Source organism: Triturus cristatus, chromosome 4_1, assembly GCF_964204655.1.
Source record: "Triturus cristatus chromosome 4_1, aTriCri1.1, whole genome shotgun sequence".
In the NCBI taxonomy this organism is placed as follows: domain Eukaryota; kingdom Metazoa; phylum Chordata; class Amphibia; order Caudata; family Salamandridae; genus Triturus; species Triturus cristatus.
Window position 1 is genome coordinate 28,250,762 of NC_140585.1, and position 288,358 is coordinate 28,539,119.

Genomic DNA, 288,358 nt, shown 5'->3' on the forward strand with positions numbered 1-288,358 from the left:
TCGGGAGTAAAAAAACATGCTTTAAAAAATTGTCGCCACGTTTCATTAAGCTGCCGAAAAGCCAATCCGACAACCGCGACTGTCAACCCCGTGAAACCGGTGTCGCAAGTATATCCAGAATTACTGAAAGTTTTCATACCTTAATATTAGTCAGGTAAATGCCCTGCATGCTCCTGTGGTTGGACAAAATCAATTGGCGGCCATCGCTATTCCCACAGTTATAGATAGTAGAAAACGAGAAAGGGTGTATCAACACAGTTTGAAAGAGTAGCGGCCATTTTGAAATGGGAAATTGTGTGTGTGTGATGCTTCTGTGGTGTAAGGTACAGAAGCAAAACATGAAAAACGGTCACAGGCTAATAAGAAAGTGACAGTTAGGATATAAATTGCAGGTAAAATCTGAGAATGAAAACGTATGAACAAATAAACGTGAAATAAAAAATTTGAAAAATAGGAATTGAAAAATAGAAAGCACAGTAGGGTGTAGCTGAACAATTCAACCAGGTGAGTTGATACCTAAGTGACAATGAAATTATGAATTGTGGACAGAGAATCATACAGGGTGAACGAATCAACGTGAGGTGAAAAATGTGAAGTATAAGAATGAGAATTAGGGAATATAGACTGGGTAAACAGTTGATGAATAGGAAGTTAAAGACAAGTCTGAAAGAAAAAGATTAAATGCAACCAAGAAACAGTACAAAGTCAATGTTGTTGTTTAAAAAAACAACTGAATTCAATGCGGTCATTGAGTCCGTGGGGCACCAGTGAGTTCATTCTGTTGATCCAAAAAGTCTCTCTCTGAAGCAGAAATTTGCGGTTGTCCCTTCCTTCTTTAATGGGCACTGTTTCGCATATCAGAAATCTTAGTTGGCGGATGTTGTAATTGTGGTTAATGAAATGTGCCGCCACTGCTGATTTCATGTTCTTATTGCGAATATTGCTTTTGTGCTCGTTGAGTCTAGTTTTGATCTTCCTCTCAGTCTTGCCTACATATGCCAGGCCACATGGGCACTTAAGCATATGTACGAGATTCTTGGAATCGCATGTGGCAGTTACATACAATTTGATGTTATAACCTTGTGTTGGATGTTGTGTATAATTGCCCTTAATGATGTTGTTACAGTTGCCACATTTGTGGCAAGGCATGGTACCTTTGTATATCGTGATTACGTCGTACTTTGTATGTGGTTTGAGTAATTCCATTAGATTCTTGCTCCTCTCGTAGGCAAACAATGGTCTTTCAAAGAAAATGTTCTTGAAGTCTGGTTCAACCTGTAGCATGGGCCAATGTTTCAAGATAATTCTTTTGAAGTTAAAACTTTCAGTGGAAAACTTGGTGACCATAACCACTCTGGATGTGGTTTTAGCGTGTTTTTGGTGTTCAGAAGCTGTCCTTCAAGTGGCCAAGGGCCTGCCATATGCCCTCCCTCTGTTCACTTTCTCCCCTTGGTACTTCAGAAGATTTGGGAGGAGATCTTGGTGGCATCTTGTCCGAGGAGGAGCTTTGAGGAATGTTTGGTGAGATTCTGTTGCTGTGACCCAGTGCATGTTTGAGGTACCTGTATTTGGGCAGTATTGAGTGCAAATAAACTAACACTGTCTGAAAATGATACCTGAGAGAACTATGTTTTTTCCAGATTTGGAACATGTGACTGCAGGTTGTCTGGGATCTCTGTATCGGGGCCTTTAGCTCAGTGGTTGCCACTGGCACTTATTTCTGCCGACTGCGACACTTGCTAGAGTCCATGATTTTATAGAGTTCTATCCTGTGTCCCAAACAGAGCCCGCCTATTTTCAAGTGTGCAATCATATGCCGTCACACACTCAGGTGACTGATCCACTGGTTAGGCTGCTGAAAACTGAGTTCACACCCAGACAGGAGAGTGTTCTCTCTCTTCTCTATCTTTCTCTCTGATTCTCTCTACCCCTTTCTCCCAGGCATCCGATTCCGAGACCGTCTTGCCTAGTTTAGCTCCATGTTTTTCACAGCCACTGACTGCCAGCAACAGACTTGCCAAAGTGCTCCGTTTGCGGGCTGTGCTGTGCTGTCGCCACTGGCCTGCAGTGCCACGCCTGCATGCATGTCTGCGATTCAGATGCGTTCATCCTCTGTCAAGTACGGTGGAGTCTGTTATGCGTTCGGCCGGCAGAGGCTGCCGGCTGAACATAGCGAGTCATGCTTTCAACCTCTAGGAGTGTGAGACAAAAGCATGCTTTTAGATAAAGCGTGACGTTTGCAGGGCATTCTGGGTAAGACAATCGAGCGGGATCCATGCAAGCCACACCACCATGGATTGGTCTGGGTCTCTAGGTTTCAGTAATAGCCCGGGTTGGTTGGGTTCCATGGTTCCCAGGTGACCTAAAACACGAACAGTGCAGGTATTCTCCATAGCAAGTGAGAGGAAATTGGCATTTACCCCCTCTCTGCCGGCACATATGTCAAAACTATGTCCAAAAGAATCCATATTTCTTCTTTCTTGCCATTTGGATGGGGAAGCGTTTGTCCCCAGGAGGATAGAAAGACTGTGAGAGGTTTAAAGGTGGGGGTGCATCCTTATGTCAAGTCCCTAGTCCATTCATTTTTTTTAGAAACATACCCCTGAAATCTACCAGTCTTGCTGCCCTAACTGGGGTAGATTGGGTTAAATCCCACAAACTAATCCCCAAAAGAGGAAAGAAAGCTCTGGGGTGAGGGATGGCCCGATGTCTGGGTGAACGCGAGGACGTATTTCGTGCTTCAAAATAAACAAGCGTAGCAGACAGGAACACGTTATTGATGCTGATCCATTCCGCTTCTGCAAAGGTGTTGATGCAAATAGTGCAAAATGAATTACCTTACGTGGCATAATAGTGTATATTCAGAAATTAAAATAAAGTACAGAAATTATGAAAGCATATGATAATGTTACAGACATTTTGCTGGGGTTGAATCCTAGCTCCGTTCTTCGCCGTCCTCTTCCCTTTCCATGGATTCCTCATATTTTTAGGTCTCACCTAGGCAGCGCTTGCGCTGTCTCTTGATGACATGCGGTATTCAGGTATGGACTGGAAGCTCCGCACATTTCCTCCTCACTCTCCTTCCTTGTGCCTCATGCTGCTCTTCTCCTCACTTTCCTTCCATGTGTCTCACGCTGCTCTTCTCCTCACTCTCCTTCCTTGTGCCTCATGCTGCTCTTCTCATCACTCTTCTTCCTTGTGCCTCATGCTGCTCTTCTCATCACTCTCCTTCCTTGTGCCTCACACTGCTCTTCTCCTCACTCTCCTTTCTTGTGTCTCACGCTGCTCTTCTCCTCACTCTCCTTCCTCATGCCTCATGCTGCTCTTCTCCTCTCTCTCCTTCCTTGTGCCTCACACTGCTCTTCTCCTCACTCTCCTTCCTCGTGCCTCACGCTGCTCTTCTCCTCACTCTCTGCCCTTGTGCCTCATGCTGCTCTTCTCCTCACTCTCCTTTCTTGTGTCTCATGCTGCTCTTCTCCTCACTCTCCTTCCTCATGCCTCATGCTGCTCTTCTCCTCACTCTCCTCACTCTCCTGCTTTGTGCCTAATGCTGCTCTCCTCCTCACTCTCCTTCCATGTGTCTCACGCTGCTCTTCTCCTCACTCTCTTTCCTTATGCCTCACGCTGCTCTTCTCCTCACTCTCCTTTGTGCCTCACGCTGCTCTCCTCATCACTCTCCTTCTTTGTGCCTCACGCTGCTCTCGTCCTCACTCTCCTTTCTTGTGTCTCACGCTGCTCTTCTCCTCACTCTCCTGCTTTGTGCCTAACGCTGCTCTCCTCCTCACTCTCCTTCCATGTGTCTCACGCTGCTCTTCTCCTCACTCTCCCTCCTCGTGCCTCATGCTGCTCTTCTCCTCAATCTCCTTCCATGTGTCTCACGCTGCTCTTCTCCTCACTCTCCTTCCTCGTGCCTCATGCTGCTCTTCTCCTCTCTCTCCTTCCTTGTGCCTCATGCTGCTCTTCTCCTCACTCTCCTTCCTTGTGCCTCACGCTGCTCTCCTCATCACTCTCCTTCTTTGTGCCTCACGCTGCTCTCCTCCTCACTCTCCTTCCTTACGCCTCACGCTGCTCTTCTCCTCACTCTCCTTCCTTGTGCCTCACACTGCTCTCCTCCTCACTCTCCTTTCCTGTGTCTCACGCTGCTCTTCTCCTCACTCTCCTCACTCTCCTGCTTTGTGCCTAACGCTGCTCTCCTCCTCACTCTCCTTCCATGTGTCTCACGCTGCTCTTCTACTCACTCTCTTTCCTTATGCCTCATGCTGCTCTTCTCCTCACTCTCCTTTGTGCCTCACGCTGCTCTCCTCATCACTCTCCTTCTTTGTGCCTCACGCTTCTCTCCTCCTCACTTTCCTTCCTCGTGCCTCACGTTGCTGTCCTCCTCCCTCTCCTTCCTTGTGCCTCATGCTGCTCTTCTCCTCTCTCTCCTTCCTTGTGCCTCACACTGCTCTTCTCCTCACTCTCCTTCCTCGTGCCTCACGCTGCTCTCCTCCTCACTCTCCTTCCTCATGCCTCATGCTGCTCTTCTCCTCTCTCTCCTTCCTTGTGCCTCATGCTGCTTTTCTCCTCACTCTCCTTCCTCGTGCCTCACGCTGCTCTCCTCCTCACTCTCTGCCCTTGTGCCTCATGCTGCTCTTCTCCTCTCTCTCCTTCCTTGTGCCTCACACTGCTCTTCTCCTCACTCTCCTTCCTCGTGCCTCATGCTGCTCTTCTCCTCACTCTTCTTCTTTGTGCCTCACGCTGCTCTTGTCCTCACTCTCCTTCCTTGTGCCTCACGCTGCTCTCCTCCTCACTCTCCTTTCTTGTGCCTCACGCTGCTCTTCTCCTCACTCTCCTTCCTTGTGCCTCACGCTGCTCTTCTCCTCACTCTCCTTCCTTGTGCCTCACGCTGCTCTTCTCCTCACTCTCCTTCCTCATGCCTCTTGCTGCTCTTCTCCTCTCTCTCCTTCCTTGTGCCTCACACTGCTCTTCTCCTCTCTCTCCTTCCTTGTGCCTCACACTGCTCTTCTCCTCACTCTCCTTCCTCGTGCCTCACGCTGCTCTCCTCCTCACTCTCCTTCCTCATGCCTCATGCTGCTCTTCCCCTCTCTTTCCTTCCTTGTGCCTCACGCTGCTTTTCTCCTCACTCTCCTTCCTCGTGCCTCACGCTGCTCTCCTCCTCACTCTCTGCCCTTGTGCCTCATGCTGCTCTTCTCCTCACTCTTCTTCTTTGTGCCTCACACTCCTCTTCTCCTCCCTCACCTTCCTTGTACCTCCTGGTGCTCTTCTCCTCACTCTCCTTCCTCGTGCCTCACGCTGCTCTCCTCCTCACTCTCTGCCCCTGTGCCTCATGCTGCTCTTCTCCTCACTCTTCTTCTTTGTGCCTCACGCTGCTTTTCTCCTCACTTTCCTTCCTCATGCCTCAAGCTGCTCTTCTCCTGTCTCTCCTTCCTTGTGCCTCACACTGCTCTTCTCCTCACTCTCCTTCCTCGTGCCTCACGCTGCTCTCCTCCTCACTCTCTGCCCCTGTGCCTCATGCTGCTCTTCTCCTCACTCTTCTTCTTTGTGCCTCACGCTGCTTTTCTCCTCACTCTCCTTCCTCGTGCCTCACGCTGCTCTCCTCCTCACTCTCATTTCTTGTGCCTCATGCTGCTCTCCTCACTCTCCTTCTTTGTGCCTCACACTCCTCTTCTCCTCCCTCACCTTCCTTGTACCTCCTGGTGCTCTTCTCCTCACTCTCCTTACACGTGCCTCACGCTGCTCTTCTCCTCACTCTCCTTCCTCATGCCTCATGCTGCTCTTCTCCTCACTCTCCTTCCTTGTGCCTCACGCTGCTCTTCTCCTCACTCTCCTTCCTCATGCCTCATGCTGGTCTTCTCCTCACTCTGCTTCCTCGTGCCTCATGATGCTCTTCTCATCACTCTCCTTCTTTGTGCCTCACGCTGCTCTCCTCCTCACTCTCCTTCCTCATGCCTCATGCTGCTCTTCTCCTCACTCTCCTTCCTCATGCCTCATGCTGCTCTCCTCCTCACTCTCCTTCCTCATGCCTCATGCTGCTCTTCTCCTCTCTCTCCTTCCTTGTGCCTCACACTCCTCTTCTCCTCACTCTCCTTCCTTGTGCCTCATGCTGCTCTTCTCCTCACTCTCCTTCCTCATGCCTCACGCTGCTCTTCTCCTCTCTCTCCTTCCTCGTGCCTCATGCTGCTCTTTTCCTCACTCTCCTTCCTCATGCCTCACGCTGCTCTTCTCCTCACTCTCCTTCCTCGTGCCTCATGCTGCTCTTCTCCTCTCTCTCCTTCCTTGTGCCTCACACTGCTCTTCTCCTCACTCTCCTTCCTTGTGCTTCATGCTGCTCTTCTCCTCACTCTTCTTCTTTGTGCCTCACGCTGCTCTTCTCCTCACTCTCCTTCCTTGTGCCTCACGCTGCTCTCCTCCTCACTCTCCTTCCTTGTGCCTCACACTGCTCTTCTCCTCTCTCTCCTTCCTTGTGCCTCACACTGCTCTTCTCCTCACTCTCCTTCCTCGTGCCTCACGCTGCTCTCCTCCTCACTCTCCTTCCTCCTGCCTCATGCTGCTCTTCCCCTCTCTCTCCTTCCTTGTGCCTCACACTGCTTTTCTCCTCACTCTCCTTCCTCGTGCCTCACGCTGCTCTCCTCCTCACTCTCTGCCCTTGTGCCTCATGCTGCTCTTCTCCTCACTCTTCTTCTTTGTGCCTCACACTCCTCTTCTCCTCCTCACTCTCCTTCTTTGTGCCTCACACTGCTCTCCTCCTCACTCTCCTTCCTCATGCCTCATGCTGCTCTTCTCCTCACTCTCCTTCCTCATGCCTCACGCTGCTCTTCTCCTCTCTCTCCTTCCTCGTGCCTCATGCTGCTCTTTTCCTCACTCTCCTTCCTCATGCCTCACGCTGCTCTTCTCCTCACTCTCCTTTCTCGTGCCTCATGCTGCTCTTCTCCTCTCTCTCCTTCCTTGTGCCTCATGCTGCTCTTCTCCTCACTCTCCTTCCTTGTGCCTCACGCTGCTCTCCTCATCACTCTCCTTCTTTGTGCCTCACGCTGCTCTCCTCCTCACTCTCCTTCCTTGTGCCTCACGCTGCTCTTCTCCTCACTCTCCTTCCTTGTGCCTCACGCTGCTCTTCTCCTCACTCTCCTTCCTCATGCCTCATGCTGCTCTTCTCCTCTCTCTCCTTCCTTGTGCCTCACACTGCTCTTCTCCTCTCTCTCCTTCCTTGTGCCTCACACTGCTCTTCTCCTCACTCTCCTTCCTCGTGCCTCACGCTGCTCTCCTCCTCACTCTCCTTCCTCATGCCTCATGCTGCTCTTCCCCTCTCTCTCCTTCCTTGTGCCTCACGATGCTTTTCTCCTCACTCTCCTTCCTCGTGCCTCACGCTGCTCTCCTCCTCACTCTCTGCCCTTGTGCCTCATGCTGCTCTTCTCCTCACTCTTCTTCTTTGTGCCTCACACTCCTCTTCTCCTCCCTCACCTTCCTTGTACCTCCTGGTGCTCTTCTCCTCACTCTCCTTCCTCGTGCCTCACGCTGCTCTCCTCCTCACTCTCTGCCCCTGTGCCTCATGCTGCTCTTCTCCTCACTCTTCTTCTTTGTGCCTCACGCTGCTTTTCTCCTCACTCTCCTTCCTCATGCCTCATGCTGCTCTTCTCCTGTCTCTCCTTCCTTGTGCCTCACACTGCTCTTCTCCTCACTCTCCTTCCTCGTGCCTCACGCTGCTCTCCTCCTCACTCTCTGCCCCTGTGCCTCATGCTGCACTTCTCCTCACTCTTCTTCTTTGTGCCTCACGCTGCTTTTCTCCTCACTATCCTTCCTCGTGCCTCACGCTGCTCTCCTCCTCACTCTCATTTCTTGTGCCTCATGCTGCTTTCCTCACTCTCCTTCTTTGTGCCTCACACTCCTCTTCTCCTCCCTCACCTTCCTTGTACCTCCTGGTGCTCTTCTCCTCACTCTCCTTACACGTGCCTCACGCTGCTCTTCTCCTCACTCTCCTTCCTCATGCCTCATGCTGCTCTTCTCCTCACTCTCCTTCCTTGTGCCTCACGCTGCTCTTCTCCTCACTCTCCTTCCTCATGCCTCATGCTGCTCTTCTCCTCACTCTCCTTCCTCGTGCCTCATGCTGCTCTTCTCTTCACTCTCCTTCTTTGTGCCTCACGCTGCTCTACTCCTCACTCTCCTTCCTCATGCCTCATGCTGCTCTTCTCCTCACTCTCCTTCCTCATGCCTCATGCTGCTCTCCTCCTCACTCTCCTTCCTCACGCCTCATGCTGCTCTTCTCCTCTCTCTCCTTCCTTGTGCCTCACACTCCTCTTCTCCTCCTCACTCTCCTTCTTTGTGCCTCACGCTGCTCTCCTCCTCACTCTCCTTCCTCATGCCTCATGCTGCTCTTCTCCTCACTCTCCTTCCTCATGCCTCACGCTGCTCTTCTCCTCTCTCTCCTTCCTCGTGCCTCATGCTGCTCTTTTCCTCACTCTCCTTCCTCATGCCTCACGCTGCTCTTCTCCTCACTCTCCTTCCTCGTGCCTCATGCTGCTCTTCTCCTCTCTCTCCTTCCTTGTGCCTCATGCTGCTCTTCTCCTCACTCTCCTTCCTTGTGCCTCATGCTGCTCTCCTTATCACTCTCCTTTTTTGTGCCTCACGCTGCTCTCCTCCTCACTCTCCTTCCTTACGCCTCATGCTGCTCTTCTCCTCACTCTCCTTCCTCATGCCTCATGCTGCTCTTCTCCTCACTTTCCTTCCTTGTGCCTCACGCTGCTCTTCTCCTCACTCTCCTTCCTCATGCCTCATGCTGCTCTTCTCCTCTCTCCTTCCTTGTGCCTCATACTGCTCTTCTCCTCTCTCTCCTTCCTTGTGCATCACACTGCCCTTCTCCTCACTCTCCTTCCTCTCTCTCTGCCCTTGTGCCTCATGCTGCTCTTCTCCTCACTCTTCTTCTTTGTGCCTCACGCTGCTTTTCTCCTCACTCTCCTTCCTCGTCCCTCACGCTGCTCTCCTCCTCACTCTCCTTTCTTGTGCCTCACGCTGCTCTTCTCCTCACTCTCCTTCCTCATGCCTCATGCTGCTCTTCTCATCACTCTCCTTCCTTGTGCCTCACGCTGCTCTTCTCCTCACTCTCCTTCCTCATGCCTCATGCTGCTCTTCTCCTCACTTTCCTTCCTTGTGCCTCACGCTGCTCTTCTCCTCACTCTCCTTCCTCATGCCTCATGCTGCTCTTCTCCTCTCTCCTTCCTTGTGCCTCATACTGCTCTTCTCCTCTCTCTCCTTCCTTGTGCCTCACACTGCTCTTCTCCTCACTCTCTTTCCTCGTGCCTCATGCTGCTCTCCTCCTCACTCTCTGCCCTTGTGCCTCATGCTGCTCTTCTCCTCACTCTTCTTCTTTGTGCCTCATGCTGCTTTTCTCCTCACTCTCCTTCCTCGTGCCTCACGCTGCTCTCCTCCTCACTCTCCTTTCTTGTGCCTCACGCTGCTCTTCTCCTCACTCTCCTTCCTCATGCCTCATGCTGCTCTTCTCCTCTCTCCTTCCTTGTGCCTCATACTGCTCTTCTCCTCACTCTCCTTCCTCATGCCTCATGCTGCTCTTCTCCTCACTCTCCTTCCTCATGCCTCATGCTGCTCTCCTCCTCACTCTCTGCCCTTGTGCCTCATGCTGCTCTTCTCCTCACTCTTCTTCTTTGTGCCTCACGCTGCTTTTCTCCTCACTCTCCTTCCTCGTGCCTCACGCTGCTCTCCTCCTCACTCCTCCTTTCTTGTGCCTCACGCTGCTCTTCTCCTCACTCTCCTTCCTCGTGCCTCACTCTGCTCTCCTCCTCACTCTCTGCCCTTGTGCCTCATGCTGCTCTTCTCCTCACTCTTCTTCTTTGTGCCTCACGCTGCTTTTCTCCTCACTCTCCTTCCTCGTGACTCACGCTGCTCTCCTCCTCACTCCTCCTTTCTTGTGCCTCACACTGCTCTTCTCCTCACTCTCCTTCCTTGTGCCTCACGCTGCTCTCCTCCTCACTCTCTGCCCTTGTGCCTCATGCTGCTCTTCTCCTCACTCTTCTTCTTTGTGCCTCACGCTGCTTTTCTCCTCACTCTCCTTCCTCGTGCCTCACGCTGCTCTCCTCCTCACTCTCCTTTCTTGTGCCTCACGCTGCTCTTCTCCTCACTCTCCTTCCTCATGCCTCATGCTGCTCTTCTCATCACTCTCCTTCCTTGTGCCTCACGCTGCTCTTCTCCTCACTCTCCTTCCTCATGCCTCATGCTGCTCTTCTCCTCACCTTCCTTCCTTGTGCCTCACGCTGCTCTTCTCCTCACTCTCCTTCCTCATGCCTCATACTGCTCTTCTCTTCTCTCCTTCCTTGTGCCTCATACTGCTCTTCTCCTCTCTCTCCTTCCTTGTGCCTCACACTGCTCTTCTCCTCACTCTCCTTCCTTGTGCCTCACGCTGCTCTCCTCCTCACTCTTTGCCCTTGTGCCTCATGCTGCTCTTCTCCTCACTCTTCTTCTTTGTGCCTCATGCTGCTTTTCTCCTCACTCTCCTTCCTCGTGCCTCACGCTGCTCTCCTCCTCACTCTCCTCTCTTGTGCCTCACGCTGCTCTTCTCCTCACTCTCCTTCCTCATGGCTCATGCTGCTCTTCTCCTCTCTCCTTCCTTGTGCCTCATACTGCTCTTCTCCTCACTCTCCTTCCTCATGCCTCATGCTGCTCTTCTCCTCACTCTCCTTCCTCATGCCTCATGCTGCTCTCCTCCTCACTCTCTGCCCTTGTGCCTCATGCTGCTCTTCTCCTCACTCTTCTTCTTTGTGCCTCACGCTGCTCTTCTCCTCACTCTCCTTCCTCATGCCTCACGCTGCTCTCCTCCTCACTCTCCTCTCTAGTGCCTCACGCTGCTCTTCTCCTCACTCTCCTTCCTCATGCCTCATGCTGCTCTTCTCCTCTCTCCTTCCTTGTGCCTCATACTGCTCTTCTCCTCACTCTCCTTCCTCATGCCTCATGCTGCTCTTCTCCTCACTCTCCTTCCTCATGCCTCATGCTGCTCTCCTCCTCACTCTCTGCCCTTGTGCCTCATGCTGCTCTTCTCCTCACTCTTCTTCTTTGTGCCTCACGCTGCTTTTCTCCTCACTCTCCTTCCTTGTGCCTCACGCTGCTCTCCTCCTCACTCCTCCTTTCTTGTGCCTCACGCTGCTCTTCTCCTCACTCTCCTTCCTCGTGCCTCACGCTGCTCTCCTCCTCACTCTCAGCCCTTGTGCCTCATGCTGCTCTTCTCCTCACTCTTCTTCTTTGTGCCTCACGCTGCTTTTCTCCTCACTCTCCTTCCTCGTGCCTCACGCTGCTCTCCTCCTCACTCCTCCTTTCTTGTGCCTCACGCTGCTCTTCTCCTCACTCTCCTTCCTCGTGCCTCATGCTGCTCTCCTCCTCACTCTCTGCCCTTGTGCCTCATGCTGCTCTTCTCCTCACTCTTCTTCTTTGTGCCTCACGCTGCTTTTCTCCTCACTCTCCTTCCTCGTGACTCACGCTGCTCTCCTCCTCACTCCTCCTTTCTTGTGCCTCACGCTGCTCTTCTCCTCACTCTCCTTCCTCATGCCTCACGCTGCTCTCCTCCTCACTCTCTGCCCTTGTGCCTCATGCTGCTCTTCTCCTCACTCTTCTTCTTTGTGCCTCACGCTGCTTTTCTCCTCATTCTCCTTCCTCATGCCTCACGCTGCTCTCCTCCTCACTCTCCTTTTTTGTGCCTCACGCTGCTCTTCTCCTCACTCTCCTTCCTCAAGCCTCATGCTGCTCTTCTCCTCACTCTCCTTCCTCATGCCTCATGCTGCTCTCCTCCTCACTCTGTGCCCTTGTGCCTCATGCTGCTCTTCTCCTCACTCTTCTTCTTTGTGCCTCACGCTGCTTTTCTCCTCACTCTCCTTCCTCGTGCCTCACGCTGCTCTCCTCCTCACTCCTCCTTTCTTGTGCCTCACGCCGCTCTTCTCCTCACTCTCCTTCCTCGTGCCTCACGCTGCTCTCCTCCTCACTCTCTGCCCTTGTGCCTCATGCTGCTCTTCTCCTCACTCTTCTTCTTTGTGCCTCACGCTGCTTTTCTCCTCACTCTCCTTCCTCGTGCCTCACGCTGCTCTCCTCCTCACTCCTCCTTTCTTGTGCCTCACGCTGCTCTTCTCCTCACTCTCCTTCCTCGTGCCTCACGCTGCTCTCCTCCTCACTCTCTGCCCTTGTGCCTCATGCTGCTCTTCTCCTCACTCTTCTTCTTTGTGCCTCACGCTGCTTTTCTCCTCACTCTCCTTCCTCGTGCCTCACGCTGCTCTCCTCCTCACTCCTCCTTTCTTGTACCTCACGCTGCTCTTCTCCTCACTCTCCTTCCTCGTGCCTCACGCTGCTCTTCACCTCCTCACTCTTTCCTTATGCTTTTTGCTGCTCCACTACGAACAATTCCAATCCAACCCACATAGTTCCACTCCACACCACATACATACACTCCATTACTCATGAGTAAAAGACACTGCCATTTACAACGCTAACTGCTCAAAATCAGATAAATGCGAGACTTATTGCATTTCCAATGCTTGTTATTGTTTCGGCCCTTTTGTTTGCCCAAGGCCTGGAGTTGAGCAGATAAATTCTGTTTCCCTGACAGCCTGTGGCCTCTGCCCCTGAGCGCCCTCTTCAGAGCTCTACACTTTGGACTCTTCGAAGGAGTTCATGTAGGAACACAAAGCCCAGAGTGCGGCACATTCACCAGTGGGCTCAAAGAACAAGGGACCTCTACTGAGGTCAGTGTGCTTTTATTGATATATAGAGGGTCAAAGAGAAGAAAAGCTGCTGCCAAAGAATTCTTGCATATCCAAAAATACAAAATAACTACACAAACCTGAGATAAAAAATTATCTTAAAAAAATACCAGAATGCAAATTCCAATAACACAATTCAAATAGGTACATATGAACCAGCATCTTCCAAAGAATAAAAGCCAATAATAAGAAAGGAGGAACAGGAAATAAGAGAAATATAACAAAATAGAGGTGAAGACGAAGAGGGTCGTAGAGTAACAGATCATAAAAGAAAGGTCACTTGTTCTAAACCGAATCAAGAACATTAAAAATAAATCATATCGATCATTATATAATAATTCCGATAGTAAAACAGGAAGTTGATGAACTAGAATACGAATAAACGCGTGACACGTCATGGAACCGCTACCCAGTGTGGAAGAAGCCCCTTACCTAGGCTGACTGACCTGTCCAGGGAGGCCCTTCACCTCGGCTGACTGACCTGTCCAGGGAGGCCCCTTACCTCGGCTGACTGACCTGTCCAGGGAGGCCCCTTACCTCGGCTGACTGACCTGTCCAAGGAGGCCCCTTACCGCGGTTGACTGCTCGTGGTGGAGAGTTCAAATAATGCCCGTCCAATCTGGGATGATGACGTGCCACCGACACAAGTAAGGCAATGTCCACAAATTCATCCATCAAGCCACAAAGCGACCAAATATCACGGCAGCGCCTAGATAAACACTGGCGGTCAAGAAGGAAAGTGAAACCTTACAGACCCCATTAATGCCTTAAAGCCCTGGTTCCAAAACTCATCTACAGTAGGACAAGAACCAACGAGCGCCTGAAAGCACCTGTCTGCAGCCAGAGAAGCAACCGTTGTAAGACACTCCTGTTATAAAGAGATACGTGGGTTTAAAACATTATTTCATGAAATAAAAGCTGGGTTCCTGCGGTGCTGCTACAGTGGAGGAAAGGGGGGAGGGGGGTGAACCTCAGACCTTACTGTGTCTCCATCAGATGACGACCAAACTCACTCTGCATCAGATCTCAAAAGATGAACTTTACCCTCTTCTGGGAAGATTAAAATATATAAATGCCGTTCACCCAAGTAAGAGATATGTCCCCCCAGGCCTTTGGGGAGTGGCAGGCGCTACTGAACTAGAGCATAAAGCGCCTTGACGTTTGTCATACTGTGTTCACAGCTCTTCGGAAGAGCCTCCTTTAGAAAGAATTCATGCAATGGACGAATGTCCTTACCTGCACCAGCCGGGCCCCAGACACACCCTCTGCACATCTCTGCTTCCTCGTCACTGTTATAGCAAACAGGCCGCTTCGAGAAGGTCTTGAGGGGGTCAGACCCCTACAGAAGGGATTCAGCGAAGTGACAGAAACGTGTCACCATCAGAGGCAACCAGCAAATGTGGGTTTGCGTCATAGAAAATGGGGCAAACATAGGTGTCCCCAGGCCCTGTCCAGGTGTATCACAGTCCATAGGAGTGTTAGGGACAATTCCCTAAACCCGGATAAGGCCAAAAGCTGAACGGTATTTCATGAAATTCGGAGAATTCACCCCCCCCCTTGGGTCTAGGTTTTTTAAGGCTCTCCAGGGAGAAGCTCGTCTTCATTTTATTACACAAAAACCTAGAAGTTGAACAATCTATTTTTTAAGAAAAGACGAAATACATTTTAACAGGTAACATCGTGAGTTGACAGAAATAACTCTTCCGTTACCCAAGTCGGAAGCTCCAAGCCTCAGGCAGGACTCCGCTCTCAATGCCAGGAGCTTGGCACCCCTCTTGGCATCAGTATGAATAAAGAAGGCAGCCCTGTCCTTTTGTGAAATAAGGCACAGCATGGCTGGCATCGAGGCACCCTCAGATCTCAAGAGCAACTCTAAAGGCCACAGTGAGCAGGGCTTGAAACCCTGAAAAAATGGGGAAAAGATCCACACTGGAAGCATGAGACCCCAAACAACCCCTTGAGGCGACTGATCAAGAGCTGCTCAATCTCATTCAACTTTAGACCTCTTTCCCGGAGGCCATATTATGTTTATGTTTAGGGAATGTATTAAGTGCACATATAACAACGGTCTCTTGGTGCTGTAAGGAGTGGGAGAGCTGTCCTACGGGCTTTATCAGTAGGCTAGGGTGAATAACCACGTTGTCAGTTTGTTCCTAACACTGGTGTCCTCAGGAGTTCGTCTGTTTTCTATCGGCAAGGAGTTCCAGAGTGTGGGGCCGATACCGAAACGCGAGAACCACCCCTTCTCTTTCGCTTGAATCTAGGAATATTCAGCATATTCATAGTGGCTGATCTGAGATTCCGTTTGGGTACGTACCTTGAGATCTTTGTGGATATAAATGTGGGGCCTCTTTCGTGAAGTGCGTTAAAAACCATGCACCCCGTTTTACGCTGGGTCACAGGACGCCAGTGTAGCTGCTTCATTAATGGCTTAGTGTGACAGTGTCTCGGTGGCTGAAAGATTAGCCTGGCCGCTTGATTTTGGATCAGCTGTAACCTGTGGGTTTGATTGGCAGGGAGTCTGGATAGATGGCGTTGGCATAGTCCAGCCTGGACATGATCAAGGCCAGCATGATAGCCATGCTTGCCTCCCTGGAGAAGAATTTCCTAATTTTCTTGAAGGTCCTCAAGTGATAAAGACAAGAGGACGTGACCTGGTTGGTCTGTTCCTGCATGGATAGATCAGCATTTATCTCGATACCCAGACTTTTCACTGAATTTTTAGGGATAGATGGAGTGCCCAGTGCAGCTGGCCAGTGTGCCGGCGTCCACTGTTCTATTCTGTTATTAGAAATAAATATCTCTGTTTTGTCCGAGTTTAATTTGAAATAATTATGACTCATCCAATCTTTGATGAACAACATAGTGTGTTGGAATAAATCCTTGGATTCCTCCGTCTCATCAATCGGAAAAATCAGCTGCATGTCGTCTGTATAATTGTATACCTTCTCTCCCCTATTTTGAGAAGCATAGATCAGAGGGCAAATATATATATTGAACAGATGAGGGGAAAGGGATGACCCTTGAGGTACCCCACATGTGGTATTGACCCAGGCTGAGTTGAAAGGTGCCAGCCTAACGGACTGGGTGCGTCCTCCTAATAACGAGAGCCTCTATTCCAGAGCCGCGCCCCTCAGACCTGCCGCAGCCGTTCTATCCGCTATGATGGAATGATCCATGGTGTCGAATGCAGCGGACAGGTCTAGAAGTGCCAAGGCCCGTGTGCGCCCCCTAGCTACACCTTCCTTCAGATCTTCATCCCCATATTATCACTATTACATTTCAGATCATGGGAATTAATACTGCGTATTTATCTAAGACCGTATACTTATATAGCAGTGTATAATAATTGTCCCTAACATTTTAAAAATAAAAGCATTTTTATTCCAAACAACTCCAAATGTGTGCTTGAGACTTTCTTTAACGCTCTTGGGGGCGCAACATGAATCCACAGACTCAGTCATAAGAGGTCCGGCACTTCAGCTGGGGGGCACACAGTTCCAGCTCGGAGGGCTTTAAAAGTGGTCCTAAGTCCCCGGGGGTCCTGCCTGCCACAGCCCGGAGACTTACCTTTAAAATAAGAAGTTTCCTGGGAGTCTGGGGTTCGCCTGGCAGCCCCCCTCTCCCCCCACAACACTTTTCTAAAGTGCTGGTGGTGCCCCGGCCTGTCACTGGGGCACCCTAACAACTTTAATGCATAAACATTAAGCTAATGCAGGGAATTCTGAGGCCCCCCTGGGAGTGAGTAGTGTTTGTGTTATGAAGTACCTCAGCACTTCAATAGTGAAGCCGCCATTTTTAGGTCTCGCCTGACCAGCGCTTTAGCGCTGGCTCTGGCGAGACTTATAGTAAGCGCGTTTTGGAAGTGCAAACAGTGGCTTTGCAGGCCTCCAACTGCAGTGCATGTGACCCGTCCGGGCGCGCGCACCATTTGGAGTCCTGCAACCACTTGTTTGCTTTCACTATTCATCGCACCATTTGGCAGCCTGCGTGCCCGCCCCCTCTCCCCCTCCCACTCCGTCAGCTTCGCTTTCACTATTCATCGCACCATTTGGCAGCCTGCGTGCCCGCCCCCTCTCCCCCTCCCACTCCGTCAGCTTCGCTTTCACTATTCATCGCACCATTTGGCAGCCTGCGTGCCCGCCCCCACTCCCCCTCCCACTCCGTCAGCTTCGCTTTCACTATTCATCGCACCATTTGGCAGCCTGCGTGCCCGCCCCCTCTCCCCCTCCCACTCCGTCAGCTTCGCTTTCACTATTCATCGCACCATTTGGCAGCCTGCGTGCCCGCCCCCACTCCCCCTCCCACTCCGTCAGCTTCGCTTTCACTATTCATCGCACCATTTGGCAGCCTGCGTGCCCGCCCCCTCTCCCCCTCCCACTCCGTCAGCTTCGCTTTCACTATTCATCGCACCATTTGGCAGCCTGCGTGCCCGCCCCCACTCCCCCTCCCACTCCGTCAGCTTCGCTTTCACTATTCATCGCACCATTTGGCAGCCTGCGTGCCCGCCCCCACTCCCCCTCCCACTCCGTCAGCTTCAGTGCGCGCTTGTTAGACCACACAAGTGCGGAGTTGTCACTTTGGTCACAGCTTGTTCAGTTTACTTTTCCTCCATATCCCTAGATACCCTCTTATGTGAATCTCTATCCACCTCTTTTCGCACTATCTCTCACTGTTCCTCGTTCCACCTGAAAAATACTGCGTTTTCCCATTTCTGTTTTAATGCTGCAGTGCCATCTGCTGGCTAATTTCGGCGTCTTAACTTGTTTATTTCAAAAGAAACACACGCTTCTTTATTTCGACAAATTTCTTGTGAGTAAAATTACTTCACATTCTTGCTAGTAGCCTAGCACGTCGTAAATCCTGCCTTGACGCCTTTAAAATAGCAACGTAGTGCAAAATGATATTTGGCTTTTTGCTTCACGTCATATATTTCATTTATAATAAACGCGCGGATCAGCTGATTTCCAGGAGTTCGCAGACACTTTCAGTTTCGTTCCTGTGTTGTGCAGAATTCACAGGGGGCTGGGGGATGGCAATAGGGGGAACACACCCAGCAGGCAGACAGACGCAACTCACACAAACCTCTACACAACAGCCCCGGCGGCACAGACTGCAGGTATGTCCGCAGCAGAACCACCCCGCGAACAGTTAATATCAAAAGTGCTGCTGTGTAGAAAATGAACTGCCACGGTTTCCTTTTCTAAACAGTTGCATCTTAGAGTTCTGTTCGGCTCCGTTTTCAAGGCGTCGGTTGAATTGTTCTCTTTTTTTGTTGCTTGACACTAGTGAAACAGGACGTGTCCATACATCTCGCAGGCAGCATCCCCGTAGCCTGTTGTCATTCTTAGCGCTTGTTTAGAGTTCGCTGCAGTATAGGGGAGGGGGAGGGGAGCTGTACATGTGTTTCTGAATATGACTGCACTATTTTGTTACTGTATTGTTAACTTTTACTATACATATTCTTGTGTACCCGCACATACGTGTGTCACTGCACATGCTTGTGTTACTGTATACACACTGATGCTACTCATTTATTTTAGCGAGTGTTGTTCTGCACATACCCCAGCTTTTGTGTACACCCACACACTCGCCTGGGTGGTGGTAGACACATTTGTTTCGATACACCATTATTTGTGCACACACTTGTGCTACAGTGCTTACAGTAATTTTGAACAGATGTGCGATTGATTCTGTACACAGATTCCCACTTCTGTACACAAACACACCAGTTTAACATCTTTTATTTTAGACACGCTATTGCATAGACGCCTATTTATTTACACACAGACACACGCAAATATCCATGTTTGTGTATTCCTGTGCACTTTATTGTTTTTCTGTAAACATGCTTGGGTTGTTGTTTACATGTTAGACCTGCCCTTTTTACAGGGTTATCCCAAAACATTTTGGCCTCCTCCTGTATTTTTTTCTGGCCTGTTTTTAGGTCTCAACCTTGCTATCGCGTAAGTGATCGCAAAGCGAGACTATAGAAAGCGGGTTTGAAAAGTGCTCCCAAAAAGCGGATTGCATGGCTAGCACGCGCACAATCACGCGCATCGTGCCGCCATGCAATCCGCCTTTTGGGAGCACTTCAAAGGGTCCGCTCCCCCGCCCCCAAGCGCGCGCGCGCGCGCCACGCTCCGCCGGTCTTGTCTTGTTTTGCTTTTTTTTTTTTACTTCAAGCGCGAGGCGCGCGTGCGGCCAATGCTTGTTTAAATTTGATATTTTTGGTTTCCACCGCTCTTTGGTACAGAAAGTTGTTTTCTGAAGCCAGCATACCAGAGACGCCAGCCACTGGCAAACGGTGTCCACGTGACTAAAATGAGATGCGGGTTCGAAACGCACACGCTTCCTGCATATAAACACACACTCACCACCACACATGCTTACAAACAGCCCTGAAAAACAAACACATGACTTACGACCAGTGCACACATGAGCAACCACACATAAACAACTGCGCACACACACACAGGAATACACGCCAGACACTACACGCGCGCACATATAAACACCCATGCATAGTCACAGTAAACAACCGGTCGAAGTGTCACACACACACACACACACGCACACACACACACACACACACACACACACACACACACATAAACGCACGCAGAAACACACATACCCCAGTGCAGGACCCACACACACTCATTATATACACAAACACTAACATACACAAGCAGACACACCCAGTCACCACTACAGGCCACACACACACAAAGACACACATATACAGGGACAGACACTGCTGCAGAAGCACGCACCCATCACCCACACAGGGACAGACACCACTGCAGGCCACAAACACCCATCATACACACACATACACGCACATCCGGGGGCAGACACCGCTGCAGGCCTCACACACTCATCACACACACAGAGCCACACACACAAGGACAGTCCCCACTGCAGGCCGCACGCACTCATCTCACACACAGGAGCCGACACCACTGCAGGCCTCGCGCCCTTATCACTAATTTATTAATCCCCCTCACTGGGTCACTGTGGGGCAGTCCCAGCCGGGCAGCACCACCTGGTTTGTGTTATGTGAGTCGGCAGCATGCTGCACTGCACAAACACAATAATCATGTATATAGCATGGAGGGCTGTACTTTAGCGTCGAGGGGCAGCACTAGTATCACTCAGCACTATTAAAACAAGCATTAAGGGGGTTCATTTAAATGAATAGCCTAACATAGATCAGTGGGTTGGTGCCCTTGCTACACTGATTAAAGTAGAATTGGAGGCTCTTAGGTTCACAAGAGCTTGGATCACTCTTTATGCTAATTAGGCACTTTAAAAATAAGATTATGATGATGACGACCCCGCTTATCATCCTTCCAAAATGGACAAGACGTGTCTTTGAATTAAAGAATATTACAGCTACTGAACATAACCCCCCGGCTCTGCTGCACCCCCACCTCCTGTCCCACACACAGTCACCGGCATTCCTCCCCCCCCCCATGCCCCGAGAGACCGCGTGAGTCCAGGAGGGATGCTGGCCATAACACCTCCTGGAGAGCCCCCCTCCCCCTTAATCCCTGGGAGGATTCCACCCAAGAGAACAGGGCTCATTGTTTCAAGCACAGATTGTGCAGAAACAGCAGTCGCTCCATGTGGGGCTAAAACGTACGAAGCCTGACAAAGAAGCAACAAGCATTTACAATGCAATAGGTCTCGCATTTACGCGAGTTTGAGCTATTGACATTACAAATAATAATGCCTTTTTTTTTATGCATAAATAAAAGGCATTGTTATTTACAATGCCAATAGCTGAAACTCTCGTAACTGCGAGACCTATTGCATTGCAAATGCTTGTTCATATATGGACCAGGGTGGCCCAGTCCAGCCGTGGACGCCCAGCGTCTATTATTTTATGTCTTAATAGCAGTGCAGGGGGACCTGCCTGCGCCTTTAAGAAATACACTGTTATTGGGGGCCACAAGGGGAGGTCCGTGCCCCTGGGGCCCCGCTGGCTCTCCTGTCAGCACCCATCCTGGGTGATGGTGGAAGCTCGCTTCCGGGAGGGGCAAATTTTGTACCTGCTCCTGCCGGGCTGGAGAAAAGCGCGTTCCCGGGGAGGGCGCAGGCAGGGAGTTAGATGTGTATTCCGTGCCCCACACATGGCAGGGAACAAGACAGTGCCCCGGGGAGGGGTCCCCGTGATGCTGACTAACTTTGGGTCCCGGGGATGGGGTCCCTAGGGTTTTGCTATTGCTCTGAGAGGGGAGCCTCACTTCACCCTCCCCAAATAAGACTTTGGGCCCTGGGGATTGGTCCCTGGGTCATGAAATCCCTCGGGAGGGGGTGCATATCCCCCCCCCCCCATAATTACATTTAAATGGCCTCAGGGGTTCTCCACGGCATTTATTGGGTCAGAGAGGAAGACCGCATGCCCCCATCCTCTTTTAAAAATATATAAGGTATTATGGAGGCCACTGGGTGGTGGACGCGCCTCTCCGACTTTATTCTTATGTGTGGAGTTCTCCCTCCCCACGACTGCGGAGCATAAACATATTATTAACTAGTACTTACTGTTAGTGAATAGAATCATTTTCAAGAGGTCCCAGGATCAGGGAGGTATGGCTTCTTACAATGTGTTGTTGGTTTCTTCTTGAATTGTGGGGGGTGAGCAGCTTCAATGTCTATGGGGGCATCAGAACTGATTTACGACTCAAACTTTCTGTTCATTTCTCTCTCACTCTGACTTTCTCATTTTCTGTCTCGTAAACTCTCTCTCTGTCTCTTCTTAACTGTCTCTGTCTGTCTTTCTTACTCTGTCTTCAAACATACCCATTCTCTCTTTCCTGCTATCTCTTGCTGTAAGTCTCTCGTTTTCTCTGCCTCCAATGTTCTTTCTGTCTGACCTTCTTTCTCTGTGCCTTAATCAATCTCTCCCACTCTCTCTTTCTCTAACTTTCTGTATCCCCTAGCCCCCTCTCTTTCTCTCCCTCTCCTCCCCCTCTCTCTCTCTCCCTCTTCCCCCTATCTCTCTACCTCCCTCTCTCTTTCTTTCTCCGCTCTCTCACTCCCTCTCTTTCTCTCTCTCTTTCTCTCTCCCTCTCTCTCTCTGCCCCCTCCCTCTCTCGCTCACACCCTCTATCCCTTTTCTCTCTCTCTCTCTCTCTCTCTCGCTCCCTCTCCTGCCGCTTTCACTCTGTCTCTGCCTCTCTCTCTTTTCTCTCTCCTCTCTCTTTATCTCTCACTCTGTCTCTGCCTCTTTCTCTTTTCTCTCTCCTCTCTTCGCTCTCTTTATCTCTCACTCTCTCCCTCTTTCTCTCTCTCGCTCTCTCCCTCTCCTGCCGCTCTCACTCTGTCTCTGCCTCTCACTCTTTTCTCTCTCCTCTCTTCTCTCTCTTTATCTCTCTCTCTCTCCCTCTTTCTCTCTCTCGCTCTCTCCCTCTCCTGCCGCTTTCACTCTGTCTCTGCCTCTCTCTCTTTTCTCTCTCCTCTCTTCTCTCTCTTTATCTCTCACTCTCTCCCTCTTTCTCTCTTTCGCTCTCTCCCTTTTCTGCCGCTCTCACTCTGTCGCTGCCTCTTTCTCTTTTCTCTCTCCTCTCTCTTCATCTCTCTCTCTCCCTCTTTCTCTCTCTTGCTCTCACCCTCGCCTGCCGCTTTCACTCTGTCTCTGCCCCTCTCTCTCTTTTCTCTCTCCTCTCTTCGCTCTCTTTATCTCTCACTCTCTCCCTCTTTCTCTCTCTCTCTCACTCTCTCCCTCTCCTGCCGCTCTCACTCTGTCTCTGCCTCTCGCTTTTCTCTCTCACCCTCTATATTTCTCACTTTCTTTATCTCGTAAACTGCCTTTTCCACTCTCTCTGTGTCTCAGTCACTCTCACTGTTGTGTTATGCTCTGCTATCCTACATTATGTTATGTTGTTACCTTTCCTTTTGTGATATTAATTGAGTTGATAATGTGCGCTGATGTCCAAAAAGGAAGGGCTGGAGGGAGCCTGAGAGACAGGAACCAGGCAACAGAGGCGAGGTCTGCACAGTAGTTATAAACAGGAAGGGTTTCGGATTCTTCCCGATGGCCACGTGGGTTTCATCTTTTGAAATCATCAAAGTGGGAGGGGCGGCCTCCCCAGTGACCGCCTTGAATACGTGGGACAGGTAGGTGGTTGGGAGGCGCAGCACACGTCTGTATTTAGAGAAAGAGGTTGGGCCTGAGCCCTGTACGGACCCACAGATCAGGCACAGGGCTTTAAAGATGGCGCTCTTCCTGATTGGGAGCCAGTGCAAAGCTTCAAGATGTGGAGACATGTGGACGTGGGCGGGCGTGGATGGGCGTGGGTGGACGTGGGAGGGTATGGGTGGATGTGGGCGGGCATGGATGGGCGTGGGTGGACATGGGAGGGTGTCGGTGGACGTGGGAGGGTGTGAGTGGATGTGGGTGAATGTGGGAGAGTATAGGTGGGTGTGGGTGGAATGGATGGACGTGGGTGGACGTGGATGGGTGTGGGTGGACGTGGGAGACTGTGGGTGGGCATGGGTGACGTGGGTGGGTGTGGATGGGTGTGGTTAAGCATGGGAGGGCGTGGGTGGACATGGGTGGAGTAGGTGGGTGTGGGTGGAGTAGGTGGACGTGGGTGGCATGAGTGGACATGGGTGGGCGTGAGTGGACTTCAGTTGGTGTGTGTGAGCATGGGTGGAGTCGGTGGGTGTGGGTGGAGTAGGTGGATGTGGATGGTGTGGGTGGACGTGGGTGGGTGTGGGTGGAGTAGGTGGACATGGGTGGCATGGGTGGTTGTGGGTGGGTGTGGGTGGAGTAGGTGGCTGTGGGTGGCATGAGTGGACATGGGTGGGCGTGGGTGGATGTGGGTGGGTGTGGGTGGGCATGGGTGGACGTGGGTGGTCGGTAGGTGTGGGTGGAGTAGGTGGATGTGGGTGGAGTAGGTGGACGTGTGTGGGTGGAGTAGGTGGACGTGGATGGGCATGGGTGGATGGAGTAGGTGGACATGGATGGGCATGGGTGGATGTGGGTGGACATGAGCGGACGTGGGTGGGCATGGGTGGAGTGGGAGGGCAGATGGAGAATGGCTCTGCAGCAGTACTTTGAACCCTCTGCTGGTAAGCCTGAGTGAAATGCCTCGAAATAGTTTCTTTCCATTGTCCAGTTTAGAAGCGATTAAAGCTTGAACGATGGATCCCCGTGACTATCAAAGAGTTTCTTTGCCATTTTAAGAGCATCAAAGCAAGAGGGAGTAATCAGAGTCCCCTGGGGGCCCATACAAAGGTCTTGATCAAAAGTAATCTCTAAGTCTCTGACCAAACTCACCAGGAGGCTGTAGGACCCAGCCCCTGCGGCCTCCAGTCAGAGGAGCAAGTATTGGACCCAGAATCCCCGGCAAACCTCAAATTTAGCTAAACAATCACATTGTCTTCACATCGGTTTTGTCACATTGTCGTCAAAGGGGTGTCAGGTAGAGGGCAACAACAAAGTCCAGTCAAGTTTCAGCTGCCCCTGGTGAGCCGGGATTCTGCACAGTAATGTCCTCTTCAGCTTTTTAGGTTCCTGGAGCCGCACAGCTTTGTGATTATTGGAGACCCTACACTAGCTCATGGGTTGGGATAACTTCTGGGCAGTTTCTAACCAATCGGGTAAACGTTCCTGGGGGCAACCCTAGCCACTTTTTCAGTATTTACTGTTTGCCTTACTGCAACCAGGTCCAAAATGCCATGCGCAATGCCATTTACAAATAAAGCAAAAGACTTTGCCCTCGCTAAACTTGGACTCTGAGGCTTTGGGGTGCATGTGGGATGTGTGATATTTATTTTAAATAACATGCACCCTACCTTGTGGGAAGCAACGTCTTCACGCGGATACTTAATATTTATAAGGAGGGTTTTACCTGTTAAATTTTTTTTTTCACCAGGACACACTGCAGGTTTACACTTTTAGCACACTTGATGTTGGCACAATAAGCGCTGCAATCCACAGGTGACAGTTAACTTGTCATGCCAGGGGAATAATTCCGCGCCATATTTCATGGCATAATAGAAATGTTAAATACGTCCCTCATGGATCAGCCGATTCATACATGGTTTAAAGGCCAGGGCATATACACCTGGCACTGATTTACAGAGGTGCCCAAGTATGCACATTCTAAAACCAGCAATAGAATTCAGCAAACATTGCATTTTCTCACAGTATCCTTGAGTATGCATGAGGGGATCATTAAATGGAAGTAAGGGCTCGGCTGGTCACAATATTTCTTTCAGTCTCAGTGGAGGCAGCTGTCCTAGTACTTCGGCTGCCCTCCAAACCACCACTGTGAATCAAGTCCTGTCTCAGGGGGCTGTATCAAGTTCACTGGCATGTGATAACTCAAGGTACAAGGCACCATCAGTGTAATCAGGGGGAGCAAGCGGTGTACCTGACCATCATCATATATTTTAAATATTCGAGGGTGCACCCCACTGTGGCACCAGGTGAGAGGCAAAGTCATGAATACAATAGAGTCTTTGTTGCGGCTGCAGTAGAGGGACAGGATTAGGGTCAGGGCGCAAGACAATGGAGGGCACCTTCATGTCTCAAAGCGCGGCAACAATCACGCTCGGGCGGACGTGGATTCAGGATCTGTCATCTGTGTCATCTCTGGACCATTCGGAGGGCACCAGCACCGTCGTCGGGCATTGGGAACCGGTGTGAACCATTGGACCAGAGTGGACGTCTAAGCAGGAGTCACTATTGGCCCCATAATGTCCCAAAGGATAGACCGTTGTTATGATGAACTCTCCAGAACTGATCCACCCAGGGAGGGCCTTGAAGAGGTGTCAAGTAGTACTAAGATACCAACCGTGTAGGGCGGCTTCCAGCTTCAGCTTCCAGTTTGCAGCAGTCCCAGCTGGAACCTTCACCTCCCCATACTCCGCCCTGACATGCGCACTTCTAGAAGGCGGATAACACTTCCAGCTTCTTCACGCATTAATTAGAACAATAGAGCCAGGGATGAACATGCCAGCCTTAACCCAGCTGGAGGACTTTGTGAAGCCATGGGCCCCAAAGGCGCACCAGAGAAAGCTGGCAGTCTACTGAAAATTTGCAGCATGGCTTCTTTGAAGGTCTCGATCTGCTATTGTGGCGATAACGGCCCGGAAAACTCAGGGTGCATCGGAATCAACTGAGGAATTGGCCCTGTAGGTGGCCCTCAATAGAGTGAGACTAACATCTCAACACCTTTGCACCTTCTCTTTTCACTCAGACTGTAGAGATGTGGCTGAATCCAACTTCTCCTTTTTTATGTTTACAATTTGACTTGGACTTCGAATTACCAGGTGAAAATGATCTGAAGTTTACTGGTCGCAGGAATGTCCCTGGAACCGAGACCAGGTCTGCAGCTTGGAGAGGAACCAGGATCCGCGTGAAGGCCATGACTTCTTGCTGTGTTCAGTGACATATGTCACTTCTAGGTCTCAAATAGCCTTTGGGTGCCTTAGGACACACTTGTCACGTGACTAGGAGTCACATCCTGAGCTCAGGCTCCACAGACAGACTTTGTGCAGATCCGTGACCGACCCCTGTTTCCTGTAGTCCTGGCTTGGCTTGAATCCTATCATGTTCAGTGGGGACGTGGTTCCGTAGTGCATTGTAGAAAAGATTGGAGTCAGAAAACTTAGAAAGTCGGGAGCAGAAAGAATTGAATTGACATCAACATGCAATGATGGCCCTTCTATGCGGCTCTGGTCCACTACCTCTGGGGCGGTGTGGAGGAAACGCAGAGCTCCATAGTGGCACGAAGGAGCACAGGGGAAAAAACCTCCACATCTAATCTGGCTCCTGGGGGATAATCTAAGAGGAGGAATCTGCGATTAGAAGTATCCATCAGGAACAATACGTATCACTTTGCACCAAAGACACACTGTGCAGCAAGTCACAGAAGCAGGCCCTTCTCTACTTCCTGTAGGTGAAGAAATGCGAGAGCAAGTAAAGACTCAAGAAATACCGACCACACCACCGTCGCCCCTTGAACTCTGTCCTGATATGGGGCGAACTCCACCCCAAGGGGTCAGGTGGCGGTGTGCAGTTGTGGGCCTTGGAGCTAAGCACTGGGTCCTGGGAGGCTGAGCAAAGACTGTAGGACATGAGGCCACAGCCGTGAATAGTTAGAAAGGAGCGACTGCACCGCGGCTGCTGCTGAACCGAACCCTGTCAGGGGAGGATGGCTGCTGCAACTGGGCCTCCCATGCAGACAACTGGAGGACAGGGGGCCACCATTTGCAAGAGTAGAGTTGGAGGCTAGAATACCACAGCAGGCTTGAATCCAGTGGTGAAGTGAGTGTCAGTCTGAGATGATGATGAACCTCCAGATAATGAGTGGGTGAAGGCACCAGTTCCGCAGACTCTGGGGTCGGTGGATCCCTTGTAGGATGGACGACCTTTCCCCCATGAATAAAACAGGCAAGAGGTTCTCATTGGCCGCTCTTTGTTAGAGAAGGAAATGATGAAGTTAGTAGAATCCTGTGGTCTGCACTGGTGCAGGGAAGGTTTGTAAACCTGGGCAGCAGCATGTGCAGGATGAAGGGCGTGAGTGGCCCATGGGTCTCTCAGCTGTCGATTGTAAAAGGGAAGGCACCAGCCCTGCTTTGAGGTCCAGTCCTTCCCAGGGCACGCTTCAGGCTTCTGTGTCTGAGGTAAGTCACCAGGTCTACAGAGGAGCCGCGCGCCCTTCTCTCTCCCTCGATGTGTAGGAGCAGAGAGAGGCACTGGCTGCGGGGCTCTGGGCACCCCACCAATGACAGGCTGACCCTGAGGAAGTTAAACTTCATTGTCCAATCAGATTGTTCTGCATCTCAGTGAGCCTCCTCTCCCCTAGTGTAATGTTCTGAATCTTTCAGGGAGCCACCTGATGTCAGGAGACAGTTGGGGTGCACTGCTCTATCTATCCACTTTGAGAGCCTTGAACTCAGTCCGCAATGACCAGGAGCTTAGATAGTTTTGCAACCCCCCCAATAAACATGCCCAGAGGGAAGCCAGGTCCTGTCATCCAAACTTGGGATCCAGACCTTATCTGGAAAACAAGATAAGTCAACTGACCTGCAGGTAGACTGGAGGAATCTGCGAGGAAGACTGGAGTGTAGCTGGGGGCGTCATCAGGGGAAGGCACATTGAGCTGGAGTGACAGAGTCTCTTCAGGGCCTCCCCCTCAGGGATCTAGCAAACACCCCTAGGGGGCGCACCACTGCAGGTGTAACAGTGTCCAGAGCCCTGTCACACCAGTGGTAATTGACAGCACACAAGAGAGAACCTGGCCAGTAACATCTGGATGTCCCAGACCTGGAAACAAGTCATAATCTACCCAACATCTGACTCTTGTTCCAGTCAGCATCCCAGAGTCAGCTGTACTACATGACTCCAACTTTCTGACGGCTGACTACCACCTCTAAACCCTTATCATGTTAACTTCTCTTGGTGTTTAACACAGCCAACCCCTCGGCATGCTAGCCACTCTTGGGCCTCTAGACATCGCCAGCAGGGACTGGATTAGCTCTCGTCCCATCATAGCACCCACTTTATGCCCGTGTCCCGGTGCTCCCGTGATCTCTGACCAACCCCCTATCAGTAGGTGTCCCTGGAGGTTCAGTATTGGGTACCATCCTCTTCTCTTTCTACACATGAGCATCAGAGATGTCATCTGATGTCACTTCTGTGCTAAGTACTGAAGGGATCTAATTCCCATTCTGCCCCTCCTCCCTCTGAATGGGAACCTCTGACTGACTTTCAGGCATCAAGCAGTGAACGCCCCTTCTCTGGAGTTATATAGCTCAACCTCTTGCTCTCTACCTCTTGGTCCCCATCCCTGTCCTGATGCAACATCATCACTTTTTGCCAAGTAGTCTGGTATACAGTTCTACCCCAGCTCTGGACTGGAATAATTGATTATCTCAAAGGGTAACCAAGGACAGATTCCAGCTGCTGAGCCCCAGGACACAATCTCTAATGTCCCCCTCCAGTCACCAAACCACTGATCAACAAACTGATCATGAGGAAGTTAGATTTCTAACACAGCCTCTAGTCTGAACTCCTTAAGCGACTGCCGTCCTCCCACGTACAATGTTCTACGTTTCGCACAACATCTGGGCTTGATTCACAAAGGTAACTTACACTTTCAATTTATTTAATACTTTGGAGTAAGTTTACTACTTTTGGTATTCACAAACTCTAGTCTGATTCACAAAGGTAAAGTTACTCTTTTGTGTAAACTTACAATGTTCTTGCTATTCACAAACTACAAGTTGTTGGTAAATTTATGACTGCGGAGACTTTGCAGTCGGGACGGGGCACTCCACACACATAAGTATAGGTAAAACGTACATTTTGTAGTACGTTGTTTTACATTTTGTACTGCCACAAAACGTACTACGACATGCAGTCTGTGACTCAGGCCGTGGTCTTTAAAGTTCATTAAACGCCTACTTCTTCCTAGAGGTGATATTATGTACGCATTATGTCTGTATATGTTAACTATTCGTAGCGTCACTTCTATATGTAACCTCCAATCTTCCTTTGTCCCATGATTTACAAAGCTCATTACTTCTTTTCAAAGTGCTCTGATTTGAATAAATACAAGTAAAATTAAAAACAGTCTTGCAGATGGGCGAACAACAATCTTTGACACATTTCTTTTATTTTCAGTATCCTCCGATGAAGTCAGAGGTTGATCAGATCCTTCCATCGAGTGAGGCGGCTGGTCACAGCTTCCTGGTGAGGAGGATGAGGCGTTTGAGGAGATGGCCGATGGCACATTGGTTAATGGGTGGACTACAGCTTCCTGGTGGGGTGCAAGAGGCGGTTCTTGTGATCACTCGACTGCAGGTAGGCCTTGAGTTTGGGACGAGATTCCATCTTTTCCTTGAAGGTCTTCAGATGGGGGAAGCTATTCAGGCAGTCCGGAGACCAGATCAGGTGACTTTGGAGAAGCTCCAGGAGATTGTAATCTGCAAAGGAGACCTGTCCAGAGCAAAAGACATCCAAGTGATAAAGGGATCACGCATGGGATAACAGTGAGTAAGAGGGGTTTAGTAAAATAGACCTTTCCAGACAAGATGGAGAAGAGAAGGAACCACAGAGAATGACAAGAGGAAAAGCAAAGGAGATCTGTTTATTTGTTAGCACTGCCCTCAAAACAATCACTGGGTAAGTAACCCCCCTGGGGCTCATGGAAGGTGGAGAAAATGATCAGAAAAGCCAGGCCTTGTAAGTCAGGCGGATGGGCAGTAGTGAAATTTCCTTCCCAATATGGAGAGCAAGAGTACCAATAATCTAGGTCTGAGCACCACAAATCTTCTGTGCACTTTGCAGCTTCTTTGGGGAATGCCAGGAGCATAAGATCAGCTGAAGGATTTAGTCAGGTGGCACTTGCTGATGTTTTATCTGAGCCTCTGGGGGATACACCAAAGAGACAGAATCACACAATCTTAAATCAATCCTGGCTTGTGCCGGAAGTCAGTGCATTGACTCTAAGATGGGAGGCCAGATCAGTGTTTTGAAGTCTGTAGATCAAATGCTGGGATCATGATGTCTGGAAATTCAGCAATTCACCTTACAAGGCATTGTGTAATCAATTGTTCAACTGGTTACATCTAAGACACTCCTTTATGTGAATCACAGGACAAACATCTTTTGAAGCTGCCACACTAATCCCCTTCCTTGATTGCTTTCTTTTTTGGGGGGAGGATCTGTCCAGAGGAAAAGACAAGGAGATGAAAGAATAATTCCACAAAGAGAACAAGAGAAAGGAAGGACACTAGGAAAAAGGTGGCTCGTCTGGAGAAGATGAAAACACAGAAGATGAAGGAATCACCAAGGGAAAAAAGTGAGTATTGGGAAAAATAAAGAGGACCTGTCTGAAGTAGAGGACACCGGAGAAGAAGGAGTCAGCCAGGGATAAGAGTGAGCAATAGGCAAATGGAAAGAGGACCTGTCTGAGGAAGAGGACAAAGGAGACAGGTAAGTTAAGTAAAGGAGATTTTCCAAACAAGAGTAAGTTAAGTAAAGGAGACTTTCCGAACAAGAGAACACCAAGGGCTTGAAACAGCACCCATGAGAAAAGGGAGTTAAGGAGAAAGTGATACAGCCAAGGATACCTGTTTGGAGGAGAATAAATGGCAGAGATGAAGGAGCTTTCAAAATGGAACAGAAGCAGTAGGGAAAAGGAATAGAGGAGAAGGTCAAAGACAATTTATCAGGAGATTAAACTGTAGAGAAGAATTTGTCCATGGGACCGGAGAGAGGTGGAAAATATGAATGAACAACTCTACCATCCACTTCCAACCAACTTCCCCTGAGCACCCGGATGAAGGGTTAGAACACGTGCACCATACGCCCGCTCTGTCTCTGCCGCTGTGTAAATTAGTCACCTCCATGTAGTGTGAGAGACCAGTCACTAAGACCACATGCCCCTCGGTACCAGCCACACTCTGTCATCTCTGTACACTGCGATGGCGAAGGCTCCACAGACCCACTATGTCTCGGTTACCATAACTCATCATGAGGGACAGAGTCCATGGGCCCTTGGAACCGGAAGTCCCCAGCACTGTGGTTTTCTGAAGCCCAACCTCTCTTTTACCTGCAGTACATTATCACCCCTCCAGAGGGCAGTCATGCTTCTCACCGTGCTGCCAACGAGGAATCCAGAAGAGTTCTGGGTGAGAAGCCGCTCAAAAGGCCTCAGCTGATTGGGCAGATCTTCCATGTACTTCTCCTTGCCAGTGTCCTGTATCGAAATAAATCAAACATTGACAAACCCAATAGATATGGCCTCTGTATAGTGCATTCACACAGAGACACCCAATATAGAGGCATAGAGTCACAAAATGCAGATGTATATGGGCTGACTCCTATGGACACAAAACAGCAGTCCTACAGGCACCAGCAGCAACTACCCTGCAAACAGGCTAATGTACATACAGGCAGAAAACATACATGTATTCAGCCAATGAGACCAACAAGCATACAGCCATCTGTGTACAGAGACCAACATGCATGCAGGTACTCATGCAACTCAACCAGCAGACATCATTATATACAGAACAGACATATAGACAGTTGTGTACAACAACAAACATAAATATAGGCACTTATGACAGAACGAGCCCTGCACACATGGACAGAACACTCAATCACAGAAGCAGGCTTTCTGTTTGCAAACGGTCAGCTGCTTTCATTTGTAGAACTAATGGCTGACACAGATCTCCCAAGGGTACAGTGTCGCACACATAGGCAACTCGTAGTAGATTGCCGCTGCGCCTGGCACATAACAGACACTGAGCCACCCACGCACCCTGTCCTTCACGCACTATTACAGATGGGCCCCGGACGGCATATAGTGGCATGGTTGTATAAGGCAATCTGGGCACGGATATGCTCATTCCTCTCTGAGAAAAACGGAGTTTCAGCGGTTACTCGATGACAAAGAATGGGAACAAGCATTGGAATTCCGCCAAAAAGTATCACGCAATTACTGATTCATAAACATACAATACTTTATACTACATCACACCTACCTAACACCCGAAACCCTCCAGCGTTATTACCCAAACACGCAATTCGTATGCCCTAGATGCTTACAACCCAGATCATCCTTTTTCCACAAGTTATGGAGCTGCCCGACACTCCAGACATACTGAATAGTGATACACACCATACTACATGAGGTGACAGGACTTGCTGACATCACCACATGGGAAGATAGTGGGCTAGGCATAGTTAAACGCCGGAAACGCCACAAAGTAGAGATGCGATTTGCGTCCCTAGCCCTTCTTCTAGCCAAGTGAAGTATAGCCATGCACTGGAGGATCCCAACGGGGCCGCCACTGGCGGCCTGGAGGGGGTCTGAGGCGATCGAAAGCACCACACATCCATGCAGTGGAAAACACTACTCCATGCCTTCAAGCAAGCGAAGCCAAATGCACAATCTTCACAAATAACTCCACCTCTGGTCAAGCCTCCCAGGAGGAAGCATGCCCATGTAATGTGCGGGACAACCTCCTGGTGGCATCTAGTCCACAGAGTATGGATATGGATAAACATAAATATCAGACCTCGTGTCCAATCCGGCCAATCTTTCCTGGGCTCTGGCCTAAAATAGCTAGATACTAAAACTCACTACAAAGCTCACCTACATCCAGCACAAAATAGATCCTCCTACATAGTGTATCCCAGTTGACTTCACCTCTGTTTAACGTTATGTCCCCCATTGCAATGCAATAGGATGTATACTCTTGTACCATTAATAGCTGATAAGTACCGCAGGTGATAGACACAATGAAAGCAGAGTCTTTATTATAACTTGCTTTTTGAGCATAAAGTGTAGTAGTACAGCGATAAATGGAGACAATGCTTACAGCTGAAACAACAATAAGATAACTCACATGTACAAACTCTTATGTGTACCTTAACAGTCAATAAAAGTGTCTATTACTTGTATACAACGAAATTCAAATAAAAATAATTTACAAAAAAAATATATATATAGGCACTTATGTACATGAACAAACAGACTTTCAGGTAGCCATGCACATAGGCCTCCACAAAATAGATGCTCCTCGTATATTGACCAACAATGTTACAAATGCATGCAGACCTAAAGATTTACAAGCACACAGCTACATGCACCCACTGATAAGCACACACAAAACACATACAATCATCCAGGTAAGTAACAACCTACAAAGATTGACATGCAAAAGTGACATTATACTGACAAACACACAAGTCATAGGCAGCATAGGCCACAACAAATGTGTAGACACTCGTACACATACCCACAGGCCTACAGGTACCTATGGAAACAGACCAACAGCCATACATGTGTCCATGTGCACAGCCAACAGCCATACTGGTACCAATGCAAATAAACCGACAGACATGGAAGCACTCATGTACACAAAAATACACTGGCAATACTGGCATAAAAATCTACGAAAATACAGGCTTCCTGTTGGAGCCGGCCTCGTGGCGTGGTCCTGTTCCCCCTCGCTAAGCCGCACGAGGTCCCCTGCACCTCGGGGCTCCTCCATTTTAGATTGTACGTGACTCTACGCAACCGCCTACGTGACCCCGCTCCACCTGGCCTCGGTCCCAGCAAGGCCCGACATTGAGGCGCCAACCCTAGCCAGGGGGATACCACGTGAACACTTCCCCACTCCCGGCGGAGGGCAGTATCGATGGGACCCCCAACCGTCCTCCCACACCTAGGTGCGCTCGCCCCACAGCTCTCTGGGGCCTGGCGCCTCTCCTGCTGGGCGTCTGGCCGCTCCCAACCCGGCCTCTCCGCCCCCCCGGACGCAAGGGTCCGGACATCAAAGGGCTCCAGACCTATATCTGGGGCGACCCGGCAACAAGACAGCAGTTGTATCCCGGAGTCAAGAGCCCTGCTGATCGGATCGCGGCTGACCCTACGGAGAAAGACTCATCCTGGAACCACGCTCTGAGCCCTGCTGACTACGTCGCGGCTCCACCGTGCTTAAAGACCTTCACGAACCTTTGGGGCCCTGCTGACGCTGTCGCGGCCCGACCTTGTTGAACTTACCATCAGAGCCCAGCTGACCTCGTCGCGGCTCGACCAAAGCGGACCTACCACCGGAGCCCTGCTGACCGTGTCGCGGCTCGAACCAAGCGGAACTCCCACCCAAGCCCTGCAGACACCGTCTCGGCTCTCCACGTCCGAGCTGCTTGGAGACCAGCACGCAAGGTCTGGCACAGAGCCTCCCCGTATCAGGCTGGTACTAAGACTGTCCCGCTACCCTGCCCCTACAAAGACATTGAGACTCTTTCTGGATCACTCGATCCCACTGTAAATATATTGAATGTGCTAACATTGATAAAGTACCGAGATAAGCATCTGATACGGAGTCCTGTGTGGTGGTGTTACTGGGCCTAGTACGACCCCAAGAGAAGGACCTCTCCCAGGAGGCTTCTCAGCGGCGCTCGGCTATAACCTTGCGGTAGGAAGGTGCCCCGGAGTGGTCCCCCCGACTCCTCGGTGGTCCTCCCTCCAACATTTGGTGGCCAGCGACGGGATCCGAGCCAGACGCAATCGTACAGGCAAGTAACGCACACGCTACCTAACCAGACGGAAAAAGAAAGAGAACCTTGAACGGCCAAGAAGCAACCGTGGCCGCTACCTTCCAGCCAGAAAGGCTGGAAGAATACACCCACAAAGAACTGAAACAATTCTGCAAGGACAAAGGGATCCCAACCACAGGATTGGGCACCAAGGAAGAAATGCAGAAAGCCCTGAAAGCCTGGGCAGAGTCCGAGGCCACTCCACCCCGAGCCGAAGGGACCTCGGCCCGGGACGAAAACCTGCCACCGACCACAACCCCGACAGATGGGGGACGAAGCATCACGGAAGCCGGCCTATCCCACGAAGAAATGCGAGAACGGGAGAGGGTCCGGACCCACGAATTAGAACTCGCACGACTCCGGCTGGACGGTGAACTCCTGCTGGCGGAGAAAAAATTAGCCTTGGAGCAACTAAGGCTGCAGGAGGAAATCGAACAAAAGAAACGGCATCGAGAACTAGAAGAGAAACGGCTAACCCTCGAGCACAAGAGGGGTCTCAAGGAACTCGAACTGAAATCCAAAACGGGGGAGACCAGCACCCCCGGAGCCCGGGACGCTCTGCCACTGACCGAGCCAAAGGTTCATATCCCCAAGGATGTCGTCAAGGAATACTACAAAAATGACAACATCCAGCAATGGTTCCGAGCCTACGAGGTAGCCATGACCTCCCATCGGGTACCCCGGAAGGATTGGGGTGCCGGCCTATGAGGGAGGTTCCTCAGCGAGGGCGGGATACCCTGCTGCAACTCCCCGACGCGGTGATGACATCATACGACCACATGAAAGAAGCCCTGCTCACCCGCTACGGACTATCAGCCGAGATGTACCGGCAGCGCTTCCGGGACTGCAAGAAGCTCCCCGGTACCACATGCGTCGAATACGTGGACTTCTTCAGCAGGGCCTTTGAAGGGTGGATAAAAGGGAGTAAGGTCACCTCGTACAACGAACTGTTCGACCTCATTGTCTGGGAGCACCTCGCCAACAACTGCTTTGTCGAACTAAGGCAACACCTCCTGGACAGTAAGCTGACCGAGCCCCGGAAGCTCGCTGCCGAAGCCGACCGATGGGTCAACACCCGGGTCCCCCGGAACCCCGTGGGGGACTACCAACGGAGTACCACGGGACCTCCTCGCCAGCGGGGCGGAGGAGGGGGTCCCACCGCAGTCGAGAATTCCCGGCCGGGCCACCCAGAAGCCCACCACGAGGCCAAGCCGCCAACCACACGTCCCCGACCCTGGTCCGTAGGGGGACCCCAGCACCAGGCCTGGACCCCGACCAACAGTGACCTGCTTCGGCTGCCAACAGGCAGGCCACTATGCGAGCGACCTGGCCTGCCCCGTGAACCAACGAAATGGGACCACTGGGCCCCCTCCCCGACAAATAGCCGCCGCAGCCCTGAGGGAAGGAGAGGAAGAGGAGGAAAACCGCGACGACGTGTCCCCCGAGTGGGAACCGGCTGCCATGTCACTCGTATGCCTGGGCTCCCGAGAAATGGTGCCCCGAGCTGCCATCCCGAGCAACACCCAGAAGTACCAGCAGTGGGTCACCATCAATGGACAACGGGCCGAAGCCCTCCGGGACACTGGGGCCAGTGTGACCGCTGTCCGCTGCCACCTGGTGACACCCGAACAGATCCTGCCGCATGTCCTATGCCCTGTCCGGACCGCGGACAACACCAAAAACATGTGCCGGATGGCCAGGATCCCCTTCGAGTGGGGAGGAGTGTCCGGCACCCTAAAAGTAACTGTCCGCGACGACGCCCCAGTGGACTGCCTCCTGGGGAATGACCTAGAGAGCTCCCCCTGGGCCCAGGTGGAGCGGCGAGAGCATCTGGGGATGCTAGGACTGCCCGAGTGGGCCTGCGCCACCACCCGGTCCATGACCGCCCAACCCGCCGCTGCAGCGGCCCCCGACGAACCTACGGGTCAAGAACCGCCACCCTCCTCCGGCACGGAGGAGCCTGACGATGAGGCCGGGCCATCCGAACTTTCCCCTGACGAGGCCGCCTCCCTCAGCGAGATCCCTGAGCTGGCCCAGTGGCGCCACGACGGGGGCCCCACCCGCGAACAATTCCAGCAAGAGCAGAAGGCCTGCCCGTCCCTTGAGGGGGCCCGACAGCAAGCGGCCGCCCAGGCCTCGGGGGACCCCACGAGGACCCACTGGATCTATTGGGAAAATGACTTATTATATAGCGAGCAGAAAGTCGCCGAGCTGGGAGCCGGCCGGGTGTTGGTGGTCCCCCTCCGATTCCGAGAGTTCCTCCTGAACCTGGCGCATGACGTGCCCCTCGCCGGACACCTCGGGCGAGACAAAACCTACAGCTGCCTAGTGACCCATTTCTATTGGCCCCGAATGCGGAGGGACGTGGACCACCACTGCCGGTCCTGCCAGACCTGCCAGGCTAGCGGGAAGACTGGGGGTCGAATCAAGGCCCCCCTCCAACCATTTCCAGCCATCCACACCCCGTTCGAACGAGTAGGGATCGATATCGTGGGGCCCTTCGACCCCCGAACCGCCCTGGGACACCGCTACATCCTGGTACTGGTCGACCACGCCACCCGATACCACGAGGCCATCCCGCTCCGCACTGTGACAGCTCCCGTGGTGGGCCGGGCCCTGATGGGCATCTTCTCCAGGGTGGGGTTCCCCCGAGAGGTGGTGAGCGACAGGGGTACGAACTTTATTTCGAAGTACATGAGGTCCCTCTGGCAACAATGTGGGGTCACCTACAAATTCACCACCCCTTACCACCCCCAGGGGAATGGACTGGTCGAGCGGTTCAACAGAACCTTGAAGGGGATGATCAAGGGCCTGGAAGAGCCCCTGAGGAGGAGATGGGACGTCCTGCTGCCCTGCCTCCTGTTCGCCTATCGAGAGGTACCACAGAAATCCCTGGGCTTCAGCCCCTTCGAACTGTTGTATGGACACCCCGTCCGAGGGCCCCTCAGCCTGGTCAAGGAGGGCTGGGAGGCGAACGTCCAAGATGCCCCCCCCCCCGACGTCTACCGGTACCTCCTGGCACTGCGGAACCAGACTCGGAAGTTCCGGGCCCTGGCAGAAGCCAACCTCGAAGCCAGCCAAGAAGACATGAAACGCTGGTATGACGAAAACGCCTCGACCATCGAGTTCGAGCCGGGCCAGCAAGTCTGGATCATGTCGCCCGTGGACCCCTGCGCCCTGCAGGACAAGTGGACCGGGCCCTTCAAGGTGGTTGAGAGGAAGAGCCCCGTCACCTACCCGGTCGACATGGAGTCCCCAAGGAACCCCCTCCGTGTCCTACACGCCAACCGGCTCAAGCCCCACTTTGCACGAACCGAACTAAGCCTGCTGCTGGCTACCGACGATGGGGGCGAAAGCGACTCCGACCCCCTACCCGACCTCCTGGGGTCATCAAGCCAAGACGGCTCCTTGGAGGGCGTCCACCTCTCCGCCACCCTGACCCCAGAACAGCGCCATGACTGCCGGAAGCTGCTGCGACCCTTCGCTGCCCTCTTCTCTCTCACGCCCGGGGTGACCCCCTGGTGCGTCCACGACGTGGACACCGGGGACAGCCCCCCTGTGCGACACCACGCCTACAGAGTGCCTGACCGAGTCCGAGCCTGCATACAGACCGAGGTCTCCAAGATGCTCGCCCTCGGAGTCATCGAGCCATCCGACAGCCCGTGGGCCAGCCCTGTGGTCTTGGTGCCGAAGGCCGCCGCCCCCGGCCCCCCTCCGGAACTCAGATTTTGTGTAGACTACAGGGGCCTGAACGCAGTCACCAAGACCGATGCCCACCCCCTGCCACGGGCAGACGAGCTGATCGAATGCTTAGGGACCGCCCGCTACCTAAGCACCTTTGATCTCACCGCTGGGTACTGGCAGATCAAGCTCACCCCCGGCGCCCAGGAACGATTCGCTTTTTCCACCCCCGATGGGCACTACCACTTTCGGGTGATGCCCTTCGGTATGAAGAACGCCCCAGCGACCTTCCAGAGGCTGGTGATCAAGGTCCTGGCCGGGCTAGAAACTTTCAGCGCGGCCTACCTAGACGACATTGCAGTCTTCAGCAACCACTGGGCCGCACATCTAGGACACCTCGGAGAAGTCCTGGCCGCTCTCCAAAGGGCCGGGCTCACGATTAAGGCCAGCAAGTGCCAGATCGGTCAAGGATCCGTGACCTATCTGGGCCATCAAGTGGGGAGTGGCCAGGTGGCACCCCTCCAGTTGAAGGTCGATGCCATCCGGGCGTGGGAGCCCCCCGCAACCCAAACAGCTGTCCGGGCCTTCTTAGGCCTCACGGGCTACTACCGGCGATTTATCAAGGATTATGGCAGTATTGTGGGGCCCCTCACGGAGCTCACTTCCAAGAAGCAGCCCAAGGCGGTGCACTGGACGCCCCGCTGTCAGACCGCTTTTGAAGCCCTCAAGGCGGCCATGTGCGCTGCCCCTGTGCTACAGGCCCCTGACTACAGCAAGGAATTTGTGGTTCAGACCGATGCCTCGGAGTACGGGGTTGGGGCGGTCCTCTCCCAGATGGACGCCGAGGGCCTCGACCGACCTGTGGCCTTCATCAGCCGCCGACTGCTGCCACGAGAACAGAGGTGGAGCACCATCGAGCGGGAGGCCTTCGCTGTGGTATGGGCTCTCAAGAAGCTCCTGCCCTACCTTTTCGGCACCCACTTCAGAGTCCAAACTGACCACCGGTCCCTGCGGTGGCTAATGCAAATGCGGGGCGAGAACCCCAAGTTGTTGCGATGGTCCATCTCGCTGCAAGGGATGGACTTCACCGTGGAGCACCGGCCCGGCAACGACCACGCCAATGCCGACGGCCTGTCCAGATTCTTCCGCCTCGGCGAGGAGAACCCCCAAGGAGATGGGTGACTCTCCCTGCCTTCAGCTGGGGGGGACGCGTGTTGGAGCCGGCCTCGTGGCGTGGTCCTGTTCCCCCTCGCTAAGCCGCACGAGGTCCCCTGCACCTCGGGGCTCCTCCATTTTGGATTGTACGTGACTCTACGCAAACGCCTACGTGACCCCGCTCCACCCGGCCTCGGTCCCAGCAAGGCCCGACATCGAGGCGCCAACCCTGGCCAGGGGGATACCACGTGAACACTTCCCCACTCCCGGCGGAGGGCAGTATCGATGGGACCCCCAACCGTCCTCCCACACCTAGGTGCGCTCGCCCCACAGCTCTCTGGGGCCTGGCGCCTCTCCTGCTGGGCGTCTGGCCGCTCCCAACCCGGCCTCTCCGCCCTCCCGGACGCAAGGGTCCGGACATCAAAGGGCTCCAGACCTATATCTGGGGCGACCCAGCAACAAGACAGCAGTTGTATCCCGGAGTCAAGAGCCCTGCTGATCGGATCGCGGCTGACCCTACGGAGAAAGACTCATCCTGGAACCACGCTCTGAGCCCTGCTGACTACGTTGCGGCTCCACCGTGCTTAAAGACCTTCTCGAACCTTTGGGGCCCTGCTGACGCTGTCGCGGCCCGACATTGTTGAACTTACCATCAGAGCCCAGCTGACCTCGTCGCGGCTCGACCAAAGCGGACCTACCACCGGAGCCCTGCTGACCGTGTCGTGGCTCGAACCAAGCGGAACTTCCACCCAAGCCCTGCAGACACCGTCTCGGCTCTCCACGTCCGAGCTGCTTGGAGACCAGCACGCAAGGTCTGGCACAGAGCCTCCCCGTACCAGGCTGGTACTAAGACTGTCCCGCTACCCTGCCCCTTCAAAGACCTTGAGACTCTTTCTGGATCACTCGATCCCACTGTAAATATATTGAATGTGCTACCATTGATAAAGTACCGAGATAAGCATCTGATATGGAGTCCTGTGTGGTGGTGTTACTGGGCCTAGTACGACCCCAAGAGAAGGACCTCTCCCAGGAGGCTTCTCAGCGGCGCTCGGCTATAACCTTGCGGTAGGAAGGTGCCCCGGAGTGGTCCCCCCGACTCCTCGGTGGTCCTCCCTCCAACACTTCCATGTACACAGGTAGTCATGCACACCACATCTCATACACTGATCAACAGTCTTACCCACACATGGGGACCTAAATACTTACAAAAACACATTTAAATGCAGTTACCAGTTAGAATGCACAAAACACACAGGCATGCATGGATGCAGCAACCCACCATGGTACACACACAGTCAGAGATATCATACTCAATAACAAATACATAAGTACACATGGAAGAAACGGCTGGACCAATAACCTAGTGGATGAAGTGAGTGACCATCAGCCACAGAGACAGGCAAATGGAAGAATAGATGGATGCATAATTTGTGTTAGAACAAGGCAGGACTCATGGCCCTCAATTGTTATTAGAGGTGTTAATGCACATTTCATTCTTTGGAGGCAGTGTGATGCACGGATCAAGATGGCTGCACCCTGTTAACGCTCTTGAGCGTGCCATGCTGCCGGTATCCCAATCACAAGCGTTGAGATCGGGTGGCCACCCAATGGATGGGGGTGTTGTGCTGAGCCTGTTGAGGTGGGTGCCCGGCTCCTGACTCTACCGGCGAGGAGCAGACTGATGGCATTGACTACAGAGGATGATGATGGCGCCTGGCCTGTAGGCCCTGTGAGGTCCAAGCTCACTGCTGGAGGCGGGCTACAGTGATCTAGGGGGCCACAATGGACATACCTCTCCTCGGCCAGACCCATAGTGCCTGGAGAACATTGGAGAGCCACACAGGGGCACACCCCTAAACACAGTCCTCGTCTTCCCTGGAAGGGAGGGATGGAAATCCCAGAAGGGTTCTGACCCTTCAGCAGATGTGAGCTGTATGACTCTCGGTCTCTGTTTCTCTTCACGAGGGGCCCGTAGATTGCCCTGTCAAAACCTAAGTAAAAAACAACGTCATTTTTACAAATGAGAGACCAATTGCATTGCAAATGCTTGTTTGGTTTCCTCCTCATCCTGGAGTCCACAGCCACTTCGTCCGAGGGGTGTCTTGCTCCATGAGGATTATCAGGGTACCGTCTGCTGCCTAATGGGACTCTGGCCTCTACTGGGAGCCACTCTCTGGTTGCAGGCCACTCTGAGAGAGCCTGTGGCACCGCTGCAAGGAGCCTGGAGACACAGCAGTGCACTGCACAGGGACAAGAGGCTGGTGGAGGCTCCCACAGCCTCTAGAATCCAACAGGGTCCATATTTGTGGGGAGATCTCCTTCTGAGAGTTACTGGTGGACCCCTGAACAGTCTCTGCCAGTGTTTCCAGGCACAGCGCTGGCCCCTGGACAGTACCTAGTATCACTTACAGACCCACTATTGGACCACATACTTTGAAAGCCTGTCTGCAGGTCTTCTTTCTTGTCCCTCACATGTAGCAGCCCAAGCCCTTGGCATGTGAACTACACTTCTTGTAGGTGATTGCACTCACCAAGCCTCTGTCCACACCTGCACTTCCTCCGGAATCAATACAGGCCACTGCATAGGCCATGGTGGCCATCCTGAAAGACATTTCGGCCACAGGGGCATCCCTGTCAACAAGGGGTGACAAAAAGACTGACCTCACCTCGGAGGTAAAATCCCTGCGCATGGAGGTCCCACCTTCCACTCCCACCTGGATACGCTGGATCAATGTGTGGCCTTACCGTACTGCGGCAGAGGCATTGCTTTTCTCATGCACAAGGTCATGAACTTGGAAAACTGGTCTAGGAGGGACAACATGTGCATCTTTGGTGTCCCTGAGAGAGTGGAGGAGGAGAACAGGATAGCCTTCCTTGAGACCTTCCTTCCCAAGCTGTTGGAGCTCCGCTTCTCTGAACCCCTAGAATTCTAGAGCACATTGCGTCCACGCTAGCTCCTTTGCCGTCAATCGACGTGCCGCCTGATTATTGCCTGTCTTCTCTGCCATCAACAGGCTAGAGCCATCATTCAGTCGAAGAAGCATGGCTCATCCCCACTGCTCGTTGTCGGCTGTTGCATCTCCATTTCAGCGGATTACTCATCAGCCACTAATACAAGACGCAAGCAGTGTCTCACTCCACCGCCTGTCTTCGTAGTTGGGACGTTAAATATGAGCTAATGAACCGAGTCCGTATGTGGATCACCATTGAAGGAAGGTCCATGGAGTTTACCAACCCGAGTGATCTGGAAACATTCTTAGATATGCTTGTGGATTCTTCGATGGACATGAGGGCCTCCCTGGATGCCTCCGCTGCTTACTCTACTGCTCAGCCTGCAAAGGCTCACCATCAACCTCACCAGAAACAATGCCACTTGCCGGCTGGGGGGTGCTGGGTATCAGATCGTTTGTGCCTCAGTCAGGTGGTGAAGGCTCTACATAAAGAAAAGGGACAGAGACAAGTCAAGGTCACCGCTTAAGGAAGCCCCTACTCCAAAGCCATCGGGAGGTTCTGCACTCTTACGGACTACGATGCCTCCCCTCTGGGGTGTGGTCAGGGGAGTAGCTAATATGGGCCCTCTCTCTCTCGTGGCTTTGGGTGCCCTGGAAGTCTTGGTCTGGACGGACTGCATGTACTCTTTTTCTTCATAGTAGTGTTTCTTTGATTGCTTACTTACTGTCCCCATCTGCCTGTACCTTACATGTCATACAGGTCATAGTGCCCTCCCTTTGGGTGCAGCCCAATACCTTCCTAGTCAACCCCGGCCACCCACATGTTGCTATGACCGTTGTGCCCTCGGAGGGTGATTACTGCATAGGGAAAGTAGTACCAAGGCCCCTAAGGCATTTGAGGCCCACATCCCCCTCTATGCCCAGGCTCTCTCTCCACTTCTTTCAGCACCCAGTCTCTGGACACTTAACCTTCCCTGCGGCTCCATGTCCCAATATTCCGCACCCCCTCCTTGTCGAGACCAGTAGCATTATGGGGTCTCACCCCATCCCATACTGCATCAGAAATCCCTTTCTATGGGCCCTAGAGAGTAAGGAGGTGCATGTCCTAGCTCGATACACCACAGAGTTTTACCCCTTCACATTCCTCCATCTTTACTTCCCTTCCTCTCTCCCACTCACAGCCCTTCATTGCCATCACCCCTCTGGTGTTTGCCAGAAGACCCTGACCACTGGTTAGGCACTCCCGAGTGGAACTAGCCCCAGACCAACTTCTGGATAGGACTTGTACACCCAATCCCTGGCACCACAAGGATAGGACCGTCTTTGGTCATCTCTTGTCTGCCCATGCGTTTGTAGATATTCGGAATCTGTTACATCTTACGGACAGGGAATTTACTTTATTCTCCTGCCCGCATGGCACGCAGTTCCACATCAATACATCTGCTCCTGCCCTCTGTCACAGGCTGCACAGTTCTAGAGGCGGCTGTGACGGATCATGGTATGGTCTGGTTGGACCTAGACCTTGGTACGACTCAGGGGTGCAGAAGGTGAGATACAAAACCTTGATTGTCGCTACACGGCATCCACATTGGATTTCGTCCGTAGAGCTTTATAGTTGGCCAAGTCTTGGGTGAATGCTCTCTATACCATGGCTGTGAAAAAGCGCTAGTGAAACTGCAGTGGAGTTGTTGCTCAAAAATGATTTCACCTTGAAAAAATAAAAGACAAGAGGGGTTTGGCAAAATAGGAACAGTTGGTTCAATTAAACACTTCAGCCAGGAGCACAGTTACAGAAACAGGTCAGAGACGGTCTCAAAGTACAATCGAGCTGAGTGAGTTTTGTACAGTTTTGGAGTGTCATAAAAATACTTCTGGCAATGCTTGTTTGGTAAAAGAATGCGGGCCTTGTCTGTGGAGTCATAAACAAGGCTCCTGATAATGAATCCAGGGGGGCCTCGACCTTGCGTGAACACAGTGGAGGCCATTGGGTAATGTGTCTAGATGTCCAGCATGAAGGGCGTGTGATTATTGCGTGTACTGTGTGTGCTGTCTCCAGATTGACTATGTGTTTCCAACTTCATGTGGCATCTGACTTTATGATCTTTTCAGGATGTGCACACCCCTCCGGCCATGTGTGCTTTATTGGGGCCAATCTCGTTGGACCATTGTGGTGTTGCTACGCTTATCTGCAGGATGGATCTGACTTTCCTGTTCGTGCGTTTCTCTGCCGGCAACGTGCCACCTTACCTGTGATTTGTCAATCAGTAACCTCAAGCCTATGTCGCTGAGCCCACCTGACTCTGAGTCGGTGTTGATGGAGAGTTCATGACGGGCGAGATTGTTAATAGTGATGCGATTTCACTCGTATATGCGAGTGTATCATTATAAACATTGACATCGACGTTATCAATATGAACAGTTCCTTGAGAGCGAAGCGTTTATTCCACCTGAAAGGACATAATAAACCTCCTTCAGCTACTGCGTTCAATGGTGGGGCTTAGCTGCTGGCTCTTATCAGTGGCGTAACATTAGACTCGGCAGTGCAGGGTGGCCATGAGCTCCAGTGGGACGCCTAGTGGTGTCAAGAATGGTGGAATAACCACCGAATTGTGTTTCTAGAACTGCTTGTGGTCACACTCATTTTGTGTTTTATGTATGTTCCAGCCCCACTGGTTCCCTTCCCATCTTCAGGTCCCTGGCCTTTTTTTTCTCCCTGTATGGACATTAGAAACATCAATCCTACTTCGCCGGGTAGCAGGGGACCAAAGGGGATGTTTACAAGGACTTAACGCCGCCGTAGCGTAACTTTTTTGACATTATGGCGGCTTTTTTTAAAATCACCATATTTACAAGTTGCTGCAAAGCCCAGATAGCTCCCATTTTTTCTGCGTCAATGCGATTTGTTCACAGCGCCACTCCTGTTGGAGTGAGTTACCGAAAATGAGATGCAAGGTAGCTGTTCCCACGTAAAAACTCCCGCAAAACACACAATGTGATATTTACAAGGATTTCCTTGTACATCACAAAAAAAAGAAAAACTGCCACTAAGTCCCTTGAGCATCAGTATTTTAACATCAGCAATTACCTGGTCTTAAAAATGAGGTTAACACACTTGTATATAAGAAAGTAAATCCCACTTAATCCTTGGCAACCTCAATGATGACATGGAGCTTCTGCTACTGCAACTCGGAGCACCAAGAAGACCACCAATACCACCACACAGACAGCGCCGGAGAAGGGAGCAGATCTACCCCCAGCTGATCACCCTCATACACCACCGGGCAGAAGAGGTCATAGCCCATTAGAGGCTAAAAAGAGGGTCCAATGTCTGCCTCCTCAACCAGATTGCATCAAGGTTTCAGCCCACATCCCACCGCTGCACAAACATCCCTACTTGCTGTACTACTCGTGCTGGCCTCAAGGACATTCCAACCGACCACCGCCACAGTAGGAGGAGTCTCCCAGGCATCCTTCTCCAGGTTCCAACACACTGTTCTGGATGCCATTATCAGCCTAACGCCACAGTACCTCCAATTCCCCAACACTGCGCAAGAACAACTCACCAACAAGCAAGGTTTTTATGCCATTATTGGTTTTCCGCATGTGTTGGGGGCAATAGACTGCACCCGTGTGCAACTTGTGCCTCCTGCGGTCGCTGCCCACATTTACAGAAACAAGAAGCACACCTTCTCGATAGTGCCTCCTGAGGACACTGCCCACATTTACAGAAACAGGAAGCACATCTTCTCGATGAATGCGACGACAATAATTGACCATCTTAGTGTGTTCCTGAATGTCGTGGCCAAGTACCCTGACAGCGTCCATGATTCCTTTATCTCCCACCAATGTGCCATCAACCAGTGGTTCCAGAATGGCATCTATGGAAATGGACTGCTTGTTGGTAAGTACAACTCTAACACACCACACACCTCAAGGCACTCAATCATGTAGGTCAACAATGTCAATTTGCTCATGTAGGAAATAGCATTGGCTATATATTGTATCTGTGCCAACTTCAGTCCACGAACATATAATTTTAAAAGTACAACATACACTTAACAAGTTCCAACAGAGGAGTAGGCAGGAAATTTAATTATCACCCACTTTGTCACTCAAGGAATAAATATCCCCCAAGTGATTGATCTCATCATTTACCATTCAAGTGCCTGTGGTCTTAGCTTCCCTCAGTCCAATGCTTGACAATGTTGATTATTGTAGTTGTACAATTTAAGTAATGTGCAAATCTTCACATTTCCCAGTAAAACTTTCCAACTTCATACCTTACCTAATTTAACTCTGGATGTCTTTCCAACATTTGATTTATGTCTTCCATTTCCATGTGCATCATCTACTTTTTCAATTCATACCTCACTTTGGTCAATTCCCTCAGCATTTCGTTTACCGTCTAGCTTTCTGCCCTTCTCATTCTTCATGTTCCTATTTTATTTAGCGGCTTCCCAATTTATCAAATGACTCAACTTAGGCGTGTCATGTTGGATAATCTCTCTCCAGCCCTTCCATTGCCCCTTCTCACCATCTTTCATTACCTTTTGTTTTCCTTCCATTCATCCAATCTTACTTCGACTTCTTTCATTCCCTTGCCCTTCTATCCATCACTCAGTCCAATGGTTAATCTGAATTGTCAGCTGTCCAACTTACTTAGTCTAATTCAGCTTGTAATCACATAAACTTATATTTGTACTCAAGTGTGTATTACCTAAACCATTTTTCAAGCCTGAGTCAATCTCTCACACTCCTTTTAGTAAACCATGACCTATGTTGCATGTGTACTTAAGTTCTACCCTGCTTCAATTACCTTTCCTTCTCCACTCATTCAGTCTGCTATCATTCTGTCCTGCTGTTGCTACGTCTTTGTACCTAAGAAAAGTTGATATATCAAGTGTTCATAATTTCTGTTTTTGGGTCACATGTCCAAATAGCTTTGTTGCACAACCGTAGCCTAATATTAAATGCTGCCACTGTCGTTAATTTTCATCTTTGCCTTACAATGACAGTCCAGCCACAGATGACACTTAAGAATGGGATGTAAAACACATATGTCCCAATCTAACATGCACAACCCTATGCCCTGCATAGACATGTTGACATTCAATAGGACATTGCGGGCCACAGGAACCAGTCTCATGGGATGAGGGGCCGTTATCTAGCATGATGCTATGGTGGAGGACATGGGCATTTTCCTACTACCTGGTTATATCAAGAAGTTATCCCGAGCTTTGCAAATACCAATAGGTAAGCAGTAAAGGAACCCACTGCAAAGGACATCACACTCTATGCAAATGGCAGCATTGTCTTCCGTGGACAATTTGATGCCACCCAACACTCAAGATAATTGGAGACCACAACCTCACCATACACATCCAATGTAGAGCATGCATGTCACAGTGTGCAAGTGGTGTGTCACCCTACAGAATCTCAACTGAGGATACAGAAGGATAGGGGTCATCCCCATCTACTCCCTGATTAGTACCTGTAACCTGTATCACATATTGTAAGAGGAAGTAACTCCACTTACAGTGCAGGGTTTGTGACATATGTACTACATAACCTTATGTGAGTTCCAGACAACAAGATTACACATCCACAATGCGGCAACGGTGGCTGCTCAATCAGGCAAATACATCATAGATTCATTATTTTGACCCAGCACCAGTGTTCCCTGTAAGCTGCGCGCCTGCGTTCCCGCGCATCTCGTGACCCCGAACGCGCAGTGTCCCAAGTGAAGCGCGCACACATCCCGGGAGAGCATTCGCGAAAAACTGTAATTTTAAGGTTCCAGAGTCGAGTTCTAAAGCAAGTGTCTCCTGCACTTGCTACTTTTCTTTCTTAATGGGCCATGGCTGCGGTCTGATTGTCGGCCGTTGTGAAAGTATTCCTGTTAATCACAACGCCCGTCGTGCGCGCAATTAACAGGAATACATTCACAAGTGCCCACAATCAGCTCGCAGCCGCGCTCTATTAAGAAAAGGCATGCATCTCGTTCGAAAGCACGCCGTGTAAAGCACACGTCGTGCTTTTGGGCTTGCTGCATTTCTTCTCTTAATGGAGCGCGGCTGAGGGCTGATTGTGGGCCATGTTAATGTATTCCTGTTAATTGCAGCACCCTCATGCACTGCAATTAACAGGAATATTTTCACAATGGGCCACAATCAGCCGTCAGCCGCGCTCTCTGTGGCTCTCCAGTGAGTGCCGCCACAGGGGCTGCTGGACAGTCTCATTTTGGTGGTGCCTGCTTCTTGTTATGGCCCGGGTGGTGTATGTTGCACGACGGTCTTTCATCCCCTGTTGGTTCCTCCCGCCCACCCCCACATTGGTGGAATTAGATTGATGATCATAGTAATTAACCTACTTAATACATAGACACATTTTAGGAGTTTGTTTTAAAACCAGGATATATACACAGGAGCATATTGGGTTTTGAATACATTGGATTATTGGTTTTTTTTGTCCATCGCACAACAATTTTATTTTGCTTCAGTTTTTCATAGGAGGTGGACTGGCCAAGCTGAATGTTACTTGGGCTGAGCATCTACACTAAAAAAAAACATGGTTTTTTTCTGCCCTTCCCCCTTATTTGCTTGCATCTCCGTAATACTATTATTTGATCTAGTTTCACTCACCAGACATGCGACTCACCTGATCTACCCGTCCTGGGGTCACTCACCACATAACCACCCCCCAAGAGCGCTGCCCTGCTTCTGTGGTGTTTGGCACTGAAGGCAGAATGTTAAAAGAGGAGAAGGTTGCCATTGCAATGGGGTTTGTAAAAATACAACACTGCAGCTGGGAAACCTCTTTTTAGGCCCAGGATAGAATTATGTTCCAGGTCTCCCAGGAATGGAGGGCAGAGTAAGTGTGTGTCTGGAAGCATATGGTGACATGCGCCCACATGGCCACCCTGTTTATGCATCAGATGTCCAGTGGCGAGCAGTCCTTGCATGTCCTTGGGTGCTAGGTGTGGTGTTGTAAGCTAAACACATCACTGACATTGAGTTTTTTTCCTCTTTCTTCAGCCAGCCCTTCTGAAAACCCCCCATACCTGCCCTCTCACAGTTCTTTGAGGCAGATTACGATCTGATTAAAGAGCTTTACAGGCAACCAGACTAACCTCCTACTCTGTCTCTAAAAGTGAAAAAAAATAAACTTTCTTTGCAGCTGGGTGTCTGTTGTTTAACACTGCAGGAAGCTGCCATCAAATCTCCCCTCCAGCCAGCTAAATATGCATTTAAAACAGCAATTTAAAAATGAAAAAACACAATCTCCACATAATGATTAACAGAAAAAAAATCATCATTTTTTGTTTTTGTTTTTGCCGCCGTCAACTACCAATAGTTTGCAACTTACTGCTTTTGATATACGTTTGATACCACATCATTTCCATGCCATAGTAAAACAGGCTAGCCACCTGACATAAACAACATGTTTTCTGGGGGCATTAACAAACCATTCGAACGTCCCACTTGTATTTTTGGTAATTAAACATTCAACCAATGGAAAGTACAGATTTTTATCCATGTTGTGTTGTGGTGCTACAAAGCCATTGCAGAATTTAGGGGACGTGCAAACTTCTCCCTCTTGTGGCTCCGTAATTTACTATCCTGTCACTACAACCCTTCACTGTCTTTAAAGGAAGATGATAATACCCATTACATTTGACATGTTTTTCTTCGTTACATGTGCCCAGTGGATAATTTGAGCCGGTGGTCTCACCCTCACTCGTTCTTTGGGGGACTGGCATCTATTTTTCCTCTTCTCGTATTGACCGCGTGCAAGAGAGAGAGAAGCACACCAACTGGAAAGAAGAAGGAAGAGAAAGACAGGAAAACAGGCACAAAAGGAGAAAGCAGAGGCAGGCAAGAGTGGAAATTGGTATTTTGCTGCAACTTTCTCTCTGCATCCAGATTTGCAATACAACAAGTAACATTACACCTTCAGCAGTAAAATCTTATGATGGTCCCACCATTGGAGTCTTGTGCTTTTCTAAACTCGAAGTGTACTTGTCTGTGTCACCAATTCATGTCATAGCGTGTGTATCCAAATTGCAAACCTGCCTCAAGACCCTTAACCTGGTGCTGTACTTGTGGAAATGCACCATCTTTTCACTTTTTTAAGCAAACGTTTGGAGTGATATTTGGCGGTGCACCCACATGCGCGGTCTGGTTCCTGGCACACATAGCCATGGCTGCAGTGCACAGAGACCCTACACTGCCGCACACAGAGGAAAACAATTAGAGGGAACATTGCCCAGAACAACATGGATATTGTGTGTGTCAAAGTAAAGCACATACCAACACTTTGCTCTGCACTCAGGTTAGCTCCGCCCTCTACACAATCAGCGATGTGCAGCGACAGACCAAAGAACACAAGAAACCATGTGCACATCCAGATGTTGTCCAGGACATTCATGTACCCGCGCTTCAGAATGATCAGCTACAACTAGACAATGAGAAAGCAACGCATCCCAGGTGTGAACTCTGTGTCCCATAAGTCTATGCCATGGGCAAGAGGAGAGAAGACATTACACACTTCTAGGAGTTCGCAAATGAATCACATATATTAGTACTGCCATAGTCGCATAGATGCAGTTTCATTGCATGTACCACATCGCGTGCAAGGTGAATGTAGAGTGCTGGACACTGGACACAAAGTCAAACACATCATAATAAGAGACTTGAGTATCTTTTCTCCATTTTCTGTTTCAGCGGCACAAGGCTTTGCACTCATCCCATGGGTGATGACACCCATCAAGATTACACACACTCAGAGGGACCACAATATGGCACTGGGCCGCACCAGGGCCATAGTCAAAAGGACCTTTGAGTGCTAAAATCCAGGTTTTGGTGCCTGGACATTTCAGGTGGGGGGCTCCTGTATTCCCCCCTCCTTAGTATGCAAACTAATACTTGTATGTTGCATACACCACAACATTTGTGTCAGGACTAACACTCCTCTGCCTGATGACATAGAAGAGATGCGCAATCCGGAGATGGGGTGGAGAAAGAAGTGGATCAGAGTTAACCTTCTACTTCTGCAGCAGCAAGTTTGAGGAGGGATGCATTAATCAACAATTTTTTCACATAGTGTCACCTCAAATTTGGTTTCACGTATAGCTATGCAGCAATATTTTCACTTATGATGTATTAAAATAAACAGTCACTTGACCAATATCTTGTGTGCTTGGTTTTTGTAATTAGAAGGTTAACAATCTTGAAAACTAAAGTAGTGCAGCTGGTAGTGTCACACAGAGCGATCACCTAGCAGAGTATATGACACCAACTAAACCATGACCTGGATTGCTAAAATGTTTTGTGCATCGGAACTACAGAATGCATATGGACCGTCATTGTTGTGTTGTGCCCTAAGCACCATCAAGTCCATCTTCTCATAAGATTTTAAGGGCCATATGTAGGTAAATTTAATTTACCGATTCATAAATACCGATTTTTACCGAATCGGTATTTATGAATCGGTAAGTTATATGTAGGTAAACATTCGGTAATTATTACCGAATCGGTAACAATCGGTATTCAAGAATCGGAATTTACCGAGTCGGTAAATACCGAAGTGTTAATTACCGATTCGGAAAATACCGAAGTGGTATTTACCAAATCGGTAAATACCCAATCGGTAGTTACCGAATCGGAATTTCAAAAACACATGACTGGATGAATCAGCCAATCCTGTGCAACCAAACCCCACCCAACCAGGAAGTGGCCACACCCAGGCAGATGCACACAATCAACAGACTCTGGAGAGGCTGGGAGTGCAGAGCAGAGCAAGGGAGCCAGTGCCTGATTGTGCAGCTCAAACTCACAATGTCCAGCCAGGAGACACAGAGAGATGGAGGGGAAAGGAGGAGAAAGCAAAAATTTAGCTCTAAGGAACTGCAGGTACTAGTGGAGCAGGTGGTCAAGCAGCACCAGAAGCTGTTTGGGAAGCAGTCCCTGCAAGTGCCTGAGTCGGAGAAGCGTAACATCTGGCTGGGAATCCAGGCGCAGGTCAATGCAATTGGAGTGACCCCCAGGGACACAGAGGTGCTGAAAAAGCGCTGGTACGACCTACGGATCGTCACGAAGAGGAAGATGGGGGAACTGCGGAAAGAGGCCAGCCGCACAGGAGGTGGAAGGAACAGGGCACCTGCCCTTACAGAACTGGAGGAGCTGGTGGAGTCCACAATAGAGCCCGAGAGTGTCGTGGGGATTGGGGATGCCGACAGCTCTGCTAGAGCCGCCACCCAACAAGGTAAGACGCATGCACAGCAATGTTGCCCCCCCTACCCCTATCCCACATCCCCAATTGTGAAATGAGTATCCCACTCCAGTCCATGTGTTAGTGCATACTTGCAATGCATTATGGGAGATGTAGTCTGGGAAACCCCAACCATGAACTGAATAGCACAGAACAACAAGACATGTTACACACATTAGCAAAAAGCAGACAGAGGACAATGAGAGAGTGTTACAGAAATGGATTGTGATGCTTGCAATGCAGGGCTTCAGGTACACTGAGCTGATGTTGCATTTCTGTCCACAGATGATACATTGCGCAGGACTGCACATGCAAAGGGAGAGAGGGCACACCGGCAAGACAGTTCAGGGAAGGCCAGCACAAGTTCTGCCCAGAGATCAGTACCACGTGCAGCCTCACCACCACAGCCAGCATCACCACCACAGCCAGAATCACCACCACAGCCAGCATCACCACTCATGCTGGAGTCACCGGCATCATCACCGCCTGCATTGGTCAGGTCGAGGAGGCTTGCTGCTTCCAGGTTGCAAGTGTTGGAGTCCTCATCTGACGACTGCAGGGGGCCGGAGCCAACCACTGTGCACCTGGATGGTAGCCATGCCACTGTGCCCTCCACCTCAGAGGGAGCACACACAGGTGGCAGACGTCGCCGCAGGTCTCGCGTGCAGAGTTCACCAGCACACGGTGAGAGCCATGGAGTGTTCTCGGGGCTCGAGGGCACCATGTTAAAGATACAGCGCCTACAAACAAAGGCAATGACGTCAGTTCAGCGCCAAATGCGGGGACTGAAAGCTACATTTGAAAATATGGACAGGGGCATCAGCGCTATGGCGGTGGGAATGAGTGAGATGGCTGCGGGCATGCGGGACATGTCCCAGTCCGTCATGCTGCTGTGCAGCAAGTATGATGCGGACAGAGCTGCACGGCGCCGGGAACGGCAGAGGAGAGATAACCATACGAGGGCACTCAACCGGCTGGCAACTGCCACTTCGCTGCTCTGCAGGCGCTCTGTGGCTATGCAGGAGGGCCTGACGCACTGCAGCAATGACGTTTCAAGGGGGATGGTGCAGGTCACCAGTGCACTGGAAGTGCTACTGACAAGCCAGGCGGCCACAACTGGTGCTGGGGATGCTGTGGAAAGCATAGACACCAGCAGCAGGAGCAGCATTACCCCCCCTGTCCCAGATACACGGAGGAGCAGCAGGCGGCATGGGGCTGCCACTAGTGAGGATGCACAATCCATGGCATCCCACACTGTAGTGCGTGCCCGCAAACACTAATGCAGCACGGTATAGCCTAAGACAATTGGGTGTAGTAACCCTGGACTTGCAAGTAGTCATTACACAATGTTGAGATAACAGCTTTTTCTTTTTGTTGTGGCGTAGTGCCGCATAATTAAACTACGTCATGACATCCAACAACTGGCTGTGTCCCCTTACTTACTCAGAAATAGTTGCATGTGATCTCTGCCCGTCTCTCTCTCTCCCATCTGTTGCTGTTGGCACTCCAGCTGCGTTGGCCTCTGGCTGTGCTGACTCATCATCATTGTCCTCAAAATCAGTTAGGTCCACCTCTGTACCTCTCTTCGTGTCAAGGTTGTGCAGCATTGCACAAGTGGCAATGATCTTGCAGCAGATGATGGGTGTGTACTGGCGTGCACCTCTGCTTTTATGGAGGCAGCGGAACCTGCTTTTCAATAGTCCAAACGTGCGCTCCACCACATTGCGTGTAGATTTGTGTGCCACATTATATCGTCTCTCACTCAGGGTTGATGGGTGTAGGTAGGGAGTGAGGATGAATGACCGCACGGCATATGCACTGTCGCCTAGGTGAGTAAGAGGGAACCATCAGTCACATGCCTCAATACACTATAAGTTGCACTTAGTATTAGGGAACGTCACTGTTACTTACCTAGCAGTTATCCTTCTCCAAATTCTCCGGCAACCAGTCGTGTGTAGATCCCACTGTTCTGGAAGATGAAGGAGTCGTGGGTGCTCCCAGGAAACTTAGCTACGATATCAGTGATGATGTTCCCTGCATCGCAGATTACCTGCACATTGATGGAGTGGGTGGACTTTCTGTTCCTGTAGATGTGCTCAGTGGCAGCTGGTGGGCAGATTGGAATGTGTGTGCCATCAATACAGCCTATGACATGAGGGAACTGTGCCATGTGATAAAAGTCTGTTTTGGCTTTCTGCAGTTCAGCCTGTGTGTTTGGGAAGCTGATGTAGTGGTGCATTCTCTGCATCATGGCATCCAGGAACTTCCTGAAGAAACGGGACAGGCAACTCTGGGATACACCGCCCACCGCGGCTATCACCCCCTGGTAACTGCCAGATGCAAGTAGATGTAGGCTGCAGAGAACCTGCACATGTGGTGGTATGGCATGCGCCCTTCTTGTTGGCTGGTCCAGGAGTGGGTGCAGGTCCCTTATCAGGTCCATGATGGTTTGTGGGTGTAGCCTGTACCTTTCATGTATCTCTGCCTCAGTCTGTTGGAAGAGTGTGATGCGCTGTCTGTAAATGCGTTCCTCCCGTCTCCAAATCCTCAGACCTGCTGCCTGTAGACGTAGGCGCCTTGCAATGACATACAGAGCGGCCATGTTGTCGACGCAGTTGCATTTTGGGATTGCTTATATGCACTGTTGATGCTTACCACCTGCTTTCAATCTGTGTTAATTACCGACTCTTAATTACCGAATTTCATGGACTTCTTAAATACCGAATTTACCTACATCTCTTTTCTCGTTTTACCACTTCATATTTACTGATTCGGAAAATATTGATTCGGTAAATATGAATCGGTATTTTTGAATTCGGTAAATATGAATCGGTATTCACCGATTCATATTTACCGAAAACTTGTTTTTGGCCTCCTACATCTCACTTGACTGAATACCGGTCGGTAACGGGATATTTACCGAATTTCGGCCGTTACCGACCGGTATTTAGCTACCTACATATGGCCCTTAGTGTGTACAGTGCTTTGATGTAGCTGGGGCCACACTGCTCAAATCTATTCCAAAGTTTTGACAAACAAGCTCTCTGCGTAATCTGTGTCAATGGAATAATGTTTTCTTACAAAAGTTGTTTATGCTCATGTTTATGGGATTTGTAAAGCGCATAGCTGCTCAAGGCCTTCCCAGCGCTGCGGAATAGGAGACAGCGGTTACCATTGACTCAACCTGAAAACAACCATGTCTTCAGTTGTTTCATAAAGGCAGTCTGATCTGTGAGAAGTCTTAGTTCTAAAGGCAAGGAGTTCCATAGTCTTGGCACCAGGTGTGTGAGCGATCTTCCTCCCCATCTGGACCGCCTGATCCTGGTGGTTTCGGCAAGGCGATCTGTAGGAGATCTTAGGGTTCTTTCTGGAGTGTATGGTGTGATCAGTGCCCTGAGTGGGGCCGGTCCTTTACCATTCAAGGCCCTGTGTGCTATGCATAGTGCTTTAAATTTGATGCTGGCCTGTATCGGCAGCCAATGGAGTATTGTCAGAGCTCTTTCGCTGATTCATACCTAGGTATGCTTCTGAGTACCCTGACTGCTGCATTTTGCACCACCTGTAGCCTGTTCAATACGTATTTGGGTGATCCCAGTAAAAGAGAGTTCCCGTACTCCAATCGCGAAACCACCAGGGACTGTAGGTAAACGACGTTTACAACGAAACTTTTTCTCCGCAGGGCATCACAACGCAGTCGTTACAACGACTGCGTTGTGATTCCGAATACCATTACTCCGCAAGTCGGAATAACGACTTGCGGAGGGGGGGGGAAGGTGTTGGATTTAAAATTCAACACCTTCCCTAGTGTCCGCACAGACTGGAGTTGGAATAGTAAATTATACTATTCCAACATCCAGCGCCCCCCCTCCGCAAGTCGTTGTTTCGACTTGCGGAGTAATGGTATGCGGATTGTGATTCCCTGCGGAAAAAAGAATGCGGGATAAGGAGGCATATTCGGGACTGTATCACCATTCTCCAGGTCTCCTCTGGAATGAGGTCTAGAATTTTGCAGAGGATACACAGTATTTCAAAAAAGGTGTCGGCCAGTTTTCTGGCTTGAGTTTCCATCAAAAGGTTGTGGTCTATTCACATTCCTAAGTTCTTTATGGAGTTTTTATGAACCGGTGGGCAACCCAAACCTTTTGGCCAGTCATTGGTAACTCTTGGTGGAAGGTTATTACCTAGGAACATAAGTTCAGTTTTTATCACCATTTGGTTTCAGTTTACAGCTTGTCATCCAACTAGCTACCCTTTCCATGCAGGGAGCACTAAGTTGTGTTTTGAGTTGGGGCTCTCTGCCACTGAGACTACTAATTGGCTGTCATCAGCCTAGGATAGGATTGACAACCCAAATTCCTGGACTATCCCGGCCAGAGGTTGCATATATAGATTGAACAGGGTAGGACTGAGGGCCGAGACCTGTGGCACTCTGCATGCAACTTCTAGAATGTCACAAAAATACATGATAATGGTGAGCAAGATCAACTTGAAGGTGGGGAGGCTAAAGATTTACAGGATAAGTGAGCCAGACTAACGGATAATTCAATACAGTGCAGGGACTGCATCTTACACCGATCATACACATATTGTCCGACCTTGCAGGTGATACTAACACCATAGCTCACACGTGCCACTGTAAATATAAATTTATAAATGTCTTGTATTACAAACACTGTGTATGACTCATCTTTCAACACTGTACTGACCTTACAGTGCCGTAAAACTCACAGCACAAACACTGACACATAGGTTAGCCATGGACAACTGGGAGAGCATCAGCATTCACTATTGTGTACGTAGGCCAAATAGGATGGCAGTGCAATGACAACAATGTGTGGATGTCCTATGTCCACCACCATAAGTGTAGCATGGCAAGTAATTTTGACAACTAGCTTTATCCTCATCCCAGCACACTGACTGTGTGTCTACAACCAACAAAACAATCAATCAATCAGGGAATTGTAAGCGCACTACTCACCCATAAGGGTCTCAAGCTGCTGAGGGGAGGGGAGTCCGCAGATCCGTTAACCGAAAAGCCAGGTCTTGAGGGCCTTCCTGAAGATGTCCAGGGAGGGGGCGCATCTGATATCCTACAGCAGTTCGCTCCAGGTTTTGGCTGAAATGTGAGAGAAGGATCGTCCGCCTGCTCTGGCTCTGTGGATGTGCGGGGTTTTGGCCAGTGCGAGGTTGAAAGATCGGAGGTTTCTTTTGGGTACGTGGAAGTTGATTCTGTCGTTGAGGTATTTGGGTCCGTTGTTGTGTAGGCATTTGTAGCCGTGAGTGAGGATTTTGAAAGTGACTCTTTTCTACACGGGGAGCCAATGGAGTCTTCGCAGGTGTTGGCTGATGTGTTCGTGCTGGGGGATGCCGAGGACGAGTCTGGCGGTGGTGTTCTGTATTGTCTGGAGTTTGCGGAGTAGGGACTTGTTGATGCCGGTGTAGAGTGCATTTCCGTAGTCCAGTCTGCTGGTGATGAGTGCATGGGTGACTATCTTCCTTGACTCAGGGGGGATCCATTTGAAGGTCTTGCGGAGGATGTTGAAGCAGCTGGATGTGACTGCGTTGACCTGCCGTGTCATGGTGAGTGATGCGTCGAGTATGATGCTGAGGTTTTTGGCGTGGTCTGTGGGGGTAGGTGGGCTTCCGAGAGCGGTCGGCCACCAGGTGTTGTCCCATGCTGAGGGGGTGGTTCCAAGGACGAGGACTTCTGTCATCTCAGCGTTGAGTTTCAGGCAGCTGATGGTCATTCAGACTTCAACGTCTTGCATTCCTTTCTGGAAGTTGAATTTGGCAGTGGTGGGGTCTTTGGTGAGGGAGAGGATGAGCTGGGTGTCGTTGGTGTAGGATACGATGTTGAGGCCGTATTGTCGTACAATGGTTGCGAGGGGGACCATGTAGATGTTGAAGAGGGTTGGGCTCAGCGATGACCCCTGTGGGACTCCGTAGGTGAGTTTTGTAGGACTTTGGCTTCTTCCGGTGAGGAATGATCGGATCCAATCCAGGGCTGTTCCTTGTATCCTAGCGTCGTGTAGACTGGTGGCTAGCGTGCAGTGGGAAACGGTGTCGAAGGCCGCTGATAGGTCAAGTAGGAAGAGGGCCGTGGAGTGGCCTTGGTCCAGGAGGGTGCGGATGTCGTCTGTGGCGACGAGCAGGGCGGTGTTGGTGCTGTGGTTGCTTCGGAATCCAGGTTGGGATGGGTCGAGGATGGCGTTCTCTTTGATGAATCGAGTCAGTTCCCTGTTGACTGTTTTTTCTGTGACTTTAGCTGTGAAAGGGAGGAGAGAGACTGGTCGGTAGTTCTTGAGGTCGGTGGGGTCAGCTGTGGGTTTCTTGAGCAGGGACCTGACTTCTGCGCGTTTCCATTCGTCTGGGAAGGTGCCTGTTTGGAGGCTGGTGTTGATGGTGTGCTGTAGTTCGGGTGCGATGGCGGCTGCGGCTCTGTGGTAGATGTGGGGAGGGCAGAGGTCGGTGGGGGTCCCCGATTGTATGCCTTTCGTGGTCGAGGCGGTGTCTTTGGTCGTGATCGGCGTCCAGTTGGAGATGGTAGGCTGGCTGGTGTGTCTGGAGGGCGGGGGGTTTGCTGTGGCATTTGGAGGGTGGCTGACAAAGTTGTCGTAGAGGTTTTTGATTTTGAAGTGGAAGTAGGTTCCGAGTTTGTCACAGAGGTCTTGGGATGGGGTGATGTCTGTGGCTTCGATGTGTGGGTTGTTGAATTCCTGAATGACGTTGAAAAGTTCCTTGGAGTTGGTGGAGTTGGCACGGATTTTGTTGTGAATGAAGTTCCTCTTGGTGGTTCTGATTTGCTTGTGGTAGTACGTCATGGCGTCCTTGTAGGTGGAGTCGTTTTCGGTTGACTTGGTGTTTCTCCAGTTCTTCTCCAGGCGTCTGCAGGTGCGTCTGGCTTCCTTGAGTTCTGTGGTGAACCAGGCGGCTTTCCTGGGGCGCTGCGTGTCGGGGTTGCGCAGCGGGGCAAGCCCGTCTGAGCAGTTGGAGATCCAGGTGTGGAGTTCTCTGGCTGCGATGTTTGCGTCGGATGCCCAGGTGTGGTTGTCTCGGGTGAGGGTGCAGTTGAGTTGTTTGTCGGTCACTTTGCTCCAGTTTCTTCATGGTGGGCGTGGGACTGGATTGGATCCCTTGGGTTTGTTGATGGTGAAGTGTATGCAGTGGTGGTCGGTCCATGGTGGTTGCATTGTGTGGTTGAAGTGGACACTGTTCCCAGCTTTGAAGATGGGGTCGAGGATATGTCCTGCTCTGTGGGTCGGAGCGGTGACAAGTTGTTTGAGTCCGATGCTTGCGAGGTTGTCACGAAGGATGGTGGAGTTGGGGTCGCTGGGGCTAATTTAATTACCGGGACTTAATTTGATGCGGAAAATCTATAATAATAGCTCAGTAAAATAAGAGGCAGAATCCGTGGTATTAGAGGTTCGGAACGGGCTTTATTCCAAAATCGATTCGAATTGATGGACTCCATATTCCATCACCACGAAGGTTCAGGAAGTGAAGAACCAACTTTATTGACAAGTAATCATTTTTATACAATAGGCATTACAGTGAAACAGATGCAGGAGGCGTAACAGTTGATAATAAAGATAAGAACATACATGCGTAACTAAAATAGGTGTAACTGGGCGTAACTTAAAGAACGTCATTGGATATGATGTCATAAATGGGTGGTTCCACGGAAGAATTTCGCAATGTCAGCAGAAATACTTGGCAGAGATGCGCGCGCAGCAGCATGACGTGTGATTGACGAGCAACTAGGGGGTGAAAGGGACTTGACATTTAGCTCTACATATGGAGACAGAAGTCTGGGGTTATGTCAACCTAATCCCAAATCATATCTAACATCCTATGTTTAAAGAACTGTGTTATCCAAAAAGAAAGGTCTCTTAGGATAGAATCTTATTCTATACTGACTATACTGACTGTTAGTGCGTGTACAAGCGTCTAAGTGTCTACACTAGATGCGAGGGTAGAAAATCTTCCATAGTAACAGGGCTATGAATTACTTGCATAAAGACAGAGAAGCCGGGCCTTTTGCTCGGTAGCTGAAAGAATGTTTACTTAAACTACTAGACAGGAATGCATTGGGTGAAGAGCGGAGCAGAGCAGATAATCTTGAAGGTGAAACGCAGTTTTTGGCAAGCAGACAGGTCGAGTCAGGCACCGTTAGCCGCACAGGGAGTAGGACAAAGTTCATGGATACAGATGCGAGCTCAGACTGGAGCTTTCAGAGGCAGAAGGCAGAAAAGGCTTGATGGCAGAATCAGGGCCTACTCGCCTGGACTGTAAGAAATGTGGGAAGTGAACCATATAAAGCCGGTGGCCTTTCATACTTAGGAATAGAGTATCCGGCCCATTCATGGCGGGTCTGAAAGAGGACATGTTGACGGTGGACGCACATGTGTTTGCGTCTTCATAACTGGAACTGGAGGAAACATACATGTACTTATGATCTATACATGAAACCGTTGGGGTCCAAGATAGGGGACATAACTGATCATAAAAATCCATATTTCCACATTCCCTCCTTGTCCCCTACTTGCCCTTAAGAGATATCAATCTTCATCAATCCGTTGATTTGTTCATATAACATCATTTGTTCTTCTTTCTTCTTCCGGAATCTTGAATGAAAACTTGGATGTGGGATACACGAGGTGGCACATAGACCACAAATCGCTGGTCCACATTGTAGGCATAAGCAGCAACTGAATAGTATGAGAAGGCCAATACCTAGGAAGGATAGGACCCTCCATCCAAAGGTAGATAATACACTCCAAAACCAACCGGACCAAGTCCAGGTGCCTCGATTCTGGTGTATCTGGCTTACAATCTTATGAAGGCGAGTTATGGCTTTATATACAGATGGCGAATTTTCTGGTATGAAAATGCAACAATTTGATCCGATGACCCTACAAGCTCCGCCCCTATCGGCCAGAATGACGTCAAGGACAAGACGATTTTGAAGCACAACAATCCGCATAGCAGACTGTTCTTCTGTTAAATTGCCTAAGGCGGAAATAGTTTCGTTTACTACTGCTTCAAGGGTTCTGGTTAATCTACGTATCAGCTTACTATTAGTGACTGTACCTATATAAGGAAAGAAACCTTTATTGAAATCTGTGTATTTCTCCCATGCTGTTTCAGTATAATCGACTATTGGGAGATCTCTCTGTTCTCTATTGTGTACTAAATGAGTATTTCTATGATAATCAGGAGGAGCTAGGAAAACAGGTGGCAAAAGAAATCCGATGTAACAGGTACCATCCCAATCTAGAGGCAGACGTATATATGCAGTCTGACCACATACAAAGTAGGAATGGCGAGAAGCTCTAAATGTAGACTTGCCTTGATCACTGAATTCTATTACAGTGATGCATTTACTATGGCCCATGTGTATGGAGCCATTCTTTCTTATACACAGTTCACCTTTAACTGGAAATACTGACATAGCGGGCAAAATTGGTGCAGCTTCGGATTCGACATTCAGGATCATGAGATTAAGCGTGAAATTACCTAATCCATATACTTCATTTTCTAGATCAGTTCCTGTTCTTTTGGGAAGTCCCTCCTTGTTAGGGTAACAGGCTTTAAGCAAGACTAAGTTCAGGTTTCCCCAAACCCAGTTGTCTTGATAAACTGCGGAATTCGAATCTAGGGAATTAATTAAACTAAACCATGCTCCACAGGAGCCATTGTGTGTGAACGGATATGGAAAGAGAGGCAAAATTCCATTATAGTTCTGATAGGGAGGGAGTCGGCCACATATCCAACAATTTGTAGCATTGCTAGCCTGATGGGAATGATGTAACATACTAATAAAAGTGTTATTGCGCAGCGCAAATCTATATGACAACTCATGCGGGGGAAATTCACTAAAAGAATGTTCAGCAGTAACATTATAAACATGTTTAGAAATAGGATAATATATGTGCAACAATATACTTGCAGCTATTATTAAAAGACATAAGAAAAACAAAATTAATAACGTCACTGTACAATGACTACGCAGTGATTTACAGTACGCATGTTTTTTCAACTGGATTTGATTATCTCCTTCTCTATTCCGGTCCAGAGGATACATGTCAGAGACAAATTCAACCGATTCACCTTGGAGAGGACTTAAACAATCAAATTGTCTGACTTATTGGACCGTAGTTTTAGTCTATATTGTTCTGAGTTTGTTTGTTCAACCAAAGGAAGCTTTGAGTCTGTCTTTGAGGAAATACAGGGTTTAGTCTCTATATCGGATGGTAGTCCATGAAATTTCTTGATATGACTTGAATGTATCCAGCCTTTTCGACCTTTGATCTTCACGGCTGTCCTCGTGGTTAACAGTACGAGTTGAGGCGATTTCCACCTAGGATCCAGCTGAGACTTCCGATCAAAATTCCGCACTAACACCAGGTCACCAGGAACCACGTCATGGGGTTTCACCTCGGTGTTGTCGGGAAAGGCTGCAGCTACCTGTGAACGACAAGATTGTAGTGCAGACATCAAGGAAGCCAGGTAATCTGTCAGCATATTACAGTCAACGTCAGTTATTTTACGAGGTATAGGCGTCCCCCACATATTTGGTGGTCTACCGAAGATCACCTCATAAGGGGATAGCCCTGTTCGAGAGTGCGCTACCATTCTCATGTAAAAGAGTGCAACTGGTAAGGCTACTACCCAGTCGACACCTTTCTCTCTACATATTTTGGACAATCTAATTTTCAGAGTTTGATTATGTCGTTCCACGAGACCTGCTGCCTCGGGGTGTCGGACACAGTGAAATCTCCATTGATAACCTAACAAAAGTGAAACGTATTTCATTAGTTCGGATGAGAACGGCTGGCCGTTATCTGAGTAGACAGCACGTGGTAAACCGTACCGTGGGAAGAATTCTCGAACTAACTGTTTGGCAGTAGTCGGGGCAGTGTAATCTGAAACCGGGTATGCCTCTGTCCAACGGGAAAGAGCACAAACAACTACAAGAACGTATTTGAATCCTCGACATCGTTCCATCTGGATATAATCCATCTGGAGGACTTCAAAAGGGTGATCAGGAGGCTGAAATCCACCCTGTTCTACGGGAATGCTTTTACCTGGGTTAAACTGACAACAGATCATACAGGTACGGACTTTTTTGTTTAGCTGCTGCTCGTAAATGTTTGTTGAACCAAATGTGTTGAATGCTGTCTAGCATAGCTTTTTCTCCTAAGTGGGCAGGACTATGTATTGTATTTATGATAACTTGGACCATTGAGTCGGGAAGAAACCATATAGATTTTTCCTTCGTCATCCATCCCTGATCAGTTTGGATCCCTCCTAATTCAGTCCATTTCTTTATTTCTTCTGGTGTAGCATGTGTCTGTATGTCAATTACGTCAAGAGCGGGATCCTTAACCATCATGCAATGTGTTGGTGTCGGAACTATTGTCTTTGTCATGTCAGATGTGTGAGTTTAAGCAGTCTGTTTAGCTGTTTTGTCAGCTAGATCATTGCCTTGGGAAATGATATCAGTAACTTTCGTATGAGCTTTACATTTCATAATTGATATTGCAGCGGGTAGATGTATTGCATCTAATAGGGCATGAATGAGGGGTCCGTGCTGAATGTGGGCACCGTGAGAAGTTAAATAACCTCTCTCTCGCCACAGCACGCCGAAGTCATGGACGACTCCGAATGCATAACGTGAATCTGTGTATATGTTGACTTTCTTATTTGTGGCTTGAATACAGGCTTGTGTCAGAGCGATGAGCTCTGCTGCTTGAGCTGACAAGGTATTAATACGATTTGTTTCAATGACTTCAGTGTCTGTTGTGACTGCATACGCGGCCACTAGCTCTCCTGTACTTGTTCTCATACATGAACCATCTACATACAACGTCAGGTCTGAATCTGTCAATGGGACGTCTGTCAAGTCTTGTCTGGGTTTCGTCGTGATAGTAATAACTTTAATACAATCATGTGCTAATGGGTCTGTTCCGTTTACTGGCAAAAGAGTGGCAGGATTCAATGTACTACAACGTCTGATTTCTATGTGTGGCTGAAACAATGTTAATTCGTAACCGGTGAGTCTCGCTATAGTCAAGTGTTGTGTTTGTGTGCGGTTCAAGAGAACCTCTACTGCGTGTGGTACTTGTACTGTCAATGGATGTCCTAACACTATGGCATCGCTTTGTCTGATTGCTAAAGCTGTCGCTGCCACTGACTTCAGGCACGCAGGCAGAGCCTGAGCTACGGGATCTAATGTACTAGAAAAATAAGCACATGGTTTGTGTGATCCTGCTTGTTCCTGTGTGAGTACTGACAAAGCAGTACCTTCGCGTTCTGTAACAAAGAGCGTAAACTGTTTGCTGTAACATGGTGTTGCTAGGACAGGTGCTTGACATAAAGCTTTCTTTAAACTTTCAAAGGCGTGTGTATGTTCCTGAGTCCAAGGGAGGACAGTCGATGTGGCTGCCTCCTGTGTTGTCAACTGAATGAGTGGTTTTGCTAGAAATGCATACTGAGGGATCCACTGCCTACAATATGAAGTGAGGCCTATAAAAGCCCGCACCTCCTTTTGTGTCTTGGGTACTGACATGTTATCAATTAACTGTATGCGGTCGGGTGTAAGCTGCCTTCCCTCCTTGGACAGCGAGTGACCAAGGTAAACAACTCGCTGGACACAGAATTGCAGCTTAGAAGGGGACACCTTGTGCCCCTTTTCGGCCAAAAAATGTAAAACCGTCAGTAAGGCTTTTTCACATTCAGGTTCGCTTCGGGCGGTGATCAGCAGATCATCGACATATTGAAGCAGGGCAGTGTTGACTGGCATGTGGATACTGTCAAGTTCTCGTTTCAGTGCTTGGCTATAGATGCTGGGGCTTTCTGTGAATCCTTGAGGTGCGCGTGTGAATTTAAAGCTTCGTCCATTTAAACTAAATCCGAACAAGTATTGGCTTTCCGGATCTATTGGGACGCTGAAAAAGGCATTCTTGAGATCAATTACAGTAAAGAATGTTGCTTCGGAATCAATGGCTGTCAGTAATGAAGAAATGTCTGGAACTACGGGGTATTGTGGTACAATACATTTATTTAATTCGCGCAGATCAATAACCAATCGATATACTGACGGGGCTTTTGGATCAGTTCGTTTAAGAATCGGGATTATCGGGGAATTACATACATTGGAGTCGGTTTCCACAACCACTCCTTGGCCAATAAGCTCGTCAATGATTTGCAGTAAAGCCACTACAGCATCTGGGGGTAACTTGTATTGTCGCATTCGTGGTAGTACCACTCCTGCCTTTAGTGTGACTCGATATGGTGTAATGTTCATGCAACCAACATCTGTAGGGCCTTGTGCCCATAAATGTGTGGGTAAAGTCTGCAGTCGGGGATCCATGTCTCGGGACACATAGTGCCCTTTGAAATCACGTAAAAACAATCTTACTCCTTCCGGAGAACAACATATTATAGCTCCTAGAGCTTTCAATGTTTTGATACCTAACAGGTTTTCTGGACATGATTTAGTAAGCAATAAATCTGTAGTTCGTGTCAAAGGACCAATCGTAAGGGGAAGAGGCTGTGATACTTCGTTAATGATAGGTTTTCCTGAAAACCCAAGGGAAATATTCTGTGAGCCTGAGAGGGGTGCCCCTGGAACTTCACTACGTTTTATTGTTGTTCGGCTTGCCCCTGTATCAAGTAAAAATTTTCTATCTTGGCCTAATAGTTCACTGTGTACATAAGGTCCTTCTTGATCTACAGGGACCTCGATAAGGGGTAAGCCAACTTCCCTCTCTAGGCTGTTTCATGAGTATCGTTGATAATCAGGATAATCATACTGTGCAGTCTGGTACATCTGTCGTGTCGTTGTTGGTGTAGCAGCAATAGGCTGCGGTGGTGGAGCTGGCATAGACTGTTGCGGAGCTGGCATGGCCTGTGCATGCTGCGGAGCTCCTTGTTGGTTCTGATCCTGTCTAAGTGGCCGTGGTCTTTCTTTAGTATTACCTATGGCGATATTATGTTTTAAAACTGGACAATCGTGTACATAATGGCCTGGCTGTTTACAATAGTTGCATGTCCCTTTTACAGGACCTGTTGAAACACTGGACTGTGTCATACCCTTTTTATGACCGTCAGCTAGAACTGTCTGGGAAACTAGCATTTTCATTTTCGTGTCTTTCATGCGTCTTTGTTCATGTTCTTGTTCCTCTCTAATTCTATTGTGATGGTACTGTAGCATTTGTAACATTTGTGACGGAGAGTTACCTTGCCAGGTACTCTCGAATTTCAATACTCTATTCTTAACTTGGGGCAGGGCATTTTCAACTAATTTTGTCACAAACAGATGTGGATAAGATTCGCTACTTGCTTTTATTCCACTATTTATACCAAAACATTTTTCGAATCGGGCATAGAAATCACTAGTGTCTTCATCTTGCTTTTGTTTACAGGCTGAAATTGCACCCCAGTCTTCCTTTTTCGTAGTTAATAAACGTGGCAATACCTGTACTAGTAAACCTGGTAGTATTTTGGTCTTTTCCCCAAGCCCTGAACCTGGACCTCGAGCTTTTTCTTCGTTTTCTAATGCTGTCCAATCTATCTTCTGGTCTCCCACCTCCCAGTCCTTTTCCTTGAGTTTTTCGTAAATGCCCGCAGGCATTAATACCTTCAATATCGTCATAATGTCTGGATAGGTATACTCTCCCATGAGCAACATGTCTTTAATTTCACGGGGGAAACCCGCTGGGTCTTTGTCATGACTGGGTACCACTTTCTTCATTTCTAATAGTTCTATTTTAGATATGGGTGTGTATACAAACACACGTTTAAACTGATTGTCATCACCTTTTATCGGGTGCACTTCGCGTAAGGGATTCTGTCTATCCATATAGTACGTCGTTCTTTCCTTGATGGGCAGTGAGACATGTTCGGGGCATACAAAAAGTATATACTGCTTTCTGGATTCTAGTATTTCTCTAATTAACTCAGTACCTGAACCTCTCCATTTATTTGTGAGTAATTCAGTCAATATATTAGGTAATGGACCAGGATCGGAGTGTTGGCTTTTATATAATATAAGGAGTTGTTGAACCATATAGATACCAGCTAAACGTTGTTCATCTGGGGTGAGGTTCAAAAACGTGTGTGCTAGTGTATCATCACTATATTTTCCGGGACTGTCAACCCAATGAACGGCTGACCTGGCTAATTCTTGTTCGTCCATAGAATCAAGTATATGATAACCCCTTCGTTCTCGGAGCAATTTGTCAGCGGCTTGGAACGAATGTTCGGGGGACCTTATATTTATTATTGGGTTTTGGAAGTTTCTGTTATTATCTGGACGTATCGGACGTATCGGATCAGTAAAGCATCTAGTATTATTACAATATTTCCCTCTACCTACATAGGCCATAGTTTCTAACTGTCCTGTGGGCAGTTCTAATTCTTCCTCCTCCTCGGTTTGTTCAGGCTCGTCTACTGCTAATCTTTCTTCGTGTATTCGTTCTACTTCTTTGCGGATCTTGCGGCACATAGCTACTATACATGATCGTTTATCATGTCTCCCCTCTGATATATTCCGACTCCAGGTGGTAAGAATTTGCATTTCTTCCGGATTTACCCCTGGTCGGTCTTGATTTCTGATCACACAATTTATGAGGAAACGTAACAGTTCCCCCTGTATCTCCACTTTCTGGTACTCCAAGGCTCTATTAATACTTTCGGAATCTCGTCCTGACTGGACAAAGTGATATATATTTTCTAAATGTGTAGTCATTCCTGGTAGCCTCCCTAAATATATTGCAGCTCGTCGGATACGTAATGATGCCAGCAGCATTTCGTCCCCTTTTCCGGGCACCGGGTCATATCTACAATCTATTAGAAGTTCCTTAAGCGCGTCGGGAGTTACTAGTTTGGGCGTACGTTGGTGGGCTAATTCTTGAAAGGAAAGTTTATTTACTCTGGGTGGCGTGGAAAAAATGTTTGTTGTACCTCCTGTAGCACCACCTGGGGTGCTGGATGTGAAAGGATTCGTTGAACGTGATATGGCAACCATAGATGTGGGTACAGCTGTAGAAACAGATGTGCTTGCCGGAACTTGTGTCGGAGTTTGTTGTTGCGGAGGTACAGACGGAGGAGGGTCTTGGCGTTGAACCCCCTCGGCAGGCGGTCTATGTGGCGCAGCACTAGCATACTCGGGAGCTGCGTCGTCTAAATAAGAGGAAAGAAAAACATCTTCTGCGGTTCTGGGATGCCCTTTGGGATGTACTTTTATCGGGAACAATGGGGGTGGCAAGTCTTTTGGTATCTCCGGAGTAGCCTTAGGTAACCCTTCGGCCAAAAGAGGATACATACCATTCATAAGGGCATTTCGTTGTCTGTCTACTTGTTCTGATTTTACTCGAGTACCTTCTTCAATTAATAGATTTTCTCGAACTTTATTTGAATTCTCCTTACTCTTCTCTTCCTGTCTACGTGCTTTTTCTGTACGTCTATACGATTCTTTACGCCATAATTCAATGGCATCTTTCTGTGATTGTCTAGCTTTCTTTTTCCATAATTCTTCCTCTACTTTCACGATGCAATCTGCATCCCAGGTCCCAGCTGCGGGCCACCTCTGACTTTCTGGTAATTCCTTGGTGTAGTCTACCCATAAATCAAGAAATAATATGGCGTCTAGGCCATGTTTATGATACATGAAGTACCCTGGAGTGTCCCTAGGAGGAATGGGAACAGCTTCTTCGAGTACCCCTTTTCTAGTTTTTATCTGTCTTAATTTCGAAAAGAGCGGCATTTTTGAGAACTGATCTGATCTGATACCTAATTCTGAACACGTTTAATACAACAAAACACAATAATGAACAGTCATTCACACCACAATATGCAGAACGTATTTAAAACATTTTAACATTTAACATTTAATGAACAGCAATGATGGTCATTTGAGGAACTAGTCACTAAACATGATACTCGGCACTAACTAGGTAATTCTGGATTATATACTAGACATACTTGATATACTGCTAAACAGTACAGATACACTGCTGAAACAGTGCAGACCGGATTTGTGTACCCAAACCCGTCTTGACCGGCACAACCTATGTGCACGTCAGAACGCCTCCCCGACAATGGTACTCACCGGGTAGCTCGGAACGGAAGGCCTCGGAACTGAACTGAACTGGACTCGGACCGGACTGGACTCGACTCGAAACTTCGGAACTTCGGAACTTCGGAACTTCGGAACCTGGTGGGCCTCTGTATACCTCGGATCTTGCTCTCTCAGCTAGGCTCTGGTCGGGATACTTCGCACTTCTCACCGCCTCGTCTGGGTGTTGATCGCAGCCTCAGTTACCCCCGCTCGGCAGGAGGGAGATACAGGAAATCCTGTGGGTACGCGTTGTTGTCCGTCCAGCTGTGACAGGAGACCGGGCCTGCAACGCACCTCCGGCGCGTGAGATGAGAAAGTGTCCCTATTCGGGCGCCATTTATGTGGTAAATAATTTAATTACCGGGACTTAATTTGATGCGGAAAATCTATAATAATAGCTCAGTAAAATAAGAGGCAGAATCCGTGGTATTAGAGGTTCGGAACGGGCTTTATTCCAAAATCGATTCGAATCGATGGACTCCATATTCCATCACCACGAAGGTTCAGGAAGTGAAGAACCAACTTTATTGACAAGTAATCATTTTTATACAATAGGCATTACAGTGAAACAGATGCAGGAGGCGTAACAGTTGATAATAAAGATAAGAACATACATGCGTAACTAAAATAGGTGTAACTGGGCGTAACTTAAAGAACGTCATTGGATATGATGTCATAAATGGGTGGTTCCACGGAAGAATTTCGCAATGTCAGCAGAAATACTTGGCAGAGATGCGCGCGCAGCAGCATGACGTGTGATTGACGAGCAACTAGGGGGTGAAAGGGACTTGACATTTAGCTCTACATGTGGAGACAGAAGTCTGGGGTTATGTCAACCTAATCCCAAATCATATCTAACATCCTATGTTTAAAGAACTGTGTTATCCAAAAAGAAAGGTCTCTTAGGATAGAATCTTATTCTATACTGACTATACTGACTGTTAGTGCGTGTACAAGCGTCTAAGTGTCTACACTAGATGCGAGGGTAGAAAATCTTCCATAGTAACAGGGCTATGAATTACTTGCATAAAGACAGAGAAGCCGGGCCTTTTGCTCGGTAGCTGAAAGAATGTTTACTTAAACTACTAGACAGGAATGCATTGGGTGAAGAGCGGAGCAGAGCAGATAATCTTGAAGGTGAAACGCAGTTTTTGGCAAGCAGACAGGTCGAGTCAGGCACCGTTAGCCGCACAGGGAGTAGGACAAAGTTCATGGATACAGATGCGAGCTCAGACTGGAGCTTTCAGAGGCAGAAGGCAGAAAAGGCTTGATGGCAGAATCAGGGCCTACTCGCCTGGACTGTAAGAAATGTGGGAAGTGAACCATATAAAGCCGGTGGCCTTTCATACTTAGGAATAGAGTATCCGGCCCATTCATGGCGGGTCTGAAAGAGGACATGTTGACGGTGGACGCACATGTGTTTGCGTCTTCATAACTGGAACTGGAGGAAACATACATGTACTTATGATCTATACATGAAACCGTTGGGGTCCAAGATAGGGGACATAACTGATCATAAAAATCCATATTTCCACAGTGGTGGATCGCTGGGGTTGTCGAGGTGTTGAAGATTTACTACAAACTAAATGGTACCACAATGAAGTAGCATCACCTACCTATGTAATGCCACACCAACATTTCAAATGTTGATTGGATAATGCGTGTAATCTAGGTATTTGTTACTACGACACGTCAACATATCACTTTATTTGCAAGCATAGTTGAACACAGATAAGAGCATCCATCTGCTAGGAAATGGTCATGTCACAAATCATTGTATGTCTCCAGGAATGTACACAACACTCATGAACACACACCCAAATTTAACATGTGTGTCACATCATCCAATCCCACCATCTACTCACACATTCATGCACATATGTCCTTTGACACATAGTGGGACAAAAGCAAAAATTGCTACAGCATGCAGGACACAAATGTAAATCCTATCACATGTAAAGGGACAGGTATAACGTGTGTTGAAACCACTCAAGGCCTCATTTACCAGTGCATCCCGCCAACAGAACCTCACTTTTAGTGAGGTTGTGATGTCAAACTCCCACTCTCCAGATTTTCAAAGTGGGGTTAAGCAACATAACGTGACTGAATGTTTCAATCAATGTGAGGCACGTGCTCCACTTCGCATGAAAGGGGGATGCAAAGGGTGTTGCAGTGGACCTTCCACCACAACAGCCAATTATTCTGATGCTGCCCTGTATTACCAAGGATGGGGAAAATATGTGGCTAGGCCAACAGTAAGAGCAATAATAACAGGGTATTGACATTGCGCAACAATGCTAAATGCTAGACTTGGCCTAATTTTTGATGTTTCTATGTGTGCTGCATTGTGCAGCGCATATTGAGAATGTTTAATAGCATGTATGATTAGTTTATGTGCAGGTAGGTGCCCCTTTCTGCATTCATCTCAGTCATTCACCACAATGCAGACACCCTTGCACAATGGTGCAAGCGTTCCTATGTTAGAGCTAGGCAATATAAATATACCCCCAAGTGTGGACTGGATAACTGGGCCTAGTGCCTTGACAATTGCTACTAATCAGCTGGGGTTCTGCTTGATATCCCCCCCTCTGCTCGTATTCTTCCCTCCATGTTGTGCTGCGCCGCCTTCAAAGGCTGTTCGTATTTTATAAAAAATCAAAATAATAAATAAACATTGCAAACATGGACACCTACTCAAGCAAGTTTAATTTCTATTAGAAAACTATACACTTTTATGATGTTGATAATTTCACTTGTTTTGATTGTTTTGCATTCATAACACAGATTTTCAGGACTCAAACTTACTGGATCCAGAGCCAAATCGTCAGCATCCATGCAGAACTGACGGACAGAGATCCCGCAATCCCTAGAAGCATGCTCTTAGTCAGCGTCTTCACTCAGAGATAAGCAGCCCACATCCAACACCCACGGGCAGGAGAAGAGTGATCCAGACGAACAGGACACATATCAATAACACCACACTCTGCCCTGCCAACTGAAGAACCACACCTGCACAGGTGCACCACTGCTGAGTCAACAATCCTGCGATGCCGATAGCAGAGAAGGGCTGGTAAACCAGAGAACCTTGTCTAATATGTGTCGAATGGCAATGTACCATATACGTCTTACCAGGGCCCAAAGGCAGCTCCTTGGTACGATACCACATTTACAGAAGATCCCTCGGAGTGAAGGGCCCTGAGCTGAAGTGCGCAATGTAACACCCCATGTGAAGCGCAAAGGGTGAATAAAAAACGCACAGGGGTCTGTTTACAAAGGTAACTTTTCACCTGAGTAAAACGTGTGAAATGCATAGGGTGAATAAAAATCAAAGAGTAAACTCCAGAGTTACGTAAATAAATAAAACAATTTACATTGCGCTCGCTGCATCGCTGCATCGCTGAACTGGCGTACATTGAAAGAGCTCTTTCAGAGAGTTTGCTGCTTGTTTGTGCCACGTCTGCCACAGTCGAAGAGCAGAATCGATGTTGGCACTGGTGGAGTCTCACTGCAATGCCAGCCTGCATAATGCTTTTGAAGATAAAGAAAGCTACATTAAAAACCTACTTGTCAGGTGCCAAGTATTTAAGGAAAAGGCCTCAAACAGAGGTACTGTGCCATTACGCAAATTAATGCCATACATTATAAGGAGTAATAACTCTAAACGCGGATGAAACCAGCTTTCTAAAATTTATTTATTTATTTATTTATTGGGCTTATTGAGCGCGACAGCTACCCAAAAAGGGTTTCCCGGCGCTAGAAGATACTGAACCATAAAGGCAAGAGAAAGTCTCAGGAAAGAGACCGGAGCAGGTTACTGGTTGAAAAGCCAGGTCTTAATGGCTTTGCGGAAATGAGTGTAGCGAGTTTCCAAACGGAGAGGTTGCGGGAGGGAGTTCCAGAGCTTGGGGCCTAGAAGGGAGAAGGATCTTCCTCCCATCCTCGCTCGGCGTGTTTTGGGGACACAGAAAAGGCCTTGAGTGGAGGACCTCAGGCAACGAGCAGGCGTGTAAGTGTGCACGAGGTTTTGGAGGTATCCGGGGGCATTGCCCCATTTTATTCTATGCATGAGGCTAAGAGTTTTGAATTTGACCCTATTTTCGATTCTTAACCAGTGGAGTGCTTTAAGGTGACCGGACATGCGTTCCCTCCTATTGCATTTGCATAGCAGTCTGGCTGCAGCGTTTTGTACCAGTTGGAGGCGTCGCATGACTGCCTGTGATGCCCCTAAATAGAGGACATTACCGTAATCTAAACGGGAGGTGATTAGTGTGTTGACCACAGTCTTTTGTGTATCGCCCGGGAGCATCCAAATGATTTTTCTGAGCCATCTCAGAATTCTAAAACAGGTAGCTGTGAGGTTGTTGACCTGGGGCTCCATAGTTAGGCCATTATCAATGGTAATGCCAAGATTACGGACTTGTTGCGACGGGGTTGGTAAGGGGCCCATTTCAGATGGCCAGTGTCTAGAATTCCAGAGGTTTTGGTTAGGACCCACTATTAAGACCTCTGTTTTGCTGCCGTTGAGTTTAAGCATATTAGTACTCATCCAGGTGGCGATGTTCCTGAGGCCTGTCTGCAGGAGGGAGGGGGAATCGTTGTCACTATTAGAAAGGGAAAATACGATTTGTAAGTCGTCGGCGTATGTGAACATTTTGAGACCAGCTGCTTCAGCGATCTGGGCGAACGGGGTTACATAGAGGTTAAAGAGCAGGGGGCTTAACACCGATCCTTGTGGCACTCCATAGGGGGAAAGATGCACATTAGATGCCGCACTGCTGGAGGAGATTTGAAATGTCCTGAGAGTCAGGAAAGATGCGATCCAGTCTAGTGCATTACCTTTAATGCCCATGTTGGAGAGTGAGGCAAGCAGTATGTTGTGAGAGATGGTGTCGAACGCTGCGCTGAGGTCGAGTAGAATCAGCGCAGCTGAGTCCCCTTTATCGACCAGTAGGCGGAGATTTTCCATCACTCCGAGTAGTGTTGTCTCCGTCGAGAAAACCGGGGTGGAAACCCGATTGGGAGGGGTGCAAGATGTTGTTAGCCTCCGCAAACCTTGCGAGGTGTTCATGGACATGTTTCTCAAAGATTTTGGAGAGGACGGGCAGGAGGGATATTGGACGGAAGTTTGCCAGGATTTTTGGATCAGCCGATGGTTTCTTGAGTAGAGGTGAGACCATGGCATGTTTCCAGGATGACGGGACCTTAGCCGTGGAGAGGGATAAGTTCAATGTTAGACATATCACGGCAAGTAGTGGGGTGTCCAGGAGTCTGAGTATTGAGATCGGGAGGGGGTCGGCGGGCGAACCGGATTTTACTTTCCCTAAGATGTCTCGCAGACCCTGAACATCGATCCCGGGCCACGCTGTAAGTGGCTCATAGGACGGATGAGGTTGGGAGGAGATGTCCTCTCCGTTAGGGCCAGGGACTTGCACCCTTTTAGCATGAACCTGGTGCTGTTTTAATATCTCCTGGTAGATTGTCTCAATCTTCGTTGTGAAATATTTCGCTAGTTCTTCACACTGGAAACTGTTCAGAGGAAGAGGTTTGGCTGATGTATTAGAGCCTGCTAACTCTTTTACAAGGTTAAAAAGAGTCTTAGATTTGTTTGTAGCTTCAGAGATAGATTTGGCTACATAGTTGGCTCTTGCCGTGTTACAGGCTTTGTGATAAAGCTTGAGCTCGTTTCTATAGTTCGATCTGGCAACCGGGGAGTAATCTTTCCTCCAAAGGCATTCTAGGCGTTTGCATTTGGATTTTGTAGCCTTCAGTTGCTCATTATACCATAAGGCAGGGGAGTTATGAGGGATGGATTTTTTGTAAGCTTGGGGCAGGCAAGTGTCTAGGGCACCTAGGAGCCATTTGTTAATTTTGGTGGCTACGATCTCTATGTCTTCGGTGTCAAATATTTCATCCAGAGGGGCAGCGATTAGGACAGACGTGAATTGGTTTATGTCCAGTTTTTTCCAATTTCTTGTGAAGGACTTGGTTGTCCCGCTCGGAAGGCTAGAAGTCGTATGATCATCCACGTTGAATTTTATTAGGAAGTGGTCTGACCAATCTAGGGGCAGAGCAGGCTGGCAATGTAGCAGAGGAAGGCTGGAAAAAGTAGGGTCCAGGAGGTGGCCCCCTTTGTGTGTTGGGCCCGAGTTCCATAAGGTGAGGTTCATGGCGGCCAGGTCATGAACTAAATTGTTTCCTGGTTTGTTTGTTGGGTCGTCGAAATTAATGTTCAGGTCGCCTACGATAGATAGGTTGTTGTAGTTTACCCTTACTGAAGCGGTCCAATCCACTAGTTGGGTGGCCCAAGGTTGTATAGGGCCAGGTGGACGGTAAATCAGGAGACCTGTGAAGGTGAAATTCGGGTGGAGTTGGAGTTTTAAAAAGGGCCATCTCACAGGCGGTTAAGGGAATGGGTTCCAAAGTACATTGCAGCGATTTTTTGAAAATGACTGCTAACCCACCTCCAATGCCGGTGGTTCGGTCTTTTCGGATGATGGCATAATTCGATGGTAGGGCTTCAGCAATGTCTGGGCCAGAGCTGACGTGTAGCCATGTCTCAGTGAGGAATAGGGCGTCTAGTGAGTTGTCGTACAGGAGGTCAAATATATCTCTTTTGTGTTTGCTGAGTGACCTGCAGTTCAGGCTACCAAGAAACCATGTGTGTGCCGACTTACGGCCATTGGATCCGGGCTGACAGAGCTGCGGGACGTCAGGTTGAAAGTTGCATGCAGGGCATGCAATACAGGTGTTCCTATAGTTGGGTAAGATTTCACAGTTATGTTTAACAGGGGGTCGCAGTGAATGTAGCAGCTCAGGCGTATAGGTGTTAACTATACTGGAGTTTCCTCCAGGGGTTACGGGCCCTGGGCCCGGCCTGGCGCGGACGGGCGCAGACGGGCTTTCCTTTGGCGTGCCTTCGGCGCGCAAACGGCGCTCCCGCTGCGCTCGTCCGCTGCGCTTCCGGAAGATGCACATTTTTATACAGAGAGGGAGAGGGTCGGTGTGAGCGTAGCCTCTCGTAAGGGGCGTGGCCTGTGGGCTCGCCGGGAATGGCGGCAAAGGACTTTGGGGTTTGTCCCGCGGCAGCGCTAATATCCGCTGCACGGTTGTGACAGGAGCGTGGTAGAGCCCCGAAAACAGAGTGCAGGTAGGATTAAAAACAATATAATCGTGACACTCACATTTTAAAAAATGTGCTTTTGCGGTCGTGCTCCCGGCTTCCGCCTCAGGAGATTCAGTGCTTTAAGTGGCGCTTGCAATCAGCGTCCTTAAATAGTGGAGTCAGGGGGCGTGGCCTCTCGTAAGGGGCGTGGCCTGTGGGCTCGCCGGGAATGGCGGCAAAGGACTTTGGGGTTTGTCCCGCGGCAGCGCTAATATCCGCTGCGCGGGTGTGACAGGAGCGTGGTAGAGCCCCGAAAACAGAGTGCAGGTAGGATTAAAAATAATATAATCGTGACACTAAAATTTTAAAAAATGTGCTTTTGCGGTCGTGCTCCCGGCTTCCGCCTCAGGAGATTCAGTGCTTTAAGTGGCGCTTGCAATCAGCGTCCTTAAATAGTGGAGTCAGGGGGCGTGGCCTCTCTTAAGGGGCGTGGCCTGTGGGCTCGCCGGGAATGGCGGCAAAGGACTTTGGGGTTTGTCCCGCGGCAGCGCTAATATCCGCTGCGCGGGTGTGAAGTACACAGCATTAGTTCAGTACAAGCTAAACTAAAATTCATGTGCTATGAAACAGAGATCAACCAGGTGTTCACAAAGAGGCATTTAAGCGCAAAACTATTGAATATCATAACGTTATCTGTTTTTGTGAACCAGTAGAATAGGACAAGATTTTATTACTTACCAAAACAACTCAAACAAGTCATCGTGTCACAGCGTGCTGCAAAGAGGCCCCAGAAAGGTGGTCGGGGTTGTGCTCACGGAGCTGTCTATAAACGAAGCGGCCCACTACCAAAACTGCTGCGTATGGGCTCAGAACAACTTTACAGATCTCCATCAAAGTCAAGAGCTCTAATGGAGAGCAAAGGCGAGATCAAGGTTCCAAAAGGTATCAAAGATGACCCGGAAGTCAGCACGTCGCAAGGACTTACAGATTATATGAACAGTGCAGGTCCAAGTGAACTGCACATACTCTCAACGTCAGTAAGAGCCACAACTGGTTATGACGCCGCTGCATTCTTGAAATTGCCATCAGCATTTGATACTGCCACAAAACACAATATTGGCAACAGATGGACTACTGCGATAGAGACTTTTGAGGATTTCACAGATTCCATAGATGATTAAATGATAACAAGATTATCAAGTATCTGAAGAACATGGCTGGAGTGAAAGAAGCCATGAAAACGATACCACAAGATGGTCATCTAACATACCATTACATTAAAACAGTCTTGAACACCAAGTTTAATCCAGTGCCAAAGCTAGATTACAAAATACATATTCAGTCAAGAACATCAGAGAGCATGTGAAACCATCAATGGATTTGTTGAGAGACTGGATATTCTGGTGAAGCATTATAAATTCAATTAATTTCATGATGAGGAAGCCACACCCCGCAGAGTTATTGATGGATGTGTCAGAATTCTTTCAACGATGAATGTTGAAGGAAACTCTGAGCTTAGGGCAACTTATCAAGGCTGCACGTGCTGATCAAGTGACTGACATCGGCGCCGGAGGCACCCAGAGCGCATCAGCCATGAACATAAAAAGTAAGCCAAAGCACAAGGCTGAGGGCTGCAGAGTGATGTCTCCATCGAGAAAGAAAACGTGTTACAGATGTCGACTGTTGTTTCCACATGAAGGTAAAAGTCTTTGGACAGATATGTATCGGCTGTAGTATAGCAAACCATTTTGTGATGAATTGCAAGACGAAGAGAAAAGTAAGTGTGTCACAGCGGGAAGACAAAACGGCTGACCGGATGCTACCTCAGTGACGTTTGATGCGCTCCCACAAGGCCAAGCAGTCAGATCGACTAAGGCAAATCAACACCAAGTGAAATCGATCGTCATCTAAATCATCAACAAAGAGTTCCTCAGTATCAGTTTCAATTGAAAGTGACAATGATAATTGTGCAATGTCGATGTTTACTTCAGAAAGGCATGCACATGTGGAACTCGTTGAATGTGAGAAAAGGTACAAACTCATGAAAGATCGACATGAAAAAGCACCAAAGACATTCAAACATTGTCCAAAGATTACCCTGAAGATAAATGGGTGTTCAATACCTTTTATTATTGACAGTGGTGTGTCGATAAACATTATGCCTAAGGAGAAATATCAAGAATTGTCTCAGTTACTGCAACTTACAAAGTTGAAAACTAAAGTATATATGTGGACTGCCTCAAAGCCCTTAAAAAGTCAAGGTTCTTTTGTAGCTACGTTGAAACACAAAGAAATAGTGGTACAAGCGGCAATTCATGTACTTCAAGGAACAGCTTCAAGTGCCTGTTTGCTCAGTTTCAACACTGCTGCTGATATCAAACTGATATCAGTGAAGTACAATATGAATGTTATTAATCAAACAGGAGTTACTGTTCCTATTGGAAAGGAAGAGTAAAATAGGAGTAACTTAAGTCGTTCCACTACTCTGTCAATGGGGGACAGTGTGTCCTTATCATGATGCCCTCACACACCCCGAAGGATGTCATGCTTCATCATTGGGCTGGTGCTCCTCGTCAGGCCGGCACTGCAATGCCCTTCGGATCCCCCGAAGGGTCACTTTTTCGGAGATCTTTTGATAAAGCTGTGTGGGTGCGTGGGGGTAAGTGGCAGTGAAGTCCTAAATGTGACACCTAAAAAATGACTGGAGGGGGTAGAAGATATTGATTAAGGAAGTGATCCCTCTGTCATTGTTAAAAATGCAAAAGATGTGGGGTATTATGTCCCTCTGTAGCTAGTAGTATAGTATATCCCTAATGGACTTTGGGTCAACATGTTTTGCGCTTTCTCACGGTCTCTGAGGGAGATCCACAGCGCTTCTTTAGGACCAATCAGTAGAGTTTTTAAAAATAGAACAGAAAGTCAAATGACCTAGTATGATTTAGTGCCACTAGAGAAAATAAAGGAGTAGTATTCTGGAACTACAAAAGTGAGAATGAGTAGCATTGTAAATATTTGTTTTGAATACATAAATTCACAATGTGAAATGACCTGGATCTCCCATTGGTGGGCCAAGTGCTCGTGATGATCTGCATAATACATTTAGCAAATAATCTGTGTGGCTATGGGTGAGCTATGGAGAAAGATTTATACATGACATGACAAAGAAACAAACATAAACATATGGTGTAAATTTCATGGCTATGGCCACTCTGTTGAATTTAGCAGAACACTGACACACACGATTGGTAGTAGTATTATTGTATGCCATAGTTATGCCATAGTTAGCAAAATAAAGTTTCTGTGCAAATTGGAAACAAAAAGTTTGGTAAATAATACCGCTAGGCCCTGCCATTGATGGCAAACCTCAGATCACTGCGTTGGTATGCAAATTGAAAAATATCTCACCCCCTAAAAGCGGGGAAATTGCTCCATGAGAATCGGTCTGGGGGTCACTCGAGACCTATAGAAATATGGAAATGGCACCATTAGGATTGTAATGCAGCTGCCGCTCCTCACACTCTTGCTGCTCCCACCAAACATTGTACTCACTGTTGCTCGAGAAATCAAGGGCTGATGTGCCTAGCATTACATTTTACAATTAGCCACATCACTCGTTATATACCCAGTTGACCGGAAACGCCCAAACCCCATTAAAAACAGAACAGCGGCAAACTGCTAGTACTGGTAGAGATAGCGTGAGGTCGCTAGGCGTAGCAGCTGTTGATTTCTCGAGTAACAGTGAGTACAAGGTTTGGCGGGAGCAGCAAGTGTGAGGAGCGGCAGCGACATTACTATTCTAACTGTGCCGTTTTCATATTTCTATAGGTCTCGAGTGACCCACAGACCGATTCTCATGGGGCAATTTTCCTGCTCTTAGGGGGTGAGTATTTAAAGTTCAAGAATGTCAGAGATTAACTATCTGTAACTCAGGAAGGCCTCATATTGCGAGGTACATGAATTGTCATTCCAGAGAATCTATGACAACAAATAATCAAAGTAGCCCATGAGGGACATCGAGGAATAATTGCCACAAAGAGAGCTCACCAAGGCAGAGTCTGGTTTCCTCATCTCAATGAAAGGATTAAAAAAGAGTTAAAGGCATGTAATTTATGCAACTGTTTTTCATCCCAAGTTACTCAGCACCCTTTAAACATGTCAGAATTGCCAATCATGCTTGGGAGAGAATTACTGTTGATTTCTTTGGACTTCTTGAGAACCGATATCATCTCATGGTTATTATTGATGAAACTCACATTTTCCGTTGGTAGAAGACCTTTCATCCCTTACTCATGAAAAGGTTATTCAAAGATTATATGGCATCTTTGAGACATGGGGTGTCCCTGCAACTTTGAAGTCTGACAATGTCCCAACCTTTAATAGTCGAGAATTCAAAGACATTCTCAACTATCACAATATAAAGCATAAATGACCTTGTAGAACCGTTCCTGAATACTCTACAGAAAGCTGTTCAGCGTACTGCATTAGAGAAGCTCGACCGCCAGGTTGTTTTGAACACTACTCTTCGTGCTAACTGTTCGACCCCTCACTCAACAACAAAGGAAAGCCCTGCTACTTTAATGTTTGGGAGACCCATGACAACCAAGCTGCAACATATTCACAAATTTGAAAAATAACTAAAGAGTAAAGAGTTTAAAAGTAAATGAACTAGTGTTGTGGAAATAGAGTGGCTCTGAGAAGAGCCTTTGTGTTTATTGTGTATAGATGGTAATTACACATAAAACAGGATGCAGTGTTTCAAGTTAGTGAGGAACACCCTGTTGCCTTTCTCTGTGAAATGAACTCCATCAGTTCTGTAGCTATCATCCATGTCAAAGCATGGGTTTTTGTTGTAGATAGAGCCGATGTTATGGTCTCTGAGGTATGCAGAAACAGTTGTATTGGCTTTGTCTACCTGTGGATAGAACTTGTTTTCCCACTTCCATCTCTGCCTTTGGCATATGTTGGAGAATACCAAGGCAGTTTGAGGGAAATTTCAATTAATTGAGCAAAGGTGTTCTTCATCAGGATTCTCACTCATACTCAAGTAAATATGCCTTGGCCATTGCCACCACAGTGCACAATCATGAGGTCAGGGTGTTCAATCTGCAATGCTTTTAACCAAAGGCAGCAATTGATGCCACTTTAACCCTCTCTGTTCAATACAGGTAATGTCCACATTAGGCAAACCCAAGTCCCTTTCACTGACAGTCTTTCTAGCAAATTCTTCAGCCCACAATCTACACTCCAAGCTAACCATTTTGAAGGCAAGATGGATTAGCTCACAGGTGAAGGCTGGAGCTGAATGAGGCAGTTTTCAAAATGAAAGGCAGTTAAAATGGTGGACGGGACCTGTTTAGAAAATACATATTTAATTGGATGGTGTAAATATGCAGGTTGATAAAATTAGGTAGTGCATTTAAATGATAAGTAAGTAGATATATGGTTGGCTCTGGTGAAAATAATATAATGTAATACAAACTTGGATATGCTTTTAATTTTGAATAGGCAACCACACCTGCTGCAGTACATTTTGAAACAAGTATGTTGCTTCTAGAATGCGTTGTGAACAATTCAGGAGAGCGTTCCAAAGGGGGTTGCTATGGAAATTGAGATACGATACTGTGGGGGGAAGGCTATTAAACAGACTGCATTGTATTAGTTAATATTAGAGTGGTTTAGACTTCTTATTTATGAAGGAGGGTTTATATTCCTAGTCAAGAGTTTCTCATGAAGTGTAGTGTAGTTGTAACGTAGTAAGAGTACAAGCCTAAATATGTTTCTGAACTCCCGCAGTTATTCATGAATTTGTAGCGAAGTTACATGGGGCGGTGCTGAAATTGGGCTTCTTTATTAAAGTGCAAGAAAGGGTTAAGAAGTATTGACAGTTGCGAAGTTGAATAACAAAAGTAAAATATGAAACTGACGTTTTTATTTGCTAACTACGGCAGTATCACTGGGAGAAAAGTTGTAAAGATTGCCATTTATGGTTGCTTTGTATGAGAGTGGTGTACTATACTTATGTTTAGTTTTCACATTTTCTGTGAGAGTACAGTGCAGCTGACCACGTAAAAAATATTACTGACCAACCAACTCAATTAACGGGTATGTGAATTAGAGTGTAGCTTAAAACAAAATGTGAGTGAAAAGATACATGTGTACATGAGGTTGATGAAAGTGTGTATGGTATATGCAAAAGTATTGAGAGTATAAGTGGGGATTTATGAGCGGATATGTGATTGTTTTTGTAGGTTTATGAATGGGTGGTGTGAATGAGTCTGTGGGTGTGTGAGTGGGTGTGTTAGTGTCTGTCTGTGTCTGAGAATAGGTGTGTGAGTAGTCCTTTAATCATGTGTTGTGCTGGAGCTGTAGAGCAAGCATGTGTTGTTTAACTGCATACTTGAATTGCAATTCAACACTGCCTGCTAAGCTTTAAAATTCCATTATACTATGTACTAGTTACCCAGTTAGGTAGGGTGTAGGTAAGCCATCGGGCAGGGTACTATGTGCTTAGAAGGTAAGACATCCACTTTAAAGTCTCAGTCAATCACATGTGTAGTTTGAGACCCCTAGGCACAGTTACATATCCAGTGTCTTACCCGTACTATAAGTTACATACATATTTACAGAAGCAGAGTGACTCACCTAGACAGTCAGAGAGAGAGAGAGACAGAGACTTGTAGGTATTTTATGACATGCCCATTCAGCACTTAAGTGTCCAGCAGTAACAGAGCCATTTTCACACGCAGTTAAACTACTATTGACCCATGCAGACAAGTAGCCATTTAAACATGTGTTGGGCCTACAACTGCAGTGCCTGTGTGTGCAGTTTTACTGCTAAATTGAATTTTTTATTTAATGCTCCTTGCCAAGCTTTAAACTTCCCTTCTACTGCATAAAAGTCATCCCTAAGGTAGGGTGTAGGTAGGCCACAGGGGAGTGTACTATGTGCTTAGACTGTAAGATATGCACATTCACGTTTTAGCGCATCACATGCCCACTTCCAGACCCATATGCCAGTCTACCACCCATACTGCAACTCACATACATATATACAAAAGCATAGAGGCACTCACCTACCCATTCGGACAAAGATAGAGACACTGACACATTCAGTCACATGTTCATACAGCACTTATGTATCCAGTAGGAACAGAGTCAGTTGCATACATAATAATAAACCCCAACACTCAGTATTATAGAGCCAGTAATTAATAGAGCCACTTGCATATACATATAGAGACCCATGCACATACTAATACAGCAAGTCATATAGTGAGATAGTTACTTACACATCCAGTGACACAGACAGAGGGGCTGATACACTTATTCAAGTATGTACTCAAGTAGTGATACTCTAAGTCACCTATGCAGACAAGTAGCCTTTTAAACATGTTGGGCCTGCTACTGCACAGCTTGTGTGTGGAGATTTACTGCCAGGCCAAGCAGGCATTTGAAATCCCTTGCTAAGCCTTAAACTTCATTTTCCCTACATTTAAGTCACCCCTAAGGTAGGCTGTAGGTAGACATACGCTGACACACTGAGACATACTCTAATGCATACAGTAGCACACACAGGCACAGATTCATGCATACTCTAACACAGTGATGCTCACACTCGTGTTTTGACTAATACACTCAGTCACACACTGATGCATATGGTGACACAGGCAGGCACACTCCAATTTAAACATGAAAAGTAAGAGACTTAGAATTCCAATAACATAATGATGTGACTGTTTGTATCAGAACTTAAATACTTACAATTTAATGTAATAGTATATAATGAAAAGCTAAATATTTGGCTTTGTTTTTGTTATTTCAGACATCTATTTGTGCATAAAAAAGTCAGGTATAATGCTGAAAAAACAGAAAGAAGAAATTAACACAGGAAATGATACTATCTACTGACAACGGAAAAACAAAAGGGATAGAATGTGGCCAATGTGGTTAAAGAGAAAAGAGCTGCTGGTAAGAAAACTAAGGGCCAGATGCATCAAGCATTTTTCTCCTCGCAAACGTTCCCATTCGCAGAATCAGCCGGTTTGCAATCGCAAAAAATTTTTTTGCGATGCATCAAACCCAATTGTGCGATTCGGTAACCGTTACTGAATTGCTAAATTGGTTTGCTATTCGTTATTTGGAAGGGTGTGTTTAGGGCGTCCCTACTAACTAGCGAAACCTAACAGTATGCATGAATGTTTTGTGACCGTGAACGTGGTCGCAAAACATTTGCATATTACCACCTACTTCAAGTAGTTGGTAAGACATTCCCAAATGGGAAGGTGTCCCCAATGGACCCCTTCCCCTTTGTGAAAGTTTGTAAAAGCATTTTCAAGAGCAGGCAGTGGTCTCACAGACCACTGCCAGGTCTTAAAAAATGAAAAGAAAACGTATCTTTTTTTTTGTGAAGCATCTCGTTTTCCTTTATTTAAAAGCAATCACAGACATGGTGGTCTGGTGATCTCAGCAGACCACCATCCCTGTGATTTTTGCAATTCCTAGGGGATTGCAAATTGTGACCTACCTCATTAATGTTCATGAGGTTGGACATTTGCGACCCCTTAGGAATTGCAGAAAGTGTACTGCACACTTTCATGCATGCTGTTTTGCAATACCCTAATTGAGAATCGTAAAGATTTGCAATAAGGGAATCGCAAAACATTTTTTGATTCATCTGGGCCTAAGATGTTTCTTAAAATAGTATGTGGAAAACTGCAAAGTGAGTAGAAGCAAGTAAATAAAAAGTAAGGTTTCAAATCAGCTAAGAAAGGACAAAAAGTGAGTGACATTAAGGTTAATAAATGATATAAGAAAGCAGACAGTTTAACAAGAAAACACAGGCAGTTTAAAAAATAATAGTCAGAATGTTCTGTAGTAGGGTAATTCAGAATCTTGAACGACCTATGAAGCAGATTAAAAAGGACAAGAGAAGCCGTCAAACAAGTGGAACGTGTTGAGGCTGTGGTTGATACGGCATTTGCCAGGAAGAGGAGGCTATTTGTTTTGATTCTGAGCAGAATGAGAAAACTGGATACAACAGTGTTATCTATGAAAAGAAGAAGTAAAAAGAAAAATGCTTTTTAGTGGCGAATGAAAGCACATGAGCCTTTCTTTAATGAAGAAAGCTACTTTCAAGAGAACACATTAGTGCATGCAGTTGAAACAACCAGTCGATGTTATGAGGTAAAGGATGGTACTCCCATTCTAAAAGAGGAGATGGTTCCTAGTGATGGAGCAGGTGTGCAAAATGTTGTATACCTCCTCTACTCTTGCATGAAAATACTAATTATATAATCTATTAACTATAATATTATTAAACGAGTGTTGCATGTATACTAATCAACATTATTAATACTTTAATTAAATGTGGGATTTGCAATTTGCATGACTAAATAACCTTTATAACTAAAATCTGTACTAATCTGTATTAATAATAGTATATGTGGTAATAGAAGACTGCATGATATATGTTGCTTTGTGATGTTGCATCCTCGAGGAGGATCGAAAAAGGTGAATATAATGGCTTTAAATGTGGCTATATGCTAGATAAATACAAGCACATAGAGGGATTAGTAAGGGGTTAACATCAGAATTACCATTTTTATGTATTAATTATTCTTTTGTGTTTGTTTCGCTTAAGTTGACATCTGGGCCTAAATCCAATATGGCCGCTGACATCGCACGCAGAAGTGGCCACTGTCTCGTGAGGCGCGGAATCAATTGCGCATGTGCGAGTATGTATCCTGAACCTCTTGGCGACCTTTGCACAATGTGTCCCTGGTCAAGGATATGGAACGGGACATTCGCCAAGATAGGGGAACAATCAACCTTACAGTAAACCGGAACAAGCCGACACTTCGCTAACAAATGACCTCACCCCTCGAACTGTACTGAAAATCTGTGAATATGAATCATACGATCCCAACCAGCCAATCACGACTGTCCTAGAGCTTAAAATTGTATCTTCTTTAACTTGATTTTATTATAAAAAGAGTAATAGAATAGGGAGGAAAAAGCTTGTTTTTCATCATTTTTCCCACCTTCGTTGTGACGCCTTTCCTGATGGTCCAGATGCTGCCCGACCGCTTGATGACTGCAAACTTTTTCTAAATCCACCGGCTATGGTAGATGCTTGCACGATTTCTGGTCCTTTGAGAAATTGGGGACTGTAACGTGCTGAGCAGAGAACTTTGAGCTTTGGCCTGCTATTCGGACAATTTACGACAGAATTTGGTTATGCAGAGCCAATGAATTAGTGGACTTCAAATAGCCAGATTAGGTAAATATGATGTTCTGCGATTTACTTGAATTGATCTAGAAATTCAAAACTTTGACGAGACAAATGCAAATATAAGTCATTATGAAAATTTAGATAAACAAATATTGATTAACAAGGAGAATGAGTTTGTGGTTTTTCATTAAGAAAGTTAAGGATTCTGAGGCTTAAAATGTGTTTTAGCTGGTTCTAAATCACCATCAACCAATCCAACTAAATTGGTCCATTGACCAAGTGGGTGGAGTGTCTTGATGTTTAGGAATAAGGATTTATAGGCGAAGGATGTTAATGTATATTTTGTCAAATAACTTTTCTCTCCCTATAGGTTATAAGGTGTTCCCCCCACATGTCCAGCGCTTGAATTACTCGTCCCTCCTGTGTGCAGACTCGTGAGAGAGACGTATGAGTGTTGGTGTTATGGGCCCCACCAATGACTGCGTGTGTGAATGAGCTAGTATGACGTCGGGTCTGCGACGCAGGGAGGGTATCGGTAAATGGTATTCCCCATTTCCCAGTCTCGCACTGGATCACTAGAAATGTTAAAGAAATGATAGCTGAAGAGGTAAAGGGATGGCGTAGACAGGCCCCTGTATACTAAATGGAACTGTAGCAGTATTTGCAAGGATAAATTGATACATTGAGAACTTTCTTACGTCAGTTTTAATGCAAAAGTCTGAAACTGAAAATTGGGATTTTGCAAGAACAAGCATTAGATCCATGCAAAGTAAATAAGTACACTAATTTACAGGGACATTCACAAGCATGTCTATCAAAGAAAGTGTGTAGAAGCACCTTCCATCACTTCAGAATGTTAGCTGTTCTTCACTCTAAAATGCGAAATTTAGTTAGGCGGCGTTAATATGTAAAAACGTCCGCCCTATGTTCAGGAAAAATGAATACTGATCTTTTGCATGGTACAGTAGCAGAGGTACAAAATGTTGTGAAGATGTTCAGTTTAGTTTCTTTGTTCTTGAACAGGAGTCTAGGGAAAATGTGGACTTGGCATGTGCAGGTGTGGAGGAACACGACACAGGTGTTACTATTGATAACTTTACACAATAGATTACAAAGTTTAACACAGTTTCTTCAGAGAAACCAAACTTTTTGTATTCGTTGTAGACGCCCTGACTACAAAAGCCAAACTTGCAATGTAGTCATAGGTGCCGATCACGATCCGGTAAAAAATTCCCCCGTGCGACTCGTATCGGGTCTTTTTACCGTACGAATCGTCCAAGTGCCGTACGAACTGGCAATCACGATTCGCATGGTAAAAAGTCCATACGACCCGCACCGGGAATCAATCCCCACACGTCCTCGGGACGGAAAATGTGTCCGACACGTCCTCGGACGATTTACCTTACAAACGTAAAAATCCAAGTCCGACCGAGGAATCACGATCCATCCCGTGCGTCCGAGCCTACAACCGTATGGAAAAAACACCGTCCGCACCGAACACCAATAGCAACCATGGAGACATGTGCCCGCATACGCGCCCAACACTCCCCCCAGCCCCCGTACGTCCGACACGTACCCCCCCGTATATGTATACCCCCACCCGTCCATGTACACCCCAGTACGTTCCAGTCGTACCCCCACCCCAGTACGTGTCGTACCACCGCCCATGTACACCCCCCCACCCCTGTACGTGTCGTACCACCGTCTATGTACACCCCCCACCCCTGTACGTGTCGAACCACCGCCCATGTACACCCCAGTACGTTCCAGTCGTACCCCCACCCCAGTACGTGTCGTACCACCGTCTATGTACACCCCCCACCCCTGTACGTGTCGTACCACCGTCTATGTACACCCCCCCAACCCTGTACGTGTCGTACCACCGCCCATGTACACCCCAGTACGTTCCAGTCGTACCCCCACCCCAGTACGTGTCGTACCACCGTCAATGTACACCCCCCACCCCTGTACGTGTCGTACCACCGTCTATGTACACCCCCCACCCCTGTACGTGTCGTACCACCGCCCATGTACACCCCAGTACGTTCCAGTCGTACCCCCACCCCAGTACGTGTCGTACCACCGTCTATGTACACCCCCCACCCCTGTACGTGTCGTACCACCGTCTATGTACACCCCCCCACCCCTGTACGTGTCGTACCACCGCCCATGTACACCCCAGTACGTTCCAGTCGTACCCCCACCCCAGTACGTGTCGTACCACCGTCTATGTACACCCCCCACCCCTGTACGTGTCGTACCACCGTCTATGTACACCCCCCACCCCTGTACGTGTCGAACCACCGCCCATGTACACCCCAGTACGTTCCAGTCGTACCCCCACCCCAGTACGTGTCGTACCACCGTCTATGTACACCCCCCACCCCTGTACGTGTCGTACCACCGTCTATGTACACCCCCCACCCCTGTACGTGTCGTACCACCGTCTATGTACACCCCCCCACCCCTGTACGTGTCGTACCACCGCCCATGTACACCCCAGTACGTTCCAGTCGTACCCCCACCCCAGTACGTGTCGTACCACCGTCTATGTACACCCCCCACCCCTGTACGTGTCGTACCACCGTCTATGTACACCCCCCCACCCCTGTACGTGTCGAACCACCGCCCATGTACACCCCAGTACGTTCCAGTCGTACCCCCACCCCAGTACGTGTCGTACCACCGTCTATGTACACCCCCCACCCCTGTACGTGTCGTACCACCGCCCATGTACACCCCAGTACGTTCCAGTCGTACCCCCACCCCAGTACGTTCCTGGCGCACCCCCAACACAACCTTCTAAGTACGGAGCGCACCCCATGCCCCAACATCACAACCGCATGTACGAGTCGTACAAAGCCACACACAAGGACCAAATCGTACAACCAAATGGCCCATGTACACACCGTACACACGCTCAAAACGCACGTACACAACAAGGACAAAACAAAACAACTCAACAATACACCATTCGCAAGGCACACAGCCACTAAACATGGCCAACAACCACTAAAATAACACAATCACTGACCTGCAACTGTCAAAAACAAACAGAGGCCCAATACACCACCACTCCTTATAACACACCCACCCAAAATTCAAACACTGCCACACCCACCCATGGACCAATAAAAAGGGCCCACACACACAAACCATGAGCCTTTGCAACAGACCCACTGCTGCCAGACACCACAGAACCAGACTACAAGCTACACCACATCTTACACTTGCACACCTTCACACGACCACCCTCACAAACACCCTCTCATCACATTCACACACACACACAACCATCCACACCCCCCCCCAACATCCACACACCCCCCACACCCACACCATCCCCACCCACACCCCTCACCATGCCCACTACCAAGAATCCAAAGTTCAGTCACCGAGAGTTGGAGGTCCTTGTTGATCAAATCCTCAGAGTCGAGCCACAGATCTTTGGAACATTGGTCAGAAGCACCAGCCAGGCAGCCAAAACAGCCATGTGGCAGACCATCGTCGATGCTGTGAATGCTGTTGCGGACACCAGGAGGACCAAGCAGGATTGCCAGAACAGGTGGTACGATCTGCGGAGGAGGGTCAGAGCCAAGAGACAGGAGGAACACGACCAGGCCAACGCCACCGGAGGAGGGCCCTCCCGCAGACCCGTACAGTACCATCCCTGGGAGGAGAGGGTGATGGCCATACTGCCGGTGGAGGCAGTTGAAGGAGTAGAAGGACTCCGAGACCCGGGTGAGTACACAAACAACGCACCTCACATGGGGGGAACTGCAACCACAACCAAAATTAATAACAGGCACGCAAACACCACAAGCCATCGCATTACTCAACCACACTCCATGAGCAGGCACATGCCACTGCTGCCACCATGCCCCATGCACCCAGCTGGACAATGTCAAGTCACAGGCCACAGAAGACAACAACACATGACACGGTAACCCGGATGGCGGGAGGCTGGGCACCAAGAATCACATAGTGCGACTCCAAAGCAGACAACAATGCCCTCTGCCCATATGGCCTAGGTCACAGCCAGACAAACACTGTGTCCCAACACAGGAATGACTTGCCAGCAAATGGCGGATGCCTTGCATCAACACATGGGGGTGAAGGCACTGTTTTGCACATGCCAGCAGCTAATGAACAGCCAACAGTGTGAAAGAGTGGCAGCACACACCACCACAGCAGCAGCGCACAGACACACAGCAGACAAAATGGGTGCCTGGAGATCAGAAACAAACTCACATCAACAGGCCAAGGGCCACTCAAAGATCTGCTAACAGTGTGTGCCCAGGAAGCTGGGCCAAGGTGACAGAGGGTGACACACGGAGGGAGGGAGAGGGGGACACAGAGGGAGGGAGAGGGGGACAGAGAGGGAGGGAGACACAGGAAGATGGACAGAGGGAGGAGGCTGACACACAGAGGGAGGGAGAGGGGGACAGAGAGGGAGGGAGAGGGGGACACAGAGGGAGGGAGAGGGGGACACAGAGGGAGGGAGAGGGGGACAGAGAGGGAGGGAGAGGGGGACAGAGAAGGAGGGAGACACAGGGAGAGCAAATCAGTCCTTTGGTGTGTGGGAATGTCTGCTCGTCAGCAGGTGGACTGCGTGCATGTAGACAAGGGTGCCCAGTGCCAGAACCCCCCCTCCTCATCATGGCAAAACGCAGGGCCATGTCACAACCTGTACACGAGCACAAGGACAGCCACCTGCATCATATGAGTGTGTGGATCCACTCCATGTGCACATGTACAGTGCTACAAGGAAGGCGCAAACGCATAGCTCGGCACACATGCACACTCCACTGCTGACTGCAGTCACACTTGACGCAGCAAGTAAGACTGTGCCACACATAGTTAAAGGGGCCAAATTGGTGCCCAAGGGACACACACATGCACAAGTGCACTGTGAGTGGAATGCAAGACAGATCCTAATTCCAAGAGGAAATGTGCCAACTTTGTAACGGATGCAACATGGATGTTGCATGGATCCAAAGTAACATTGTCTCTCTCACACACAGGTCAACGTCGTGCTGCACCCCCCAACACTGGGGGGGAACACTCACAGGACCCGGATCTGCAGGAGACCGATCCCACCGGCAGCGACCACTCTCACCACTCTGCGGACGACCCCGACCGACCTGGCCCCTCTGGTGTCCAACCACCTGCAGCACCTGCGTCAGGTACAACCGTGCCAACCACCACCCCCACTCCTGCCACATCCCAGGAGACACCCAGGATCCCTGCCCCAACACCACAATGCAGCCAGGCTCGCCAGGAGGGACACGGTGTCCCGGGCACCCAGGAGGAGGCAGGCGACAACGCCAATGCCACCCCTCAGGGGTCCCGGAGACCCCATGTGCCCACAAGTGCAGGCCAGACGCAAGTGGGCAGGGGTGGTGGGAGTGGAGAGCGGCGGAGGCGCGAGCCTGACCAGTTGGCTGGGGATCCGGTATTTTCACATGTCCGTAACATCCTGGACTCATACCGGCAGGACACCACGGGCATGGCCCAGGTTGTGTCCGTCCTCGAGGGGATCAAGGTCCAGCAGGCCCAGCAACATGCGGAGCTAATAGCCTGTCTACAGCTACACCAACGGAGGATGGAGGACAGACAGGCTGAGCAAGTGACGGCGTCCCAGGGGATTCACGCTGAACTCCGTCGGATGGCCGACACCATGGCCGACCCTCCCTGTGCCAGAAGGCGGAGAACATCACCACCCACAGGGAGGGATCATGAGGAGGAGGAGGAAACATCCGACGGAGCATCCCAGACGTCGTCACGGCCTGCTGCTGAGGTTCCCCGCAGGAAGCCGGGTCGTCCACGGAAAGGACCGTGAGGGTGGCTGCTACATCACCATCTCCCAGGACACCTGGCCTGGCACCTGGCCCACTGGAGCAACAGCATCACAGCATCAAGAGACATTCTCTGCCACATGGCCCTGCTGGTCACTGGCTGACCAATGTTGACAAAGACTGTGGCATGGACTCTGAGGATTTCCAATGGCAAGGACACCAACTCCCCTACTGAACTTTGGATTCCCTAATCCCGGAAAGGCCCTCACTTGGCCCCCCCCCCAATAATAAATCACACTATTATGAGTTGATGCCTGCTGGTAGCATTATTACCTAACATGTGTCTTGTACAGTCTAAACATGCCTGAGTCATCTGTTCACTTCAACCATCCACACCCTGGGGCCTGAGTCTGGCACAGGACACATGGGTCACAGTTTTCTAGGCAAGACAGACATGGAGCACCATACACACCCGTGATGGGCAGAACCAGCTGAGGGGGTGGCCGAACAACCGTGCTGACAGACACATTGAGTACAGCAACAGTCATGCGCAGAGGTCAGGGATCCTGGCCCGTGTCCTGGGGGGCACCCAGGTACGTGTAGACAGGTGGCAGAACCATGTCCTGCAAGCTTGAGTCCGGTGGATGCAGAGAATGGGGTCATGGACAACGTTGGATGCATGGGGATGGCACATGTCACAATACCCACACAGTCATGGACATCATGCCCATTACACAGTCTCAGCACACACACACAGCTTGCATCTTGCCACTCGACACATTGACACATAGCCACAATCAGGGAATACCATGCCAGACATGCAGGATGCACCGTGCCAACACACCAGCATTGACTGAGAAGAGGCACCTTGGAGGCATAGGGACATCTTTAATAGTCATGTGTTTGGGATTGCAGAGGCAACTTGAAGTACACATGAACACATCATGTGGAGTAACATGTGGCTCCAACACTGGCACCCCACTCTGCAGCACAAATGCGTGATAGCCATGGAACTGGCACACAAGTGTCGGATAATAGCTAAATACCCACAGCTGCTCACGGAGAGCCTGCCATACACCATACATCCGCTGATGTGGAAGTCCCACGCCAAGTCAAGACAATGTTAACCGTATGTGTCCGAGGGCAGTGTCACACACATTGATGCCTTCATCACAATCCACCATCCCATCACTGATGACTGACAACCAGGCAGCCCATCTATTCAGGTGTACCCAGCTGCATGTCGTGTCCCATGGGGATGCCACATGTCTGCAGAGGACCCAAACCCCGACCGGGGCAGTGTGCACACATCGTGAACAACTGCCACACCCAATACACCCCAGATGCATCCCTTACCCCATGGAGACTTCCAAACGTGTCCGTGCCTGTAACGCTGAGTCAGCCCACGATGCCATGTCCATGAGGAATAGCAGTGCCACAACAATGCAACCAGCAAACGGCATGCGCAGGTACCTGGGGAAGAGAGACACACAAGAAGTCAGCCACAAGAAGCACAGCCACTTGCATGTGCATGTACTCGACACATGTATGTATGACAACATGCTAGGTCACAATTATGTCTGGGGAAATACTACCATCACTGCCACCATCACTCCAGTGACACACCCACACACACCTCTGACCCACGTGCCATACATGCAGGTGGAGACACACATCACAACGCATGCCACACGTGGACCAATGCGTGCACACTCAGACCCTGGTACTCACCACTAAGCAAAGAAGTCGCGTATGAGCCGAGTCCGGATGTCCTCTTGAGGCTCCACATCCTCCACATCACTAGCCCCATTGCCAAGCCCTTCGTCCTCCACGGGTGGATGGTCCTCGTCATCTTGATCCAGGATGAGGGGCACAGCTCTTTCAACTGCCATGTTGTGCAGCATGCAGCAGACCATGAAGATCTTGCAGACCTTCGCCGGGGCATATGGGAGTGCGCCGCCGGTCTTGTGGAGGCACCGGAATCGGCTCTTCAGCATGCCAAACGTCCTCTCTATCACTCGCCTTGTCCGGCCATGGGCGGTGTTGTAGCGGAGCTGGGCCGGCGTGATGGGGTTGCGGAGAGGTGTCAGCAGCCAAGGCATGTTGGGATAGCCAGCGTCCCCTAAATGGAAAGCACATGGATATCGTTAGAACTGGCGAAGCGGTAGTGCTGCTCGGCCACACAGAATACAGGACAGACAGACTGTACCCACCAACAACACATGCACGTTCGTTGCGCAGCTGCATCATCATATCAGGCATCCCGCTACGCCTCATGATGTAGGCATCGTGTGCTGATCCTGGAAAACGAGCACAGACATGTGAAATCACCATGTTGGACAGACACACCACAAGGGCATTGATGGAGTGGTAGTGCTTCCGATTGCGGTACGCCACCTCCCGTGCGTGTGGTGGTACCAAACCTACATGTGTCCCATCTATGGACCCAATGACATGGGGCATCCCTCCCAGGGCATAGAAACCACGTTTTACCTCAGTCATCTGTTCAGGGGTTGGGAACTTGATGAAGTCATCCAGGTGAATCAACATGGCCTCCAAGAAATCATGCAGCACACCGCTGAACATGCTCTGGGACATGCCACCAACATGGGCTATGGTATATTGGAAGGTACCCGTGGCAAGGAAATGTAGGGCAGCCATTACCTTCAGCTGGGGTGTCAGTGCCGTAGGATACCTGTGCTGCGGTTGCAGGTGTGGTGCCAGTCTCGCCGTCAGCTCCAGAATCAACGGTTGGGTGAAGCGGTAGAGCCGGATCCTGTCATTCTCCTGCATGGTGGCCAAGTCTGGAATTCTTCGGGCAACAGGAGGCGCTCTGCAGTAATTTGGAAGTGACAAGGAAGAGTGAGTGCACTACGAGAACAACTCATGTCTACTGAGCACATGTAAATCTGCCAATACACACATGCCACATAGGGAGTCAGGCATGTGCTACATGCCCAGGACACGTATGGATGCAAGGTGACACTCCTTCCAAGACCCAGCTACACACGGTGATTGAGAACCTCCCCATGCCACGCCATGGGAATAGCTGTGTCCCAGTGCAAGTGAACAGCCCGACGCAAGACAGAAGTGACATACACACACACATCAGCAGAAGTAGGATGCCGATTGTAGAGACTGGTAGCGGAACACCGGAGCCACAGGTCACATGACATTACACTAGGCCTGCCCACACACCTTGCCATGAAGGTGCACATGTCATGACTCACCACACATTCCTTGTGAGGATGCTGACATGGCCTTGTCACGCTACTCCGTGTCCCATGCATACATGTGCAGCTCACATCAGATACCACATGTGGCATGGTGTGCGGAACAGTGTGCAATGACAATCTACACACAGCCACATGTTGGTTGCTGCAACGGCTGCAGCTTTTGAGGGTGCTACAACATCAACCTGATGTAAATCCCGGACACATAAATGACATAGTCACATTGTGCACTGTGGGTAGTGACAAGTCAGGTGTCATGACCCCTGTACCGGGCATCATGGGACACTTCCGTGTGTTGGTGTCCGTGCCATGCCAGTGACGCTCACCCCAAGTGCGCAGTACGACATGCACACATGTCAAAGGAGTCAAGGGCATGCCTGGCACACATTGCACCCTCACACAGTACACCTGTACACATCTCATCATACATCTGGTGCCTCCTCCACTCAGGAGGCATGTTCCACATCACAGCCTGTCACACCTGTGCCCCACACATGTAGTAATGCACAGACGATGCCTTGATGTCCATTCCTGGACAAGTATGTCCATCCATGGACAAGTATGTCCGCCCTATTCCTACCTGTGTGTCGACTATCACCACAGTGATGTGTACAAACCGGCGTACTGCTGCTAAGAGGGCCTGTGTATGTTCCCCAATCACTGTGGGAGTGCTGCCGTATGTGTACCCATCGTGATGGCGAGCGTACAGGCATTTGTACGGTCCGTACCACAACGAGTACGCATACGCGTGCAGACCCATAGTGATAGTGAGCGTACATGCGAGTGTACGGCCCTCTCACTATGGGTCTGCACGCGTATGCGTACTCGTTGTGGTACGGACCGTACAAATGCCTGTACGCTCACTATCACTATGGTTCTGCACGCGTATGCGTACTCGTTGTGGTACGGACCGTACACTCGCATCTACGCTCACTATCACTATGGGTCTGCACGCGTATGCGTACACGTAGTGGTACGGACCGTACAAATGCCTGTGCGCTCACTATCACTATGGGTCTGCACGCGTATGCGTACACGTAGTGGTACGGACCGTACAAATGCCTGTGCGCTCACTATCACTATGGGTCTGCACGCGTATGCGTACACGTAGTGGTACGGACCGTACAAATGCCTGTGCGCTCACTATCACTATGGGTCTGCACGCGTATGCGTACACGTAGTGGTACGGACCGTACAAATGCCTGTGCGCTCACTATCACTATGGGTCTGCACGCGTATGCGTACTCGTTGTGGTACGGACCGTACACTCGCATGTACGCTCACTATCACTACGGGTACACAGACCCATAGTGATAGTGAGCGTACAGGCATTTGTACGGTCCGTACCACGACGAGTACGCATACGCGTGCAGACCCATAGTGATAGTGAGCGTACATGCGTGTGTACGGTCCGTACCACTACGTGTACGCATACGCGTGCAGACCCATAGTGATTTTGAACGTCGGCATGCATGTACGGGCCGTTGCCATGCATTTGGGGTGCCCTAGGGCCCGGAAACGCACCGTACCTGTGTGTGATTCTCCTAATTACATAGGGGACAAGTATTAAGGCCTACATGCATGCTGGTTGTCATGGCGACCAGGTTCAAATTTCGATTTTGTTCTGGAAGGTGCACAGCAGAAGTCAGTTGGAATTCTTCTACTTTGTTGCAATGTGTTTGTGGGGCTGACATCATGCAGGAGAATGAAACCGATAGAGAACCCACAGACTGCTAGGTTTGAAGGGATTGGTGGAAACATAGGATGCAAATGTGAGTGACCAATCACTCTGTACTCCTGTGCATGAGACTGGGCAGAAGGCCACATATAAGGCAGCCAGGTCCCATGAGGGATTACTTGCCTGCACATCTTTGCATTTGTCGACCAAGCTGCTGCTACTGATTCCCTGGAACCATGTCAAGGGCTGTGGAGAGGACACAGCCATTCACCCTGGAGGAGAACATGGCTCTGCTGGATGTGATCCTCCCACAGTACTCCATGCTGTATGGGCGACCAGGGTATCAGGTGAGTGCATAGGCCACTGCCACAGACTGTCCCTATGTTGTGACTGTGTCTTCAGGCATTGTGACCCGGTGTGACACACATGCCATGTACTGTCGGGGGGGTACCAGGGGGGGGGTGCCTGATGTCTCCCAGCAGTGCCCTGAGACAGGAGGGGTGTGTGCAGAGTCCTCCCAGCAGTGCCCTGAGACAGGAGGGGTGGGGACCTATCACTAACAGCAGTGCCCTGAGACAGGAGGGGTGGGTGTGGAGTCCTCCCAGCAGTGCCCTGAGACAGGAGGGGTGGGTGTGGAGTCCTCCCAGCAGTGCCCTGAGACAGGAGGGGTGGGGACCTATCACTAACAGCAGTGCCCTGAGACAGGAGGGGTGTGTGCAGAGTCCTCCCAGCAGTGCCCTGAGACAGGAGGGGTGGGTGTGGAGTCCTCCCAGCAGTGCCCTGAGACAGGAGGGGTGGGGACCTATCACTAACAGCAGTGCCCTGAGACAGGAGGGGTGTGTGCAGAGTCCTCCCAGCAGTGCCCTGAGACAGGAGGGGTGGGGACCTATCACTAACAGCAGTGCCCTGAGACAGGAGGGGTGGGTGTGATGCACAGTGTGAGCCTTGATCATTGATTGTGACATTGCCATCATTCCACCTGAGTACCCACTATGGCACGTACTGCCTTTTCCCTCACCAGAGGATGATGTCCCTATGACAGAGGTGCAATGCGTTGTCTGCATTACATGCCATGTAGTAACCAGCTATTATGTTCACATATGTCTCTCTGTGACATGTGGCTGGTGTATTGATGTGGTGTCACTTGTACTTCCTCACAGGTAGGCGCCTCTGCCAAGGAGCAGATCTGGCTGACCGCCGTCAGTGCCGTGAGGCGTGTGGATGGTCGGAGGCGGAGCCTGTCCCAGGTGAGGAAACGCTGGCAGGATATCCGGTGCTGGACGCGGAGGATTGCACGGCTCCTGCTGGGGGACTCACCTGAGAGCCACAAGAACCGCGGCCGCCGCCGTCTGAGCCACCTCCACAGGCGTGTGCTGCCGGTGGTCTTTCCAGACCTGGAGAGGCGCTTACAGGCGATGCAGCAGGCGGAAGGGGGTAGGTACATGTGCGTTTGTTGTGTGTCACCTGCATTTGTAAGGGCACAGTGGCATTAATTCACTGGCAGGGTTTAAAGGTGCTGTGCCCATCCAGTTTGCCCAAGTGTAGCGCTGCGCCCCTGCCACCCTTCCCCTCCTTGCAATGTGTTCCCTGGTCTGTGTGTAGTCACTCCTTCACCAGGTAATGTAGGCTGGCGCTTTGTCCACGAGAACAATGACTGTAGCATCATGGGTGGTGGTGGTGGGTAACAGGTTGTGGGACCTTGCCTGTGAACTGTCAAGTTCACTGCATGTGGGTTCCATGTCAGTTGGCACTGATGCTGGCTCCAGACATGGGAGTTGGTCTCTCATGTGTCATGCCTTACAGCGCGCATGTCCTATGTAGTGGCCTGTGACATGATGTGCATGAGTGTGCGCTACGCATAGTGCAGGGATGGTGACGTGTGTAGCAGTCATTCCCATTCAGCCATTCAGTAGCATGTAGTTGCGTGCCCAATACTGTCCCCTGGGGCACCTTATCCTCAGTGTTGTTTGTGTCATCATCAACGTGGACACTCTCACTGTCTACAGCGTAGGTTGTGCTCTGTGCCATTGTCCCCTGTCACCATGTATATAGACGTGCTATTATGTACAGGTGTCCACTGTGCAGCCTGACCTGATTGTCCCTCTTCATACTCACAGTTGCCAGTGCCTGTGTGTCTTGTTATACTCATCTGAGGATGGGCACTGGTACCTCATTATTTGTACAGGCGCACCTTTGCTGTTTTGCGTCCAATCTAGCCTTTTGCCTGCCACTGTGTTTATCACCCAGACTATGAGATGTTGGTGCCACCTGTGTCTCAGCTATTAGCATCGTGTGGGGGTTGCTTGGGGCGGGCAATGCCTATGTGTCAAATCCTGATTCCTAATTGCTGGGTCTGGACAGTGTGTGATGTTACTGGACACACACGCAAGGTGCAGTAACCGAGTTATGTTGGGCATGTTTGCAGCATTACCTATGCAGCATGTGTCTCAAGTTCATGGATATTGTCCCTGGTCATAGGTATTTTCACAAACGCTGTGTGGTGCAGAGGCAGTGCAGGATTGTCCCCAGGGCCTGGGTGCTATGTCAGACTCCGTTTCCTGTCATCAGCTATTGTCTCATGCTCTCCATGGTATTTCAGTGGCATGGTGGCTCAACCAACTGTGTTTCATGCCCTACATCGGTACCTTGTTTTGCAGATGTTAGGGATCTGCCTCTTCAGGCTATGCAATGTTGACTATGTAGATTGGACTCATGTGACAGATGTGTACAGGTGTCTGATTAATTTCTGTCTCTCCACCCTGCCCACAGCATCGTCGGGGGACACAGAGGGAGACATGGACACGGACCAGGCGGAGGGACCGAGCACCAGTGGCAGCCGTGACATCGGGGCTGGCACATCGAGTGGGACAGAGGCGGAGGATAGTGTGGCCGAGGACCTGTCGACTGGCACATCAGACTACGAAGCTGACAGGTCCGAGGAGGATGTCTCAGGGTTGGCGGAGGCTGCACCAGCAGCTGACAGTGGAACAACACCTGCCACCGCCCCCTCAGTTCCCACCAACCGCCTCCCACTTGCTCGTGTCCCTTCCCAGCGTGCCCGGTCACCGCATGTCTCCTTCCTGCCAGGCACCGCACCCCCTGCCCCTGTCTCCACTGCTGCCGCCAATGCTGAGTCTATGGACATCCAGCGGCAAATGCAGGTTGGTCAGGCTGCGATCCTGAATGTCCTCCATTCCCACGGGAAAACCCTCAGCAACATCGAGGCATTCTTGGAGGGCATTCATTCTTTGCAGGCTGACCAACGCAACTTGCTGAGGTCCCTAGACTCCACACTGACTGCAGCAGTGGGTCTCCTGCAGCGCGACCTCCCCCCACCTACCCCTGCCCCATCCACACTTCCCACTTCCATGCCTGTCCCACGTACACCCAGACGTCGGCATGCACCCACCACAACAGACACAGGCACCACACCAGCAGGGAAGGTCCACCGCACTCCTCCTGACACGCACACACAGGGTGAGATAGGCACACCCACTGGGTCGGGGGGCAAACGTGTGACACGCAGCCAGAGTGGGAGTCCGCATTCCACACAATCCACTCCCTCCAAATCCCCTCCCCTCAGCTCTCCTGGCCACATCTCCCCCAAGGACTCCTTCATGGCCGCTCTGTCCCTGAGCCCCACAGTGACGCCACCACGCAAGCGGTCAAGGAAGTCCTCGGTCAGGGTGGTTGAGTCTCCCCCCCTGTCTCCACCCTCCCCCGGTGGCGCTGCAACCCATCCCTCTGAACCCCCCCCCTCCTTGGGGCCTGAGGTCACTTCGGGTGCAGGGGACTCCCTGGAGGACCTTGCTAAGGTGTGTAGTGCCATCCTGGCCTCCGCCTTTGGCCATGACACACCCCCTGTGGTTGAGTCCTCCATCCCTGCACCCACAACGCCGCCCCTTTGCCCTGATGTCCCTGCGGTGCCTGTTGCTTCCCCCCCCCCTGATGCCCTCACCAGTATGGAAGACTGTGCAGGCAAGGTAGGGGACACACATCCCACTGTGTCCCCCATGCAGCTGGGAATAATTGACTGCCCTATGGCCTTTGTTGACTTTGAACTGCCGTTGATCCACGGACATTGTGCTCATGCTGATTAAAGCTTATTTTTTTTTTCATTATCACACTCCTGCTATGGTGGTATTGGTGTTGGTGGGGCTGCTACATTGTTTTGGGTGGTGTTTAAGGCTTTGGGTGTGTGGGATTTGTAGTAGTGTTCTGCTCTTTGGGGCCACCCTAGGATCTGTGTGCCATCACAAGGTGTTGGCTAACTTTCTTTGTTCATGTAAGCAGTTACTGCATGGTGCACTTGTCCCAGGGTGTATTCCTTCCTCTGTGTACCCAGCTTTCTTCCCTGCAGGGTGATCCCAATGTTTAGCGCAGAGCTGTGTCTACATGAGCTGTGCGTGTGACGGAGCCCTTCTACTTTGGCCATGCATGCATGGCCATGTCTCCACCTGCAACAATCGTGGCATCCTTGGTGATCACTGTACTTGTGTGTGGAGTCAGTTGACATGAGTTCATGGGGACATGTTCCCTTGTAGGCAGTATGGATGTGGGTAATTGTGGCATCACACACATGTGTTACACCCCTCCTGGGTGTGGACACTGCTGGGAGGACTCTGCACCCACCCCTCCTGGGTCTGGACACTGCTGGGAGGACTCTGCACACACCCCTCCTGTCTCTGGGCACTGCTGGGAGGTGTCTGCACCCACCCCTCCTGGGTCTGGACACTGCTGGGAGGACTCTGCACACACCCCTCCTGTCTCTGGGCACTGCTGGGAGGACTCACCACCCACCCCTCCTGGGTCTGGACACTGCTGGGAGGACTCTGCACACACCCCTCCTGTCTCAGGGCACTGCTGGGAGGTCTCTGCACCCACCCCTCCTGTCTCTGGGCACTGCTGGGAGGACTCACCACCCACCCCTCCTGGGTCTGGACACTGCTGGGAGGACTCTGCACCCACCCCTCCTGTCTCAGGGCACTGCTGGGTGGACTCTGCACACACACCTCCGATTTCTGGATATGTGCGCTTGGCACATACACGGTGGGGTTACGCACACTGCATTAGAGGTGAGGGTACGTGTCTACTGACACTGGTGTGGTGGGGGTACGCTCCGTACGTCCGCGGGTGTGGGTACGGGTCGTACTTACACTGTTGGGCAGGGGGGTACGCTCCTTGCATTCGTGGGTGGGGGTTCGAGTCGTACTTACACTGTTGGCATGGGGGGTACGCTCCATGCATACGCGGGTGGGGGTACGGGTCGTACTTACACTGTTGGGCTGGGGGTACGCTCCGTACGTCCGCGGGTGGGGGTACGGGTCGTACTTACACTGTTGGGCAGGGGGGTACGCTCCTTGCATTCGTGGGTGGGGGTTCGAGTCGTACTTACACTGTTGGCATGGGGGGTACGCTCCATGCATACGCGGGTGGGGGTACGGGTCGTACTTACACTGTTGGGCAGGGGGGTACGCTCCTTGCATTCGCGGGTGGGGGTACGGGTGGTACTTACACTGTTGGGCTGGGGGTACGCTCCGTACGTCCGCGGGTGGGGGTACGGGTCGTACTTACACTGTTGGGCAGGGGGGTACGCTCCTTGCATTCGTGGGTGGGGGTTTGAGTCGTACTTACACTGTTGGCATGGGGGGTACGCTCCATGCATACGCGGGTGGGGGTACGGGTCGTACTTACACTGTTGGGCTGGGGGTACGCTCCGTACGTCCGCGGGTGGGGGTACGGGTCGTACTTACACTGTTGGGCTGGGGGTACGCTCCGTACGTCCGCGGGTGGGGGTACGGGTCGTACTTACACTGTTGGGCAGGGGGGTACGCTCCTTGCATTCGTGGGTGGGGGTTCGAGTCGTACTTACACTGTTGGCATGGGGGGTACGCTCCATGCATACGCGGGTGGGGGTACGGGTCGTACTTACACTGTTGGGCAGGGGGGTACGCTCCTTGCATTCGCGGGTGGGGGTACGGGTGGTACTTACACTGTTGGGCTGGGGGTACGCTCCGTACGTCCGCGGGTGGGGGTACGGGTCGTACTTACACTGTTGGGCTGGGGGTACGCTCCGTACGTCCGCGGGTGGGGGTACGGGTCGTACTTACACTGTTGGGCAGGGGGGTACGCTCCTTGCATTCGTGGGTGGGGGTTCGAGTCGTACTTACACTGTTGGGCAGGGGGGTACGCTCCATGCATACGCGGGTGGGGGTACGGGTCGTACTTACACTGTTGGGCTGGGGGTACGCTCCGTACGTCCGCGGGTGGGGGTACGGGTCGTACTTACACTGTTGGGCAGGGGGGTACGCTCCTTGCATTCGTGGGTGGGGGTTCGAGTCGTACTTACACTGTTGGCATGGGGGGTACGCTCCATGCATACGCGGGTGGGGGTACGGGTCGTACTTACACTGTTGGGCAGGGGGGTACGCTCCTTGCATTCGCGGGTGGGGGTACGGGTGGTACTTACACTGTTGGGCTGGGGGTACGCTCCGTACGTCCGCGGGTGGGGGTACGGGTCGTACTTACACTGTTGGGCAGGGGGGTACGCTCCTTGCATTCGTGGGTGGGGGTTCGAGTCGTACTTACACTGTTGGCATGGGGGGTACGCTCCATGCATACGCGGGTGGGGGTACGGGTCGTACTTACACTGTTGGGCTGGGGGGTACGCTCCTTGCATTCGCGGGTGGGGGTACGGGTCGTACTTACACTGTTGGGCTGGGGGTACGCTCCGTACGTCCGCGGGTGGGGGTACGGGTCGTACTTACACTGTTGGGCAGGGGGGTACGCTCCTTGCATTCGTGGGTGGGGGTTCGAGTCGTACTTACACTGTTGGCATGGGGGGTACGCTCCATGCATACGCGGGTGGGGGTACGGGTCGTACTTACACTGTTGGGCTGGGGGTACGCTCCGTACGTCCGCGGGTGGGGGTACGGGTCGTACTTACACTGTTGGGCAGGGGGGTACGCTCCTTGCATACGGGGTGGGGGTAGGGTCCGTACATATCCGTCCCCACGCTATGTGATGTTTGTGCGGCCCGTACCCAGGCCTTTGCCACGTGGGTGCGATCCGTCCCGCCATTGTTGGGGTGACGTGTGTGGGCGTGGTCCGACTCGTACCCACGCTCTTCAGGCGTGGGTACGGGACGTACCTGTCTGGTTGTGTTGCCGGTTCGCGTGGTGACGGACTTCCGTTGTGGCGGTCGCTGGATTATCAGGACACGCCCCCACCCCCTCGTGGTGACCAGGGCATGGGAGTCAGGTATGTCCAGGCCATGTGTAGTGTGTCACTCATGTGGTTGTTTTGTGGCCTGCCCTGGTAGTGCCACCCCCACCCCACCCCACTTTCCCCCCTCCCTTAGTTATTCTGACCTTCTGCGGCGTCTGCGTCGTAACCTGTAGAGGAGGTGTACTGCTATGAGGGCAGGGATGACTCGTAGGTTCGGGTCCATGTCTGTCCGTCGCGTACTGGTACTCCTTGCTCGCGTCGTCCTGTCGCGTACGGGTCCTCCTTGATTGCGTCGTCCTGTCGCGTACGGGTCCTCCTTGGTGGCGTCGTCCTGTGTGTCCGTCACGTACTGGTCCTCCTTGTTCGCGTCGCCGTCTGTCCGTCGCGTACTGGTGGTCCTTGTTCGCGTCGTCCTGATTTCCCGGCAGTTTTTGGGTGCCGCAAAATATTCACCGTGCGGGGTGACGTCGGTGCGAATCGTGATTCCTGGGTCGTGAATGGCTGGCTGCGTGCGTCCCGACGTCAGGTCGGCGCTTTCCCGGATCGCATTGGTAGGTGTTTTTTGTTCGGTCGGTCTTTTTTACGATTCGTACGGTAATGGTGTACCCGTGCGAATCGTAATTCCATGTTTGTATATTTTGACGACCGGGTACGCGTCGGACGGAGAATATGCTCCGTCCGACGGTTCGTACCCGGTTTTTAACGGATCGTGATCGGCACCATAGTCTCAAAAACTAAAAAATAGAAGAGAGATAAGTGGCAAGAATTTGCTGTCTATTTATTTGTAGAGGAATGCATTGGTTTATCTCACAGCAAATTATATGTAGGTATTGCTGTGATAAGTTAAAGTACAACAAAATGCCAGCGAGAGCAGTAATAACAGGTTAGAACTAGTTTCAAATCCAGAAGAACTTCTAGAATTAAATGTTTATGAATCAATTCTAATACAATGTATACACCCTTTTCAAGCTACAGTTCATATGGAACCAACGATAGGGAAATTACCACTGACACAGCTGCAGAAAGTCCTTAAAGGAAGAGTTGTCTACTTACCTTTAAAATTTAAAGTGAATATTGAAACTGTAGGGGTAGAAAGAGATATTGATGAACCACTTATCTTCTAGTAAACGGTGCCTCTACCAAGAACAAAACAATCTCGCAAGAGTTAGTGGATGTTAATAAAGTAAAAAAAGAAACATTATACCTAGTACAAAATAATATTTATTATAAAAACGTTGATGTTGTTTAAGATGTAACGTGTATGGAGGATAAAACAATACCATCAAGGGGGCAGGTTGAAAATGTGGATCGATCCAGATCAGAAGAACTTTATGAACACTACAGCATCCATCTCCTGCATTCTAAAGAGTCATTGGTGAATCTATTGATCTCTTTCAAATGAAACAAGCAAAAGGAGCTCCCATGAGTGTGTGGGAGACAGCTTTAGAGGCTCGCTGTTTTCACAACTGTTTCTCGATGGAGTAGGGGGCCACTATGATGACCGCCCCATACAGATACCAGCAGCTGAATACTGGTCGACCAGATTATATTCAGAGGATCCACAAAGAAAGGTACCCCCTAAATCACACTTTAGAGGTCCAGGAGCCAGTGGGAAAGACACTGAAAATGTATTATAACCAATACTCCTGTACGAGCTATATCTAGTTATCTAATGGCCTGCGCGGGGCTTAAGTTGAGCTGTCCCATAGACTCAATCATGCCATACGTAACTTTACAAAAATATATTAATTTTTATTCATCTTTTTTCTTTTTGTGATGTATATGTTTATACAAGTATAAACACATTCATAATATACAGTTACATCAGATTTTAATACTAGAAACATAGGTGACAAATAGTATTTCCAGCTTTAAAAAGACTTAGAAAGACAAATGTTATTCTTATTTCTACAGGCACACACACCCGAAAACAAGAAACGTGCATCAAGCAATCTCACCTCTCATACCACACTCTCACAAACAGTACCATCTCACACAAAAGAATACATGGGGAACCCTCAAGAATGGATTGACATACACCGGTGACAGAGATAATGGACTGAGCAAATCACAGTTAAGATCCACTTTGGTGTTGTCCTTAGAGAGTTCCCAACTGTCTGGTCAACGTACATTGCACAGACATGAAGCGACACAATGTGGCAGAGGCGGACTAGTCCTCTGCACCCTACAGAGGGATCGAGTGGTAGGGAATTCAACCCATTTCCCAATAGGCTACCCTTCCTCTGAAGATTGTTGAAGGTGTCTTTCTTGCTGCCATGAACTGAACCCTAAAAAGAGAGGACCCAGCTCTCTGGCGGCCATCTTGTAGTAAACATAAAAACAAACCTACCCATTCATGGAAAAAGAATTTGGCAAACTTCAGTCGCAGATCCTCCAACCCATCGTTGGCCATGTCAATGAGCGCAGCTTCCTTGATGTTCTTCCCGTAAAGATCTGCGAGGGAAGGAGAGGTGTTAGAAGGGTAGAATGGGAGCGACATACACCACAGGTGGGAATTTTCAGACATTTATAAGTCTGGGAGATGTGGGCTTCACAACCAGTCTGTGCTTATTCAGCCTCTTATGAGGACAGCAAAGCCGATTGGAAACCTTACCTCGTTAGGCTTCTTCCTTTCACATCCTGGTGCTAAAGCCTTCGTTGAACCCTGGTGTACTGAGGGCTTCATCACTCCCGAGGCACTGAGAATGTCTTTGAACTAAGCTTTTGTGAGACCTTCAACTCCCTCTAAGTTATATCTAGTTCACCTCACTTCTTGCTTACGTCTACCAAATAATGGATTCTATAAACCCCACAGTCAATCCGTACCCCCCCCCCCCCCCCCCACCTCCTTGTATGGTGCTCACCGTGTTTGCGCCCCAGATATCGCAGGATGGTATTGGACTGGAACAGGGTAAAATCACCATCAGAAAACATGGGTAACTGCCCAAAGACCTAAAAAAGGAGGAGAAAGAAGAGAGAGTAAATACATTGGACCCAGTATGGAGCTTACAGCCCTAGTGAAAGTATTCTGGTGGGTAGAGCACAATAGATATAGCTTCATCCGATCAGCCCCTGTTGATAACCTGAGACATCCCCAGCGTCGACCCCCCCATGAGTACCTGTGTGTGCTGTTATCAATGTGCACCTCATAGAACCACCTACCCTATGAGGCGAGGATGCCTGGGTTCCCTGTCCATCTGTGAGAGCCTAGGAGTATATGGTACAGTCTCAGTGTACAATGCAATATCCAGACGAGCATTCTATGCAGCCTTTGCCGCACTGACTGTCCACGCTCAACGCGATATTCAGGCGCTCCTTCACACTAGAGGATGCTGTGCAGCTCCTAGACCTGGCTTAGTTCCAAAAACAACAGCGTACATTGACAGAAGGTGACTCTCTGCCTTCCAAGGTCATGATCCTTTTATCTTTGGAAGGCCATTACCAAAGCTTCCATTGGGTGAGTGTGTGCTCTCCCCCCTCCGGGCAACACTACTACCCCTCCCCTAAATACAGCATTTAGGTTCCAACATTCCAGGCAATATACAAATTAATATCTCCAGCTCCTGTCCCAGTTCGAATGCCCAGGATAGCCTCACAACCTCGAGTTCTTACTTAAGGCACCACAGAAACTACCACTGGATCTTCTCAGGTGACATCTTAGAGTGAGTGGACAGTGAGTAGGTGGCATGGAAGACACTAATGGACCTGTCAGAGGTGCTGGACCCTGGTTTACCCTACTATGGAGACTCGCCTTAGCGAGAGGCGTATTAGGGACCAAATCCTCACTCATAATTACTCACCGCTGTCTTCTTGAGCTCAACCTTTCCACCAAACCAGTCTTCAAAGGGTACTTTGTCCTCCTTCCATTCACAACCTTGGTCTGCCAGCAGTAACCGCATGGCCTCTGTCCGGCCTGGAGGGAAGGAGATACAGTAGAGTTAGGAAATCACAAACACCCTACAAGGCATCACATGTGGGGATACATTGTGAGCTGTCCCATATATATAACAGACATACTATAGTCCCAGTATAAAAGCCTGCCTCTGATTTACTTGGGCGTCTCTAAGTTGGCAGAAGTAGGTACCTTTGTCCAAATAGGGACCCTTGCGTCTAGTCAGGATAAGGGGTACACTCCTAAAATAACCCCTACTCACCCCCTTGGTAGCTTGGCACGAGCAGACAGGCTATTCTCAGAGACGTGTGTAAAGCATTTGTGAACACATAAAGTATTCAAGTAACAACACTACAGATGGACACCACACAAGTTTTATATAAAAAATAAGTATTCTTTATATAGACTTATCACAAGACCACAAACAACAAAAATCCAGAATACTCTACTTAGAATGGTAGAATTAGCTTAGTTCTTTTAAGATGGTAAATGCGACACTCAGAGTTCAATGTACCTTAAGATGCGTAACGCAAGACAATGAAAGTGTGGCAAGGACGGTGATGCTTTGAAGATCTGGTGCACAGAAACAAAGATAGCGCTTTCTTCTTGATGCAACACGCTTCCCGGTGATGCGGCGGCGTCTGCTACGATGTCGATCCTCTTCTCCGGCAATGCGAGATGCTTCCACACGATGCGAGCCGCGACAGTCCCTGCGACACGCTTCCCGGAGATGCGGCGGCGTCTGATGCGACGTCGATCCTTTTCTCCGGCAATGAGCCATGACTGCTCCTGCAACACGCTTCCTAGTGATGCGGTGGCGTCTGCTGCGACGTCGATACTCTCCCCTGGTGATGCGAGGCGCTTCGGTGGACCTGCGATGACTCAACGATTCTTCTGCGACACGCTTCCCGGTGATGCGGTGGCGTCTGCTGCAACATCGATCCTCTTCTCCGGCGATGCGAGGCACTTCGTGTTGTGAAGCGGCAGCAGCAGTTCGGCAACACGCTTCTTGTTCGTGAGTTGCGCTTCCAGCTCCTTGCAACACGCAGTCCCTCAGAAAGCCTCGCAAAACAGCATGCACTTCTAAAGAACTCTTGGGGAGCTGGTGGGTGAAGTCTGTTGTCCCTGAGACTTCAGCAGGAGGCAAGCTCTTTTCCAAGCCCTTGGAGATCCTTCACAAGTTGAATAAAGTGCACACAAAGTCCTTTCTCCTTTCTTTGGCAGTCAGGCAACCACTGCAGGCCAATCCCCCAAACAGCACTTCAGCTTAGGGAGTCCTGGAGCACTTTGTTGACATGACTCCTTCTTTCCTTTCACAGTGCAGGACAGAGACATGCGATGCACCACAGGAGGTGGAGCCAGCATTGTGGAGGGAAAGCACAGCCCTATTCAGGTCCCAGGTGCAACTCCTCCCACCCATCTACATGGAGATCCCTCTATTCAGCCCTGTGCTGACCCTGTGTCCGGGAATTTCCCAGCCCCCTGGAATTCCCCAGCCCCTGTCATCAAACTCCAGACAAGGAATACACAGCCTACCAGAGGCAGGTTTGGATGGTTAGATAAGAAAATACCTACTTTCGAAAAGTGGTGTTTTCAAACACAGAATGTTAAAACCAACTTCACTAAAAGATGTATTTTATCATTCTGAGTTCAGGCATACTAAACTCGAATTTCTACCATGTCCCCTGAGTCTGTTAGGATTATAAGATGTAATGATCAAACTGCCCATTCTGGCCTATGGGGAACAGATAGCCTTGCAATAGTGAAAAACGAAAATGGCTGTAATTCACTATTAGGACATGCCACACACACCAGGGCATGTCGTACCTTATACTTAAAATGCACCCTGCCCTTGGGCCTACCATAGGGGTGTCTGATATGAAGAAAAGGGAAGGTTTAGGGACTGGCAAGTGGATGCACTTGCCGAGTCAGCATGGCAGTACCAGACTGCACACAGGCTCTGCAATGACTTAGACATACTTTAACAGGCTGCTTCTCTGGGTGGCACAGCCAGTGCTGCAAGCCCACTAGCAGCATTTGGTTTACAAGCCCTGGGCACACTCAGTGCACTGTACTAGGCTCTGACAAGTAAACCAAACCAGCCAATCATGGAATCACTAATCCATACGTCAATTTACAATAGGGAGAGCATATGCACTTTAGCACTGATCAGCAGTGATAAAGTGCCCAGAGTCATAAAACAGCCAACAACAGGTCAGAAAAAATATAGGAAGAAGGCAAAAAGTTCAGAGATGACCCAGCAAAAAGGGCCATGTCCAACACTGCTCAACTGTAATAACGTATTATATTGGAGTAGTGACTCATAATGCATGCAGCCAAGGCGAAAGGCAAGTCACAAAGAATAATTATAGCAGTAAACAGTGAAAATTAGAACTGGCTTTTTATTCTCCTGATCTGTTTTTCTAAAATGAACAGTGATCAGCAGATAAGCAATACTTATGGCAACATGCTTATTTTCTTCACATACTTCACTGCAGGAAAGAAATAACTTTTGCTGAATGTTACTAGCCATTGTGATCTACAGCCCCATTTTAACCTGATTGATATTAAATTGATTACACCATTTTGGCGTGTTTCATTTCATACTACAGATTGTTTTTAATCTTTATGCCTGCATATAGAAATCATACGTCATATGAAAGACCAAGACACCAAGGGCCTCCCTCACAAAGAAACATATACAAGCGGTGCTTTACTTGTCTGTGTATTTGCTCCTATATCTAGGAGTAAGTCTGCACTTCTTTGCTATTCTTCCCTCCCAAAGTGTAGCCATAAATATCCCCACCCAAGTTCAGGAGATGAAGATATCTGAGGCTGAATTTATGAGTGTAAAGTTACTGCACATTTTGGTGGAGATCTCATCCACACAAAAAGAGGCATTTCCTTACAGTGGGGGAAGGGCTGCAAAAGATAACTGACTGTACACACCCCACAAATTAGGTGACTGAGTTAACCCCTTTTGAGCGGCCATCAGCCAATGGACAACGCCGCACTACCTTCCCACTGCATTCATTGGCCACTGGTCAATCCTGGGGAAGCATAAAAAGGATCCTCCTTCGACTGGAGGATTCCTTTTTTCCGCTTCAGCCCCTGCCCCACAGCCGATCTGTGTTGTTGTGCCGAGAGGCACGCTGATGACACAGATCCCCACTCGAGGTGGAGGAGCCAGCAGGTTAGTGTTCTCTGCACCATCTGGTGGGGTTTCTGTGCGCTACAATGATTTGCCAGGTTTCAAGGAGGCATCGTTGGAAAGGGGAGCGTCTCCTCCTTCTAACAATGCTTTCCTGAACTGTTTTCCAGGTTGTGAATCGGGTTATGCGAAGAAACCCTAGGCCAACAGGGTTTATGGGGTCATCCCTCATGATGAATGGGTTGACCCCCTCTGGGGGGTTGAACCTGCAATTTTTTTCAGTAAAGTGTTTTTATTCTCCTAGGGGGGCATGATCGCACCCCCAGGGGAAGAGGGAAAATTAATTTTTTCAAAAAGAAAAATGCCAGGAGGGCCCACTCCATTTTGGCCCCTAATGTTTTTGAGAAATGTGTGTTTTTCCTGGTGAGGTGAGGCAGTCAGGGCCCACAGAGGAAACCGCACATTTCTCTCCACGCCCCCCACCAAAAAAAATGAAAACTCATGCTGGTAGGGGGTCGGCGCACAGCGTATGGGTCGACTCCCTTTGGGGGTCATATTTATTTATTTATTTATTTATTTATTTATATATATATATATATATATATATATATATATATATATATATATATATATTCAGTGAAAAAACCATAGGTTTCACACATGTTATAGTTAGCTGGACATTTTACTCGTAAAAAACCAATGAAATTGCCCCGTTATAGTTAGTTCAGCTAACTATAACTCACGCGCCCGCAATGCACTGCTGATGACGTCACATATTACATCACTCATGACATGGTCAGTGACATCACTCATGACATCACTGATGACATCTCAAATGACATCACTGATGACCTCACTGATGACATCATCCAGTGAATGTGTGTTTTTCTGAAAATTAAATATGTTTTATATATGTATATCTCAAGGTCGATGGAAGAATAAATGGGTATATAAGTGTCTAAATGGATGATTTGTTTTTAAAAAATTGATTGTGTAACTGACTGATTAAGTGTATCTCTCACTTTGTGTATAAGTGGCTGCATGGGTTGGTGAGTAGCTACATGGGTGTCTATATAGGTTAGTAGTTGTTTTTTTGAGTATCAGTCTGAGTGTCTGTATGGTTCGGTGGGGGGTATTACGTAGTGCATAGGTGCATGAATGAGTGACTCACTGTTTGTATGTGTTGAAGACAGCATGTGTGCAGGACTGTATGGGTGGATGAGTGTGTGTATGGGTGTGTTAGTGAGTGAATGACTGTCCCAATAGTGTCTTCAGGAGTAACTACATATGTTTTAAACTAGTATATGTGACTATTGGTGTATATATGTGAGTATATGTGAGAGGGACAGATTGAAAGAGTTCCTGTATGAATAAGTATGTGTTTCTATAAGTGATTGTTTAAAAGACTAAGTATGTGTAAGTTTCCGTAGAAGTAAGTGTGGTGGTGTGTGTATAACTGTATATGCAGGTGAATGTATGTTTGATTCTTTATTAGCATGAGTGACTATGTGTGTGAGTAACTCTATGGATGAGTGGCATTATGTAACAGGATGTATAGGTGTATGAGTACATATGATGAGTGAGTACATGTATGAGTGACTGTATAGGACTGTTGGTGAATGAGTGGATGTGTATGTGGATCTTAGAATTACTGAAGAGGTTGTTGTAACTGGTATTGGTATGTCCATTGTTTTGAAAATTTTAGTCTCTATTTTTGAATGTGTGTATCAAAGCTTATATTAAGGTGAGAGGAGGTCTGCCACTCTATCACAAGGATGATGTCATCAGTGAGGTCATCAGTGATGTCATTTGAGATGTCATCAGTGATGTCATGAGTGATGTCACTGACCATGTCATGAGTGATGTAATATGTGACGTCATCAGCAGTGCATTGCGGGCGCGTGAGTTATAGTTAGCTGAACTAACTATAACGGGGCAATTTCATTGGTTTTTTACGAGTAAAATGTCCAGCTAACTATAACATGTGTGAAACCTATGGTTTTTTCACTGAATTTCTAAGGTTTTTTAAATGCTAATTCCTAACTATAACGTGTGTGAAACCTATGGTTTTTTCAGTGAATTTCTAAGGTTTTTTAAATGCTAATTCCTAACTATAACGTGTGTGAAACCCATGGTTTTTTCAGTGAATTTGCAAGGTTTTTTAAATGCTAATTCCTTACTATAACGTGTGTGTAACCCATGGTTTTTTCAGTGAATTTGCAAGGTTCTTTAAATGCTAATTTTTTTTTTTATTCTTCATTTTTTTCAAACATATTTTTAATTTAATTTACTTTCATTATATAAAGACTATGCTTAAATTTTTAAAATCCTTAAATATATTTTTTTAATATATTTTTTAAAATAAACATGTAAAATTTATTACCAGATTTTTTTTTTTTTTTTTATTTTTTTTTTAGTACGCGTGCCGTAAGCTCACGGTAAGCGTACGGTTTACGCAACGTCCGTAATCTATCTACGCTGCTTGCGTATAGTTACGCAATTTGCGTAGCCGCGCGTACTGCGCGTGGGACGCGTGCGCGCTTACGCCACACGCGCACGTTACGCGGAAGTGCCGGGGAGTGACTGTTATGCGCATGCGCGGAAGCGCGTGTCTTTTTTACGCGCACGCGTACTTTTTGCCGTAAGCGTACCGTAAGCGTACCGTAAGCGTACGGTAGGTCATGTGATCATGAAACACAACTTTTGATTGGTTGAAACTACTTTCAGTTCTAGAACTCTCCTACACCACACCCATTCCCCTCATTTCTGCTTGTGATCCCTTGGGAGAAGGAGCTGGTTTGTCTTTGGGATACGATGGCAGAACAGCAGAGCTCTTCTGAGAGTGAGGCTAGCACCAGCAGCACTGTCTTGAGGCAGAGATCGAGGAAACAAAAGCCTTCTTATGTTTGGGATTATTTTACTTTTCCAGAAGGCCAGCAAAAGGTGAATGCACCCTTAGTTACTTGCTGTCTGTGTAAGCGTGTACTTTCTAGAGGTAATCCTAACAGGAAGTATTCCTTTGGGAATCACACCATGAAGAGGCACCTCCAGGATGTACACGGAAGGACACATGGTCATCTTTTTGGAGGTAACTCTTCAGAAAGACGAGCCAGTACATCCACAGCAGCTCAGCCTGGACCATCATCTGCAGGGCTGACTCCTTCTTCTGCAGGTCAAGTGAGCCCTTCATCTGTGGGGGGAGAATCTCCTTTTGCTGGCCCTCTGGAAATGAACCTTCGATTTCGGAAGGTTGATATTCATTGCACATTTTGTAAAGGTCTAATTTGTCATAGGGAGACCAGTGTTTCCCTAGTGAACAACAAAATAGATCAGCACATTTGTAGCTTTGAATGATTTTCCCATGCTTCCTTTCCTCTGTCCCTGCATGAACACAACGGTTCTTTTAAGAGCCAACCTTATCTTTCATCTTTTTTTTACATATGTTTTTTAAAACCTTTTTTTTTTTTTTTTTACCGTACGCGTACGGTGCGCGTACCTTTTTTTTATTTTTTTAAAAAAACACTAAAAATCAATTATCACATTACAAGGTCCTTGAGAGACTACAATTATTATTATTGACTTACCATACTCACTCCAAAAAATATTTATTCATTTGTTTTTTTAAAAAATAGTTTTAAAAATGGTTGTAGTTTTCGAAAATTTTCTATATCGATCTGAAAAAAAAGAAAAAAGTATTAATATTTTTTTAACAATTTATAATACAGTATACATATTTACATTTTTTTCAAAAAAATATTTTTGCCTTATTTTTGCTGTTTTCAGAATATATTGCATTTCACTATAAATTGTGAAAGCAATTGCATTCATCATTTTACAGCGGGCAAAAAAAAATAACAATCTCAAAGATTGTATTAAAAAAGCCCAGAATCTCTTCTCACTTAAACTTATCATTACAGAAATGCATATTATTCTAAAAAAATATCATCTAAAAACAATACTTATTTCTTTAAAATACCGTCTGATATGTTTGTTTCAGAAGTATAATCACAATATTATATCTCAAATAACTCCAAAATACATCTGATTTCATTTCCTTTAGGCCAAATAGTATTTTTTTTTTTTTTTTGGAATAAATTTCCAAGGGAAATCCATTAAAATTCTAAAGTTTAATCTGTCCAGATCTCACCGATTCTCTGTAACATTTTGGTTCACGAAAATTTTTTGAATAATTTATTTAGTCCACAATAGAATTGCTTACTTTTCCACATGGCCAAATAGTAATTTTTTAAATCATTTTTGAAAAAATTTCCAATGGCAGTCCAATAGCATTCCAAAATTTAAAATGTGCAGAAGTTACCGATTATCTATAAATTATTGGTTTTTCAAAATTGCATTAAAAATTAAAAAAGTCCACATTACAATTGGTTATCTTTCCTTTAGGCCAAATGATAATTATAAAAATATTTTTTCTACAAAATTGCAATGGTAATCCAGTAAAATGGTAAAATTATTTTGTCCAGATCTTGCCAAGTCTCTCTAAAATTTAGGTTTCAGGAAGATTAGATAGGAATTTGCTAAATCAAAAGGCAAACGTTGTTTGAAAATCAATTGGGAATCATTACACAGTGTCCAGCCTTTTTCACATTTTAGATAAACTGTGTAATGTCCAGAAGTAACAGTAGGTCCATCATGGAAAATTATTGCAACAGTTACAAAAGTTTTTCCTGAAATTGATAATTGCTGTCCTGTAAACTTCTTTATTATAGTATCCAATTTTGAACCATCAGCTCTACATCGTTGCATCATTAAAATTACATACTGTCCGTATTCCCTTAAAATTAATGATGAAAACATGTCAGAATTACACTCACCACATTTCATGCTATGATTAGCATCTTTAACTAATTTTGCAAAAGTGACTGTTTTACTCTCTGGCAATGTCAAATAAATAAACCTTTCATTATCAACAATAGAGCCACATATATTATAACAATTATCACAACTATGTTCCCATTTATAAGAGAGACCAAAAAAAATGTCAATGGGAACTCCTTCTTCTTCCACTACCTGAAGAAAATACATCAAAAATTCGTGTGCATCTTGCTGTTCATTTTGTGAAAACTGTGTTCGTCCTGAACATACATCTAAAAGTTTTCTAATGTCAGTAGCACTTTCTATTTGAGTTTTATCTTTACTCAGCTTTTGAAAAAGGAGACTCAGCTCTGAACAGAATCTTTTTCCCTGATTTACTATTATCTGCTCTTGCAAACTTTCCAGATAAAATGCAACATTCAGCACTACATTTGCGTAGCAGTTGACACCAGAGCTATTTTCAATATGACATCCTACAACCTGTTCTTCATTTTCCTTTTTCTTTTTGCTTGCAATTACATCACTCCTCTTTTTTTTCCTCTTCTCTACATCTTCATTACAGATATTCTCATTTCTCCTTTTACGAGAAACTACACGTTTCTCCAACACAGGATACTGACCTAAATGAGGAGCATAGCTTCTTCTTAATCTATTATACTCCTTTACACAGTTTGTATCAGCACTAACTTTTGAGTCATCAAAGTCTATCATGAATAAACCTGATAATGTTTTGACTCGTGACAAAGCTACATATGCCATACCTTCTTTGAACACAGTTGAACCAATGTTCACAAATGCACAATCTACAGTCAATCCTTGAGACTTGTGGATAGTTACAGCATATGCTAGTGAAAACGGAAACTGCTTCCTACGTACATATAAGTCTTTCACAAGCATAAAACGAACTGTACAACGACAAATATCTTTAACTTCATCTATCTGATCAAATTTTATCTGTAAACATTCAATTCCTTCTTTTTTCTGATAATTAATAAAACCCACAACTCTTCCCATCGCTCCATTCACTAAGCCTTTCTCAACATCCAAATTTCTCCTTAAAAACACTCTACAGTTCATGCAAACATATAGATTTTTTTCTAATCCTGCTGTTTTGGAGATGTTCTTCTCTAGTGAGTCCAATTTATTTTTCAGTTTGCCTGTTACTGTGACAGTAATTCTTCCATCCTCAATTTTGTCCACTGCTTCCAATTTCCTGATGTCTTCCTTTTCCAATTTCAAAAGCTCCTCATTAAATATTGAGCATTCACGTAGAGTTGGCATTAAGCAGATGACACTTTTGTTTTCTGCAATATTCTTGTATATTTTCTCTGCAACTATTTCTTCCTTTGGAAATAAATTATGTAGCAGCCGACTCTGTAATGCTTTTTTCCCAACTTCTGTGAGTAGTCCAATCCTGATATCTTTCAGAATACTTCCATATTCTTCATCGTTTGCTTGCCTCATATTAGTTGTAAGTTCCTTGTACTCAAAGAAGGACCAAATATTTGTATTTCCAATGCTTCCCAATGACTTCTTCGTGTCTTCATGTGTCACAGTATTAAACACTGGTTGTCCTTTAACTGGAGTAAGTTGCAAAAGATCCCCAAAAACTATGACGTGTTTTCCACCAAATAACACGTCATAGTCTGTCTTCAAAATTTGCTGCATTCTTAAATGCACAAAGGCAAGCATTAAGTTTGATACCATGCTCACCTCATCAATAATGAGAACTTGCATCTTCTTCAATACTCTTGAAACTTCCAAGGATGCTTCTCCAGTTAGCTTGTTGAATTGTATTTTGTTCTCATGCTCCACTGGTAACATTAGCAAACGATGTAAGGTGATTCCTTTTATGTTATATGCTGCTAACCCAGTTGGAGCAGTAACCACACAAGACAAAGTAGAATCCGTTTTTTGCTTTAGGTAGCTTCTGATGACTTTAATTAGGAAACTTTTTCCAGTGCCAGCTTGTCCGCTTACATACATCCTGATTGGATGAAATGATGTGCATGAGCACTCTTTTTTGATATGTAGAAATCCGTGATCAATTTTGTTTTTGATCTCTTCATAAATTTGTTGCTGCTCTTGATTCAGTTGTCTTTCCAAATTTTCTAAGTCTATAAATTCTTCTTGACCTTGATTCATAGCCGTTTCCACTTCATTCATGGCTATTGATGCTTCATTTTCAACGATTGGTTGTCCTAGGGGATCTTGACTGTATGTTCCTGAACTTTGGCTGTCCTGAGAACTGTCTCTAGCTATTTCTGCTGCAATTGTAGTTTCCTGTTCAATTTCTTCATTTAACATTTGCAGATAAGTTGAGAATGTACTGCATTGTATGCTGTCTTTGCAAGCATTAAAAGAATCTTCATAGCTCTGGAATTCTCCCAGTAGTTCATCCTCTGTACGCCATGGTTTAAACAACTGTAAAAGAGCCAAGTAGTAAAATTCTTTCTTGTCGGTAGTGTCGCAACTCAGCTTCCGGTGATTTATCAAACTTCCTTTGGTTTGCTTCACCAAACATCCTTCTTCACCAACAACTTTATATTTTCCACTGTTGATGTCTTCTGCAGCTTTCCGTGAATAAATGTAGTTCTGTAACACTTCATACAGACACATGTTCTCCAGATGATGACTTCTCTTGGGATAATATGTGTCCAACATGTTTGTTTTCAATATATCTGTACTTTCTGGGTCATTCTCAGCCAAATATTCAATTTCTCCAACAGATTTCAGTACCCGATTTCTCATTGCTGCAAGGCCTAAACTTGCCCAAATTATTCTTCTTGACTTCGAGTAGAGACTTGCAGAAGATAACCTATCTGAACATTCGTAGGATCCAATTTCTCGATGCGATAACATCTTCAAACTGAAACTGTACAGCTTCTTACTGACAGTCTTCTCGTGAGAAATCTCTTCCCACATTTCCTTCAATTCTGTTTTTTCTGATTTCGTAATGTAAGACGTTACATATCGAGCAACAGCAATGGAATTGTCAGCAACATACTGTATATCCATGTTAGCGTTCCACATGGATAAAATGACTGGGTTGTAGTCATTTATATTTTTTGATTCTTCTTTTCTTTTAAGGTTGTAGGTATTCTTAGGTGATTTTCTTGTGATACTATGTCTCACAGCTGACATAAAACTGTTGACTCTTCCATTTGAAAGAACAGGTCTAGGAAATCCAAATCGACATTTAGTGTAGTATTTTTCTTTGCTCTTGTATTTCCGTCGACAGTATTTTCCACACCGATGACTTTGGAAACGTAGAACTTGCTCCTTTAACTTGTTCTCTTCTGTGCTTTTAGGTATAGCACATGTTGCATATTCTTCAATGTAAGATAACACTGCTTCATCAGTATCTGTTCCAAACTTTGGGGCATCCTTGATCCACAGCAGCATATGAATATGAGGAGCACCTCTTGCCTGGTACTCTTTTCTCCAAAAGAAATCCACTACTTCTCCAAGGGGTGGATTTTTTTTATTGCAGATGAAGGATATCATAGCCTCAAATCTATGATTGAAATATCTGCAAACATTAACCGGATCCAATGAGCACAGTTCTCCTGCTGTCTTGTATTCGATGTTTTTAATGTTTGAATTGGCCTCTCGTAGAAAATCCAGTAAATCATCCCAAGCGTACTCGGCACAGCTTAGGGTAAGGAACCATGTTGGTGTTCCTAAATTGCGTAACATGCATTTTAGTTCACCATGGCGTCGGTACCAATATTCATTTGTCCCACGCTGACAAGCCATCAGATTGATCAGTTGTGTTTCCAAATGATCATCTCGGTGCTGCACTTTCTCCATAAAATCCTTAGCAGACACATTTTGTAAATGTACTCCACTTTTTAAAATGTGATTTACTGCATAAGACAGTGCAGACAAGTCGCTTTCAAATAAAAGATGGAACAAATAAGGAATACTTTGTCGAAATCTGGGATCTTCAGCATATAGTCTTGTAGTTCGATACTCTGAAGCTGGAATCTGTTCTGGACGTTCATCGTATCGTCCTCCTTTTCCTTTAGGAAACAGCTGGGGAAAACATCGAGCTTCCAAGCTCTCCTCCCATACACTCACGGGATTTCCTTTTGCTTTCTTCATCTGAAAGAGATCAAAATTGTCTCCCATAACTTCTTTCGAATGGAGAGGATGTATGCTAAAATGTTCATAAATTTCTTCTTCCTTTGACTTGTCCACTTTTTCAATTTGTCCAGTTGGTGTTTCTGTGTCTCCTTGTAAATCTTCTTCTTCTTCTTCTTCTTCTATATAAATTGATTCATACCATTTGTTATTTTTTTTCAAATACAAATTTGCTCTTTGTACTTTCCGCACATCTACCAGCTCCTGCCAAATCTTCTTATTCTTTGTAGGTACACCATTAACCAGAATAATTAATGGTTCAGTTTCCAAAGTATCCGCATCAATAGTTTCCATATTTTTTTTCAAATCCAAGGGCAAATACACCACTCTACCTTTTAAACCTCTCAGTAAATCTGAAGGAGGTAATTTACCAGTTTTGGGCTCCATACGTACTATGGTCTGGAACGGATGAACACATTGAATGAGTATAGACTCATATGTATTTAATTCAGAAAGTTCAGCAGGAATAGCATCCAATTCTAAATTATTATGTACAGCTCTGGTCGGCATTCTATTTTCCTCTAACTTGTTATAACAGTATTTACAAATACGCTGATCTTCACCCAATTCAAAACAATTTTCTAGAAATATATATGTGGCAAAATCCTTCCACTTATAATTATCTTCATTTTCACTCTTTCTGTAGAGATCAACATTCCTAGTTTGTTTTCTATAATGAGTTCTGCGGCAACAAATACAAGTAAAATTTGGTCTTTCATTAGAGACTATTGCAAATTTTGTTATGTGATCATTAAATGTGTTACTTACAGAGGGTTCTACATTGTCTTCCACTTCTGCCTCATTTACTGTGTCCTTCTCTGCACTGTTTTGTTCAGGACCAAAGTAACAAAACTGAATTTCATCAACAACCTTCTCTACATCTGATACCGTTCCTCGGAACAGAGCCCTATTCAATTCATTTAACTTTATTGCTGGACTTTTGGCAAAATACAACTGTCTCACAAACTTTCTCATTCCAGTATGATGAACAGCCAGCATCCTAAAATGATGGAAAACACTATTGCACACTTTTCTAGATAGACAAGCAAGAGAATGACCCTGCAAACCAGTATTCTCTCTCACTCTGCATGGATCCAGACTTTGAAGCACCTTAATCTTTTGTTTTACACTTTTTTTACTATATTCTCTTAGAAACTCTCGAAATCTGTCAATAGATTCCTGACGCACAGTGCAAATACTACTACAATTCCAAGTGTACACTGGGGCTTTAGGACGTCTCCCCATTGCCTCATCTGCCATCACTTGTACCTCATCTCTTGGAACCATTATCTCCTTCTCCATTATGCAACCATTTTTTACTTCGTATGAACGACCTCTGGTGTCAACTGCATGCAGCAAACTATTACTTTGAAAATAGCTCTCTTCATTAAAAAAAGGTTCACTACTTGAACTATGCATCCACTTTCCTAAAAACACTTTACAAAAGTTTGTTCTATTCACTACTCTTTTGCTTTTGCTTTGTGATTTCAGTACATTAACCATTTTATCTAATGTACGCATCCTATTCAAAATTAATATGAATAGTTTCCTTTTTAATTCTAATGCTTTTGCTGCAATGGCTTCAATTTCTTTTTTTCTCTTGTAATATTTAGCCTTTTGCTTATATTTCTTTATATCCTTTATCAAATTGGACATAACTCTTCTCTGAAACATTTTTCTACGTATCTCTTTAAATGCTGTTTTTCTGTTTATGTTAAACTTTTCAATTGCAGAAGGTATATTTGCATTAACAAAATTCTCTATTTTTTGCTGTTCTCTATGTTTTGTTACATTTTTCCGAGAACAGATATTTTGTACATTTTTCTTTGTTTTGAATATTTTGTTTAGAAATTGTTTTTTTTGCTTACCAGAAGATTTTTTCTTTTTCCCAACATCAGCATCTTCTACTAACTTTGGTCCTCCAGTTGTCTTCAAATATAGTTTTTTTTTTAGCGTTTTTTGAACTCGAGATTTTGTAGGCATCTTAAATTTTGTTCACTGTTCTTCAGCAATACCTGAAAAAAACTAAAAAAAAAATCTGTTATTGTATTTAAATATATTACTACATTTCTTTTCACAATAGTCACAAAACGAAATTTCTTTGCCAATTTGAATGCACACAAACTGCTCTTTTTTTTGGGCAAGTGAAAATCTCTTTTACAAACTGTCACATTATGAAACCACTTTTCAGATTTTATAAAAAGCCCATGTCCACAGTGCTACACTCCACCAAGGGCAACCAGCCTTAGTGATGCTGAATGTATTTGCATTACAGACTTAAACCAGAAAACCCCACTGGCTTGTAAATACTGTGCATGACTATACACGGCAAGGACATGGGTGTGTGCTAAGCCTCTGCTTCTTCCCCCAATAATTCGCTCCCCCTTTCCATCTAATGCAACTGTGAAATCACCAGAGCAAGACGCAATAAATCTCTGCCTATAATTCTTCTATGCACACAGAGTCATGTTTTCACATTAGTGCCAAAACGAAATTTCTTTGCCAATTTCAAAGCACACTTACTGCTCTTTTTTTTTCGGGCCAAGTGAAAATCTCTTTTTACAATTTGAAATCACTTTTACAGACTGACACATTATGAAACCACTATTTTTGATTTATTTAATTGCACGTGTCCAAGCTGTTTTTTTTTCAGACCACCACCATGTGCATTCTCTGTGACTGCCTACACTCCAGCAAGGGCAACCAGCCTTAGTGATGCTGAATGTATTTGCATTACAGACTTAAACCTGAAAACCCCACTGGCTTGTAAATACTGTGCATGACTATACACGGCAAGGACATGGGTGTGTGCTAAGCCTCTGCTTCTTCCCCCAATAATTCGCTCCCCCTTTCCATCTAATGCAACTGTGAAATCACCAGAGCAAGACGCAATAAATCTCTGCCTATAATTCTTCTATGCACACAGAGTCATGTTTTCACATTAGTGCCAAAACGAAATTTCTTTGCCAATTTCAAAGCACACTTACTGCTCTTTTTTTTTCGGGCCAAGTGAAAATCTCTTTTTACAATTTGAAATCACTTTTACAGACTGACACATTATGAAACCACTATTTTTGATTTATTTAATTGCACGTGTCCAAGCTGTTTTTTTTTCAGACCACCACCATGTGCATTCTCTGTGACTGCCTACACTCCAGCAAGGGCAACCAGCCTTAGTGATGCTGAATGTATTTGCATTACAGACTTAAACCTGAAAACCCCACTGGCTTCTAAATACTGTGCATGACTATACACGGCAAGGACATGGGTGTGTGCTAAGCCTCTGCTTCTTCCCCCAATAATTCGCTCCCCCTTTCCATCTAATGCAACTGTGAAATCACCAGAGCAAGACGCAATAAATCTCTGCCTATAATTCTTCTATGCACACAGAGTCATGTTTTCACATTAGTGCCAAAACGAAATTTCTTTGCCAATTTCAAAGCACACTTACTGCTCTTTTTTTTTCGGGCCAAGTGAAAATCTCTTTTTACAATTTGAAATCACTTTTACAGACTGACACATTATGAAACCACTATTTTTGATTTATTTAATTGCACGTGTCCAAGCTGTTTTTTTTTCAGACCACCACCATGTGCATTCTCTGTGACTGCCTACACTCCAGCAAGGGCAACCAGCCTTAGTGATGCTGAATGTATTTGCATTACAGACTTAAACCTGAAAACCCCACTGGCTTGTAAATACTGTGCATGACTATACACGGCAAGGACATGGGTGTGTGCTAAGCCTCTGCTTCTTCCCCCAATAATTCGCTCCCCCTTTCCATCTAATGCAACTGTGAAATCACCAGAGCAAGACGCAATAAATCTCTGCCTATAATTCTTCTATGCACACAGAGTCATGTTTTCACATTAGTGCCAAAACGAAATTTCTTTGCCAATTTCAAAGCACACTTACTGCTCTTTTTTTTTCGGGCCAAGTGAAAATCTCTTTTTACAATTTGAAATCACTTTTACAGACTGACACATTATGAAACCACTATTTTTGATTTATTTAATTGCACGTGTCCAAGCTGTTTTTTTTTCAGACCACCACCATGTGCATTCTCTGTGACTGCCTACACTCCAGCAAGGGCAACCAGCCTTAGTGATGCTGAATGTATTTGCATTACAGACTTAAACCTGAAAACCCCACTGGCTTGTAAATACTGTGCATGACTATACACGGCAAGGACATGGGTGTGTGCTAAGCCTCTGCTTCTTCCCCCAAAAATTCGCTCCCCCTTTCCATCTAATGCAACTGTGAAATCACCAGAGCAAGACGCAATAAATCTCTGCCTATAATTCTTCTATGCACACAGAGTCATGTTTTCACATTAGTGCCAAAACGAAATTTCTTTGCCAATTTCAAAGCACACTTACTGCTCTTTTTTTTTCGGGCCAAGTGAAAATCTCTTTTTACAATTTGAAATCACTTTTACAGACTGACACATTATGAAACCACTATTTTTGATTTATTTAATTGCACGTGTCCAAGCTGTTTTTTTTTCAGACCACCACCATGTGCATTCTCTGTGACTGCCTACACTCCACCAAGGGCAACCAGCCTTAGTGATGCTGAATGTATTTGCATTACAGACTTAAACCTGAAAACCCCACTGGCTTGTAAATACTGTGCATGACTATACACGGCAAGGACATGGGTGTGTGCTAAGCCTCTGCTTCTTCCCCCAATAATTCGCTCCCCCTTTCCATCTAATGCAACTGTGAAATCACCAGAGCAAGACGCAATAAATCTCTGCCTATAATTCTTCTATGCACACAGAGTCATGTTTTCACATTAGTGCCAAAACGAAATTTCTTTGCCAATTTCAAAGCACACTTACTGCTCTTTTTTTTTCGGGCCAAGTGAAAATCTCTTTTTACAATTTGAAATCACTTTTACAGACTGACACATTATGAAACCACTATTTTTGATTTATTTAATTGCACGTGTCCAAGCTGTTTTTTTTTCAGACCACCACCATGTGAATTCTCTGTGACTGCCTACACTCCAGCAAGGGCAACCAGCCTTAGTGATGCTGAATGTATTTGCATTACAGACTTAAACCTGAAAACCCCACTGGCTTGTAAATACTGTGCATGACTATACACGGCAAGGACATGGGTGTGTGCTAAGCCTCTGCTTCTTCCCCCAATAATTCGCTCCCCCTTTCCATCTAATGCAACTGTGAAATCACCAGAGCAAGACGCAATAAATCTCTGCCTATAATTCTTCTATGCACACAGAGTCATGTTTTCACATTAGTGCCAAAACGAAATTTCTTTGCCAATTTCAAAGCACACTTACTGCTCTTTTTTTTTCGGGCCAAGTGAAAATCTCTTTTTACAATTTGAAATCACTTTTACAGACTGACACATTATGAAACCACTATTTTTGATTTATTTAATTGCACGTGTCCAAGCTGTTTTTTTTTCAGACCACCACCATGTGCATTCTCTGTGACTGCCTACACTCCAGCAAGGGCAACCAGCCTTAGTGATGCTGAATGTATTTGCATTACAGACTTAAACCTGAAAACCCCACTGGCTTGTAAATACTGTGCATGACTATACACGGCAAGGACATGGGTGTGTGCTAAGCCTCTGCTTCTTCCCCCAATAATTCGCTCCCCCTTTCCATCTAATGCAACTGTGAAATCACCAGAGCAAGACGCAATAAATCTCTGCCTATAATTCTTCTATGCACACAGAGTCATGTTTTCACATTAGTGCCAAAACGAAATTTCTTTGCCAATTTCAAAGCACACTTACTGCTCTTTTTTTTTCGGGCCAAGTGAAAATCTCTTTTTACAATTTGAAATCACTTTTACAGACTGACACATTATGAAACCACTATTTTTGATTTATTTAATTGCACGTGTCCAAGCTGTTTTTTTTTCAGACCACCACCATGTGCATTCTCTGTGACTGCCTACACTCCAGCAAGGGCAACCAGCCTTAGTGATGCTGAATGTATTTGCATTACAGACTTAAACCTGAAAACCCCACTGGCTTGTAAATACTGTACATGACTATACACGGCAAGGACATGGGTGTGTGCTAAGCCTCTGCTTCTTCCCCCAATAATTCGCTCCCCCTTTCCATCTAATGCAACTGTGAAATCACCAGAGCAAGACGCAATAAATCTCTGCCTATAATTCTTCTATGCACACAGAGTCATGTTTTCACATTAGTGCCAAAACGAAATTTCTTTGCCAATTTCAAAGCACACTTACTGCTCTTTTTTTTTCGGGCCAAGTGAAAATCTCTTTTTACAATTTGAAATCACTTTTACAGACTGACACATTATGAAACCACTATTTTTGATTTATTTAATTGCACGTGTCCAAGCTGTTTTTTTTTCAGACCACCACCATGTGCATTCTCTGTGACTGCCTACACTCCAGCAAGGGCAACCAGCCTTAGTGATGCTGAATGTATTTGCATTACAGACTTAAACCTGAAAACCCCACTGGCTTGTAAATACTGTGCATGACTATACACGGCAAGGACATGGGTGTGTGCTAAGCCTCTGCTTCTTCCCCCAATAATTCGCTCCCCCTTTCCATCTAATGCAACTGTGAAATCACCAGAGCAAGACGCAATAAATCTCTGCCTATAATTCTTCTATGCACACAGAGTCATGTTTTCACATTAGTGCCAAAACGAAATTTCTTTGCCAATTTGAATGCACACTTACTGCTCTTTTTTTTTCGGGCCAAGTGAAAATCTCTTTTTACAATTTGAAATCACTTTTACAGACTGACACATTATGAAACCACTATTTTTGATTTATTTAATTGCACGTGTCCAAGCTGTTTTTTTTTCAGACCACCACCATGTGCATTCTCTGTGACTGCCTACACTCCACCAAGGGCAACCAGCCATAGTGATGCTGAATGTATTTGCATTACAGACTTAAACCTGAAAACCCCACTGGCTTGTAAATACTGTGCATGACTATACACGGCAAGGACATGGGTGTGTGCTAAGCCTCTGCTTCTTCCCCCAATAATTCGCTCCCCCTTTCCATCTAATGCAACTGTGAAATCACCAGAGCAAGACGCAATAAATCTCTGCCTATAATTCTTCTATGCACACAGAGTCATGTTTTCACATTAGTCCCAAAACGAAATTTCTTTGCCAATTTGAAAGCACACTTACTGCTCTTTTTTTTTTCGGGCCAAGTGAAAATCTCTTTTTACAATTTGAAATCACTTTTACAGACTGACACATTATGAAACCACTATTTTTGATTTATTTAATTGCACGTGTCCAAGCTGTTTTTTTTTCAGACCACCACCATGTGCATTCTCTGTGACTGCCTGCACTCCAGCAAGGGCAACCAGCCTTAGTGATGCTGAATGTATTTGCATTACAGACTTAAACCTGAAAACCCCACTGGCTTGTAAATACTGTGCATGACTATACACGGCAAGGACATGGGTGTGCGCTAAGCCTCTGCTTCTTCCCCCAATAATTCGCTCCCCCTTTCCATCTAATGCAACTGTGAAATCACCAGAGCAAGATGCAATAAATCTCTGCCTATAATTCTTCTATGCACACAGAGTCATGTTTTCACATTAGTGCCAAAACGAAATTTCTTTGCCAATTTGAAAGCACACTTACTGCTCTTTTTTTTTCGGGCCAAGTGAAAATCTCTTTTTACAATTTGAAATCACTTTTACAGACTGACACATTATGAAACCACTATTTTTGATTTATTTAATTGCACGTGTCCAAGCTGTTTTTTTTTCAGACCACCACCATGTGCATTCTCTGTGACTGCCTACACTCCAGCAAGGGCAACCAGCCTTAGTGATGCTGAATGTATTTGCATTACAGACTTAAACCTGAAAACCCCACTGGCTTGTAAATACTGTGCATGACTATACACGGCAAGGACATGGGTGTGTGCTAAGCCTCTGCTTCTTCCCCCAATAATTCGCTCCCCCATTCCATCTAATCCAACTGTAAAATCACCAGAGCAAGACGCAATAAATCTCTGCCTATAATTCTTCTATGCACACAGAGTCATGTTTTCACATTAGTCCCAAAACGAAATTTCTTTGCCAATTTGAAAGCACACTTACTGCTCTTTTTTTTTTTCGGGGCAAGTGTAAATCACTTTTACACACTGACACATTATGAAACCACCATGTGTAACTACAACAAAAACAATTCCCATTTCTATTATTCATTTCTTAAGTTACCACATACATCCCCTCTCAAACTGTAAACTCACCTTTAAAATTAGTTAGTTGTGAAAGAAATGTGACACTCAAACAGCAGATTATCAGAGCCAGGATCTCTGTTGTGTTCACCTCTCTCCTCTCAGCAGAACCAGATAATGGCAAACTTTCCCTCTATTTTTCCACACATATACATGTAAGTTTCAAATCTCAGTGCTTCCCCCTTTTTTTCACATGTATTCACACATTTCTATTGGTTGAAAACGAACCCTTTTCCAAAAGTACCCTTCCCCCAACTTGACTTCTGCCTAGTACCCTTCCCCCAACTTGACTTCTGCCTGCTACCATAGCAACAGCTCATGGAACACTGCTGTGTGGAGTTAGGTCAGAAGTTCGCCACACAATGTTTCAATTCCACAGAGCAAGAGTGCTTGACTTTTCAAACCTAACAGCAAATCCATAGTACTGTTCTTTGGTTACACATTTTTTTGTACCAATACAAAACATGCTTCTATTAATTTTCACATACAGCCTAGTTTTTATTCTGGAATGGTATGAAACAGCCAATCAGTTCTTTTTGTTTTAAAAAAATATGTATGCCTCCATTTCCAAACTGTCTTTCTTTTCATATTGCCATTCTACTGAAAGACACCTCCTGAGTGCATCCAGTTCTCCTTTGAAGATGTTCACAGTGTGGATTGTAGGGCACAGCTATGTCTTCTGGAGTGAAAAGTTTGCAGAGAAAACAGATATGGTGAGAGACCTTGCTTTGCCAAATGTAGACATTAAATGGATTGGTCAGAGAGGGTTAAAGTGGCACCAATTGATGCCATTGGTGAAATCCTTCATTCAAATCCAACACCCTGACCTCATAATAGTGCACTGTGGTGGCAATGACCTAGGCACTTTGACTGGGGTAGGTCTGGAAATGCTTATGAAGGACACCTTTGCACAACTGTTTACACTTTTCCCTAAAACTGCCTTTGTGTTTTCCAACATATGCCAAAGGCAAAAATGGAACTGGTCCAATCATTTCTGTCCACAGATTGACAAAGCAAGAAAGCACGTCAACAAATCTGTTTCTGCTTTCCTCCGTGACTATGGTATGGGTGCCATTTACCACAACAACTTGCGTTATGACATGCAAGACATTTATAGAGGAGATGGTGTGCACTTCAATGATGAAGGGAACAGAGTCTTCCTCTTGAACCTTAGACTCTGCATCGGTACTTACTTGTAGGTACCACTAAAAAAATGACTTCATAAACACAACAGCTCTTTTTAGAGCTCCCTAATTTCTAAACTCTTAAATCTGCTTTTCATTTATTTATTTTTATTTTTTTTACCGTACGCTTACCGTAAGCTTACCGTACGCGTACCCCGTGATTTTTTTTAAAATCAATAAATGTTTTTTTTGTACTTTTCTGACCTTCTTTGACCCCCTTACAATTGTTAGGGGGTCTGTAACTCTCCTCATTGCCCCCTTTCCTTGTTTTCACTCTTTTTTTTCAGAGTGAAATACACAAAATGGCGGCCGCCGCTTCCTGGTTTCGGCCGATTCGAATGTTTACTAAGATCTAAGAGCCAATCAGAATCGCGCTCGCGCACGCCACCGTACGCTTACCGTAAGCGTACGGTAAGCGTACCGTAAGCGGGCTCAGATATATATATTGATTTAAAGGCTATTTTCTCAGAATCTACTGAACAGATTTACACCAAACCTACAAAAGGCACTTCCTTGACCTAGGGACTACCTCTCTGCAAAATTTTGAGTAATTCTGTTCAGCCGTTCGGGCTGTAGCTCGTTCTAAAGGTCCTATGGAAAAATGCATGGGAAAAACGCGTTTTGGGACCCCCCTTTTATCTCAGCCCCCGCTTGACGGATCCCCCCGAGACTTTCAGGGTAGGAGCGGAGCGTAGCGCCCCACCTATTTTGAGAAATTCGCGAGGATTCGTCGACCGGCGCCAAAGTTATTCAAAATAGAATGTTGAGGTTTTCCTATGGAAACGTGGTCCTAACTATAACTACCTACTGGCGACCGCCAGTAGGTAATATATATATATATATATATATATATATAATCTACTGGCGGTCGCCAGTCGATAGTTATAGTTAGGACCTATTTTCCATAGGAAATCCGCAACATTCTATTCCCAATAAGTCTGGCGCCGGTTGATGAATCCTCGCGAAATTTTCCAAACTTTTGGCCAGCTCCGCTCCGCTCTTACCCTGAAAGTTTTGTGGTGATTCGTCAAGCGGGGGCCGAGAAAAAAGGGGGGTCCCAAAACGCGTTTTCCCCATGAAATTCCCCATAGGATCTGTTGTCGCAGCTACAGCCCGAACCGCTGAACGGAATGACACCAAATTTGGCAAAGAGGTAGTCCTCAGTTCAGACTCATGCCTTTTGCATAAATGGTGTGAATCCGTTCAGTAGTTCCTGATAAAATTAGAGTTAAAAGTACATATATATCTCTGGCCGGGGAAGATCCGCGGACCCTACCCGCACCGTAAGTGCACCCTCTCCGAACCGAGCGCGCACCCTCCCGATTGAGCGCTGAATGCTAATTGGCTATCGAGTGTCTGTCTACATTCGAAACCAGGAACTGTTGGCGGCCATTTTCTGCCCCGGTAGAAGCGAGGCTGAAGAAGCAAGGGGAATAAGTGTGTAAAACATATAAAGGAGGCAGGAAATACTCTGACCCTCTAGAGGTGCTTAGGGGGTCCCAGAAGGACCCCCTGGGGCCCCCCTTTTTTTATTTTTTTTAAACGGCGAAATGCGTGCAGTGTGCGCGCATCCTATCGCGTTGGGTGCATGGATTCTCTCGCGTTGGGTGCGCGGATCCAAGCAAAAAAAAATTGAAAAAAGACAAGAAATCATTGGTTGTATTACAACTTTCTACACTGAAAGGTAGGGTGTATATTTCTGTTTGTTAAAGGCATGATTCTTATTGGTTAACAGAAACAGATTGTAAGGAACATTATATATGATAAGCTGATATTTTGAAAAGTCAAGCACACTTGCTGTCTTGTTTAGCAACATTCAGACACATGCATCAAGCACAAAACCGGTCGCAAACGGGCAGATTCTCAGAATCTGCCCCTTTGCGACCGGTATTTTTGCATTTGGGATGCATCATCCCAAATGCACAAATCGCTATTTAAGGAATCTCAAAATAGCGATTCCTTAAATAGCGATAGCATTTAAGGAATCCCTAATTGAGATTCCTTAAATGCAATGCATTACAGTTTTAAAAATAGCGATTTTGCTATTAGCGTGAGCAAATTACCATGAGGCTGGACTTCATGGTAATTTGCGAAAACTTAGAAAAATGCTCTTATTTGCATTTTTCTAAGTTTCAAGTTGCGCACACACATGCCCTTAGAGCATGTGTGTATGCAACATATGTGCAGAGTTAACATACATGGGTGCAATAGGGTGTCATTTTGACACCCTTGCACCATCGAAATTGCGGGAGCAATTTGCGAGTACCTACTGGTACTCGCAAATTGCTCCCGCAATCTCTAATTCATTCCTATGGGCCTGGAGGCCCATAGGAATGAATGGGAAGACATTCCTTAATTGCGACTCGCAATTTGCTAGTTGCAATTAAGGAATTTGTGGGAATCGCTATTTTTTTAGCTATTCCTACATGCATAGGGTTTTGCTATTCCTTAATTGCGATTCCTTAATAATCGCAATTAAGGAATCGCAAAACCCTATGATGATGCATGTGCCTGGTAGTTTGCTGAACTTGTGACCTGTGTGCTCAGTGCAGTGTTCCATGACCTGTTTCTATGGTAACAGGCAGAAGGCAGATTGGGGGAAGGGTTGAAATGTATTTCATTTGGAAAGGGTTGAAATGTTTAACCAATAGAAAAGTGTGTTTGCTTTTGAATTTATGTGTGAAGGATTGTGATTTGATGTTTACATGTATATGTGTGGAAAATGAAAGGGAAACTTTTCCAATCTTTGTTTTTGCTGAGAGGTGCACAGTGCAGAGAGTCTGTAAAAGAAAATCTGGTATGTGACTGATATACTTCTTAATCTACAAAAAGGTGAGTTATTTAATTGTGAGGGGATGTATGTAGACTATTTTGATTTTAATCAGACTAATGTATTTCTCCTGCTAAAGTGTAGGGAGTACTTTTTTTCTCTACAATCTTATTGACCGTGTGTGTGCATGTAGAAACCATTCTGTGATAAGCATTTGTGTTTTTCATGTGTTTGCAGACAGATAACGGTGCTGTTTTTATATTTTGGTAGAATTAGAAACCAGTCATTGTTTATGAATTTGTGAAATGAGTTATGTTTCTATATTAAAATGTAGTACTCCTTCTAGATGAAGAAATGTGATTTGGTATAGTGCAAGGGATAGTGTTGTTTGTCTAGAATCACACAGTGAGTATGTGTGCATTTGGGAACCACTGTGAGAGAAGCATTTGGTAACATCGTGTATTTGCTGACAGATAACTGTTTTAAAACCTGTCATGTTGTCAAGTTTTAGTAGCATTAGAAGCCAGTCTTTGCTTATGCATTGATAAAATAAGTCATGCTTTGACACTAATGTGCTGTACTTTAATATGAAGATTGTGTGTAGTCTCCTTACCCCTTGCACAGTAGTGAATGAGTTTTGGTAAGCTTCTAGGGATAGTGTTGCTTGTCTAGAATCACACTGTGCGTCTGTGTGCATTTGGGAACCACTGTGAGAGAAGCATTTGGTAACATCGTGTATTTTCTGGCAGATAACTCTTTTAAAACCTGTCATGTTGTCAAGTTTTAGTAGCATTAGAAGCCAGTCTTTGCTTATGTGTTGATTAAATGAGTCATGCTTTGACACTAATGTGCTGTACTTAAATATGTAGATTGTGTGCAGTACCCTTACCTCTTCTAGACTAGTGAATGAGTTTTGGTAAACTGCTAGGGATAGTGTTGCTTGTCTAAAATCACACTGTGAGTCTGTGTACATTTGGGTAAGGATTGTGATAGAAGCATTTGGTAACATGGTGTATTTGGTGACAGATAACTGTTTTAAAATCGGTCATGTTGTCAAGTTTTAGTAGCTTTAGAAGCTATTCTTTGCTTATGCATTGATAAAATGAGTCAGGGTTTGACACTAAAGTGCAGTACCATGTACTATTCTCTTCACTGTGCCAGAACTGAAAATTTTAAAGTTTTACCCAGGCACTGTCCTAGCAGTAGTCTGATGATTTAGTCAGTTTCCAAGTACTCATGTTGTGAACCATACATTACCACATAGACTGCTTCAAATGTCTATGCAGTATGCATGCAGTCTTCTAACATACTATACACTTGTCTTTCACATCTTCAATTCCCTAGTCAGTATCCATACACTTCCAGCAAACACCCTGTCATTCCCTTTGCACTCCTCTAGTGACCCATTCAGTACCAAGTACTAATCCATTCCCTGCGCCAAAATCCTACCACTTATAAATTCACCCAGGCACTCTCCTTGCTGTACTCCAATCATTCAGTCAGTACCCAAGTACTCATGCAGTGAGCCAGGCCTTAGCACATGGACTGCTTCAAACCCCTATCCACTATGCATGCAGTCTTCTAACCACCTAGACACTTGTCTTTCACACCTTCAGTTCCCTAGTCAGTATCCATACAGTCCAGCAAACATCCTGTCACTCCTTTTGTACTCCTCTAGTGACCCATTCAGCACCATGTACTAATCCATTCACTGTGCCAAAACCCAAACACTTATAAATTCACCAAGACACTCTCTTTGCAGTACTCTAATCATTCAGTCAGTGCCTAAGTATTCATGCACTGAGCCAGGCCTTAGCACATGGACTGCTTCAAACCCCTATCCACTATGCATGCAGTCTTCTAACCACCTAGACACTTGTCTTTTACACCTTCAATTCCCCAGTCAGTATCCATACAGTCCAGCAAACATCCTGTCACTCCCTTTGCACTCCTCTAGTGACCCATTCAGTACCAAGTACTAATCCATTCCCTGCGCCAAAAGCCTACCACTTATAAATTCACCCAGGCACTCTCCTTGCTGTACTCTAATCATTCAGTCAGTACCCAAGTACTCATGCAGTGAGCCAGGCCTTAGCACATGGACTGCTTCAAACGCCTATCCACTATGCATGCAGTCCTCTAACCACCTGCACACTTGTCTTTCACACCTTCAATTCCCCAGTCAGTATTCATACACTTCTAGCAAACACCCTGTTACTCACCCAGTGTGTCTCCTTATAGTACTGTAATCATTCAGTCAGTTAGCATGTAGTCTTTTAGTGAGGTAGGCTTTAGGGCATGAACTGCTTCAAAGTAGTATGCACTATGCATGTAGTGTTTTAACGATCGTCACATTTGTGGTTCAGGGCTATAGTTTCTTAGTCAGTTTTTATATAAAATGTGTTTGTACAGTAATGGAATAGTTTAAATTTGAAAGTTATTAATATACATTTATTTGTGATTCTTTTTTACAGATACAGAACAGGAGTGTTTCTCATCTGTTTGCACTCTTCTCGTGCAAGATTGTTTGGATGAAGGGTCCTTCGGTGTTTCATCATACTTGCCGTGCCGTACGAGTATTTCTTGTTAGGATCCCCTTGCAACAGAACTCTTTTGCAAATCTTGCACGTGACCAAGGTGGCATTGATCTTTGTTTGCCCCTCAGGAAAAGTAAAAAATTTCCACACCACTGAAGGAAAACGTTCTGGGCGTGGTGCGTCCTCCAAAAATTCATCCTTAGATTCGGTGAATATTTTAAAGCGACAACGTTTACAGTTTTTGTAAGTTAAACTTATAAAATTTTGTTAGCTGTAAGTATTTTATATATCTGTGATTTGTATCTTGTGGTATTTTGTTGAGTATAGCATGTTGGATTTTCTTTAACAATCTTTTTGATTGTTTTTTTTTTGCCCGCTGTTAAGTGATGAGTACGATTGAAATCACTATTTTTGGTGAAATTTAATATATTCTGAGAACAGCAAAAAAGGCAAACAAATTACTTTGTGGAAATTATGCTGTGTTGTAAACAATGTATTATTACATGTTATAATTTTTTTCCTTTTCTTTCACAGATCCAAATTTTAAAATAAGCAATTTATATGAATTTAGATTGCAATGAAAATCTGAAAAAAATGTATACCATTTTGTATTCCTATTACTGTGAAGGTAAGTTTAACTAAGTCTCAATATGCAGAATGAGGAGGTCTGCAAGAAGCTACAAAGTTGAAACACGTTTCTAACAACACTCTGTTTATACCTATGTAGTTTTTAAATCTGACCATAATCAGATATCATGTGACCTGAAAAAAAAGAGATTTGAGGGGTTCATAATATTTCCCATTGTAGCTATTGAAGGACCGCAATCATTTCAATCATTCTTCTTTGAACATCTTTGCAGACAAAACTCTGTGCTTACCTTCTATCATTCGCAAGGAATTTTAAAACCGGAAATATGTCACTTTTTGTAACATAGTTATTGTGCAAGACACTCTTTCATATTTACAAAGAGAGGAAAAGGCACTCTGGTGCCGATTCCGATCCGGCAAAAATATTCCCCGTACGAATCGTATCTGGATTTTTTTCCGTAAGAATCATACAAGTCCCGTACAAACTGGCAAGTACGATTCGTACGTGAAAAAGACCATACGAATCGCATTGGGAAAATTCCCCGACACGTCCTCGGGTCAGGAAAAGTGTCCGACACGTCCCCGGACTGCTTTACGTACGAATCGGACAACTGAAGTCCGAGCGCGCAAGTACGAACCGTCCCGTCCGTCCGAAAATACAACCGTATGGTAAAAACACCGTGCGGAGTAACGTAACGAGTCGTATGTACGAGTCGTACCCCCACCTGTGTATGTACACCTGTGTATGTACGAGTCGTACCCCCACCCGTGTATGTACACCTGTGTATGTACGAGTCGTACCCCCACCCGTGTATGTACGAGTCGTACCCCCACCCGTGTATGTACGAGTCGTACCCCCACCCGTGTATGTACACCTGTGTATGTACGTACACCTGTGTATGTACGAGTCGTACCCCCACCCGTGTATGTACACCTGTGTATGTACGAGTCGTACCCCCACCCGTGTATGTACGGTGCGTACTATACACGGGTGGGGGTACGACTCGTACATACACAGGTGTACATACACGGGTGGGGGTACGACTCGTACATACATGGGTGTACATACACGGGTGGGGGTACGACTCATACATACACGGGTGGGGGTGTACATACACGGTGGGGGTACGACTCGTACATACACAGGTGTACATACACGGGTGGGGGTACGACTCGTACATACACGGGTGTACATACACGGGTGTGGGTCTGACTCGTACATACACGGGTGGGGGTACGACTCGTACATACACGGGTGTACATACACGGGTGGGGGTACGACTCGTACATACACTGGTGTACATACATGGGTGGGGGTACGACTCGTACATACACGGGTGTACATACACGGGTGGGGGTACGACTCATACATACACAGGTGTACATACACGGGTGGGGGTACGACTCATACATACATGGGTGTACATACACGGGTGGGGGTACGACTCGTACATACACGGGTGGGGGTACGACTCGTACATACACAGGTGTACATACACGGGTGGGGGTATGACTCGTACATACACGGGTGTTCATACACGGGTGGGGTACGACTCGTACATACACGGGTGTACATACACGGGTGGGGGTACGACTTGTACATACACGGGTGGGGGTACGACTCGTACATACACGGGTGTACATACACGGGTGGGGGTACGACTCGTACATACACAGGTGTACATACATGGGTAGATTCGGTGAATATTTTAAAGCGACAACGTTTACAGTTTTTGTAAGTTAAACTTATAAAATTTTGTTAGCTGTAAGTATTTTATATATCTGTGATTTGTATCTTGTGGTATTTTGTTGAGTATAGCATGTTGGATTTTCTTTAACAATCTTTTTGATTGTTTTTTTTTTGCCCGCTGTTAAGTGATGAGTACGATTGAAATCACTATTTTTGGTGAAATTTAATATATTCTGAGAACAGCAAAAAAGGCAAACAAATTACTTTGTGGAAATTATGCTGTGTTGTAAACAATGTATTATTACATGTTATAATTTTTTTCCTTTTCTTTCACAGATCCAAATTTTAAAATAAGCAATTTATATGAATTTAGATTGCAATGAAAATCTGAAAAAAATGTATACCATTTTGTATTCCTATTACTGTGAAGGTAAGTTTAACTAAGTCTCAATATGCAGAATGAGGAGGTCTGCAAGAAGCTACAAAGTTGAAACACGTTTCTAACAACACTCTGTTTATACCTATGTAGTTTTTAAATCTGACCATAATCAGATATCATGTGACCTGAAAAAAAAGAGATTTGAGGGGTTCATAATATTTCCCATTGTAGCTATTGAAGGACCGCAATCATTTCAATCATTCTTCTTTGAACATCTTTGCAGACAAAACTCTGTGCTTACCTTCTATCATTCGCAAGGAATTTTAAAACCGGAAATATGTCACTTTTTGTAACATAGTTATTGTGCAAGACACTCTTTCATATTTACAAAGAGAGGAAAAGGCACTCTGGTGCCGATTCCGATCCGGCAAAAATATTCCCCGTACGAATCGTATCTGGATTTTTTTCCGTAAGAATCATACAAGTCCCGTACAAACTGGCAAGTACGATTCGTACGTGAAAAAGACCATACGAATCGCATTGGGAAAATTCCCCGACACGTCCTCGGGTCAGGAAAAGTGTCCGACACGTCCCCGGACTGCTTTACGTACGAATCGGACAACTGAAGTCCGAGCGCGCAAGTACGAACCGTCCCGTCCGTCCGAAAATACAACCGTATGGTAAAAACACCGTGCGGAGTAACGTAACGAGTCGTATGTACGAGTCGTACCCCCACCTGTGTATGTACACCTGTGTATGTACGAGTCGTACCCCCACCCGTGTATGTACACCGGTGTATGTACGAGTCGTACCCCCACCCGTGTATGTACGAGTCGTACCCCCACCCGTGTATGTACGAGTCGTACCCCCACCCGTGTATGTACACCTGTGTATGTACGTACACCTGTGTATGTACGAGTCGTACCCCCACCCGTGTATGTACACCTGTGTATGTACGAGTCGTACCCCCACCCGTGTATGTACGGTGCGTACTATACACGGGTGGGGGTACGACTCGTACATACACAGGTGTACATACACGGGTGGGGGTACGACTCGTACATACATGGGTGTACATACACGGGTGGGGGTACGACTCATACATACACGGGTGGGGGTGTACATACACGGTGGGGGTACGACTCGTACATACACAGGTGTACATACACGGGTGGGGGTACGACTCGTACATACACGGGTGTACATACACGGGTGTGGGTCTGACTCGTACATACACGGGTGGGGGTACGACTCGTACATACACGGGTGTACATACACGGGTGGGGGTACGACTCGTACATACACTGGTGTACATACATGGGTGGGGGTACGACTCGTACATACACGGGTGTACATACACGGGTGGGGGTACGACTCATACATACACAGGTGTACATACACGGGTGGGGGTACGACTCATACATACATGGGTGTACATACACGGGTGGGGGTACGACTCGTACATACACGGGTGGGGGTACGACTCGTACATACACAGGTGTACATACACGGGTGGGGGTATGACTCGTACATACACGGGTGTTCATACACGGGTGGGGTACGACTCGTACATACACGGGTGTACATACACGGGTGGGGGTACGACTTGTACATACACGGGTGGGGGTACGACTCGTACATACACGGGTGTACATACACGGGTGGGGGTACGACTCGTACATACACAGGTGTACATACATGGGTGGGGGTACGACTCATACATACACGGGTGTACATACACGGGTGGGGGTACGACTCGTACATACACAGGTGTACATACAGGGGTGGGGGTACGACTCGTACATACACGGGTGGGGGTACGACTCGTACATACACGGGTGTACATACACGGGTGGGGGTACGACTCGTACATACACAGGTGTACATACATGGGTGGGGGTACGACTCGTACATACACGGGTGTACATACACGGGTGGGGGTACGACTCGTACATACACAGGTGTACATACACGGGTGGGGGTACGACTTGTACATACACAGGTGTACATACACGGGTGGGGGTACGACTCGTACATAGGGGGGCTGGGGGGGTGTTCGGCACGTACCGGGCCCCCTTTTCCTCACGCTGCGCGGCGTACTTAGCTTTTCCGGCACTTTTTGGGTGCCGTAAAAATATTGCCTTCCGGAGTGCTGTCGGTACGAATCGTACTTGCTGGTACGTAAACAGCTGTCTCACTCCGTACGAATGTCGCGTATGCACTGTCCCGGATCACATTTGTCTGTATTTTTCTGTCGGTCGGTGTTTTTTCCGATTTGTACGGAAATAGTGTTTCCGTACGATTCGTACTTGCATGTTTGTACGGTCTTTTTTTTCCCGGGTACGAGTCGGACGGAGAAAACGCTCCGTCCGACGATTCGTACCGGGTTTCTCCAGGATCGGAATCGGCCCCTCTGTGTACTTTTTATACTCCATGTAAATACAACCTCATTATGCACACCACTTTGCGTTGAAAGGGTGTTCTATAAGTGTTGTTGTGCATGATTGCACTGAATACTCATAGAACAAGACACATGTCTAGATTTATCAGAAATCATAAATCTCGATATGTGTGTGAATGCTGCACCATTCTAAAATTGGTGTAGGAAAGCACAACACGGAGAATTGTTTTCATTTCTCCACATTTTTATATCTTCAATGCATGCTGAAATGTTCAGCATACATTGAAGGAGAAAAATGCATTTTCTCATTGTTTTTGTGCAGGAAGGTGTGTCTTCCTGCACAAAGACAAACAGCACATGACACAGATATCCTTGCACTATGGTGCAGAGAGAAGCATAGATTTGCAACATATTTATGTACATATGTTGCATCCCTGTGCTTTGGAAGTACTACAGCACACTGTAGTTAAAGGGGTTACTGTGTGATGCTGCAGTACTTCCTCATAGTTCTGCACTTATACATTCACCATACGCTACTAATGCATTCATTCACTCAATTACGTACTACACATACATTCATCTAAACTTTCACAGACTAACAAAGAAATGTAGCTCTTTTTTTTAAACCAGGAAAGTTAGTTCTTACAAGAACTTTTTTTTTTCTTCTTTCAATTTTTAATTTTTTGGGGTTTTTCTGCAAAAAAAAAAAAAACCAGGAGGAATCAAACAATCAACTTCAGGGAACAATAAAAAAAAAAAATAGCAAATGTTACTTTCTTGCCGGCGGCAGATCAGATCGATTGACTGCTCACCGTAGCACAAAGTCGCATTGCACTTAGTGCAGAGCACTTTTAAATATTGAAATTGAGTATGGATGTCCAAATTTTGGGCTGATGGATGCACTCTTGAAGTGCTCGGCTGCGATGAGGTGGAAGGCGCAGGAGCAGGAGTGTTTCTCATCCGTTTGCACTCTTGTCGTGCAAGATTGTTCGGATGAAGGGTCCTCAGGTGCTTCACCATACTAGCCGTGCCGCACGAGTATTTCTTGTTAGGATTCCCTCGCGACAGCACTCTTTTGCAAATCTTGCACGTGACCAAGGTGGCATTGGTCTTATTCTGCCCCTCGGGAAATGTAAAAAATTTCCACACCACTGAAGAAAAACGTTCTTTGCGTGGTGCCTCCTCCAAAAATTCATCCTCAGATGTATGAGGAGATGCAGGTGATGCCTGCTGCCCTGAAGCCATTTTTAGTTGAAAAAAGTTAGAGCTAAGTGTAAACTTAGTCTAAAAAATCTTCTTCTCTCCAAAGAAGGTCAAAGAAGAATGATTGAATTGGGTGGGGTCTTCAATAGTTAGAACAGGAAGTGTAATGAACCAATCAAGTCTCTTTTTTTGCAGGTCACATGGGATCCGCGCACCCTGCGCTTACGCAGCACGCACCCAGCGTGCATCCGCGAAATCGAATTAAAAAACATTATAGGATTAGATGTAAAAATATATTAGTTTTAAGACTAGTTTAGAGTTTGTCTTCAATTAATATTCACATGAAATACAAATATATATGTTTTTTAAAATGTTAAATATTTCGCGGGATCCGCGCACCTACCGCGTCAAAGACGCAGATGACGCATCGCGGAAGCGCGTAAACGTCGCGTTACGTACATCAAACGTGTCACGTATAGGCCGGGAGTCGCGTACCGGTCGCATTGCAATTGCGCACTAAACACGTACCCAACGCATACTATGCGCGGATGCTAACGCGTAGGGATCGAGAACGGTGCGCATAGGGTGCGCGGATCCAAAAAACATGGAAAAAATATATATAAAATAAAGTTTTGAACATATAGTTAAAGAAGTATTTTTAAAAATATGTTTGAAAAACCCAATAATAACAAATAATATTTTTAAATTTTTGAAAGAATTAATTAAAAAGATAAATTTAAAAAATGGTGATAAAAAAGAATTTCAAAAAAACATAATTAATGAAATTGACACACTGAATTTGAAAAATATAGAAATCCAATGAAAATCATTAAACATGATATCTTTAGAGATAAGTTATAGATAGAAATTAGCATTTAAAAAACCCTTGAAATTCACTGAAAAAAACATAGGTTTCATACACGTTATAGTTAGGAATTGGCATTTAAAAAACCTTTGAAATTCACTGGAAAAACCAAAGGTTTCAGGGGCGTTATAGTTAGGAATCAGTGATGTCACTGACCATGTCATGAGTGATGTAATATGTGACGTCATCAGAAGTGCATTGCGGGGGCGCGAGTTATAGTTAGCTGAACTAACTATAACGGGGGAATTTCTAGGGTTTTGTACAAGGGAAATGTCCAGCTAACTATAACGCCCCTGAAACCTATGTTTTTTTCAGTGAATTTCTAAGGTTTTTTTAAATGCCAATTCCTAACTATAACGCCCCTGAAACCTTTGGTTTTTTCAGTGACTATAGATATATATATATATATATATATATATATATATATATATATATATATATATATATATATATATATATATATATATATATATATACACACACAGGGCTTTAAGTAGAATGAAAAAACTGGGGGTTCTCTCAAAGGGGCGTGGCCGATGTAATTAGGGGAGTGAGTGTCTTAAATTTTCATAAGCTAACCCAACTGGTATTTTGCTGATTATGTCATTGCACACAGATATATAATACTGATGCAAAAAGTAACATTATACCTACAACAAGCCAGGGCTATTGGCTTTGCTAATGGTTTTTGTTTATGTAACATAAATCAGCAACAACCATGGCTTCGCAGTATAACATATTGAAAATGCTTCAGTTCTGAAGTGATGAGACTGTGAAAGAACTTTAAGGAGTTTATTTGAAGTTACATCAGAGGCAGTGAAGGATGGCACTGCTGCAGGGTAAGATATTTTTTTCACCTTGAGGGCAAAAATGGAGAGCCCGATAGAGACCCGGTTCGGCAACCGCTTTATAAAACTGCCGGTGCTGAGCACCGGACAGACGCGGCCCACTTAAAGCCCTGTATATATATATATATATATATATATATATCGGGTTTAATTATATTGGTACATACATTTGAATCGTAATTGATTGGTATACTGAATTTCATCACTCCAAGATGGCGCAGACTGAAAAAAGACTGTATTAGTCCCTTTTCACTGTTGAGGTCACGTTATTTTAATGGTGAACCCGGAAGTCGCGGCGACCATGCTTGTATTCGGGTTGAGTTATGGCAGAATAAGGTATGTATCGGAGAAGCTTGTAATACATTTTGAATCGTCTGTAATTAACATTGAGTCCAAGCTTAAAAATATTTATCGTTTATTTTAGATACCAGATCCTTTGGGGACCTAAATATTATAATTACGGATCACGACGGTAAAGAACGCCGTGTTTAGAGATACAGAAGCAAAATTCAAACTTACGGTATGATTTAGTTATTCTTTCTTATTGGTGAAAACTTGTGAAAAGGATACTTATTGATAGAGGTTGTGTTTAGAAGAAATTAGTCATACTTGATACTTTGGACGTTTTTATATGTAACAAAAATTGGACGAGCTAGTGGTGTTGAACATTATTCTGTAATCTTTGTAGGAGCAACGCATTGCGTGTTTTCTGCCGGTTGAAATAATAGGAGACTGATTCTGGATATATTTGGCAAATTTTGATACTTTTCATTTTTGGACGAACACATAATTTGAGGTAAGAAACGTAGTTAATGATATTAATCTTTGACACTATTGTTATAGTTTGTGTTGGCTTTTGTGAATATGGCTAAAACACAAACACATTATATTATTTCTTAGGTTATTTTTGAATACTCGTCATAAAGAATATGAATTTGAATTCCTCAAATGGATGCAATAATTCAGTGGATTACCTTGATTGAGGTAAGACTCATTGACCAGGGAGTGTGGTCGTTTAGATCAAGACAGATGTCATGAAAGACCATTGCCTTCAATCTTGACTTTACAGATTTTCATTAAAAGAAATTACAAGGTATTTTCTAAATTCAAGGTATTCTAGTTTGAGATCACAAGGGTTATATACATAATAAACTGCACTTTTAGTGGATAGTATGTTTCGAGTATGATCATCACAATATCACGGTATCAATCAATTACTGGATGTTATGAAGCATGATATGAGACATTATATGGCATCAATATTGACAAACACTGTGAATAATGAAAAAAACGTATGTTATTTTGTAGAGCATGTCAAGGATTTTATTTGGTTACATTTGTCTTAGCTTATTTGTGGAAGATACCACTAGAGATTGGCTCTTATAATTTTCACAAACGTTTTGAGTAGCCCTTTGCATTGGGTGCAATGTTTTGGGTTTCTTGAATTCATGAGAATTTTACTGTGAATGAAATTACAATTACAAACTTTGTGTTACTTCCAGCCCTGAGGAAGTCATGGGTTTATTACCTGTTACGACGAAACGCTTTGGCATAAGGGATTGGAGGATCTTTGAAAATTAAAGAGAAGAAACCAAGAACCCAACTGACTAATCTGAGTTTTATAATTTGAATACTGTTTTTTTATAATTGCGTTGGTCACGAGTGCTCCAAAAAATTGTGAATGTTGTAATCAATCTTTGATTGAGATTTGGAGGGTTAGGGTCTTTTCTCTCCCTTTTGGATGCACCGTACACGATTGAGTCTTAGTAATATAGTGTGAATACTATATGAGCGCCTACATACCCTCTACATCTAAACTGAGTGAATTTGGTTGGGTCCGTTTGGCAGTTAGTGTTTTAGTTTAGGCGAGCTGCAACCTCTTGTCTATTCCCTCCCACTGGACGCCCACCTGGACCTTACCCAGGCCCTATGGTATTTCTTTGCCATGTCAGTTCCTAAGTTAATGACATGGAATGTCAACACATTTATCACCGTATTAAACACAGTGCAGTCCTGGGGTCCTCCTTTCGTTTATTTGTTCTTCCGTGACATGGATCCAAAAAAGAAAAACACTTTTTGCTGGAAATGTTTCCTTTGTCGGACATTTTTCTATTCCAAAGTGCAGCCTTGAGACGGAGAGAAATAAATGGTTCAAAATGTGAAAAAATAACTAAATAAACCAATATAAAGAGGTCGCAAAGGGGGCAGATTGATTTTATTCACACCCAAACACATTAGCGCCACTTTACAGAGTTTGCAAGTGAAGTGCAACTTTTGTTTTCTCGTCTTTCTTTGAACAACAGTGTTCTCCCCGATGGGGAAGTGCACCCCTCTTGAAGGTACTGCACTACCTGGTTGATGGGTGAAGTGGAAAACAAATTGTGTACAGGCTCTGTGTTCAGGGGTGTGGTCTTTTTAAACAATGCTGCTTACGTTTTGTAAGGATATAAGCAATGGACATTGAAATAACTTTTCGGGCAAAAGTACTCATTGATTTCTGAATGGTGAGTGTAAAAGCGTTAAGGTAACCATGTTGTTCCTTCTTACATTTCACATGCTTTACTTAATCTTGCATTCCCTTGAGTGTTTGCTCTTTCCAGGATGTTGTTACTTTTTTTTTTTTTTAGGCGGCATATTGCTCTTGTCTAGTGCGTAATTTGAATTGAGTCGCATCCAGGTGTTTATAGCGGGCACAAATGGGTGTAGTTGAAGATAATGCGAGTTTCTCTCAGTGGGGCAGTATGATGTTCAGTGGGGGAGAGGATGTGGCACAAATCACAAATTGCAAATTGTTTTTTAGTTGTCATTTATAATTAACTTTCTTTGATATACCATGGTATCGTAGGACGTATTGCCCAAGTAGAAGGTCGAAAGTGAGAAGGAACCTGAAGTGTAATACACTTAGGCCCAGATTCTCAAAAAAATCAAGGAACGCAGCACAGCAGCCACAAATGCTGCGCTGCTTTGCATGACAGGGAGGGAGACGGAAAGTGCCATATCTACAGAGATATAGCTCTCTCCTCCTCTCCCTAGCACTGGCGCTGATTTGTGCTGCTGTGCGGCAGGCACACACTTTGGCGCCATAGTTGTAGGGCATGTGTCTGAATCTAGCATGGGCTTTGTACAGGAAGGGTACCCATCCAGTAAAAATACTGTGGCTAGACAAGTTTAAAACCTTGTCCTTCTTTCTATGTGTGCAGTCCAGTGCAGCACACACGGAAAGTCGGAAAAGAAAGAAAAAATTAAAACATTTCTTTTTTAACGTCTGCTTTTCAGCACCATTCATTTTTGCACAAACCCCGGTCCAGGGGCATATTTACAAGGGGTTTGCGTCACCGGAGCGTCCCTTTGTATGACGCCCCAGTGGCGCAATGCACTGTTCCATATATACAATGTGGCATAACGCTGCATTGCAAATATTTTGCCCTTTCACGCAGTTTTCTGAGTCAAAGGGGCATGCAATGGGCGTTCCCACGCAGCACCCATTGCTTTTTGACACTGCCCAGGTTTACAAGGATCTGTAAATCTGAGGCAGCGCCAAAAACGAATACAATTGGAAAACAGGCATTAGAGTGGCACAACGAGAAGAAATACTTTTATTTCTCCTCACTGTAGCTTAGTCCCAATAGTACCCAGTCATGCAGGACCTACGACGTTTATAGATAACATATACTTTGGGTCTGGTGGCAGACTGACTCTACACCCCAACGCATATATTAGCCTATGGTTTGCATTAGCTAGCTCGCAGTGCCACTAGAATCTCCTGCTATCAGAGAGATTAGTTTTTGGCAACCTTAGAACACAATAACCTCAGACTCGTGGAAACAATATACTACTTTTCACCCAGGGCGTTTACAATGAGTTTATTGTACAGTAGTTCTTCTCATTAAGAATATTTGTGCTGTTACAACTGTAACACAGTAGCAGGGATATAGAGCCAGCAGTACAGTGAATAAAAAGGACTAGTATTGTTCTACCATTTTTCAATAGGCATGAACACATACATGAATAAGAAATGGGTTTATAAAATGAAGTGCGTACTCCTAAGATGCCTGACTAGATGTACCTAAGTGTACCTAGCATGTGAGTAGGTGCTACAGAGCCTAAGTCTAAGAGCCAAAGTCTAAGGGCCCGATTCACAGAACTAACTTAAGACAAAATCCTAAACTTACTACCATTTTCGTATTCACAGAAGGCACTTACTCATTTTGGTATTCACAGAAGACACTTACTCATTTCGGTATTCACAGAAGTTAGTAGTCCTAAGTTTAGGACTCCTAAATGCATTCTGTGAATACCGAAAGTCTTAAAATTAGGATTTTTCTCAGTTTAGGAGTCCTAAAGTTAGGACTCCTAACTTTACTACTACTAAACTGAGAACAATCCTAATTTTAAGGCTTTCGGTAGTCACAGAAGGCATTTAGGAGTCCTAAAGTTAGGAGTCCTAACTTTACTACTACTAAATTGAGAAAAATCCTAATTTTAAGACTTTCGGTACTCAAAGAAGGCATTTAGGAGTCCTAAAGTTAGGAGTCCTAACTATACTACTACTAAACTGAGAAAAATCCTACCTTTAAGACTTTCGGTATTCACAGAAGGCATTTAGGAGTCCTAAAGTTAGGACTCCTAACTTCTGTGAATACCGAAATGAGTAAGTGCCTTCTGTGAATACCAAAATGAGTAAGTGCCTTCTGTGAATACCAAAATGGTAGTAAGTTTAGGATTTTGTCTTAAGTTAGTTCTGTGAATCGTGCCCTAAGAGCCTAAGTCTAAGAGCCTAAGAGCCAAGAATCCCACTAGGCTTTAGTCAACCCCCCATACCTGAAATAGTGAGAGTGTGGGACTTCGTCCTGGACTTGAGCTGGACACCCCGCAAGGGATCTTCAGACCACTGTCAGCTGGAGTGATGGCATGCCGAAGCTGCAGCGTCTCTGGTTAGTGTTGGTCTTGAAGTCTCGGTTCCCTCCTGCCTTCTGATAGCAAGAGGTGCTGTATTTATACAGTCTATGTACGTGTGTTACCCATTGTTCACTATGATGTTGGGGATTAAACCTTGTGCGTTGATGGGAGAGGTGAAGTATACCCCCTGGAGAGTGTACTCATCAATTATTCATATGAGCTAAGGATGACGTCTTAGCAATATCGATTGGGAAAAACCCACCCTCGGCATGGAAGTAGGTGAAAGGTTTAGTCCATAAAAGGCTGCAGTCCTCATAAGGCGTGATGCCCGTTTAAGGCATTGTGTCCTTATTTGGAGTTATGTCCTTATAAGGTTCGTTCATACGAAATAACGGCAGCTGATGTAGGGAAAGTGTACGATGTTCCCTGGACCTTTATTAGGGTACCGATATGACATATAACATTACTTTTTGATCTTTCTACGTGTGCCGCATTCTGCAGCACACATAGAAGGACCAAATCGCCTTTAATGATTGTTTATGTGAAGGAAAGTTTCCCTTCCTGCACCTAAATAATCATTCCTGCAATGCAGGTGCCCTTGCACCATGGCGCAAGGGTTTCTGCTTTGGCGCTAGACAGCTTTTTTAGCGCCGGGGCAAGGGAAAACACAGGGGTGAGCCATATTCTTTTGAAATCGGGACATCCCCAGCATTTTTTTAAATGATGCAGCACAGTGCCTCTAAATTGCTTGCAGAGCCATGCTGCATCATATCTCTGTAAATATGCCCCCCAGAATCTAAAGAAGGAGTGGTGGCCGGAGGTCATGAATATACAGGAGAGCAGCGGGCGCAGATGGTTCTGGGTGAGGGGTATCCCTCGTGTTGATAGTATGAGCTTGTTGCTGGGCTGATACAATCAAAACCCAATCCGCTGCGTCTGGGGCTTCAGACTTGTAGACCTGCTCAACCCCACAGCCTTGGAGGATGAAGCGGTGCCACTCAGCGGAGCTGAGGCTCGACGAGCTGAGGCTGCATGAGGAACAGAGGAGTCTCCCCGAGGAGGCTGGGGGGACTGATGAGCCGCCGCTATGGAACCACGAGGAGAACCAGGGGACCTCACCCAGTCTCCCACCTGGCCAACCCTCCCCCACCCCCGATTCGAAAAAAATTCAACAACTCTCAGAAGGATCTATGGGGCATTTCTACATTGAAATAGAGCACGGCCGCGCTGCAAGCAATTTTGCTGCGTAGAGCTGTGCCATTTTAAAAACACAGGGATGCGTCGTATTTACAAGAATACGGCACATCGCTGTTCTCTCCTTGCACCAAGAGTAAAATGGCTGCCATGTGTCAACGCCTCAACGGGCGTTTTCTTCCCGATTTTGGCAATAGATTAGAAAGAGACCACAGCCCTCAAGAAAATATTTCTCAGCCTTAGGCTGATGCAAAATGTTCAGGCAGTGGCACAAGCTTTTGAAAGCTCTACGATCAACTTAAAACGAAGCAAGTGTTCAGTTAATAATCTCCAGCTCTTAACAACGGAGGCAAAACACATGATCGAGAACACCAGCAGGATAACTGAAGACCCAATCACAAACTGAACAAGCTTCACAAGGAATTTGATAGCCAGGCATGCAAAACCGACAAACTACACAAAAGCCACCGGGTCCCAACACCCGACCCCCTGGGACCCTGTTATATGATCGGCTAAACGCAGCATGAACCGGCTATGGCGGGAACTTAAAAGGAAGCCCAATAATAATAACTAAACTGAGAGATGCCCGATGACACTTGAAGGCTGCCAAAAGGGAACATCGAAGGGCTCATTGGAATTCCTTTTGGGCCAAACTATACCATGACATAAGGTCAAACAACCCTGCAAGGTTTTGGCGCACCATAAACAGCTTAGGGGGCAGTGTCCCCAAAGTTGCCTCGTCAAATATACTGGAATCTGAGTGGTACCTCTTCTTGCATAGTCATTTTAATGACCCAAAAGACTATATCCTTAATCAGGCTACTGGTATAAAGGGCAGCAAAGCTCCGGAGGTCCAACCTTGGACGAAGGGTAACTCACCTCTAGAGTGTTTTCACAAAGCGCCAATAACCGAAAAGCAAATTGATAGCTACAATAGAGTTAACAGCATAGAGTATAGCACAGCCCCGGAGGATCAACTCCATAAGCAGATCAGAAAGGGACAGAAAGATGGGGCCCCAGGACCTGGAGGCATCCCTCCAGCTCTGTTTAAGGAGGATCCGGCTTTCTGGGCTTCTAAGCTAGCACCACTCTACTCTACCATCCTAGAAAGGAACATCATTCCACCCTCATGGCAAGGATCGATCCTCGTCCCAATTTTTAAAGGAGGAGACAAACAATCTTCAGGAAACTATCGGTTGGTTGCCTTAATTGACAATGAAGCGAAGTATTTTGCAGGGATATTGCTCAACTCACTTCGGGCATGGGTCGAGGCATGCTCAATAATCCCACCAAACCAATCAGGATTTACAAGCAATACCGGCACTACGGTCAATCTTATGGCAATTTCTTGTTTAATTGACCAGGCAGAGACTAGCACCAGTCCGATTTACATGGGGTTTGTTGACTACAATTCAGCATTTGACAAGGTCAACAGGTCAAAGCTGTGGCAGAAGCTCTCCTCACTGAACATTCCAAATGGATTCCTGAGAGCTGTGCAGCTTTTGCATCAAGACACATGGGTCAGGATCAAGATTGGTGATGGCTGCAGACTGTCCAACCAATTTCGACAACGCAAGGCCTCAAGCAAGGTTGCGTCTTGGCCCCCACACTTTTAAACTTATTTTTATCGGATCTCCCGGAAGCCCTTATTCTAGCCAACTTGCACGCACCCAAACTAGGCAGTCTCCATTTGTCAAATGTATTGTATGCTGAAGATGTGGTCCTCTCAAGCCACACAAAGATAGGCCTACAAAGGTTCCTGGATGCAACTGCCGCATACTCAAATAAGAATGGGCTTCAGATAAATAATAAGAAAACCAAAACCCTGGCGGTTCGCCCAGGGAGGCCCAAGAAGTTGACATGGGTCTTAAACTCAGAAAGTATTGAAGAAACCAACTGCCACAAGTATTTAGGAGTTTTATTCAATAATAACTGAAGATACAGAAGCCATTTGGGGGAGCAAAAAAAGAAAGGAACAGCGCTAGCATTCGCACTCAGTTCCATCCACAAGAAATTATTTGGCCCAACCTTTGCTCCAACACTTCAGGTGGCCCAGGCAAAAGTCATTCCAACTCTAACATACGGAAGTGAGGCGCTGTTGGAAACAGCCCACTCCCACTCCGCAGGGTGGTGGTGGACTCCCCGAACACACTGTGGTAGCTTGGCTCGAGTGGTCAGGAAACAGGCGCAGTGCTAAGCATACAATATACCCATACAATAACCATGCGTGCATCCGTTCCAAAAACGACTCCACACCGTAAAAATTATGAAAATATTCTTTCTTTATCTTTTTCTCTTAGTTGCTGATTGGAAAAATAAATAGGTCAATCACAATATACAAGTTTCAATTAGTGCAGGTCAAATAAATATTGGCTGTTTGATGAAATAAATAGGGGTGATCATAAATAACAGGGCATAAATACAAGTGCAGTATATACAGACAATTAAATACTTTGAGGCAATAAATACTGTACCAATAAATATTGTACACCATCAAGTCCTGTGGACCTATAAATATAGTGCAGCAATAAATAGGTAAAAAATTCAATAAATACAGTACCCCCAATAAATAATTAAAAGTATACAGCAACACTCATGTAATCAGATGACACTTCAATTCTTAAGGGCTGATTTGGCCCAGGCACAGCTTGTAGGGTTGTGGAAGGCTTGAGGGGGGCTACTCCCTGGCTGGGACAAGGCTGAGGCCTAAGCTGAGGTAGATCAAAGGGGGGAATACCAGTGCCCTGGCTTTCTCTCTCCACACAACCTCTCTAGGTTAGTCCCAGTTCACCCCTTGCACAGTCAGGTTGGTTTCAGCACCTCCCTAGCCCCTTAGAGCAGTCTCTCAGGTCTCCACAGGGCCTTAGGCGCCCTCTACTCCACTTACTGCCCTTTTTCTGATGTTCCGACGCCGCTGGAGTCGTGTCGACGCCGTGAGGCGGTTCCGGTTCGGTCTCGGCGGCCTCGGCACAATGTCAGTTCTTTGACGACGCCGGCAGGCGGTTCCGGTCCGATGTCGGTGGCCTCGGTTCGATCTCGACCTCCGATTCGACGGCGTCGGGCAGTCTCTTCACGATGTCGACTTCGGGCGGCTCCGGTCCGATGGCGCTCTCGGCTCCGATGACGTCGGCCGGCCTGGCCTCGATGCCGACTTCCGGCGACTCCGGGGTGCGATCCTCACCCCCGACCTCCGGTGCTCCTCCTCACAGGCTCCGGGCGACTCCGGAGTGCGATCCTCACTCCCGACCTCCGGTGCTCCTCTACCTCGGTCTCCGACGACTCCGGAGGGCGGACTTCACTCCTCCGATGACGCCGCTCGCTCGACCTCGGTTCACTTCCTCCTCGACCTCTGGTATTCCTCACGACCTCCGTCGGCGCCCTCTCACGACCTCAGGCGGCTCCGGGTACGACGTCTGCTACTTCAGTCAGCGCCGCTTCTCCACCTCGGGCTCCAGGTCTTCAGGCTACTCGACGCCGGACTCCAGGGAAACCAGTTCTCAGGTCAGAATCTTGCTGTTTTCTTGGTTCTAAGGCCTGTTCCTGCTGTCCAGGTCCTTAGGATAAGTTTCTTCTGTCTTCTTCCCACACAGGGCTATAGGCTGGGATCCATCAGTAGGGACAAGTATCAAGGGTGGGTTTATGGACCCCACTCCAGGCACAAGTTTCCACCCCTGCTGCTTCACTCCTTCCTCCTTCACTGTTGTGCTCCTCTCCCTTCACCAGTCAGGTGCCAACTGCCAGCTCCAACTGCCAACACTCTGTCTTAACCTCCCAACATTCTAAACGGTCTCCAACTGTCACAGAGTTCTGGAATCTCCTGGAATGTTCTGGAAGGTGCTGGTAGGTTCCAGTGGATGCTGGTGATGTCACAGGTGGCCACCATTTTGTGCTCCAGGCCCTCAGACAGAAGTTTCAGGGGTAGCTAAAATGGCTCCCTGAATCTGTAGCAACACGAAAAAGTCTGGTGGTTCCCAAAAAGGAAAAATTCAAACAGGGTTTGAGGCAAAAGTGGGACAAAATAAATAATGATGAGGAGGGACCACCCAAAGGGCTGACAGGTCTAACACGCGTCCCCCCCAGCTGAAAGTGGGGAGAGCTACCCAACCCCTTGGGAGTTCTCATCACTAAGGCGGAAATACCTTGAGAGACCGTCTGCATTGGCGTGGTCCACTCCAGGCCGATGTTCCACCTGAAAGTCCATCCCCTGTAGGGAAATAGACCACCTCAACAACTTGGGATTCTCCCCCTTCATTTGCATCAGCCAACGAAGGGGTCGGTGGTCGGTCTGAACTAGGAAGTGCGAGCCAAACAGGTATGGCCGCAACTTCTTCAGAGCCCATACCACTGCAAAGGCTTCACGCTCTATTGCACTCCACTTCTGTTCCCTGGGAAGTAGTCTCCTGGATAGGAAGACCACGGGTTGATCCAGACCCTCTTCGTTGAGTTGCGATAACACTGCCCCAATGCCATGTTCTGATGCATCTGTCTGGACAATGAACTTCTTGGAAAAGTCTGGGGCCCTTAAGACCGGGGCCTCGCACATGGCTTTCTTCAATTTCTCAAAGGCTTGCTGACAAGCCTCCGTCCAGACTACCCGTCGAGGCTGTTTCTTGGACGTGAGCTCCGTGAGAGGGGCTACGATGGTACCGTACCCCTTCACGAAGCGGCGATAGTATCCCGTGAGGCCCAAAAATGCTCGGACCTCAGTCTGTGTCTTGGGGGGGTTCCCAGGCCATGATGGCCTCGATCTTCGCCTGGAGGGGTTGCACCGTTCCCCTACCCACCAAGTGTCCAAGGTACACTACCGACCCCTGCCCGATCTGGCACTTGCTGGCCTTGATCGTCAATCCAGCTTGTCTCAGGGCCTGGAGAACAGCTTGCAGGTGACGCAAGTGATCCTCCCAGCTGTTACTGAAGACGGCTATGTCATCCAGATAAGCAGCAGAGAAACTCTCCATTCCGGTGAGGATCTGGTTTACCAGGCGCTGAAACGTGGCAGGTGCGTTCTTGAGCCCAAAGGGCATCACACAGAACTGGTAGTGGCCATTGGGCGTGGAGAAGGCTGACCTTTCCCTTGCTCCATCAGTCAAAGAGATCTGCCAGTACCCCGAAGTAAGGTCAAAGGTACTTAGATATTGGGCAGCTCCCAGCCGGTCAATCAATTCATCCGCCCTAGGGATCGGATGAGCATCAGTTTTTGTCACTGAATTCAGTCCCCGGTAGTCCACACAGAACCTCAGTTCTGGTTGGGCACCCGGTGGTGCAGCTTTTGGTACTAACACCACCGGACTGGACCAGGGGCTGCTAGAAGGTTCAATCACTCCTAGCTCCAGCATCTTAGTGACCTCACTATGAATGCTGGCCTTTACCTTGTCTGACATCCGGTAGATCTTGGACTTCACAGGTGGGCTGTCTCCTGTGTCCACGTCATGGACGCACAGGTGAGTCCTACCCGGGACAAGGGAGAACAACGAAGAGTACTGCCCCAGGACCTGGCGACAGTCCTCCTGCTGTTCAGGAGTTAGAGATGGGGAGAGAACCACTCCCTCCACCGACCCATCCTTTTCTTGAGACGCAAACAGATCAGGGAGAGGCTCGCTTTCCACGTCCTCTCCTCCGTCAGTCACCATCATCAAGATGACTTCGGGCCTCTCGTGGTGGGGTTTGAGGCGGTTGGCATGCAGCACCCGCAGGGGCTGACGAGGGGTCTTCAGGTCCACCAAGTAGGTAGCCTTACCCTTCTTCTCCAACACCTCAAAGGGTCCTGACCAGCGATCCTGGAGGGCACTAAGCTCTCCTGGTTCGATCACCCACACCTTCTGGCCAGGCTCCAACTCCACCGGGTGAGCGTTGTGGTCATACCACGCCTTCATCACTGCTTGGCTGGCTTCCAAGTTGTCAGAAGCTTGCTTCCACAACTTAGCCATTTGGCTCCGGAAGGCCAGCATGTAGCTCACCACATCCTGGGGGAGCTTTCTGGGAGTTCTTTCCCATCCGTCTCTCACCAGGTTAAGAGGTCCACGTACAGGGTGCCCATACAGAAGCTCGAAGGGGCTGAAGCCCACTCCCTTCTGTGGCACTTCCCTGTAGGAAAAAAGTAAACAGGGTAGGAGGACGTCCCATTTCCTCCGCAGGCTTTCAGGCAGACTTCTGATCATGCCTTTTAAGGTTTTGTTAAACCTTTCCACTAGACCATTGGTCTGGGGGTGGTAAGGAGTTGTGAACCGGTAGGTCACTCCACACTCCTTCCACATTGCCCGCATATATGCTGACATGAAGTTGGTCCCCCTGTCGGACACAACTTCCTTGGGAAAACCCACTCGGGTAAAGATTCCCATCAGGGCCCTAGCCACAACAGGTGCTGTTATGGTCCTCAGAGGTATTGCCTCTGGGTACCGTGTGGCATGATCCACCAGAACCAGGATAAACCTGTGACCAGCTGTAGTTGGTGGATCTAATGGACCCACAATGTCGATGCCCACCCTTTCAAAGGGGGTGCTAACGACAGGGAGTGGTTCCAGGGGAGCTTTCAGCTTCACCCCTGTTTTCCCACTGGCTTGGCAAGACACACATGTCCGGCAGTAGGTATCGGACGACACTTTCATCTGAGGCCAATAAAAGTGTGGGACAAGACGGGCGAAGGTCTTGTCTTGCCCCAGGTGTCCTGCCAATGGTATCTCGTGAGCCAACTCTAAAAGGAAGGCTCGATAACGTTGAGGAACTACCAAGGCTCGTGACGATCCATGTAGGGGTGCCTTGGGTTCACTGTAGAGGAGGCCATCCTCCCAGTAAACACTGTAGTTCCCTTCAACGTTCCCTGCTGCCTGGGCTTCGGCCTGTCGCCTCAGCCCCTCAAGGGTAGGGCACTCCCTCTGGCCCTGGCAGAATTCCTCCCTGGACGGGCCTCCCTCCACGTGCCACTCGGCCGGGATGGGTAAGTCCTCCAGGTTGGTAACGTCCCCCTCCGCAGACTCCTGGCCCACCACCTCCGGTGGCCTATCCGTCCTACGGGGTGGAGACGCCGAGGCAGGCTCCTCCTGTCCTCGGTTCTTCCCTTGACTGGCAGCTGGCTGGGCCTTTGTTCCAGGCTCCAGCCGGAATGAACTCCCTCTTCGGGTAGTCTCGGACCTTGTGCTAACACAGGCCCAGTCAGGTGTACCCAGCATCTCGGTGTGAGTCCGGTATTCCACCTCCTTCCAAGCGTTGTGCTCCATGTCATTCCCCAGCAGACAATCGACTGGCACGGCAGGGCTTACGGCAACTCGAAGTGAACCTGCAACCCCCCCCCATTCAAAGGGAACCTCGGCCACGGGATAGTGGCCTGTTCTGCCGTCAGCCATCGCGGCTGGGTGGAGTACATCGGGAATTACCTGCTCTGGAGACACCAGCTGGCTACGCACCATAGTCATACTGGCTCCTGTGTCTCTCAGAGCCTCCCCTCTTTGGCCGTTGATGGTGATCCACTGCCCATACTTTGCGGTATTTGCGGGCACCTGGATCTTAGGAACCATCTCCCGTTCTCCCAGGGACACTAAAGTGACACCCACCCACTCCCTTCCCTTAGTTAAGGGCATCTCCTCCCCGAGCACTACACTAGCTACTCCGGGGGGCTTTCCTCCAGTGGGAGGGGGTGATCGTTTCTGACACTTCGGATCTCCTTTATAGTGTCCAACGCCACCGCACTCGTAGCAATGGACAACCCTTGGCTGCTGACTCTGGCCAGGATTAGGGTTTCTGGGTGGGTTAGCCTTAGAGGTGAATCCTGTTCCCTTCCCTTGGAAGTTATTTTGGGGGCCTTTGGAGAACTCCTTTTTCTTTTCCCCCCCCTCTTTCTTCTGGGGGGCGCCCTGTCCGGCCTTTTGAGTATCCCCTCCAGTCCCCCTTGTGGACACCCGGGTACTAGCCCAAATGTCCGCCTCCTCAGCAAGCTTCCGGGGACTGGTCAGCTTGCTATCCACCAGGTGTTGCCGCAGTTCAGGGAAACATTTCTCGAGTAGGTGTTCCTTCAGTACTAGGTCAAACAGCTCCTCGTAGTTCCTTACTTCACTGCCCTGAATCCAACCTTCCAGTGCCTTCTTTGCATAGTCCAGGAAGTCCACCCAATTCTGTGTGCCCAGTTTGTGACTACCCCTGAACTTCTGTCTGTACTTTTCAGGTGTTAGTCCAAACTTTCTGATGAGCGCCAGTTTCATGGTGGGGTAGTGGGTCTGCTCATCCTCTTCGAGGGCCAATAAAGCATCCCTACCAGCTGGAGGCATGTACCTATACAATCCTCCTCCCCAATACTTCACTGGAACCCCATGGGCCCTCAACGAGACCTCATAGGCTGCTAGCCACTTGGCGATGTCGTCACCCGCCCCATAGCTAGCTACTATGTCCTTTGGCAGGTAAGGTTTGGATTCCCTGGTGATTTCTTGGTCTTTGCTGCCACCATTAGGAACAGTTGGTGCCCCAATTCTTAAGATCTGAAGCTCTATCTCTTTCAGTCTTATCTCATGAGCCATCTTCTGTTTCTCCGTCTCATGAGCCATCCTCTGTTCCTCCTTCTCCTTCTCCAGCTTTGCTAAATCCCATGTGAGCTGTCTTTTCTCTCTCCGATCTGCTAACTCCACGCTGGATAAGCCCCCGCTAGAGACAGTGCTGCCCTTCCTAGAAAGTGTCCTGGGCCCTGCTGACAGGTTCCCCACCTCAGGTTGGTACATCTCAGCCCCCTCGGGGTCAGGCTCTCCATCCCTGTCTTCCTCCTCAGCCTTGCTTTCTCGGCGTGCCTCCCCCCAAGCCCTTAAGCTGGTTTGGAGTGCACCCTTCTTTGCTCCTGGGGGACAGTACACCCCCTCCCGCTGGCAAAACTCCCTGAGTTGGGCCACAGTGTACGTTTCTAAATCTTCTAGTACAAACTCCATCTTGCCCACTCAGGTTAGAGGACAGGTTTTGTGCAGTAACAATGTAGGGTGGTACCTTTAGTAATACCTCCTCCCACCACCAGAGTAAATTTGGAAAAAAAACAAAAACCCACAATTAGGAAGGCCGCTGTGAGAAAACTCCCGGTGTAGGCCTATGGACTACCCACAGTTATTGTTGAGTATATGTAGGCACAGCTCTATCCCACCACTGAACACCAATTTATGTTGGAAACAGCCCACTCCCACTCCGCAGGGTGGTGGTGGACTCCCCGAACACACTGTGGTAGCTTGGCTCGAGTGGTCAGGAAACAGGCGCAGTGCTAAGCATACAATATACCCATACAATAACCATGCGTGCATCCGTTCCAAAAACGACTCCACACCGTAAAAATTATGAAAATATTCTTTCTTTATCTTTTTCTCTTAGTTGCTGATTGGAAAAATAAATAGGTCAATCACAATATACAAGTTTCAATTAGTGCAGGTCAAATAAATATTGGCTGTTTGATGAAATAAATAGGGGTGATCATAAATAACAGGGCATAAATACAAGTGCAGTATATACAGACAATTAAATACTTTGAGGCAATAAATACTGTACCAATAAATATTGTACACCATCAAGTCCTGTGGACCTATAAATATAGTGCAGCAATAAATAGGTAAAAAATTCAATAAATACAGTACCCCCAATAAATAATTAAAAGTATACAGCAACACTCATGTAATCAGATGACACTTCAATTCTTAAGGGCTGATTTGGCCCAGGCACAGCTTGTAGGGTTGTGGAAGGCTTGAGGGGGGCTACTCCCTGGCTGGGACAAGGCTGAGGCCTAAGCTGAGGTAGATCAAAGGGGGGAATACCAGTGCCCTGGCTTTCTCTCTCCACACAACCTCTCTAGGTTAGTCCCAGTTCACCCCTTGCACAGTCAGGTTGGTTTCAGCACCTCCCTAGCCCCTTAGAGCAGTCTCTCAGGTCTCCACAGGGCCTTAGGCGCCCTCTACTCCACTTACTGCCCTTTTTCTGATGTTCCGACGCCGCTGGAGTCGTGTCGACGCCGTGAGGCGGTTCCGGTTCGGTCTCGGCGGCCTCGGCACAATGTCAGTTCTTTGACGACGCCGGCAGGCGGTTCCGGTCCGATGTCGGTGGCCTCGGTTCGATCTCGACCTCCGATTCGACGGCGTCGGGCAGTCTCTTCACGATGTCGACTTCGGGCGGCTCCGGTCCGATGGCGCTCTCGGCTCCGATGACGTCGGCCGGCCTGGCCTCGATGCCGACTTCCGGCGACTCCGGGGTGCGATCCTCACCCCCGACCTCCGGTGCTCCTCCTCACAGGCTCCGGGCGACTCCGGAGTGCGATCCTCACTCCCGACCTCCGGTGCTCCTCTACCTCGGTCTCCGACGACTCCGGAGGGCGGACTTCACTCCTCCGATGACGCCGCTCGCTCGACCTCGGTTCACTTCCTCCTCGACCTCTGGTATTCCTCACGACCTCCGTCGGCGCCCTCTCACGACCTCAGGCGGCTCCGGGTACGACGTCTGCTACTTCAGTCAGCGCCGCTTCTCCACCTCGGGCTCCAGGTCTTCAGGCTACTCGACGCCGGACTCCAGGGAAACCAGTTCTCAGGTCAGAATCTTGCTGTTTTCTTGGTTCTAAGGCCTGTTCCTGCTGTCCAGGTCCTTAGGATAAGTTTCTTCTGTCTTCTTCCCACACAGGGCTATAGGCTGGGATCCATCAGTAGGGACAAGTATCAAGGGTGGGTTTATGGACCCCACTCCAGGCACAAGTTTCCACCCCTGCTGCTTCACTCCTTCCTCCTTCACTGTTGTGCTCCTCTCCCTTCACCAGTCAGGTGCCAACTGCCAGCTCCAACTGCCAACACTCTGTCTTAACCTCCCAACATTCTAAACGGTCTCCAACTGTCACAGAGTTCTGGAATCTCCTGGAATGTTCTGGAAGGTGCTGGTAGGTTCCAGTGGATGCTGGTGATGTCACAGGTGGCCACCATTTTGTGCTCCAGGCCCTCAGACAGAAGTTTCAGGGGTAGCTAAAATGGCTCCCTGAATCTGTAGCAACACGAAAAAGTCTGGTGGTTCCCAAAAAGGAAAAATTCAAACAGGGTTTGAGGCAAAAGTGGGACAAAATAAATAATGATGAGGAGGGACCACCCAAAGGGCTGACAGGTCTAACACGCGCTAATAGGACTGGATTGTGGCCAACTAGATAAAATTGTTGCAAAGATTTTTAGAACGGTCTTCCAGCTACCGTCACACACATCACTGGCACACATCAGGCTGGAACTCAGCATCTGCAAACAATCAATGGGCAGAATGATGACTTTTCTAATGAGCTGTCATAAGCTGAGGTCGTCAAAGGTGGGCAGCCTTGCGCAACATTTATGGACCAACCTGAACACAAAATGATGGCTAGCGGGGTACCGCTATTTGTCCTGCTGGCTCAACACCCTCAGCCTGAGCGAAGTCTGGGACCTACATGTAAGCCAAAATGAGTTTAAGAGGCTAGCAAAAATTAGTGCGAAAAAGCTTTCCTCAGCAGAAGACAGGACAAGCCTCGCAGCTAGAAGTCACTGTTGGATGACCCTCAAGACTTATGATCAGCTGAAATCTCAGAACTACTTAACTTTCACCTTTAGTGCATGCACCAAGCTCCGCTTTTTATAATTGAGAATGGAAATGGAAAAGAGACCGTGCCCTGGAATCATGTCGGCTTTGCGGCCATCCTAGGGAAGACCTAATGGATGTACTGTGTCTGTGTCCTAACCTCTTGAAGGAAAGAAGGGCTCTTTTACGGAGGGGCTGGAACGACAAGGAGGTCAGATTGTGTAGAGGTGCAGTATTGGCCTGTTTTGATCCCCGGAAAACCAACCTATATTTGCGCACTGGTTAGGTTTATGGACCGCGCTGCAAAAAAACTAGCGGAGGGGAACTGCTTAACGTTTCCTCAGCCTGAGATTCAGACCCCTGGCAGGCAGTCAGGCACACTAATAGTCGTCGGAAACACCAAAACAAAACGACTATCGGAAGGGGAACGGCTCATAGGCTAGCTAAATCTGGGCCTCAAAAGCTCCTTCAACTAGGACTACAGTTTTCCCTTAAGGGAACACCATTACAGGATTTATGGACAGTGCACTTACAAGAGAGTTTTACAATTGGGGCTTTTATCTACAGGAATCGGGGTTCTTTTTAACAAATTTAATAAGTGCTATATTTTTATTTGCTGTATTGTGCAAAGGTGTTATCAAATCATGCAAGAAAGTTTTCTTTCTTTCTTTCCACGCTCATGTAAACTCAGCCACAAGATGGCTGTTCATGCACATTCATCTGCAAGGTGGCTGCTCACGTAAACTCATCCTCAAAATAGCTGCTCACCTAAACTCAGCTTCAAGATGGCTGCTTATGTAAACTCATCAGCAATATGCTGCTCAGGTAAACTCATCTGCACGATAGCTGTTCAGGTAAAGTCATTCGCAAGATGGCTGCTCAGGTAAACTCAGCCACAAGATGGCTGCTCACATAAACTTATTTGCAAGTTGGATGCTCAGGTAAACTCAGCCACAAGATGGCTGCTCATGTAAACTCATCTGCAGGATGCCTGCTGAGGTAAACTCAGCCACAAAATGGCTGCTCATGTAGACACCCACAAGATGGCTGCTCATGTAACCTCATCCACAAGATGGCTGCTCATGTAAACTCATCCGCAAGATGGCTGCTCGAGTAAACTCAGCCACAAGATGGCTGCTCATGTAAACATATCCACAAGATGGCTGCTCAGGTAAACTCAGCCACAAGATGGTTGCTCATGTAAACTCATTCACAAGCTGGCTGCTCATGTAGACTCATTCACAAGATGGCTGATCATGTAGACTCGTCCACGAGATGGTTGGTTGCGACAGAATTCCTTTTGGCTGCACAGTGCATTGCCTTCATCTTATTCTTTGACACTTTGGCATTAGGAGTGTTAGACCTCACTCAGCTTCGAGGATGGTGTTTTGTGCAGTAGCTTAAGGCATCTGGAGTAGGGATTTCCTGAATTTTTTGGCACCTTTCCTAGCTTTTGGCTCAAGTGGTGGAACACCCATACTTCCGAAGCCTAGAGTAGTACGTTAAAGGCGTCCATACTTCTATAGTCCTCATGGTTTCTTTTGCTTTATACTCTACATTGTTACACTCTTACCACTGCAGGCTTGCTCATACTTACAGATGCCTTATCCGACATGCTAACATATTCGCCATGAAACTAGGCTTTATAAGGAGTTTATAAACATCTGTGTCTCTAGCGTTCCACCTTGACTTTGGAACTCTGAGCTCAGCACATCAAACTGAGTTGTTTCATCTCACAAACCAACTTGTTGCTGATTTGCATGATTTTAAGTAACGAGTACTTAGAAACACCTTAAGCCACAGCATTGGGAACCATGTAGAAATGTTGATGTTCACCTTTGCTTTTCTTCTTGGTTGGTGAGGGCCTGACTTAGCTGCAGTTTAACTCAATGACAATATAGGGCAGATCAGGACATACCTGTAGATTTGCTCAAAGGCGATCGAGAGAGCACCAGGGCATAACTGTAGAGTTGCTCAAAGGTCATAGACAGAGGATCTGGACAAAGCTATGGATTTACTCAAGAACATAACTGTAGATTTATTCAATGACCATAGAGAGCGGACCAGGACATAACTGTAGATTTACTCAATGACCATAGAGAGGGGACCAGGTCATAACTAAATTTACTCACTGACCATAGAGAGCGGACAAGGACATAACTATAGATTTACTCAATGACCATAGAGAGCGGACAAGGACATAACTATAGATTTACTCAATACCATAGAGAGCGGGGACCAGGACATAACTGTAGATTTACTCAATAACCACAGAGAGTGGACCAGGACATACCTGTAGATTTACTCACTGACCATAGAGAGCGGAGCAGGACATAACTGTAGATTTAATCAATGACCATAGACTGCGGACCTGGTCATAACTGTAGATTTACTCAATGACCATAGAGAGTGGACCTGGTCATAACTGTAGATTTACTCAATGACCATAGAGAGCAGCCAGGATATAACTGTAGATTTACTCACTGACCGTAGAGAGCGGACCAGGACATAACTGTAGATTTACTCAATGACCATAGAGAGCGGACCAGGTCATAACTGTAGATTTACTCAATGACCATAGAGAGCGGACCCGGTCATAACTGTAGATTTACTCAATGACCATAAAGAGCAGCCAGGATATAACTTTAGGTTTACTCACTGACCATAGAGAGCGGACCAGGACATAACTGTAGATTTACTCAATGACCATAAAGAACGAGCACTGACCTTAGAGAGCAGACCAGGACATATCTATAGATTCAATCAATCAATCAAACATTTGTAGAGCGCAATACATACCCGTGAGGGTCTCTAGGTGCTGGGAGGGGGGTGCGCTACTGATCGAACAGCCAGGTCTTGAGTATCCTCCTGAAGGTCAGCAGGTCTTGGGTCTGTCGTAGGCTCAGTGGGAGGGTGTTCCAGGTCTTGGCGGCGAGGTGGGAGAAGGATCTCCCGCCGGTGGTTGTTCTTCGGATGCGCGGGACGGTGGCAAGTGCGAGGTCGGCGGAGCGGAGCTGGCGGTTGGGAATGTAGAAGGGAAGTCGTCTGTTGAGGTAGGCTGGGCCGGTCTTGTGGAGTGCCTTGTGTGCGTGGATGAGGAGCTTGAAGGATATCCTCTTATTGATGGGGATTCAGTGCAAGTTTCTCAGGTGGGGGGTGATGTGGCCTTGGCGTGGTACGTCGAGGATCAGTCGTGCCGAGGCGTTTTGGATGCGTTGCAGTCGTTTGATGAGCTTGGTCGGGGCGCCAGCGTAGAGTGCATTTCCGTAGTCGAGTCTGCTGCTGACGAAGGCCTGGGTGACTGTTCTTCTTGTATCTGTCGGGATCCACCTGTAGATCTTGCGGAGCATGCGGAGGGTGTTGAAGCAGGAGGAGGAGACGGCGTTGGCTTGCTTGGTCATGGAGAGCGTTGAGTCGAGGATGATTCCCAGGTTGCGTGCGTGGTCGGTGGGTGTCGGGGCTGCCCCCAGTGCCGTTGGCCACCAGGAGTCATCCCAGGCTGAAGGGTTGGTGCCGAGGATGAGGACCTCTGTTTTGTGCGTGTTCAGGTTCAGGCGGCTGATCTTCATCCAGTCGGCGACGGCCTTCATTCCTTCGTGGAGGTTGGCTTTGGCGGTGATGGTGTCCTTGGTGAGGGAGAGGATCAGTTGAGTGTCGTCGGCGTAGGAGATTATGTTAAGGTCATGTAATAGATTTACTCAATGACCATAGAGAGCTAGGACCAGAACATAACTGTAGATTTACTCAATGACCATAGAGAGCGGACCTGGTCATAACTGTAGATTTACTCAATGGTCATGGAGCAGGGACCAGGACATAACTGTAGATTTACGCAATGACCATAGAGAGCAGACCAGGACATAACTGTAGATTTACTCAATGATCATAGAGAGCGGACCAGGACATAATTGTAGATTTAATTAATGACCATAGAGAGCGGACCAGGATATAACTGTAGATTTACTCAAAGACCATAAAAAGCAGCCAGGATATAACTGTAGATTTACTCACTGACCATAAAGAGCGGACCAGGACATAACTGTAGGTTTACTCAATGACCATAAAGAGTGGAGCAGGAGATAACTGTAGACTTACTCAATGACTATAGAGAGCAAACAGTACATAACTAGAGTTTTCCTAAATGACCATAGCGAGCGGAACAGTACATAAGTGTAGATTTACTCAAAGGCCATAGAGAGCAGACCAGAACATAAATATAGATTTACGAAATTACCATAGAGAGTAGACAGGATAGGGTTGGTTATCTTCCAGTCGGGGGTATAGGACAATCAGGGTGAACCAGAGGGTGGAGGGAGGCAGGGGCCATGAAGTCTGCAGGGTGTTATCCATTGACCTGCTGGGTACCAGTAGCACCGCATTAGTGCGAGAGTGCTCCGTACGGACCAAGCTGGTACCTATTGCATCGTATAGCAGTGCGGGGATAAAGTGTGTGAGTGGGAGCGACAGATCACGGACCGCCTGTGCTTCACAACATTGGCCGGCGGAGCCACTTTATATGCGGATTTCATGCCAAAAGCACAATACATTTGGCATTGGTTTTACCCGCGCGGCTCTGGCTCGTGGTGCTGCTAAAACTTGTTCTATTTTCAAGTACGTACACATCTTTGATATCGTTGTGGCTCAGGGTTTCCCCTAATATCGTGTGGGCCTGCATTATCAGGGTTGTTAGGGTGGGTCTGGAGTGGATAGCGTGTCGCATCACATAAGGGGGCTCTCTCTCTAGTTGGGCGGCGGGGTAGATTAGGAATTTTCTACAGTGTGCATACTATTGATATCATAACAATACAAGTGGACCTAGTACTGGTAGTAATATTTCCAAATGTGTTAATGCCCAAAAGTACACGATGTTCATGTCATAATGACTAAATATGTGCGTTGAATATAAATCTTATTTACATTCATCCTGTGTTAAGCCTTTTTGTGATGCTCAGTGTATGTGTTGTGTGTGACAGCTGTGCATTTCCTTTATACATTGCCTCGGAGGACAGCCTGACTGCTCACTGTCGAGCTACCCAAGGGTGACCACAGGTTCTACGGTGAGTGTAATCATCCTCCCTTGACATGAGAAGTAGGTTCTGCTTGGCTGGGGGATCCCTTCAGCCAACCAGAAAATGCAGTTCTAACAATGGCACGCTTGTAAATTCTTAGGAACAGAGGGCAGCACAGGATTAATTAATTATAGTTATAGGTCTCCTGTCTATAGTAGCAGGCCGACTCCTCGGCCTCCGAGGGAACGCAATGTCATGGTGTAGTACTAATGAGGACATGCAGAGCAAACCCCAACATAGATGGAGACGTGCTGCATCACAGTAGCGGCGGGCCCTTCCCTGGCATAGAGGGCACAACATGGCAAAGTTTCAGTACTACTTCCTTCTCTATGTACTCTGTGAAAGAGGAAACAATAGATGACTTACCACGGATGTCGAAGTAGGTGATGGTGTACTGTGCCACTGCAAGAAGGAAAACAAAGAATCAGAGTGTGTAAGGTACACATATACACAAAGACAGCACAGAAGACTTGCTGGCAGCAATCGCAGGGCCAGCAGTGCCCATGGATACAGCCTGAAGGCCAGTCTTCACAGGGGCAGCACTACCTAAAAGTATACCCAGGAGGCCAGTCTTCACAGGGGCAGCACTGCCTAAGGGTACACCCAGGAGGCCAGTTCTCACAGTGGCAGCACAGCCCAAGGGTACACCCTGCAGGCCAGTCTTCACAGGGGCAGCACTGCCTAAGGGTACACCCAGAAGGCCGGTCTTCACAGGGGCAGCACTGCCCAAGGGTACACCCAGAAGGCCGGTCTTCACAGGGGCAGCACTGCCCAAGGGTACACCCAGAAGGCCGGTCTTCACAGGGGCAGCACTGCCTAAGGGTGCACCCTGAAGGCCATTCCTCACAGGGGCAGCACTGCCCAAGGGTACATCCAGGATGTCAGTCCTCACAGGGGGCAGCACTGCCCAAGGGTATACCAAGTAGGCCAGTCTTCACAGGGGCAGCACCGCCCAAGGGTACAACCAGGAAGTCAGTTCTCACAGGGGCAGCACTGCCCAAGGGTACACCCGTCAGGCCAGTCTTCACAGGGGCAGCACTGCCCATGCGTACACCCTGCAGGCCAGTCTTCACAGGGGCAGCACTGCTGTTGTGTCTTATTTACTCTTTTAAACTCTGACCCAGGTCGACAAGAATAAAGTTGCAGACCTGCTTTGGAGTCAGTTTTAATCACATTGGTCACATTCTGGTCACATGCTGTGCACTCTGATAGCCGCACCACCCTGCCATTGCCATAGAGTGTTCTACCATATACTAAAACATCTAAAGAGCTCCTCCTGATGAGAGAGGAAGTTGTAGCCTGCACTGTAATTTGCTGTCACAGTGTGAGGAGGATGGCAATTCTCAAATTAACATGCATAGAGAATCTTGATTTCATTAAAGACAACAGAGGCTACCATTATGCAATAATCCTTTATTGCTGGCCCAACATACAGCCCTTTAAAGAATATCAACACATCACACAGCAAACATAATGTTCAGAATACATAAATATCTGGAGCACAAGGCATCCTCCTCTTTTAGGCTGCAACAAAACAGGAAAACAACTTCTTCTTCCGTTGACTAACTTCACAAAGCATTGTCTGAAAGGACCCATAGAACTCCAAATTAATATACGATAATAAAAAATGGTCAATGCAGAAACCTTAAAACATTCAAGATAATCTTAATTATTACATCACATTTCTTCAAATCTATTATACTCACCATTACTTATACCCTCTCCTCAAGGGTGAGGAGGGTAGGATAAGGCTAGCCTTCGTTGCCTTCACTGAAATGAAGATTCTCTATACATGTAAATTTGAGAATTGCCATTTCATTACAAGACCGGGGGCTACTAATATGTATTTTTAAAGCCATCCAATGCCACACAACTTACATATTTCACAGATCTTAGATAGAGCAAGACCTCTGACCCCAAAGGCAAGCCCGCCTGCGCCCGTCTGCGACATGATCGCAGCCAGCACCAGAAACCCTGGATCTACGACCTCCCACCACTACAGCTTCGCTGCCCTCCTCGCATTCAACCCCGGAAGGAGCAACAGCTGCCAGCGATCGATGCCGAACACAACCCACGGCCAGTTCTCCTGCTGACACTACCGACAATCCTTCACCATCGACAGCCCCCCCACAACTGACAACCCACGCCGGACATGCGTACCACTGAAGCCCTCACGTGCATCCTCCTCAATGTGCATTCCCTCCACAGACACGCCACGGAAATCTGGGACCTGTGAGACACCCTCTCACCAGACGCCGCTTTCTTCACGGAAACATGGACCAATGCCACCTCTGCCCCCGACATCGCCACCGCCATCCCCGACGGATACAAGATCCAGAGAAAGGACCACCCCCACTGCCCAGGAGGATGACTCACCATCCCGCACAAGAGCTCTCTCTGACTCTCCAACCCCAGCACGAGCGACCCCCTCTCCAACACAGAGCACCTCGATCAAGATCCAGACCAGCCCCAGAACCATGCTGCTCGGGACCCTCGCCTACAGTTCCCTGGGACTCGCGCCTCCTCCACCATCACCATTACCGACCTCGTCGCACCCCATGCCATCGCCTCCACAGTCTACATTCTTATCGGAGACCTGAACTTCCACCTCGACAACCGCAGCAACCCCGACTCCACCACCCTCCTGGACAACCTCGGACTAAATCAGCACGTCACCACCCCTATCCACTAAGCCAGACACATCCTCGACCCCATTTTCGCAGGAGCGACAAACATCCACTTCAGCCACACCTCGCAGCCCCTCTGGACAGACCACCACTGTGTACACTTCACCTTCAACACTACCACCGCACCCACGACCCCCGTCTCCTGCGCCCACCACGAAGGTACTGAAGCCAGATCACTCACAGAGGAGCACCTCAACACCACCCTCTGCCACGACCCCCCCCCCCCCCTCCGCCACGACCGACGCCAACTCTGCAGTCAATGAACTACACCCCTGGATAGTCTGCTGCGCAGACAAGCTCGCACCCCTCCGCCACCCCGTCAGATAACTCCCCTGAAGGCCGCATGGTTCACCACCGACCTCCAAGAAGCCAGGTGCTCCTGCAGACGCCTCAAGAAACTCTGGAGAAACAGAGAAAACACAGAAGACCAGAACACCTACAGGACCGCCATGACTGAATACCACCAGCGCATAAGAGCCACCAAGAGGACCTTTATCCGGAACAAAGTCCACACCAACGCCAGTAACACAAAGGAACTCTTCAACGTCATACAGCAGTTCACCAAACCCCCCAGTGAAGCCACGGACGTCACACCATCCCAGGACCTCTGCAAAAAACTCAGCTCCTACTTCCACATGAAAATCAAGGCCCTCTACAACAACTTCAGCGAGCAAACTCTGGACACCACCCTCCTCGCCGCCATCGACAACCAGCCCACCATCACCACCTGGAAACCAGCTACCACCGAAGATACCGCCACGACCATGATGAGCACCCACTCAGGAGCCGACACGGACCCCTGCCCGCCGCACATCTACCACAGAGCCACCGCCGCCATAGCACCCGAACTATGCCGGACCATTAACGCCTCCTTCGATTCTGGTGTCTTCCCCAACGACTGGAAGCATGCAGAGTTCAAGCCCCTCCTCAAGAAACCCTTGGCGGACTGGACGGACCTGAAAAACTACCGCCCCATCTCTCTCCTTCCCTTCGCAGCCAAAGTCACACAGAGATTTGTCAAAGCCCAGCTGACCACCTTCATGGAAGAGAATGCCTTCCTCGACTCCTCCCAATCTGGATTCCACAGCAACGCCAGCATCGAGACCGCCCTCCTCTCCGTCACCGATGACATCCGCATGCTACTCGACCAGGGATACACCGCGGCCCTCATCCTACTAGATCTTTCTGCAGCCTTCAACACTGTCTCCCACTGCACTCTCGCTGCCAGACTCCACGATGCCGGCATACAGGGAACCGCCCTCGACTGGATCCGCTCCTTTCTCGCCGGCAGAATCCAAAGGATCAGACTCCAACCCGTCCTCTCCGGACCCACAGAGATTAACTGCGGAGTACACCAGGGTTCATCGCTCAGTCCCACGCTCTTCAACATCTAAATGCCCCCCTCGCCGCCATCATTAGACAGCATGGGCTCAACATAGTATTCTATGCTGATGACACCCAGCTCATTCTCCCCCTCACGAAGAAAACCAAAGACACTAGACTCAGCTTCCAGGATGGAATGACAGAGGTCCTCGTCCTTGGACCCTCCTCCACAGCCTGGGACAACACCTGGTGGCCCTCCGCCCTCCGAAGCCCACCCACTCCGACAGACCATGCCCGAAACCTCAGCATCATTCTAGACACCTCCCTCAACATGGCCCGCCAGATCAACGCTGGTGCCTCCACCTGCTTCAACTCCCTCCGCATCCTCCGCAAGACTTTCGAATGGATCCCCCCCAAATGCAGAAAGACCGTCACCCACGCACTCATAACCAGCAGACTGGACTACGGTAACGCCCTCTACGTCGGAATCAACAAATCCCTGCTACACAGGCTCCAAACCATCCAAAAAACCGCAGCCAGATTCGTCCTCGGAACCCCACGACATGCGCACCTGACCCAGCACCTACGAGACATCCACTCGCTCCCCATCGAGAAGAGTAATCTTCAAGCTATTCACCCACGCCTACAAATCCCTCCACAACATCGGACTCAAATATCTCAACAAAAGAGTCTCCTTCAACGTACCCAAAAGGAACATCCGCTCTGTCGACCTTGCCCCGGCATTGACCCCACACACCTGCAGAACCAGAGCAGGTGGAAGAGCCTTCTCCTACATCACAGCAAAGGCCTGGAACAAGCCTGGAACAGCATCAGATGCTCCCCCACTCTGCACACCTTCAGGAAGAGCCTCAAAACCTGGCTCTTCGACTGATCTGGAGCTGCACACCAACCCCCAGCTCCTTGAGAACCTTACAGGTGAGTAGCGCTCCTTAAAAAACTACTGATTGATTGATTGACCTCTTAGTCAGGGAAACTGCTCCCCCCTTGCACGACTCCATTGTTGCGCCGCTGCCTTTTTTCTGTCTGTGCCTCGTTGTGCCTACTTTTCTCCGTGTGTCTTCTCTGTGCCTTCTTTTCTCTGTGTGCCTTCTCTGTGCCTCTTTGTCTGTCTCTACTTTTTCTGTGCCACTGCCTTTTATCTGTCTGTGACTCGTTGTGCCTTACAGTGCCTTCTTCTCTCCTGATGCGTTTTTTGTTCCTCTATACCGCTCTCTGCCTTTTTGGTCTCTCGTTGTGCCTCTTTTTACTGTCTTTGCCCACTTGCACTCTTTGCCGGTTCGCTCCCTTCCCCGCCGCTGCTGCCCCAAGAAAACCCTCCCCCCGCGTGTTCCCGCTCCCTCCTCCCAGCTGCTCTCCCTCCCCCCGACCCCTACTTAATGGCGGCTGCTGTGCAACAGGGTGAGCAAGACCTCTGACCTCTTGGTCAGGGAAACTGATCCGCCCTCGTGCAGATCCATCGTTGTGCCTCTGCCTTTTGTCTGTCTGTGCCTGTTGTGCCTTTTTATGCCTTCTTTTCTCCTTGTGCCTTCTATGTGCCTCTTTGTCTCTCTCTGCCTTTTCTGTGCCACTGCCTTTTGTCTGTCTTGCCTCGTTGTGAATTTTTATGCCTTATTTTCTCCTTGTGCCTTTTTTTGTGCCTCTTTGCCTCTCTCTGCCTTTTTCGTCTCTCTTTTTGCCTCTTTTCACTTTCTTTGCCCACTTGCCCTCTTTGCCGTTTCACTCCTTTCCCCGCCGCTGCTGCTCCACGGACCCTACCCCCCTGCGTTTTTCCACACCCTCCTCCCAGCTGCTCTCCCTCTCCCGACCCCTACTTAATGGCAGCCGCTGCATGACAGGGTGAGCAAGACCTCTGACCTCTTGGTCAGGGACACTGATCCCCCTCATGCAGCTCCATCGTTGCGCCACTGTCTTTTGTCTGCCTGTGCCTCGTCGTGCCATTTTGGTCCTTCTTTTCTCATTGTGCCTTCTCTGTGCCTCTTTGTCTCTCTGCCTTTTTTCTGCCATTGCCTTTTGTCTGTGCTGGAGCAGAGTTTTCATTTAGAAAATTCAGGGGCTTTTGAAGCTCTAGTATGTCTATGCGTTTTATTAATTATTAATAAATAACAAATTAATTATTTGTCTTGTGCAAGTGTGTTTTTATTAATCAATCCGTTTGTCTTAACATAAGAGAAAGTTACACGAGGGTTAGCATACGTGTGCTGTTTCTGTTTTCTAAAAAATAACGTGCAAGTTTTCATGTTTAAACGTTGCTGTGTGCTGTTTATTTTGAGCACAAAACGCTGTCTGAATTAATGCTTTTTTATGTCGCAAGAGCTAGATAAATGCATACACATAAGGGTATTAGTGGGCTTAACACTGTTTAATCATTATGCTGTAGTAACGTTTATTTTGTCTCTTTAATTAAAGATGGTCTATTGTGGCCTATGGAGGCTGTATTAAGATGGCTGAATTTTGAAGCCTGGCCTTGAGTGAATATGTGAAAGACGTGACGAGGGAGACCCCTGCTGGAAATGGTCTTGAAGTTGACTGACCATGGTCCTTGAATGAAACTTTCCATGAGGACAGCAGCAGTTTTTGGGAGTTCTCCAAGAGAAGTGAAAGTGTCCTTGGCGATCTTGAAAAACAAAGGAGCCTTAGAGGGAAACTCTGAACTGTGGCTCGATGGCCGAGGAGAAGCCGGATTATTGTGATACATGTTTTATTTTCTTGGTTCCTGTTCCGTAGTCTTCGCTATGTGTATTTTTCCTGAGCGGAGGTTCACAAATGTTGCAATGTTGCATCCTTTCCTTCTCGCTCTGCTCAGTGATTCAGTGTATTTTGCAAACTTAATGTGTGTTTCCATTGTAATTTTTACTATAAAAACTGTTAGCTTAGAGAGGGATCTGGCCACCCTTTTGCCACTTGCCATTTTACCTTTGCTGCAGGAGATTGCGTTGCCGAGGATCGTGCTGAGGACTTCGTCTTGAAAGACTTTACCGAGAGACTTGTCCTGACCCGTTCTGACACTTAGTTAGAATAGGTAACTATGAGAAATGATTTATTCTGATTGATTTTACTTTGACTAATTTTAGATAAAGCAATATAATTTTAAACATGGTGTTGAATTTTCTTTCTTGTCAATTATTGGGTTTATATTTTTGATCATTATTGAATATGTTGTGTAGATTATGTTATTGATTAGGACAGTCACTAAACCAGATCTGATCGACCTGATATTGATGCAGGGTGTTTAGGTGTTTTCTTTCCACAGGTTTATTGCTGGTAGAGTATTTGAGCGTATGTTAGTGAAATGGGCCCTAGTGTATGATGAATGTATGTGTGTGTAACTGTGTGATTACTCTATCCGTGGTAGTGGGCATATTTTAGATACCCTGATCTCTATCAATTTCCTGGTAGCAGAGGATGGTTTTAGATGGTTGTCTTGATCTGATAAGATTGCTTGTACATTGGCTTATTGATTATTGATTTTATTTTGTCAATATTGGTATATGTACTAATATTATATGTTGAAGTCGTCATGTTGAGTTATATGTAGTGCTTCTGGAACTTGGAAGCTGTTGTAGCAGTTCCGTAGTAGGGCAGAGGGAAGTATATGCTGCTCTCGGGAAAGACGGGATTGTAAGGAATAACGTGTGACAATTGAAGTTGCGCGTTCACATTGTCTGGGTTCGGAATCAGTGACATTGTTGTATGTTACTATTAGAATATATTTCTGGTAAATAAGGAGTGTGTATCATAGTGAAGGTTATCTGTGAAACTCTGGTCTTAAGTCCCAGGGATCCGTAGAGGATTTCCGTTAAAGCTTATCGCGGGAGGAGTAATAGGTATTCTCTGAGCTTGTTTGAGGAACTGGGCGAAGTTGCTTAGTTAATGTATGTTATAATTCTGTAGTGGAGCAGATTGTGCGCTGTTCTCGGGAAAACAGGATTCTGTGTGCATGTACTATATTTTTCTTGCATGAATGTGCGTGAATGTATATACATTTATTGATTGTAAGACTCTTTGGATAAGTCCTAGAGGAAACAGTTATGAGATGTATGAAAGTTTGTTGACTTTTGAAAAATAGACTCTCTTTTACTATTCTGTGGTTAGCGAAGCAGACAATGGAAATGTTTTTATGTTGTAACTAATAGATTTTGTAGAAATCTTGACACGAAGTCTACTGAGAGATTTTGTAAAGGAGGGGTAGACGAGTGACAGAAGACAGAAGACAAGCGACTGCAGCGACTGTTGACGTCAGAAAGTCCGCGCTCTGATTGGATAGTGGATCAGAATAGGGTTCGCGCTAGGATTGGTGCGTTAGTGTGAGTCGCGCAGGGATTGGAAGAGCTGTTTAGTGACGTAGACGCTCCAGGATTGGTGCGTTAGTGTGAGTCGCGCTGCTATTGGTTGAGAAGTTCGTATTGTATATTTATAATACGGAAAGAGTAGAGAGTTTTGGTAAGCGCTAAAATGTATTATCAAGAGGAGAAAAAGAAAAAAACATTCTTTGGGAAAGTTAAAAGGTGGTTTACCAAGGATAAAGAGGTTAAAACGAGAGAGGGTGAGTTGCTACCTCCAGCGAAAACACCTGCATCCTTCATGGTTGCGAAATATGGATTACATACCTGTATATGGTTGCAGAATTGGGTTAGGTATACTAAAGAAGATGGTGTTCTAGCATTTCCAGAACATGGTTCATTTAATTTGGCCGTGTTGAGAAATTTACGGGAAAAGATGGTACGTCTGGACCCGAAGCCGAGACCTACACAGTTCGAGGCTTTAGTGGAATGGGAAGAGGAAGTTCATGAGCGAGAAAAACAAAGATCTGGAGGGTATTACAGGAATATGTTTGGGAGGAGACATGATCGTGAAACACATCATGATCGGATGAAAAGATGGCGAGATGTTAATATGTCAGAGGGATTATATCCTATGAGAACAATTGAAGAAGGAGCAGTTGGAGTTAATGAGTATGATGATGAGGTCTTAAATGACATGATTTACAAGAGACCACCTCCATATAGACCAGAACCAGATGAGAGTACACCAGTTGTTTCTTCGATAAGAGATACAGTCTGTATTATTGAGAAAGAAAAAGTGACACCTGAATCAAGAAGTAGTAGTTCTTTCAGGGAAAGAGAGAATCGAAGTAGTGAGGAAAATGCCAGAAAATTAGCAAAAACGACAACAGAACTGACTGAGAAAATTAGGGAATTAACGAAGAATCTGGAAGCTGTTACGGTGCCTGTAACTATAGGTCCGGTTATGCCTGTGTTTGACAAACAGAGAGCAGGTGAGAATGGACTGGTGATTCCATATGTTGGGAATAATCTGATAAATTCAGTTGGTCCTTCAGGAGATTCAGATAAAAGAGCAGAAAGAAGTGACCTGAGACAAACCAGACATGACGCATGTAGTGAACTACTGGATGCTAGTGAACCTAGTTGTTCAGGGATGCCAATTTTAGAACCGCAGAAAAGAGTGGTTCCAGTGAGAAAAACTGCTGAAATAACAGTTGATGATTTGAATGATTGGATGAAGGTTCTTCAGAAAAAGGATAAGGATTCACAAGTTATTGATGTGGCTAGGTTACGTATAGAATTAGAAGAGCTTGTGACAGGAACAGTTCCAGCAGAAATCCTGAAGAGTCATCATGATGGTGAGCTGTTGTTTATGTGCAAAAGTATTACCTGGAGAGCAAGGAATACTCATGACAGGCTAAGAGCAATAGCAAATGAACAGGGAGTCGACATTGATAAAGTGAAAGCTTTACAGAAAACTTACAGGATGGATTTTACTGAGAAGGATATTGAAAATTTGAATGCTTCTGGTAGAACAGGACAGATTAAAGAAATGGTAGCATTATTGCGAAGATGGGGTGATGTTGAAAAGTGGAAGGATAGGTGGTATAAGAAAAGAGAAGAATCTGTAGATAGAATAACTTATTCAGCATTTCCAGTAAGAGAAAAGGAGAAACCAGTGGATAATTATCCTATGAGAGAAATACCTGGAGGAGGATATGTACATGTTCCATGGACCAGACAGGATATTTTATCATTTACGAATGATGTTCCTCGATTGAGAGAAAAGCCCGTCGAGTGGTATAGGCAGGTAGATAGGTTTGTGAAATTGTCAAAAGTGCTGTGGGTTGACCTGAATAGTCTGTTTGATATAATTGTTCCAGCAGACTTGTGGACTGAGTGTAAAATAGTTGTGAGTTGGCCTACTGAGGAATATCCAAGAGATCCAAGAACAGGGGCACCAGATCCAGAGGTAATGAGGAAGTATGATCAGGTGATGGTATACCTGAAGAGTAAAGTTCCTCCAAAAGAGACAGACTGGGTTAAGATAGATCGAACACAACAGGAAGCAAAAGAATCAGTTCATGCTTTTTACGAGAGGCTGATACTGGCTTTTAAACAATTCAGTGGAGATGAACACCTGGGTGACAAAGATTTGAGTCACTTTGTATACAGATTTGTATATGGTCTAAGACCTGAAATTGGTGAGAGAATTCGTGAACACACAGTGGATTGGCAGAGTAAAAAAGTAGATGAGATTCTGAGACATGCAAAATACTTCAGTGATGAAATTGAAGCAAAACAAAGAAAGCTGAAAGAGAAAGCAATGTGGGCACAAGTGAAAGTTGCAGAAAGACAGGAAGCACAGTTAGTGGAACAGGCGAATAATCCAGGAAATAATGCAGGAAATAGACCCAGATATGCAGGGAAAGGAAAAGGAAGTCTTGAAGAAGCGAAGAAAAAGTTCCCTTGTCACAACTGTGGCCAACTGGGACATTGGAGATCTGAATGTCCTAATCCACCATTAGTGAGTAATGAGAGTAAACCTTTAAATCAACAGGTGCAGAACCAGAACGAAGGGAATAATCAACAGCAACAACAGAAAGTTGTGAGACAGCAGAGTCAAGAGCCAAAACCGCCCTTGCCGCAGAATAGAGGGTTACAAAAGTATAATCAGGATTCAGGATTCTACAATGATGAGCAGGTAAACAAACCAAGACGTTCTAACAAAGTACAGCAGTACTTGTTAAAGAGTGAAGGGAGTGAGTCTGAGGGTGATTATTGACGGTGCCGAAGAGAGGAGGAAGAGTGCATACTTGGTGCAACTCTAGAAATAGACCAGGCAGGACCATTTGTGGATGGGAAAATAAATGAGGAGAGTGTTACTTTTTTGGTAGACACAGGTGCGACAAGATCAACTGTCAGGTCAACAGATGTTAAAAATCTTCCTCTCTCGGATGAAGCAATCCAAGTAGTTGGTGTAGCCAATACACAAATCAGAACACGTCTTACTGAACCAGTAAGAGTACAGATAGGGAAATTTTCAGACATGCACAGATTTATTGTCTGTGATACGAGTCCAGTGAACCTGTTAGGTAGGGACTTATTGTGTAAGATGAACTGCACAATCTTTTGTACACCAGATGGAATAGCTTTTGAGACACCAGATGATGATGTTTTCTACCGAATGACTCTAGAAAATAGAGAAAGTGAGTTAATTGGTGCATTTGCTGTGTTTAATCCGGAGGATTTGCCTCAAGAGTTGAGAGACACAGTGAAAAGAGCAGTTTGGGATTTTACAGGAGAGGATGTGGGATTGATGAATAATGTAGATCCAGTGAAAATTGCAGTGAAAGAGGGAATTACATATCCTAACATTCCTCAGTACAAAATGACACCAGAAATAATTGAAGGAATAACTCCTATAATTGAGAAAATGATTCAGCAGGGAGTTCTAAGAGAACTACTGAGTAGTCCGTGTAATTCACCGATAATGGGACTGAAAAAGCCTAATGGCAAATTTAGGATCGTACAGGATCTGAGAAAAGTTAATCAAATTGTGGTGGCATGTTGTCCTATTGTGCCAAATCCATCAGTGATTCTGTATCAAATTCCACATGATGCTGAGTGGTATACAGTGATTGATTTGTGTCATGCGTTCTTTTCAATTCCATTGCATCATGACAGCCAGCCGATTTTTGCATTTAGGTTTGGCCAGCGTATTTTAGCATGGTGTCGTATCCCACAGGGGTATACGGAGAGTCCTTCGATATTCAATCAGTTATTGAAGAAATCGTTGGAGAGTTTGATTATGCCCGAAAACTCAGTGTTAGTGCAGTACATTGATGACCTACTGGTGGCATCAAAGACACGTGAAGCTTGTGAAGTGGATACCATAGCTTTACTGAATCATCTGGCAGATGGAGGGTTAAAGGTATCTCCAGCCAAATTGCAATTTTGCAAGAAAGAGGTGCATTCTCTTGGACACAATATTGAAAAAGGTCTGAGAAAAGTGACTACTGACAGGATCAGAATAATCAGAGAAATGAAAGCTCCAAAGACCCAGAGAGAATTGAGAATGTTCCTGGGTATGGTGGGTTATTGTCGTCAGTGGATAATTAATTTTTCTCTGATAGCAAAGCCACTGATTAAATTGACAAAAAGTGAAATGACAGATCCATTAGATCTGGATGCAGAACAATTGGCAGCATTTGAAGAGCTCAAAAGTAGAATGTGTGAGGCTCCAGCTTTGGGTATGCCTGACTATGAAAAAGAATTCGAGCTGTACTGCAGTGAGAGAAATGGATGTGCACTTTCAGTGTTAATCCAGAAACATGGACAATTGAGAAGGCCTATTGCGTACTTCTCATCAACACTTGACCCTGTAGCTGTGGGTTTACCAGGTTGTCTGAAATCTGTGGCTGCAACATGCAGAAGCTTGGAACAGAGTGAGGGAATCATAATGGGATATCCTGTAAGGGTATTCGTACCTCACAATGTGGCAATTCTTTTGACAAGAAGCAGAACTCAGTACATGTCACATAGTCGGTTGACTAAGTACGAAAAAGTGATTCTGGGTGCATCAAATGTGACTCTTGAGAGATGTGTGAATGTGAATCCAGCGACACTCTTGCCGGATATTGAAAATGTGGGTATAAAGATGGAAGATGATCATGATTGTTTGGATGTGCTTGAGTACTGTACAAAACCAAGACCAGACATAAGGGATATTCCCTTACCTGAGAATGACCATGTGTTGTTTGTGGATGGATCATGCTTGAGAAATGATGATGGTGTGCTATGTGCAGCATATGCGGTATGCAAAGTTTCAGAGGTCATGGAAGCATCACCATTGAAAGGAGTGAAATCTGCGCAAGTTGCTGAATTAATAGCATTGACAAAAGCTTGTGAGATTGGGAAAGATTTGAGGACGACTGTGTTGACTGATAGTCAGTATGGATTTGGAGTGGTGCATGATTTTGGCCAACTTTGGCTACAAAGAGGTTTCTTGACATCGAGTGGAACTCCAATAAAGAATGCTGAAATGATTGGAAAATTGCTTGAGGCGATACAGCTGCCTAAAGAGTTAGCAGTTGTAAAATGTGCTGCCCATGGTCAGGGGGAGGATTTTATAATGATTGGAAACAGGTACGCCAATGATGTTGCGCAGTACTGTGCCAAGACAAATCAGTCCATTAACAGGGACAGAGAAGGGGAAATGTCTTTTCTTTCTGTGATGTTTACTAATGTCCTAGAGACCTTGGATGAAGTAAAACAGTTACAAGATGAGGCAGGAGATGAAGAGAAACAAAATTGGATTAAGGCAGGATGTGCTCCAAGAGAAACAGACCATGTTTGGGTCTACAGAGATGGCAGACCAGTGATGCCTAACTCAATCTTGTCGTCAATGGCAAGGATGTATCATGGCCAGGGACATTTGGGGAGAGACGCGATGGTTAGGTCGTTTAAACAGACCTGGTACAATGCAAAATTCAGGACAATTGCAGAGAGCATCTGTCAGAGGTGTTTAGTTTGTCAGCAATTTAACACTGGGAAAAAGACAGTGGTGAGTCTGGGAACAATAGGCAGAGAAGGAGGTCCTTTTACAAGAATGCAGATTGATTTCATTGAAATGCCCCAAGTGAACAGACTGAGGTATGTTCTAGTGGTAGTCTGTTTGTTTTCAAGGTGGGTGGAAGCTTACCCGACTAGAAGAAATGATGGATTAACAGTGGCAAAGTTACTGTTGAGGGAGTTGATTCCTAGGTACGGGTTTCCAGTTACAGTTGAGTCTGATAGAGGTGGACACTTTCAAAATGAGCTCATGGGTTTGATTTGTGAAGCATTGAAAATACAGCAGAAGCTACATTGTGCATACCGACCAGAGGCTTCTGGTGTGGTTGAGCAGATTAATGGCACGATCAAGAATAGGATTGGAAAAATGTGCTTAGCCACTGGCATGAAATGGCCAGATGTTTTGCCTCTAGTTCTGATGACAATGAGATCTACTCCAGATAGAACTACTGGTTTGAGCCCGCATGAAATAATCATGGGACGTGCTATGCGCCATGCATTCGTGCCTGTCAATAAGTTGGTGACAATAACTGATGACATGATTTTGGATTACTGTAAAGGCCTGGCTGACGCAGTTCATTCTGTGTTTCACCAGGTTGGAGAAGAAGCTACCACACTTGAGAAGAAGCAAGCCCATGATCTGAGTCCAGGAGACTGGGTGAGGATTAAGGTACACAGAAGAAGAAATTGCTTGATTCCAAGGTGGGGAAGGCCGAGACAAGTTATTCTGACTACGACGACTGCAGTAAAGTGTGCTGGAGTGAAGCACTGGGTACATGCACGTCATACTCTGAGAGTTCCAAATCCGAAAGAAGGGACTGGTAAAGAGTATTTTGAAGAGTCAGATTCCAGTGATGATGAAGATACTGAGGATACAGAATCAGTGAGAAAAGAAGCAGAGAGAGCTTCAAGAGAATCACTGCGAGTATCAGAGAGAAGATCAAATTCTGTAAGAGAGCCTGAGGTTTCAAACAGCAGCGAAGGGAAAAGAAAAGAAAAGAGGAATCACACAGAGACTACTCCTGAATCAGAAGAGGAGGAGATTGAAGAACCACTTGAGATTATACTTGAAGAAGTAGGGTCAGAAGAAGATAGAGAGGGACAGATTGCGGAAGACCCCCGAGGAGGTGTAGGGAACATTCATGAGGAGCTAGGTGAAGGGACAAGTAGACAGCAAGAAGATTGCGTGTTGGAGACCCGAGGAGGGACAGGAGTAGGGAAGTCTCAAACAGTGGTGAAAAAATCTGTGGAAAAGAAGAAAGCTGCTGGAAAACGGAAACAAGAGGCACTACTTGAAACAGATGATGAGGATGAACAAACAGAGGGTCGAGTTCTGAGAAAGAGAACTTGGATTGGAGAAAGGAGTAATAAAGAAACAAAGCCGAAGAAGGTGTTAAGAGGAGACCGTTGGCCTAACAACAGAGTTAAGAGGCTAAGATACAGAGTGATAAGAGCAAATTCATCGAAAGCTGAACAAGTGAATGAAGTTTCGAGTCAAAGTTCAAAAGCTGAAGGAGAAGAATCAAAGGAATCAAACGAACCAGTGGAAATAAAAAGAGTAAGAAGACCCAACCAAAAGTACAGATCACCGGAATGGTCTTATGTGGCACTGACTGAAGGAGGAAAAGAAGAAACAGTGACTCGAGATAATCCGGAAGTGGTCTTGAGAGAAGTGGTTGAGGAAGATACTGGTGAAATTCTGAAAGTACTCTTGACTGACATTGGAGAAGAGTCGAGTACTGAGGATCATGATGTTGGAGATCTGATACAATTTGATGTTGAAGAAATTGAAGTAAAGAATGACAAGTATCCAAACTGAGTGAAAGTAGGATTCATTTGGATCAAGTGAACGAAGAGATCATTTGGATAAACTGAAAGCTGAAGAATTGCTGAAGAATTGAAGAAGTTCAAACAGTAGTGGAGTAGAGGCTAAACTAAAATGGCTAACATAGAGGATAATAGAAATAGATGTGCCTTCTTTAAGAGGTGGTGTAGAATGTGCTGCTGTTGTACTGGATTATTAATGCTTCTATGGGGTGTTTTAGTTTTATTAGTTACTTTTAGAGTAGAGTTTGGAATGAATATAGAGAATGTGACAAATGTAGAGAAGAATTCACAAAAAGTAGTTCCAATTGGAAGTAGTAGTTACATACACAAAGATAGGTCAATTAATAATTTTTCTAGTAATGTTTTTTCTAAACTGTTACATGAATATGTGAAGACAATGGAAGTAAGGGATTGCTACGTCTGTATGCAATTACCTGCATCTGTCTCAGAGGGTGTTACTTATCACCATTTACCAGCTACATATGGTATTTCCTGTAGTATTTTGAGTAGTGTTTTTTATTTGTTAGGGAAAATAGATTATAAGATGTCTAACAGAGATAGTATTTTTGGGCACTTGCCAATGAATAAAGAGCTGAATCCAGCTAAAGAAGCTAACACTTTTGGTGAGATTTTTATTGAAGAAAAAGGATTAACATTAGATTACATTTTTAAGAATAATTTAACTTGCAGTTTGAAAGAAGAGGAGAGAGCTTTCCTGGATATGGTAGAAGAAAGGAGAGTGAACATGCATGAGAAAGGGGGAAAATATGAAGTGAGTGAGACAATTTGGGACATTGAGATGGGAAAAGAGTTGAAGAATGGGGCTAGTCCAACTTTAGCTCTGGATGCACCGCAGAAGGGTAAACTTTGTATTACCAGAAGGAAATCCCAATATGATACATATTTTGTGGGAACTAGTGAGTGCCATGATACATACTTCATTGCGACAGGTTGGGGTTTCAGAGGTGGAGAAGATACAATTTTTCCAGGAGTGTACTATGTTTGTGGGAATAAGGCTTATTACAAGTTGCCTGATCATTGGTATGGCACGTGTTATGTGGGCCTGGTTTTCCCTAAGATTTTTCATACAGATAAAATAAAAGATGTAGAAGATATTAACTTATTAACACGTTTTAAGAGGGAAACTTGGTCTGAAATTGTGGGTGATATTTTTGGGGTTTTGATTCCAGCAGTGGGAATTTCTTTAAATGCTTATGGAATTCGGAAACTGTCCACAGTGGTTGATCGCTTATCGACAAATACCGCAGGAGGGTTTCTTTTGGTGAATACGGAATTAAGTGCCGTACGTGCCATGTCTATGCAAAATCGACTTGCCCTTGATATTCTATTGGCCAAGGAGGGTGGAGTTTGTGGAATATTGAAAGTTCAACATTGTTGCACTTACATTCCTGACGAAAGTAAAGACCTGAAGGTCTATATCAGAAAGATTACTGATTTGCATGAAGAATTAGTACCACTTGAAGCTGGGAATTTGTGGACTAAAATAGCTAATAAAATGATAGCTGTTAAGGATTTTATTGCAAAAATAGGTAGTACTATTATAGGTAGAATATTGTTTCCTTTGTCTTGTATAATTGTGGCTTTATTAATAATAAGATTGGTGTGTGTGTGTTGTAAAAACAGGGGAGGGAAAAATAAATTGAATAAGGAAAAGAAAAATAAGAAGTTGAAAAGAGAACCTCAAGAAATTGAACTAGAAGAATTGAGGGAGAGTGTTTATTTAGAGACAAAGAGAGATGATGAAAGAGTGACTGGTGTTTAATGTTGTGTAAGGGGAAAAGACATTTCTGATTTCTCCTAAAATGGGACTAAATTTTCACTAATTTTTTTTTTTGGGTTTATTTGGTGATAAAATCACCAAAGGGGGGATTGCTGGAGCAGAGTTTTCATTTAGAAAATTCAGGGGCTTTTGAAGCTCTAGTATGTCCATGCGTTTTATTAATTATTAATAAATAACAAATTAATTATTTGTCTTGTGCAAGTGTGTTTTTATTAATCAATCCGTTTGTCTTAACATAAGAGAAAGTTACACGAGGGTTAGCATACGTGTGCTGTTTCTGTTTTCTAAAAAATAACGTGCAAGTTTTCATGTTTAAACGTTGCTGTGTGCTGTTTATTTTGAGCACAAAACGTTGTCTGAATTAATGCTTTTTTATGTCGCAAGAGCTAGATAAATGCATACACATAAGGGTATTAGTGGGCTTAACACTGTTTAATCATTATGCTGTAGTAACGTTTATTTTGTCTCTTTAATTAAAGATGGTCTATTGTGGCCTATGGAGGCTGTATTAAGATGGCTGAATTTTGAAGCCTGGCCTTGAGTGAATATGTGAAAGACGTGACGAGGGAGACCCCTGCTGGAAATGGTCTTGAAGTTGACTGACCATGGTCCTTGAATGAAACTTTCCATGAGGACAGCAGCAGTTTTTGGGAGTTCTCCAAGAGAAGTGAAAGTGTCCTTGGCGATCTTGAAAAACAAAGGAGCCTTAGAGGGAAACTCTGAACTGTGGCTCGATGGCCGAGGAGAAGCCGGATTATTGTGATACATGTTTTATTTTCTTGGTTCCTGTTCCGTAGTCTTCGCTATGTGTATTTTTCCTGAGCGGAGGTTCACAAATGTTGCAATGTTGCATCCTTTCCTTCTCGCTCTGCTCAGTGATTCAGTGTATTTTGCAAACTTAATGTGTGTTTCCATTGTAATTTTTACTATAAAAACTGTTAGCTTAGAGAGGGATCTGGCCACCCTTTTGCCACTTGCCATTTTACCTTTGCTGCAGGAGATTGCGTTGCCGAGGATCGTGCTGAGGACTTCGTCTTGAAAGACTTTACCGAGAGACTTGTCCTGACCCGTTCTGACACTTAGTTAGAATAGGTAACTATGAGAAATGATTTATTCTGATTGATTTTACTTTGACTAATTTTAGATAAAGCAATATAATTTTAAACATGGTGTTGAATTTTCTTTCTTGTCAATTATTGGGTTTATATTTTTGATCATTATTGAATATGTTGTGTAGATTATGTTATTGATTAGGACAGTCACTAAACCAGATCTGATCGACCTGATATTGATGCAGGGTGTTTAGGTGTTTTCTTTCCACAGGTTTATTGCTGGTAGAGTATTTGAGCGTATGTTAGTGAAATGGGCCCTAGTGTATGATGAATGTATGTGCGTGTAACTGTGTGATTACTCTATCCGTGGTAGTGGGCATATTTTAGATACCCTGATCTCTATCATCTGTCTGTGCATGATTATGCATTTTTGTGTCTTCTTTTCTCCTTGAGCCTTTTTGTGCCTCTTTGCCATGCTCTGCCTTTTTTCTGCCTTTTTTGTCTCTCTGTGTGCCTCTTTTCACTGTTTTTGCCCACTTGCCCTTTATGCCATTTCTCTCCCTTCCCCACCGCTGCTGCCCCCGCAGACCCTGCCCCCATGCATGTTCCCAGTCCTGCCTCTCAGCTGCTCTCCTTCCCCCGACCCCTACTCAATGGCGGCCGCTGGGATGCCAAATACAAGCCAGTCCGCTCTTGTTCATGACCCAACCACAACCAGCACCAGGGACCCTGGTCCTCCAACGACCCACCGCTACGACTCAGCAACCCTCCACGCACTCAACCCCAGAAGAAACAACAACTGCCAGCTGTCGACGCCGAACACCACCCAAGGGCAGTTCTCCTGCTGAAACTGCCGCCGCACCTTCACCCACCTCCAGATTCCCACTGCTACCTCCAACCCACCGGACGCCAGCAAGCCCAAATCCCTGAACTGCATCCTCCTCAACATACGCTCTCTACACAGACACACAGTAGAAATCTGGGACCTCCTCAACACCCTATCGCCCGACATCACCTTCCTCACAGAGACCTGGACCAACGTCAGCTCCGCACCCAACATTGCAACCGCCATCCCCGATGGGTACAAGATCTAGAGGAAGGACCGCCCCAACCACCTCAGAGGTGGACTCGCCATCATACACAAAAACTCCCTCCGACTCACTACAGCCAGCACGAATGGCTTCTCGTTCTCCATGGAACACCTCAATTTCCAGATTCAGATCAACCCCAGAATGACTCTACGCAGAACCCTCGCCTCCAGACCTCCTGGACTGCGCGACACTTTCACCATAACCATCACAGACCTCATCACTCCCCACGCCCTCACCTCCACGGACAACATACTGCTCGGAGACCTGAATTTACACCTCAGCGACCCCCAACTCCACCGCCTTCCTGGGCAACCTCGCCAATATCGGACTGAAACAGCTCATCACCACCCCCACCAAGGTAGGACACACCCTCAACCCCATCTTTGCAGGAGGAAACAACATTCACTTTAGCCACACCACGCAACCCCTCTGGACAGGCCACCACTGCGTCCACTTCTCCTTTTCGAAACCAACCGCACACAAGTCTACACCATGCCCCCGTGCAGGAACTGGAGCAAGATCACCGAAGAGCACCTCAACTCTGTCCTCAACCGCACCCCACCACCCACCACGACCGATGCCAACTCTGCAGCCAACGAACTCCGCAGATGGATTCCCGACTGTGCAAACATGCTCGCCCCCCTCCAGAACTCCGACAGCCAATGCACCATGAAAGCCACCTGGTTCACCACGGACCGCCGAGAATCCAAGCACACATGCAGGCAACTCGAGAAAGTATGATAGAATAGCAAAACCTTGTAAGCACGCACCGCCTACAAGACCGCCATGACAAAACACCACCAACTTATCAAATCCACGAAGAGGAACTTCATCCAGGACAGAATCCTCTCCAACTCCAGCAACTCTAAGGAACTCTTCAGCATCATACAAGAATTCACCAAACCCCCCAGCGAAACCCCCAACGTCCCTCCCTCCCAGGACCTCTACAACAAACTCATCTCTTACTTTCATCACAAGATCAGGATGCTCTACGACAACTTCGATGAACGGAACCAAGGCACCGACATTACACCCAGCACTGGCAACGCTACCCAACCTACCATCACCGCCTGGACCCATGTCGCCACAGAAGACACCACAAAGAAAATGATGAGCATGCACTCAGGAGCTCCACCGACCCCTGCCCGCTGCACATCTTCCACAGAGCGGTCTCCTCCATAGCACCCAAACTATGACGTACTATCAACTGCACCCTTGAAACAGGCATGTTCCCCGACGACTGAAAACACACAGAAGTAAAGCCCCTTCTCAAGAAGCCCTCCACAGACCCAACGGACCTCAAGAACTACAGACCCTCTCTCTCCTCCCCTTCACAGCCAAAGTCACTGAGAAGATCGTCAACAACCAGCTCACGAACTTCATAGAATCCAACTTGATCCTCAACACTTCCCAATCAGGATTCTGCAGCAACCACTGCACCGAGACCACCCTCCTAGACACCATGAAAGACATCCGCACTCTCCTCGACCAAGGCCACATGGCAGCCCTCATTCTACTAGACTTCTCAGCAGCCTTTGACACTGTCTCCCACCGCACACTAACCGCCAGACTCCAGGACACTGGCATACAGGGAACTGCCCTAGACTGGATCGGCTCCTTCCTCACCAGCCGAACTCAAAGAATTAGACTCCCACCCTTCCTCTCCGAACCCACAGAGATCAGCTGCGGAGAACCCCAAGGATCCTCGCTCAGCCCCACGCTCTTCAACATCTACATGGCCCCCTTCACTACCATTGTTAGAAAACATGGACTCAGCATGGTATCCTACGCTGATGACACCCGACTCATCCTCTTCCTCACCAAGGAACCCGACATCACCAGTCACAGTTTCCACGAAGGAATGGAGGACACCACATGTGGGATGAGCAGCAGCTGCCTGAAACGCAGCTCGGAGAAAACCGAAGTCCTAGTCCTCGGATCCATCCCCTCTGAGTGGGACAACACATGGTGGCCCACCCCCTTGGCAATCCTCCCACACCCACAAACCATGCCTGCAACCTCAGCATCATACTCGACTCTTCCCTCACCATGAACCGACAAGTCAACGCTGTATCTTCCACGTGCTTCAATACCTTCGACATGCCCTGCAAGACCTTCAAATTGATCCCCCTGAATCCAGAAAGGCCATCACCCATGCACACATAACCAGCAGACTGGACTACAGGAACTCCCTCTATGCTGGAATCAACAAATCTCTACTCCTCAAACACCAGACTAAGCAGAACGCCGCAGCCAGACTAGTCCTCGGCATCCCATGACAAGACCACATCACTCAGCACCTACGAGACCTCCATTGGCTCCCCGTCAAAAGAGAGTGACCTTCAAGCTGCTCACACAAGCCTACAAATCCTCCCCTAACACTGGACCCCAATACCTCAATGAAAGAATCTCCTTCTACGCACCCAAGAGAAACCTCCGCTCCGCCGACCTTACCCTGGCTGAAATCCCCTGCATCAACAGAGCCAGAATGGGACGAAGAGCCTTCTCCTACATCGTGGCCAAGACCTGGACCAAACTCCCCCTCAGCATCAGACGAACCCCCACACTGTAAGCATTCAGGAAGAGCCTCAAGACGAGGCTCTTCGGATGAGACGGAGCTGCTCGAATCCCCTCTGCTCCCAGCGCCGTGAGACCCTCACTGGTGAGTAGTGCGCTCCACAAATCCATGATTGATTGATTGAACTTTGCAAAAGTATTTGCATTTGACCAATCTGCTGACTTTAATATCTCAGGTAAAGATCCACCAGCCCAAAACACCTTACTAGCCATTGCGCTCATCGAAAAGTGGGCACCAAACCTGTTTCACTCATAACCATACGTACCCATCTCGCTAAAGTAGCTGTAGATACTGCTTTGTATGGTTTGACGTGCGACAACAAGAGCTGATCAACGCCATGCGCCCTAAAGTCCACAACTTCACTCTCATACAACTCACCACAACCAACTTTTCACAATCATGACAAAAGGGTTAAAAACGGATTCAGGCATAGTCTTTGTTCTTTTACAAATATAGAAATGCACTTCCTCCGAGGAATAAAATCTGTTAGATATCTCTAGAGCTTTCACATCTGAAACCCTTCTGAAATAGATTAAACAAAGTAATGTTGCTAACTTTAAGGAAATTTGTTTGAGGGAGGGGTAACTATTACCTGGCCATGAAGTAAACAGCTTGAAAACCAGGCTGACATTCCAGAGTGACTGATATCGAGCCCTGAGAGGTCTCCTTAACCTCACACCCTTCATCACATCGCAAAATGATTACACAAGGCATGTCCTATAAAAATAGCAGATTTATTACAGTTAATGGTCCTATAAGTAAGATCTGAATTATACCAATCTTCCAAATAATTGGCCACCTCGGCTACAGGCACTTTCACGGGATCGAGACCCCCTCCATACACCAACTACACCATTCCTCCCACACTCCCCTATAACTTTTTTGTATTCCCTGGGCCCAAGATTCATCCAGTAAACCTTAAGCTTTTCCTGAAAGGCCTGAATATCTGGTTGTACCCCTGAAATCTTCCAGACAAGAAGGTTCTTTCTCCCTTCTACCAGTAAAGGATTCTCTTCTCTGTTCAAACCTACCAGCAGACCCAAGGATACCGTGACCAAGCGAGGTGTGACGACTGCGAGCTCCGTCACCCCTGGGAACCTGACCTGTGACCTCCAAAAGGGAACCACCGGAATGATATTGCAGGTTTCTGACCTCACCTTTCTCATAACCCTCTGAATCATGGAAAAGGGAGTAAAGGAATAACCTCCCCTCTTTCCCCAGTCCTGCAGGAAGGCATCCACTGCTGCTGCCTCTGGATCGGGCCTCCAACTGAAGTGCCTGGAATCTGGAAGGACAGCCTGCTCGCAAGCAGATCTATCTGCATTGGGCCCCATAACTCCAGAATCAGCCTGAATACAGCTGGATTTAACGTCCAACCTCTGGAGGTCCCTGTAGTGTACGGCCGGAGGAAAGGGCCTGATTGGAGGATTAGAGAAGACCAAAACTATCACAAGATATTCTAAGAACACCATCTCTTTCAGCAGCACTACTGTTTCCTCCTTCTTTATTTTCATCACTTTTCTTCTGAGGTAGAATCAACTGAGATAAAAGAGAAAGCCTAAACATTCCAGATTCTGAGCAGGAACCATGCTAGACTTTTCTGTATTCACTATGAAGCCTGCGCTATCGAGTAACTCACTTGGGCCAAGCCAAATGTTCTCAAAGTTCTAGCCTGTCCTGCGACATTATCAAAATGTCATCCAAATAAATAATTAACCACACTCCTCTCTGTCTGAGAAATGCCACTACAGGACGCAGCACCTTGGTGAAACATCACAGAGCCGAGGACAGCTCGAAGGGGAGACAAAGGACACCTATCCATCGGATACACAGTACCTCTGACTGTTCCCGTCCATGGGTATTGTAAAGTGTGCGTGTTTGAGGTCTAACTTCACTAACCAATCTCCTGACTGGAAAATGTCCCTCAACAGATGGATCCCTCCATCTTGAAATGCCTGTAGATCAGGAAATTGCTCAACTCCCTTAAATTTACGACAGGACGCCATCCCTTGTTCTTTTTCTTTACAAGGAGCACTGTACTCAATAAACCCCTTGATCTTTCCTGATCTGGAACCCAAATCAATGTCCCTTTCTTTAACATTTAGGCACCTCTGCATCTAAAGATAACTCCCTCGGTTGTCCAATATGTACTGGGCAATCCCAAAACTCTATCCTGAAGCCTTGCATAGTTTCTAAAACCCAGTTGTCCCTTGTGATTGACTCTCAATTGTGGATGAAGAATCTCAGCCTTCCCCCGACCTTTACTTGGGAAGACCCAACACTTCTCACCTTGTGATCTGGAGCCAGAATATCTAGATCTCCCCCACAGTTCCTCGCGCTTCTCTCTCTCTGGGGGAAGAAGTCTGCATATGGGCGGTACCCTCTGCCATAGCTGCCATCATTTCTTGGCTCCTGTGTGTGTAAGACTGGGACCCACCGCGGCCGGCAGCCAGTCCCCTCCTGTCAGCCCACCCAAAAACAGCCCGGAGCCGAATACTCTCCACATACTGGTCTGAGCCTTACTGAAAGCAGTGAAAGTAGAAACGTATTCTTCCAATGACTTTACAAAGCTTTCAACATTGAGAAGTTTCTTGGAATCTCCCATGTCCTCCCTAGTGGCCAGATCGGCCAGTTTACGGTTCATTCGCATCAGTACGGCTTTCCGCTTCTCAGCTATTAGGCTCGCATTGGTGTTACGTAACATGCAGATGGCAAGTTGTGCCCAACCTCTCAACATATCCAAATCAACCCTGCCACTCTTCCCTCTGGCCTCCACTGCCATATCTAGGATACGGGTAAGCAGACCCAGGATGTCAAGGACCTTATCCTGACATTATTTAAGGTCTTTTTCAATTCCTTTTCTATAGTAATTCCCAAATTTGAACAAAAAAGTTATCAGATCTGATTCCAAGTTAGGGTTTTACAAATGTTATCTTCCATAGAGTGTCCAAATCAAAGTGCAGGTCTCATTATCCAGAGACTTCCTTACCCAGTCACTTAAGTATTTGCCAACGCGGTCTATTGGCCACCATTCTGCACTGCACAGATGCGTCATCCTTTCAGTGTTAAACATCTCTCCCCGAAGGGGTCTTTGCCAACGCGGTCTATTGGCCACCATTCTGCACTGCACAGATGCGTTATCATTGCAGTGTTGAACATCTCTCCCCGAAGGGTCTTTCATCGCACTAGAGCCAGAGGAATGATCCGGTCCTCATCTACGTTACCCAACAACTCTCCGGTGTCTTGTGGATCGGAAATGTACTCATCCCGTTCCATGTTATCCTACTCTTTGCTATCCTCAGTAGGTTGGCTCATCCGTTGGTGCCGAGGAGCATCGCCCCACTCAAATGACCCTTAAACCCCCCTAATGAGATGAAAAATAAAAGGGTATTCATTGCATTTTATTTTTCTTCATCCTGTCCCAAAGTGAGTGTCAGGACGGAGCGGGACTTGCAGAGTGACAGCAGGGAGGAATGGTGGGCAGAGGGCTGCCTTTGCATGTTTCTTTGGCTGCCAGTCTTGCGATGGCCAGCCAGATATGTGCACTTTAAACCTCTCAGGGTTGCGAGTAAGTGCAGGCCTCCAGTAAGCTGTGGAGCGCCGAGTGAGGCCGCTCTCTCCAATCAGGGTGCGGCTCACATGCTACATGTGAGCAGCAACAGGATTCGGCGAGGGAGTTTGCTCGCGCCCCCAGCCCTGCGCTCGAGAAAGAAGAGGGCAGGAGCACAAGATGTGCAAGGTAGGCGTTTCTTTTTCTAATGTTTTTATTTGCCTCCCTCTCCATAGATGCCAGCCACCCCTGATCATCAGTAGAATTCAACCTGTCTCGTAACGCTTTTGTGACATGAAGGTCACTCTTATCAAACATGCCACAAAGGGCATCTTTTCTTTGTGCCCCGTCAAGGAAGCCCTTACTCTTGTGCTGCTAGGAGCATCAGACTCTATTGTAGCGCACAGGCTACCTGTGCCGTAGATGTGGCTTAACCATTCCCCCAAAACAGGGTTCAGAGGTAAAAGGGGAGTCCCCATCTCAGAGGGAAAAATAATTGGCCTCAGCTGGGGTGTCCCTCGGCCTCGTAGCCAGTGCGGAGTCCACCACCTCTCCTACAGAGGACCTAAGTTCCTCCTCTAGAACTTTTTAATAGATTCCCCCATGTTTTTCTCAGCAATATAATATGTAAATTTTCTGAATTTGGTAGACTGGTTTAAAACTGCAACTGTAGCGGTTTCCAGGCAGCGCGCACGCTAGCGCGTCACCTGGGTGGGAGACAAGCGAAGGACCGCGGCCAGACAGGGATGTTGCGGTTTCGTCGCTAGCTCGTTCAGACCTAGCATGCGCCAAGCGTCAGGGATGTTGCCTACCAAAGCGCTCAGATGTCGTTGTTTGGTCTCCCTTTTTCAGGGGCAAATTTGGCAGAGGGGATACTCCCCTTTAAGAATACTCCCCCTTCAGAAGGTAGCCGACCGGAGGGAAGCCCGCCATGACCGTGCTATGCCTGTTACAGAGGCCCAGAAGTCAGCGGAGGCAGTGGCAAAGGGAGGGGCACTTCCCAAGACACAAGGGGGCAGATCTACAAGGAAGTGCCGCAGCGTGGCAACGCAAGCCCTTTGGCTGCGCCATGCTGCGGCACTTCGGAAGCACAGGGATGCGACATATTTACAATGATATGTTGCATTTCTGTGCTTCCCCCTGCGCTGGCGCACAAACTGCAGACATGCGCTGGCGCAGGCACCCTTGCACCATGGTGCAAGGATGCCTGTGTCATGGGGAGATTGTTTTTGTGCAGGAAGGGGCACCTTCCTGCACAAAAACAATCACTACAGGCACTTTCCTCTTTCAATGCGTGCATCAGAATGCAGCACGCATTGAAAGAGGAAAAAACGAGGAGAAATGAAAACATTTCTCCTCGTTGCACCTCGCTACGCCACCTCTAGGGTGGCGTAGCATTCAGACGCATCCCCAGATTTACGATTCTCGTAAATCTGGAAATGTGTCTCCTTCCATGGGTGTTCCGTGTAAACACCCACAGCAACACTCATGGAATGCCCCTTCACGCAAAGTGCTGCGTGTGAAGGGGCCATATTTATTGAGAAGTGAACGCGCCTCCAGTACGTCACAAAAAGTGACGTACTGGTGGCGCAGGGGGCTCGTAAATCTGCCCCAAGGAGTCCTCCATAGGGGGTTGCAACAGCATAGCTGAAAAAAAAAGAACCTCCAAGGTTATCAAGCTGGCACAAACTTCAAAGAGGTAAGGGACTAAGTTTACATTAGATGTTTAAGAAAACAGCTGTCAACAAAACTGGAAAGGAAACTTACCTTACCTGGCCAGACCGTAAATTAGAAGGGCACAATAGAATAAGCATACAATACAATCTATGAGGACATGTATGGGAAAAGTACTCGGTTAAGAAAGCATATAAAGAGGAAGGGGCTCATTTATGAACCCCTGCGTCACTTTTGCGCCACCGGTGCGTCACTTTTTGTGACGCACCGGTGGCGTAAAACATGCACCATGATGGGCCATATTTACAAAGTGACGCATCTACCTAGATGCGTCACTTTGTAAACCCCTGCGCTACATTATACCTGCGTCAGGTATAATGTATGCAGGGTGGGCGTTCTCACGTAAGTAAGCATCGTAGAAGTGACGCAGAGAAATCTACGAGATTTAACTGCGCCACTTCTAGGGTGCAAATGCGTCAATATCTTATGCCTGCCTCACAGCAGGCGTAAGACTGACGCAGGCCCTTTCACAAGGGGCTTGCCCCATGTGAAAGGACACATTGCTGGAGTTTCGTCACTTTTGTGACACACTCCAGCAATGCGTCACTTTTGTGCCTACAGATACGTCAGAAATACTGACGTATCTGTGACTCCTTGCGACATGATGCGTCATACTGTAAATATGACGCATCATTGGAGTCGCAGGGAGGGCGCAGTGAAAAGTGTCGCATCACTGTTTTCACGCAGTGATGCGTCACTTCTCATAAATGAGGCCCGAAGTGTTTATCCTGTCAGGTGCAGCGAATAAAAGCGGAGGATGTTTGCGCGCTCCGGACATTTGTGGATTCTGAACATTCTGTTTGCTTTGTGATATATTAATGTTCTTTTAAGGGCTGCAATTAAGGAATTATTGCATAACAGAAGCCTCTGGTCTTGTAATGAAATCCCTATGATGAAGCACGCCACCTCTGGTGGGTGAGGGGTTCTGCCCTAATAAAAGAATATTCCTTGGTAATCTAGGGTACTAATTTACTCTGTCAGACCCAGGTATTTCGTGGTGTGAGTGATTTATAAATTGGGAGTGAATAACCACTGGTTTCAAAATCTCCCCTGCCCCTCCTTTTGTGTCTGTTTTTTAAAACAAACCATAAGCCAAACAGTATTTTTGTGACAGGGTCTGTCACAAAAATACTGCAAATGTTATATTTTTCCCTTAGCAATATTTGCTCTTTCTTATTGCAAAATTTGCTAGCCCAGGTCACATGAACCACTGGGTCAATTTAGGTTTAAAACTGTTTGTTTGAATGTCCTGGGCTTGCCCAGCAGACTGATTATGCACTTCAATGTTGGCCGGTTTTGGAGTTTGCAGTGTTTAATTCGAGACAGTGTTTTCCAATACTGGTCACCGGTATTTAAATTCAGCACCAACAGTTATGACAGCCCACCACATGGTGGCGCTATTTGTCTACTTTCGAGGTGAGCCTATCACAAGCGTGTTTAATCATTCAAAATGCATTAAAAACGTAATATCCGCCCCCAGGCCATTCCTATAGCTCTTGGGGCTGGAATAATCCAGATTGTCACACTAATTTGTATGATGGCTGCCGGCTGTAGTGCTGGCATTGGCTGCGCTGACAGGGAGAAATGTACAAATGAAGCGCTGAGAGTCTGAAGAGGTGCTATGTCTGCTGCCTGTCTCGCTCCACCTTTCCGCGAGTGATCCTGTGTCTCGGAACCGGAAGTGACCAAGTCTGGAAACTCTGGACACGCTTTTATAGGGGACAGATTTGTACCCGACCCCACCTACGCCCCACAAGTCCCCACAAGCCTCACCAAGAGCTACACGCTCCACTAACCCCACACCACCAGTCACGTGACTTGTAATAGGTGTTATGTCTGGAATATGAGAGGACGCCCCTACCAAATGATGATCATCTGCTAAAGACACCCACAGTAGAATGTCCGAGACAACTAACCCTACAGAAATGCCAAAGCCAACATTTGTTATCAGCGCTAATTTTTCTCTGAAGCATTCCATTCCATCAGTTATGTACGTCTGTATTTATATATCACGAACCTCACTGTGGAGCAAAGGACAGCGGTATAGTATCGCCATTGGCATCCTTCTGTACACCCCTCCAACCATATATGCATTTCCCAAGAATAAACACACAACACAGACTGCTTGTTTGGGTACAATTGCTGCAGGTTTATTACATACACCGTTATGTAATAGTTGGGTTATCTTACGAGCGATCCAAGGGCAGGCAACCAACTGGGTCACCTGCCCGCCTGACGAGCCAGGCAGCACTGGGGCGAACCCCGACTTTGCTGCCCTACTAGTGATCCTCTTCACAGATCACGTGACCGTTGGTAACTCCTTACTCACGCCCCTTCCAGGGCGGAGCGTCGCATAGCAACCCCCGGTTGTTCAGGCCCACAACCGCCCGAAGGACTAGCGGGGCGCCAACATGGCTTCCAGGACCCTCCCATGAGGCTCCACGGATTTGGCTCTGGCACCCCCTATGGTGCCGCGCAGAGGTACCCTTGGTACCGGCCTGCTTCCAGATCGCCCTGTAACTCCACCACAGCTCTGGAGGTGGCCCCCGTCACCGCCAGGGCCCCCACCGCGTGCACGGCGATAAAGAGGTCCCCAACATGGTGGGGGAGGGATATGTAGCCTCCCCCAAGACCAAGACGCCCAGGAAGTGACGCCCCTCGCGTCACAACCAGGCAGGAAGTGGGGGGGACTCCAGCCGGAGTCCCTGCCCCCTAAGTGGGCGGGGAGGGTTGTAAGGTGCCCAGGCGACACCCTGTGGGTGCCTCGGTCAGCGGCACATATGGAAGGCAAGGGTTTTGGGTAATACATTAACTACTGAATCTCACAATTTTTAAACAATTACATTTGACATCTTCACATTGTAGGCCTGGGGCGATTTGCACAGAATCGCACAAGTTTTAGTCAAGTGCCAAGTCAATGGTTCAAAACCAAAGCTTCGCCTTTAGATCACATCCCCGGCCCTTCTTAGCTTGTAGGGTCATTATAAAAGGGGGTGGGACATATGCAAACGAGTCTTCCCATCATCCACTTGGTGGCCCCGCCCCTCTGCATGGAACTCAAGCACCTCCCTTCCCATGGTGGGTGTGATCTGCATGTGACATGCCTGTCCTCATCCTGCAGAAGGACATTGTGTCTGGCTTTGAACTGTGAACTGAATCAAAAAAGGTACCCTTTGGACCAAATAATTAAGGACAGGTAGAAATTATCGCACACGTATCCTGATTCGAACCCAATAATCTCATTCATTCATCCATACCGAGGAAGATTGTAATACATGTAGTCAAGAATACACAGAACAAAACTGTAAACTAATAAAAATCTGACTTCATGGGTAAATTTATTAATTGTTCGACATATGTTAAAAGCAAGAAAGTTATTCCATACAGACAATAATTTGACATAAATAACCAATAACTAACAATAAAAATGAACAAACTAAGTTCATCACAGATAAATAAAAACCATAAGAAATGAATAGCCGTCTATTCGTTTTTCGCCGACCAAACTCGTGGCTGTATCACAAAAAACCCTAATTATAAAAGGGAAACTACACGGCAATATCCCTACAAAGAAATTCTATTAAGTCCATGGCAAGACGGTCAAGATATATGTAGGAGGTACGGCTGTAAAATCACGCACATCTTATCCTAAGGTCGGTCCACACACCGTATAGGGGCCTTAACAATTTTATTGGACCAAGAATAGCGACTTCCAACAAACAAGGACGTTATTACAAAAAAAAGTAACTCAAAGGAAACAATTGACTAGTGATATGGAAGAATAACCTTAGGGCTTCGCAGACCACCTACAGGAGCCCTCCACAGTAGAAAAATGATAGCCGCGGATCCACTGTATGGATGGTAACCTGCCTCAATTAGAAGAGGCACAGACTAACCATTGTGCCAGTCCTTGGTGCTTTTTAAATTACTATATGTGAGTCAAGAATGTGGTCTTGAAAAAGATGGAGATATAATTAAACCATCGAAACGCGTCGACGCCTATTATTCTACACTAATCCGCTTACATGGGCGACAGTTAACGAGTACTAAGCACGAAAGTACCTGGTTCTACCTCCCACATATTGTTATTACGGATGTGTAATATTCTTTATGACATATTGTTTTTGTCTATATTAGTGACTCTCATTTCTTATGGTTTTAATTTATCTGTGATGAACTTAGTTTGTTCATTTTTATTGTTAGTTATTGGTTATTTATGTCAAATTATTGTCTGTATGGAATAACTTTCTTGCTTTTAACATATGTCAAACAATAATAAATTTACCCATGAAGTCAGATTTTTATTAGTTTACAGTTTTGTTCTGTGTATTCTTGACTACATGTATTACAATCTTCCTCGGTATGGATGAATGAATAAGATTATTGGGTTCGAATCAGGATACGTGTGCGATAATTTCTACCTGTCCTCAATTATTTGGTCCAAAGGGTACCTTTTTTGATTCACTTTACAGTGCCCTACTCCTTTGGTCTAGAAGGGGCCCCTCTTTTCTTAGATAAGATAAGTTTGAACTGTGAACCACATTCTTTACTCAGTCTGGGTCACAAATGTCTTTACATTTCTTGAACAACGTTGTGTAAGTAAGTAGTAATTCCGTTTATTTTTTAGATTTCTTAAAACCATAGACAATAAAATACAAAGTACAGTGCATTTCTTAAAACCTTGTGATTTTGCTCACGGCCTCAGATTTTGGAGTGCCCTAGTAAGGTCTTTTGTCACACCCATATTTCCCTGCATCTCAGAGTGTACATGTTATGCAACAGTGTGTGTGTCTCTGGCCTTGGATTTTGCCTTCCTCCCTTCCACCCACTTCTTGTGCAGCCAGTAGTGAGGGACTTTGAACTCTGGCTGGGTTTACTTTTGTTGGTGTTTGGCAGCCGTTTCCAAAGTTCTGCCTGTTCAGCAAGAATGTGACTGTTGGTGCCTGGGGGGAGTTGTGTCTAGGGCTTGATGCGTATGGAAGTGAAGGCTTCTGGGATATCTTCTGCAGGATGGGCCGGGTCTTGTCTAAGGACCACACTGGAGTACTGGCAGCTGCCCACGGGGTGGTCAGGCCAGCACGGCACCTCTATGCAGTTGGATAACCATGCCCCACTCATGGGCAGCTGCGTGGGTTCATGCCCTTGCAGGATGACCCCAAGAGTTAGAAACCTGGATATCAGGTTTTGAGCTGGCTGATTTTAGGGTTCACTGGCCCATTATTTTCTTTCACCGATCTTTGGTCATACTGATAAATTTGACTCTAAATATAGTGTCATACCCTGTATGTTGCCAGGGCAACACACTCTGAAGATGGTTTAGGTAAGGTGGATCCTATTGAAGTGTCATCGAGAATGCTTCATCATCAGTCGCTTTTCCATATCCAAACATCTCAAGCACTTTATCCTCAGTGGTTTTACCCTATCCGAGCATCTCAAGCACTTCATCCTCAGTGGCTTTACCATATTCGAGCATCTCAAGCACTTCATCCTCAGTGGCTTTACAATATCTGAGCATCTCAAGCACTTCATCCTCAGTGGCTTTACCCTATCCGAGCATCTCAAGCACTTCATCCTCAGTGGCTTTACCCTATCCGAGCATCTCAAGCACTTCATCCTCAGTGGCTTTACCATATTCGAGCATCTCAAGCACTTCATCCTCAGTGGCTTTACCATATCTGAGGATCTCAAGCACTTCACCCTCAGTGGCTTTACCATATCCGAGGATCTCAAGCACTTCATCCTCAGTGGCTTTATCATATTCGAGGATCTCAAGCACTTCATCCTCAGTGGCTTTATCATATTCGAGCATCTCAACCACTGCATCATCAGTGGTTTTACCCTATCCGAGCATCTCAACCACTTCATCCTCAGTGGCTTTACCATATCTGACCATCCAACCACTTCATCCTCAGTGGCTTTACCATATCCGAGCATCTGAACCACTGCATCATCAGTGGCTTTACCATATCCGAGCATCTCAAACACTTCATCCTAAGTGGCTTTACCATATCTGACCATCCAACTACTTCATCATCAGTGGCTTTACCATATCCGAGGATCTCAAGCACTTCATCCTCAGTGGCTTTACCATATCAGAGCATCTCAAGCACTTCATCCTCAGTGGCTTTACCATATCTGACCATCCAACCACTTCATCCTCAGTGGCTTTACTATATCAGAGGATCTCAAGCACTTCATCCTCAGTGGCTTTACCATATCTGACCATCCAACTACTTCATCCTCAGTGGCTTTACCATATCCGAGCATCTCAAGCACTTCATCCTCAGTGGCTTTACCATATCTGACCATCTGAACTACTTCATCATCAGTGGCTTTAACATATCTGACCATCTGAACTACTTCATCATCAGTGGTTTTACCATATCTGCCCTTCTAAACTACTTCATCATCAGTGGCTTTACCATATCTGACCATCTCAACAAATTCATTCTCAGTGCCTTTACCATATCTGAGCATCTCAACCACTTCATCATCAGTGGCTTTACCATATCTGACCATATCAACTACTTCATTATCAGTGGCTTTACCATATCTGCCCATCTAAACTACTTCATCCTCAGTGGCTTTACCATATCTGACCATCCAACTACTTCATCCTAAGTGGCTTTACCATATCTGACCATTCAGCTACTTCATCCTCAGTGGCTTTACCATATCCGAGCATCTCAACCACTTCATCATCAATGGTTTTAACATATCTGACCATCTCAACCACTTCATCCTCAGTGGCTTTACCATATCCCAGCATCTCAACCACTGCATCATCAGTGGCTTTACCATATCCGAGCATCTGAACCACTTCATCCTCAGTGGCTTTACCATATTTGACCATCTCAACTACTTAATTCACATCCTCCATATCTGACCAGCTGTGTAAGACTATCCCACTCCAGGCCTTTGTACATTTTTCAATATCTCACCAGCCCACCCTATTACCCCACCAATGTTATACCATATGTGGCCTGCTCACTCCATACCCCAGTAGATATTTCAAAATCGGACCAGTTCACCCGGTGATTTTAACACATTCAACCAGCTTGCCCCAAAACTGCCTCATGGTTTTGCTACGTACAACCAGCTTGCCACAGAACTCCATCATGGGTTTGCCCTCCTGGCCATCTTGCGTCTTCGCACAATTTGATTATCTCACCTCTTCCCCCAAGGCCTCTGACCACCTGGCTCATTCACCCCATGTATTTACTATATGGGACCTCCTCACCTGTTCCCCCCATGTCTTCACCATGTCCGACCAGCTCCTCCCATGTCTTTACCATGCTCGACTAGCTCACCTGATATGTTTACCATGCTCGACCTGCTCACCCCATGAGTTTATCATGCCCGACCAGCTTACATTGTGTTTATCATGCCAAACCACATCACCCCATGTGTTAACCATGCCCGACTAGCTTACTTATGACTTTACCATACCCTACCACTTCACCATATGTGTTTACCAAGCCCAACCACCTCACCTATGCCATCACCATGTCCAACCAATTCCCCCCAAGTTTTACCATGCCCGACCAGCTCACCCTATGCCTTTGCCATGCCCGACCAGCTCACCCTATGCCTTTGCCATGACCAACTAGCTCACTCCATGTAGTTATCATGCCCCACCAGCTCACTTCTTCCCTTGTTATGCCTCTTGCCACCCTTGACGAACTCAGCAAAAACCCAGAATTGCTCACTCTACCACCATCTTGCCCCTTGCCCTGGGAATGCTGTCCAGGCTACACAAGACCCTGTGCTTTTTTCTCCTATGCCAGGTTCTTCAGTGCCTGGTTCTTCTGTTCCTGGTTCTCCTCTGTCTAGTTCTTCTGAGGTAGTACTCATGTGCCTCGCTCTTCTGTACCTGGTTCTCCAGTGCCTGGTTCTCTTGTGCCTGGTTCTTCCATGCCTGGTTCTCTTATGTCTGGTTCTCCTATGCCTAGTTCTCTTGTACCTGGTTCTTCCCGGCCTGGGTCTCGTATGTCTGGTTCTCCTGTGCCTCGTTCTCCGATACCTGGTTCTCCTGTGCCTTGTTCTTCTGTGCCTGGTTCTTCTGTGTGGGGTTCTCCTGTGCCTGTTTTTTCTGTATGAGGTTCTACTGTGCCAAATTTTCCTGTCCATGGTTCACCTTCTCCTGGTTCTTCTGTGTGTGGTTCTCCTGTACCTGTTTCTCCTGCTCCTGGTTCTTCTGTGCCTCATTCTCCTATACCTCGTTCTCCTCTGCCTGATTCGTCTGTGTGTGGTTCTCCGGTACCTGCTTCTCCTGTTCCTGGTTCTTCTGTGCCTCGTTCTCCTATACCTCGTTCTCCTCTGCCTGGTTCTTCTGTGTGTGGTTCTCCTGTACCTGCTTCTCCTGTTCCTGGTTCTTTTGTGCCTCGTTCTCCTATACCTCATTCTCCTCTGCCTGGTTCTTTTGCGTGTGGTTCTCCGGTACCTGGTTCTCCTGTATTAGATTCTCCTGTGCCTGGTTTACCTATGCCTAGTTCTCCTGTCCCTGGTTGTCATGAACCTAGTTCTCCTGTGCCTGACTCTCCTGTGCCTGGTTCTTCTGTGCCTGGTTCTCCTATACCTCCTTCTCCTCTGCCTGGTTCTTCTGTGTGTGGTTCTCCTGTACCTGCTTCTCCTGTTCCTGGTTCTTCTGTGCCTCGTTCTCCTCTACCTCATTCTCCTCTGCCTGGTTCTTTTGCGTGTGGTTCTCCGGTACCTGGTTCTCCTGTATTAGATTCTCCTGTGCCTGGTTTACCTATGCCTAGTTCTCCTGTCCCTGGTTCTCATGAACCTAGTTCTCCTCTGCCTGACTCTCCTGTGCCTGGTTCTTCTGTGCCTGGTTCTCCTGTGCCTGGTTTACCCCTCCCTAGTTATCCTGTCCCTGGTTCTCCTGAACCTGGTTCTTCTGTGCCTGGTTCCCCTGTCCCTGGCTCTCCTGAACTTGTTTTTTTTGTGCCTGGTTCTCCTGTGTCTGGTTATCTTGTGCTTGGTTCCTCTATAGATGGTTCTCCTGTGACTGGTTCTCCTGTGTGTGGTTCTCCTGCGCCTGCTTCCTCTATATATGGTTCTTCTGTGCCTGGTTCTCCTCTGTCTAGTTCTCCTGTGCCTTGTTCACCTGTGCCCCCTTCTCCTGTGCCTGATTTTTCAGTGCCTGGTTCTTCTGTGACTGGTTCTCCTGTGCCTAGTTCTTCTGTGCCGAGTTCTCCTATGCCTGGTTCTTCTGTGTGTGGTTCTCCTGAGCCTGGTTCTTTTGTGCCTGGTTCTGTGTCTGGTTCACCTGTGTTTAGTTCTTCAGTGTTTTTCTCTCATGCCTGGCTCTTTTGTGCATGGCTGTTCTGTGTGTGGTTTTCCTGTGCCTGGTTCTCCTGTACTGGTTTTCTGTGTCTGGTTCTTCTATTCCTGGATCCCCAGTGCCTGTCTCTTCTGTGGGTGGTTCTTCTGTGCCTGGTTCTCCTCTGTCTGGTTCTCCTGTACCTACTTCTCTTGTGCCTGCCTCTTCTGTGTGTGGTGCTCCTGTGCCTGGCTCTTCTGTATGAGGTTCATCTGTGCCTGGTTCTTTTGTGCCTGGTTCTGTGTCTGGTTCACCTGTGTTTAGTTCTTCAGTGTTTTTCTCTCATGCCTGGCTCTTTTGTGCATGGCTGTTCTGTGTGTGGTTTTCCTGTGCCTGGTTCTCCTGTACTGGTTTTCTGTGTCTGGTTCTTCTATTCCTGGATCCCCAGTGCCTGTCTCTTCTGTGGGTGGTTCTTCTGTGCCTGGTTCTCCTCTGTCTGGTTCTCCTGTACCTACTTCTATTGTGCCTGCCTCTTCTGTGTGTGGTTCTCCTGTGCCTGGCTCTTCTGTATGAGGTTCATCTGTGCCTGGTTCTTATGTGCCTGGTTCTCCAGTGCCTGGTTCATCTGTGCCTGGTTCTCTTGTGCCTTGTTCTGATGTGTCTGGTTATGTTCTGCCTATTTCTCTTGTGCCTGGTTCTCCCTTACCTGTTTTATTTCTGTGCCTGGGTCTCCTGTGCCTGGTTCTCCTGTGCCTGGTTCTCAAGTGCCTTGTTCTCCTGTGCCTGGTTCTCCTGTGCCTGGTTCACCTGTGCTTGGATCTTCTGTGCCTGGTTCTCCTGTGCCTGGTGCTCCAGTGCCTGGTTCTCCTGTGGCTGGATCCCCTGTGCCAGGTTCCTTTTTTCCTGGTTCCTCTGTGTCTGATTCTCCTGTGCTGTCTGGTTCTTCTATGTGTGGTTCTTCTGTGCCTGGATCTTCTGTGCCTAGTTCCCCTGTGTCTGGGTCACCTGTACCTGGTTCACCTGTGCTTGGATCTTCTGTGCCTGGTTCTCCTGTTCCTGGTTCTCCTGTGCCTGGTTCACCTGTGCTTGGATCTTCTGTGCCTGGTTCTCCTGTGCCTGGTGCTCCAGTGCCTGGTTCTCCTGTGGCTGGATCCCCTGTGCCAGGTTCCTTTTTTCCTGGTTCCTCTGTGTCTGATTCTCCTGTGCTGTCTGGTTCTTCTATGTGTGGTTCTTCTGTGCCTGGATCTTCTGTGCCTAGTTCCCCTGTGTCTGGGTCACCTGTACCTGGTTCACCTGTGCTTGGATCTTCTGTGCCTGGGTCTCCTGTTCCTGGTTCTCCTGTGCCTGGTTCACCTGTGCTTGGATCTTCTGTGCCTGGTTCTCCTGTGCCTGGTGCTCCGGTGCCTGGTTCTCCTGTGGCTGTATCTCCTGTGCCAGGTTCCTTTTTTCCTGGTTCTCCTGTGTCTGGTTCTCCTGTGCATGGTTCACCACTGTCTGGTTCTTCTAAGTGTGGTTCTCCTGTGCCTGGATCTTCTGTGCCTAGTTCCCCTGTGTCTGGTTCTCCTCCGCCTGGTTCTTCTGTGCCTGGTTCATCTGTAAATTCAATGTCTTGTGGCAGTGGTTCCCAAACTGTGCGCCGTGGCTCCCTGGGAAGACACCAAACCTAGCCAGGGCATCCTCGCACCAAGCACTTTAATGCATTTAATGTTGAAGGGTCTGTTGGCTTCAGTTAAACTAATTAGACTCAAACGCATGATGTCAATGATTTGCAAGTAGTGCTTAATTGATGGCATGTCGCGGGAGATGACCTCCATATTTCACTGGATCCCCACGTTCCAACACTCCCAAAGTAGGCGGAAGATGCCTGATTTATTTAGTTAGACTTGTTAATAATTTAGTTTTTTTCCAAATGCATTTTACACCAATGCAAGTTATCAGGAAAGTACAGTTGTCCTGACTATTAAACACATTAAGTATTATTAAGTATTGAAACCTGTACTTGAACCATAGGTACTTCCAGTACATACTTTTTTCAGTACACACACATTTGTAGAGGGGCCTTGAGCACAGGGAAGTAAAACACCATATACAGCATAATGCCAACGTTTGGGAGCAAGAAAGAGGGAAGTTTAAAAAGAAGAATTTATTTTGCATGCATTGATTTGGAGGCAATTTTAGGGAGGAGACAGCAAAACTAAAGCTGCATGCGGTTTAAAAAATCGTGAGTCACCCTGCTGAGACCGGTGTATTTGCACGTATGACATGGGCAGAAATGGAAGTTACATTCAAATATTTTTCAAGCGCAGAAACATTTTGACAATGGGCCTACATGCATAGGGGTGCTATCTAGAACTGTAAGTGGGATAAAGCAGTTTGAGAGGGTACTAGAAAAAATGCATGGGCAAAGAAGTGTAACTAGGAATATTTTATTAGAGGCGCCGGCTTAGTAATACGAAACACCCGGCGTATATGACAATAACACCTTCATCAGCTTCAGCCCAATCATTTTCAGGGAGAAAAATGCAAGTCCTCCCGAGGCCGGGCTTCCATGCCCCCCCCCCCCCGTCCCCCCCTCCAAAGATAGTAAAAGTGGGGAGCCACGGGCAATGGCCAATGGGTCAAGGGAGCCACGGGTCACAAAAGTTTGGGACCCACTGTCCTATGGCACTAACCTCACATCTCCAGATCGGTGACTTCCAACAACTACTTCACTAACCCAGTAACCAAAGATCTGCGACCCCCAAAGTGCTACTGCACTATCTCTGCACCCCCAGATCTCCCACCCCAAAGGACTACTCTAATAACCTCAAACTCCCAGATCTGTGAACCCAAAGTGCTAGTGCACTAACCCGCACCCCTAGATCTGCGAATTCAAGGTACGTGTACAGCAGGGGATTCAGGTCCTGCTGCTATCCCACCTACAGGAAGCCAACCCCACGCTGCACACTGGCCTTTCATTGTGTGCAGAATGGGGCTGACCGCATGGCTTACAGCCAGGCCTTGCATCCAACTCCTCGTAGGCAGCAACCTGGAGGCGGTCAACCGCACGTCGCACATAACCTTTGGCCGTGCGTGGCATGACGTGGGGTCTGTCTTCCAGCCAGGCCTTGCTTACGACTCCCTGCAGGCTGCCAACCGCATGCTGTGCACAGGCTTTGGCCATGCACAGCAGGGGGTTGGCACCAGGGATTAGCCTGCTGTTAGGCCCTGTGGCCAACCCCCCAGCAGGCTGCCAACCGCAAACCATGCACGTTGCCAGGGGCAAAACATAAATATCAAGGGAAGGGAGCATGCAACCCCCTGCCCACAATACATCAAAGACCACACCAGTGCTTGGTAGGTTTTCAGGGGACCCTCTACAAGTGTCTCCTGTGTACATTTGTTAAAAAATTCAACACTGGCATCAGTGAGGATTTATTAAGACAAGAGGCTTAGTACCAAATTATAAAACAGTGAGGCCACCATGGGGCTAGGAAACTCGTGTTGACAAATATGCAGCTCTTGTACTCTTTATGGCTTCCCTGTGAACTTGCAACTTCTCAGAATGCAGTGCCTATTGTTGCGGCATATCTGTTCACGCTGATATGCCCTCACATAGGATATAGTGCACCTCGTCGTAGGCCTAAAGGCCTGCAGTAGGGGTGACTTACCTCTATATCTTATGCAGTGTATGGGTAGCATGCCACTCAAGGCTGTGTGCCATGTCTGCTCTTCGGATTTCTCTGCACCAAGACACGCAGCCTGCAGTGGCAGAGTGCATAGCCTTGGTGAGGGGTCTCTGGGATGGCACAACCGGTGCTGCAGCCCCAGAGGACCCTCTTCACTACCAATGTCCTATATAACAGGAGTAACATTTGCTAGGTGCCTACAGGGGTAGCTGAAGTGGTGCCAATCATGGTACAGTGTTTGGTAAAGAGATCCGGCACCGGGGACCTGGCAACATGGACCCAGTGCACTAACAGTTCTAAATCATAACAGGCATCAGGTAAAAAGTCTGGCACTTTCCTACAGCCATTTTTATGCAATGATAGAAAGTAGAGGGACCACAAAAGAAATCTCTTACAAAAGCAAAACATTGTTTAGCAGAAACTTCACATTAAAAGTCTATTGAGAATGTTTCAGTACAGACCCTCTGTGCCTCACTTCCCTGCACTGACCCCCTCTCTCCCTGTTTTTAGCCTCCTTCAAACACTAGTCACATCTGACAGGATTACAGGTAAAATCTACAAACATGGTCAGGTTCAACTTTGCAAACATCAGATCCCTTCATAGTTCTTGGTTAAATCGTCCCAGGTAGTCATTTACAGCAGAGCTCCTCACCATGCCAGAGAATAGCAAGAAGCCGCGTGACCAGCGGAAACGACAGAACTTTGGGGTTTTCCGTTAGACTCAAAGAAAGCAATTCTTCAACTTTCTCAAGAGAAGGCATCTTTGATTCCAGAGGAGATTAATAAAATGGCGCCCACTCTATCTCTTAGACTCTTGGCATGAATCATCGGCCTTCTGGCCTCCTCAACTCAAGCAATCTTCCCAGGTCCTCTTCACTATTGCACCCTGCAGAGGCTAAAAATTCACCATCTCCAAAAAGGCCGGTCGTATTCAGACGCGGGTCAAATAGATCCTGAGTCCCGCTTAGAACTCCAGGGTGGGTAGACCATGTGGATGCTTGGAACATGACGGCCATTTTTTCTACCGCCCCAGATATTGTGTAAGAATCCTATGTGAGTCGGATTGGTTGGAGCATAAAATGTGTCCCGTGCTCGACTGCAGTCCGTGGTCACACGAGGAGTCACCTATGCACAATTGATATATAGAAGCGCTGCAGGGTCTTTTGCAAATCAAACTATTGCTAAAACAGACTAAGTTGCTTCTTGGGGGGGCGTGGCTAAGGTGCCGAGGAGGATGGCCGCCACTCTCGGGAGCTCCGCTGACGCGTAGCGCGACGGAGATTCTCCAGACTCGATTTCCTGACGCGCGACCTCCCAAGATGCAGATATATCTGCCGGAGCTTCTGCTGCCTAAAATGTGTTACTTGTAGCTTGCGGGGTGAGCGCTTTTCGACCTTTTTTCTTGGTTTTACTTGAGCGCGGTCCACGAGTGAAACGCGGCCGCCATTTTGATTTATTACCGTTCCTTGTGTCACTCATGGACGGTGCTTTCTCACCCACAAAACTTCCCATCTGCTTTTCTCCACCCGATAACATGTTTGCCTGGGAAATGATTCCTCGCTTCTCCTCAGTGACTGTTCATATTTAAATTGTATTTTTGCCGTTGTCTGCTTTTTATATATTTTGAGGAGGTGAATTGCCAGCATGTTTTCCTCAGGAACACATATGTATTTCCTTCAGTGACCTCAGGCTTTTAAATCTTATTTACCCATGTAACTGTATTTTGGACTATTTTTACTATTTTGAAGCAGTGAATAATAATAGTTACTCCCGCCATTTTGTGCTCTGAAATCTCATTCTTTACCTCCTCTCTTCTTAAAATGGCAACGTCTCGCGCTGCTCGGAGTGGTCTTCATCAAATAAATTCAAATAATGGGTCACAGGAGGACATTAACCCATTCAGGGTCCTATCCGATAATGTGGAAGAAGCAACAATGGATACTTCTACGACAAAAGGCTCTTCCTCGCAAAATTCACGCTCAAGCAATAAAAATATTTCCAAAATTCCTTCCACATCTGCCTCTGCACCAGGTAAAAGAGTGAAAACTAATCCTCCTTCGCCCACTACTTCTTCTTCCACTATTTCTATGGAATTATTACTTGATGAAATCCGCTTTCTTAAACCATACATGGCAGAGACGAATTTGCGTCTTCAAAACTTGGAGGATAATTGGTCGCATACTGAACAAAAAGTTGATGAATTAGAAAGAAAAGTAACTTCTGTTCAGATAATTACTGACCAAGTCCCCTGCCTACATAGAGAGATACAGAACCTCAAGCTACAAGTGGAAAATTTGGAAAACCGCAACAGATGCAATAATCTATGCATTTACGGACTGGCGGAAGGTCTTGAAGGGTCTAACCCTATAACCTTTTTTCAATCCTTTTTCCCCACGCTTCTTGGACTTCCAACATCTCCAACCTTGAATATTCAGCGAGCCCATCGCCTCGGTCAAATCTCCCGCTCATTTGCTACTTCTTCCTCTTCATTGAAACCTAGAGGGGTAATTTTGTACTTTCTAGAATATACTGATCTCCTTAAAGTTCTTCAAGCAGTTAAACTAAAAGGAAAGATCGCATGGAATGGTTCAACCCTCTTCTTTGCACAGGATAACACCAAGGTTAATGCGGATCGTCGAAAGAAGTTTCTAGAGCTGATACCTGCTCTCAGATCCTTGAATGCTCATTATGGCTTATTCCATCCATGTCTCTTCAAAGTGACTTATAATAATACAACATTGTCCTATGAAGATCCAGCGCTTCTTCAACAATTCCTAGACTCTTGCAGAGCTGATTCTATGGACACCCCTTCGAATTTAACTGTTTTTTGTGGCATAAGCATTGTTGGTCACTGTTTTATCTCTGATTCTCATCCCAATTGTTTTTTGTTTTTCGTCAAGTTATGTGCTTTGTTAATCACTTTTATTATTTGTCAGATTTTTTCAGATGCAGGTTTGTGCTTCTTTGAATTTATCCTGTTTGTTTGTGCCTGGGGATTCTCTCTCTTTGCTGCGTCTCCGTGGAGGCCTCGATCTGGTGTGCTACCTTCCTCATGTGGTTCCACCCACCCCATTCTCATAGTTTTTATGTGTTATGTCCCTTTGATTTTATTTTTTAATGTCAATGGTTTGTTTTGTATTGTTTCTCTGTACTCTCTTTTTGTTTTTCCCTGTCTTTTTCGCTTCACCTTTCTTCTTTCCTTCCCTCTCTCCTTGAAACTATCTTCTAACAAATTTGCTTTCTCTCCTTTCTTAATCTCATTTCTCTTTTTTATTCTCTCATCAACTGTTTTTATTTCTTTCTTTAAACAACAAGTTTACTATTCAATTGCTTTTATAATAATTGTTCATGTTCTTTTTAAAGCATTTCCTTTAGAGTTGTAACTTGGAACGTTAAAGGAGTTAACAACCCTATTAAAAGACAATGTGTGTTAACTCATTTAGCTAGATTGAATACTGATATTGCTTTAATTCAGGAAACTCACCTGTCAGATGCTGGAGCAACTAAACTGAAAAGGAACTGGGTGGGTCATGTTTTTTCTTCCCCAAGTTTAGGGAAGAAAAATGGGACTTCTATTCTATGCCATAAAAAACATCAGTTTTCAGTTGTTCATCAGGATAAAGACCTGGAAGGTCGCTGGGTAATTGTTAAATTGCTTATTGATCAAATACCTTTAGTACTCTTTAATGTCTATGCACCTTTTCATATTGACAATACGTTTTGGACTCAGATATCTGATAAACTTCTTATGTTTTCTGATGATTATGTTATTTTTTGAGGTATTTTTGTAATCAGGTTTTTGACCCTATTTTAGATAGACATTCCTCTGTAAAATTTGCCAACACCAAGCTGCATACACAATTTACTTCAGCCATACGTCGTAAAGCTTTAATTGACATCTGGAGACTGTGTAATCCAGATACCAAGGAATATAGTTTCTATTCTCCCCCTCATCATTCACAATCCCGGATTGATTATGTTTTCCTCAGTAAACCTTTGTCTCAACTTGTCTCTTACGCTGAGATTGGTTCTATTTTAATATCGGATCATGCCCCAGTTTTTGTGGATTTTGATCTGATACCCTTTTCCCCTCATGCTGGTAGGTGGCGTTTTAATAACGCATTATTAGCAGATCCTAACTTCACAAGCCAATTCACCTCCTTTGCTTCTGAATTTTTTTCTTTTAATTCCACCCCAGACTCTTCTCCAGTAATGATTTGGGACTCTTTTAAAGCTGCAGCTAGAGGTTTTATCATAAATTTTGTTTCACGAAAAAAAAAGTTCTTTGAAGCCAAAAATGCTCAGTTATTAGCTAAGATTAAACAAGTTGAATATTGGTATTATTGCTCCAACTCTGATGTTTCGTTAAAAAATCTTATCGAGGCAAAAATTTCTTTTAACAAATCATCTACAGAAGCTGCCTCCTCTTATCTCCTAAAAAGTAGTGCCCGTTACTATAGAGGCCAAAATAAAATGGGAAAGCTACTTACTAATTATTTAAAGATTCGTCGCGAGAGGACTAAAATAGATTCCATCCGTAATAATGTAGGTGACTCACTATTTAAAGATAATGATACCCTGAATGAGTTTGTCTCATTTTATAAAAATCTTTATACGCCAGAGCAACAACCAACTTCAGCCGCTCTCTCCTCTTTCTTTCAATCAATAAATTCTCCACCCTCTTATAATACTGACTTTTCTTCATTAGAATCTGACATCACTCTCTCTGAAATTAAGCATGCCGTTTCAGTATTGAAAAGAGGAAAAGCACCTGGTCCTGATGGATTTACTATTGAATTTTATGCCCATTTTGCGTCTTTCTTACTTCCCCAACTCTTACTGCTATATCAGTCTTTCGTTAATGACTGGTTCTCATCAGGAACTTTTCAGGAAGCCGTGATCTGTTTAATTCCCAAAGAAAACAAAGATCCCGCATTTTGCAAAAACTACCGCCCGATCTCCCAAGTTAATTTGGACTATAAGATCTTCGCAAAGATTCTTGCCCTCCGTATTGACCCCATTCTACCTAACCTTATCGGTCCAGAACAATCAGGTTTTGTTAAGGGTCGTTTGTCCTCAGATAATTCCAGAGTTTTCTTTAACATTTTAAGTAAAGCTTCTTCTCTCGATTATCCCATCGCCGCGATAGCACTAGATGCTGAAAAAGCTTTTGACAGGATCGGTTGGGATTGTATGTTTCAGGCACTAAAATGGATTGGTTTCCCTGTTAAATTGATTTCTCTTATTTCTTTACTTTACTCTGGCCCTGAAGCCTCTATTTTTGTTAATGGAAAAACTTCTGAGTATTTTTCTCTTTTTAGAGGAGTTCGTCAAGGATGCCCTTTGTCCCCTCTGTTATTTATAATAGCATTGGAACCCTTTTTAACGAAAATTAGATTAGATAATAGAATTACTGGTTTTAAGCTTGACACTACTCATGTTAAAATGTCTGTTTATACTGATGACATCCTTCTAATTGCTCAAATCCATCTACGTCTCTTCCAGCCTTTCTATCCCAAGTTGATACTTTTTCTCATTTATCTGGCTATCGTCTTAATTCAGATAAATGTGAAGTTCTTCCCTTAAATATTTTTTGTTTAATACACGATTTTATTTCCACTGGTTTCTCTTGGAAAACCTCTAAAATAAAGTACTTAGGTTTATGGTTCTCTCCTACAATCCCCTAAACTTTAAAGAAAAATGTTGATAATATTATTAAAACTTTATCTGAGTCTATTGACCGATGGCACCCGCTCTTCCTCTCCTGGTGGGGACGGCTGGACTCTATCAAGATGATGCTTTCGCCGTTAATTCTCTATCTTCTGTCTATGATTCCAGTGCATATTCCTGGTTTCTACTTTAAAAAAATTGACTCTATGCTAAATAAATTCCACTGGAAAAACAAATCTCCTCGAATAGCTCTCAATGCTCTCAAGGCTGACAAGAATTCTGGAGGTCTCAAGTTTCCTGATTTTAAATCTTATCATCATGCTTTTTCTCTAATACAATCCTCTCGCTGGTTATCTCTTGATCAATGTGTTCATCTTCCTCTTTGGTTGGATATAGAACAACACTTTATAGCTCCTTTCCATTTCAAAGAATCTCTCACTTTTACTAATAATATTTCTTCTTTTCGTTCTCAAGTTATTTCCCATACACGTAAAATACTAGCACCTCTTCTTCCGTCCTCTTACCCCTCTTTTTCCTCGTTGGATCAGCAACCCATTTGGCATAATCACTTATTGCGTATTAGAGGTCGTACTTTCTATTGGAAAACTTGGAGACTCAGAGGCCTAATTTGGATTTCACAGTTGGTACATGATAATGTTCCTCTATCCTTCTCAATCATCCAATCAAAATGTTCTTTACCCTCGTCCTGTAAAACTCAATATGACTCACTCCTCCCTTCTCTCACACAATACCTTCTTTCTTTACCCCCTGATCCCATTATTCCTACCAGATGTTCCAATCTTTTTCCTTTAGTATCTACTAATTCCTCTGCTTCTTCTTTATATAAAAATCTATTCTTTTCTTCAGACAGGGCCACGGGGAAGGCTGAATTGGCTTGGGAAAAGGATCTAACAGAATGTTGGTCTTTACCATTTTGGGATAAATTGTGGCTAAAGATTCAAAGACATCGAGAGCAGCTAATACTTCTCAGACTCTTTATTTTATTTACAAACGCCTTTTATTTACCCCAGCGAAGTTAGCCTCTTTTTCAACAGAATCTTCTTCAGCCTGTTGGTCTTGCTCTTGTATCTCAGCTGATTTAAAACATATGCTTTTTGATTGCCCCTCCCTCTCCCGTTTTTGGCTTTTAGTCTGGTCCCAAATCAATAGGATTTTTAAAACCCAAGTCTCTTTTTCTCCATCTAACGTCTTTTTAGGTTCCTTATCACCATCCTGGACACATTCTCCCTCTAGCCCCTCTTTAATTGACTTATTATTAGCAATAGCCCTCCATTTAATAACTTCTAACTGGAAACAAGCTGACAAAGTTACTTTCAAAGCATGGTGGAATGCTGTTTGTGTTCATCATAGACTTGATACAAGCAATGTCACTCCCGTATCCTTATCCATTAAAAGAGATCTATTTTGGCTACCTCTATCCACTTACTTAACTGAAATAGCCTCATCCTCGGCTAATACTCCTGATGAAGTCAGAAAACCTCCATGAACTACTTGTTGTCTTTATATTTCTGTTTTTAGATATAATTTTCGTATTACTCCCTTGATTTAAAGTTTATGATTATAATGTATTTACTAATGTCTTTGTATTTGAATAAGAGTTTAAGGTTTTAGTCATCACTTTTCTTCTCATTGTTTTAAAAGAACTATTGTAATAGATATTTTGATTTCTACCCCCCCTCCCTATATTTCCTTTTTCGATTATCAGCAATAGGTGTTTAATTGTTTTAATTTTATGCTTCTCTTAGATTGTGATTTCTCTTATATAATGTTTTTTCATCTGTTTGCCTCAATTTTTCCTTTAATAAACTTTAAACTTAAAAAAAAAAGACTAAGTTGCTTCTTTGTATGGACAATATCTCTGTATTAAGGAACAGCAACTATTATGGGGGGATACAATTGAGACTTCTGGTCAAATTAGTCAAAACATTTTGGGAGTTTTGTCTTTGAAGCATAATTTCAGTATAAGTGGGAAATCTGAACACAATAGCAGATTAGTGTTCCAGGCATCTTGGAGATGTCACCGATTCGCGTCTTTCCCCTACGATTTTCAGAAAGTTTTTCAAATTTGAGCCTTATGTAAAGGATACCTTTCCTTCTCGGATAAATACTCGACTTCCCTCCTTTTACAATTAGAGACCAAGTCTAGGGACTCTAGGGTCAGACGCTTTTTAGTTTTCGGTCTCTTCAGCTCAATGATGCGTTCCCTCCCTTTGTCACAACAGCGCGCGTCTTACTGTTGATATTTCCTCTATTTCAGGGCAGCTTAGGTTCCTTACTGCTGTGGAGGTATCAATAGATCTCCCCATCCGAAATCCTTCCTTTCCCAGGTTGCTTCTCAATCTCCAACGTCAACATCACACAATCCTTCTCGATCATGGTTTTGGGTCAGCCTGGAGAACCCCAGGAATGATGGCGAGAGCTGCACAGCTCACACGCCAAGCCTGGAGTCCAGGAACGACCAAACTATACCAAGCTTTCTAGTTGGTCTGAAATAGCTGGTGCTTGGACGGGGGTGAACATCTGTTTTCAGCAGATGCCATTCTAAAGGTACATTTTTTGTTGTTCTTGGCGTCTCAAGGTCAAATGTACAACTACAGACCTGTAAATGTGTACAATTCAGTGGAACATGCAAGAGTGGATGTTATACCAGTTGGAAAGCAGCCCTCATTTGTGGACTTTTAAAGGGTTAAGATTTATTATACCTCTTTTGCTAAATATAACCACATGTGGGATGTAAATTTGGTTTCAAAGTTGTTCCTGAACCGGTCTGAAGTGCTTCCTTGTCTCTTAAATTCTTGCATGGAAAGTTAACTTTTCTTCTCTCTTTGGTCTCTCTGAAACGACTTTCAGATATTAAGGCTTTCGATGTTTCCTCAGTGCAATAAACTCCTACTCCGGAGAAGGACAAAAGAATTGCAGACCTTTTGTTACAGACCTGGCTTTTGAACATTTAACTTTTCGACTGGCATTTAAAGAATTATATTGACTGTACCTAAGTTTAAAAAAGCTTGATCAGCTATGACAAGAAAAGATCACTTGTTGCTTCCAGTCTAGAGGTTTATACAATATCTGGTAGCTGATTGGTTGTTAGCATTGTGATGACGTGGTAGGTCTTTTCGCAAGTTTTCATGGGTATTGTAGTTGTGCACCTGGGCTGCTGTTTAAATAAAGGCTAAAAAGAAGGCATAATATTCGCCTCCGTGACTTTAATAAAATCAGGACTTTCATTACAGCTAAGAGAATCTCTATTTCACTACCAAATGACATCTATCTTACACCCAAACTAAGAAAATGTATTGATGGCATTATTTACTGTTCACTTAACACGTCGCCACATTTCCCTTTTAAATCATGGATAATAACCTTTGCAGAGTGTGAGTTCCTCATATAAGACATTGAGGATGCAATTCATGGGCACATTCACTCTTTCCCTTTGAAGTTGTGTTAAAAGTGCATTAAAGTAGTTTTCCTCCTTCGCATTTTACAGCAAGAACAGTGGTAAATCAGCGTGCAGCACTTTCACCCCTTCCAAAGTTGAAAGTACTGTGGGCAAATGAGCTTTCGGGGGCAGCTGAGGGAGGGGAGGTGTGCTCCCCCCGGGGGGATTGGGATAAAGTGGGCTTCATTGGACAATAGTTGGGCTGTAGACTGTTGGGTTGGAAGCCCAATATACATGCAGCCATTTTAGGTAGATAGGCACCATTTTGGGGGGTGAGACGGTGGCCGCTACGTAGCAAGATGTTTTAGTATAATTGCGTAATTTAGAGTAGTAAAGAATGGAAGATGCACAGGTGCGAGAAGCCATGCACCTGCTAGCTGAGGAAGGGTGCATGGATCTCCTCACACCGGGTGTGTGAGTAGTGGAGCGCCCTTCGCCGCGAGCAGCAAGCGGTGTGGCGACAGTGATCTTGGCTTTCTCGCCACCGCGTCTCAGGCGTACTAATGAGGTGGGCCTAAGGTAAGCTCCAGGGGCCGCTCAAGATGGGAGAGAGCAGCCCCGGCATGTGCACGAGGCTCGCATGCTGTGAGTGGCGTGACGGCCCACACTTGAATTATAGGTGGGAGTGAGAGATGGGGTGAGGGTGCGGCCTGCGGTGCCCACCGGAGCCCAGTAGGTGGTAGAGAGGGAGGAGGCACAGGAGGCAGCAGTTGGGCCCCCTGAGGCCCTGGGGGAAATACATTGTCTTGGGATCAAGAAGCAGTGGGGTGAAGGCATGGAGAAGAGGCAGGGTGCTGTTTTAGGCAGGACCTGATCACCAACCCAATGTCCAGAAGGGTGGTATGTTGGGCCTAAGGCCCTTGATGCAGAGGGAGGAAGATGCAGGCAAGAGGCAGACGGGTGGCCAATAGGGCCCGTGCACTTTCATACAGAGGCACGATGATACAGGAAGCGACACAGGCACATGCAGGAGAGGGGAGAGCAGGGAGATAGGGGATTGGATAGTGAAGACGGGTTAGCACGGCAGTGACCCCAGTATCGCTGCTGACCGGGGGATGGTTAGGGACGGCACCCAAGGCTCTATAGTCCCGATGGTCAGAAGGGGGCGGTTGGGTCCCAGAGTCTGCCCGTCTCACTCTTGCAGCCAGGCAGAGAGGTCTCAGGGACAGAAAAGGGAGATGCCAAGGGCCACGTGGGAGCACCACCACAGCATTGGTAGCGCCAATGCTACAATGGAGCAGCGACAAGGAGGAGCAGGATGACGGGGACAGGCAGGGGTATAAGAAGGAAAGAGGCAGAGAGTTGAAGTAAGGCCACCTCACAGGATATTCACGCAACTGCATTCAGAGAGGGTCGTAGCAAGGGGAGCCCACGGCAGGAGTGCGTATGGCCAGGGCAGAGGAGATTTTCGCTGTAGGCTGCCAGGCACAGAAAGGCAAAGCAGAAGAGGTAGGTCGGCAAGAGTAGTGCAATAGGGGGCATTAGCTTTGGGTGCTGAAAAGGGTGACAAGCAGGTAGATTGACCCGTGCACGCCCGACCTTCCTTTTTAGGTCGAGCCTAGTGGCAGTGCGCATGCGCTGCTCTCTCTGCGAGACTGCTGTAGTAGAGTATGGGAGAGAAGCCGCGCCCATTCTCCGCCCATATTTTTCATTGGCTTGATTCATTGTCTTTCGTAAATGTTGCCTTCGGATTCATTAATAGGCTTGTTGGTCCCTCCTTAGTACGGCCTTGTCTTCATTTGTAACCTCCCATGGCTACTGGCCCCTTTACTTCGGTTGTTACACGGGACCTGTTATTTAGTCTGTAAGCACTATTTACTTTATTGAGTTTCTCTTACTGCAGGCCACTTGTTTTTTTCTAAGCAGCACGGCAGCCCAGTAACACGGGCGCCTGCTTTCAATCACTTTAACCTGGCATTATCTTGTGTCTGTTTCAACCCCCCAAAGTAAAATGGATTTAGAAATGATTCGCGAATTAAGTCATATGAATTCCATGTAGCACATAATCCTGTGCTAATGGGCTGAAGCTGACAACAGCACATCTATGTTACATGTCTTCCGTACTAAAGTCAACTGACGAGTTGTTTTCAAAAGTCTGTTTTATTAACACCAATACCTCCACCTGCACCAATAACACCACCATCAAAACCACCACCTCCACCAATACCACCTCCACCAATACCACCGCCAATATCACCACCAATACCACCACCAATACCACTACCACCACCAACACCACCAATACCACCACCACCAATACCATCACCACCACCACCACCACCAATACCACCACCAATACCACCACCACCACCAATACCACCACCAATACCACCACCACCTGTAACAATACCACCACCAATACCACCGCCACCAATACCACCACCACTGCCAATACCACCACCCCAATACCATTACCACCACCAACACCACCACCATCAACACCACCAATACCACCGCCAATATCACCACCAATACCACCACCAATACCACTACCACCACCACCTCCACCAATACCACCACCACCAATACTATCACCACCTCCAATACCACCACCACCAATAATAGCACCAATACCACCACCACCAATACCACCACCTACAATACCACCACCAATACGAATACCACCACCAATACCAGCACCACCTCAACGCCTGTCACTCACTAGTAATAGCAGGGTCACTGTACGAGGCTGGAGCTGCTGCCTAGACTATCCCTCCCTCCCTCCATGCCTGCCATAAAGCACAGCCCGCCCTGCACCAGAAGGAGAGGCCAGGGCACTACTACAGATAGAGTGTTTTTTATTAGGCCAAAGATAGCAATGACATTACGCAATGCCACACTGCACACTCATATCTCAGAGGGCAGGAACTAGCCCCCCCCGCTATTCCTCCTAAGCCGCGACAGTGTAATCATAGCGCCAAAAGTGTTGGAGCACTTTGTTAGTGTTTATAGCTCGGATCATATGTAGCTCTCACTTCACACTTTGTGTCTGTGTAATTTACAACACTTACACATCTTCTTCACTGCACTAATTATCACTACTTTGAAGACATCGCAGGTCGGTCTCTTCCTCTGATATTTACAATCTAATGAGCAGTTGAGAAGGCCCTTTATTGCAATGCAATGTGTCTCGTATTTGTGAGAGTTTAAGCTGTTAGTATTGTGAATGGCAATGCCTTTTATTTGTTTTAAAACCCAAAACATAAATAAAAGGCATTGTCATTTACAATGCCAATAGCTCAAACTGGTGTGAATGTGAGACCTATTGCATTGTAAATGCTCGTTTATTCCAGGCTCAGCACCACAGCGGCCATGCAGACTCAGAAGAGCGTTATGCGGCTCACAGACCCCGAGGTGAAAGAAATGGCAGAGTCTCATGCGGCCAGCTGGATGCCGATGTGGGACAACGCTGCCACTCGGTCTAATGGCCTCGGCAGTGCATCGACCTGGACGGCCCAGTATGACCCCTGGCATGGCGGGCAGCGGTGCAGAGCAACTGTAGCTGTGGGCACAGCGAGGAGGGCATACCACAGCCCCCTGGCTTACCTCCAGGCGCGGTAGGGTTCTAGGAAAATGTGGATTGCAGTGTGGATGTCATGGTGCCCACTGGGCCGTGGAAGCCCATCCACGGCTGGACTATGAGGAATGGGGTCTGGAAGAGGTGAGTTGGTAGATGCGGAGGATCAAGCGGCGGAGGAGGACGGGTGATGGCAGAGCGGCACGGGCGGGGGCTTCAGATACTATGGTTGCTCTGAGTATTTTGCAGGAGTGTCATGCCGTATGGGGCGTGCTGGTGCTTGGCAGCCAATCCTGCGCCAGTGCAGAGCACGGGATGCATGATATTGTGGCTAATACCACTCGTCCCTGAGCTTTTCAAAGATGGCGCGCGCTGCAGCACAGTGACTTGTGGCGCTGCGCGGAGTCATTTTGCAGCAAATGAGGCCCTCAATGTGAACAGGTACGACAGAGGTTGCTGGGGGAAGAGAGGGGTCAGAAAAGTTGGGGGAACGCCTTTTCTGAGTGGCGGCTGGCAGTTTAAGATTATTGTTGTGAACATAGGTGGGTCAGGACAATGGGCGGCGGCAATAAAGTTACACCTGCAGGAACATTTCGGATACCCTGATAGCTGTTAACAGAAGTTGGTTATTGAGTCAAGGAATTTAAAGGGCAACAGTTCAATGACAGGGTAAGAGGTACACAGTTACAAGATGAAGATGTAGTGAGGGGCAGGGGTTTAGGGGTGGGGGTAGGTGAAAGTAGGTGACTTATTGTTTGGTGAGGTCTAGTTTGTGAGGCGAAGGCCCAGGGTTTTATTGCTGTGATTTGCACCGGTCTTCACTGCAGGAAGCGAGTATGTGGTCTGGGCTGCCCCCCTCTGGCCCAATCTGGGATTCCTGCAGCATCTATAGGTGTCAAAGTCGTAAAAATGAAGCAAATAACATTCATCTTATTTTAAAGCGCTCAGTGCCCCTAGGTTTATGGCGACTGAAGACATGCAACAATTAAATACATATATTTGTACGACTCCACGCTGCAGGAACAGGAGTAAAGTAGCGATGGCTCACTCTCTGGTGGCACTCATAGCTAGAAGAACAACATTTGTGCCTTTCGCGCCGTCAACATATTCGATGAAAACTCATTCTCAGAGACACAGAGTAAACTAGGTGTAATGTGGCTGCTGGATTGTGTTACATGACAACGCCCGCACACGTGCTTTGCTTTCCCCAGACCCACACATCAGTTTGGAGTAAAGCCATTTGCATGAGCTCGATGCGCCTTGCTTTCGACTTTGAAAGTTATGGCTGTCAGAGACTTGTCACTCCTGGGCGTGTCCTCCGGTGCGGACTGAGCTGTGCCTCCTTTCTGCCAGGTTGAATGAGGTGTGCTGGCAAAGTACAAACGTGCCCACCCCAATCCTTTGATGTACAGCCCCTGCCACCTACTCCCCCGTCCACGTGCTCTCCACCCCTGGTCCTCACCAGCGCACTATGACCATGTCTGTTCACTGGTACACTTAGGCCTCGGTTGCATGTGACTGCCGGGGCAGCCATCTTTGAATGGTTTTTGGAAAATTATAAAACAGTCCACGATGACCCCTCATGTTTGTGGACCCACAAACTCTGTTATCCTTTATAAAAAGAATATTACAAAACGGCTGCTAGAGCATCAGTGTGCACATCCAGGTGTCCATCTCTGAATGGGGTTTGTAACACTTGCACAGAAAACATTTTAAAAAAACAAGCACTGATAAAGTCAACTGCTCAGCTGCAAAGTCAGATCGATTGATTTTGATAATGCAGGTGTTTTATATTGGTTTGGAAAACCATTTTTTTTCTCGATGCTGAAAAGCATCATCAAAAAGCAATGGCAAAGCTGATAGTTCTGCCTTGACAAAGTCAAAAGATGAGCCCTAATGGCTTTGCCAATGCTTCTTTAACATAGCGATTCTACTTCTGCTTGCTTCAGTAATGATTAAACATGATATGCTGAAATCCGGTGCAAGCTGTACCTTTGAACTAATTTCTCAGCTTGATAATTTTCCCAATATTTTTGTACTTGTCTGGACAGTAAAATACCGACTGTGTCAGTAACAGCCCGTCGAGGAGGCAACCCCCCCCCCCCCCCATGGATGGGTCGGTGCACTCACTCATGAGCGTCAGTTCACCCCAATGCCAGGGCTAGCAGAGATGACATCATATGCCATTTAAACTTTACTTTCACTCACTCATTCATGCTTACACATACACACACATTTACACACACTCTCACCTACAAGCATGCATGCATTTAAAATAAGTGTTTACTTTCCTCAGCTGCCGGGGAGGGTCAAAGTCCTGCAAACTGTAATTAATGGTGAAAAATAACATTTTAACATTTTAAAAATAACTATTAGAGTAATAAAACAATCACAGAAAAAAGGAACGTGGGACTGCCCTTGTGTTCTTGGCACTGATTTTGCCTCCTCTGAGGCCAGGGGTCGCAAAGGCAAGCCAGGAGTCGATGCTGCGACCCCGGGTGACCCCTAAATGACGTCCATGCACTTACTTGTGGTTCTCGGCTCTCCGGCCCGTCCAGTCCCTGCAATCTGAGAGTGGAGTGCAGCTCTCAGGGTCTGTGCCAGGCCTTATCTGTCCTGGGAGCTGCTGAGTCATGCAGAGAGGGGGGGAGGGAGCAGGAGGGAAGGAGGAGAGTGAAGGAGGGCGACTGGAAGCCAGAGGGACCCAGGAGGGGGGGGGGCAAGGGGGACTGGGAAAGGGAGCCAGGAGAAGGAGGGAGTGGCTGGAAGAGAGAAGGCAAGGCAAGGAGACAGAGGATGAAGGGAGAACTCAAAGACAGAGGGGGGGAGAAAGAGAGAGAGAGGGAGAGAGAGAGAGGGGGAGAGAGAGAGATAGAGAGAGGGGGAGGGAGGGAGAGCGAGAGAGAGAGGAGAAGAAGGGCCACTGGAATAGATAGGGCGAGAGCAGGTGAGAGATGGAGAAGGGGAGACTGGAAGAGAGGCAGCCAGGGGAGGGAGAGAGAGAGAGAGAGATAGAGGGAGAGAGAGAGAGAGAGGGGAGAAGAAGGGCCACTGGAAGAGAGAGGGTGAGAGCAGGTGAGAGAGGGAGAAGGGATGACTGGAAGAGAGGCAGCCAGGAGAGGGAGATAGAGAGAGAGAGCCAGCAGGAGAGAGAGAGGGAGCCAGGAGAGAGGGAATCAGCAGGAGAGAGAGAAAGACACAGAGAGAATGAGGAAGGGGTACTGGGAGAGGGAGCCAGGAGAAGGGGGGAGGGGGCTGGAAGATATAGGGCAAGACAAGGAGAGAGAGGATTACGGGGGAACTCAAAGAGAGAGGGGGAGGAAGAGAGAGAGGGAGGTAGAGAGAGACAAAGAGAGAGAGGGAGAGAGAGAGCGAGAAAGAGAGAGAGAAGAAGGGCCACTGGAAGAGAGAGGGCGAGAGCAGGTGAGAGAGGGAGAAGGGGAGACTGGAAGAGAGGCAGCCACGAGAGGGAGAGAGAGAGAGACAACAGGAGAGAGAGTGGGAGCCAGGAGAGAGGGAGCCAGCAGGAGAGAGAAAGAGAGAGGAGAGAGAGGGAGTAAAGAGAGAGAAGAAGGCGAGAGGGAGGAGAGAGAGAGAGAAGCCAGCAGCACAATCAATCACAGAATTTGTAAAGCGCACTACTTACCCGCGAGGGTCTCAAGGCGCTGGGGAAGAGGAAGGGGGGGGGTGCCGCTACTGGTTGAACAGCCAGGTCTTGAGTAGCCTCCTGAAGGTCAGCAGGTCTTGGGTCTGTCATAGGCTGAGTGGAAGGGTATTCCAGGTTTTGGCGGCAAGGTGGCAGAGGGATCTGCCGCCGGTGGTAGTTCTTCGGATGCGCGGGACGGTGGCCAGGGAGAGGTCGGCGGAGCGGAGCTGGCGGTTGGGAGCGTTGAAGGAGAGTCGTCTGTTGAGGTAGGCTGGGCCGGTCTTGTGGAGTGCCTTGTGTGCGTGGATGAGGAGTTTGAAGGAGATTCTCCTGTCCACGGGGAGCCAGTGCAGGTTTCTCAGGTGGGGGGTGATGTGGCTGTGGTGAGGATCAGGCGTGCAGAGGCGTTTTGAATTCTTTGCAGTCGTTTGATGAGCTTGGTCGGGGCTCCCGCGTAGAGGGCGTTTCCATAGTCGAATCGGCTGCTAACAAGGGCCTGGGTGACTGTTCTTCTCGTGTCTTCTCGTGTCTGTCTGGATCCATCTGTAGATCTTGCGGAGCATGCGGAGGGTGTTGAATCAGGAGGAGGAGACTGCATTGACTTGCTTGGTCATGGAGAGCGTCGAGTCGAGGATGACTCCCAGGTTGCGTGCGTGGTCGGTGGGTGTCGGGGGTGCCCCCAGTTTCGTGGGTCACCAAGAGTCGTCCCAGGCTGAAAGGTTGGAGCCAAGGATGAAGACCTCCGTCTTGTCCGTCTCCAGCTTTAGTCAGCTGCTCTTCATCCAGTCGGCGACGGCCTTCATTCCTTCGTGGAGGTTGGATTTGGCGGTGATGGGGGTCCTTGGGGAGGGAGAGGATCAGTTGAGTGTCATCAGCGTAGGAGATTATGTTGAGGTCGAGCTGTCGGTTGATGCGTGCAAGTGGGGCCATGTAGATGTTGAACAGTGTCGGGCTGAGGGATGATCCCTGGGGTATGCCGCAGATGATCTCGGAGGCTTCGAATCGGAATGGCGGGAGGCGGACTCTCTGTGTTCTGCCGGAGAGGAAGGAGGTGGTCCATTCCAGGGCTTTCTCTCGGATCCCTGCGTCGTGGAGGCGTGCGCGTAGTGTGCGGTGGCAGACAGTGTCGAAGGCGGCGGAGAGGTCCAGGAGGATGAGGGCCGTGGTCTCACCGTTGTCCAGCAGGGTCCTGATGTCGTCGGTGGCAGCGATGAGTCTCAGTGCTGTGGTTGCTGCGGAACCCTGACTGGGATGGGTCCAGGATGCTGTTTTCTTCGAGGTATCGGGTTAGCTGTTTGTTGACGATCTTCTTGATGACCTTTGCTAGGAACGGAAGCAGGGAGATGGGCCGGAAGTTCTTGAGGTCTTTCGGATCCGCCTTGGGTTTTTTGAGTAGGGCGTTGATCTCGGCGTGTTTCCAGCTCCCTGGAAGGTCGCGGTCTCGAAGGAGAGGTTGATAACGTTGCGCAGGTGGGGTGAGATGGAGCTGCTTGTTGAAGATGTGGTGCGAAAAAGAGTCTGACGGGGAGCCGGAATGGATAGTCCTCATGGTCTTGATGATGTCATCGATGGTCACGTTGGCCCAGGCTGTCAAGGGGTTGTGGTTGATAGCGTGCGGCGAGTCTGGTGTGTCAGGGTCTGTTGGGGCTGTCTGGGTATTGAAGCTGTCGTGGATATCTGCGATCTTGCGGTGGAAGAAGGCGGCGAGGGAGTCGCACAGTGCTTGCGACCGTGGGATGTCGTTGGAGTTGGAGCTGGGGTTGGAGAGTTCCTTCACGATGATGAAGAGCTCCTTGCTGTTGTGTGCGTTGTTGTCAAGGCGGTCTTTGAGGAAGGTCCTCTTGGCGGACCTGATGAGGTGATGGTGGTGGCGGATGGCGTCTTTGTGGGCTGCGTTGCTGTCCGGCATCTTTTCACTGTGCCAATTGTTCTCTAGTTTCCGGCAGGTACGCTTGGATGCTAGGAGTTCCGGGGTGAACCAGCTGTCTCTCTTGCTGGTGTCTCTGTAGGTGGGTTTTTTCAGTGGGGCGAGGGTGTTGGCGCAGTCGTCCATCCATCGTCTGAAGTTGCGGGCACCATCGTCGGGGTTGGAGGGGTCGGTGGGTGGGCTGAGGGCGAGGTTTGCCTGTAGTTGGTCTTCAGTGACTTTGCTCCAGCAGCGGCGGGGATCTGTTGGGTGCGGTGGTGTGCGGTGGGTTTCTGAAGGGTGAAGTGGATGCAGCGGTGGTCAGTCCAGAGGAGTTCGGTGGTATGGCTGAAGGAGACGTGGGAGCTTGAGGAGAAGACGGGGTCGAGCGTGTGGCCGGCAGTGTGGGTCGGTGTTGTGACGAGCTGTCTCAGTCCAAGGTTGGCGAGGTTGTCGATCATCGTGGTGGAGTTGCTGTTGTTGTTGCTCTCCAGGTGGAAGTTCAGGTCTCTGAGGAGGATGTAGTCAGTAGGTCAGGGCGTGTGTGCTGATGAAGTCGGCGATGGAGTAGCTGAATTGAGGTCAGGGTCCGGGGGGTCTGTAAATGAGGGTGCCTCTTAGGGTGGTGTTGGGGTCCGTGTGGATCCAGAAGTGCATGTGTTCGGCGGTGCTGAGAGTGTCGTCGGTGCTGGTCGAGACCCTGATGGTGTTCTTGTGGACGATGTCGATTCCTCCTCCGACTCCGTTGGTGCGGTCTCTGCGGGTGATCTTGTAGCCGTCTGGGATGGCTATGGCGATGTCGGGTGCGGAGGAGTCGTTCATCCAGGTCTCTGTCAGGAAGGCGACGTCCGGTGAGGATGTGTCGAGCAGGTCCCAGAGCTCGACGGCATGTTTGCGTGCAGAGCGGGTGTTCAGTAGGATGCATCGGAGGTGGTTGAGGTCCTTCCTGGCGGGCGGTTCGGCGGCTCTGAGGCTGGTGTAGCTGCAGTTCCGGCAGGTGAAGGGGCCATGTGTGCATTTCGGGGTGGCCTTGAAGCAGGTGTGGGTCCGTCCGGGGTTGAGAACGTGGAGTGTGCTGGCACCGTAATGGTGCCGGTCGTCGTGGCGGGTGCAGGGGGCGCGCGGACCAGGGGTTCTGGCGCAGGGCGTGGTCCAGGCGCGGACGGGCGCAGACGGGCTTGCCTTAGGCACGCCTTCAGCGCCAGCGGCGCGGCCGCGCAGCAGCCGCCATATATGGGGAGGTGGGAGGGAGGAGCAGCTGGGAGGCGGGAGGCAGGAGCAGGGGCAGCGAATGGGCAGAGAGGGGGCGGGGCCGAAGGGGACGCAGCGGGGACAGAAGGCAAAACGGGCACCGGGTTAGGGGCTCAACAAGGGGCAAAATACAAAGCGCACAGGGGGCAGCGAGGGCACAGAAGGAAAACGGGCAAGAACAGATGGGGCAGCCTAACACACGGGCACAGAACAGTAGGGGCAGCGAGGGGCACAGAAGGAAAACGGCCTCACAACAGTAGGGAGAGCGAGGGGCACAGAAGGAAAAACGGGCTGACAACAGTAAGGACAGCGAGGGGCACAGAAAGAAGAACGGACTCACAACAGTAGGGACAGCGAGGGGCACAGAAGGACAACAGGCTCACAACAGCAGGGACAGCGAGGGGCACAGAAAGAAGGACGGGCACAGAACGGACACAGGCAACAGAAGAGAAATGGCAATACAAGGCAACAGACACAGATACAGGTAACAGATTAAACACAGACAGCAGAAGCGAAATGGCAATACAGGAGGAGGATACAGACCTACAGCCTACTTCCTGCAAACGGCAGCTGGGCAGGGACCAACACAGGCGGTGCTGTGCGGAGGGGGAGCAACCTACCAACAGGTCAAGGGTCGCTCGCACAGAGAGAGGGATACTGGCAGAGAGAGGGGCAGAGCAGGTAAGAGAGGGAGAAGTGGAAACTGGCAGAGAGGCAGCCAGGAGAGAGAGAGGGAGTCAGCAGGAGAAAGAGAGGGAGCCAGCAGGAGGGAGAGAGAGCCAGGAGGAGACAGGGACTGACTGGGAAAGGGAGCTGGGAGGAGAGAGTGTAAGGGGGATTGGAAGAGAGAGGCGGAGCAGGAGAGAAAGATCAGGAGAGAGAAGGAAAGAGAGAGACAGAGGGGGAGAGAGAGGTAGAGAGAAAGGAGAGGGACAGGAGGAGAACGAGGGAGCCAGGAGAGAGAGAGGGAGCCAGGAGGAGAGTGTGTGGGGGTGAATGGAAGAGAGAGGGAGAGCAGGTGAAAGAATAAGAGGAAGGAGGGGGGCAGGAGGAGAGAAAGAGAGAGGGAGGAGGGGCCGAGAGAGGAGGGGGACAGAATGAGAGTGACAGGGAGAGAGAGAGAGTGAGAGAGAGAGAGAGAGAGAGAGAGAGGGAGCCTGGGGGCGATAGAGAGAGATGGAGGGGGGCTGGAAGAGAGAAGGACCTACCAAGAGAGAGAGAGAAGCAGTGAGAGGGAAAAGTGAGTGGTGCTGGGAAGAAGGTCTGACAGTGAGAGGTGGGAGGGGCTCGAATCGAGAGGGAAAGGCCACTAGAGGTAAGAAGGGGTGGGTGATGGTGAAAGAGAGGGCCTGGTAGTAGGGGGTTTATAGGGCTGGAGGGAAGGGGAGAAGCATGTGGGCGATTGGGGGGTATAAATAGACTGAAGGTGAAAGGGAGAGAGGTAGAGACAAAGTGAGGCAGCCTTACCAGGTGCCACGCATCAGGAGATAAACAAAGACATTTTTGTTTAATGTCTGCATTGCCACACTTAAAACTTACGTCACACATGTTGAGACCTCCTCTAAGCTTTCCTCTGTCACTCACACGTGCCAAGCCTTGTTATTACCAACACTGATACTGTCTATCTTCTTTTCTTCTGTCTCGAAAAGACTGTTGTATTAAATATGTGGGCTTCGGCCTGCCAATAGGCTTCACCTTTGCTGTCTCCATGTCGCTCTCATATTCTTTCTCCCCATTGGTCCATGGCATGCATACGTCATGCCTCTTCCTGTGTTTAGCCCTCCCCGAGAGCATTGACCAAGTACTAGTATCTATCCACTGCTCCCATACTATGACCATTTTAGGACCTGCATTGTTTTTGAGCACTTCACACGAGTGCTCGTGTTTTCACTTGCTTCGTGCTCCATTTGCTGTTGCCTCTTTCAGTATTCTTCTGAGAGCTTGGTTTCCGTAAACAGGCCTGTAAATCGTATTTGCAAGTGTATGCATTGGAAAAGCTTGCCACCTAGCTTTCCTATTTACTGTTCCTATGTGCTTACTTTTACAAGCACGGGGGGGGGGGATGTGGCATAAGTGCTTGATCGGCTGACTTTCAAGCTGGGGCTCCAAGTTCAAGTCTCATGTCGACTCAGCATCCTGTAATTCTGGGCTAATCACTTTCTCAATTCCTAAAAATGAGTGAATGCAACTGGTGCTCATGTAGAGTGCTCCGACACCCTTCGGGTCGAGTTTGCGCTGTATAAAACTACGGAAAAGGTGGCTTCTTACGGAATACTCTGGAATGCATTTTAAAATAGGCATGATCTTTTTATTTGTTGTAACAATTTTGCAATAAAAAAAGTATTACGCACACAGTTAATGCACATACTTACACCTACGGCCTTCCTACACGTCTACAGTTTCAGTCTTCATGCTTTTTGATTCACTTTCAGCTATGGTGAACAGCAGACGTGCTGCCATTCAACGTGGCTAAAAGAAATGAACATCGAACACGCCAATAGCTCTCGGATTGCCAAGACCCCTTGGCTTTGCCAGTCCTTGTTTATTTTTGCTGTCGCTGCTTGAATGCGACGTGGCTGCGGCGTTACATTGCCTTGTTATCTATTTTCCCTTTTGTGTTTCTTCTCCTTTAATTTCTGTATACTTTTTATCCTGGCACTTGCCATACTGTTTGTTATGAGATAGTCAGGATTCCAAGTAGAATTGGAATCTATAGTCATTCTGCGGTTGGACATCGACTGAGCAGTCCTGTGCCTTGACCATTAAACCTTTCTCCATCTACTTCTGGATTTATGGATCTTTATTCTTGGAGATTCAACACTGGTGATGGAGCAGGTAAAACAACATTTTGTATACCTCCTCTATTTGCATTAAATTAATTACGTAATCATTCTAAGCATTAACTCGTACTAATTAGTTTGAAGTGAAATGACTAACCAACCCTTACACCTTGATAAACACAAGATACATGTGGGATTAAAGATGCTAATTGCATGGCAGAACAACTAAATTAATTAACTGTGGTACGCAAACTAACTTTAGATTGTGGTGAAATAGAGAATTGCATGATTCATGTTGCGTTTGTGATGGTTTGTGCTTTCAGTGCTGCAGAATGGTGAGTATTATTGCTATAAATGTTGCTGAAAGCTAGGAAAATACTAAAATACATTGAGATTAGTGTGGGATTAAACATTAGAATCCTCATTTCTATATTCTAATTACTGTTATGTCTGTTTTTGCTTAAGTTGGCATTCGGGCCTGCTAGGCCGCAGTACTTAAGATGGAGCTCCTGTGGTGTCGCCGTCATGTGAGCGCGATGACTACTGCGCAGAATCGGATGGCTCTGGAGATCTCCAAGTGACCTCAGCTCCGGTAGCGGCATGTCCCTTGTCAAGGATAGGAACGTGGAGGGTTGCCAAGTGATGAACGGTGTGAACTACCAAGGGGACAATGGCTTGTTATTACTTCGGAGCTTTTGCCCGTGAACCGAAGGATACAGGACAAATTCTTTCACTTTGCTATGCCAAGTCTCATGGAAAACCCGTGGGTCATGTGAACATTTTCAGAAATTACCAATTGAACTGGACTGACCAATCAAAACAGTTTCTACCCTAAAATTGTTGATTATTGATCTGAAGTAAGCGGGAAAAGGGTATAAAGACTCTCATCTGCCAAAGGGGGGTGGTTCATTGGGCTGATCTTCCGTGGCGTTGGGTCTACGTTGAGCTGATGAAGATTTCCATGGCTTACCGTGGGTTTCTTTGATGTCGGGAAAGGTTATTTCACCTGATGGTTTGATCATTGCTGTGGGTTGGACAGTTTATCCTGGAGATTGTAGCAGAGACTTTGAATAATCCTCTGTGTGGTCGGAGGGTCGCCAATGTTTGATATTTGGTAAATATAAAGCATTTCTAAATCTATGCTTATGTTCCAAAGATTTGATTTCTTCTGGAAATAAACTGAATTATGTTATATTTTGTAGCGCCTAAATGCTAATGCAGAGCAAATTAATATTAGATAAACACATTTGGATTAATAAGAAATGAGTTGTTGATTCTTTAATTGAGTACTGAAAATTAATCAAATGTTTCCGAGGCTTTAATTGTGTTTTAGCGGGTTCTAAATCACCATCAACCAGTCCAACTAATTGGTCCGTTGACCAAGTGGTGCAGTGCCTTGATGTTAAGGTCAGGATTCCATAGGTGCAGATCTATATAATGTTTATTATGTAAAGAAATGTAATCCTGATAGGTAATAAGGTACCCACATGTCCAGAGCTTTTTCTTCCGTGTACAGATTTGTGTGAGATGAGTGCGTGTTGGTGTTATGGGCCCCACCAATGAATGAGTGTATCAATGAGTTAGTGTAGTGATGAGTCTGTGACATAGGGAGAATATGCAAATTTGCCCTTGCCGCTGGAGCACTGGCGACGAGTTTCAGTGTACCTGCTACTGCTGCAGATCAGAGCATATAAATTCTCCCTACTACCACAGATAGAGTAATTTCACAGATACACGCACATGCACTCATCATTCACTAGGGCCCATCATACCGACATACGCTCTATTACTCTATCCGCACTAAACCTGAGAGAAAACTCTGCATCTACACTAAGGCCGATGCGACCAAATTGATATTGTTTTGAGTTATGATTTAAACAATAATAATCACAATAAGAAATTCAATAACTTACAAAGAAATAACCACCCGACACTGTAATTCAAACATAAGGTAATTTTATCTAAAAATTAGTTCAAGTGAAAGTCAACCAATAGCAAAATCATTATTCTCATATTTACCTATTCTAGCTAAATGTCATAAATGGGTCAGAGATTATATATGGAGAGCACTCCGGTCTGTGGTCAGTCTTATCGGTAGTTCTAGGTTAGAAAAAACAATGGTGCTACGGTTATGCAGGAGTTTGTCCTCTCCTGCTATGAATAAAGCCAGATATTGACAGGATGAGAACCTGTATGTAACCGTGCACTGTTCACAAAGTGTCTAGTCTGACACTATACAATTTTTGAAGTCAAGATGTGTTTGATTTTCAACACTGAAACAAGACATTATCATACATTTTTTACAGTGTTTGAATGTAAAACAACTAATAAACATATTGCAGTTTGTTCCAAAATAAATTCATGTCATGTATGCATAACACATTCAGTTACATATAACAACCATGTGTGGCATCAGTTCAATTGCTTGATATAGACATGTAATAATGCATCAAAATTACAACACAACAGAAATGTTGGTGCCCAATGCATTTCGGAACCAGCCGGTTCCTTCGTCAGGGGCAGATCTGAAAGATAAAGCGTAAACCATGTTGCTGGTGAGTGCTATTCACTGGGAGCTCAATCTCTAAATATAATGTTAAGCAGCGAGTTCTCAAAAAGGGGGTTACCTGTTCGTGTTTGCTATTGTGTGTGTTCTAAAATAAATGAAAATAAGACCATGTGAGCTGCAACTCAGGCTGTAGGATATATGTAAACGATGCTAGCAGAAGATTGCCAAAAACAGGCTTACCTGATTGTAAGAAACCTCGTGATTCTGTAATTGTAAAAACGTACCATGAGGGGTTATTGGAGTGAACAAATCCTACGATAAAGTAAAAGAGCTCAGGTGTGTGGGTTCCTAGAGAGATAAAAAGATCTTACCTCTGACGCTATAAATTAAGAAGCTGTGCGGAAAATAGATGGAAAAAGAATAAAAAAGTATCAATAGGCGTGCCGTATGTGATAGGTGGAGAGTAACTATAAATACAATGTAGACAACTAGCGAGCGTTTCCAAAACACGTAAGAAGTCTTACCTCTGAAAAGTAGTCTAAGAAGCTGCAAGGAGAGTAAAGAAAACAATGTTTTACTATTAACCGCGTGACCGCAGATGGCGGATAAGATAGCTACCGTGTATACTCATGGAGGAGATCTTACCTTACTGGTATTTCGGGGCGAGAGTAACCAACGATTCTCCTCACTGGATGGGCGAGTGTAAAGGGAGTCTCAACCGAGGGTACTACTTCAAGGTGGGAACCGGAAACTGCACCGGAACTATTCGAAATAAACGGCGGACTAAGGAAATCAACAAAGTGTTACTCATAGAACAGACGCCCGAAAGCGCCATCTTGAAACGGAGTCAAAAGACTTCCAAGAAGATTAGCAAAAGCGCCTAGGTGCAAATAATATTGTAAATGGAGCTTGGAAATAATAAAACAAAGTTTTCAGAAAAAGGTATTAATCGTATTGCGACTGCGAACTAGCGAATGGAAAAGCAACCAGAATTCTAAGGGCCAGATATCCCAATCTGGAGCTTGTAAATACAGTGAATTCTCTGGGTAGAGAAAGGATCGCTATTTGCACAGAACTAGGATTACAGCCTCAGAGTTTGGGCCTGAGCCTCCAGTCTTACGGGACAAACATATAAAGAGTATGGTTTACAAAGCCGGCAATTGTGTGAGGATAGAAATCAGAGAGTCACCGGGGGAAACGAAAGATGTGGCTTAAGAGTAGTGTACCAAGTGATGATTAAAGTGAGGGTGTAGGATTGTACTGAAGTACTTGTCACTGGCCTAAAATGTGTGAAGTCACCTAGGGCTTCTTAGGTTGGTTAGTTAGTTCATGATTAAATGAAACAAGACATGTCTAACCTATCATTAAGACCTGTTGGTGCCATGGTATCCAGAAATTTGATCCAAAAGATCTCCCTTTGTAGGAGTCTCAAGTGGGTGTTGACTCCTTGTTGTTGCTCCACATGTTCGATTATTTGGAATCTGAGTTGGGATATGGAGTGACATGCTTCATGCCAGTGGGACGCCAGAGGTGAGTTTGTGCTCTTGGTTCGGATGCGACTTTTGTGTTCTGTAAGTCGTGTTTTCATTTTCCGTTGTGTTTTTCCTACATATAGTTTGCCGCAAGGGCATTTGATTCCATAGATTACATTTATGGTATCACAACTACTGGTATGTCGGAGCTGAACGTCCTTGCCCGTTGTGGGATGTTTTAAAATGTTTCCTGGGATGATGTTGTTGCAATGCGAACAGTTTTGACATTTCACAGTTCCTTTATTGGTGGAGATGGTCTGCGGTTTCTGTGTAGATGAAAGTAGTTCTCGGATATTTTGACCTCTTGTGTAAGCATGCAAGGGCAATTCGCGGAAGATGTCGTTGAAATCGGTTTCGTTGGATAGTAGTTCCCAACGTTTGTTGATGATTCTTTTGATGGCTGTGGAACTGGTCGAAAATTTAGATAGAAACACTATGACAAGGGAGGAGCAATTGTCATAATGGACACAGAATTCTACCTGCAAAAGTCGCATCCGAACCAAGAGCACAAACTCACCTCTGGCGTCCCACTGGCATGAAGCATGTCACTCCATATCCCAACTCAGATTCCAAATAATCGAACATGTGGAGCAACAACAAGGAGTCAACACCCACTTGAGACTCCTACAAAGGGAGATCTTTTGGATCAAATTTCTGGATACCATGGCACCAACAGGTCTTAATGATAGGTTAGACATGTCTTGTTTCATTTAATCATGAACTAACTAACCAACCTAAGAAGCCCTAGGTGACTTCACACATTTTAGGCCAGTGACAAGTACTTCAGTACAATCCTACACCCTCACTTTAATCATCACTTGGTACACTACTCTTAAGCCACATCTTTCGTTTCCCCCGGTGACTCTCTGATTTCTATCCTCACACAATTGCCGGCTTTGTAAACCATACTCTTTATATGTTTGTCCCGTAAGACTGGAGGCTCAGGCTCAAACTCTGAGGCTGTAATCCTAGTTCTGTGCAAATAGCGATCCTTTCTCTACCCAGAGAATTCACTGTATTTACAAGCTCCAGATTGGGATATCTGGCCCTTAGAATTCTGGTTGCTTTTCCATTCGCTAGTTCGCAGTCGCAATACGATTAATACCTTTTTCTGAAAACTTTGTTTTATTATTTCCAAGCTCCATTTACAATATTATTTGCACCTAGGCGCTTTTGCTAATCTTCTTGGAAGTCTTTTGACTCCGTTTCAAGATGGCGCTTTCGGGCGTCTGTTCTATGAGTAACACTTTGTTGATTTCCTTAGTCCGCCGTTTATTTCGAATAGTTCCGGTGCAGTTTCCGGTTCCCACCTTGAAGTAGTACCCTCGGTTGAGACTCCCTTTACACTCGCCCATCCAGTGAGGAGAATCGTTGGTTACTCTCGCCCCGAAATACCAGTAAGGTAAGATCTCCTCCATGAGTATACACGGTAGCTATCTTATCCGCCATCTGCGGTCACGCGGTTAATAGTAAAACATTGTTTTCTTTACTCTCCTTGCAGCTTCTTAGACTACTTTTCAGAGGTAAGACTTCTTACGTGTTTTGGAAACGCTCGCTAGTTGTCTACATTGTATTTATAGTTACTCTCCACCTATCACATACGGCACGCCTATTGATACTTTTTTATTCTTTTTCCATCTATTTTCCGCACAGCTTCTTAATTTATAGCGTCAGAGGTAAGATCTTTTTATCTCTCTAGGAACCCACACACCTGAGCTCTTTTACTTTATCGTAGGATTTGTTCACTCCAATAACCCCTCATGGTACGTTTTTACAATTACAGAATCACGAGGTTTCTTACAATCAGGTAAGCCTGTTTTTGGCAATCTTCTGCTAGCATCGTTTACATATATCCTACAGCCTGAGTTGCAGCTCACATGGTCTTATTTTCATTTATTTTAGAACACACACAATAGCAAACACGAACAGGTAACCCCCTTTTTGAGAACTCGCTGCTTAACATTATATTTAGAGATTGAGCTCCCAGTGAATAGCACTCACCAGCAACATGGTTTACGCTTTATCTTTCAGATCTGCCCCTGACGAAGGAACCGGCTGGTTCCGAAATGCATTGGGCACCAACATTTCTGTTGTGTTGTAATTTTGATGCATTATTACATGTCTATATCAAGCAATTGAACTGATGCCACACATGGTTGTTATATGTAACTGAATGTGTTATGCATACATGACATGAATTTATTTTGGAACAAACTGCAATATGTTTATTAGTTGTTTTACATTCAAACACTGTAAAAAATGTATGATAATGTCTTGTTTCAGTGTTGAAAATTAAACACATCTTGACTTCAAAAATTGTATAGTGTCAGACTAGACACTTTGTGAACAGTGCACGGTTACATACAGGTTCTCATCCTGTCAATATCTGGCATAAATGGGTCAGGACAGGTCTCTCAGTAAAGTTTCTCGAGTCGCCGTCCTCACAGCATCGATCCTCACCAGCATGGGTTCAGAAAGAAGTGGCCTAAGTCCCTCCCTATTCTAACAATATTTATAACAAAACTTGCAAAATGATAGCAACTATTAAATTCTGAATATCCGTTGAGCCGCTGAGCAGAGCGAGCAGGAAAGGATGTATCATCGCTACAGTTGAGAAACCTCCGCTCAGGAAAAATCACAAAAATAAAAAGACGGAAGAAGGAAACTCAATCTTGTAAATGTTGCATTAATAGAAGCTCTTCCTCAGAACCATAGCAAAGCCATTACAATTGTGAATAGTTCATTGTGGCTTCATTCTCAACCAAGGACAACTCAGCGGATTGGCAGCACGCCTGGAATCGCTGTCATCATAGAAGCTTTTCGAATTGTGCAGAGGCTGTGATCAGGTGACTTTCAACCATGTTCAGCAAGGCTTTTCGTCACATCTCATTCACTCGAACGCAGGCTGTAAATGGCAGCCATTTTCATTTAGGCCAAAACGGACCATCTTAATTGAAAGAAACACAAACAACGTTACTACATCATCGCAATGATTAAACAGTGTTAATTCCCACTAATACCCTTATGTGTATGTAATTATCTAGCCATCTGCGACATATTTAAGCATTAGTACACGTTATTAAAAAGCATGAATATAAAACAAATAGCACTCTCATTATTTATTTAAACACACATATTATTGAGCAACATATATGCATTCCCACGTGTAGTTTCTCTTATTAGTATATTGATTAGTCAAAACCTATCACAGAAAACGATAATTAGTGATTACGAATTAATAATTTTAATCATGACACATAGACAAATCTGGAGCTTAAAAACCCAATAAATTTTCAACAGAAAACCCTGCTCCAGCAATCCCCCCTTTGGTGATATTATCACCAAATAAATCAAAACCCCAAAAAAAAAATGTTTGTCCCAATTTAGGAGAAATTGAAAATGTCTCTTTCTTTTTTCCCAACTTTACACACCAGACTCCCTTTCATCATCCCTTTTTGTCTCCAAGTAAACACTCTCTCTTAATTCTTCTAATTCTATTTCTTGTGGGTCTCTTTTGACCTCTTTTGTTTCTTTTCAATATTAGCTCTAATTCTTTTCTTTTTCCCTCCCCTGTTTTTACAACACAAACACACCAATCTTAGTATCAATAAGGCAACAATCACACATGTCAAAGGAAACAACACCTTACCTATAATAGTACTACCTATTTTAGCAATAAAACTCTTAACAGCTATCATCTTATTAGCTAATTTAGTCCAGATACTTTCAGCTTCCAGCGGTACTAATTCCTCATGCAAATCAGTAATATTTTTGATATAGACCTTCAGGTCTTTGCTTTCATCAGGAATGTAAGTGCAACAATGTTGAACTTTCAGCATTCCACAGACTCCACCCTCCTTGGCCAATAGAATATCAAGGGCAAGTCGATTTTGCATAGACATGGCACGTACGGCAGCCATTTCCGTATTTACCAAAAGAAACCCTCCAGCGGTACTTGTCGATAAGCGATCTACCACTGTTGACAGTTTCCTAATTCCATATGCATTTAAAGAAATTCCCACTGCTGGAATTAAAGCTCCAAATATATCACCTACTATTTCTGACCAAGTCTCTCTCTTAAAACGTGTTAGTAAGTTAATATGTTCTACATCTCCTATCTTATCTATATGAAAAATCTTTGGGAAGACCAGACCAACATAACATGTGCCATACCAATGGTCAGGCATCCTGTAATAAGCCCTGTTCCCACAAATATAATACACTCCCGGGAAAACTGGATCTTCTCCTCCTCTGAATCCCCATCCCGTTGCAATAAAGTATGTATCATGGCACTCACTAGTCCCAACAAAATAATTATCATATTGGGATTTCCTCCTGGTAATGCATAGTTTACCCTTCTGTGGTGCATCTAAAGCCAAAGTTGGACTGGCCCCATTCTTCAACTCCTTTCCCATTTCAATGTCCCAAATTGTCTCACTCACTTTATATTTCCCTGCCTTCTCATGCATGCTCATTCTCCTTTCCTCTACCATGTCTAGGAAAGCTTTCTCCTCTTCTTTCAAACTGCAAGTTAAATTATTTCTAAAAATGTAATCTAACGTTAATTCTTCTTTCTCAATAAAAATTTCACCAAAAATGTTAGCTTCTTTAGCTGGATTCAGCTTTTTGTTCATAGGCAATTGCCCAAAAATATTATCTTTGTTAGACATCACATAATCTATTTTCCCTAACAAATAAAAAACACTACTTAACACACTACATGAAATTCCATACGTGGCTGGTAAATGGTGATAAGTAACACCTTCTGAAACAGATACAGGTAATTGTATACATACGTAGCAATCCCTAACTTCCATTGTCTTTACGTATTCATACAACAACTTTGAAAAACATTGCTAGAAAAATCATTAATTGACCTATCTTTATGTATGTTAATGTTACTAATTCTAGTTGGAACTATTTTCTGTGAATTTTCCCCTACATTAGTCATATTCTCAGTATGTATTCCAAAAGTATCTATTGTAACCCTAAAGGTAACTAATAAAGCAAGTACACACCATAGTAGCATTAATAATCCAGTACAGCAGCAGCACATTCTACACCATCTTTTCAAAAAGGCACATCTACTTCGATTATTCTCTGTGTTAGCCATTCTACTACTTTGGCAGTGTCTTTTGACTTAGCCTCTTCTACTCCACTACTGAGTTTAGAACTCTAAATTATCTCAAAACAACTAATTTTCAAATGTTCTTCTTTTCACTTTCTCCAAGTGACTCCTTCAGTTCACTCAATTTGGATTTTCATCATTTTTCACTCCTTCTTCAGCAACATCGAATTGTATCAGATCTTCAACAACATCCTGTGCATCTGACTCTTCTCCAATGTCAGTCAGGATAACTTTTAAGATTCCAACAGACTTTTCCTCTCCCTCAACCACTTTTCTCAAGATCCCCTCCGGATTGTCTTGACTCTCTGCTTCTCCTTCTTCTCCTTCAGATAGAGCCACATAAGACCATTCCGGTGATCTGTACTTTTGGTTGGGTTGTCTAATTCTCCTTATTCTTCCTTGTTCCTTCGATCCTTCTTGTTTCTCACTTTTTGTTTTGTTCTGACTCGACACTTCGTTCACCTGTTCAGCTCTTGATGAATCCACTCGCGTCAGTCTGTACCTCAGCCTCTTTATCTTGCTCGGCCAAATATCTCCTCGTACAACCTTTTTCGGTCTTACTTCTTTATTGTTTCTTTCTCCAATCCAAGTCCTTTTTCTCAGAACTCGACCCTCATGTTTCTCATTTTCACTTTCATCCGATTCTGTTTCATCTGCCTTTTGTCCTTCAGCAATTCTTTTTTGCTCCACTGACTTCTTTTTCACCACTCGAGATTTCCCTATTCCTGTCCCTCCTCGGGTCTCCAACACGCAATCTTCTTGCTGTCTACTTGTCCCTTCACCTAGCTCATCAGAAATGTTCCCTACACCTCCTCGGGGGTCTTCCGCAATCTGTCCCTCTCTATCTTCTTCTGACCCTGCTTCTTCAGGTGTAATCTCAAGTGGAATTTCAGCCTCCTCATCTGATTCAGGAGTATTCCCTGTGGAATTGCCCTTTTCTCTCCTTTCTTCTCCACTGCTCGTTGGAACTTCAGGCACTCTTACAGAATCTGATCTCTCCTCTGAAACTCTCAATGTTTCCCTTGAAGCCTCCCTTGGAAGGAAAGAATCACCTGACTCTCTTTCTCCTTCAGCTCTTTCAGGATTCTTTTCCCTTCTCACTGGCTCAGTTTCTTCATCATCACTCGAGTCTGACTCTTCAAAATACTCTTTACCAGTTCCTTCTCTTGGATTTGGAACTCTCAGTGTATGACTTGCATGCACCCAGTTCTTCACACCGGCACACTTTACAGCAGTTGTCGTAGTCAGAATAACTTGCCTTAGTCTTCCCCACCTTGGAACCAAGCAATTTCTTCTCCTGTGCACTTTTATCCTCACCCAATCCCCTGGACTCAGATCATGGGCTTGCTTCCTTTCAAGTGTTGTGGCATCTTCTCCAACCTGGTGAAACACAGAATGAACTGCGTCAGCCAGGCCTTTACAGTAATCCAAAATCATGTCATCAGTTATTGTCATCAACTTGTTGACAGGCACAAATGCATGTCTCATCGCACGTCCCATTAGGATTTCATGCGGACTCAAACCAGTAGTTCTATCTGGAGTAGACCTAATAGTCATCAACACTAGAGGCAAGACATCAGGCCATTTCATTCCAGTGGCTAAACACATCTTACCAATTCTGTTCTTGATTGTGCCATTTATCTGTTCAACAACTCCAGAAGCCTCTGGTCTGTATGCACAATGTAACTTCTGCTGTATGCTTAGTGCTTCACAAATTAAACTCATGAGCTCATTATAGAAGTGTCCACCTCTATCAGACTCAATCGTTACTGGAAACCCGTACCTAGGAATCAGTTCTCTTAACAGTAACTTTGCCACTGTTATTCCATCATTTCTCCTAGTTGGATAAGCCTCCACCCATCTCGAGAACAAACAGACTACCACTAGAACATACCTCAATCTGTTCACTTGGGGCATTTCAATGAAATCTATTTGCATTCTGGTAAAAGGACCTCCTTCTCTGCCTATTGTTCCTAGACTCACCACTGTCTTTTTCCCAGTGTTGAATTGCTGACAAATCAAACATCTCTGACAGATACTCTCTGCAATCAACCTGAACTTTGCATTATACCAGGTCTGTTTAAAAGACCTAATCATGGCATCCCTCCCCAGGTGTCCCTGGCCATGATACATTCTTGCCATTGTTGACAGCATGCTATTAGGCATGACTGGTCTTCCATCTTCACAGACCCAAACATGATCTGATTCTCTCGGAGCACAACCTGCCTTAATCCAATCTTTCTTCTCTTCCTTTCCTGCCTCATCCTGCAACAGTTTCACTTCATCCCACGTTTCTAGGACATTAGTAAATATCACAGAACAAAGAGACATTTCCTTTTCTCGTTCCCGATTAATCGATTGGTTATTCTTGGCACAATATTGTGCTATGTCATTTGCGAATCTATTACCAAGGGTAACAAAATCATCTCCTTGTCCATGAGCAGCACCTTTTACAACTGCTAGTTCTTTAGGCAGCTGTATCGCCTCAAGCAACTTCCCAATCACTTCAGCATTCTTTATTGGAGTCCCACTCGACGTCAAGAAACCTCTCTGTAGCCACAATTGGCCGAAATCATGCACAACTCCAAAACCATACTGACTATCAGTCATCACAGTCACTCTCAGATTCTTTCCAATCTTACAAGCTCTCGTCAATGCCACCAATTCAGCAACTTGAGCAGATTTTACTCCTTTCAAAGAAGATGCTTCCATCACTTCTGAAACTTTACATACTGCATATGCTGCACTCAGCACACCATCGTCAGTCCTCAGACAAGATCCATCCACAAACAACACATGATCACCCACATGTAGAGGAAGATCTCTAATATCTGGTCTTGGTTTCGTACAGTAGTCAAGTACATCCAAACAATCATGATCAACTTCATCCTTCACACCCACATTTTCAGCATCAGGCAACAATGTCGCTGGATTCACATTCACACATCTTTCAAGAGTCACATTTGATGCTCCCAGAATGATTTTCTCATATTTAGTCAGCCGACTATGTGACATATATTGAGTTCTGCTTCTTGTCAAAAGAATCGCCACATTATGAGGTACGAATACCCTTACAGGATATCCCATGATAATACCTTCACTTTGTTCCAGACTTCTGCACGTAGCAGCTACTGATTTCAAGCAACCTGGTAAACCCACAGCTACAGGATCAAGTGTCGATGAGAAGTACGCAATAGGCCTTCTCAGTTGTCCATGCTTTTGTATTAACACTGAAAGTGCACATCCATTTCTTTCACTGCAGTACAATTCAAACTCCTTCTCATAGTCAGGCATTCCCAAAGCAGGGGCTTCACACATTCTGCTCTTTAACTCCTCAAAGGCTGCCATTTGTTCTCCATCCAGCTCCAATGGGTCTCTCACCTCACTTTTAGTCAGCTTAATCAATGGCCTTGCTATCAGGGAAAAATTACTTATCCACTGACGACTATAACCCACCATCCCCAGAAACATCCTCACTTCTCTTTGGGTCCTCGGGGCTCTCATTCCTCTGATGATTCTGATTCTGTCATCAGTCACTTTTCTCAGACCTTTTTCAATATTGTGTCCAAGATAATGCACCTCTTTCTTGCAAAATTGTAATTTGGCTGGAGATACCTTTAACCCTCCATCTGCCAGATGATTCAGTAAAGCTATGGTATCTACTTCACAAGCTTCACGTGTCTTCGATGCCGCAAGTAAGTCATCGATGTATTGCACTAGCACTGAGCTTTCAGGCATGATTAAACTCTCCAATGACTTTTTCAATAACTGATTGAATATCGAAGGACTCTCTGTATACCCCTGTGGGATACGACACCATGCTAAAATACGCTGTCCAAACCTAAATGCAAAAATCGGCTGGCTGTCATGATGCAATGGAATTGAAAAGAAAGCATGACATAAATCAATCACTGTGTACCATTCAGCATCATGTGGAATCTGGTACAAAATCACTGACGGATTTGGCACAATGGGACAACATGCCACCACAATTTTGTTAACCTTTCTCAAATCCTGTACAATCCTGAACTTCCCATTAGGCTTCTTTAGCCCCATTATCGGTGAATTACACGGACTACTCAGTAATTCTCTCAAAACTCCTTGCTGGATCATTTTCTCAATTATAGGCGTTATTCCCTCAATTATTTCTGGTGTCATTTTGTACTGAGGAATATTAGGATAAGTAATTCCCTCTTTCACTGATATTTTCACTGGATCTACATTATTCATCAATCCCACATCTTCTCCAGTAAAATCCCAAACTGCTGTTTTCACTGTGTCTCTTAATTCTTTAGGCAAGTCATCTGGATTAAAGACAGCATATGTACCAACAATTTCACTCTCTCTATTATCTAGAGTCATTCTATACAAGACATCCTCATCCGGTGTCTCAAAAGCTATTCCATCCGGACTACAGAAAATTGTACAATTCATCTTGCACAATAAATCCCTACCTAACAAGTTCACTGGACTGGTGTCACAGATCACAAATCTGTGCATGTCTGAAAATTTCCCTATTTTTACCCTTACTGGTTCAGTAAGACGAGTCTTAATCTGTGTGTTGGCTACACCCACTACTTGGATTGCTTCGTCCGAGAGAGGAAGATTTCTCACATCTGCTGACCTGACAGTTGATCTCGTTGCTCCTGTGTCTACTAAAAAAGTAACACTCTCTTCATTTATTTTCCCATCCACAAATGGTCCTGCCTGGTCTATTTCTAGAGTTGCACCAAGTATGCACTCTTCCTCCTCTCCTCGGCACCGTCAATAATCACCCTCAGACTCACTCCCTTCATTCTTTAACCAGTACTGCTGTACCGGGTTCGAACGTCTCTGTTTGTTTACCTGCTCATCATTGTAGAATCCCGAATCCTGGCTGTACTTTTGGGACCCTCTATTCTGCGGCAAGGGCGGTTTTGGCTCTTGACTCTGCTGCTTAACACCCTTCTGCTGTTGCTGCTGATGATTACACCCCTCGTTCTGCACCTGTTGATTCAAAGATTTATTCTCATTACTTACTAATGGCGGATTCGTACATTCGGATCTCCAATGTCCCAGTTGACCACAATTGTGGCAAGGGAACTTTTTCTTGGCCTCGTCCAAGCTTCCCTTTCCTTTTCCTGCATATCTGGGCCTATTTCCTGGAATATTTGCCTGTTCCACCAACTGTGCTTCTTGTCTCTCTGCAACTTTCACCTGTGCCCACATTGCCTTCTCTTTCAGCTTCCTTTGTTTTGCTTCAATTTCATCACTGAAGTACTTAGCATGTCTCAGGATTTCATCAATTTTCTTACTCTGCCAATCAACTGTATGTTCACGAATTCTTTCACTAATCTCAGGTCTCAGGCCATATACAAATCTGTATACAAAATGCCTCAAATCTTTGTCACCCAGGTGTTCATCTCCACTGAACTGTTTAAAAGCTAGTATCAGTCTTTCATAGAATGCATGAACTGATTCTTTTGCTTCCTGATGTGTTCGATCTATTTTAACCCAGTCTGTCTCTTTTGGAGGTACCTTGTTTTTCAGAAACACAATAACCTGATCACATTTCCTCATAACTTCTGGATCTGGAGCTCCTGTCTTTTGATCTCTTGGGTATTCCTTATCAGGCCAACCTATGACTATTTTACATTCAGCCCACAAGTCTGCCGGAACAATTATATCAAACAGACTATTCAGGTCAATCCACAGCACTTTTGACAATTTCACAAACCTGTCTACCTGCCTATACCACTCGACGGGCTTTTCTCTCAGCCGAGGGAAATCATTTGTAAATGACAAAATATCCTGTCTAGTCCATGGAACATGTACATATCCTCCTCCAGGTATTTCTCTCATAGGATAAGCATCCACTGTTTTCTCCTTTTCCCTCACTGGAAATGCTGAATAAGTCCTGTCCACTGATTCTTGCCTTTCCTTGTACCACCTGTCCTTCCATCTTTCTACATCACCCCATTTCCGCAACAAGGAAATCATTTCCTTAATTTGCCCTGTTCTGCCTACATTATTCAAATTCTCTATGTCCTTTTCAGAAAAATCCACTCGATAAGGTTTCTGCAAAGCCTTCACTTTATCCATGTCAACTCCCAATTCACTCGCTATTCCTCTTAACCTATCATGTGTACTTTTAGCCCTCCAGGTGATACTCTTGCACATATATAACAATTCACCATCATGATGATCTCTCAGTATTTCCATAGAAACTGTTCCTGCAATTAGCTCCTCCAATTCTATGCGCAACCTGGCTACATCAATTGCTTGAGATTTTTTCTCCTTCTTTTGAAGAACTTTCAACCAATCATTCAAATCCTCAGCTGTTATTTCCGTAGATTTTTTCACTGTGCTCACTGGTTCTGCCATCCTCTGTGGTTCCAATATTGGCATTCCTGCACAACTGGTATTCAATCCTGAATTAGACTATACATTTAACTCATCATCACCTATGGTATGCCTCAACTGATTTTCTCTCACCCTCATTCCTGACTCTCCCGAAGAACCAGCCAATCCATTTCCTATATATGGAACCGTTAAACCACTTTCACCCGTCCTCTGCTTATCAAAAACAGACATAACCGGACCTATGGTTACAGGTACCGTAACAGCTTCTAGATTCTTTGTCAGCTCTCTGATCTTTTCAGTCAGCTCAGATGTTGTTCTGGCTAATTCTCTTGTTTTCTCATCACTAATTCGATCCTTTTTCTCTCGCTCTTTCTCTCTTTCCCTTTCCATGAAAGAGCTACCACCTTTCATTTCAGGAGACACAACTTCTGTCTCAATGATACGCAAAGTATCTCTTATTGGAGTAGCCACTGGCGTGTTCTCTTCTGATTCTGGTCTATATGGAGGTGGTCTTTTGTAAATCATGTCATCCAGGACCTCATCCTCATAATCATTAGCTCCAAACCTTTTCACTTCTGCATCAGGTACCCTCCCTGCTTCCTTTCTGCCCTCCTTTTCATCAACTGTCCTCATAGGGTATAATCCCTCTGTCATACTCGCATCTCGCCATCTCCTCATTCGATCATGATGAGTTTCACGATCATATCTCCTCCCAAACATATACCTATACTGGCTCCCACTTCTCTGTTTCTCTCGCTCATGCACCTCATCTTCCCATTCTACCAATGCCTCGAACTGTGTCGGCCTTGGTCTCGGCTCAAGACACAACATCTTTTCCCGTAAATTCCTCAACACAGCCAGATTAAATGAACCATGTTCCGGGAAAGCTAAAACACCATCTTCTTTTGTATACCTAACCCAATTGTCCAACCATATACAAGTATGATACCCATATTTCGCAACCATGAAGGATGCAGGTGTTTTCGTCGGAGGTAGCAATTCACCTTCTCTTGTTTTAATGTCCCTATCCTTGTCAAACCATTTCTTTATTTTACTGAACAAAGATTTCTTCTTTTTCCCCTCTTGGTAATACATTTCAGCGTTTATCAAAACTCTCTAGTCCCTTCCGTACAGTTGCGGATCTTTTGTCCAATAACAGCGCGACTCACACCAACGCACCAATCATGGAGCGTCTACGTCACTCTGTACTCCTTCCAATCCCTGCGCGGCTCACACTAACGCACCAATCCTAGTGCGAGCACTGTTCTGATTCACTATCCAATCAGAGCGCGGTCTTTCTGACGTCAGTAGTCGCTGCAGCCGCTTTGACTCCTGTCTCTTGTCACTCAACTACCCCTCCTTTACAAAGCCATCTCCGTTGGCCTTGTCTCACAATTCTACAAAATCTATTAGTTACAACATATAAACATCTCCATTGTCTGCTTCGCTAACCACAGAATAGTAAAGAAAATCCTTCTCACAAGAATCCCGCTTCTCTCTAGAACAGCGCTTACCTCTGCTCCACCACGGAATTAATACTCTCGTTGACACAGTAGAACATCCCTCTACTCTGCCCTTCTAACACACATCCAGTAACTGCTTCCTCCCGGACTGTTCCTAGGAGCTTTCGCAATTAACTAAATGCTCATACATTCACGCACTTTCACACAAGAAAATATAGCACATGCATACAGAATCCTGCCTTTCCCGAGAACAGCGATCAGTCTGTCCCACTACAGAATTATAACACACGTTAACCAAGCAGCATCTATCTCTGCCCAGTCCTTCAAGCAAGCTCAGAGTATACCTATTACTTCTCCAGTGGTAAGCTTTAACGGCAAACCTTACGGATCCCTGGGACTTAAGACCAGAGTTTCACAGATAACCTTTGCTAACATACACACTCCTCTTATACACAGAAATATCTCTAGTAGTAACACACGACGATGTCACTAATTCCGAACCCAGACAATGTGACGCGCAACTTCAATTGTCACACGTTTTTCCTGCATACATACAGGTAATTCCAACAATCCCGTCTTTCCCGAGAGCAGCACACACTTCCCTCTGCCCTACTACGGAACCGTCAGCTCCCAAATTCCAGAAGCACTATATAAAACTCAACATGTCGACTTCAACATATAGTATTAGTACATATATCAACATCAATAATCAATGAAACCGAAAGCCTATGTACAAGCAACCTATCAAATCCAAACAATAATCAAAACCATTACTCTGCTACCAGGAAATTGCTGCAGATCAGAGCATATAAATTCTCCCTACTTCCACAGATAGAGTAATTTCACAGATACACGCACATGCACTCTTCATTCACTAGGGCCCATCATACCGACATACACTCTATTACTCTATCCGCACTAAACCTGAGAGAAAACTCCTAGATCACTCTGCATCTACACTAAGGCCGATGCGACCAAATTGATATTGCTTTGAGTTATGATTTAAACAATAATAATCACAATAAGGAATTCAATAACTGACAAAGAAATAACCACCCGACACTGTAATTCAAACATAAGGTAATTTTATCTAAAAATTAGTTCAAGTGAAAGTCAACCAATAGCAAAATCATTATTCTCATATTTACCTATTCTAGCTAAATGTCATAAATGGGTCAGGACAGGTCTCTCAGTAAAGTCTCTCGAGTCGCCGTCCTCACAGCATCGATCCTCACCAGCATGGGTTCAGAAAGAAGTGGCCTAAGTCCCTCCCTAGTCTAACAATATTTATAACAAAACTTGCAAAATGATAGCAACTATTAAATTCTGAATATCCGTTGAGCCGCTGAGCAGAGCGAGCAGGAAAGGATGTATCATCGCTACATTTGAGAAACCTCCGCTCAGGAAAAATCACAAAAATAAAAAGACGGAAGAAGGAAACTCAATCTTGTAAATGTTGCATTAATAGAAGCTCTTCCTCAGAACCATTACAACAAACAAATGATGGACGGAATGCTGACAATGCAGACATTCTCCCCCAGTCAAGAGATCTGGGTTAAATCCATCGTTCTTTTGCCCACTACACCATCCCAGTTTAGACATGGCCAACTTCAGTAAAAAGAACGATGGATTTAACCCAGATCTCTTGACTGGGGGAGAATGTATGCATTGTCAGCATTCCGTCCATCATTTGTTTGTTGTAACGCTTCCTCAGAACCATAGCAAAGCCATTACAATTTTGAATAGTTCATTGTGGCTTCATTCTCAACCAAGGACAACTCAGCGGATTGGCAGCACGCCTGGAATCGCTGTCATCATAGAAGCTTTTCGAATTGTGCAGAGGCTGTGATCAGGTGACTTTCAACCATGTTCAGCAAGGCTTTTCATCACATCTCATTCACTCGAACGCAGGCTGTAAATGGCAGCCATTTTCATTTAGGCCAAAACGGACCATCTTAATTGAAAGAAACACAAACAACGTTACTACATCATCGCAATGATTAAACAGTGTTAATTCCCACTAATACCCTTATGTGTATGTAATTATCTAGCCATCTGCGACATATTTAAGCATTAGTACACGTTATTAAAAAGCATGAATATAAAACAAATAGCACTCTCATTATTTATTTAAACGCACATATTATTGAGCAACATATATGCATTCCCACGTGTAGTTTCTCTTATTAGTATATTGATTAGTCAAAACCTATCACAGAAAACGATAATTAGTGATTACGAATTAATAATTTTAATCATGACACATAGACAAATCTGGAGCTTAAAAACCCAATAAATTTTCAACAGAAAACCCTGCTCCAGCACTACTACTGAAGGCACAGGAGCGGTACAACTTTCTTTTGGGATTTTCAAATTACTTTCACACTGGAGCAAGACTAGATTTATCTTTTTATTCTTCAACCTTAACGTGGACATTTCAATTTTATTGTCCACCACCGTATCTGCAATTTTCTATGAATTTATATGGGCACAAAATCATTTTTCAACATTTTGTGACATTATGCAACTGCTGCATCTTTCAACCTTTGGCAGTTTACCCACGCGAGCGCTGCATCGGCTTACCGGAGCTCCATGGTGACAATAGGTGTCTGTGAGGATTCCACGACGCACTTACAGTTTTTGCGTCTGGATTCCACTGAAGTTGTGCGTTGTTTAACGCTACAACGTCATCTCGTGGTGGCGTATTACGTCATCACGCCATCGGCCATCTTGGATTTTTCGATTTGTGTATGCCTCACAAAGGAAACTAACTTTGTCGATGCGCTCGACTGCACATCTAATACAAGTTCTCATCAGCATCGATGCGCACAACTGCAATATTTAATATTATTCATTGTCAACGCCGATACGAATGACTGCACATCCTGGTATGAAGGTACTTGCATCATTTTATAATTTTCTGTGATAGTTCAAGTTTCTTGTTCCTGCACGCTGATGTGCACAGCTAGCACAATTTCTTAAAACCTTATTGACTATTTCTGCACATCACGCTGATGTGCACAGCTACCACCATTTATTAACTGTTGTCTTTTTGCTCATACTTATTGAGACATATTTCGCAATTATTTTTTTTATTTTTTATTTATAGAACGTAGTTTAGCTACTTTTTAGTCATTTTAATATTATTCTCTTAACTGTATTGCTAATATTTTTTTTTCACCATGCAATTTGAGCCTCCTACTAAGTTCCTACAATCCAAGGGTGACCCTCCCATTACTTGAACCAGGTGGAAAGAGGAATTCTTAACGTATATGAAGGCCATTGTTGGGGGTAGAATGGGAAATGAACGGAAGAAAAATATCCTTCTTCATTGTCTTGGTTCCGAGGGTCAAGCTGTTTTTAGAACTCTACCCATTGTTCAAGGTGACCTGGGTGTTTTTGACGAAGTGCTCTTATGCATGAAGACAACGTTCAAACCCACCACCAGCATAGCACCTGATAGGTACACATTTTATACCAGATCACAAAGAGATTCAGAGTCATTTGATGATTTTTTAACTGGCCTTAGAACCCTTGTGACTTCCTGTAATTTTGGCGCCATAGCAGACGGGATGATAAGAGATCAAATTATTGTGAATGTCAAGAGTGAGAAGACACAGGAGCAGTTATGGGTATTAGGTCATCCTAACTTACAAGACACCATTGCCACAGCCAAAGCATTCGAGGAATCCAAAAAATGGATGAAGACTATTGAAGCTGTGAATGGTAAAACTGATAAAAGTAATGGAGTGAAGTGAAGTGAAGTGATGAAGTGTGTGCTATGAATAATGTCACCAAAATTCCCTCAATAGGAAAGAACATTGATAAGAGTATAATATGTTATAGATGTGGTAGTAACAACCATGTTGCATCCTTCCAATTTTGCCCAGCCGTTGGTAAAGAGTGTAACAAGTGTGGTAGACTGGGACACTTTGCCAAAGCTTGTAGAGATGACAGGAGGAGAACCTTTAATAGAGGTAGGAGTTTTAATCATAAACATAGCGAAGTTTCATGTGTAAAACATGATCAACATAATGACGTTTCATGTGTAAGGTGCACCCAGTCATCCAATGATGATTCCTTAATTGAAAAGGGTATCGTCGTTTCTTTGGTGAACATATGTATTGTTGAAGGAGAGACATTAAATTCCCCCAAGTGTATGGTTCGTTTCTTGAATGAAAATCTTGAACTTATGGCAGATTCGGGTTCACCCTGGTCCATTGTTACAGTAAGTTATTTTAATGAGAAATTTGGTGATACCAGATCCACTGAAGATCTATGTCCTCCTGATACCATTGCTCGGGGTTTTGATGGTTCTACCATTGATTTTATTGGATATATTGCCTCTGATATTGAATTCAAGGACAGATCCGCTTTTATCTAATTGTATGTTGCCAAAAAGTGTGTTAATGTCTTAGGTTGGAGAGACCAGTGGAGATTAGGAATCATTCTCAATCCACGCAGCAAAGAACCTGTCATGGAAGTGGAAGAGAATGTAGGAGGGAACAGTATAGAAAGGGAATTTCCTGAAGTTTTTTCTGAATCTTTAGGAAAATTGAAAGGTTTTACTCATGCTATCAAGCTCAAACAAGGAGTATTACCTGTTAAACAAAAACTAAGGAATGTTCCCATTAATGTCAGGGAAGAATTGGGGAATGTTAAATGGAGGTGTGATAGAGGAAATCGAATCCTCAGAATGGGTTTCTCCGATTGTATTTGCACGAAAACCTGACAAGTCTTTGAGATTATGCATTGACCTTAGAGCTCTTAGTGCCAATATTCTTATTGATTGTCACCCTTTACCTAACATCAACGAAGTGGTAAGCATGCTGGGAGGTGCTACGATTTTCTCCACTCTTGATCTTAGGTCTGCATACCATCAAATTGAACTCGCTAAGTAGTCACGCCACATGACGGCTTTTATCACCCCACAAGGTCTGTTTCAATTCAAGAGGATGCATTTTGGTTTGGCGTCAGCAGCCTTGGTATTCCAGAGGTCCATGCATCATCTCTTTAAGGACATGCAGTCCTTCGTAACGTGTTTTCAGACTGACATTTTAATTTTTTCTCCAGATAAGAAAACACATACAGAGCATCTCAGAAAGGTTTGCAATACACTCAAAGAGTATCGACTGACACTTAAGAAAAAAAAGTGTAAATTATATCAGGAATCAGTTGAATATATTGGACACACGCTGTCGAAAGAGGGAGTAGTTCCGAAAAAATCCCTCATTGATGCGATTTTGAAAGCACCTGCCCCCAACTGTAAAGACAAACTCCTTTCCTTTTCAGGATTTTGTGAGTACTACAGCAAGTTTATCATGAACTTTGCTACTGAGGTGTAACCTTTAAGATAACTTACGAGGAAGAATGCAGAATTTGTTTGGGGAAAAAAGCAACAGGAAGCTTTTGACAGCATAAAAGCAGACATGGTAGCTGCTCCCACACTTAAACCATATTGTATGAACAAAATGTGTGTGCTCACTGTTGACGCTAGCCTGTATGATCTGGGGTGTGTTCTGTCTCAATGTGTGGGGAAAGAAGAGCGGAATGTTGCGCTTGCCTCCGGCACACTTAGTATCACAGAGAGGCATTACGCGGTTATTGAGAGGGAGTTGTTGGCCTTCGTCTGGGGAGTGGAACATTTTCGCAATTACATTTGGGGTGCGCGGTTTGTTTTAAGAACAGACCACAAACCGTTGGTTTCCATTTTGTCTCCTGGAGGTGGTCTTAATGCTACTGCCCGCATAGCCAGGCTCATGTCCCATTTGCAAGAATATACTTTTACAGTTGAATATGTTCCAGGAAAACTCAATGTCACTGCAGATTGTTTGTCTAGGCTTCCCTGCAGTACTGATGATAAATGTGAAGATGAGGAAGTAGTTGCTGATATCAGTGAAGTAGTATCTGGAAAATGTGGTTTAATTGCTGAACTTGTTATTGAAGGTGATTTGATTTTCAGGAAGGGAAAGTGCATTCCTTCTTCGTCTCTTCGAAGTCATATTTTGTCTGTGAGTCATGAGAGCCATTTGGGATGTCTTCAATGAAAAGGTTGATCAGGTGCGTTTTCTGGTGGCCTGGATTAGACAGGTTTGTTGACAGAGTTGTGAGGGAATGTCCTGAATGTGTTAGCAGTGAGAAAATGCTGAAGTGTGAGCCTGCTCCTCTTATTCCAGTTCAATTGCCAGATTATCCTTGGCAGAAAGTAGGCTTGGACATAGCTGGACTTTCTATTTTTTGCCACAAGAATGTGGGTTTGCCTTGGTACTAGTTGATTATCACTCCAAATGGCCCGAAGTAAAACTTGGCCCCCATGCCACTACTGAGAGAGTCATTCTTGGAAATTCAACATGTGGTCAATTTATTTATTAGGGTAAAAGCGGCTGCTCCATGTTATAGGACTGTGGGTGGCCCGCAGCACCCCACCCTCTGCTGTCGATGAATGATCAGGGGTCTGTGGTATGACCGGGCCGGCTCTTTGATGCTGTGAATGCTACAGTAGCAGCAGTTTCATCACCGGCAGAGCTCTTCTCAGACGAGGTGGAGTGTGTGGCAGTGGTGGGTGGAATCCATTTTCTGCTGTGGGCAGGATTATTGACTTCATTAATATGATTTGCATATAATAAGAGGTGGCCATATTCACTGTCCAATAAGTTTAGATACCATAATTCTCAAGTCATTGTTATATTTTCTTTTCCTTTAAAAAAATATATATTTTTGTCTGTGTTTTAATGAGTATTTTCCAATCTGCCCAAAGTTTGAAAATGTATTTTTAGGGCTGAGTTTGGCAGTTCCTTTATAAGTTATGTAATTCCACTGCAAGCATCACCTCTGAGGCTGCCCCCGCTGTTCATCTTGAAGTCTTCACTAGTAAGGGCTGCTTGTTTTGAGATGAGACGAGTCTGAACTGTTTCTACCCAACAGAACAGCACTGGTCCAGGTGAACAGGATGGAAACCAGGTGCACTCAGGACTTCAGGCCTCATCGTTCATCGTTCATGGAAACCAAAGAGAAGAGGCAGCTAGAGGCCTAATGAGGCCGCTGAAGCCGGCCCCTTCTGCCTTCATGCTCAGTAGTACTATGCGGCCCTAGCTGGGTGCAGTGAAATCCTCACATGCATAGGCTCTGGTGCCACTGCATCTGATGCACTAATAAGAGGCTTCAACCCTTACAGCAGAACTTCCATATATGTTCTTTGCGGCATTGTAATTAACCCAGTCTGAACTCTGCTTCCAGGGCTCACGGGTTGTGTCTACAGCCCATCCTCTGGGTGAGACAGGGGAAGTTAAGGCTAAAGTGCCGCTGAGAACATGCCGTGCGAGAGGCTGCACCGTGCTGGGTGGGCAGGCGGGAGTCCTCAGGGAGCACCGCTGCCTCAGCCTGTATCCAGAAGACAGGTGAATACAGAGAAGCTAACGGCCAGGTCGCTGCCCCACCTTGCAATCCTGGACTGTCACAAGACAAGACTGGGCAGACCACTGTGTGAGCCTAGATGTCAACAGGCCACTTGGTGTGAAACAAAGGAAGCGTCCTTCTCTTGGGGTAAACAGGAGCGGGGACCTCTTTCTGAATGATCCTGAGGGTGGAAATGTAGAGCCTAAATGCATTCTTATAAACACTCCTTTACACTCTGCTCCTAGCGTTCCTGCTGCATTCAGTTCTCTCTGTATCATAAATGCACATCTTTTAATGTTGTGTTACCCGGTGTGATACCAATGGGTATTATCATAATCAAGATTCCTTATTAATCCAAGGAACTGTCAGGTCGCACATGTGTAGTTCGTGCCTTGACTGAACAATGACACTAGACTAACACTCTCCATTCTAAGATGGCCGACGATGACACTCGAACAACACTCCCCGTTCCAAGATGGCCGACAATGACACTAGACCCACACTCCCCGTTCCAAGATGGCCAAAAATAACACTAGGCCTACACTCCCCGTTCCAAGATGGCCGACAATGACACTAGACCCACAATCTCCGTTCCAAGATGGTCAAAAATGACACTAGGCCCACACTCCCAATTCCAAGATAGCCTACAATTACACTAGACCCACAACACCATTCCAAGATGGCCAACAATGACACTAGACCCACAATCCCTGTTCCAAGATGGCCAACAATGACACTAGACTCACACTCCCCTTTGCAAGATGGCCAACAATGGCACTAGGCCTATACTCCCCATTCCAAGAGGGCCAAAAATGACACTAGACTGTCACTCCCCGCTCCAAGATGGCGGTTGGGCCCACCAGTGGTGGGGAACACGTTCAAGAGTGGAGTCCCTGGAGGAGCCTAGCGCTTGACCAAGATGGCCGCGTGAGCTCAGAGCTCCCGAGACCCTCGCGCCCTCCGTCGACTATCCTGTCTCTAATCCTGACGGTATGCATGGCATCGTGTAGCTGAGTTGTCAGGGAGGCGATTGATGCTACCCGCGGTCGGATCGCCCATCGGGAACCGGACCTACGCCTGGCGGAAGATTGCGGCCTATCTCCCGGGGATGCCAGGGGCTAGAGTTGGCAGGATGCCCGGCTCCTAGTTGAACAACAACGGCCAGGCGAGGTGTGAACTGTCGGACGGAGGTCCCCGCTCTTTCACTTTCGATTTCGTTCCCTTTGTCAGCCCGGCCACTGGAGAGCTCTGGGTGGCTTTATTACCCCAAGGACGCTCTGCGGGCTACTCTGGCAGCTTATGGCAGAACTGCTCACTCCTTATTCCTCTCCCCGAGAGGGACCAGTCATAACTGCACTGGACTGCCGGGAGTCCATTATGTCGGGCAAAGCAGAAGGGGATCGGCTGAAGGCTAAGTCTACCAGGCGGGGAACGTATACCCAAGTCAACAGCATGAACCGATACGCTCTCCAGAAAGCATCACCGAGTGGACCGAGCCAGGCGCCGGATGCCCAGAAGGAGGACTCGCCTGTGACACCGGAGCTCTCCCTACAGGATGTCATGGGCGCGCTCGACGGGATGCAGACCTCGATGGGGAGACAGTTCGAGGCCCTGGCGCATAAGGTGGATGCCATCCTGGTGGATGTCAATCTGATCCGCTCGGACCTGGGTAAGACGAACGAACGGGTTAAGAACTTGGACCTCAAGACCACGGGCCTCACTGATGATGTTACGGAACTGCAGACCGAGGTCCGTAAGCTGAGGACCGAGAGTGATCTCGTCGCCCGCCGGCTGGAGGACTTTGAGAGCCGGGCCAGGCGCAACAACGTGCGCGTCATCGGGGTCCCGGAGTCCTCGGATGAGGCTTCGGCGGACCTGCTTGTTGAGGATTTGGTCCTTAATCATCTGAAGCCTAAGGGCCTTGGAAAGTTTTTTGCGGTGGAAAGGGCCCATAGGGTGCCGGGCGGGAGGCCCAAGGCGGGTGCCCCGCCGCAGCCGATCGTCGCCCGGCTCTTTCATTTTCGAGATCGGGACGCTATCCTGCAAGCATCGAGGGTGACGGGCCCAGTTCCCTTCCAGAATGCGTCGGTGAATTTTTATCCGGACTTCACCCAGCAGGTGCAGAGGCAGAGACAGGGCTTCCTGGGGGTGAAGCGGAGGCTCCGGGAACTGGATCTGAAGTATGCCATGCTTTTCCCTGCCAGACTGCGGGTGGTGCACGAAGATCGGACATTCTTTTTTGACTCTCCTGTTATGGCCGACGAATGGCTGGACGCTTTGCCCCGGCGACGGACGAGGGACGACACAGCCGAGGATGGAGACAGTGGCCGGGATGGACAGGGCTGATATCTCGGAGCCGGCCTGAATTGACTTGACTATATTTGAAGATTTGAATAGAGTGCAGTAACTGTGGAGGGTTGCGGGAGGACGAGGGGTGCTCTTTTCCTCCCTTAGGGTACTTTTTGTAGACTTTTGGTTTTCTAGGGCGACAGGCACACTGCAAGTTGGGGGGGCTTTGTAAGCTGCAGCAGGGGTGCAGGGTGGGGGGAGTTTCGGGGATTTGGAGTTTGTTGTTGGGGGGTTTATTTCTGCAAGGCATGATGATCATCTTCAGGGTTGTTCCATGGTGGCTCCTTGGGTGTGGGGCGGGCCTCTTACCGTTTGAGGATGGGGGGTAGGGGCTTAAGTGTTATAAGCTGGAATGTTAATGGTTTGGGGGATCGCATTAAGAGGGGGATTGTTTTGCAATTTTTGAAACGATCAATGCCGGATGTTGCCCTGCTGCAGGAGACGCATCTTATAGGTAATACGTGCTATGCCCTGAATAGGAAGGGGTATAAATTCATTGCACACTCGGGATTCTCTTCTGGGTCCAGGGGGGTGGGCATCCTAGTTAGAGCATCGTTGCCTTTTGAGGTGGACTCCACCATTGTTGACGATAGGGGGAGGTTTGTGGCGGTGGCGGGGCGGTGGGAAGGAAGGACTTTGGTTTTGGTTTCGGTTTATGTCCCGCCGGCCCTGCAGGCCTCCACATTTGCTGATCTGGGCAGGGCTTTGCTGACTCTCCCGGGGGGAATGCTGGTGGTGGGAGGGGATTTCAACGCTGTGGGCTCCGGACTGTTGGATAGATACCCGCCCAGGGACACAGGGGGGTCTCAGAAATGGCTTCCAGATTTCCTAGATACGCTTGGTCTGATAGACTGCTGGAGGCTCCGGCACCCCACACAGAGTCAATACACGTTCCACTCCGGGGCACATGGTAGCCTCTCCAGGATTGATTACCTGCTCACTCTGGCCGCACATGCCTCGTTGGTATCCGAGGCGAGGCACATGGCACGCGGTATCTCTGACCACTCGCCAGTGTGGATCCGGCTGGATCTAGGTCGGGAGGGAGGAGGGAGGGTGGCCCCCATCAACCCATGGTATTTCCGAGACCCCAAGATGCGCAGCGCCCTGGTAAAGAAGGTAGATAATTTCTTCAAGGACAATCTGGGAACCGTGGACTTGGCGGTGTCGCTGTGGGAAGCTTTTAAGACCGTGCTTCGGGGGGAAGCCCTCTCCCTGGTAGTGGCTGCCAAGAGACGGAGGGATGGCGAGGTACGGCAGGTAGAGGAGGAGATCGCGGCTCTTGAAGGGGCTATGGAGGAGGAGGTTACGGAGTCCTCACTGCATGAGCTTTGCTTGAAGCAGACTGAGTATAGGGACCTGGTGACGAACGCCGCTAAGACCCTCAGTAGGGAACAACAGGGCCGACTGTATGATGTTGGTGATAAGGCAGGGAAACTCCTGGCGTGGTTGGACAGGAAAGAACGGATCAATAGAGTGGTGCCAGAGTTGACGGGAGAGAGAGGAGAGGCGATTGTGGAACCTGAGGGGATTGTAAAGTGTTTCTCGGAGTATTTCTGTAGGGTTTATTCCTCTGTGTCGGATAGGCCGCCCGAGGACTCGAGTAATCTCCTCCGTGATATCGAGTTGCCCTGTCTCTCTGATATAGACAGGGACGATTTGGATGGTGACATAACGGTCGACGAGGTGGCGGGGGCTATTCGCTCGTTAAACTCGGGTAAGGCCTCCGGACCGAACGGATTGCCGATCGACCTGTACAAGCTGTTCCCGGATAGGGTCGCCCCTCACCTGCGCGCCATGTTTTTGGAGGCGCGGGGGGATGTGACCCTTCCGTTGGATCAGCGGCTGGCGTCGATTGTGGTCATACACAAAGAGGGTAAACCCCGAGATAAGTGCGCCTCCTATCGGCCCATTTCACTTCTCAACGCTGAGCCGAAAATTCTGGCTAAACTCCTGGCGACCCGTTTGATTAGGGTACTTGGCGACTTGGTCCACCCGGATCAATCCGGCTTCATCCCGCACCGAAACACAGCGTTAAACCTTAGGCGTCTTCATGGCGTCATCGCCAGGGCGGGCACGCTGCGTGAACCGGCTATTGTGGCGTCTCTTGATGCCACGATGGCCTTTGACACGGTGGAGTGGGCATACTTGTGGGCCGTGCTGGCCAAGTTTGGTTTTGGTCGCGGTTTTGTGAGCTGGGTTAGGTTGCTGTACGAGGGGCCGCTAGCGAATGTTGTGGTGAATGGTCGGGCGTCTACTCCGTTTCAGCTTGGGAGGGGTACTCGGCAGGGTTGCCCCCTGTCGCCTCTGTTGTTCGCCCTCGCCCTTGAGCCGTTGGCTGCGTGGATACGTTGGCACCCGGATATACGGGGCCTTCGGTGGTCGCCTGATCACGAGGACCGTATCTCGCTCTATGCCGATGATATCCTGTTGTATCTTGCCTCACCTAAGAAGTCACTTATAGTGGTCTGTGACGTACTCACATCGTTCGGTGGGAACTCGGGGCTCGTTATTAATTGGAGCAAATCGTATTTGTACGTTCTTAGTGGCGAGGTCCCACCGATCCCTAGAACATGTTCGATACAGGTCGCCCAGCAGGGTTTCGTGTATCTGGGGATCTTTATATCCATGGACTCTGCTGTGCGCTACGAGAAGAATCTGCTCCCCCCCCTGACACGCCTGAGGCGAGATGTTGAAGGTTGGCGGAGGCTGCCGCTCTCCCTCGTTGGGCGTGCGGCTCTGTTCAAAATGATGTCCCTCCCCCGCTTCCTTTACGCTCTACAGAATACCTTGGACTGGGTGCCGGCTAAATACTTTCGGGAGGTCGAAGGCCTCCAAAGGACATTGCTGTGGGATGGGCGGCCGCGAATAGCAATTGCAAAGTTGACGCTTCCATGGTACGACGGGGGCATTGCGCTCCCAGACATCCGACGGTACTATTGGGCCACACAGCTGAGTGCGATCAATCATGGGTTTTATGGCCCCGCCCTCAGCCCTGGGTATGCCATGGACAGGTGGTTGCTGCGTGGTGGTAACTACTACAGGGCGTTATATTCGCGGTCCCTAGACTCGTCCCTCACGGGGCCCACTGGTGTGGCAGTGCGTGTGTGGAAGATGGCAACTGACTCGCTGGGCTGGAAGGATAGGCTCACCCTCGCTACCCCATTGTTTGAATCGGAGAGATTGGGAAGGCTTTGGCATACAAAAGGCTTTGATAAGTGGGACCTGATAGGCATCTCCAGGGTGGGAGATGTGCTGCATAAGGGGAGGGTGAAGTCCTTCGAGGAGTTGCAGACTGAGTATGAGCTGGGGCCCTCCGAGTATTTCAGGTATATCCAGCTGCGCCACGCCCTCCGATCAGTCCTCGTGGAGGGTGAGAAGGTGCCGGAGTCCTCTCCCCTTGAGGACCGGGTCCTTGATGGTCATATGCCCGAGAGCACGATCTCGCTCATATATAAGAAACTGATTAACGTCCGGGCGGACATGCTTTTGGGGCTGAGAGAACAGTGGACTAGGGATGGCCTTGAATTGGATAATGAGGACTGGCAGTCAGCTGTTTCTTCACCTAAGGAGGTTGCGATCCCGTCGCGTCTGAGGCTGGTGCAGCTTAAAATACTGCACCGGGTGTATGTGACGGGGCCGAGGCTGGTCCACATGGGGTTCTCGGATGACGGCCTGTGCAGGAGGGGGTGTGGTATGGTGGGTACTTTCCTGCACATCATTTGGGAATGTGGTGTCATTGTGGAATTCTGGAGGAGAGTCCATGCAGTTATGGGGGAGGTGACGGGCATTGTTGTGCAGCCGGAGGCGCGGTGTTGTCTTCTGAATATCTGGGGGCCCACTGACCTCGATGAGGCGCGGATCCAATGAGTGACTCTGGGTAACATGGTCGCTAAAAGGGATATCGCGCGATTGTGGGGCTCCTCGGGACCCCCTACACTGACTGCGTGGAAAGAGAACATGGACTGGAGCATGTTTAGGGAGAAGACGGTCTATTGCTCTAGAGGCCGCCCCCGGAAGTGGCATGCCATCTGGGGGCGGTGGAACCAATACAGGGGGGGAATATGTCTTGCCCCGGATCTGGAACCTCCCGAGGAACTGCTTTCCCCCTGACCTTCTTTCCAGCACAGTTTGGTTTTAGGAACCATTTTGACCTCTGCTGTCCCCCTTCTTCCTCCGTACACTGTCTTGTAACTAGTAGATGAGTGGGGTCCGGCCTCCCCTGGGGGCTCTCACCATGGGCTTTCAATGTTCTTGCCTTGCTGGGGTTTGTTGTGAGTTTTTTTTTTTTTGTGTTCACTTAAAATTGGACCTTTGCGCTATTCTTTGTACTGTACTGGGGACACATCACTGTATCTAACTCTTAATGCTGCCGAACCTCCGGGCTGTCGGCTGAATAGCTGTGTCCTATTTTTGAAATAAAGGTTTTCCAAAAAAAACAAAAAAAAAAAAAAAGAGTGGAGTCCCTGCCATCAGTCTGACGTCAGTGAATTCATAGGGATGGTAAAAAAAACACATATCACACAAAGCGCAAGTGAAGCAAATGAGCCTCGATGGGGAGGACTGTTTCCAATTGTGCATTCCGGAGCACATTGTCCAAAATATGTGATTTCCATTTTTATGAAAGTCTGATTTATGTGCCCAACATAAAATACAGTTCAGTGACTTGCCAGACATTCAAAAATGAACATACAAGAAATTAAACTAGTCCCAGGTTGCAGTCACTTTCAAATAAAGAGGCCAGTTTTTGAAGAATCTCCACAGCAAAGGATATGCTGAAGAATGTTTCCATTCAAAAAAGAAAACAAAGCTTTCAAATATTTTTTGCATCACATTACCACCTAAATACCTCTGCTTCAAGTCTTCAAACTCCACCTTGCTGAAGTCTTCAAGTCTAGCACCTGAAAACTCATAAATCCAAAGGTGAACTTTGCGAACTATCTTCTAGAAAGATTGAAAATCCAAACGATAAAAATAAATGCTGTTCCAAATCTTCTTTCTTGGCCTTTGGTAACTCTTTAAGGCAAGCAGCCGAAATGAATCACCCTTAATGTCTTCACACAGAAATTTTATTTTTTTGCTTACGAGTCAAGAATCGAAAATTCTATTAAGGACACTGATGCGAGAAATATTTCTCTTTACTTTACTGACATTCACAGCAGCCAATAAAATTAATGTACTACATATCCCATGAGGCATAGCATGCCATGTCTCCACCGATCAGCACGCCCTTTAAGGCATATAACACACTTCTCCCAGTGATCGTCCTCTTTCTTTACGAACAGTCCAACATGAATAACCAATTTTGAATTTCGAGTCATTCCACCGCCCGTCTTCACAATAACCTCCAACGGAAGAAACCTTAGATTGTTTCGGAGCCAAATCTCCAGCTTAACAACATCCTTCAGGCCGTCTTACTCTCAGCCCCCGAAAAGAAACAAAAGCCATAACATCTCATGTCTCAAATATTTCATCCATAATGGGCGGGTGTCTGTAACAAAACACCATAATAAATAATAACAGTCATTGACCATAAAATTAAACCTCAAATATTTCCTCATAACATTAAATAGGGTGGGATAATCCTCGTCTCCGAGTCCTTCATAGAATTAAAAACTCTTCACACTTCTATGTCAGGAAAAGGAGGCTTCTGATTATGCTAGTTTAAAGTTTTCCACCACATTTCATGCCACATCTACAATAGGTTTATGATAGAATGTCATAAACGTGGAATCAGAAGACCAATCCGCCGTAGTCATAATATCCTCCAAATGAGAAGCAGTCATGAAGGCCTTAGATGCCATAGCACCTCTCACCGAGTGGGCCCCAAAAACGGAGAAGTCAATACTGGCCTCCCCAATAGCCATCTGGCCAAAGTCGCTGAAGAGACTGGGCGAAAAGGTTTCTGAAGGGAAATTAACAATTGACCTGAAACATTATTTCTAAATAATGAGTACGATCCTCGTAACATTTTAAACACTGGATTACACATAGTTTACTATGATGCGGAAAAGCGGGGTAAGTCACACATTTTAAATTTGTCTTAGTCTGTTTAGAAATTGTGAAGGAAACCCCAGAGGGAGTAAATACTCTACTTGCCAAGTCCAAGGCCCGTACGTCCGAAACTCGTCTACAGGAAATGAGGCATTATAACAGAGTGATCTTTGCTGACAACTGTTTCCGTGAAAGGCTGTGCCGGCCAACTTCCAATAAAACGAAGCACCACATTTGCATCCCAAAGGGATGTAGATGTAGTCGCTGTAGTCGCTGTAGTCCTGAAGAAAGCGGGAGTTCCAATCTGCCACTACATTGGAGCTGCCTGGAACATATTCCGCAGTGACCGAGATCTGATGTTGCAGGCAATAGTGCCAGAAATCTTTAGCTATTTCCGCCAATATCCGAGACCTCGTGCCCCCCAACCGGTTGATGTAGTGAACTGCCGAGACAATGTCCATTCGCAGCAGGATACAACACGTCTTCTGTGGGGAAAGGGTCCGGATCGCAAACAATCCCGCCAACAGTTCCAGACAATTTATGTGCAATTTCAATTCTCCCGGAGAACGTCTGCCTCCCGACTTCACTGATCCACACCTGGCTCCCTAGCCCCATTGACTGGCATCCGATTCTATCACTACTTCTGAAATCGAAGCAAAAATGCCTTGCCATTCCAGGTATCCATGTCCTCCAACCACCAGGAAATTTCTATCCTGGCTTTCTAGGAAAGGAGGATGTGTTCCGAATACTCAGACCCTTGCGCAAGTGCATGATCTTCAGTCGTTGCAGGGCCCGGTAATGCAGTGGACCTGGAAAAATCGCCTGGATGGACAAGGCTACTAGGTGAGCGAATTTCCTCGAGGATATAGTCTGAGAGGCAAGGGCCCACCACAATTCCTTCTTGATCGAAATTCTTTTTTCAGAGGTAGTGAGAGTTGTGTCAGCACTGAGTCCACCTGGAAGTTCAGGAATCCATTGGAAAGGAATGAGAATCGACTTGTCCGAGTTGATGACGAAGCCCAAGTCCTGCAGGAGTTGGATTGTCCAGGATAAATGGAGTAGGAGTATTTCCCTGGTGTGCGCCATGATCAAGACGTCGTCCAGCTAAATAATCAACCTCACTCCTCTCTCTCGCGCGTATTAGACTACCGGTTTGAGCAACTTGGTGAAACACCAAGGGGCGAAGAAAGGCCGAAGGGAATGGTTACAAATTTGAACCATCGATGACGCCTTTGAAACTCGAGAAACCTCCAATGAGGAGGGAAGATTTGGACCCCTAGATAAGAGTCTTTCAGATCGAGATGCACCATCCAGTCTCTTTCTAATAACAAGTCCCTCAATAGGTGAATGCCCTACATTTTGAAATCGCGATACACCATCCAGGAATTGAATTCCTTGAGATTAAACACTAGACGGAATCCTTGATCTGTTTTTGGCACTAGAAAAATTGTGCTAACGAAACCATGAGGGTGAGGTGCCGACTCTATGATCACCTCTTTTTTTGATAGGGATACTATATCTCTATCTATTCATGAACCTTCTGTCAGGGAAAAATGAAGAGGTTGAGGTCTCTGCAGTTGCATTGGGGAGTAGAGCTCCAGTTGAAAACCCTGTACCATCTGGAGTACCCAAGGGTCTTGTGTTAGTGTCTCCCAATTTTGAAGGAACAATGCAATTCTTCCTCCCACCTGCCTCTCCCACCCCTTTTGCGGGTGGGGTAGAAATTTGATCAGGTGGCACCTCCACGACCCCTATTGTTGAAGCATCTGCAGGCCTGGAAATTTCCTTGGCCGGTCGCTCGACCCCTGAAGCGGCCAGCCCTGGTAAAAAGGCCACTGTGAAAAACCTTCTTAATCGAGACTTGGGCCTATTCCAGGGACGTAAAAGTGATCACGTACTTCCCTACATTCTCTGATAAATTTATCGTCAAACAGGAGGCCATTAGCCATCGTGCCCGCTTCCTTGTTGGCCATATCCACCAATTGGGGGTCTAGTCTCATCAGGAAAGATTTCCTGCGCTCGGTGGATAACACACAATAGGTGTTCCCTAGAAAACATAACGCTCTCTGAGCCCACTGGATCAAGGGATGTGTTTGAATCCTTAGCTCTGACCGCTAAGTCCAGAATCTTGGTGAGGGGCCCCGATACGTCTAATACCTTATCTTGGCATCCCTTCATTGCCCTGTCTAACCCTTTCTGTGGGTCCTGCACAACATTTTTGAGGAAGGTCGCCATGTTGGGATCTATCTCCGGGGTGTCCGTCACTTTTCCTAGTAAGGAAGGTCTTGGACACTCAGACCTTAAAGTATTGCGCACCTCGCGCTCGAACCCCTGCCTCATGTTCTCTTGCACATAATGTGCCACCTCTGCGCAGGGCACCCATTCTGTGGATCGTGGGTGAATGATGTTTTTGGAATCAAATAATAGATTCTTATTCGCTACCTTTACTTCTACATATTGTGATTTACAATTGCGCTTTGCCACCTTACGCAGCCTCTCAGCTTCCCTGTCTGACTCAAAAGTATCCTGCGCGGAAGGAGATGACTCCTCCGGTCCCCTAGGGTAGAAAAAGAGGAATTGCCCTGGGAACTTGCGGGAATTGAACCTCAGTAGCCATGGTCTTTAAGGACCGCTGATGCTACTTGAGATAACACCTCCGCCGAGGTATTCAACGAGGACCGTGCTGATGATTCTCCCAAGGGGCCATCAATGCTCTTTTTTTCCCATTGTTTTATAATGGTTTAGTGAAAGGCTCTAACGCCCTAATTAACGCCCTGTTAACTGAATTTTGCCTGTGTGAATCCAGGGCCTCTACAAGTTGCTCCTCCATCGGGTGCTCATAGGGGACTGTAACGGTCTAGTTGCTGAGAAAGCACACGACCTCAGGAAGCACACACACACAATGTAACACTCTCTGGCCAGACGTAGCCAGAGAGACTATAAATAAACGGGCGGCGGTCGCTCGGGACTTACGGCCCAGACAAGTACACTGGTTGTGGTGTCCATTCATTTATGCTGTCCACATCACCACGTGGCCCGATAGCAACTAGGCCTGACACCCTTACAGGGACCTCTTCCCATTCAGCATACTCGGTGTAATCAGCCAATTCATCCACCTCCTCGGCGTAGTATGTCATTGTTCACTAAAGAAGGTGTGAGGAGTTTCCCGTTTCCGGGGGAGAGTAGCCCTGGGGTGAGTACTTATCACAGATTGACTATCTCAGGCCTAATTCCTTGCGTCAGCATGCCCAAACTGATCTAGCAGCTTCCCGCCTATTTAATTGTATAATGTGGAGTGAGCCACCCCTTCAATATTCTCCTGAATATTCTCTCCTCGGGCCGATCCCCGTCAGGGACTGAGGATGGATGGCAGTTGGTGTCACGGGTCACGGGCGCGAAGAGCCGATCGGAGAATAATGAGCTCCAATCAGCTGCTCTCGCACGCGCACGCGCACCTTTAGTGAAATGGAAAGAGGACTGCCTCCTCACAAAGCGCCGATCGCGCGTCCTCGCTCCTGCTCCACAGTTTCCAAAACTGAAGGAATACCTAATCCACTGCTCAGCAGGTGTCCACCTCGCTCCTGTGAGAGCAGCGTTACAATAAAACAGAATGCCAAGCATATAATTAATCAAGAAGAAAAACGACGATCGCTATGAGAACTGCGTTATATGCCTTACAGGGGCGGCCTTAGGCATGTGCAAGCTGTGCACCTGCACAGGGCCACCAAACCCCCCCCAGGGGCCACCACGAGGAATCGGATACAATACATATTCGTGGCGGCCCCTGGCAGGGATTTGGCGCATGAACGACTGAGGCGTGCTAAATCCAATGTGATGAACGCTGAATGGTTGTTCTTATACTCTTTTCCTTTCTAACCCAGTCTCGTCTTTGTGTGGGGTCGGCCTTGTTTCGGGCTCTTCTGGTAGGTCTTGTGCTTGTTTAGAACTTTTTTTCCAGGAGAATCGAGCTTGTTTTAATAGTCCAGATCTGGCACCTCCGGAGGCTCGCATGCAGCGAGCAGCACCGAGACCGGCCGAGGCCATGCACCGGCGCGCCTAGAGACCCTGGGCAAGAAAGGCCGCCTTGCAGAGGATAGCATGCCAGTGTGCAACCTTGGTGCCAGCTGCGAGGTGAGCAGCCCGAGGGTCAGGGCATGGGGAGGGGGAATGAGGAGGTCAGCGTGTGCCACTGCAGAGTGAACCCGAGGGAAGGTGAGCCATTGGACGAGGGTGTGGGGAGCCCTGGGGAGGAGGGCAGATCAGGTGTAGGAATGTATCCCAGCCCGTGGGGGTGAGGAGTCGGGGGCGTGGGGAAGGTTTGGGTGAGGATGTTATTGTAGATGGTGTGTGCTTTGGGTCTGGGTGGAGGTAAGCCATGTGAGGTGGCGAGCTGGAGGTATTCTGGTGGTCATGGGAAGGGAGGGCATGATGAATTGGGAGAGAGAGCCTCTCTCTCACGATTCATCTCTGAGAAGGCACGGGTCGGAGAGGTGGTCACCGTGCGCCAGGGGTAGGGAGTGGTACAGATCGGCGCTGTATGTTGAGGGAAGAGTGAGTCAGGGGTGCAGGGGCGGTGTTTACTTGTGGCTGAGGGGAGGCATGGTGACTTTTGGAGGTGTAACTTGGGAGGCACGGTCGTATTGGGGGGGAAGAGGAGAGCAGGGTACGAGGTGTTAGACGTAATGTTAAGGATTCATTAAAATGATTACAATTACTTATCAACAATCATGAAAACAGAGTATGAAGCTGATACTTGTGATCTAATGAGTGGATCTGCCTGCACAAATCTTTTAAAACATCGAGTGTTCGAATGTACTTGGCATTTGGTTATGTCTGTTTATATGGTGTTGAGGCAGACATGAAATGCAAGCACCTATGGATGGACGCCTGGAATAGGATGGCAGTGCCTACCCATGTTAACTCAATCTAATGCCCTTTTGCAGAGACCTTGGTAGGAGACTGGCTTCTTGATCATTTCTTTAATTACATTCCAGTGCTTGTCATGTGACTAGCAGAGAAAACTAGTTTAACTAGTCCTCAGTTTGCAATTGGTGAAGCAGCCTTCTCTGTCCATACTAGGGGCATAGTTACCATTGGTTCAGCAAGTACAGTGGTACTGAGACCCAAAACCCTCAGGGGCCTATTGAACCCTGATAATTGCTATATTTTACTTCCTGGGCAGCAGCCAAAGGGGCCATTTTCCTTGCTTATGCCACGGCCCATGGGGTCGTTGGTACGCTGTGCTAGTGATTCGTACATCTGCTTGAAAGTTGTCTCCTGACTGGATGTTCCTTGCACATTAATTTTGCTTCAGTGAACCTCTAGTGCCTTTTCATAGCCTTAGGACTCACTGTAATTAATCCTTGTTTAATAGGTGCTCTGAAAGCGAGCAGAACTGGTTGCTGGAATATGGCACTATACAAGAAACCTTAATTAAATATATTGTATTTTGTCTTTTGACAATGTGGTAAAGTGGAAGAGTCTTTGGTTACCTGTAGGCTGTCTTCAGGATCAGTTAGTGACGTACTGAGACAGGTCTCTGTGTGCCATGATTTCAAGGTAGCTTACTCTCTTCCTGCTAAGGTCACTTCCCAAATAGATCATGAACTATTCTCCAGGCTCTACTGTTCTCAGTGGACTGAGAAAACAGACCTTGTATGCCAAGTCACATGATCTACCCTATAGTTTTATAACACTCTTCAAATAAACCTTCCATATGTGGCTAGTCCTCATAATGTGTCATACATGTAGTGGGAAGGGTAATTACTATCAATCAGTCAGGATTTGTAAAGCTCAGCTTCTTCACACATAAGGGTCTCGAGGCAGTGTGGGATTCATGCTGCTGGATCATGCTGCTTGTTGGTTGAACAGCGAGGTCTTGTGGTCCTTCCTGAACTGCTAGAGCGATGGTGAGGCTCTGAGGTGCAGGGGGAGGGTTTTCAGGTCTTCACTGCCAGGTGGGAGAAGTAGCGGCCTCCACTGTTTTATCAGCGGCTGCATTGGGTGGCTGCTAGGGAGATGGTTCTGGAACATATTTTCCTGGTAGGTTGGTGGAACTTCACTCGTTCATTAAGGTATGCTGGTCCTTCATTGTGTAGTCCAGGGAAGACATGGCTTGGCAGTTCGGGTTGGACTGTTCCCATGAGGCACAGGGTCAAGGCTGATTTGCATATGGCCATGTCTGAACTGGGGTGGTGTGGTGAGCGAAAAAATGATGGATTTAGGCCCAGATCTCTGTACTGGGGTGAATGTATGACATTGTTCTGCATTCTGTCCATCAACTGTTGTTTTTGCAAGAAAATAAAAATGACACATCAAAATCTTTCAGCAGCCGCCACTGCTGATTGTCTTCTTTTTTTTCCCTACCCACTGCTAGCCTCGCCCGCTGCATTGCAAGCAAAATGAAGAGAATTCGAGTACACAAATCTGGTTATTCGAAACGAAAGAGAAAGGTGGCTCAGCAGGCTTTCGTAGTGTCACAGGAAGGAGCAATCCTGAACTTTATCACCCAAGGGAAACCTAAAGATGGAGAATCCTCTGGCCAGAGTACTGCTGATGCACTAGGTAAAACAGGCGCTGACGACCATAAAGAAGAACAAAAAAATGATGATATCCATGAGCAGAATGATACTCATGAGCAGACCAATGAAAATGAACAAGGTGACTCTGAAATTGATACAAACATGCAGCAATTACCAACTCAGGATGAGGATTATTACAAAAGACCCTCAGACAGAGAAACTCAAACATCATTCATCGGTCCATCAACATCTGGCATTCTGAAGGAGGTTCAGAGTTTACAAACGGATGATGCTGGTATTGAAAAGGAAGCCAAAGAGCAAGACCATGTTACAGACCCGTGTTCTGAATATGATTTATGTGATTGGAGGGATCCTGCTTTGTGACCGAACTCTCTTACGGACGCGCAACGTGTTTTTCTTGTTGAAAGGGGTCCCTCCAGAGACCCAGATTCTAAAACAAAGTATCCAAGTGATGAGCACTCAAAAAGTAAACGTCGTTTTTCTGTTACCATGTTACTGGTCATCTAACGCCTTTTCTGGACGTTTTATTAAAACACCTTCCTGAGCTCCGCCCCGCCCGGACCCCCTCTTCCGGGGCCCCCTACCTGCGCTCCCTGCACAGGGCCACCATGAGCCTAGAGCCGCCCCTGTGCCTTAAAGGGGCATGATGATTGGTGGAGACATGGCATGCTATGCCTGATGGGCTATGTAGTTCAAAGTTTTTATTGGCTGCTGTGAATGTCAGTAAAGAAAAGAGTCTTGGTTCACCCACTGCTTCCATCTTGGGCATCCTCAACCCACATTGATAAATAAGGTTGATACCAAGACAGACTACGGACACAGATAAGAAGGCAGTATTTGCACACTACGTATACTGAGGGAGGCAAGATGGGCCGATGGCTAGCCCGGCTGGTCCGCTGAGAGAACAGGAGCAGACCTATAGCATAGCTTATGACCGAGGGGGGCGGACTGGTACAAATGCAACAAGATGTACACAAGGGGGCAGATTTACAAGCCCCTTGCGCCACTTTTGCGTCACTTTTAACATGGGAAAAGTGGCGCAAGGGGCTTGTAAATCTGCCCCAAGGTCTTTTCCCAGCACTGCTGCAAGCTCTGCCAGCCCCGCATGGAGGCCACAGTGATGACGAGTGAGGCTTTTCTGGAACAAATGATGGAGCGGGTAAAATGTTTTCTTTTTTATATACCCAATCCATTTATATATGTTTGTATTAAAATGACTAATGATTAATCATAATAATTAATAGAGTGTTGTTTTTGAAACTAATCAACCTTATTAACCGAAAGAATATACGTGGGAATTGCTTTGCATGGCTAAAATAATATGTGAACTAAGTTTGTATGCATATTAATATGATAAATGTTGCGTATGTGATGTTATTGCTTAAATAAACGAGTACTAATGGCTTTGAACGTGGCATATGGCTAGATAAATGCACACACATATGGGTATTAGCAAAGGAAATAACAATGTTTAACCATTTTAATGTATTAATGACGTTTTTATGTTTCTTTGCTTAAGTTGACCATTTGGGCCTGCTATAAAATGGCCTCCGACTGAATCAGACCTTACGAAGTGGAATGGAGAAACGCGCCTGCGCAAACCTCAGCAGCTGCGACCTGCCGGTGAACTGTCATCGTTGTGCCCATCAAGGCTGCACCAGGCGAGAAGCCAACCCTTCAATACAAATTGTTGCAACCTAAACCATGAATTGCCAACGTTCCAATACATTCGTTTTGGAACTTTTAGCCTGTGGGAACGACATCGAATGTTTCCTGATGAATTAAGATGTACTTTGATTGACCAATGAAATGCAAAGAAGAATGTAACATTTGAATGTAAATTTTTAGTATAAATAATAGTATACTAGAGAGGGTCGTTCTGAACGCACACCACCATATCCAGTATCCTGATGTTATGCTGACGGGGAGGACGGTGACACTGCATGATAGAACAGAACTTTGACGATTTAACTGAGGACCAGATTCTGAATTAGAAAACGACAAATAGCCAGAATAGGTAAATATGACAAAAGATGAAATTTACTAATTAGGTTTAACCTGCATTTAATTTAGATAAAGAAAGATTAAATTGATTTATGTGTTGTGTTGTTCTTTCATTGAAATGTATTATTAATTGAGTCAGAGAATTAGGGAGTCATTAAACTAAATTCAACTAAATGATTCCTCAGCAAAGTTAGCTGTTCTCCTTGATGGGAGGAGGAGGAGAAAGGGATTTCTGTTAGGTGATGTTAGCGAATTTCCCATCAAGGGGAAAGCAGTGTAGTTCGGAACTAAATGTTTTATTCCCCTTTTTCTGAATACAATGGTACGCATAGATTGATTAGAATGAATGTTGGTGTTATGGACTCCACCAGCGTGTGATGTGTATGTGTGTGTGTGACTGCGAAATCACTCTGTCCGTGGTAGTAAGGGGAAATTGAGGAACCCGAACTGCAGCACAAACACCACTGCCACGTCTGCTGGGAAATTATAGTAAAGCTCAAGTGGGACCCTTTACAGAGGCATGGTCCTGAAACCTCTAACAAAGGGAAGACACTGGGTACTGATGGCTTCCTGTGGAGTTCTTCCAGGAATTCCCGGCAATCCTAGTTGGCTGCCTGGTAGCATCATACACGTTAGCCTCTGACGGGCGACTTCTACCAGATTCGGCTCAGAAGGCACTCCCGGTCTCCATCTTCAGGCCTCATCAAGACCCCACTGATGCAGCCTTGTACAGACCATTGTCTGTGCTGAACCTTGAGTTTAAGATTCTCAGCGAAACCCTAGACGACCGACTCTGGCCCTCATTGGCTCCCTGATTCATGGAGATCAAAATGGTTTCATCCCAAAGCATAACATCACCTTTAATACACGCTGGCTCTTCCGGGTGCTGGGAAAACCTTATAGGAGCCTACCCAGACAGAGTGGACATCTCCATTGGCCTGCACAATGCCTTCGGATCAGTACACTGGCCCTATGTAGTAAATTACTTGTCTACTATTCTCCACTGTACTGCTCTATCAGAATGTTCCATGACATCATAGAATGCCTGAGGGCCTCTCTGTGTTAGAGAGTCAGTTAGTCAACTCAGGCTGAGCTGTTAGGAGCCTGCTCCTGGTGGGGCTGTCTTTCTACCATCTATCTTCTCCTGCTATCCTGATCTTCTACACTGGAACCAAGCTACTAATAAATAAAGAAGTAACCTACATGTACAGATGGACTCTGTATCTTCCTTTACAACAATTTTGGCGACGATCTTAAGAACTGACGCGTGCATTAAGGAGTAAAGACAACTAAGGAACCAAGGAACCAAAAGACAAAGATCCATGGACATTAAGGATTTTCAAAATGTCAATTGAAACTTAAAGGTAACGCCCTGGCCAGCCCCACCAGTGTCCTGTACCATCTGGACAGCCTGCAGCCAGGGCGTCTGTCTTCGCATTACTGAGAACACTGCTGTCACCTGGAAGACTTCCTAACAGTCTCTCCAGCAACAAGCCTCCCTGCGTCTCACCAGGTTTGCTCTTCTTGTTGTGTTTGCCTGTCTTACTTGAGCCCAATCTGTGTGGGGAGTCTGAGTCCGACAGCAGCTTCTAAACAAAGTCTGCACTGTTCACAGTGAGAGTATCCCAGTGTCTTGAGCGAGACTGGTCTTTTGAACATTGTGGAGCCTGAACAACAACAACAAGCACCCTTCGTGTGTGTAATTTGGAGCAGTGCTTTATTGGGGACAGTGATTACATCAAACGGCTTTCAGAAACCTTCCCAGAGGAATTGGCCAAGTGACTCGCGGTACGAGTAGCGGCACCTTGTGTGAGATCGTGCGCCTTCTGGTGAAACGGCACATTTTATTTTCCAGGATACATCTTTTAAAGTGGACCCTCACGGCAGCGCATCGTTTGAAATCAAAGTCCGTGCTTGCGCTTCTCACCGTTTCTCCAGCGTCGCGCGGATCCTCGGTCATGGTGACGTCCTTCTCCCTTCATGCCTCTAAGCTGCTTTTTGACGCCCGCCTGCAGCAGCGTGCCATGAGCCACTCGGCTCGGCGTGATGCAGCATGCCGCCATCTTGGAATTGGCACAGCATGCTGTTCCCGCTACCTTTTGCCAACCACGTTTGTTTTGGGAGTTCTCAACGACTCCTACCGGCTTCAACACTTCCTCGCAGACTTCCGTCTTCGCAGTCTGACAGATGCCTACACTTAACAATGCTGTTGAGCAGACCAATGATGTGGCACGAGCAAGGGCATTGCTTGACGGGCACCAGGAGAATAAAGGTGAGATCGATTCCTGTGGTGACTGCTTTGAAGTTCCTGAGGAGTTTGGGCTGGACTTGCTTGTAGCAGTTCAGTGTGCTCCTGTCAAAGTCTGCGAGGAGTTGCCTATCCGAGCAGGGGCAAGAACAATGTTCTTGGAGCTGTGGTGGCTATGCAGACAGCAGAACGGACAATACATGTACCCGCAGCTCTTCTACCGGGACACAGAGCAAGTTGACATAATGCATGTCCTGTTTGGTATATGGTCTGTGTGTTGGGATCTCGGGTGAGAAACCGCTCACCGGTGCTTAACAAGTGCTGTGTGATTATAACGTCTGTTCTCATTATGCATGTCCTGTATTGCTCTGTACTTTCATTTTCTGAGGGGTGCTCAGTGTATAACAGTGTCTTGAGCGGAAAGTTAGTTCCCCAGTTTTGTTGTTTATCTACTGTGTACCCTATTTAGGGGACCTTCTAGGTTTAAACTAGTTAGGGGAGGTTATGTTTGTGGGTAGTCAATGCCTCATGTCAGTTCCCAGGGTGCCTACCCTATGGTGTACCCTACCTAGGGGAAGTTGTGTTGTTTTCTAAAGTGATTAACTTGTAGTGTACCCATCTCTTTGGGGAGGTTGTGGGGGTAGTCAATGCCTCTAATTTAGTTTTCAGTTTTCCAGGGTTGGTACCCTGTGGTGCACCCTACTTAGGGGAGGTTGTGTTACTTTCCAGAGTTATTACTCTGTGGTGTACCCTATTTAGGGGAGGTGATGTTGTTTTCCAGGGTGTCTACCCTATGGTGTACCCTATCTAGGGGAGCTTTTCTTATGTTCAAGGGTTAGTACCCTGTGTTTTTGGTGGAGGTTGTTTGGTTAATTCCTAGCGTTACCTTGGGTTTTCCTTTCATGTTGACACTATGCTCCAGTTGAAGTCCACCTGCATGGAACTCGTGGCCAAGGGTTTCACGTTTGTAGGACTTTGAGTGTGAAGTTTTATTCTAGGGTTTAGACCTCTTCCGTTACTCCTAATGGATTTTAAGTGTCAGCATGCCTTCTACCCTAACCAGGGGAACCTTTGTTTCTTTCCAGAGCGTCTTCTCTCTGGTGTATCTTTCTTTTTGAGGTTGCACTCTTCTGGTTATCTAGAGTGAATCTGACCCCTGTTGTACCTGTAATTGGGGATGCTGTTTTCTCCCAAGGGTCTGTGTTTACACCCACCTTTGTTTAACAGGGTGTCTACCCTGTGGTGTACCCGCTTATGGGGAGGTTGTGTGGGTGACCACCCTTCTCTGTTGCATTGGTTTTTTCATCTAAGCCATGTTTTGTTTTTCCCTAAGGGAGGGGGATGGGGCGTGTAGTAATGTTATTTGCAATTTTAATGTTTTCTCTTATTTTTGCATCTTAACACATTTCTGTTCATGCCAGTGGAATTTCTGATACCTCATGCAACACACCTGTAGATATGTGCTTCTCATTGTTGTACCTTCTTGCCAATGATATATTGAGGTATCTTACTTGTCTTTATCTTTACTTCTGCTGTTATTCCCTAAGGAAGGAGGATGTGTAGTAAATTACTTCTCTACTATTCTCCACTGTACTGCTCTGCTAGAATGTTCCATGACATCATAGAATGCCTGAGGGCCTCTCTGTGTTAGAGAGCCAGTTAGTCAACTCAGGCTGAGGTGTTAGGAGCCTGCTCCTGGTGGGGCTGTCTTACTACCATCTATCTTCTCCTGCTATCCTGATCTTCTACACTGGAACCAAGCTACTAATAAAGAAGTATCCTACATGTACAGATGGACTCTGTATCTTCCTTTACAACACCCTACCTTATAATTATATGGCATTTGTAAAAGTGCGTCTTTCACCTCGTAGGAATCCTGCCGCTGACCTCATTAGATCAGAAAGGAAGAGAATCTGGCTACTCAATCAAGACATGGCCTTCTTACCATTTATCTGGAAAATAGTCAGGTTTGAATTGTTTCCTGCATTGCATTAAATATCACGCATCACGACTTGAATGCAATCCTTTCCTTTGCAGGAGCCGGTGAAGTTCCTTCAGGGCTCCAGAGGAGGAAGTGTATCTTGGTGTATTTAGTGCCAGTTTTGCAGCTGCACCCTGCACTCTGTACAGTCTCTTTATCGGATACTTTGGTGCTCCTGATAGCAGGGTATTACAATAGTCAATTCTACTTAAGAGAGTACTTTGAACTACTAACGTTCTTGTTGCTGTGGTAATGTCGGTACAATTTCTCTCAGGTTACGAAGCAGTGCAAGACATGTTGTTGCTGTCTTATTAACATGAGTCTCCATAGAAGCTTATTATCAAAATATACATCAACATTACACACCGAATAATGCATTTTTGGATTGCCCTCATTCGTCAATGGCTAGAAGTTATCAGGGAGTTATCTGGGAGTTTAGAGGCTAAACGGCACACAAATTCAGTTTTGTCTCCATTAGACTTTAAGGAGCTGTTGTTCAGGCACTTTGTGTCCTCCCTTGAGCAGCTGTGAAATGCTTCTCACGAGACTGGTCTGTCGTTGTCTAGGGAAAGGATCAGCTGGGTATCATCCGCACCGTTAACAAAACTTATAACATATGATCGAATGAGTGGCATTCGAGGACGTCGATAAATATTAAAACGAATAGGGCTAAGGGCTGATCCCGAAGGTACTCTGTGCTCCACTATTTTGATCTCTAAGCGGAAAGGGGAAAGTGAGATCGCTTAAATTCTGTTTCTTAAGTAAGATTTGATCCAGTCCAGCAGTGTCCCGTCCACACCCATCTTTACTAATCTAAACAGCAGTATTTTATGGTTAACCGTGTCAAATGCAGCTGACATATCAAGCAATATCAAGACCGCTGTTTGACCTCTGTCTGCTGTCATCTGTAGTTCATCCATGCCTGGAATCAGTGTTGTTTCAGTACCGTGCACTGCTCTGAAACTGGATTCCTCTTTTTCTAAGAGACTATGGGGCATATTCTCAAGGACACATCGCCGATTTATCGGCACTTTAGCACCGCAAAAGTGGCAATAGAATTACCGCCCTATTCTCAAGCTGGTGCAAACTGCCGACATCGCCAGTTTTCCAGCGATACCTGCCACAAAAAACATCGCCACGGATGAGAACGACAACTAACGCTAATGATATGCAGAGTAGGCATTCCCGTGCAAAAACACATGAAAACCCCACTTTGCAATGTTCTCAACGACCAGCCAGAGCGGCAAAGCGATCCAAAAACAGGCGATAAGGCGCATTAGCAGCAGGGACTTAACACCTGCCTTTTACCGGTGTTAAGCAGGACGACAACCTGCAGTATGAAAGGGGGCCCAGCCCAGATCCACATCTGAAGACCAACACATGTCATGGAGCTACTGATCATGCAGTGCGGAGACCCAAGAGGGCCAAAACACCCACCGCCACCACTCCCAGGCCCCCTAACCCCGTGGACCACCCCCCTCTCCCGGACTACCATCTAGGCAGCGCTGAACAAGACAGAAGACCTTCCGAAAATGCACCAGCCTCAGAGACTCAACGCCAGAGGATGTCATTGCCCACTACAGGCCCAAAAGGACAACCATCCTCCGCATCCAGAACCATATTGCCCACAGGCTGACGGTACCAACACAGCGGAGAACCAACATCCCTCCACAGACAAAGCTGCTGGCTGTGCTGCACCTGTTGGCCTCTGGTTCCTTCCAACCAACAACTGCCAGAGTCGGAGGAGTCTCTCAGCCAGCCCTATCAAAGTTCGTCACACATGTCTTGGATGCATGTCCATAAAAGCAATGGCGGGCCCCTGTTTCCGCACCACACGCAAGTTACAATTCATAGTATTCCTGCGCAACCAACCCCAATGCCTGCTGTTGCTTGACGCCTCTTTGCTCCGGATACAAGATTATAGTTACTGAAATGGGGGTGCGGCAGGTCATGAAGTCCAGTAGTCAACAGTAGTGTAAAAACAGTTCTTTATAACAAATACATAAATCAGCAAAACAAAAGCTCAACCAACGCGTTCCATTCCCAACGGAAACTTCATCAGGGCAACGTGTGGATTCAATTAACTGCATATGCTGCAGAAACTCCCCAATACAATTCCATAGTCCGAAAGGCAGTATTCATAAACCTGTTGGATTAAAAGTGACAATGGTCAAGCGTCCGTATAGTCACAAACGTAATCTTCTACAGTGTATTGCACTTGAACAAACCGGAAGGCTCACAGGTATGATAAATCCTGCATAAAAAGACCGTAACAGAAGTTCGTGTGGTTGCAACCTTCGTAGGAAAGAAAAGGAAGGTTACGACCACACAAACTTCTGTTACAGTCTTATTATACAGGATTTATCATACCTGTAAGCATCACGGTTTGTATCAGCTTGATAACCCCGCACCTTCACTTCCCTCACACTGCGCAGGAACAGCTGGAGACCAAGCATGGGAACTACGTCATAGCTGGCTTTCCGCATGTGTTGGGGGCAGTTGACTGCACACAGGTACTACTTGTGCCCTGTCGGAAATGGCCCTTTTTTGCAGGGTTATCCCTAATCTTTGTACTTTTTCCTCCTAATTTTTCCTGACCTGTGTGTGTTGGTTTTAGGACTCTGGGCACTTCACCACTGCTGATCAGTGCTAAAGTGCATATGCTCTCTGTGTAACTGTGTTTTGGTTGATGTTTCCATGATTGGCCTGTTTGATTTATGTGTCAGTCCCTAGTAAAGAGCACTGCAAGTGCCAGGACCTATAAATCAAATGCTGTTGGTGGGCTGCAGCACTGGATTGTGCCACCCACGCAAACAGCCCGTAAAGTGTAACTCTGGTCGGCCATTGTAGAGCCTGTGCGCAGCCTGGGGCTGCCATGTCGACTTGGCAAGTGCACACACTTGCCAGTCCCTAAACCTTCCCTTTTCCACATGTTAGTCACCTCTAATGTAGGCCCAAGGTACCCCTGTGGGCAGGGTGCATTTTATGTGAGAGGTAGGACATGCCCTGGTGTGTGTGGCATGTCCTGATAGTGAATTACAGCTTACTTCGTTTTTCACTATTGCAAGGCTACCTGTTCTCCATAGGCCAGAATGGGCAGTTTGATTATTACATCTTATAATCCTAACTGACTCGTGGAACATGGTAGAAATTCGAATTTAGTATGCCTAAACCTTAGAATGATAAAATACATCTTTTAGTGAAGTTGGTTTTAACATTCTGTGTTTGAAAATACCACTTTTAGAAAGTAGGAATTTTCTTGTCTAACTATCCAAACCTGCCTCTGCTAGGTTGTGTATTCCCTGTTTGGAGTTTGAGTGACAGGGGCTGGGGAATTCCAGGAGACAGGGTGAGTCCGCCCAATGGTGAATAGAGAGATCTGCATCTAGGTGGGAGGGAGGAGTTGCACCTGGGACCTGAATAGGACTGTGCCTGCCCCCCACAGTGCTGGCTCCACCCCCTGTGGTGTGTTTGACGTCTCTGCCCTGCACTGTGAAAGGAGAGAAGGAATCATGTCAACAGAGTGCTCCAGGGCTGTGCCTTTCCTCCACAATGCTGGCTCCACCTCCTGTGGGGCGTCTGATGTTTCTGCCCTGCAAGAGTCATGTAAACAAAGTGCTCCAGGACTGACCAGAACTGGTTTGGACTAGGCAAAGGCCCCTCTGCCCTCAGAGGACAAAGGATTTTGGGGTATAAGTAGTGGGACCCTGATCCCAAGAATTTAGATCTCACTGGAATCAAGGAACCTGCCAAGACGAAGAGCTGGAAGAGCTGCCAGGAGGAGTACTGCCCCTTTGCTGTGTTGTTGCTTTGTTGGGTTGGCCTGCAGCTGCTGCTTCTGCCTTGGGCAGTGAAAGGACTGGACTGAACTTTCTCTACTTGTGCTGAGTATCTCCAAGGGCCTGAACCGAGCTGGCCTCCTGTTAAGAAGTCTCAGGGACTGCAAAGACTTCACCAACCTCTGGGTACCGCTCCTGGAACCGCTGTTTCAGTTGCCACAGAGAAGAGGGAACCGCGACCAACTCCATCACCGACTCCGTCGCTGGCCTTGTGTCCTGAAGGCACGGCAGGCCACACCAACTCGCACTGCACCGCAAGCCTTGGTCTCACCGACTCCGTCACCGAGCCGCTGCCTGCACCGCATCGAGAGACACTGCAACCTCCATTTCCTCGCTTTACTTCGCTGGCCTGGGCTCACCGACATGGTCGCTGCTGGCTCGACACCTGTGACCGACTCGTCACGCACAGCTGTCCGGCTCGGCCAGTGCCAATTCCCGCCAACCGGCTCTGTCACTTGCATCGCAACTTGCCAGCACCACATCGAGCACCGTCTCGCCCTGCACCATAAGCCTTGGTCTCACCGAAGCCGTCTACACGATCGTCACCGAGCCGCTGCTCGCACCGCATCGAGGGACACCACATCTTGCACCACTTCCACCTTGCACCGTGACTGCGACGAACGCCACAACCGGCTCTGTCACCTGCACCGCAACCTGCCAGCACCGCATCGATCACCGACTCGCCCTGCACCGCAAGCCTTGGTCTCACCGACTCCATCACCGAGCCGCTGCTTGCACCGCATCGAGGGACACCACATCTTGCACCGCTTCCACCTTGCACCGTGACCGTGACCGCGACGAACGCCACAACCGGCTCTGTCACCTGCACCGCAACCTGCCAGCACCGCATCGAGCACCGACTCGCCCTGCACCTCAAGCCTTGGTCTCACCGACTCCGTCTGCACGATCTTCACCAAGCCACTGCTCGCACCGCATCGAAAGACACCGCACCTTGCACCGCTTCCATTTTGCATCGCAACCGCGACGGATGCCAAGACCGACTCGCACACCTATGTGAGCCGCACTAAGAAAGGTACTGTGAACGAATCTGTCCCGCTGTTGCAGGCCCGTATCGACGCGGTCAGCGGGAACTGCGAGACTCTGTTGTTTTCAGCATCGCGGTAGGCTCGGACCGAGCTACCGACTCGTACGAACTGTGTTTTTCAACGTATTTTGCAACTTAAAGACATTTTGAGAAGTAACTATTTTTGAAGTACTGTATTGTGGATTTTTATCGTATTTGGTTTTGTTTATATAAAAATATTGGATATTATTCTAAAACTGGTGTGGTGTCCATTTGTCGTGCTTACATTGTATTACTGTTGGTTTTGTGCAAATGCCTTACACACTGCCTCTAAGATAAGCCTGACTGCTCGTGCCAAGCTACCAAGGGGGTGAGCAGGGATTATTTTAGGAGTGTAACTCCCTTGTCCTGACTAGTGAGCTGGTTTCTGCCTGGCTTGGGTGCAAACCTTAGCCAACCAGAAATCCCATTTCTAACATTGGTTGTCAGCGGTGAGGATAGGACTTGTGTTTGCACTTGACTTACAGTGATTGGTGTGCACAACTAACATATCGCAGACCATTACGTACCACGTACAGGTTCTTGCCAGTTTAAACTTGCTTCAACATGCCTGAATCAATTGCGTCATCACTTGCATCAATGGATATTGCCTTTGAGGAGGATCGATTGGAAGCCTACACTGTGAGGGAGTTAAGATCGATTTGCAAGAACCTGAAAGTCCAGGTCAGAGGCCTCACCAGGAAGGAGGAGCTACAAAAGGTGCTGAGGGCCTGGGTATCAGCCAGATATGCCAGTGGGCAATCTGGTGATCTCACTGGAGAGGTGGAGGAGCCTGCTTCTAGGTTGGATGTGCTTTTGGGAGGAGGGGAACCCTCCAAGCCAGGCAGCAGTAGCTTGTCCCCAGAGCAGCTGGAGGACAGGCGGGAAGCAATGAAGTTTGAGTTGGAAATGCTCCGGATGGAGAGGGAAATAGAAGACAAAAGAATGACCATGGAGGAAAGGAAGATGATCTTGGATCATGAGCTTAAAATGAGAGAGCTGGGGGGAGGAGCCTAGCGCGCAACCAAGATGGCCGCGTAGGTGCGAGGCTCCCGAGGACCTCCGCAACCTCCTACGATTATCCTGACATTATCCTGCCCTGGATGAGGGGACTATGTTGGGGAACCTGAGCTGAGGTGGCACCCGTTTCCCGCTTCCGAATCGGACCTCGGACACCGGAGTGAGCACCGATTGAAGTGTGCGGCCTTCCCCTCGCCGGACCCCGGATTTGCGCTGTGGGGTGATCCAGTGACAAAGTGAACAACAACGGCAGGCAGGGCCTGGCGACTCGCGTGCCCCGCACTTTCGCTTTCGCTTTCGCACCACCTTGTCGTCTCTGCGAGGTTAGGTCGCGGAGCCCTTGGTGTTGGTGTGGTGTGGCCTTGCTGGGAGACTCTGCCTGCCTGCAGGCTGTGATCCACCCCGCTGCCCTGAGGGGGCCCCCCCGGAGCTCGTGTCTGCTTTCCTGCCCTATACGACGTGGCTGGTGCGACTGGGAGACTGGTGGCCATGGCCACGAAACAAGATGGAGACCGGGCAAAGACCAAATCGACCCGGCGCGGCGCCGTCCATCAGGCCAACAGTATGGACCGCTATACCCTCCGGAAGGGATCGCCCGATGGACCACGCAAGTCCCCTGAGAGCCCTCCTGATGCCCCAGACCTGCCCGCAGATTTGACTCTGCGAGATGTTATGGGCGCCATTGCCGAGATGAAGGCCTCGGTGGGCCAGCGGTTTGATACACTGGCGCAGAAGATTGACTCGGTCCTCGTGGATGTTGGCCTGGTGAGGGCCGATCTTTCCAAAACCAATGACCGAGTAGAGTCTTTGGCCCACACCGCATCGGGCCTAACAACAGATGTGGCGGCCTTGCAAACAGAGGTGCGCCGGCTTAGTCGGGCGACTGCGCTAATGGATCGACGCCTGGAGGACTCCGAGAGTCGGGCACGGAGGAACAACATCCGCATTATCGGGGTGCCCGAGGGGCGCGAGGAGGCGGCGGCGGATCTTTTTGTGGAGGACCTGATTGCTACCCATCTCCAGCCACGGGGGCTGAGCAAATTCTTCGCTGTGGAGAGGGCTCACAGGGTTCCCGGGGGAAGGCCGAATGTCGGAGCCCCTCCAAGACCTCTCATTGCCCGGATCTTCAATTTTCGGGATAGAGACGCTATCCTGCAAACCTCCAGACTGCATGGACCGGTCAAGCTTGACAATATGGAGGTCAATTTCTATCCTGATTTTACCCCGGCGGTCCAGAAGCAGAGACTGAGCTTCCTAGGCGTCAAACGCCGTCTTCGGGACCTAAACCTCAAATATGCCATGCTTTTCCCGGCCAAGCTGCGTGTGGAGGTGGATGGTCGCACGCATTTCTTTGATCGTCCCGAGGCGGCCGGGGACTGGCTGGATACTCTGCCCGGGGATCGTGATCGGGGGGCGGGGAAGGGGGCGGCGGGGGGAGATGGCACGCTGGATCAGGACTGAGGGTCTAATAATGGGCCTCACTCTGGACGAAAATGATGCCACTTTTGATTCTGCGTCAGTTTTTTGTAAGTTCCCCTCCTATGGAGGTTGTGTTGGGTCTCTTGGGTCACATGAAAACCCCACTTTGCAATGTTCTCAACGACCAGCCAGAGCGGCAAAGCGATCCAAAAACAGGCGATAAGGCGCATTAGCAGCAGGGACTTAACACCTGCCTTTTACCGGTGTTAAGCAGGACGACAACCTGCAGTATGAAAGGGGGCCCAGCCCAGATCCACATCTGAAGACCAACACATGTCATGGAGCTACTGATCATGCAGTGCGGAGACCCAAGAGGGCCAAAACACCCACCGCCACCACTCCCAGGCCCCCTAACCCCGTGGACCACCCCCCTCTCCCGGACTACCATCTAGGCAGCGCTGAACAAGACAGAAGACCTTCCGAAAATGCACCAGCCTCAGAGACTCAACGCCAGAGGATGTCATTGCCCACTACAGGCCCAAAAGGACAACCATCCTCCGCATCCAGAACCATATTGCCCACAGGCTGACGGTACCAACACAGCGGAGAACCAACATCCCTCCACAGACAAAGCTGCTGGCTGTGCTGCACCTGTTGGCCTCTGGTTCCTTCCAACCAACAACTGCCAGAGTCGGAGGAGTCTCTCAGCCAGCCCTATCAAAGTTCGTCACACATGTCTTGGATGCATGTCCATAAAAGCAATGGCGGGCCCCTGTTTCCGCACCACACGCAAGTTACAATTCATAGTATTCCTGCGCAACCAACCCCAATGCCTGCTGTTGCTTGACGCCTCTTTGCTCCGGATACAAGATTATAGTTACTGAAATGGGGGTGCGGCAGGTCATGAAGTCCAGTAGTCAACAGTAGTGTAAAAACAGTTCTTTATAACAAATACATAAATCAGCAAAACAAAAGCTCAACCAACGCGTTCCATTCCCAACGGAAACTTCATCAGGGCAACGTGTGGATTCAATTAACTGCATATGCTGCAGAAACTCCCCAATACAATTCCATAGTCCGAAAGGCAGTATTCATAAACCTGTTGGATTAAAAGTGACAATGGTCAAGCGTCCGTATAGTCACAAACGTAATCTTCTACAGTGTATTGCACTTGAACAAACCGGAAGGCTCACAGGTATGATAAACCCTGCATAAAAAGACCGTAACAGAAGTTCGTGTGGTTGCAACCTTCGTAGGAAAGAAAAGGAAGGTTACGACCACACAAACTTCTGTTACAGTCTTATTATACAGGATTTATCATACCTGTAAGCATCACGGTTTGTATCAGCTTGATAACCCCGCACCTTCACTTCCCTCACACTGCGCAGGAACAGCTGGAGACCAAGCATGGGAACTACGTCATAGCTGGCTTTCCGCATGTGTTGGGGGCAGTTGACTGCACACAGGTACTACTTGTGCCCTGTCGGAAATGGCCCTTTTTTGCAGGGTTATCCCTAATCTTTGTACTTTTTCCTCCTAATTTTTCCTGACCTGTGTGTGTTGGTTTTAGGACTCTGGGCACTTCACCACTGCTGATCAGTGCTAAAGTGCATATGCTCTCTGTGTAACTGTGTTTTGGTTGATGTTTCCATGATTGGCCTGTTTGATTTATGTGTCAGTCCCTAGTAAAGAGCACTGCAAGTGTCAGGACCTATAAATCAAATGCTGTTGGTGGGCTGCAGCACTGGATTGTGCCACCCACGCAAACAGCCCGTAAAGTGTAACTCTGGTCGGCCATTGTAGAGCCTGTGCGCAGCCTGGGGCTGCCATGTCGACTTGGCAAGTGCACACACTTGCCAGTCCCTAAACCTTCCCTTTTCCACATGTTAGTCACCTCTAATGTAGGCCCAAGGTACCCCTGTGGGCAGGGTGCATTGTATGTGAGAGGTAGGACATGCCCTGGTGTGTGTGGCATGTCCTGATAGTGAATTACAGCTTACTTCGTTTTTCACTATTGCAAGGCTACCTGTTCTCCATAGGCCAGAATGGGCAGTTTGATTATTACATCTTATAATCCTAACTGACTTGTGGAACATGGTAGAAATTCGAATTTAGTATGCCTGAACCTTAGAATGATAAAATACATCTTTTAGTGAAGTTGGTTTTAACATTCTGTGTTTGAAAATACCACTTTTAGAAAGTAGGAATTTTCTTGTCTAACTATCCAAACCTGCCTCTGCTAGGTTGTGTATTCCCTGTTTGGAGTTTGAGTGACAGGGGCTGGGGAATTCCAGGAGACAGGGTGAGTCCGCCCAATGGTGAATAGAGAGATCTGCATCTAGGTGGGAGGGAGGAGTTGCACCTGGGACCTGAATAGGACTGTGCCTGCCCCCCACAGTGCTGGCTCCACACCCTGTGGTGTGTTTGACGTCTCTGCCCTGCACTGTGAAAGGAGAGAAGGAATCATGTCAACAGAGTGCTCCAGGGCTGTGCCTTTCCTCCACAATGCTGGCTCCACCTCCTGTGGGGCGTCTGATGTTTCTGCCCTGCAAGAGTCATGTAAACAAAGTGCTCCAGGACTGACCAGAACTGGTTTGGACTAGGCAAAGGCCCCTCTGCCCTCAGAGGACAAAGGATTTTGGGGTATAAGTAGTGGGACCCTGATCCCAAGAATTTAGATCTCACTGGAATCAAGGAACCTGCCAAGACGAAGAGCTGGAAGAGCTGCCAGGAGGAGTACTGCCCCTTTGCTGTGTTGTTGCTTTGTTGGGTTGGCCTGCAGCTGCTGCTTCTGCCTTGGGCAGTGAAAGGACTGGACTGAACTTTCTCTACTTGTGCTGAGTATCTCCAAGGGCCTGAACCGAGCTGGCCTCCTGTTAAGAAGTCTCAAGGACTGCAAAGACTTCACCAACCTCTGGGTACCGCTCCTGGAACCGCTGTTTCAGTTGCCACAGAGAAGAGGGAACCGCGACCAACTCCATCACCGACTCCGTCGCTGGCCTTGTGTCCTGAAGGCACGGCAGGCCACACCAACTCGCACTGCACCGCAAGCCTTGGTCTCACCGACTCCGTCACCGAGCCGCTGCCTGCACCGCATCGAGAGACACTGCAACCTGCATTTCCTCGCTTTACTTCGCTGGCCTGGGCTCACCGACATGGTCGCTGCTGGCTCGACACCTGTGACCGACTCGTCACGCACAGCTGTCCGGCTCGGCCAGTGCCAATTCCCGCCAACCGGCTCTGTCACTTGCATCGCAACTTGCCAGCACCACATCGAGCACCGTCTCGCCCTGCACCATAAGCCTTGGTCTCACCGAAGCCGTCTACACGATCGTCACCGAGCCGCTGCTCGCACCGCATCGAGGGACACCACATCTTGCACCACTTCCACCTTGCACCGTGACTGCGACGAACGCCACAACCGGCTCTGTCACCTGCACCGCAACCTGCCAGCACCGCATCGATCACCGACTCGCCCTGCACCGCAAGCCTTGGTCTCACCGACTCCATCACCGAGCCGCTGCTTGCACCGCATCGAGGGACACCACATCTTGCACCGCTTCCACCTTGCACCGTGACCGCGACGAACGCCACAACCGGCTCTGTCACCTGCACCGCAACCTGCCAGCACCGCATCGAGCACCGACTCGCCCTGCACCTCAAGCCTTGGTCTCACCGACTCCGTCTGCACGATCTTCACCAAGCCACTGCTCGCACCGCATCGAAAGACACCGCACCTTGCACCGCTTCCATTTTGCATCGCAACCGCGACGGATGCCAAGACCGACTCGCACACCTATGTGAGCCGCACTAAGAAAGGTACTGTGAACGAATCTGTCCCGCTGTTGCAGGCCCGTATCGACGCGGTCAGCGGGAACTGCGAGACTCTGTTGTTTTCAGCATCGCGGTAGGCTCGGACCGAGCTACCGACTCGTACGAACTGTGTTTTTCAACGTATTTTGCAACTTAAAGACATTTTGAGAAGTAACTATTTTTGAAGTACTGTATTGTGGATTTTTATCGTATTTGGTTTTGTTTATATAAAAATATTGGATATTATTCTAAAACTGGTGTGGTGTCCATTTGTCGTGCTTACATTGTATTACTGTTGGTTTTGTGCAAATGCCTTACACACTGCCTCTAAGATAAGCCTGACTGCTCGTGCCAAGCTACCAAGGGGGTGAGCAGGGATTATTTTAGGAGTGTAACTCCCTTGTCCTGACTAGTGAGCTGGTTTCTGCCTGGCTTGGGTGCAAACCTTAGCCAACCAGAAATCCCATTTCTAACATTGGTTGTCAGCGGTGAGGATAGGACTTGTGTTTGCACTTGACTTACAGTGATTGGTGTGCACAACTAACATATCGCAGACCATTACGTACCACGTACAGGTTCTTGCCAGTTTAAACTTGCTTCAACATGCCTGAATCAATTGCGTCATCACTTGCATCAATGGATATTGCCTTTGAGGAGGATCGATTGGAAGCCTACACTGTGAGGGAGTTAAGATCGATTTGAAAGAACCTGAAAGTCCAGGTCAGAGGCCTCACCAGGAAGGAGGAGCTACAAAAGGTGCTGAGGGCCTGGGTATCAGCCAGATATGCCAGTGGGCAATCTGGTGATCTCACTGAAGAGGTGGAGGAGCCTGCTTCTAGGTTGGATGTGCTTTTGGGAGGAGGGGAACCCTCCAAGCCAGGCAGCAGTAGCTTGTCCCCAGAGCAGCTGGAGGACAGGCGGGAAGCAATGAAGTTTGAGTTGGAAATGCTCCGGATGGAGAGGGAAATAGAAGACAAAAGAATGACCATGGAGGAAAGGAAGATGATCTTGGATCATGAGCTTAAAATGAGAGAGCTGGGGGGAGGAGCCTAGCGCGCAACCAAGATGGCCGCGTAGGTGCGAGGCTCCCGAGGACCTCCGCAACCTCCTACGATTATCCTGACATTATCCTGCCCTGGATGAGGGGACTATGTTGGGGAACCTGAGCTGAGGTGGCACCCGTTTCCCGCTTCCGAATCGGACCTCGGACACCGGAGTGAGCACCGATTGAAGTGTGCGGCCTTCCCCTCGCCGGACCCCGGATTTGCGCTGTGGGGTGATCCAGTGACAAAGTGAACAACAGCGGCAGGCAGGGCCTGGCGACTCGCGTGCCCCGCACTTTCGCTTTCGCTTTCGCACCACCTTGTCGTCTCTGCGAGGTTAGGTCGCGGAGCCCTTGGTGTTGGTGTGGTGTGGCCTTGCTGGGAGACTCTGCCTGCCTGCAGGCTGTGATCCACCCCGCTGCCCTGAGGGGGCCCCCCCGGAGCTCGTGTCTGCTTTCCTGCCCTATACGACGTGGCTGGTGCGACTGGGAGACTGGTGGCCATGGCCACGAAACAAGATGGAGACCGGGCAAAGACCAAATCGACCCGGCGCGGCGCCGTCCATCAGGCCAACAGTATGGACCGCTATACCCTCCGGAAGGGATCGCCCGATGGACCACGCAAGTCCCCTGAGAGCCCTCCTGATGCCCCAGACCTGCCCGCAGATTTGACTCTGCGAGATGTTATGGGCGCCATTGCCGAGATGAAGGCCTCGGTGGGCCAGCGGTTTGATACACTGGCGCAGAAGATTGACTCGGTCCTCGTGGATGTTGGCCTGGTGAGGGCCGATCTTTCCAAAACCAATTACCGAGTAGAGTCTTTGGCCCATACCGCATCGGGCCTAACAACAGATGTGGCGGCCTTGCAAACAGAGGTGCGCCGGCTTAGTCGGGCGACTGCGCTAATGGATCGACGCCTGGAGGACTCCGAGAGTCGGGCACGGAGGAACAACATCCGCATTATCGGGGTGCCCGAGGGGCGCGAGGAGGCGGCGGCGGATCTTTTTGTGGAGGACCTGATTGCTACCCATCTCCAGCCACGGGGGCTGAGCAAATTCTTCGCTGTGGAGAGGGCTCACAGGGTTCCCGGGGGAAGGCCGAATGTCGGAGCCCCTCCAAGACCTCTCATTGCCCGGATCTTCAATTTTCGGGATAGAGACGCTATCCTGCAAACCTCCAGACTGCATGGACCGGTCAAGCTTGACAATATGGAGGTCAATTTCTATCCTGATTTTACCCCGGCGGTCCAGAAGCAGAGACTGAGCTTCCTAGGCGTCAAACGCCGTCTTCGGGACCTAAACCTCAAA

The 288,358-nt window shown here is 47.0% G+C and overlaps 1 protein-coding gene across 1 annotated transcript; it reads right to left on the reverse strand.

Moving 5' to 3' along the window:
* Positions 1-28,855: 28,855 nt before the first annotated feature.
* LOC146839365 (glutathione S-transferase P 1-like) lies at positions 28,856-223,550 on the reverse strand. Its single transcript, XM_085651366.1, has 7 exons — positions 222,317-223,550; positions 167,051-167,086; positions 109,078-109,190; positions 108,142-108,229; positions 107,628-107,731; positions 31,373-31,474; positions 28,856-29,709 (listed from the first exon to the last, which is right to left on the reverse strand). Coding segments are annotated over exons 1-7 (633 nt in total). The 5' UTR covers positions 222,318-223,550; the 3' UTR covers positions 28,856-29,520.
* Positions 223,551-288,358: the final 64,808 nt, after the last annotated feature.

Coding starts and splice junctions, on each gene's coding strand:
- LOC146839365 (XM_085651366.1), bottom strand. Junction 108,230..109,077: donor TTGAGCTCAAGAAGACAGCG/GTGAGTAATTAT, acceptor CTCCTTTTTTAG/GTCTTTGGGCAGTTACCCAT. Junction 31,475..107,627: donor AATTCTTTTTCCATGAATGG/GTAGGTTTGTTT, acceptor ATTTCGATACAG/GACACTGGCAAGGAGAAGTA.